This window comes from Gopherus flavomarginatus, chromosome 4, assembly GCF_025201925.1.
Source record: "Gopherus flavomarginatus isolate rGopFla2 chromosome 4, rGopFla2.mat.asm, whole genome shotgun sequence".
NCBI lineage: Eukaryota > Metazoa > Chordata > Testudines > Testudinidae > Gopherus > Gopherus flavomarginatus.
Window position 1 is genome coordinate 201,965,649 of NC_066620.1, and position 288,358 is coordinate 202,254,006.

At 44.7% G+C, this 288,358-nt stretch overlaps 2 protein-coding genes and 1 long non-coding RNA gene across 4 annotated transcripts; 2 read left to right on the forward strand and 1 right to left on the reverse strand.

Moving 5' to 3' along the window:
* Positions 1 to 21,703: 21,703 nt before the first annotated feature.
* Positions 21,704 to 167,862, reverse strand: CD2AP (CD2 associated protein). 2 transcript variants are annotated; one of them, XM_050950763.1, is made up of 18 exons: positions 167,814 to 167,862; positions 139,315 to 139,475; positions 101,540 to 101,693; positions 92,325 to 92,425; positions 77,503 to 77,623; positions 73,810 to 73,997; positions 68,339 to 68,447; positions 60,600 to 60,694; positions 57,311 to 57,415; positions 52,104 to 52,140; positions 51,509 to 51,571; positions 47,733 to 47,892; positions 44,262 to 44,404; positions 33,739 to 33,851; positions 31,580 to 31,669; positions 26,824 to 27,008; positions 25,137 to 25,200; positions 21,704 to 24,226 (listed from the first exon to the last, which is right to left on the reverse strand). In XM_050950763.1, the coding sequence occupies exons 1-18, from the start codon at positions 167,815 to 167,817 to the stop codon at positions 24,185 to 24,187; spliced, it is 1,935 nt and encodes a 644-aa protein (XP_050806720.1). In that variant the 5' UTR covers positions 167,818 to 167,862; the 3' UTR covers positions 21,704 to 24,184. The 2 variants fall into 2 exon arrangements, with proteins under 2 accessions (XP_050806720.1, XP_050806721.1); XM_050950764.1 differs by lacking the exons at positions 21,704 to 24,226; positions 25,137 to 25,200; positions 26,824 to 27,008; positions 31,580 to 31,669 and adding an exon at positions 39,396 to 39,469 and having other exon boundaries at positions 33,759 to 33,851.
* LOC127049803 (uncharacterized) lies at positions 84,254 to 88,087 on the forward strand. The gene is made up of 2 exons (XR_007774058.1): positions 84,254 to 84,712; positions 87,802 to 88,087. It is a non-coding gene; the product is annotated as an uncharacterized LOC127049803 (long non-coding RNA).
* Positions 167,863 to 192,251: 24,389 nt separating the features above from the next.
* LOC127049749 (zinc finger and SCAN domain-containing protein 20-like) lies at positions 192,252 to 194,951 on the forward strand. The gene is made up of 2 exons (XM_050951009.1): positions 192,252 to 192,997; positions 194,271 to 194,951. Exons 1-2 carry the CDS (start codon positions 192,349 to 192,351, stop codon positions 194,336 to 194,338), a joined length of 717 nt encoding a protein of 238 aa, XP_050806966.1. The 5' UTR covers positions 192,252 to 192,348; the 3' UTR covers positions 194,339 to 194,951.
* The last annotated feature ends 93,407 nt before the right edge of the window (positions 194,952 to 288,358 follow it).

The following is a 288,358-nucleotide window of genomic DNA, read 5'->3' on the forward strand; positions in this document are numbered from 1 at the left end:
GCAGTAGAGGAGGAGAGGGCTTATTTGCAACAACTATAAAGGGAATACACATGCCGTAATTCTCTCTGGCACCTAGACTGCCACAGCCACCTCCAAGCCCCTCAAAGAGAGTGTCTCATCGTAGGGTAGATCTACTGGTGCAGCAGCATGTACAGCACACTGCATGCCCAGCTAGCAGAGGTACAAACAGCTGTGTAGACCAGTGGTTCTCAAACTTTTTCACTCGCATCCCCCTTACCCCTGCCCACGCCCCGGAGCTGAGACCAGGAGCAGGGCCACAGCTCCAGGAGGGGGAGATGCAGACAGGGGTAAGGGGGTCAAGACTGGGGCCACAGCTGGGGGCAGAGCCTCGGTCACAGCTGAGGTTGAGAGTGGAGCCACCGGTGCAGGGCTGGGAGCCAGGAGCAAGGCTGAGTGGTGCTACCTCCCCACAACCCTGTGGGGGCTGGCCCAGACCCCAGCAGTTTGGGGACCTGTGGTGTAGACAATGAGGCACTGCTTAGGTGAGGAGAGGAGAGCCACACCTGACCCCTAGGGTATATACCCTGCACACTCTTTACACCCACACGCAGCATCTCCTATGTCTACATTGCTAGTTTTAGAAGCATGGTGTCCCACTACCGGAGCCTTTCGCTGCTGCAGTGAAAGGCTCTGGCAACAGGGAAAGGCTCCCTCCTGCCTCCCCCCCACCAGAGCCTTTCACTGCTTCATGTAGCCACATAGCGCAGCGAATGTGGACGCAGCTGGCCTTTCGCTGTGCCATGTAGCTACAGGTACTCTGCACGCCACTGCAAGGGTAGATAAAGCCTAAGGGAGTTTCCTTCTCTGTCTTGTCCCGTCTCAAGAGACAGCATGGTGCAGTTGGTAGAGCACTGGACTCAGGAGTCAGGCCAAGCTAGGCCATGGACCACCGAGCTCGGTGACCTTGAACAAGTCATTCACTCCCCACCCATGCGCGCATACACACACACACACACACACACTTTGTCTTGTTGTCAGGGCAGCGTCTGTCTCTCCCTTTGTTTGTGTAGCAATCAGAGCACAACAGGCTCTGCCTGTGGTTGGGGCCTGGGCACTATCTCAACAGAAAGTTCAGGGCAGACATTTCCGAGATTGGCCTGCTCAGCCCTGTCCCTGAATGCTATGTCTCCAAATACCTCCTCCTCATTCCACGCCTTCAGTTCAGTCCCTCTGGCCTCGTGTTGATATTTTTTAATGAACTCAATTCACCCCCTCTGCACTCTGCCAGATGGAGCAAAGGACTTCTATCCCATGCAGGAGAAAGACACGCAGCTTGCTGACAAATCTAGGGCTCTCTCTCCAAGGAGCTTTTTAAGGTGACCTCAATGGACACTGGTAGGCAGCATCCCATGAAGCCAGTGTGGTACATCTTCCTAAAGCAGGAGTGGACAAACTACAGCCTGAGGGCCAGATCCGGCCCACCAGCCATTTTAATCCAGCCCTTGTGGGGCCTCCCTGCTCCGGCGCTCCAGCTGGGGATCAGGGTTGGGGGTCACTCCATGCAGCTCCCGGAAGCAGTGGCATAGCCCTTCTTTGGCTCCTACGCGTCGGGACAGCTAGGGGGTTCCGCTCTGCACGCTGCCCCCACCACAGCTCCCATTGGCTGGGAACTGTAGCCAATGGGAGCTGCAGGGGTGGCGCCCAAGGACAGGGCAGTGTGCAGAGATGCCTGGCCATGCTTCCACATAGGAGCTGGAGAAGGCACTACTGCTGCTTCTGGGAGTTGCTTGAGGTAAGCGCTGCCTGGAGCCTGCATCCCTAAGCCTCCCACTGTGCCCCAACCCCTGTCCCAACCCTGATCCCCCTCCTGCCATCTGAGCCCCTCAATCCCAGCCAGGAGCACCCTCCTGCACCCCAAACTCATCCCCAGCCCCGAGTTCCTTCTCACCCTGAACTCCTGATTTCTGGTCCCACTCCACAGCCCGCACCCCCAAACACAGCCCTCACACCCTCCCACACCCCAATCCCAATTTTGTTAGTAGTCATGGCCTGCCATACAATTTCTATTCCCAAATATGGCCCTCAGGCCAAAAAGTTTGCCCATCCCTGCCTAAAGGAACATTCAAGGGAGTGCGGTGGGGCCTGAACCAGCCCCCACAAGGGATATGGAGGGAGTGCCACTCAGCTCGTCCTGGCTCCAGTCCCCAGCTGAGGTCTCAGCTTCAGATCCCAGCTATGGACCCAGTCTCAGCCCCCCAACCGCAACCTGGCTTCTGGCCCTGCTCCCAGCTGCAGCTCTGGTCCTGGCCATAACCACAGCTCCACTCCCAGCCCTGGCCAGGCATGGACGGATTCCATTCTGGGCAAGGGGATGCCACATAAAAAGTTTGGGGATCACTGCATTATAAGGCATGTAAAAGGCAGCATTATAACCATGCAATGTGTTGCTTCTGAAGTCCATGAAGCTGAATTCCTGCATGGTTGCTCTATTGCAGGCCTGCACAACATATGGCCCGCAGGCCGCATGCGGCCCGCAGAGGCTCACTGTGTGGCCCGCAGCAGGGATTCAAAAGATTGAGCTGCCCGCAGCGGCGGGGAGCCCAGAGCTCTTTAAATCCAAGCTGCGGCCGCGATTCAAAGGGCTCTGGGCTGCTCGCAGTGGCAGGGAGCTCAGAGCCATTTAAATCTCAGCCGCAGCCGGGATTCATAGGGCTCTGGGCTGCTCGCAGCCGCAGAGAGCCCAGAGCCCTTTAAATCTCAGCCGCCAGGGCTGGCTTTAGGCCAATTCATCCAATTCCCCTGAATCAGCCCGCCCCTAAGAGGGCCACATGCCCAAGCCCCAGTACGGTGTACCGGCAAAAGCCAGTGCGCTGTAGTGGGGTGGCCCAGCTTCCCCAGGGGGCAATTTAAAAGGCCTGTGGCTCCCAGGCCCTTTAAATTGCCACCAGAGCACCACTGCTGGAGCCCTGGGGTAGGGCTGTGGGGCTCTGGGGGCTATTTAAAAAGTCTGGGGTTCCCGTCGCTTCTACTGCCCTGGCCCTTTAAATAGCCACCGGAGCCACACCACTTCCCCAGGGTTCCTGTGGCTATTTAAAGGGCTGGGGCGGTAGAAGAAGGGGATCCCCGGGCCCTTTAAATACCCTCAGAGTCCTGGGTTACCGGGGGGCTCTGAGGGCTATTTAAAGGGCCGGGGCTCCAGCTGCCTCTGCCGCCCCGGTCCTTAAATAGCCACTGAAGCCACACTGCTTCCCCAGGGCTCCCTCGGCTATTTAAAGGGCTGGGGAGGTAGAAGCAGGGGAGCCGCGGGCTCTTCAAATAGCCCCCAGAGCCCTGGGATAGTGAGGGGGGGGTGTCTCCAGATGCCTTTGCTGCCTTGGTCCTTTAAATAGCCCCTGGAGCCCCACCACTTCCCCAGGGCTCCCGTGTCTATTTAAAGGGCTGGAGTGGTAGAAGAAGGGGAGCCCTGGGCCCTTTAAATAGCCCCTGGAGCCCTGGGGTAGCGGGGGGCTCTGAGGGCTATTTAAAGGGCTGGGGCTCCAGCTGCCTCTGCCGCCCTGGTCCTTAAAAAGTCGCTGAAGCCACACTGCTTCCCCAGGGCTCCCTCGGCTATTTACAGGGCTGGGGTGGTAGAAGCAGGGGAGCCGCAGGCTCTTTAAATAGCCCCCAGAGCCCTGGGATAGTGAGGGGGGGGTGTCTCCAGATGCCTTTGCTGCCCTGGTCCTTTAAATAGCCCCTGGAGCCCCACCACTTCCCCAGGGCTCCAGCAGCTATTTACAGGGCTCGGGCAGTGGAAGCAGGGGATCCCCAGGCCCTTTAAATAGCTCCTGAGCCACGGGCTGCTACTGCTACCCTGGTGGAGGAGGCAGGAGGAGGGGGCACTCACCGTACAGGATGGGCTGTACCCCCTGTACCTGCAACAGTTGCCCGCAGCCAACCCCTGCTGCACCTCCTGCCCTGCCTGCACCAGTTCCTGTGTGCAGCCAGCCCATCTCCAGCCAGCCCCTCACCCCCTGCCTTGCCTTCAGCCCTGCACCAACCCGTCTCCAGCCAGCCCTGCACCCCCTTCCTTGTCTCCAGCCAACCTCTGCCACACCCCCCTGCCTGAAGCCAGCCAGTCCTGCACTCCTTTGTCTCCAGCCCTGCCAACCCATGCCACACTCCCCCTGTGGCCCAGCCTGCAGCCAGACCCTACCTCCAGCCACCTCCCCCCAACCTCCACCATGTCCACTGGTGCCCTGTAGTTCCCAGGGAAGTAACCCTGCACACTTGCTTCAATGAGGTGGGCAGGGAGCAGCTGGGACCCACATGTGCACTCTAGCACACCCTCAGGGAGTGGCGGAGCTCATTTCTAGTTCAGACACATCTTTTTAAAAATGAACTTAGGGAAGGGTTAACATACATCTGTACTTTCCCGGACATGTCAGGTTTTTTGGATCTTAAATCACCATCCAGGAGGAAAATACGGACGTATGGTAACCCTACCGGTACAAAAAATACATACTGTGGCAGAACTTTTTATAGGGAACTGGTTGCTAAGATATGAAAGGCTTTTTCTTTACGTGTGTTTTTTTTTCAGTCATCCCTGCCAGGGCCCCGCCGAAAATGTTCGAATTGGGCCACGCACTTCCTAAAGCCGGCCCTGCCAGCTGAGGATGGGATTCAAAGGCTCTGGGCTGTCCACAGCCGTGGGGAGCCCAGAGCCCTTTAAATCTCATCCGTGGCTGGGATTCAAAGGGCTCAGGTCTCCCCTAGCTGACGGGAGCCCAGAGCCCTTTGAATCCCAGCCGCGGCCAGAATTCAAAGGGCTCAGGTCTCCCCTAGCTGACGGGAGCCCAGAGCCCTTTGAATCCCAGCCGCGGCCGGAATTCAAAGGGCTCTGAGCTGCCCGCAGAGATTCTCGGCCGCGGCTGAGATTTAAAGGGCTCAGGGTTCCCTGCCGCCACGGGCAGCCCAGAGCCCTTTGAATCCCGGCGGCGGCTCCAGCGGATGGGCTGGGGCTGGGATTTAAAGGGCTCGGGCTCCCCTCAGCAGCAGGAGCTCTGGGCCCTTTAAATCCCTGCCCCAGCCCCACAAAGCTCCGGGTTCCCGCAGCCGCCGGAGCCCCGGGCCCTTTGACCCTGAGGGCTCCCAGCCAGCTCTTCAGCTGGGAGTACCTGGTTGATTTAAAGTCAAGTATCACCTCCCCACCCCCAACCTTCCTTTTTGGCCCACAGCTGTTTTGGTGGGGGTGGCACTGGGAAAGGAGGGTTTGTTTCTGCAGGTCTGGGCGGCGCTGGGGTGGAGTGTTTCCGCGGGACTGGGGTGTTTCGGCCCTCAGCTGTTTTCTTTGGAGTAATGTGGCCCTCGCCGCTTCACGAGCTGTGCAGGCCTGCTCTATTGACATCTTCAGATAACTTCAGGGAAATGGTTTTAGCAGCTCTGCTATCTCAGCATTGCATCCTGTAGTGGCTGGGGAGGTGAGGATGTCTGGGATTATGCAAGAAATAGCAGCCAGGCAGTTCCTGTGCCTGTCTTCTTAGCACTGAGAACGTTCATCTCATGATCCTCCTGGATACGCATCGTATTCTCTCTTCCTTTAGGAACAAAGGCTCCTCCTGCAATGGTAATAGCTCTTCCTCCCCTCCAGGGTCAACAAAAGGCCTGTCCCCAGAGATCCTCTATGGCAGGGATCGTCAACCTTTGGCATGTGGCCTGTCAGGGTAAGCACACTTGCGGGCTGGGCGGTTTGTTTACCTACCCCGTCCGCAGGTTCGGCCGATTGCAGCTCCCACTGACCACGTTGCTTCCTGCAGCCCCCCTTGGCCTGGAGCTGCGAACTGCAGCCAGTGGGAGCTGCAATCGGCCAAACCTGCAGATAGGGCAGGTAAACAAACCGGCCCATCCCGTCAGGGTGCTTACTTTGGTGGGCCATGTGTCAAAGGTTGCCGATCCCTGCTCTAGGGAAAAATATAAACACACATCAGTAAAGAGGGGTGGGCACAGGGTTTGGTATTACAGCCATGAACACACACAACAGCACATTGACAAACCACCATGGTTTGTCTTGAATGTGAAGAGGCACAAAGCCAATGACCAAGGACCGCCTGCCCTACTACACACCCTCAGGCATGTGGGCAGCTGAATACGGTGCCTAGTTTTAAATTGTCCTGTCAAGAAAAAAGAAGTTTTAAATGTGTTTTTGGAAATGGGGAAATTTTATTAAATTAAAATGTGAATAGTAATTATTACAGGTGACCACTCCCGATCTTGCTGAGAAACGTTGTCTTGTTTCCTTGAGCTCCCCAGTCGGTCTGGATCCAGCTGCTGTCTCTCATTTTATGCTTAGACCGTAAGCTGTCTTGTTCTGTGTTTGTACAGCGCTTAGCACAATCGGCCCTGGTCCATGGCTAAGGCTACTAGGCACTACTGCGATACTGCTAACAAAAGGGGGAGAGAGTAAAGAGCCTGAAAGGATAAAATGTGTAGAAAAACGCTTACCTACCTTTTCATAACTGTTGTTCTTCGAGATGCGTTGTTGAAAGCCACAGCGGAGCTGTCGATCTGTGCCGGCGGGAGGTCAATGAGCGGCTTCTTGCCTATCAGGAATGAGACTAGTACTGCTGTTCACAGGACCCGTGCTTCCAAGACCTAGACCAGGACCAGTGACTTCTGGAAGCCTTCGGCGATGACCAGCTCGCCTTCTCCTGGTGCCGGCCTTTGGGGGGTGCCGGAGAGCGTCGGGTCCCTTGCACTAAACCCATGCACTGACTAACCTCTGGTATTGAGACTTCCCTCTGCATCAGGGGTAACAAAGTCCACAGACTCGAAGCTCAACCGGGACCGATACTGGGACGGTGTCCTCTAACGGCGCACCATTGCCGGCTTTCCCCTCAACAACACCCCAGGCCCGGGTGCGGGAGGTTCTTCGCTGCCTCAAAGATGTCAGGCGTGGAGGGTTGATCTATTACTCCCTTGAGCCCGGCATCCTCACTGAGTTCACTTGGGGCTGGACTCAATGGGACTTGTGACGCCGACACCACTGGTGCAGGTGCCAGTACAGTGTCCATCATGCTCTTCTCGGTGTCTGGGCCATTAGATAGCGCCAGCCTCCTTCGTGGGGAATGTCCGCGCCCTTGCTTTGGTTTAGCTTTGCACTGCACCGGGGAGGATTAGTGGTGCTGGGGCCTACTTCGCTCGGAGGCCGATGGCTTGCAGTGCTTATCCGGCACTGGGTCTCTTGCCAATTCCAGGGCACTCTGCACCGAGGAGGCTGGAGCCGGCGTCGAGGTCTCCGGCCCTGATGGCTGCAGCTCGGCCTCCATCAACAACTGCTTCAAATTGAAGTCTCTCTCTTTCTTTGTTCTAGACTTAAACACCTTGTAAAATTTTTCATCTCTCTGTTTGGTGTGCTTCCCGCAGGCAACGTAGACAGGAGTCGTGGGGGTCACTAACCGACATAGGCTTGCAGCACATGGCACAAGCCTTAAACCTGTAGGCCTGTGGTGGGTGCTGGAAGCCTCCAAGCACCTAATCTATTAAGTGTAAACAAGAAGTGAATGCTAACAAACTGATAGCAGTTAAGTACTCTAAAGCTAAGGGACTGCTTCTCACACGAGAGCAAGAGGCTTTTCCAGTGCCGTCACAGACAGTAAGAAGGAACCGGAGGGGGTCAGGCCAGTGGGGATATAGATGCACCACTCAGGCAGAGGTCCTGCCGGGTCAACGAGTGCCGCTAAGGGAAAAGTTTCCAACGCTCATGCACGTGGCATGTGCGCACCTAATGCGGAATAGACGTGAACAAGGACTTGAACAACCATTGCTCAGCCCCAAAGGAGGCACCTGTCAGGGCTTCACCCCCACGGATTGTGTGTGCCAGGGCTCAGGGCTTCAGCAGGAGCAGAGCTGAAACCCCAAGCCCAGGCAGGTGCTTCCCCACGAGGCTTAAGCTCTGAGCCCCGGCAGGCTTGCCCCAGCTCTCAAACTTCTGAAGATTATTGTATGCGGATCAGAGGGTCAGTTAGTTTGGCCACCCTTGTACTACTGGATGCTGCTCGGATACCATAGTGATGGGCACATAAGAAGGGCCTGCTGGGTCAGACGAATGGGCCATCTAGCCCAGTGTCCTGTCTTCTCACAATGGCCAATACCAGACGCCTCAGAGGGAAAGAACAGAACAAGCCATCATCAAGTGATCCATCCCGCATCTACTCCCAGTTTCTGGCAGTCAGAGGCAAGAGACACCCAGAACATAGATGACTATGAGCCACCAATGTGATATGGCTGTGAAAAAAGCTAATGCGGTCTTGGGATGCATCAGGCAAGGTATTTCTAGTAGAGAAAAGGAGGTATAAGTACCCTTATACAAGGCACTGATGAGACCTCATCTGGAATAGTGTGTGCAGTTCAGGTCTCCCATGTTTAAGAATGATGAATTCAAACTGGAACAGATACAGAGAAGGGCTACTAGGATGATTCAAGTAATGGAAAACCTGTCTTATGAAAGGAGACTCAAAGAGCTTGGCTTGTTTAGCCTAACCAAAAGAAGGCTGAGGGGAGATACAATTGCTCTCTATAAATATATCAGAGGCATAAATATAAGGGAAGGAGAGGAATTATTTAAGTTCAGTACCAATGTGGACACAAGAACAAATGGATATAAACTGGCCATCAGGAAGTTTACACTTGAAATTAGACAAAATTTTCTAACCATCAGAGGAGTGAAGTTCTGGAACAGCCTTCCAAGGGGAGCAGTGGAGAAAAAAGTCATATCTGGCTTCAAGATTAAGCTTGATAAGTTTATGGAGGGGATGGTATGAAGGGATAGCCTAATTTTGGCAATTAATTGATCTTTGACGATTAGCAATAAATATGTTCAATGGCCTGTGATGGGATGTTAGACGGGGTGGGATCTGAGTTACTACAGAGAATTCTTTCCTGGGTGTCCGGCTGGTGAGTCTTGCCCACATGCTCAGGGTTTAACTGATTGCCATATCTGGGGTCAGGAAGGAATTTTCCTTCAGGGCAGATTGGCAGAGGCCCTGGGGGATTTTCGCCTTCCTCTGCTGCATGGGGCACTGGAGGATTTGCTGGAGGATTCTCTGCACCTTGAAGTCTTTAAAGCACAAGCTGAGGACTTCAATAGCTCAGACATAGGTCAGGGGTTTGTTACAGGAGTGGGTGGGTGAGATTTCTGTGGCCTGCACTGTCCAGGAGGTCAGACTAGAAGATCATAATGGTCCCTTCTGACCTTAAAGTCTATGAGACCTATGTCATAAACAGATAGCTAAGGGTTAATGTCTCTTCCACCTGAAGCACCTGACCAGAGGACCAATCAGGAAACCAGATTTTTTCAACTCTGGGTGGAGGGAAGTTTGTGTCAGAGTCTTTTGTCTGTCTGCCTGCTTTCTCTGAGCTTTGGAGAAGCAGTTTCTACTTTCTAGTCTTCTGTTTCTAAGGGTAAGGACAAAGAGATCAGATAGTAAGTTATATGGTTTCTTTTCTTTGGTATTTGCATGAATATAAGTGCTGGAGTGCTTTGATTTGTATTCTTTTTGAATAAGGCTGTTTATTCAATATTCTTTTAAGCAATTGACCCTGTATTGTATCATTTTAATACAGAGAGACCATTGGTATGTATTTTTCTTTCTTTTTTTTATATAAAGCTTTCTTTTAAGACCTGTTGGAGTTTTTCTTTACTTCAGGGAAATTGAGTCTGTACTCACCAGGGAATTGGTGGGAGGAAGAAATCAAGGGGAGATCTGTGTGTTGGATTGCTAGCCTGATTTTGCATTCCCTCTGGGGGAATAGGAAAGTACTTTTTGTTTCCAGGACTGGAAACAGAGAGGGGGAGTCACTCTGTGTAGTTTCACAGAGCTTGTGTCTATGTATCTCTCCAGGAGCACCTGGAGGGGGGAAGGGAAAAAGGATTATTTCCCTTTGTTGTGAGACTCAAGGGATTTGGGTCTTGGGGTCCCCAGGGAAGGTTTTTCAGGGGGACCAGAGTGCCCCAAAACACTCTAATTTTTTGGGTGGTGGCAGCAAGTACCAGGTCCAAGCTGGTAACTAAGCTTGGAGGTTTTCATGCTAACCCCCATATTTTGGACGCTAAGGTCCAAATCTGGGACTAAGGTTATGATATGAGTGGCAGCAGGTGGGATATAGACAGAATCCAGAAGCCAGTAGGAATATTATATTTTTCTTTTCTCTGCTAAGGGCTTTTTAGCAGAGAGAAACAGTTGGTTTTAAAAGGGAACCAGAGAGAATTTTTTTTTCTGCTCTCTCTGGCAGTTTGTGGCTTGCATGTTAAGCAAGAAGCCATTACCAGACTGTTAAGGGTCTTTTGTCATGCAATAGCCCTCCCATTAGGAGGCAAGTTCCAGCACTATATGCATGCAAATAAAGTGGTTTTTCAGGTTTACTTAACATTGAAGATTAGCTAAAGGCACTGTTGCTAGGCAGACTTCAGGAGGCAACAGAGCCTGCAGTGCAGAAGATAAACACCGGAGGGCACCCCAACACAAGAAAACAGGAATCATGACTTCTAAGGCAAAAATTGAGGCCGAAGAGCAAATCAAAGAAGCTGAACACAGGCGACAACTGGAAATAAAACAAAAAGAGATGGAGATGAAAGAAAGAGAAGAACAAATCAAACAGGCAGCACACAAAAGAAAACTAGAAGAAGAAGAGTTCGCCCACCGAAGGAAACAAGAAGAAGAAGAGTTGGCCCACCGCCGAGAAATGGAAAAACAACAAAAAGAGAATGAAGAGAAGGAAAAACAGAGAAAACATGAACTGGAGTTGGCAAAAGCTGGGCTGCATGTGCCAGCCAACCCTAACAACCCGGCGCCAATTATTGCTCCACAGCACAGGAAATTTCCCACCTACAAGGCAGGTGATGACACCGAGGCCTTCTTGGAAAATTTTGAAAGAGCCTGTCTTGGGTACAGCATTCCCGAAGACCAGTACATGGTAGAATTGAGGTCACAGCTCAGTGGACCTTTAGCAGAGGTGGCAGCTGAAATGCCTAAGCAGCAAATGAATGACTATAAACTTTTTCAAACCAAGGCCAGATACAGGATGGGGATAACCCCAGATCATGCCCGTCGGCGCTTCAGAACCCAAAAGTGGAAACCAGAGGTGTCATTTCCCAAACACGCCTACTACATTGCAAAAAACTATGAGGCCTGGATAACAGGAAACAACATTCAAATCTTGGAAGAACTGCACCTCCTCATACAAATGGAGCAGTTCTTGGATGGTGTTCCTGAAGACATCACACGGTACATACAAGATGGAAATCCCAAAGATATCGCTGAGGCGGGGGAGATTGGAGCCAAATGGATGGAACTGGCAGAAAGCAAGAAAGCTACTGTCAAGGGGAACGATTACCCCAGGGGGCACACAGACCATAAACCCTACAACCGAGGACAGCCAAAGACCCCACATACAACCCAAGTCAAGCCACAGAAGCCCTACTCTTCCACCTCACCAGTCTCCAGTAACTCACTTCGGCCCAGTGACCCATCAGATGGAAGATGCTTTAAGTGTAATGAACTGGGACATATCAAGGCCAACTGTCCCAAGAACACCATGCGAGTGCAATTCATTACACCACCATCACACCAAAGATCCCCAGGCCCGGATGCCTCTCAAATACCCTTGGAGCGAAGGGAAAATTTGAGAGTGGGCGGAAAGAAGGTTACTGCGTGGAGAGACACGGGGGCACAAGTGTCAGCTATCCACCAATCCTTCGTTGACCCCAAATTCATCAACCCAAAGGCCAAAGTTACAATTTACCCCTTCATGTCACAAGCTGTAGACTTGCCTACAGCTCAACTGCCTGTCCAGTACAAAGGCTGGTCAGGAATGTGGACTTTTGCAGTCTATGACAATTATCCTATCCCCATGCTACTGGGGGAAGACTTGGCCAACCAGGTGAGGCGGGCCAAGAGAGTGGGAATGGTTACACGTAGCCAAACTAGGCAAGCTTCCAGACCCGTTCCTGTTCCTGAGCCGTCCACAGACGCCCCGTCTGTGTTACCAGAGACCCAGACAGAGGTAGTGGACCCGGATTCCATGCCTACCACTGAAACAGCCACAGCATCTCCAGTCCCAGGCCCGGAACTGGAACAGCAACCAGCACCAGCAAGTGCAACCACATCTTCAAACTCAACGCCAGAGGGCGCCAGCGAGCCAGAACTGGCAGAAGCAAAAGACAGCCATACCCAAAAGGCTCAGCCAGAGCATGAAATACCCTCAGGTGCACCAGCGGAGAGCGGTTCACCAGCAACGGAAACAACCCCATCACCTACATCGCTTCCAGAGGGACCAAGCCCAAGTCCACAGTCTGAGGAAGAACTGGTGACCCCAGCCTCAAGGGAACAGTTCCAGACTGAGCAGGAAGCAGATGACAGCCTTCAGAAAGCTTGGGCGGCGGCACGGAGCACCCCACCGCCTCTCAGCTCTTCTAATCGATCCCGGTTTGTTATAGACCAAGGACTTTTATACAAGGAAATTCTTTCTGGTGGACACCGGGAAGAATGGCAGCCGCAAAAACAGTTGGTGGTTCCAACTAAGTACCGAGGGAAGCTCTTAAGCTTAGCCCATGATCATCCCAGTGGCCATGCTGGGGTGAACAGAACCAAAGACCGGTTGGGGAAGTCCTTTCACTGGGAGGGGATGGGCAAGGACGTTGCCAAGTATGTCCGGTCTTGTGAGGTATGCCAAAGAGTGGGAAAGCCTCAAGACCAGGTCAAGGCCCCTCTCCAGCCACTCCCCATAATTGAGGTCCCATTTCAGCGAGTAGCTGTGGATATTCTGGGCCCTTTCCCAAAAAAGACGCCCAGAGGAAAGCAGTACGTACTGACTTTAGTGGACTTTGCTACCCGATGGCCGGAAGCAGTAGCTTTAGGCAACACCCGGGCTAACACTGTGTGCCTGGCCCTAACAGACATCTTTGCCAGGGTAGGTTGGCCCTCCGACATCCTTACAGATTCAGGGTCTAATTTCCTGGCAGGGACCATGGAAAAACTGTGGGAAACTCATGGGGTGAATCACTTGGTTGCCACCCCGTACCACCATCAAACCAATGGCCTGGTGGAAAGGTTCAATGGAACTTTGGGGGCCATGATACGAAAATTCATCAACGAATTCTCCAATAATTGGGACCTAGTGTTGCAGCAGTTGCTGTTTGCCTACAGGGCTGTACCACATCCCAGTTTAGGGTTTTCACCGTTTGAACTTGTGTATGGTCATGAGGTTAAGGGGCCATTACAGTTGGTGAAGCAGCAATGGGAGGGGTTTACGCCTTCTCCAGGAACTAACATTCTGGACTTTGTAAGCAACCTACAAAGCACCCTCCGACACTCTTTAGCCCTTGCTAGAGAGAACCTAAAGGATGCTCAAGAAGAGCAAAAGGCCTGGTATGACAGACATGCCAGAGAACGTTCCTTCAAGGTAGGAGACCAGGTTATGGTCTTGAAGGCGCAACAGGCCCATAAGATGGAAGCATCATGGGAAGGGCCATTCACGGTCCAAGAGCGCCTGGGAGCTGTAAACTACCTCATAGCATTTCCCAATTCCTCACTAAAGCCTAAAGTGTACCATGTTAATTCTCTCAAGCCTTTCTATTCCAGAGACTTACAGGTTTGTCAGTTTACAGTCCAGGGAGAGGATGCTGAGTGGCCTGACGGTGTCTACTACGACGGGAAAAAAGACGGTGGCGTGGAAGAGGTGAACCTCTCAACCACCCTGGAACGTCTGCAGCGGCAACAAATCAAGGAGCTGTGCACTAGCTTCGCCCCATTGTTCTCAGCCACCCCAGGACGGACTGAACGGGCATACCACTCCATTGATACAGGTAATGCTCACCCAATCAGAACCCCACCCTACCGAGTGTCTCCTCATGCCCAAGCTGCTATAGAACGGGAGATCCAGAACATGCTACAGATGGGTATAATCCGCCCATCTACCAGTGCATGGGCATCTCCAGTGGTTCTGGTACCCAAACCAGATGGGGAAATACGCTTTTGCGTGGACTACCGTAAGCTAAATGCTGTAACTCGTCCGGACAACTATCCAATGCCACGTACCGATGAGCTATTGGAAAAGTTGGGACGTGCCCAGTTCATCTCTACAATAGACTTAACCAAGGGGTACTGGCAAGTACCGCTAGATGAACCTGCCAAGGAGAGGTCAGCATTCGTCACCCATGCGGGGGTGTATGAATTCAATGTCCTTCCTTTCGGCCTTCGAAATGCACCCGCCACCTTCCAGAGGCTGGTAGATGGTCTACTAGCTGGACTGGGAGAATTTGCAGTTGCCTACCTCGATGATGTGGCCATTTTTTCAGACTCCTGGCCCGAACACCTACTACACCTGGAAAAGGTCTTTGAGCGCATCAGGCAGGCTGGACTAACTGTTAAGGCCAAAAAGTGTCAAATAGGCCAAAACAGAGTGACTTACCTGGGGTACCAGGTGGGTCGAGGAACCATAAACCCCCTACAGGCCAAGGTGGATGCTATCCAAAAGTGGCCTGTCCCAAAGTCAAAGAAGCAGGTCCAATCCTTCTTAGGCTTGGCCGGATACTACAGGCGATTTGTACCACACTACAGCCAAATCGCTGCCCCATTGACCGACCTGACCAAAAAGACCCAGCCAAATGCCGTTAAGTGGACTGATGAGTGTCAAAAGGCCTTTACCCAACTTAAGGCAACGCTCATGTCTGACCCTGTGCTCAGGGCCCCGGACTTTGACAAGCCATTCCTAGTAACCACAGATGCATCTGAGCGTGGTATAGGAGCAGTGCTCATGCAGGAAGCAACAGATCACAACTTCCATCCTGTCGTGTTTCTCAGTAAGAAACTGTCTGAGAGGGAAAGTCACTGGTCAGTCAGTGAAAAGGAATGCTATGCCATTGTGTACGCCCTGGAAAAGCTACGCCCATATGTTTGGGGACGGCGGTTCCAACTACAAACTGATCATGCTGCACTAAAGTGGCTTCATACTGCCAAGGGGAACAACAAGAAACTTCTTCGTTGGAGTTTAGCTCTCCAAGATTTTGATTTTGAAATTCAACACATCACAGGAGCTTCTAATAAAGTTGCTGATGCACTCTCTCGTGAGAGTTTCCCAGAATTCAGTAGTTAAAAAGTGTTCTTAAAATGTAGAAGTCTGTTAGTTATATACTTAGTAGTATATGTAAAGGTGCATGTGTTGTAGTAATCTGTTTATTTTAAAGTTCTAGAAGGAAATCGCCGCCAGTGAGCTTCCCCACTGTCTGCAATTTGGGGGGCGTGTCATAAACAGATAGCTAAGGGTTAATGTCTCTTCCACCTGAAGCACCTGACCAGAAGACCAATCAGGAAACCGGATTTTTTCAACTCTGGGTGGAGGGAAGTTTGTGTCTGAGTCTTTTGTCTGTCTGCCTGCTTTCTCTGAGCTTTGGAGAAGCAGTTTCTACTTTCTAGTCTTCTGTTTCTAAGGGTAAGGACAAAGAGATCAGATAGTAAGTTATATGGTTTCTTTTCTTTGGTATTTGCATGAATATAAGTGCTGGAGTGCTTTGATTTGTATTCTTTTTGAATAAGGCTGTTTATTCAATATTCTTTTAAGCAATTGACCCTGTATTGTATCATTTTAATACAGAGAGACCATTGGTATGTATTTTTCTTTCTTTTTTTTATATAAAGCTTTCTTTTAAGACCTGTTGGAGTTTTTCTTTACTTCAGGGAAATTGAGTCTGTACTCACCAGGGAATTGGTGGGAGGAAGAAATCAAGGGGAGATCTGTGTGTTGGATTGCTAGCCTGATTTTGCATTCCCTCTGGGGGAATAGGAAAGTACTTTTTGTTTCCAGGACTGGAAACAGAGAGGGGGAGTCACTCTGTGTAGTTTCACAGAGCTTGTGTCTATGTATCTCTCCAGGAGCACCTGGAGGGGGGAAGGGAAAAAGGATTATTTCCCTTTGTTGTGAGACTCAAGGGATTTGGGTCTTGGGGTCCCCAGGGAAGGTTTTTCAGGGGGACCAGAGTGCCCCAAAACACTCTAATTTTTTGGGTGGTGGCAGCAAGTACCAGGTCCAAGCTGGTAACTAAGCTTGGAGGTTTTCATGCTAACCCCCATATTTTGGACGCTAAGGTCCAAATCTGGGACTAAGGTTATGATAACCTATTCTCCATGAACTTATCTTGTTCTTTTTTGAACTTCACAGCCTTTCATGATAATGAGTTCCACAGGCTGACTGTGCTTTTGTTACCCAGATTCTCTCAACCCAAACCTAGGGGAAACTGTACTCTCTGTAAGGTGGTGTCAGGAACAAATCAAAGGTGGACACAGCATACCCGTCTGATTGAAGATTGGTACAAACTCAAAGTGCTTTCATCCAAACTTACTATTTTATGAGATTTGAAGCATGCACAAATATGCAAAAGAGTTAGCGCACCCCCAACAATAGTTTACTCACAGTCTGGAGGGGTCTCAAGTGGTCAAACACCAAGGGTCAAGTGGGCAGCTATCTGCCTGTCACTGGGGATTCCAAGAGATGTACAGAAGGTCAAATCCAAATCAGTCAAACCTCTCTCTCTTTTTATGCTCAAAACATCACAGCTTGTTAATCATCAATAATCACTGAGCAAGCAATGTCAAGCTGTTAATTATACAGATGTGTTTTGCAGAGTCTGCTGTTTCACATATACTCAAATTCAAATATAGACAGACTTACTGTCTTTCCAAAATTACATACTTCAGCAGTTTGAAAGAAGCATGACAGGGTGGCACAGGATCATACTCTATTCTTGTGGTCCCATTCCAGGCCTACCTTCTTATGCTAAGGCTGTTACAAAGGCCTTATGCTTGCTTTACACAGTAGCCATAATAATTGATATTCTAGTACTAGCAGGGGCCTAGGCATTCTGCTGCACGGCCAATATCTATGCCCAGGGTGATTCTGTACCCATGCAGTGCTGCATAATTTATATGGTCTGCATTTTTCTGTGCTCCCCACACAGAAAAATGCAAAAAAACTTTGAAGGCAAATGAAACATTTACCAAGCAGTCAATAAAATGTCAGGACAATCAGAACCAAGCACTTCCTAAAGTACCCAGCCAGGTCCAGCACAACGATTAGCAAAACTCTATGACTGTCATGTGTGATGGTCTGAGCAATTTAAAATTACATTCTACTTCCTTTTTCTCCTGTTTGGTGTTCTGTAATGAAATTTAAATGAAAATCCAGGATTATAATTGGAATGCAGGGTATTAGTTACCAAGTGTTTGTAAGTCAACTTTCATGTGTTTAGGAAATGCTATATAGTTACTGAGACTTCTTTCTGTATTGTAGTTTAAATAAATTACCAAAACAATTGAAACTGGTGTGATTATATTGCATTATTTTGATAAAATATGCAGAATTTTGAATTTTTTGGCATACGATTCCCCCAGGAGTACAATGTCTCCTTTAACACTTTGTGTGTAGAACTACTTCCTTTCATTGTAAACCTGCTGCCTATTAATTTCACTCGGTGACCCCTGGTTCCTGTGTTACGAGAAGGAGTAAATAACACTTCCTCATTCACTTTCTTCACAACGTTCATCATTTTATAGATCTCTATCATATCCCCACCCCTTTAGTAATCTCTTTTCCAAGATGCAAAAGTCCCAGACCTGGTCTACACTACGAGTTTATATCGAATTTAGCAGCATTAAATTGCATTAATATCAATATCTGTACTTCTCCCCGACAAGGGGAGTAGCTCTGAAATTGGTATTGCTATTTTGGATTAGGGTTAGTGTGGCTGCAATTCGACGGTATTGGCCTCCGGGTGCTATCCTACAGTGCACCATTGTGACTGCTCTGGACAGCAATCTGAACTTGGATGCACTGGCCAGGTAGACAGGAAAAGCCTCGTGAACGTTTGAATATCATTTCATGTTTGCACAGCATGGAGCACCGATCAGCACAGGTGACCATGCAGTCCCAGAATCAAAAAAGAACTCCAGCATGGACCATACGGGAGATACTGAAGCTGATCTCTGTATGGGGAGATGAATCTGTTCTATCAGAACTCTGCTCCAAAAGACTAAATGCCAAAGCATTTGAAAAAATCTCCAAAGCTATGATAGACAGAGGCCACAATAGGGACTCAACACAGTGCTGTGGGAAACTTAAGAAGCTGAGACAAGTGTAACGGAAAGCCAAAGAATCAAATGGACGCTCACGGAGGGAGGGGGGACTGAGGACTTGAGCTAACCCACAGTTCCCGCACTCTCCGAAAACCATTTGCATTCTTGGCTGAGCTCCCAAAGCCTGAAGGGTCAAAAACATTGTTGCGGGTGGTTCAGAGTATATGTCATCAGCCCCCCCCCAATGCAGGGAGAGACGACTGGGAGAGTCGCTCTACCTTACAGCAGTGGTACCTGGGTTTATATAGCCAAAAACCGCACATTAGCATATGAACTCATGCATCCAAATATACCATATTTGGTTAATACAATGACACCATTTCCTAAAAATATATAAAATAAGCTAATTTTGCAAGCTTGCCCTTTGCAACTTCCCCTTTTTACAGGTTGTTGTGTTTGTCAGGATCTTGGCACCTGGTGTCCACCTACTTGCGGTTTCTGCAGCTGTGCTCCCAAGCAAAATTTGAGGAACTTGGGTTCAAAAATACATGTTTGTTCCTTTGGCCAAGTACATTGGGGTTATTTTTATGCGTGCACAAGCTTTTTAATAAACTATAGTGACCTAGCAGTTGTTAGTCTATTTCAGTAGTAATACAAGGGACTTTATATTAGTTTAATCCCTTAAAGGCAGCATTTTAATAGCATAATAGTGTGATAATAGTAGTGTATAGAGAAATCAGAGAGTGAGCCTCAGGAGGGTCAGCGGAAAATCAACCCCTCTCACCCTGCCACATGCCAGTACGATTGAGGCCCACTGTCTTGATGCAATCTATAGCAGCATCAAGACCTGGCTTTTGGGCCTGGGGTTATTTTTCTTTATCAAGGAAAAGGGAAAAAACTCGTTTCTTGTCTTTTTTCAATGTCACCATATGTCTACTGGATGCTGCTGGCAGATGCGGTGCTGCAGCGCTACACAGCAGCATTCCCTTCCCTTCTCAATGGCAGATGGTACAATATGATTGATATCCATCATCATCATTCCGTGAGTGTTCCTGGCTGGCCTCAGTGAAGTCAGCGGGGGACTCCTGGGCAAAAATGGGAATGACTCCCGGTCGTTCTCTTCTTTAAGCTTTGTCTCCTGGAGATTCAATCCTGCCTGGAATATCATAGCAGCTGGAGGCTGCCTCCACCCCCGCCCCCCCCGCCTTTGATGTCTAATGGAGATTCAGTCCTGCCTGAAATATAGCAGCTGGAGGCTGCCTTCCCCTGGTCCCTATTGCCTCTGCAAGCAGAGATAAAAAAAGTCAGTGTTGTTTCTTATTCATGCATTCTTTATTACTTCATCACACAAAAGGGGGGATAACTGCCACAGTAGCCCAGGAGGGGTTGGGGAGGAGGGAAGCAACGGGTGGGGTTGTTGCAGGGGCACCCCCTAGAATAGCATGCAGCTCATCATTTCTGCGGGATGTCTGGGGCTCTGACCTGGAGCGGCTGTTTGCCTCTCTGGTTCTTTGGTAGGCTTGCCTGATATTCTAGGCAGGACTGACTCTCCATTAGACAAAAAGTAAAGAAGGGAATGACCTGGGGAGTCATTCCCATTTTTGTCCAAGCGCCCCCGGACGACCTCACTGAGGCCAGCCAGGAGCACCCATGACAGCAGCAGACGGTACAATATGACTGGTAACCATCATTATCAACTTGCAAGGCAGCAGATGGTACAGTATGGCTGGTAACCATTTCTGCTAACTTGCAAAGGCAAGAGGATGCTGCTGTGTAGCACTGCAGTACTGCGTCTGTCAGCAGCATCCAGTAGACATACGGTGACAATGAAAAAAGGCTAAACGGGCTCCATGGTTGCCATGCTATGGCGTGTGCCAGGGCAATCCAGGGAAAAGGGCACTAAATGATTGTCTGCCGTTGCTTTCACAGAGGGAGGACTGACTGACATCTACCCAGAATCATTCGCGACACTGTTTTTGCCCCACCATGCATTGTGATCTCAACCCAGAATTCCAATGGGCGGGGGAAACTGCGGAAACTATGGGATAGCTATGGGATAGCTACCCACAGCGTAACGCTCCAGAAATTGAGGCTAGTCACAGCACATGGACGCACACCGCCGAATTAATGTGCTTAGTGTGGCCACATGCACTCAACTTTATACAATCTGTTTCCAAAAACTGGTTTCTGTAAAATCGGAATAATCCTGTAGTGTAGACATAGCCCTAGTCTTTTCAATCTCTCCTCATATGGAAGCTGTTCCATACCCCTAATCCATATCCCTAATTATTTTTGTTTCCTCTGTATCTTTCCCAATTCTAATATTTATTTTTTTGAGATGGGGCAACCAGAACTGTGCACAGTATTCAAGATGTGGGCATACCATGGATTTATAGCATCATTATGATATTTTCTTATCCATCCCTTTCCTAATGACTCCTAACATTTTTTTTTGACTGCTGCTGAACATAAAAACAGCTGAACAGAACTGAGAGATTTTATGAGAGGAACTGTGTTTAATGGACTGGGCATGCATTTTACATTCAGGAGTCCTAGGTTCTAATCCTAATAATGGGTTGGCAACCTTTCAGAAGTGGTGTGCCAAGTGTTCATTTATTCACTCTAATTTAAGGTTTCGTGTGCCAGTAATACATTTTAACATTTTTAGAAGGTCTCATTCTATAAGTCTATAATATATAACTAAGCTATTGTTGTATGTAAAGTAAATAAAGTTTTTAAAATGTTTAAGCAGCTTAATTTAAAATTAAATTAAAATGCAGAGCTCCCCGGACTGGTGGCCAGGACCCAGGCAGTGTGAGTGCCACTGAAAATCAGTTTGCGTGCCGCCTCTGCCATGCATGCTATAGGCTGCCTACCCTGGAGCTAGGACAAGTCACACATTTCTCTTTCTTCATCTGTAAAAAAGAGGTAATCAAGCGTCTAGAGCTCGTCGGAAAGTGTTTATTTTACCACCATGGGGAAAAAAAATCAAGTTTTTTGGGCAGAAAATCAAAAGCTGAAAATTTCAGTTCCTAAATGCAAGAAAAATACGATAGCCGTATCTAGGGAAATACAACCTAGATGGAGCTAATAAAGGTGGGTGCATAACTGGTTGGAAAACCGCTCCCAGAGAGTAGTTATCAGTGGTTCACAGTCAAGCTGGAAGGGCATATTGAGTGGCGTCCCGCATGGATACATTCTGGGTCTGGTTCTATTCAATATCTTCATCAATGATTTAGATAATGGCAGAGAGAGTACACTTCTAGTTTGCGAATGATACCAAGCTGGGAGAAGTTGCAAGTGCTTTGGAAGAGAGGATTAAAATTAAAAATGATCTGGACAAACTGGAGAAATGGTCTGAAGCAAATAGGATGAAATTCACTAAGGATAAAAGCAAAGTACTTGCATGCATATAAAATTGGAAATGACAGCCTAGAAATGAGTATTGCAGAAAGAGATCTGAGATCATAGTGGATCACAAGCTAAATAAGAGTTAACAGTGTAACACTGTTGCAAAAAAGGCAAACAGAAGGATTCAGAAAGCAATTTCCTTATTTGATGTCTCTTTTCCAAGCTTGTGTTGTAATACAACTAAGACAAAATTCAAAACTTCCTTGAACAATAAAAAAGCAAACATACTAACCGAAGTTTGGGTTTTTTTATTTGCTGGAGTTTTGATAGCATGCATGATTTTTACAGCACCTGTAAACAAGTCAGTGAAGCATTATGCTTTAAAGAACTTGTATTTTGTGGAACATGTGTATAAACATTACCCTTCCCGCCTCCATTGTACTATACAACACTAATCATAGATAAGATGTATTAGGCCGACTTCTTTATGGCTAAAAATACTCATAGCAGCGACTTTTAAAAGATGATTTTTATTAAATCAAGTCATTGCACTTGTTCATTTATTGCTACAGCGAAAAAGGCCATTAACTTCTTATAATTACCTTTCAATTTTTGATTTAACTGATTGTCTTTTTCCGCTCGTCTGCTATAAGCTTAAGTGCAGACGTGATAATCATGACAGCAACCTATCACAGGACTTGTTTTATGCTCTGGTCACAGTGAAGAGCTTATAAAATAGAGAATCTTCTATTTCATTAGGCTCATTTCTTGCTTTGCATTATCAAACTTAGTAAGTAAAGAGGTAAAAGAGTTCTAAATGCAAGGTTTAGTGTCTGAGAAGCACTACTGCTACCCATTATTCCTGGATATAAAGTTGTGGCTTAAGTCTTCATTTGTGATGCGTCAAGGCAATTAAGAGTTAATATTCAACCAGCTGGTCAGCAATGGTTCTCAGAAATATAACCTAAAACTTGTAGAATATATTTACTATTCAGATTTCATGAAAAATGCAATCAGCAACTGCAGAACAACATCATGCAATTCACTCTTTAGATGTTTGCCACTTCTTGTGCACCACATATGGAAAAGTGTTCTCATGATTTATTAAAAACTTTCACTTTACTTTATGAATCTACATTATTACCCCTACTGTACTCAAATGAATAGAAATCTAAATGGTGTTTTACAAGCCAAGACTATTTATTGGTTAGCTTGTCAAACTAGAGGGCATGCTATATTCCGCTAGGTCAATCAGAGATGAGGAGATTGTTGCTTAATTGAAGCAATGCATTTTAATTAGGGTTTCTATTTAAAAAGCTAGAAATATTGTAGATTTGTATCAGCTGTGGATAGCATTAATAAAATATGAATTAAGGGGGAGGAAGAGAGCAGGGAATAGTTTTTCAGTATTTATTACTTGGATATTTGCATTGCTCCCAGGGGGGGTTAGGTACAATGTGACCTGCAAGTTTTCAACTTTTTCCATGGGGAATACATGAAAGACATTGTGTCAGATCAGCACAATGATTCATCACAAGCTGTTCCAATCTATTGTGTGAAAATATACATTTCTTTAAAATGTGATTACATTTGGATTTACATAACATACTGAGAGCTTATGGTTTATGGCATACGTAATACGCTTTTAAAAAAGTCTCAATATTTACATAAGAGCCCGAAGTGATTTGTTTGGAGCCATCCGTGTCCGTTGGGTAATACTACCCAATTTTAAAAGACTGTATGAACGTGTATGTGTATATGCACATGGCTGACTGAAGACTCTGAAAATTGCAATTCATATGAAGGATGCTTTTAAATTGTTCTTTTTTAATACTACTATTACTGCAAAAAAGAAAAACCACTGAAGACTGATGAGCTAGATTTAAATTCAGAAAAGCAAAAAAAATCCAGAATTAAGGCTGATTTTGCATGTCGTATGTACTACGATACCTGGACACAACAGCATTTAGCCTTACTGTGAATTTCTTTTTTCCTTTTTTTGTGGTTTTAAGAATTAACTTTGTCCTACTATAGTTTTATGGTTCAATCATAAACCCCTTTTATGAATCCTATAGTGCAAGTGACAAAATGTTTGCTGTTTAAGAGACTATTTTGATTAGATCACTAATTACTACTATGCATAGACGATTAATCTGCCACATAGGACCACCAAATTCTTGTCTCATCATCCAAATTATAAAACAGCTTATTACGAATACTCTCATTGCAGACAGGCACAACAGTGTAATCCCGGGAAAGAATGCTAAAATTAAAAAATAATATACAAATATCATATTCCCTTTTGTGTGTCTGGGAAAAGTAGACTACAATTACTATTAGGTACTCTGTCCTTCCCAATTGACTATTTTACAGATTACTTGTAAAGATATATCACCCTATTTATAGTATAGATCTCTTTAAAAATTACACTACAAGTATTCAGTACAAATCTATTAAGAACTCCCTCTTCTTTTTATACAGATTCAGTAGTATTTTCAAGCAAACCAGAAAATAAAGGTCTGCAATTCCAGCACAGTAAGAAATAAGGCCTCTTTTATATTGGCAAAAAAAATTACATCAATTTTTTTTTTTATCTTCTCTCTCTGAATACAAGACTATATTTCTCTTTACTCTTTCTTTCCCCCCTCTAAGCCCAAGGAACACCAGCTTTCATTTTACTGAACTAAAAAAAAAAAAAAAAAAAAAAAGTCAGTTCTATTTGTATTATGTTTCTGAATTCCTGGCAAGTTAAGGACACTGAGTCTGTGGCTGACTCATGTAGACATGACTGCTTTCTTCAGCTTTTCTATTTCAGCCTGGAAAAGAAAAACATTATGAGAATAATGAACTACCCAATATCAGTATCTTTAATTTACATGATTTTTACCAAAATCTTTATCTTTCAATCAATTTTTCTTTGCAATTCATCCTAAGCAACTTTCATTATTAAAAATGCATTTAACAATTTAAAAATAACATACAACTTAGTAGCCATGGCTTACAAGATTCATTTTAAAATACATATTGTCTATTTGTATGGTAAATTTTATTGAATTAGTTGGTTCTGATTAAAGTGTACCACAGAACAAGTTTTTTCTCTGAATTCAATTAATGACTTCTCCTGCATTATATGATTGTATGGGTTGGTGCATCATCTCAAGACTTTCTTCCTAAAATGGATCATGTACAAAATTTCACACTAAGCCTACCATACTACATGATAATGTGAAATATACTTGTCTTAGTTACACCATTGCAAATCTGAAAGAACTCCATTGATTACTACGGAGGTACACTAGTAAAAATCTGTTAGAACAGAATATGGTCCATAGTATTTTCAAATGTGTGAAATTACACCTTTTGGTGAGTTGAAGGATACTTTCAAATAGGGTCCCTTTTGTGTCTGTCTAAAAATAAGATTGTGTATAAATGTTCACCTAGGATGAACCCATATTGACTATTCCATACATGCAGTATTCATAAGTGATATGTACTCAGAATTACTCCCTGTAAAACAGACTGTTTTTCCACACAGCTTGAAGAGAGAAAAAACAAGTCTGCAAAGCTTATTGTACAGTATATGTACCTACATGCCACTAGGCAATCATTCAGATTCATACTAATGAAACAGAGATCAAACAAGACTGTTAAAGGTTTTCAATAGCCTTCCGATGTCATAAGAGTACTGTATACACGTCTATACACTGTCCTCATCACTAAAATTACCTCTAGGAGACTTCGCATCATCTTCTCTTCCTCCAAATCTTTTTTTAGTTTTTCCAATTCGCTGCTATAAATTATAAACAAAATTAAAATATTATTGCAACTGAAAAAAACCCAAAACCATGGTCTTCTATCTTATGGTGTTGAGAACTGAAATTGCCACTGATAGGGGAATTAATTTACATAACAGGTTCTTGGCAACACTCTATCACATATATGCTACACATATTTAAGTATTCCTTAGGAATATTTTCCATGCAATATTACTCTTATAAAACAATTTATGTAAAATATTGGGGCAGGACAGACCCTTTAGAGGGTTGGTCTTATTTACAAACATCTTGAGATGAATTTTGAAAGAGCATTGCTGATCGCTATCTCTCTGTTACAAGAATTTTTATTTTTGCTTGAAGAGTAACCATTTACGGAACATTGGTAACGGTGATAAAAAAAGAAGAAAAACACAAAAGGAGGAAGACTGCAACCTCAGCAATACAGTAACTCCTCGCTTAACGGTGTAGTTATGTTCCTGAAAAATGCAACTTTAAGCAAAACAATGTTAAGTGAATCCAAGTTCCACATAACAATTAATGTAAATGGGGGGGTTGGGTTCCAGGGAAATTTTTTTCACCAGACAAAAAACTATATATTATATAGACATCTATGTATTACATAGACATACACACAGTATACATTCTAAACAAACAATTTAATACTGTTCACAGCTATGATGATTGTGAAGCTTGGCTGAGGTGGTGAAGTTAGAGGGTGGAAGAGGGAGGGATATTTCCCAGGGAATGCCTTGCTGCTAAATGATGAACTAGCACTCAGCTGAGCCCTCAAGGGTTAACACGTTGTTAATGTAGCCTCTCATCAAGGCAGCATGAACAGGAGGGAGGGGAGACGGCATAGCAGACAGACAGACAAGCACCTTGTGTGTGGGAGAGCGAGAGAGATGCACACTGCCCCTTTAAGTCAGCTGACCCACTCTTAAGTACATTGTCTTTTTAAGTGGATCAGGAAATTGAGACAGCAGCTGCTGCCCCAAGCGCTCTCTCTCTCTCTCCATGCCTGTCCCCTCCCTGCTCTATATGGAGAAGGGGTAAGCGGGGTGCAGGAGCAGGGGGGAGGGGGACACCCTGACATTAGCCTTCCCCTCCCCAGCAAGCAGGAGTCTCTGGAAGCAGCACATGGCAGTGGGGGGAGGGACAGCTGCAACTGCTAGCCTGCTGGGCGGCTGCAGCACAGGGAACTTGGGGGAGTGGGGAGCTGATAGGGAGAGCTGATAGGGGGCTGTCGGTCCACCCTGGTTCCAACCACCCACCAGCTAGTTCCACCGGGCTGCTCTGCCTGAAAGCAGTGGACAAAGCAGGCGGCTGCCACACAGTGTTAGAAGGGAGCATTGCACAACTTTAAACGAGCATGTTCCCTAATTGATCAGAAACGTAACAACGAAACAATGTTAACTGGGACAACTTTAAGTGAGGAGTTACTGTATTTCTGAGCAAAAATTAATATATATTCATTATATAACCTGTTGGGTGAACTTCTAAAGCAAGGTGCCTAATGCAGAGTGATCAATATGGAAAACTTACCTTTGAAAATAAATTTTCCAGTATACAATAATATTTAGAACAGAATTTGTTAAATATATTCAATTTAGGAGTAAGAGGAATTAAAAAATAATTACCTATGATCTTTTTTCAGTGCTTCTACAATACTCAACAACTGATTAATCTGAATCCTGAGATTGTCCACAGAACTTTTCCCCCCATCTGTTTGGTCTTTAACTGTGATTTCTCCAGGAGCAGAACTGAGTAAAATAGAATTCGGTCTTGGAGATGAAGATAGAGGTGTTGAAGTAAACACAGGTGACTGAAAGAAATCAATGAAAAGATAACAATGAATTCACTATAAATTGGGGAGAACACACCACACAAATTGTGTGTTTTTCTTTCAAGTATTATTTCAACCCAATGTGTTACACTATAAAAATGGTACACAGAACTATCCAACTTGTTACACTGTTTTTTTTGTAGTGTACACAGCACATCTATGTACTCTGGGCATTTCAATCGTGGCAGAAAGCATACTCCATTTTACAAGGCAGTACATACTTGTGCCAGATAATGTTCTGAGAGTAATCAATGTATAAGGCCAAAGAGCCTATCTGGCGTGTCTCCCATTAGCTGGAACTACTACTTTGAGAAAAGACTGTTACCTTTTCTGTAACTGCTGTTGTTTGAGATATGTTGCTCACGTCCATTCCATATTAGCTAAGCATGCTCACCACATGCATCGGTGCTGTAAGTTTTTCCCTCAGCAGTATCCATAAGGGACTGGCTCTGGCGTCCTCTGGAGTGGTGCCCGGATAGCATGGTATAAGAGGTGCTGCTGGCTCCCCCCACCCTCAGTTCCTTTTTGCCAGAAACTCCAACAGTGGGGAAGGAGGGCGGTTATGAAATGGACATGAGCAACACATCTCAAAGAACACCAGTTACGGTGAAGGTAAGTGTCTTTTCTTCTTTGAGTGCTTCTCATGTCCATTCCATATTGGGTGACTCCAAAACAGTACCCTTGAAGTAGGTAGGAGTTCACGGACGTGCAGATTGCAACAGAGCTCTGCCAAACACAGTGTCGTCTCTGGCCTGCTGAGTGATAGCATGATGAGTGGTAAATGTGTGAACAGAGGACCACGTTGCAGCTCTACAGATGTCCTGGATAGGGATGTGTGCCAAGAAGGCCGCAAAGACGCCTGTGTTCTCGTCGAATTTGGCCCCCTGCTTATTACGGGTCAAGCCCGGCTGGGCAGAGGTGGGTGGCGCTTGTAGCCCTTGGCTCATTTATGGGGCTGGTCCTGCCAAGGTTGGCTCCCCTGGCCCTGTGGCTGTTGCAGTTTGAACTGCTTATGCACCATGGCTGGGACATAGAGACCCAGGATTTTTAGGGTGGTGTGGGAGTCACTGAGGCCATGCGACTTGCTGTCTGTCTGCTCTGAAAATAGAGCCTGGCCGTCAAAGGGCAGGTTCCTGCATTGACTGCTGAGCCTTGGTGGACAACTCAGAGAGGAACAGCCAACAGGAGATAGTGGAGATAGTGAAAGCCATGGCGTGGGCAGCAGTGTCCGCAGCATCTGCCGCTGCCTGGAGGTCCACCCTGGCCGCGGTTGTGCCCTCATCAAGGATCGCTCGAAACTCCTTCTTGGAAGCTGTGGGGAGTGACCCTTCGAACTTGGCCATGGCTTGCCACATATTGGTTCTGAGGTCAAGACTTGAATTTCAGAGACCTGTCTTGCCGACATCACTGCCCCCAGGAAAGCGACATTCCATGACCAGTGTAAAAGGGAGCAAGAACCCAGCAGCTCAAAGGGTGGGCTGGTGAGACTAGAAAGGACCAAGCTTAAGATCCCACTGTCGGACAGGAGTCTGTACCTGCGGGAAGCATCTCTCGAGCCCTCTCAAGAATCTGACTCATGTAATGGGAAGACACCGTCTGTCCTTGGATCGGCAGATGAAAAGCGGAGATGGCTGCTAGATGTACTCTAATGGAAGAGTATCAGAGGGGTTGCCGTGTTAGTCTGGATCTGTAAAAAGTGACAAAGAGTCCTGTGGCACTTTATAGACTAACAGAAGTATTGGAGCATAAGCTTTCATGGGTGAATACTCACTTTGTCAGACACACGTGGTGGAAATTTCCAGAGGCAGGTATAAATATGCAGGCAAGAATCAGTCTAGAGATAACGAGGTTAGTTCAATCAGGGAGGATGAGGCCCTCTTCTAGAGCTAAGGTGTGAACACCTAGGAAGGAAAAACTGCTTTTGTAGTTGGCTAGCCATTCACAGTCTTTGTTTAATCCTGAGCTGATAGTGTCAAATTTGCAAATGAACTGAAGTTCAGCAGTTTCTCTTTGGAGTCTAATGGAAGAGTGTGGCAGGCTCTGGTTCCTCAAATGGAGCAGGTACTCCAGGACAGCCTGTATGGAAGAACGTGAGGGAAAGATGCCGTGCATAGATGCTCAGTGGGAAAACCTCATCCAATTGTCCCAGTAAGTCGGTCTGGTTGAGGGCTTCCTACTTCTCAGGAGGACCTGTTGGACTCTTTCCAAACAGGTCCGTTCCTCCGGGTTCAGCCATGCAGCATCCATGCCAAGAGGTGCAGAGACTCTAGGCTGGGGTGTAGGAGCCAATGGTGGTCCTGTGACAGCAAGTACAGGTGGTTGGGCAGGGAGGGGCTGCTGACAAGCTCATTAACATGTCTAACCAATGTTAGTGAGGCCACGCCGGGGGGATGACAACAACCTGTGCTTTGTCTCTTGATCTTTGCCAGGACCCTGCCGATGAGTGGAATTGGAGGAAATGTGTACATCAGGTTCCCTGGCCATCACAGGAGGAAGGCATCAGAGAGGGGGCCCTTGCTCAGACCTTGCCGAGAGCAAAACCGGTGGCATTTCCTGTTCTGTCTGGCAGAAAACAGGTTCCCCACCTTTAGAAGATCAAGCAGGCTACCTCTGGATGAAGCGACCACTCATGGTGAGAAGAAAAGTCCCTGCTGAGCTGGTCCACCAGCATATTCTTGACACCGGGAAGGTGACAAGCTTCCAGGTGGATTTCGTGGCTGATACAGAAGTCCCACAGATGGAGTGCCTCTTGACAGAGTGTCGACGAGCGTGCTCCCTTTTGCCTGTTGATGTAGACAGTGTGCATCCCAGCCAAGGCATCTGACACCAACTCAATGGAGTGAGGGAGGGGTTGTCAAATGTAACTTCCTCCAGGACTGTCCTGCGGTCGGTCCGCCATCACAGCGAGGTAAGTATCACCTGGGGAATGGTAACGATCTTTTTCGGCCATTTCTGGACTAGGAATAGACCATCCTCAATCATTGCAGGGGCTGCATTCGGAGCCTGGCCCAGCGGACCACATAAGTGCACGCTGCCATGCGATCCAAAAGGCGCAGACAGACCCTGGCTGTAGTTAGAGGGAACACGGAGACTTCTACAATGAGGTTCATCAGTATGTGGAACCTTTCCAGTGGCAGGAACGCCCTGGCACAGGTCGAGTTGAGGACCACTCCAATGAACTCTATCCTCTGCACTGGCACTAAAGTCGACTTTTTGTCATTTACCAGTAGGCTCAGAGAGTGGCACGTGGTCTGAAGCACTGCAACATCCCTTTGGACTTGAGACCTGGGGGAACTGCCCTTGATAAGCCAGCCATTGAGGTATGGGTAGATCTGAATACCCTAGTGCCTGTGGTAAGCAGCTACAATCAACATGCACTTGGTAAACACTCTCGGTGCTGTCATCAGGCCGAAAGGGAGGACCGCAAACTGGTAGTGGTGGGGCCACACCGCAAACCGGAGGAAGTGTCTGTGCCTTTGAAGATCGCCATGTGGAAGTATGCATCCTTCAAGTTGAGGGCAGCATACCAGTCTCCCAGATCCAGGGAGGGGATAATAGAAGCCAGGGAAACCATGTGGAACTTTAACTTCTTTATGTATTTGTTGAGGTCTTGCAAGTTCAGGATGGGCCATAGACTACCCTTGGACTTTGGGATTAAGAAGTACTGTGACTAGAATCCCTTGTTCCTGTACTTGAGAGGAACTTCTTCCACCGCACCCAGCTGTAGCAACCCCTTTACCTCCTGTGCAAGGAGACTCTTGTGAGAGGGGTCCCTGGAGAGGGGTCCCTGAAGAGGGACAGGGAAGGTGAGTGGGAAGGGGGGGTAGAAAGGAACTAGAGCGTATAATCTGTTTCACTGTGCTGAGAACCCATTGGGCACGGTAGGAGAACAATGTACCAGAACCTTAGTAACTGAGGCAGTTTTACCCAAGAGGAGCAGCCCACTTAAGATTAGGAGTTCTCCTTTGTGGAAAGCACTTTTCGTAATGTTGTCCCAGGAGAGAGGTGGGACTCTGCTAGGAATCATACGAGTTGTCCCTGGAATGAGGGGAGGTGTTCGCCTTCCTCTTCATATTGGGTTGCCCACTCTCAAAACGCTCCCCCACCTTTCTGTAACTGCTCGTTGGCAATCCTGGCCTCCTGCCATCAGATTTACTTTGGAAGTAAAATTCACAGAAGTTTTTACCAACTATCCAGAAAATCCAGGATGACACCAGCTCTCTTATCTTTCAAGAACGGCAATGTAATGGGGCTCCCTAAAATCAGTTATTAAGCAAGCTTCCAGGGTGGTAACTGAGGTCAAGCTATGCCATTCTGCATGCCTCTTCTGCTCAAACCTGTTTTCCTTTATCCAGGAGCTAGGTTGCGGAGCAGACATTTAACTTACTTCTGGAACTGGAAGCGTAGTTCTGTGCTACCCAATATAAAACTAGTCATTCCTCTATCAATGCAATCTGTATGGCTGCATTAATCAGCAAGTGCATATACAATCAAAATGAATGGCAGTGCTAGTAGTCTGATATGTGTATCTGATCATTTCAGCTTCGTACCTTTTTAACTTCAGATGACTTTGGTTTGGCACTTTCTTCCTCCTCTTTATAATCCTTCACAATTTTTTCTGTACTCTCATTTTGAGTTGGCTGGTAAATAAAAACATGCATACTAAATAGAATGTGTGCAGAATAGATAAAACAGTAACTTACAATATAATTACTAAGTGGGATGGAGTAAAACAGGGCAGTCAATAGGTGAACCCCAGGCTAAATCCAGACTCCCAGACACTTTTGAATAGACCCAAAAATCTTTGTATTTACTTATTATTACCATTGTTATTTTTTATTATTGTTTTCTCTGAAGTCTGGACCTTGACTTTACCTTGATTAAAAAAAATAATTGACTAGCCCTGGAGTAAAGTAAGAACAGTAACTGAAGCATATTGTCAGAAATACCACCGATGATCTTAACTTGATTTCTAAAACATTGTTAACCTCTTCTGTCTTTCACACTCTTCTCCCCCACCCTTGCCCTTGAATGTTTATTAAATTAGCTGTCAGCTCCTTGGAGCAGGAATTATGTATGTTTCCGCAATGCTTAGCAAAATGAGACCCTGATGTTGATTGGGGTCTTTGGACAAAACCACAATTCAATCACATTAAAAAGAGTTGTAACAGACTGAGGACGTGGACAATCAAACACTTTAAGGGAAAAAAAGGTTAAGACCCCACCCAAATAAGCAGTTAAACCAACTGATAGCGTACTGTGATATTTTGCTATAAGAATAAAATGGGTAAGGATCTTTTATGAAAGCCTGTAATGCAATGATCTTATTAATCATTATGAGGTGTATGCGTACAGGTTATATAGTTTTGAAAGTGTATGACTGCATATATAAAAATTTTAATTATAACTGTGGTGCCACTTCAGGATCACCTCACAACAGGGCAGTGAAGCAATCAGGCAGGCTGAGACTACCTCTCCACCCAGGTGAGACTGCCTTCAAGCACACAGCCATTGTCCAAGCCCAGGAAAAAAACGATGAGGAACCATCAACACAAAATGAGAACAGCCTGAAACTGAAAAGAAAACTGCAGTCTTTGAAAAACAAAGAGCTTGCAGAACTTGGGGACAGTCTCAAGGTGGGGGCTGTCCATGAACACTGGATCCCTCCTATAGCTAGGGGATAGCTATAGGAGAAGCTGTTTTAAGGCAAGAGGTAACTCTTATTAGAAAAGAGATGTTTATCTGATATCAAAGTGTAAAGCCTAAAGTTGCGTCTTTAGGTTTATTTTCTGTGTGCTTTCCCTTATTATTTCTTCGAGTCTGTGCTTTTTCTATTAAACAAACTTTTTATTTTTATCCAGACAAGGGCTCTGGTGTGCAAACTGTATGGAGAGTGTGTGCCAAAGTGCACTGATAACTTTGGGGGAGGGCTGCTTTCACACTTTCGGGGATGAGGAGTCAGAGGGGAACAATCTGAGTGTCTGGTAATTAAAAACTCGGGGATACCTGGGATTGGAAATGCTGTTGATGTTACTCTGCAAAATAACTAAACTAAGAGAGAGCCTGTGCTTGTGGGCAGGCTACTGGTATCAGTGAATTGAACTAAAGCTGCACAGCACAAAGGACCCCAAAGTTACATGAGATGTGGTAACAGAACCCACTGCTGGTCTGTGTGGACCCCACAATGTCACATGACTCTATTACAGCTTCAATTGACAAAACTGCATAAAGATAAACAAACAAATTATTCTATCTCCAACATGTACTCATCATGGCACTTGATATCTTGCATGTCTGAACAGTAATCTACGCTAAACTGTAAATTCCCTGGCCAGGGACTATGGGTTCTTACTCTGGTAAAACAGAGGACACTGGTGGAGTTGAAATATCAAAAAAAAAGTCCACAATGAGAAATTTCTTTTATTGATGCAACTGGAGCACTATCTGAGTAGTCAGGGAAATAGGAAACAGTGTCAAAACCCAATGGAATAGACAGGAAAATCTATTTTTTTTTTAAACTGCAGTCGTGATGCTGCTATATTCAGTTATACTCATTTTCATCTTTACTTTTCCATTTGTGGATACATGTTCCTATCAACTCTCTCTCAGGCATTTGCTAATGAAATGACTTCCCTAGAGTGATGTTGTCCTCTTGTGGGAAGCAGATATCCTAAATTTATCTTCGGAATAATATAGTCAATGTACTCACAGAATGATTGCCGTTGAAACGAGTAGGCAGCCTCCTGCCAGGCATCTTCGGTCTGCTTGCAGTAGGGTGTGACAGATTATCTGAGGTAGCTATTACATCAAAACTTAAAAGATCTAAAAGAAGGTGGGAACACAGACCCCCTTTAAGTTCAAAAGGTTCTCAGGAAGTAGAAACAATTATTTTAAAAAAAATCACTAAGGAGAAGAGAACTGATTAGAACAACAGTACATTCAAAAGACTTCCAGCACACTATGCTCTTAGGATATGCAAGAAATAACTGTCACATGCTTTTAGTAAGTCTGAAAAACAACATTTTCATTAAAGAAACTAGAGATAATTGGCATCTATTAGCTAATAAAACAGTTTAAAAACAAGAAATTCAAATTCATATTCCCACCAGAACAAGAGAGGCTCAAGAGAGAAGGTGGCATGAAGCAGATTTCAAACTCAAGTGTTGAGGAAAATACATAATTGTTTCTTGAAACATTTTTGAAGAAAATTCAGAATAGCATAATAATTTTGAGCCATGTCAGTTTAGATCCATTTAAGAGTTTTATGAATAGTGTATTTTCTTATCTTGATGCTCTTGAAATTAAGCATGTGAATCAAAATTTAATGGAACCTTAGCAGAAGAACCAATGTAGAAAGTTTTAAGTCACTACTAAGGGTCTCAAGAGGAATGATAAAATAGGTAGCATACATTCACTCATGTTAAATCTGCTTAAATGTGTACATCGAGTTGTAAAAATGGCTCCTATTAGCGCTCACCTTCAATTTCAGCAGGCTTTATACGTACAATAAATAACTTGTCTACAGAGAAGCTGCAAGCGTCCGAGAGATTTGTAGTCAAACATTCTAAATGTTTTATTTATTTTCACTTTCTGCTAGTTTAGACATCTTTTCATGTTAGGTGTGAATCTGCCTCTGCCTGCACACTACATAAAGAATCTGGTAATTTAAGTATTGTTTCCCTGCATTCTTTGACTCCTCCTTGCTCCTTGAGATAAGAGTCAACTACTTACACCCCAGGGATACAAATACCCATTAGGACAAAACACCATTTAACAGTAAGAGTAAATGATTTTAGAGTGCTAAAACTGAAGTAGTTAAAGCTAGTTTATCCACTGTGTGGTTACGGGTTAATTAACCTCTCAGTGCCTCAATTTACCCCTTTGTAAAAGCATTTGTAAAGCACTTAAACATCATTATCACAATATAATATGTCATGTATTATGAAAGAGTATTTTAATTTGTAAGATATCTGCATAATACATACTGACTTCCATTTTGGTTAAAATTTACCATCTGTTAATGTTTATCTCTACAGTCAAATCTTGATATAAACTTGAAAGCAAGTCAATACACACTTAGTGTTTTTGGTTCTGCATCATAACTTCTGCCAAATGCATTATGATTTATCGATCAGCAGCTAACATTTAACTTAATTCCCTATTTATTACATTATCCTTCCAGATTCCCTCATCAATCTTCAAGCTTTAAGTATCGTAGAAATCATAGATGGAAAAGACCTTTTGGGGTCATCTGGTCAGTCTTTCCATAGTACTTTAGTGTTTTACCCAGGAGAATTTCAAATGGCTCAAGTGATGGGGCATTCATAGACTTGAGATCTCACTATTAGAAGTTTTCCCTGAATTTTTAAACCAACTCAAGTGTCTTTCCATTACTTTTAGCTACACATCTTTGTATATCCTTAAGAAATTTTGTTTCCTCCTTGGTGATTACACCTTTCAGATATCTCAACTTGCCTATCCCTCCTTTTAGTTGTTGCTTAGCTAAACTGGACAAATTCTACTAAGGGATTTTTAAGGGCACCTATCACCCTTTGTAAATGTATATTAATGCTGGCAACAGAAGGGAAAAGTAGACGTAAAGGGAACGGAGATGAGTGGAGAGAAGTGGAAGGAGAAATTTGAGAAGTGAGGAAAGGACAGAGTAACGGATATAAGGAGATTGATGCAGAGGGCAGTTTGGGAAGAAAAGGATAGCCACAAGATAAAAAGGTCAGGTACAATACAGTATACAATTTGCTAAATGTCCTGAAGTAGCTATCAAGGAGACACTTTCATAGTCTTAATGGCCCACCTAATCAAAGAGCAGAAACCTGTGTTAAAAAGCAAACTTGGGCCTCCATTAGTTATGTATTAGAGTAACAATGAGGATGAGAAAAGGAAGACAGAGTAAAATATGGTATTTATATATTCTTTCTGTCTCAGGAAGTTTCCTTTTGCCTGTGGTAGCAGCAGGAAGGAGGAACCATGTTGCAGTAAGCTTAAAGAGGTGCACAAACTGAATTATTTCACATACTGTGAAGGATGCCAGCCTGTCTCCCATGGTCGAGTCACATGCTAGGCACTGAAGTTTTATGAGATCCATCTGTATCCAGAGAGAGCAATATTTCATGAAGACTTGGGAGAAACAGAGTCCAAAGCTGCACCTGTTGCCTGTGGTACATTACGGAAGTACTGGGATGATCCATAGAACTGCTTCTTTGTTTTAAGACTGTAAACTCTTTGGGACAGACTGACTGTTACACCTCAGTAAAGTGCAAAGTGTAATATAGTGCTATCACAATACAAATAACAAAGGGAGTTCTCTCTTCATTTTTTCTTTACATCTTTTCTTTCTTTTTGGCTTAATATTGGGATTAGAGTGTGGTTACTTGATGCAATCCTGTAGGAATGGCTACAGGTATTGACAACATCCTAGCCAAATTGATGAAATTCAGATGAGAAATAGTGTACTCATCAAGATGTACTCACCAAGATCTGCAACAAGATCTGGCAGACTGGTGAGTGGCCCCCAACGCGGACACAGTCACTAATCATCACTCTGCCAAAGAAAGGTAACCTGCAATTGTATCAAATTACCAGACTATAAGCTTAATTAGCCATTCTAGCAAAGTGATACTGAAAGTCATATTGAAGCCACAAATGGAGAATATAATCACTGAAGAACAGCCTGGCTTTCGTGCGGGAAGAAGTACCACAGAACAGATTTTCAACCTCCGTGTTCTACGTGAGAAGTACTTACTACACCAGCAGGACATCTGACACGTCTTTATTGACTTCAAGAAGGCGTTTGACAGACTATGGCACGAAGCTCTTGGGCAACCATGAAGAAGTACAATGTTGGTCGTAAGTTTATGCTTACCATTAAACAAACGTATGCCAAGGTCAGCAGTGCACTTCTCATCAATGGCACAATAGAGGAGTGGTTTTGCACCGCTCTTGGAGTTTGGCAAGGTTGCCTTCTTTTGCTCACACTGTTCAACATCTACTTGGAGTGCATAACGACTGATGTCCTAGAAGATCATATATGCACAATCAGCAGTAGGGGGTGAATAATCTCAAATCTTCAGTTCACTGATGACACTGACAGTCTGGCAGGCAGTGAAGATGAACTTGCCAACATTGTGAAATGACTGGATGAAACCCCCACAAAATACAGCATGGAAATCAGTGCAGAGAAAACTAAGCTGATGACAAACAAATGTGACAGGATCAGCTCACATATCACTGGCAGTGGACAAGAGCTAGAGACAGTGAAACAGTTCAAGTATTTGGGGGCAATCATCACTGATGAAGGATCCAAGACAGAAATTCTGGCAAGAACTGCACAAACAATAGTAGCAGTGGCAAAGTTAAAACCAATTTGGAGAAATAAGAACATCTCCTTGGAATCCAAACAAACTGCTGCACGCATTGGTCATCTCCATTTTTCTGTGTGTGTGCAGGACATAGACCCTTATGGCAGAACTTGAATGGAAAATACAGGTAGCAGAGATGAGATACTTCCGTAAAATCCTAGGCATCTCCTACTTCGACCACGTCACTAATGAAGATGTCCGCAACATCATCACCCAATGTGCTGGGTCATATGAAGACCTCTTGACGACCGTGAAGAAGCGTAAGCTTAAGTGATACGGCCATGTAACAAGATGTTCTGGCCTATCCAAGATCATCCTCCAAGGGACAGTACAGGGGAAGAGAAGAAGAGGTAGACAGAAGAAGAGATGGATTGACAACATAAAAGAGTCGACAGGAATGGACTTCACGGAGATTCAAGCACTGACACACAATCATCGGGGTGAGGACAATTAGCTGATTGCTCATCAGTGATGGTGCCCCAACGATCAATGCAGTTATGGAAGTGATAATGATGATGATGACGATGACGACGATGACTTCTTGATGAAAGAGGTTTTATTTACCTTTGTATAATATTACCTATAATGGGTGAATCCTGACCCCATGGAAGTCAATGGGAGTTTGACGGGCATCAAGGCAGCCAAAATTTCACCTGTTCTTTATCAGTTTTAATTGTAAATGAATTGTTTATCAAGGACCTGTTTTCCAGTTATTATGTGGGCTTTTAAGACTTCATCCAGCAAAAAGAGTACTACAGTGCCAAAAAAGAGCTCTAATTTTCATGCATCTGCTGGATCAAAGAAAAAGTTGAAGGCTGTGACATTTTGCCAAAGAGACCAGAAGGTTCAATTAACCTCAGGTGGTTGTGATAGAGAAAGCAGCCTACTCAACACCTAGCACCTACCTAAATCTGGAGTTGTACATTATAGCAGGGTCATGAGCAAGTTGGGACAAAGCATACAATAAAATAGAAAACGATTCAGTCAGTCAGAAAAATGGCAGTCAGCAATGTATCTAGCAGGTAGTTGGTGAATTTTGGTAGTGAAAGTGTCCAGTGGTCTGGCACATACTATTTCCATTTGTCTGAAGAACCACACGGCACAACAAAAAATGAGAGGAGAATGAAGAAGTGAATTCATCCCCTGAAGTTGCCAGGGTTTAGCAGTTCAAAGTATTAGCTACACTGCAATTATATGAAATGAGGAAATCCAACATTCATACCATAGCAAGAAGAGATAGACAGCTGTTTGCGCTTTCACCCTGTTAAGACTAAACTTCATCCCCACAAAAGATTAGAAGGCAATCATCCTAAAACCCAGAATATTAAGACTTCAACCATGAAAATATACGAGTTTAAAGTTATTAACTATCATTAAGTATGGAGAAACAAATGATACACTGCAAATCATTGGAAATGAAATCAGAGGAAGGTTTACATCTTATGGGAAGTAATTACACTCAATTTTTAAAAACACAATATATTATAGTTTTATAGTGCAAGAAGCCAAGAGGGTAAATTATAAAGACATGTTTCCAAGACTTAACATAGAAAAATTAAAAAATACAAAACAAAAAACCATAAGTGTGCATAGCAGACTTGAAAATCAGATATTTTGTGTGCGCAAAGATGTAGTAAAGCCATCCACCCCAGCCGCATCAGAAATGTGATCAATATTAAATGCAATCCCATTGCAAAAAAATGTATTTGGGGCCTCACCTGACAGGTTAAATAATTGTGTGTAAATATTTGTACACTTTATGAAATCTCATAATTTTTTAAAAATGCATTTGAAGGTAAATACTTCTTGTCTGCTAGCTAACGAAAATCTGCACCCAAAACAAACAGAAAAGCATTTTAAAATAAAAACTAAATTTTAGTATATACAAGTGCAAATGAAAATTAACTCTGAGCTGCTAAAAAGAAAAGGCTACTTGCATGTACTGGTATGACACACAGTGTTTGGATTTCTTTATATAATGTTATCTTACCAAAATGGAGAAGGGTAGGGTAATTTCCTGACACGTAAGAAGGGAAACATGGCAAACAGGATAGGAAACAAAATCTGGAAAGAAAAGTCAAGGAGAGGAATGTCTAGAAAAAAGATTTTGAACCAAAAAAAAAAAATTATTTTACAAAGCAGGAAAAAGAAACATTTGTAGAAGGAACAGAATTGTTTCACATGTTCAGCATATTAGCATTACCTATATTATTATACCTTCAGGTCTCAAACACACAGAATTACTCTTTGTTTTCAGTCTGTTGCATTCTTGGTTTAACTCTCTCTAATCAAAGGGGGGAAACTTTTACTGTCCTTTTCAAATAAATCATCAAGTGGTGTTCAGAACTCTTCACAAATATGATAGCTAAAGTATTTATTGGTGAGCTAATAGCAACCGGCATGATTTTCAGGGGTGTTGAACAGCAGCGTACCATTGAGGCCAGTACCTCTGAAAAATAGGGCCCAACAAATATTGATCATTTAATTAATTATTCTGAGACCCTAAACTACCAGAAACAAGACTGGTAGTTAAAATGGGTACAAACCAGTTAGAGAGATACAAGGAAGATTAGTCATAAAACTTCATCCTCTGTGCATTCACTTCAGTGAAATCACACCAATAAGTTGTGATAACACACTAACTAGAAAAGCAAAGCTTGGGCCATCTGACCTCAAGACAGGACATCTCTTAGGGCTGTGAAGGCATGTGTTGCATTTTCTATTTACCATGACTCTTATAAGATTAACAAAATAATCTTAAAATTGCCACAGACAAATGAAGTGTTTGACATTACACAGCCCCAAATTTTTGTACCATTAATAGGTATTTCCATAGCAGTGAAGTATACACTGAAATTTTCAGTGGTGTAGTTTATAAGTTTCACTGGCATGAGTTGGGATGACTACATTACATGCTCGCAGTAAAACCATGAATGAATTATGCAGGTCATTCCAAGCAACCATGGATAAAATCATTATGCCACACTTTGCCACCAGGCACTCTGCCTGTTACACGTTACCTATTTTATGGAGGCTTGAGAAAGTTTGGAAAATATTTATTGGGACTAATTTTCCTGCTCCTGTCAAGTATCTTAGTTAATATGAGTTCAAACATACTGGGCTATAAAGGTGCAGAGGTGAATCTTGCCTGTTGTGGGGTTTCAGAAAGGGAGTATTTCTCCCCTGGTGAGAAAATTCTCCTCCTCTGAAATGTGCAAACAGTTTGTGGCACTTCATTATTTATTTATTTATTATTATTTTTTGGCAGCTTTTTGAAGTTGCTCAGAAATTTACAGTGTTAGAGGTATTTCCACAGGGTTCAGTAGGTAGAAAGCAAATGATGTGGATCAAACCAAGGTACCTAATAAATTTATCACATTGTTTTGCGATTTGGCATACGGCTAACACATCTACATATAAGATCTTTAAGGGGACATACCAAACTTTGAGTTAACCATATCTATTTATCTTAGGTAAAACTGACAAGCCTTAAGAATCAGTGTATGTGCATTTACAATATAAGATCCTGATCTTGCAACTGACTCCATGCAAGCAGTTGCCCTGAATTCATAGTGAGGCAGCTGAAGGATTGGGGCCTACCTTCATTTCAGGCTGATGCAATATCACTTTTGAATGCGTATTTCATATGAGACACTGGTGATTTAATACTACCTAGGAGAAGTCTTTCAAATTATGTTTTTACTCTATTCTTTTTCAAAATATGCAATTAAACTAAAAAAATCTTGTGCTTTGATTTCAATATGTAAGCACAAAATGCCTACACTCCAGGCTGTGCGTAGCCTTGATAGATAATTAAGGATATCGAGATAAAATTAGCAACAGCAAACAATCTCTCTGCAGTCCACAAAAACTAGAATTTCTTCAGCTCCCACAAAACTAGTTGTGCCAAATAAAAATCCACAGATCCTTGCCCAAATCCCATCACCCATCCTATTTGGGTTTTATAGATCAGAATCAACTTCTTAAACTCCGTCCAGAAACCAACAGGCAACCAATACAAATCCCAGAGCGCTGGTGTCATGTGCTCACCATTTTCTGCCCCAACTTCAGTATCCACAGGCAGATCCCCACAGGGTGCATTGGAATTGCCTAAACTTCAAGCAACAGAATCCTGGAGGCCAGTAACATAGTCCAGGCCTTAGAAAAAGGGTTACAACGTCCTTCCCACATGGGAGGAAGTAAAGCCATTCTGCTCAATTCTGTTATATAGCTGCCTAACAATGGCAAGGAGTCTGACAGGATTTGCAAAGTGAATGCTCAGCTGACACAAGACGGGGACGCACCTTCAATCAATGGGTGACAATCTTTGCCATATTGTCCAATTGCTTCCCCAAACATAACAGGACGACCTCTGTTTCACCTGGCTGCAGCCAGCCCACTCTTATCAGAGCTCCAATCACTACCATACACGGAGAAAGATAATTGCTCCCTATTAGATGGATGAAAGGAAAGGACAGATTCAATGTCATCAGCACTTTGAATGCATAATCAATCTGCACCCAGTCTTCCAAGCAAGCTCAAATATGCACAGAAAGTGAAAAATGAAACCCCACATAAAAGAACCATGATGGCACAAAGCCAGCCACCCAAAACTACACTTTTAGTTCTCTCTCAAGGGAAACATGCACCCACACTAAATAATAAACATCCATGAAATAAAAAGGCATGTCTCACCATTATCAACCCTAACCACAAATCACTAACATTCAACAGCCACTTTCTCCAAATCATCATCAGTTCACTCTCTTCCCTAAAACCCCACAAAATGCATGAGCCTTGCAGTGCTCACTGAAAGTCATCAAACACCTGCCCTGATGTACCAGTAAGATGGGGAGTATTTTGAAGATCCGTCATGGAGGGGATCCTACACCAACGGCCTCTCTCTGAAATCAGGGCACTGTAAGCTGGAGTGCCTCTGCTGACCTACAAGGTCCTATGTCAAAACCTTAAAGCTACATCTAATACACAGCCAATGGCATCAGTGTACAGGACCTGACTGGGTGCAGTGAATTATTCTAGTCTCAGAGTGACAAAGGCAAAGATAACTGTAGGGAAGGTCTACGTCTGAACAAAAGCATCACATTCTCCTTGCCTAAAGATGACAGGAAGATATGATGTTGACCACACCTGCTACCTGACCACGTAGGAACAGCACAAGACCTAATTCAACGCCCAAACAGGGAACCTGAGAACAGGTTTCACGCACACTTTTAAAGCAAAGGGGCTAGTATCTCAGTTATTTCATCTCTCAACCTACTAACATTAATTCATTCTTGCCTGAAAAAAACCTTTGTTCAGTTTACGCTTATCGAAGTCCCAATCTTAACCAGATACTGATTAAGTCACTTCACTGTCCCAATCCAAATAAAACTTTTAAGCAATGCCACATCATCTATTCTCTATATGCAGCACACTCAACATAGAAAAAACTATTTTAGAAATAATTTGGAACATATTAAGTATTTTTGTGGGTATTACTTGCAATATTCTTAGGGTGCCTTATTATAGACTAAGTTCAACTGTTCAACGTTCAGAGGGAGAATGACTGACTAATATAAGTAATCCACTAAAAATACTGGAACTATCTTTTCTATAAAAAAGTCATGATTTCAAAGTCACATCTCAGAATCCAGCAGGCGCAGAAGCAAGTGCTGCACATCCTAACGGGAAACTGGAAGCCTCCCCTTTTCAGTAAAGAAAGCTCCCACATATAGCCTGTAGAGCCAGGAGAAAATGACCCTTAAACTTGTAGTCCAAAATTGAACATTCTCTACCCCACACTTTAGTTCAGTGCAATATGGGTGAGAAGTTGCACATTTTGGAAATGGAGTAATTATTTCTGTTACACATCTCTAAAGGGTCATGTCCAATATGTCACCCTGGGTTGAGACCACATGGGTTTAATGCACTAGAAAATTTCACATTTAGAGGCCAGTGTTAAAAATTGGTATAAGTCAGATGTACAGAAGAATTGTGTGTTCTCAAAACTAGTCCCCCTCATGAAGGTTTGCACAAGATCACAAAAGTCACCATCCAGTTTAACAGAACAGGCAACCTCTGAATAGGAGGCACACGCAGGATTGAGATCACAGTGATGATATTGACAAGGAAGGACTATATTAGCAGCAGTTATGTGGGAAGAGCTTGCATAGCATCTGTCCAGAAAGTTGTTGGTTCTAGGCAATACTTAAAGTTCTCATTAGACCGGGATAGAACTGTAAGTGAGATGTCAGATTAAGATCAAGGTGCATCTAGCAAAAGTTAGTTCATTTTCATGAGCATAAAATACTCAAATTTAAAATTGTAAAGCGCTAATGAGGGAGCTAGCCACAAAAGTTGTCAACTAGACTCCAAAAAACTATAAATGAATGTTATGAGCAGTAGTAAAAATATTTAAATAGGTTTATTAAAAAAGTTATTCTATGTGCAAAAACAGCAGGAAGGTGCACAGAAAATAGAAAGAAAAAAGGAATCTTTTTATAAAGGTCGGGGAGGTCAGGCAATGACAAAAATATCCTTTTAATTGAAAAAAGGAAGCCATTATACAAGTGTTCATTTTTTCTAGCTAACCCAATACGAAGTAAAGCCTTATCAGTTCTATGCATATTAGCCTGACAAATACTATACATTATTTTTCCCAGTTACACAAAAGAGTTATCAGCAGTAACTATTTAAAAAATTGTATTCCCTACCTAACACGTGTAACTGCTCTTGCACTAAATATTAACGTGTGTACTCCAATAAAAGTTTATTCTAATACCAGGAGGGTATCCCAGTCTAAACAGAAGAGGCTCAGAAAAGCTCCTCCAGTATTCTCATTTGTTTTTCATCTTACCTGGTTCTTTAGAGCTCTTTACTGCAACTGAATCTACCTCCACTGATTTTGGTCTAAGCGGTAAATGTTCAGAATCTAACTTTGGTTTTATTAGTGGCTCAATTTCAGATTTTGGTCGAAGGGAAACCACTTCCCCATTAGATCTGTAAAGAAATAAACAGGCAGTCTGAATTTGAAACCAGTCATAATTCAAAAACATATTAAGAGTTAAAATCAGAGAGGAAAATGTCAGTGTTTCCTGTTCTTTAAGAATTTAGATTTGAACATTATTTCACAGACTGGCTCTCACACCAAGACAGACAAATAAAATCAATATTGTGCTATTCATAAACATATTCACTTCTGTTAGGACTCTTAGGGCCAGAAATCTGCCCTCCAGATATGTGCAGGGCTTTCAGTGGAAGTTCCACATACATACTTCAAGATATCATTTGGTAATATTTTATCACCGCTCAGGCACACTGTATGAACAAATCTAACCCTTTGCATAAAAATGCTATAGTACAATGCAACAAAACAAAAGACAAGAAAGCTGAACACTACCTTCAACAATATCTGCACTTCAGAAACATTCAGAGGTGAGGTATGAAGGGTCCGTTACCCTCTTTTTATTTTTCCATTAAAAACATTCTTAATGGACTAGAATGGGTGGTTACATTTTGTTAAAATATCCTGTATAGATAGTCCTTATTCTAACATTGGATAATCTCTCTACACCCTTTATTACTGTTCTGATAGTGAAAGACTCCTAGATTTTCCTGCATCCTAGAACCAAAAGTAAACAGATGAGCCATTCCTTTGCAGCTCTTCCAGCTGCATCTTGCAGCTGAAGGTAAAAGTTACTCTGCTTAGGAAGCCGTGTGAATTGAACAGTTTGACAGGTTATACGTTGGTTACTAGTTCCCTTTCCTCTAAAATGTGTAATACTAATTTCCCCATTTCTCTATATGGGGATTATTACTGCAGCAGGGTTGCCTTCTCTTCTCCCATCCACTCGGGATAGTGTCAAATACTGAGAAGCTGTGGGTGTTTTCAGTCATAAGAATGTTAAAATTTTCTAGCCACAATTTATTATTTGTCATACATATACATCACCTTTGGAATTCTGACCAATACCAACTGTTACCCAAATTGAAAAACATTTCTGTTTTATACTTCTCTACCTATAAAACAATAAAGCTTGAAGTCTGCTGAAATATTAAGTCAATATCTAGCCAAGAATGGGTGGCCCTCTGGAGATTAATAGTATAGAACTGCACTCTTGGATTGCACATGCATCTGCTGCATGAAAGCCAGAGCGCTCAAAGTAGTAACCATTGGGAACCTAGTATCAGGGGGTAGCCATGTTAGTCTGTATCCACAAAAACAAGGAGTCCGGTGGCACCTTAAAGACTAACAGATTTATTTGGGCATAAGCTTTCGTGGGTAAAAAAACCTCACTTCTTCAGATGCATCTGCATTATGCAGAAATGAGGTTTTTTACCCACGAAAGCTTATGCCCAAATAAATTTGTTAGTCTTTAAGGTGCCACCGGACTCCTTGTTGTTTTCATTGGAACCTCTACATGCAGTCTCACAGAATCAAACCTTCAGTGTGAGGTTATGTACAGAGCTGTGGCCTACACATCTGTTAGTTTCTTCCATTTAGAACCTACAGCACAGAAGGATGGTGAATGGGGATCTACACCGACAATCTACTCAAAGATCCAATTATTAAAACCGGCTAGTAACCTCTCTTCAAGATTTCCATTCTTGAGAGATTAACTGCTACTGTGAGGAGTCAGGTTTGAAGAGAACTAGTTAAACAATGACTGCAGGACTGCTGTCCTGAACTGAGCATCAGTTCCCCTAATGTGCAAAGAAAATGGCAATAGTGCATGAATAACGCAAAGTATGGTTAGATACCAAGGAAGAGTGATCTGTCCCAGGCATCTTGTGCCTTATCTATTTTTACAGTGGCATGTTGAGTACAGACACGACACAGCAGCTACAAGTCATAATGAAAGCAGGCTGAGCTCACGCTTGTCACTATGCTGTGTAACCACATGTGGCAGTGAAATTCTCTGATGGGTGGAAAAGACTCCAGTAGCTCCTCACTGCCACAGGCTTTCACTGCAGCAAGGAAGGCTCTAGCACGGGAAAAGCAGTGGGAACTGCCAGAGCCTTTCCACACTGTCAGAGACTTTTCCACTGTCTCCCCCTGCCAGAAGCTTTCCCTGCGACAGGGAAAGGCACTAGTCATGGAACACTACACTGCTAAAATAGCAGTGTAGACATGGGAGGCACTGCTTGGGGCATGCACACAGCTATGTAGGGTATATACATCTTAGGGCACTTTACTTGCCTAAGCTGTGCCTCACTATCTACACTGTTATTTATACCCGTGCTAGTTGGCTGTGCAGTGTCTGTATTCCGCATGCCACCATAAGTGTAGATGTATCTTCAGAAGAGAGGCAGGAGATAGCCCATCTTCTGCAAGACTTAAAGTTGTTCAGAAAAAGATCACAAGACTTTCTGGTTTGGTTACAATGGGACAGTGTTTTTTCTCACATTCTCCTTACATTGCAAAAAGAGCTGATTTGTTTTTATTCAAACTGACAAAAAAAAGTCACCTCATCAGGCAGAGACCAGGCATGGAAAAATTTCAGTCTGGAAAAATAAAACTTCAGAAAGTTGTCAGTGACTAAAATCAGGGGATCAGAATAGAAGCTAAATTAAACTTTAATACTAGTGGTTAGAAATCAGGATTAGAATAGAGGCTGATATGCAACTTCAGCAATAGTGGTTGCTGTTACTCTGCTATAATATGAACTATGAAGGGAAGACAGAGAGAAATCAAATCCACTCAGGCAGCTGAAAAGAACAGAGGAATCTTGACGTTTCAGATCCTTATATGACCTCACTCACATGTTCCCAATGGCCACTACTTTTCTACAGGACAATGACTTCAACAGCAAGGGCGCGCTCCAGGAGTGGGGAGTTATACTGACAATACTTAAGTGAGAAATTCGGTCATTTACATAGTGATGTGTGGCTTCTCCAATGTGGTAATTAATTTCTTAAGTGTAATGCCTACAGGCTCCTCTACCCAGCACAGTACAGAACACCACCAGTGCCTCATTTTCTGTGGTCATAACTTACACAGAATGCAGCAGCTTTAAAACTTGCACTGCAGTTTAATGATTGAGAGGTCCACAATTCCCACACAGAATACAGGTCACGGTGCAAGGTTCCTTCTTATCTGATTCAAGTAAAATGTCACTTGACAATTAGAAAATTAACAAAAGGAAAAGCTGATCACGACCCTGAAAATTTATGAAGCACAGATAAGTATAGGGCACTGTGTATCCTTATAACATTTTCACCTTCATATTAATTAAGGTTTAATAGTTTAGCAATGAAGCACATGCAAGCGTAAACCAACAAAATCTATTTACTATACTGGATTAAAATTAAATAAAAATATACTCACTTGGACACAGATGATGGTAAGACTGGTTTATCTGGTCGTTTTGGATGCAGAAGCCCAGCTTTAAATACATTAGTAGCCTTGCCTGGAGGAACAGGCTTTTTGGGTGGTACTTGGGGAGCTACTGGCTTAGAAGGCTTCTGATCCAGAGCTGCTTTTTCATCTTACAAAATAAGGCACAAAAACATTTTTAGATACATCAGAGTAATTTATCTAGGACACTTTGGCATTTCATCATAATGGCCGCTATCAGAAATGATTTCCCTGAAGATTAGATGCCGCATCACTTTGAGACATGCACATTTCCACTTTTTACTTTTATCTAAACATACAAACTATACACCTGGACACAATAAATATGGTTAGCATAAACACTTAACGCAACTTCTTCAGTGACAGTGCAGAGATACTCGAGCTAGTTTTAACCTCGCTAGCTCGGGTACCTGTGGTAGCGAAGCCACTGCATCGCAGGCTTCAGCACAGGATTGCAAGCCGAGTAATTACCCAGGGTTCTAGACAGGCTTGTACAGCATACACTGAAGCCTGTGCTGCTGAGCTTCACTGCAATCAGCACCTGACCAAGCTAGATTAAAGCTAGCTCAGGTATGTCTACAGGAGCTGTATTCAAACCCCATGAATGCAGTTTAGACACACCTTAAGTCACTTGTTGAAACCTATATACAGGATTAAAGTTAAGAGTTCTCAATTCACTGCACAAGGCTAAATCACAGTGGTTTGGTAGAGCAGAGGAACAGTTCTTGCTTAATATGCAAGTGGTCAGAAATTCAAATCCTATATATAAATCTGAGGAAAGGTACTAGCCTAAGATTTGGGAGACTCAGGTTCAATTCCCTGCTGTGCCACAGACTCCGTGTGACCTTTGGCAAGTCACTTAGCTTCTCTGTGCCTCAGTTCCCCAGCTATAAAATGGGGATAGTAGCACTTAGTAACAGTAGTACCTTAACAGGGACGTGTGAGGATAAACATATAGAAGACTGAAGTGTTTAGGTGAGATACCACCTATGACAGAATCTACTATAAATACTGACTTATTGCAAATTCTGAAGGCCTGAGACACTAGAATTCAAAGATATGAAGTATACCAGTAAATCAGTGAAAAGGCTCAATTTATTGGAATCCTATCTCCAGCACTGCTTTTTTGGTACTGAGTTGGAGCAACTGATATAATGGGACAATACACAATTTTGCCACGTGGTGCTGCTAAATAATAAATACACAATTATGAGATTTAGTTTGTGTAAAAAGTCTTGTTGATTGATTTGTCTTTTTCTGGTCTATGCATACTGGTTGGCTGAACAATTTTAAACTTGAAAAATTACAAATATATGTGATACGAGTGGAGAAAGACAGCACAAGTTTTACAACACTGTGTTCAGCCAACACCAGTCACCAAACTGGATCAATAATTCTATATTTAAAAGAGAAACTCGATAAAAAATAAATATGAATTACAGTCAACTATTCTGACATTTTTGTTTTCATTACGTGATATTCCTTAATGTTTAGAATGCTGTCATTTGAACCTTTTTTCCGCAAAACAAAACCTAAATATGAAGGCTGTCATACACCAAGGAAAAAAAATCATTACTAAATACTTTGTTAACCACAGATCACCACACCATAGGGATCAGTCACTTTTGCCATACAAAGTTATAGCACTCTGTACTCTAACCACTATTCTGGAGTTAATAAACAATGAAAAAGACTCCAGTAGCTCCTCACTGCCACAGGCTTTCACTGCAGCAAGGAAGGCTCTAGCACGGGAGAAGCAGTGGGAACTGCCAGAGCCTTTCCACACTGTCAGACTTTTCCACTGTCTCCCCCTGCCAGAAGCTTTCCCTGCGACAGGGAAAGGCACTAGTCATGGAACACTACACTGCTAAAAATAGCAGTGTAGACATGGGCTAAAAGTTGGCTAAAAGTTAATGCTACATAATGGAAAGGAAAATACCATACTGATAACTTTTTGCTCTTAGTAAATGTAACCAATGTCATTAAACGTCCTTTCAATAGTTGTATAAAAATACTGCTTATATAAAAGAGTAGCTAACCAATTAAGGACAGACTTGGGCTATAACAGCCTAATTAGTCTCATAAGGTTTATAATTTCATATTAATATTAGCTAATAATTTTAACAGGACTAGTTCTGCTGCAATTTAATATTTTATTACAATGATTAGCAGTATTTGTACATGTTTTCAAGAGAGGTAGAAAATGCAAATATAAAAATGGAAGTTTATTTAAAGCAAAACACCATTACTATTTATCTTTACAGGTTTTAAGGCTAGAAGGGACCATTATGATAATCTAGTCTGAACTCCAGCATAACAAAGGCCTTAGAATTTCACTCATTTTAGAAAGTTCAACAGAAAGGCACAGCTCTGCATTTCACTTTCCATTTTTAAAAATGCACATTTTCCCAGAATTTGATGTTACATATAATTTGCTTCTTGGCCTATTATTCTGCAGCTACTAGTTTGTTTAATTTAATAGTGTTAACAACAGTATTAACTTAAACAGAATCAAAACAAAGTATTCATTTTTCCAGGTTTATTTTAGCAGCCAAATTGACAACCAGGGCTGAATTTGGTCTAACTACTGACTTCAATTAGTTGGAAAAGGAAGAATGTGGTCCAAAGAATAAAAAAATAAATTTGTTCTCTAATAATATTCAGATGCAAGATGGCTCACTACAGAATATATGTAGTTTACATAGCAGGTTATTCAAAATTTGTGCAGAAAGGCCAAAACTCAAATGGAGCTGGCTTACTCTTAATCATGCATTTGAAAATGTTGTCCTGAACACATTCTATGGCCAAGGTTCATTGGCTGCATTACAAAGTATCTTTATATAATATGGCCAAACTGTTATAACAATAGCATTTTTTCTTTCAAGTCCTATGAAGCGGATAAACTTAGAGAAAGAAATGGCCATTTGTCAGAAGTTCTCTCTTTATCATAATAAAAGCAAATTCTGTATGGATCGTTAGTTCCTTGTTCAATTTTTCTAAATACAAAGAGGAGCATTTTAGGAACATTACATTTGGTTCAGAACATTAAAAAAAAAAATTTTTTAAGAGACAGTTCTGAGGCTTTCAAGTCGTGAAATGTAGTGTGAGTAAATTAGCAAACTTCTCTAGAATTAGTGAAAATGGAAATACTGAAAGACAAAATCTGCACGAAGACTAAATGGTTTAGGATAGGAGATTTTCACTTTTAAAAGTCTAGAATCACAATATCTCCTCTACAAATTAATAACATTAGTACAATGTTGTAGATACACTTTTGGCGTTTTTTCCAAACAAAACTTTCAATTGAAGCCATTCACATGTCTGGTGAAACATTCTCTATAAGCGCAGTAACTGACTTTTCGAAAATATTTATTTTAATAAATGTCCATTGTTATACAGAATTACATCACCACATTTATTACAAAATTGCATTTAAGCAAATTATGAAAACTGCAAGTAGGTCATTATAAACTGTCATACTGACTGCAATGTCAAGACTAAGGAAATGACTCAGCAAAAGCAATTAAATGTTATCATAATGTACAATACGTAGATTTAAATGCAGACACACATTAATCTAAAAACCTTAACATACTTGCATAGTTTTAGAAACAATTATGATAGCAAACAACAATAAATAACAACTTTTCCCATACAGGTATTTTATTTACTTAAAGTAACTAAATATTGTTTAGTTCTTTTACATGATCTCAGTTTAATTTCAAGGTGAAGAAAACTGGTCTCACCTTTTTCTTCAGTTCTAGAAGAAAGAAACTTCTTCTCTCCTATTGGAAGTTCAGGCTTAGGAGCTGAATATAAAAACAAAACCGGATACATTTCTCAAGCAACTATAATTATCCTAGTCATTCACTAAAAATATAACCTATGATTATTTGTATTTATACTGTTCCTTTTAGCCAAGGATCGTAATATAGCGTATAACCATTCATTTAAACTCAAAGATGTGAGGAAGTATTAAAATATTTCTAAACTAAGATTCAGAACAAGGTTCTGTCAGATGTGTCAAACAAAATACATAGCAGGATACATAGCATCACTGGCATGAATTTGGGGTTGCTGCATTACTCAGAAACGCAAAGCTACTTTTGAGTTTGGAAAGTCATCTTAAACTCTTGCCATACCACATTACCATGAATGTGGAGCATAACCTACGTCTTTACACAGATACACTAAAATTAGAAAACCTTGCCTTCACGACTGAATAAAATGACTTGTTTCTAAACTCTCATTACATTTATGAAGCTTCCAGAGCAGTGACTTTTGTTCCTTTTAATGCTCAAAGTTTTTCAGTACATTTATCAGCATGCACCTTTTACATACCTGGACTTTTAACAGGAGGTGGTGGCTTCTTTGGCTTCTGCAAAGAGGATAAAGAATCAATATATCTAAAAAGACAGGCATCTGCTTATCAGCTTACATGCAAATTCATAGCACTTTTCATCAGTAGACCTCAAAGCAGTTTATAAAGAAGTTCAGTACCATTCCCATTTTACAAATGGGGAACTGAGGCACGGAGCAATGAAGTGCCTTATCAAAGGTCTCTCAGCAGGTCTCCTGAGTCCCATTCCACTACTCAAGAAATTACAGAAAATCCTTCTTGGACAGACAGCCAAAAATTAAAACAAATGAAATTATGCATTTTATAGTGCCAAAGTAATTTACTTACTCATTTTAACAACTATAACTGTAGGGCAATACTAATAAACCTATATTGTACCAGGCAATATTAAAAGAATCAGATGAAAACTGGCCAAAGATTTAGTTTTTACAAAAATTATGTTTTTTAAAAAAGAAGATCAAATAAATATTTTCATTGTTTCTTGAGTTCCAATAAAAGGGTTTTTTTAGGTGGGGAAAGCTAATAAATATTCCCTGGAGTGTTTGCACCCTAAATATCACAGCCTGGGGACTCGAAAAACTTAACCTAAAATGACATCTGCTTATGCACCAGCAGAGAGAAAGGTACAAATTAAATCAAGCAGATTAAATACTGAGAAAGAATGTTGAAAAAGCTTCCTGTTTAAATATACTGCAGTATCACAATACCACAGCTGAAGATTCTTGTTTTTAAAATGAATGATTTTTAACCCGGATATTTCCCATCAGATTTGAGACTATAAAATACTGAAGTCTTAGGTTTGCTTATGTTCTTGTACGCCTTTAAAATATAATGTTGTCCCTTTTGGACCTGAGCAACTAGCCAAAATTTGGGGTGCTGCAGATGTTCCAGCTGGGAACAGAAAATTATGATAAACAAAACTGCAACAAAGAAGTATCTGTTTACAAAATCCTGCTTCTCCAAAGGCAGGAGGAACCAAGAACAAAAGGAACAGTTTCAGTTTCTTGGCTTACAGCTCCAAGCCTCTTTAGAAAACAGATCTCAAAAGTTCTCTCTAGCTTTTCCCACAGCCATACTGGGCTCAGAGGCTACTGATTGGCTAGCTTGCTTTTCGTCTCTGCTTCTCTGTTCTGCTTCTTCCCCCTCTATTCTCTCCTGCCCCTGCCTGCTCACACACTACTCAGCAAAAGCCATCTGCCCATGGCCTGGTCTTTACTACAGAGTTAAATGGACGTGTCTACCTACAACGTTGCTCCCACCAATGTAAGTTGCACACTAAACTGATATAATAACTCCACCTCTGCAAGAGGTGTAGTGCTTAGGTCGATGTGATTAGGTCGACACAGCGTCAGTGTAGACACCATGTTGACTGCTCCAGGGCTCCGGCTATAGACAGATTTTCCTCCACTTTGTATGAGGATTTTCCCTGGATTTTAATTGACAGAGAGAGTGTTATTAAAGTATTATAAATGCTTTTAGGAAATTCCTAGAGTGAAACCTTGTATGTCAAGTAAAACTTCTGAGTACAGTGGTTCCTATTAGCAGAAATAGGTGTTTATCGAACAACAGATGTGCATGACAACTTTTTTTTAAATTAACCATGCATGAAAATTCATATTAAATTTCTTCCTTTGGTCACAAAAAACAGTGCAGGAAAATTAATGAATGAAACCAGACTCAGTTTTCAGCCCAGACAGAAATGCTCAATCCTATCAGAGTTCTATTTGGAATAAATCGAAAATCAATATTATTTACCTGTGGGTGTCAGCAGACATATCAGATTCAAAGGTCAACACCCACTTGCAACTGAAGTGAATCAGTTTGGGTTTTTTCAGGTCAGTCCACAATGAACAGTAGATTACAGCTACCATCCACTGCCTTTACCTGAAAGCTGCTCCATGCAGGTGAATTCCTGTATTAAGTCATATTGAAGATGATGGGGTTTTCATGCAGTAGCTTGAAGGATTTGGGCAATTTATCTACAATAACTTGCTTAAAGACCCAGAATGATTCACTTCTCCAACTCTGAATGCAGCATTCCTTTCTTCCTGTACATCACAGCTCAACCTGGCAACCCCCATATGCACACAACACAGTATACTTGGATAAATATAAATATTTCAGTTTTCCACATTAAGATTATATTTTTAAAATATTGATATCAAATACTAAGAGTAGTTTCGCTGCAATGAGTCAATACTGAAAGTTGCTTATGTTAAAGATTTTGTGCCACAGTGAAAACTTACAATATTTATACCACTTGCAAAGTGGAGAGCCTATTAGAAAAGGAGGAGGATAGATTTGATTCCATGCATTTTAGTGTTCCTCAGACAGTAGCACTGAAACTGCCTGACCAACAACAGATTCATCATCCAAGCAATGAAATGTAGCAAAAATATAGAGTTACAGTTAAATTTAGCATTGAGGATAATGTTATTAGAAATGCTATTTTAAAATGTTGCTAACCACAATCACCAAGGTGTAGTCATTCCGTTTTGTTTTGTTTTTTGCTAATTTTTGTTTGCCTTTTCTCTAGAAACACGAGTGGTGGCTTTCTGGGATAATGCACATTACTATGAATTAACATAGCCAACTTCCTTAGTATTTTTTGAAGTCACTATAAGACATGTAATATTTTAATGGCCGTACTGATGTACAGGAACTCTTCACTTAAAAGTCATCCCGGTTAACGTTGTTACGTTGCTGATCAATTAGTGAACATGCTTGTGGCTAAAACCCACTTCACCAGATGCATGGAGTGAAAAAAACAGTAAGCAGAATATATATTATGGCACATGAAAAGATGAGAGTTGCCTTACCAAGTGGGAGGTCAGTGTTAATGAGCCAATTCAATTAAGGAAGTGAACTATTCTCAACAGTTGACAAGAAGGTTTGAGTATCAACAAAAGGAAAATTACTTTTTGTAGGATGGGTCACTTGCCATTTGCCAACACAGGTCTGTCGCAACTTACATGCATTTAACGTGCGATTTCAACTTTACGCATATGGCCGGAGTCGGGGGGGCGTGGCCTGAAGATTTAAAGGTCCTGGGGCACCACCTGTGGCTAGGAGTCCCAGGGCCTTTAAATCATCCAGGGGGCTCCTAGCTGCAGAGGTGGCTGGTAGCCCCTGTGGCAAACTAAAGGGCCCGAGGTTCCAGCAACCATGGAGCTCCGGGCCCTTTACATGCCAGCCCCAGCCCAGCTGCCAAAGCTCCGGGCGGGATTTAAAGGGCTCCTCTGTGGCGAGGAACCCTTTAAATGCCGCCGCGGCCCGGCTGCCAGAGCTGCGGGTGCAATTCAAAGGGCTTGGGGATATAAATTTTCAGTATACGCAGTTTTTGCTTTACATGATAACTGCGGAACGGAACTCCCACGTAAGATAAGCCTTGCCTGTATAGCTAATGTCGCTCACAGAGATGGTTTAAACTACACTGAAATAAGCTGCTCCTCCATTAGGGGGCTCTGCCAGGATATCTGTTATTGGCAAAACCTTTGTAGTGTACAATAGCCTTAAATCACCTATCAGCTATGCTGCTGATAGGTTTGTTATCCCTTAGGCTAAACAGCAGAAGAAAGGTGTAATATAATCACCTTTTACAGCAACAGAGAGCAAACTTCCAACTGGGATTTTTGAAGTCAGTAATTGTGTATATTTGCACAAGTCTAATTTATGCTCAGAGATGTATAATGTGCATATGCAAATCTGTTATCTTTACACTCACATAACCATGGTTAATATACAAACACATGCACCTAACTTAGAAAAGCTAGTTCTTCATTTATTATGTAACCTTAAAGGGGGGAGGGATAGCTCAGTGGTTTGAGCATTGGCCTGCTAAACCCAGGGTTGTGAGTTCAATCCTTGAGGTGGCCACTTAGTGATCTGGGGAAAAAATCAGTACTTGGTCCTGCTGGTGAAGGCAGGGGGCTGGACTCAATGACCTTTCAAGGTCCCTTCCAGTTCTAGGAGATAGGTATATCTTCAATTATTATTACTATAACAACAACTACATAAACACCTAGCTAACCCTGACAACTTTAAAATAATTACAGGTTGGGGGAAATTAATTATAAACAGAACAGTGATAGAGGCAAGAAAAGATGAAATTTCATCTTGAAACATTTTGAAACAAATTGAAATGAAGTATTTCATTTAGATATTCTCATTTATTTTTGACTTTCCCATTTTGACTTGCATTTCAAAATTATCTAAAAAACGTTTCAATAAGGTAGTTTTGAACTTAAAAAATTTGGAATTTCTGTTCATGAACATTTACAATTATCAATTTTTTTGTCCTAATTCAGGACAAATTTCAAAATGTCAGAATTTCCCACAGGACAAAAATTCCATTTTTAAACCAGTTCTATTTTTTTAAATACACAAAATTCAGTTTCTGCTTTGATAGTACTAACAAATTGAAAATGAATAAAAAACTACACAGTTCGCAGCTCAGTCAAAAAAGCTGTCCCACTTGCTGGAGATTGGAAACAAACCTGATTACTCATTCAAACCTAGCTGCTGAAGGTGGGGCTGACATCACAAGACTGAGATCCTATTTTTAAATGGTAGTAAGAAGACAAAATACCTTCTTGTTAAACCAGAAGGATATGATACTATTTGTGCAAGGCACAAAGGTGTATTTTGACACTGAGTAACTCCAGGTTTATACACTTATATGAAATGCACCTGCATAATCTAAATCTCTGTCACCAGTGCTGGGATAACCAGGTCTGGGAACTCCTCAGAAGAATTAAGTATGCTGTGAGGTAGTGGTGCACGCTCTAATGCAGAATGCTATGTCCATATGAAATCTGTACAGTGAGACCTGAAATACAGCATATGAATAAGCTTTTCTCCCCCCACCACCACCACTTCCTAAAAGATCCTAGTCAAAAGGTTAAAAATATACACCATGAATTTGAAAGAGGCAAGTTCAGTTGAAGTATTTCACCAAGATCCAGAATTGTACAAGTCTGTGCACTTTCCAATGAAGCTTTACAAAAATATTGACCTCCTACAGTAAAGAAACTTTTATTTGAAGATACAGTAAAAAAATTGGCATCATAATATTAACATTGTTAAGTGGTATAATACATTACATATTTTTTTTTAATATCTGCATTCTGGTAAAGGATCTATGTCTTTTCTTTTGATTGTAAGAAAAGAAAAAACACTAAAAACTTACTGAAAAGTCCTTATCAGACTCTTGTATTTGAACAGCAAAGTTGTCTGGGAAGATTCCTTCTTTACCGTTAAGCTCTCCTTTCCACCATCCTTGTTCTCCAGTATCCTAAAACAAATAATGGTAATTTTTATTTGAACAACATTACCGAATATTTACTCATTTTATGAAGCAAGTAGAGCTCCAGAAAAAAAAGCATGTACAAGTATTCATTATATAGTACAAAAACCCATCTCTTTTTACCAATGCTGTAAAATATCTCAACTAAAAAAAATATGCAGTGTTTTTCAAGAGGAAGCCTTATTAAATAGTTCAAATATTTGGGAAGAAGCTGCAAGTAGCTCAGGGTTTGACAGAATCAGAAAAAAAAATTTAGAGGTCCTGACCATCCAACGTGGTTTTTTATTATTTGATTTAAAACAAGGATTAAAACTCTTACGAATATCTATTTGAAAGGGATCTGTGAATGGAAGCAGAATAAAGAAATGTAGACATAAAAAAACCCTCCTAATGCATTGCACAACTGTAGCCCCTGTCTTGGAAGACAAATTATTTCTCAGACATTTACAGACCTCTTCCAAATACATACTTTTTTTATATACATTTTGTTTGAATGATTTAATTTTATGAGAACTACTGGACTGGACTGAGAAAGGCAAGGGAGAAAAGTAATACGATTTGTATGGGAGGGGACAAGTTAAGAATACAGCAGGAAGACCCAGAGAAAGGTACTTTTGTTTCACAGAGTTCAGGGTGACAGCACATATTTTTGCAGGATCGAGGGCTTAATATGTTCAATCCTTTTTACAGGGTATTGCAACACTTTAATGCACAGAATCAAGTTGCTTAACATTATTTTAGTGATTCAATTTAAGGCTTTTCTTCCAACATTAATAGCTATCACCACTTTATACAGGTTGAATAAACTATTATTGAAAAGTGCTACTTTTGACAGTGACAACTGGCTCATTCCATCAACAGAAGATTGGGTCCCAGCATGCATATCCAATTCAGCGTTCAGTTCAGAACAGCTGCTGAATCTCAGAACAAAAAATTCATAAACACACTGAGCTAAATGAAGGAGGTAGCAATACAAGAAACTAAATCCAAATTGACACCCTGCCAGTTTATAGACTCCAAATGTTTTTATCACCATTTCTTCCATTAAGTGTCTTTGTAAACTTCACATTATCCTCTGGAGATTACTAATTTTGTTAATGCCAGAAACCCAGCAATTATGAGCTTTAGTACAGAAAGGCCCCAATCTTGCAATTGGATCTGAGTGGATACAAAGACCCTTATATATCTGATTCCATGGTAAGAGTTGAAGGGAGCCAGTTTATATTTGACACTGGATACAAGGGAATTTGGGGTGGGGTGGAGTGGAAGGGGTTGGAGACATCAGTTCCAAGCAACAATGGGAGGATAAAATTAGTACAAATTTTAAAATCTTGTTATGACTTGACTGTACCCTTATGCAAACCTAGATCTAACCTGATATGAAAGAACTCCACCTTCACAAAACAAAATATAGTGCCACTACTGTGTATGGCGCTTTGTAAGTAATATGCATCATCCTACAGGTTTTCAATAGCATTCCACTTATGGAGAAAACCAGTGAAGTATTTATCTGCCCAAATAAAATTGCACTTCTTCTGTTCTGAAAATGCAAAAACTACTTTAGGAGATGGCCACTGGCTCAGAAACTATTTTTGTCCCCATTACATTCACTAATCTATAATTTTGCTTCCCTCTGTTGGCAAGTGAACACAGGAAGACTGAAAAATAGAAAAGTTAATTACTCCAGTCCCTAGCTATGTTAACAGATATGACATTAAGTGCAGAAATTTAGGTAAGATCAAAACTGGGATTGAGTTAGTTAATGTGATAAGTATTTTTAAGAAATCTAGACTTTGCAAGCAGTGTGGTCCAATGGATAGTGATTGAACTGGGATTAAGGACACTGGACTGGTTCTATTCCGGACTCCACTACTGACCTGCCGTATGGGCTTGGATAAATCACTGTGTCTTTGTGTCCTTCTGCCTTCTTTTGCTGGTCTTGCCTACTTGGATAGTAAGCTCTTTGGGGCAAGAATTATCTTAACCATTTGGTGCTTACGAAAATCTACCTAACTTCCAGGTCCTACTGCAATGCAAGCAAATAATGATAGACACAACGATTTTCTTGTTTCATTAAAGACATGTTGGAATCTTTTAAAAAAAACCTCAAAATCCTTTTAAAGAAGCTTAGCTTATGTTTATTTTATGTTCCTCACCATATACTACTATGAACATGAATACTGGATTGTAGTTAATATGCTTCCAATTCCCCACCTAAGTCAATCCTCTAATATCCCACTTAGTAAAATGTGATTAATATAAAAAGATGATGAACTATGGATGAGGAAAATTAAGCAGTAACAGATGATTTCCAGCCCTTGTTTTGGATTTTTTTGCCTTTATTACAGCAGAACATTTATAAAATAGGTTAGGGATGCAACTGCTGCCTTTCAACACTGACTCTCTCTTTCATATCTAGCACAAATAAGTGAATAATCAGACAGAAGTTTATTCCTTTAAGTAGTGAGACAGATTGTCCACCATAAAGCAGTTTTGTTAATACTGACAATTATCATACTGACAATAATCCTTGCTTAAAATATATTTATAACATTAAATACTGCATGTCAACATTTCAATGCAAAATTCAACTGTTTCTTTAAAGAGAAATCAACTCATTACTACAACCCAGTCCACCACACCTGGAAATCTATAGGGGAAGTGCTTGCCAAATGAAAAGTGGTTAAAATCAATAAGGAAAGGACTTAATTTCATGCTTTTATGAGATTATGGCACAGCATATGGTTAACTTCCAGGACAAACTCTGATCTATTACCAAGATAAAATAATTTATCAGCATGCTGAACAAAACAGATTAACTGGAACAGATCCGGAAATGATGAGATCTACTGCTACTAAGGCTAAGTCTACACTATAAACTTACATTAGTATAACTACATTGCTCTGGGGTGTAAAAAAATCTACACCCCTGAGCAACGTAGTTATACCAACCTAACCCCAGGTGTAGACAACGCTATGTTGGCGGGAGAGATACTGCCTCTCGTGGAGGTGGATTAACTGCACCAATGAAAAAATCTCTCCCGTTGGCATAGTAGTGTCTTCACTGAACCACTGCAGCTGTGACAATGCAGCATTTTAAGTGTAGGCCTGCCGTTTTATTCTGTACTTCAACTATATTCACGAAAACACTGAGTGATTAGTAAACCCTTACCTTACTTATTATCTGGATAATCTCGCCTTCTTTAAAACCAAGTTCATCTTCGTTTGAACCATCAAAGGCAAATAAAGTCCTGCAATATTCCTTGACTGAGACAAAGCAAAATGGTTGTATTTGCACAATGTTCTAATGTGTTGTATGAATCAAGATACATAAATAAAAGCTCAAAATTATTGTCTTTCCTAGAAGGAAAACTCAAAAAAGTCACAACTACTAGTGCAATCATCTTTTGATCTTATATAGTGACCATCTTCAATATGTTTTACAAATGTCCAGTAGAACACGCCAAAAGGACGACAGTAGTATACTGTTTATTCAATTCCCCCATTCCTATGGGTCATTTAGACATCAAAATTGAAGCTTTGCAACTAGAGTTGAACACATCCCTAGTTTTATTTTTCAATATGGGCATCTGGGAGAGATTTTCATTAGGGCTGTCAAGCAAATAAAGAAATTAATCGTGCAAATATTCACGTTATTAAACAATAATAGACTACTATATTTTTGGATGTTTTCCACACTTTCAAATATACTGGTTTAAATTACAACATAGAATACAAAGTGTACAGTGCTCATATTATTTTTGATTAAAAGTATCTGCACTGTAAAAAAATAAAAAATAGTATTTTGCAATCCACCTAATACAAGTACTGTAGTGTAATCTCTTTATCATGAAAGTTGAACTTACAAATGCAGAATTTTGTAAAAAAAATAATGTACTCAAAAACAGAACACTGTAAATTCCACTCAATCCTACTTCTTGTTCAGCCAATCACTCAGACAAATAAGTTTGTTTACATTTGCAGGAGATAATGCTGCCAGCTTTTTGTTTACAATGTCACCTGAAAGTGAGAACAGGCATTCTCATGGCACTGTTGTAGCGGGCGTCACAAGATATTTATATGCTGTAAGAGTCATATGTCCTTTCATGCTTCAACCACCATTCCAGGGAACATGTCCATACTGAGGAAGGGTTTTGCTTGATAACAATCCAAAGCAGTGTAGACTGACACATGATCATTTTCATTATCTGAGTCAGATGCCAGCAACAGACGGTTGATTTTCTTTTTGGTGGTTTGGGTTCTGTAGTTTCCACCTCTGCGTGTTGCTCTTTTAAGACTTCTGAAAGAATGCTCTATACCTTGTCCGCTCAGATTTTGGAAGGTACTTCATATTCTTAACCTTGGATTGAGTGCTGTAGCTATCTTTAGAAATCTCAAATTGGTACCTTCTTTGCATTTTGTAAGTGCAAGCGCTGGAGGAACCAACTAGGGTAGAGCTCTTCTCGACCTGCTGCTCACAAACAGGGAAGAATTAGTAGGGGAAGCAAAAGTGGATGGGAACCTGGGAGGCAGTGACCATGGGATGGTCGAGTTCAGGATCCTGACACAAGGAAGAAAGGAGACCAGCAGAATATGGACCCTGCACTTCAGAAAAGCAGACTGACTCCCTCAGCGAACTGATGGGCAGGATCCCCTGGGAGAATAACATGAAGGGGAAAGGAGGCCAGGAGAGCTGGCTGTATTTTAAAGAATCCTTATTGAGATTGCAGGAAGAAACCATCCCGATGTGTAGAAAGAATAGTAAATATGGCAGGTGACCAGCTTGGCTTAACAGTGAAATCCTTGCTGATCTTAAACACAAAAAAAAAGCTTACAAGAAGTGGAAGATTGGACAAATGACCAGGGGTATAAAAATATTGCTCAGGAATGCAGGAGTGAAATCAGGAAGGGAAAATCACACTTGGAGTTGTGGTCAGCAATAGATGTTAAGAGTAACAAGAAGGGTTTCTAGAGGTATGTTAGCAACAAGGTGGTGGTCAGGGGAAGTGTGGGCCCCTTACTGAATAGAAGAGGCCACCTAGTGACAGAGGATGTGGAAAAAGTTAATGTACTCAATGCTTTTTTGCTGCTGTCTTCACAAACAAGGTCAGCTCCCAGACTATTGCACTGGGAAGCACAGTATGGGGAGGAGGTGACCAACCCCCTGTGGAGAAAGAAGTGGTTCAGAACTATTTAGAAAAGCTGGACAAGCACAAATCCATGGGGCTGGATGCAATGCATCCGAGGGTGCTAAAGGAGTTGGCGGATGTGATTGCAGAGCCATTGGCCATTATCTCTGAAAACTCTTGGCGATAGGGCAAGGTCCTGGATGACTGGAAAAAGGCTAATGTAATGCCTATCTTTAATAAAAGGAAGGAGGAGGATCCGGGGAACTACAGGCCAGTCATCCTCACCTTAGTCCTTGTATTGTTCTACTCTGGTAGAGCACAGCCATTGACTTAGAGACTCTGCCCAGAAGAGCACCTGAGTGGTTGGTACATGGAACTTCCCCAGTGGAGGAAGAGAAGAAGAGAGAGGTAGATAAAGCCTGCTCTTAAAAGAGACAGACAGGCTCACTAAGCAAAGGGAGCCATTTCATTGCCAGAAAGAGAAGACAGAATCCCTCCTGCCTCCCCCCAACCCCCCCCCCCGCCCCATCCCCACATACACCAGGAGGAGTGGGGATGGTGGTGAGGGGGGAAGGCAGGAGGAATTTTGCCTTCACCCAGGACACTGACCAAACTGAAGGACTCTCAGGAGTAGTAACGAGTTTGAGGGAGGGATTTGGGTTCAGGTGTTTCTTGCTTTGCCTAGATCTGTCACTCTCCTGTGCTGTCCAAAATGTGTTTGTTTAAGAAGTTCCTTTGCAAAGTCTGCGTTCTTTTCTTTAACTCTCATGTGGTCCCTAATGAGTTAAACTATAAACCAGAGTACCCATGAAAGTGGAGTCTGGGGAAGAATGCATAGGTGACTGGAGAGGCTTGGGATGTCCTGTACTGGTCTCAGGGCCTAGGATATCTGGACTGCAGAGTTCCACATCTCAAAGAAGGGTGCCAGACAGATTCTTCACCCATGGAGCGTGCCCTAGAATCCCAGAGTTAGAGATTGTGACTGGACTCAGCAGCTTGAAAGCACATTGGACCCAAAAAGTTGGGTCCAATACAGCAAACCAGTAACCATTTATGGGGGAGGGGAGACCCAGTCAGGGCTGAAACACCATCTTCTATGTAACCCAAGATCATCTTAAACTTGTCATTTTACTATAGAATTACCAGAGTGCAAAAATTCAAGAAGGTGATTTACAGAAAAATTCTCAACCACTTCTCCAGCACTTAATCTATTTAACAAGTCATTAACAGTATATTTAATGCAGAAATAATTACTCAAGGATCTTGGCGTTTTAACTAGTCTTGTGCCATAAGAAAATGGGCAGTAAATAAAGGTTATTTCTAATTAAACCGTAGTTTAAGATGGAAGATCATCCACAGATTCAGTACTACAGTGCAGCAACAGTGGTCATAGCTGCTATCCTTTGAAAGATCTTAAAATTGATTACACTGAAAACAAACTAAATTTGTGGTTTCTTCAGCAAAAATATGTTTATTTACTTGTACTAATAACCAAAACAAACTATCAGAAGTAGATGAGAGACACTAAAATGAAGTCCTGATAATCTAAACATCTTGAGGAGATGTGTACTTATTTTATTTACTAATTAACTAAATATTGGCTGTTTACTTCCATGCCCACTTCCTCCACCTCCTCTTCAAAAGTAAGGATATTATTCTTAATATATTTTGTAAGAATAAACCTATATGAATTGAGATATAGTTTTTAAAACAAATAAACAAGCCCTCCCCACAGGATATCGGATAACTCTTACATGACAAAATAAGACTAGCCATCTGGTTTTCACACTGCATTTATCATCTTGGTAACTGATCATCTGTAATACGTTAGTCCCCACACCTTAGAGAGACCATCATTTAAGTACTTACTACAAATAAATCATAAATCAACATAGCTGCTGAGGATCTGATTGAAATGTGCATGCTTTTAGCCAGAGGTCTTTTTCAGACTACAGAAAAGATTAAATAAAATGAAAATCAACATTCTGAGATGTGGATCCTCCATGTTGTTGAATTAATTTTAATCTTTCGATGCATCATCCAAAATTTAAACATTAAAAACAAAATTTCTTGCCATTTTGATTGTGAAAATAAACTTCACAATGTAAACTACTACATTGCTGGCCCATTGAGTCTACAAGGCAGTGAGCTGGTGTCTCTCCCTCTTACCACTCTATTAGATAGTTAACTTTTCATAGATTCTTAGATTCCAAGGCCAGAAAAGACCATTGTGATTGTCCAGTATGACCTCCTGCATAACACAGGACAGAGAACTTCCCCAAAACATTTCCTAGAGCAGATCTTTCAGAAAAATATCCCATCTTGACTTAAAAGTTCTCCGTGATGGAAAATCCACCATGACCCTTGATAAGTTGTTCCAACAGTTAATTACTCTTGCTGCTAAAAATCCCCCCTTATTTCCAATCTGAATTTGTCTAGCTTCAACTGCTAGCCACGGGATGGTGTTAGACCTTTCTTCATTAGACTGAAGAGCCCATCATCAAATATTTGTTCCTCATGTATGTATTTATAGACCATAATCAAGTCACCCCTTAATCTTCTCTTCGTTAAGATAAATATATTGAGCTCCATGAATCCATCACTATAACGTAGCTTTCTAATCCTTTAATCATTCTCATGGCTCTTCTCTCAACCCTCTCCAATTTATAAACGTCCTACTTGAATTGTGGACACCAGAACTGGACACAGGATTCCAGCAACGGTCACACCAGTACCAAATATAAAGGTGAAATAAATTCTCTTCTACTCAAGATTCCATTTACGCATCCCAGAACAGCATTAGCTCTTTTTTGTCTCAATATTGCACTAGTAGTTCATGTTCAGTTGATTATTCACCACAATCTTTAAATCTTTTTCAGAGTCATTGTTTCCCAGGATAGAGTCCCACCTCATGCAAACATGGCTTGCACTCGGGCTTTTACCATTAGACCTATGTTGCTGCCGGAGGGAATGGGGGGAAGGAGGGGAGAGGAACACACTACACCCTATACCAACATAGCTCTGCTGAAGCAGCAAAGAATCCTGTGGCACCTTATAGACTAACAGACGTTTTGGAGCATGAGCTTTCGTGGGTGAATACCCACTTCCTCAGATGCATGTAATGGAAATATCCAGGGGCAGGTATATATAAAATGAACTGAAGCTCAGCAGTTTCTCTTTGAAGTCTGGTCCTGAAGTTTTTTTGCTGCAGGATGGCCACCTTAAGGTCTACTATAGTGTGGCCAGGGAGGTTGAAGTGCTCTCCTACAGGTTTTTGTATATTGCCATTCCTAATGTCTGATTTGTGTCCATTTATCCTTTTCCGTAGAGACTGTCCAGTTTGGCCGATGTACATAGCAGAGGGGCATTGCTGGCATATGATGGCGTATATTACATTAGTGGATGTGCAGGTGAATGAACCAGTGATGGTGTGGCTGATCTGGTTAGGTCCTGTGATGGTGTCGCTGGTGTAGATATGTGGGCAGAGTTGGCATCGAGGTTTGTTGCATGGATTGGTTCCTGAGCGAGAGTATTATGGTGTGGTGTGCAGTTACTGGTGAGAATATGTTTCAGGTTGGCAGGTTGTCTGTGGGCAAGGATTGGCCTGCCACCCAAGGCCTGTGAAAGTGTGGGATCATTGTCCAGGATGGGTTGTAGATCCTTGATGATGCGTTGGAGGGATTTTAGCTGGGGGCTGTATGTGATGGCCAGTGGAGTCCTGTTGGTTTCTCTCTTGGGTTTGTCTTGCAGTAGGAGGCTTCTGGGTACACGTCTGGCTCTGTTGATCTGTTTCCTTATTTCCTCGTGCGGGTATTGTAGTTTTGAGAATGCTTGGTGGAGATTTTGTAGGTGTTGGTCTCTGTCTGAGGGGTTAGAGCAGATGCGGTTGTACCTCAGTGCTTGGCTGTAGACAATGGATCGTGTGATGTGCCCGGGATGGAAGCTGGAGGCATGAAGGTAGGCATAGCAGTCGGTGGGTTTTCGATATAGGGTGGTGTTAATGTGACCATCACTTATTTGCACCGTGGTGTCAAGAAAGTGGACCTCCTGTGTAGATTGGTCCAGGCTGAGGTTGATGGTGGGGTGGAAGCTGTTGAAATCATGGTGGAATTTTTCCAGAGTCTCCTTCCCATGGGTCCAGATGATGAAGATGTCATCAATGTAGCGTAGATAGAGAAGGGGTGTGAGTGGACGAGAGCTGAGGAAGCGTTGTTCCAGGTCGGCCATGAAGATATTGGCATATTGTGGGGCCATGCGGGTGCCCATAGCAGTGCCACTGATCTGGAGATATATATTGTCTTCAAATTTGAAATAGTTGTGTGTAAGTATAAAGGCACAGAGCTCAGCAGCCAGTTGTGCTGTGGCATCATCAGGGATAGTGTTCCTGACAGCTTGTATTCCATCTGTGTGTGGGATGTTTGTGTAGAGAGCCTCTACATCCATGGTGACTAGGATGGTGTTTTCTGGGAGGTCACCAATGCATTGTAGTTTCCTCAGGAAATCAGTGGTGTCGCGGAGATAGCTGGGAGTGCTACTCAGACCCTATGCCACCAGCACTCCCAGCTATCTCCGCGACACCACTGATTTCCTGAGGAAACTACAATGCAAATTTGACACCATCAGCTCAGGATTGAACAAAGACTGTGAATGGCTTGCCAATTACAGAACCAGTTTCTCCTCTCTTGGTTTTCACACCTCAACTGCTAGAACAGGGCCTCATCCTCCCTGATTGAACTGACCTCGTTATCTCTAGCTTGCTTGCTAGCACACATATATATACACCTGCCCCTGGATATTTCCATTACATGCATCTGAGGAAGTGGGTATTCACCCACGAAAGCTCATGCTCCAAAACGTCTGTTAGTCTATAAGGTGCCACAGGATTCTTTGCTGCTTTTACAGATCCAGACTAACACGGCTACCCTCTGATACATAGCTCTGCTGGTAAAACTGTAAGCATACGCCAGACACAGTGGTTTATTTCAATGTACTTAAGTCTGAAAATGATTAAGCTAAACTAAATAGCCTGTCTCTTATTTTGATGTGTGTCTATGCAGAAACTTGCACCAGTTTAACTAAACTGATTTAAAAATGCATCTTTAAGCAAACCAATGCCATGAGGGACAAGACGCACAATAAAAGTCAAAAAACATATTTAGTTAAATCAATACAAAGCCTTCTCTGGGTACTATTATATCAGATAAAACAGGTTATATTGGTACAGGCACAACCTGAACATTTATTGATGCAAGCTAAACCTACAGAAGCCAGGGTTACACCAATGTAAGAGTGTCTACACAGGATTTTGCATCTTTAGTAAGTCAGGGCAACTGTGTGTGTAGACGACGCCTTATATTTTTAGGGATAGCTCCTATGTCAATTGGATTCCATCTGTAATTATATGATCTGAATACTTTGAATTTTAATACAGATAGAAATGTGGGAAGTCACATAACCTCTGACTTCAGCTTCCATCCATCTGTAAAGTGTGGGTAAACCCACCCTACTTAGTATTTGTAAGACACTTTGAAGCTGAAAAAGCATTTTGAAAGTGCTAAGCATATTTTTACTAAATAAAAATGTAAGGTCTTAATCAGAACAAGTTATTTTATTGTATATTTCCATAACTACATATATCTTCATAGATAATACTAGGATACTTAGTGTCCTGCCTCAGTGCAGCGGACTGGGTTAGATGACCTACCGAGGCCCCTTTCAGTCCTACACTTTCATGACTTTATGACTAGAAAATAAAACAGAGACAAATATACATTAACCTTACCTTTTGGTTTGCTTTCAGTTTCTACTTTTGTTACATCTACTGCAGGTTCTGCTTTTGTTACACTAGGAAACTGGGTTAGTTTTGGTCCCGGTGGAAGGTTAGGTAGTGGCTAAACAAATGCAAGAGAAAAAAAAGATGCGCACAATAACTTATTAGAAAGGGAGAGTGCAAAATTATAAGCATTTTGTTTTGATTTGGCTACCAGACACTTTCTCATGATTTGACCATGTGAAATGGTGACAGCTCTCTCTTACAATTAATTCCATATAACAAGGGTGTCCTTCATTCTTTGAGACTGTCACATTACGTATTTAATTTAGTTCTACAACTACAATATTAAGGCCACTGATGCAATAGGAGTGAGAAAGCCAACCAGCAATTCATCTTTTTCCACCAACACCATTGTGGGTGGGATTCAGTCCAGAAGAGGGCTTAGGCGCTTAGCAAATGGAGAAAGAGAAAGGAGTCCACTGTTTATAGCATCAGTTTAAGGTAACAGAGCTGCTTGTCCTGACTTCTGCTCACTTCTAATATCTGCCACAACATCCAACTAAAGCGAATAAAAACATTAGCTGGATGTTTCTGTTTAAATGAACTCTGCAGACATTTAATTTGCCATCGATCTTGTGAGCTAACATCCCATTATGATAATGTACCAGATTTCTCCTATCCACGGCATTGTTTCAGGCTTACTGAGCCTGTAGACAGATTCAGACAGCTTAAATCACTTTTACACGTTTTTTTCACAATAGAACCAACCAGGAATGTTGATGAAACATTTTGTTAGAAAACGCTGATTCACTGAAGCTGAAACTTTTCACAGAAACGTATCAATTTTGGCAAAACTGTTCAGGAAAGGTTTCTTAGGTCCAGGATGGAATTTTAAAATCACATAGAGAGACCCTCACCCTAGTGGGCACTCATCTGTAGGAAAATCCAGGCAGAGCAGGGACTTGAACCTGAGTATCCCACATCCCAGGCAAGTGCCCTAACCTCCAGGCTCTTGGATATACTGGGGTGGCTTCTCCTCCCACCCCAGCCATACATGCACACAACAAAAAGTCTCAGTTTCAATTCAATGAGAAACAGGAAAAAAAATTAAATCTCAAAATTTTTTGCAGAATGGGAAAACTTTTCTGACCAACTCTTATTCACAATCATATCAAATAGATACTTAGGTCCTGATCCTATAACCAATACTCACCTAAGTAATCCTACTGAAACTTCTCACATCAATAAGCACCACTCATGTGAGCAAGGGTCACTGGTCTTCCCCTTTCATTTATTAAAAACCAAATTTTGTAGAGCTTAAACAGGATCCAGATTAACACATATAAGCCAAACAGATCATATAACCACATAAGCATCCTTCACAAAAATCTAACAGTGCTATATAAAGGAATCACTCCACCCAGCACTGAAATAAACAACCTCCAAGATTAAACTAGTTTAGCAGCATACAAACAGTTTTAGAAGGAAAGTGCAGGAAATTATATCCAATTAAAAATGCACATGGAAGTAACCAGAATATAAATACCCCCACGTTGGAATTTGGCCAAAGCACTGGAGTTAACTAAAGTTCATCTTGTATCTTGCAATACAGTGCACTGTCCAAAGGTACCTAGTCATCTGAAACATATCACAGTGGTGTAAGTTTGGACTCTACCTTCCAATCCCAGTGTGCAAAGCCCTCATCTCATTCTAACATCTCCTAAAAATGCATTTTTTTTTCCAACTAGCCCACAACTAGCAAGCACTACTGAATACTTTCCCACCAGTCCACTAATAACATTAGAGATAGTAAGTCATATTAGAACAATTTTTTTTTCAATCCCATTTTACTGAAGTCTTCATTAAAATTAACTCCCTGCTCTGGGTCAGCCAGTACTCGTCTTTTCGGTGTTGTAGATTGCAAAAGTTCTTTGGAGCAGAGAAAATCTCTATAAATGCATCTCTTATAAAAGTGTCAAATTCTGGCTAGCGGTTTATTATTATTTTTTAACGGGCACATTAAATATAATTGTAGCTTCAAACAGTTTATTTCACAGCTTTTAAATTTTTCAGACTATTTTCTCACTTCACTTTCTTGCTTTGTCTTACTGATTGAAAGAGAGTCTAACAGTTTACAGGATAAGCCTATTAAGTGAACAAAGACATTTTTGCTTCCATCACATATTTGGGTATTGCCATAAAGTAAACCCACCCAGTATAAAGTCTGCTCATCCATTAGAATCTAAATCATACAAGTATATCTTGGATAGGATAACTATACTCCATCACATCTGTCAGAAAGAAAATAAGTGATTCCCAGACACTTCTAAAGAACGAATTTCTCACTATAAGAAAGTGATCAGTTCCACTTACATCAATCTCTGAAATTCCAGCTATGATAATATTTACATTAACATTGTAATGGCTTACAATATCGCTTACTAAGAGAAAAGAGATCAGACAAAAATGCATTTAGCCAGCTTTAAAAAGTCTGCTTAAATACTTATGTAGCATGGGCAGCACAGTATGGGGAGGCGGTGACCAGCCCTCTGTGGAGAAAGAAGTGGTTGAAGACTATTTAAAAAAGCTGGACGAGCACAAGTCCATGGGGCTGGATGCACTGCACCCGAGGGTGCTAAAGGAGTTGCCAGATGTGATTGCAGAGCCACTAGCCATTATCTTTGAAAACTCGTGGTGATTGGGTGAGGTCTCGGATGAGTGGAAAAAGGATAATGTAGTGCCCATCTTTAAAAAAGGGAAGGAGGAAAATCCAGGGAACTACAGGCCAGTCAGCCTCACCTCAGTCCCTGGAAAAATCATGGAGCAGGAAACGAAGGGAAACCATTTTGAAACACTTAGAGGAAAGGAAAGTGATCAGGAACAGCCAGCATTGGTTCACCAAGGGCAAGTAATGCCTGACTAACCTAATTGCCTTCCGTGAGGAAATAACTGGCTCTGTGGATGAGGGAAACGCAGTGGATGTGTTATTCCTTGACTTTAGCAAAGTTTTTGATATGGTCTCCCACAGTATTCTTGCTGGTAAGTTAAAGAAATATGGGCTGGATGAATGGACTATAAGGTGGATAGAAAGCTGGCAAGATGGTCGGGCTCAACGGGTAGTGATCAATGACTCCGTGTCTAGTTGGCAGCCGGATCAAGCGGAGTGCCCCAAGGGTCGGTCTGTTCAATATCTTCATTAATGATCTGGCGGATGGCGTGGATTGCACCCTCTGCAAATTTACAGATGACACTAAACTGGGGAGGAGTGGTAGATACGCTGGAAGGTAGGGATAGGATACAGAGGGACCTAGACGAATTAGAGGACTGGGCCAAAAGAAATCTGGTGAGGTTCAACAAGGACAAGTGCAGAGTCTTGCACTTAGGAAGGAAGAATCCCATGCACTGCTACTGACTAGGGACCAAATGACTAGGCAGCAGTTCTGCAGAAAAGGACCTAAGGATTATGGTGGATGAGAAGCTGGATATGAGTCAACCCTGATATTCTATGATTCTATGTTTTAAACAGGTTTATAAAACCTTCCATGTAAATATCAGAGACAAAACAAATCATTACAACAGTAAGCTTTTGTTTATAAATCAGATCTTTGTATTTAAACTTATTTTGTGGTTGCTACTTTTTTCTTTATTTCAGCCCATTGTGCTTAGATATTTCAAGAGTTTAAGAACCATGCATTTGCTCAGGACATTGTTCAAATGCTAAGCAGAGAGGTTTTCTTCAGCCTTTCAGCACTGATGAACAGTGGTGGAAGTCTCAATCAAACCATACCAAAATAAATTCCATACCAGAACAACTATGCATATTCCGTTACCCCCTGACAATGCCCTACCAAACTGAACTGAGTTACAAGATCAGGCACTTCTATGCATCTTCTCTCATAATACAAGGAAAAAAGGGAGCGTAAGATGAAAATATAAAAAGGCAGCAGGAATGGCAAACTGATTTTAAAAAATCTTGGTTTTTATTTACACAATAAAGAGGTAGTCTCTGGAACGCTCAGTCATCAGGTAACATCAAAGCCAAGAACCCAATAGGATCCATAAAAAGGACTGGACATTTATGTTTATAAATAAAATTACTACCCACAATCTCTAAGTACCTCAAAATATTTAACATATTTATCCTCACCCATGTCTTGTGTCACACCCATATAATATGGTGAAGTATTATCACCATTTTATAGGTGGGAAACTGTGGTAGAGAAAGACTAAAGGATTTGTCCAAAGTCATAGGCAGCCTGCAGCAGAGCAGAGCATTTAACCCAGGTCTGAAGAGTTCAGTGCTAGCACACTAGGCACTGGACACTCCTTCCTCTACAATGAAGATGTAAAAAATTAGTAACAATATAAAATTTTGGCAGGGATATCTACACGCACAAGTCAGGGCACAAGACAGAATACTGGACTACAGGGCTCACTAGCCTGATCAGATAAGGCAATGTTATTATGAACAATGTTAAGGCTGCAATACCTGTAACGTAATGAGAGATAAAAAAGTTTGAATCGTACAAAAAATTGGAGAGCAAAAAAAAAATTTTCCATTGTGCGCTGTAACCAGATGTTTAGTCCAACATTAACTGCAGAGTTTTTCCCTTTCAGTACACTACTGCCTATTACTACAGTAATCAAACCAAATAAGATAGAAGAATCTATCCTGAGCTCTGGTTGTTTCTGAATCAATTTATTTATTTTTTTTAATATAAATTATGAGATTCATGCACTTCTTGTTTGCATCAGAAGCAGAAGTACAAAAATCTCATGAGTAAGAATATTTTCGTTATTTCTACTACTGAAATCAGGAAGCCTCACAAAAACTCCTGTTCTTGTGAAGATACAAGATCAAACAGGTTCAAATAAAGTACAGATAAGCACTGAAATGCTTTACATTCACTCATGACTACTTTGGGGAGAGTAGTACCATTAGTGGAGTAAGGAGGGGGATGTGTGTGTGTGTGTGTGTGTGTGTGTGTGTGTGTGTGTGTGTGTGTGTGTGTGTGTGTGTGTGTGTGTGTATATATATGTGTGTATATAACAGTAATAAGATAATCATCTGGTTTAGAAGGTGTTATTTTCTTTTTCCTCTCTTCTATTGCCTTGTGACAACATAGTGATCATTTTGAATGGATAGTATCCATCACTTTTGTTTTGTGTTCTGAAGCTTACTTGTAATATAGATTAGTTTTCAAAAAGCACAGGACAGGTGTGAATTCCCTTTTTTATTTCTGCAATACATTGATACTCTGCTTTTCCGTATCTCAATTTCCCGCTTTGTGAAATGGGGATGTTAAACGACTTCATGAAAGTGTTGAGAGATCTAATGCATTTATATCTGTAAGATCCTAGGACAGAGGGTGCTCTAATTATCAGGATTGGGGTTTTTTTTAATTCAAGATATTAGCAATATGGTTTTAATTTGGATTCTCAAGCTAAGACAGCATGCTCAAATATGGGCTACCACAAACCTTGTCTTGCTTCTTCTCCTCTGAATCATTACTGGGTAATCTTGTTTTAAGTTTCACTGAACCTTCTTTAAAGATATCTCCAAACCCAACTCCTCGGATTTTCTTTGGCTGTGCTATTGGTCCAGCTCCAGGTTCATTTTCATTCCCTGGAGAGGCCACAGGTGAGGGAGAGCCAATGATAAGAGACTCTGAAAAATTGAGAGAAAATGGTTTTAATGTATAAATTAATAAATGCCAACATTACTATTAATCAGGCAGCCTGGAAATCAAATCAGAAAATGGTTCCTTTGTATAAATGTTTGTGTACACTGGTCTTGCCCAACAGTCCTTAGAATTGCAGTCCCATCCTTAAGTTCACACATTTCCTGCTAGCTAGATATTTAGAAAGGCTCTACGTCTAAGAAGCATTTCAAGGAAATTTACGACACTATTTCTGCACCAAATGTGTATTGGTAGTCCTTGCCCGCCATCAAGAAATCAGATCAGTGATTTTTGGCCTGATTTCTCAAACATCAGCCAGGAAGGCAATGAGACCTGTTATCCTCATCAGCTGTACATTTTTCGCCAGCTCTGATGAAATATGCTCCTGCATCTTCTTGACCTAGTATTTTTATTTCAACATGGTGTAACAAAGTTTGCATGCACTATTGCTTTCAGCAGCAGTAGCTACTCAACTCGGAAGTACTGCAGAACACCTCAGTTAATTCTTCCATGTTTGGACAGCCAGAACCAAAGAGCAATTGTGGCCTTATTAAACATTAAAGAAAGGTTATTTTCCATCAAAGCTACTAAATTAAATTTTCCCAAGCCTTCAAACAACTGAAATCCATTTCACTTTAATTACTGTTATTTTTTTAAGGGTTCCTTTTTTAACCTGTTCACATTTATCTAAACTCTATTTTTGTGTTACTTTTCAATACTTTTCAACCAGATGTAGTTGTCCAACTTTAATCACTGTTATATGGTGCACTATTTACAACTGATTAACAAAAGTTTGAAAAATGGTGTTAAGGGAACAGGGTGGTTTGTTTGCGAATAATGAATGTAACTACAGTTGCATGCAGCTGATGGTCAGGAATTCAGGACCTAGGACAGGGGTGAGCAAACTTTTTGGCTGGAGGGTATGGAAATTGCATGGTGGGCCATGAATGCTCACAAAATTGGGGTTGGGGTGCGGAAGAGGGTGAGGGCTCCGGCTGGGGGTGTGGGATCGGTGGTGGGGCCAGAAATGAGGAGTTCAGGGTGTGGGCGGGTACTCCGGGTTAGGATCGAAGGGTTCTGAGGGTGGGAGGGAGATCAGGGCTGGGACAGAGGTGTGGGAGGGTGTCAAAGGTGCAGGCTCTGGATGGTACTTACCTCAAGCAGCTCTCAGAAGCAGCTGCATGTTCCAACTCCGGTTCGTACACAGAGGCCCGGTCAGGAGGCTCTGCACACTGCCTCATCCGCAGGTGCCGCCCCTGCAGCTCCCATTGGCCGTGTTTCCCAGCTAATCGGAGGTGTGGGGGCAGCACTTGGGGCGGGGGAAGCATGCGGAGCCCCTGGCTGCCCCTACACATAAGAGCCGGAAGGGGGACATCCCACTGCTTTCAGGAGCAGTGTGGAGCAGGGCAAGCCCCTGACTTCCACTCCCCAGCTGGAGTGCCGGAATGGGGCAAGTTCTGGACCTCAATCCCCAGTGGGAGCTCAAGGGCCAGATGGGGCCCCCGGGCCATAGTTTGCCCATCTCTGACCAAGGAGCTGCTTGAAAATGTTTTAGCTTAAAAGACTCCCACAGTAGTATTTACAGGCAAACTGGCTTTCCACCTGCAGTATGCATGGACAAAATAAAAGTAATTTGCAACTTAAAACTCCAAATATTTATCAAACTCAAAACACCCTTTCATATCATTTAACTTTAGCCCTTCAACTCAAGCTCTTTCTAGGGTATCAACTCCTCAGAATTGCCGTGTCCCATTTCTGATGAAACACAAGTATATACCTACTCCCCTTCCCGCAGCTGTGATGAGATAACTGGTCATATGGGCCTTAATATTCTCTCTACCTTCCTTTAAGCATATTACTATGTGCATCCATGAGGGAAATACCCATCTACGAAAGCCACTCCCCTCCAGCTCTTCTTCCCACTGATAAGAAGCCTCTAGGCTACAAGCTGCATGTTGGTCTTAAAGGATCACATCCTTATGGGGGGGCTTACTCAACTGTTGCTGTCTCTGGCAAATAGAGAAGAAAAAAAATAATGCTGCTCAAAATATAATGGTACTATTGGGAACCTCATTTTCAGAAGTGCTGAGTACCTGCAACTCCAAGTGCAGTTACATGTTCAGCATTTCTGAAAAGAACAGGTCCTTAATAGCTACCACCAGAAAATAGGCTTTCATTGCAAGTTATGCAGAGCACTATGTTTGGAAGTGACAATAATAATTTTACAGGGCAAACACTGCATTTGTAAGTTTACCAGTTATTTTTAAACCAAGTAGTGTTTAGTCCTGATTCACAGAACAGCTGCTAAACTATTTCCTGAACTGCTCAACTAGTTCACACCTTTTTTCCTGCTTTTAATAACTTTTCCAGCACTGATGCAAAACATTCCCCACCATTAGCGTAGCTTTCTTCCAACTCTAAGCACCACCTTGCCAAAAACTAAAAGCTCCAAGCCCCTTGCAACTTAAGTACAGTCTACTGAATTTTCTGCAATACTCTCTTTTTCTTGATCACTATGTAGCTGTCAAAAGAAAACAGGTCTTAAGATCAATTTTTAGTATTGATTTGTTCACTTTGCATATCACTGTGGACAATGTTCTATATGAGCAACACCACAGTAGCAAGTTTTTCTTCAAACTGTAAAGCCTTCTCTAAATTACAGTTTACAGAACTAGATCAAGCCACTGAATTTCTTATAAACCATACATTTGCTTGGAGTCCCTATCAACATTATGATGCTTTTAAGCTATTACAGTCTACTCCTGCCATTCTCTTGGCCATGCACTCATAACCACAAAGGATCCCACTATCTGGATTGAAATCTGATGTAATCCTAAACTGATCTGAGTTAATAGTTGCTAAACTTGTAATATTTAAATGTGAAATTCATCAAGGACACAAGACACGGCATAATGGGGCTGTATCATACATTACACCTAATGGTGATCCGAGAATCCAGCATCCCCTCCTCCTAAAATTCGGCACTCCATGTGAGGTATTGCAAATTTCCTGATACATTTATATTGCTTTAGGCCTATTACCAAATCCATTCAGGTTAAACTCTTAGTGCTAGCTGGCAGTGTCGTGGCTATCAGAATGGGGTGAGAAAAATAAAAAACCCAAATATTTACTTCTTGATATGAAGGAATAATAATTTTAGGTCCCAATCTTAAAACTTAACTCTATGCATATGAATACTCCTATTATTGTTGAAGGTATGCACCTGAGTAAGTGTTTGCAAGATCAGGGCCTTAACCTTAATTTTGTGATAGGAGACAAAAGGAAAAATGTTATGTAACTACATTTTTGTGAGGGTCTCTCAAATTATTTCTGTATTGCCAGTGTTCTACTTGCTTTACAAAGGCATAGTCCCTGCCCTCACAATCTATATAACTTTCCTTTCACTATCGTTGTAGCTTTCCACACCTAAATTCTTGATATAAGTAACTGTGATAAGGCTACTGTATTCTAGATAATACGACTGATTATTACCTGTGTCCTCTGGGACTTCTTGTGTTTCCCCATCATCTGTCAATTCTAATTCTTTTACGAAGTTTGAAGGAAATAATCCTGACTTGCCATTTAATGTTCCACTCCACCAGCCTTCTTCTACCTGTAAAAAGAGAGATTTCCCATGTTAGTAATAAAGCAAAGGGAAACAAACTCACCGATACTGCAATAAATAATTATGGCAGTGTAGTTAAGAGTAGGAATTCAAATAATTCTACCACAAGACACTATACCTACATAATATGAAACTGGCAAATACTTTGAAAAAGTTCAAAACGTCAACAAAATTTAAAATGAAGAAAATCATGATGGACACAACGGCAGCCACAGCTCAAGAAATATGTTTTATCACTACTTTTCTCTGCACAGCAATTATGCTACAGCATAAGAGGGACCCTCATTACTTACTCCTATTTTGAGTGGCAAAGATAAATTAATTATCAGTGGACAGATCTTTTTTCCCTCTCTTTCCCAAGTGAAATTCTACAGGCATGCCGCTGCCTAATAATCAAGTGATCCACATTTAATGGGAAGGAAAAATATTAAACTGGTTGTAAAATAATGGATGCCAATTTTTACTATTTTGCCACTGGAGATAAGAATTCCTGTTTAGGAGTTAAAGCCATTGGGACCCCATGATGAACTTTAATCTCCCGATTCTTGGTGTTAGTTATTCCATGACACTCCTTCAGCTGAAGTATTTTTAAACCATAAAGGAAACTGTATAATCTAAAGCAGAATTAAAAACAGTCTGACATGCCTAGATGATAAAGAAAAGGTGGGGAGTGGGGGGAAATAACCTGCTGGCACTGTACAAGAGACATGCTATCAAAATCATTTTCAGAACCATAATATAAAGTACACAATCCACTCTTTTTAAATGAATGCCAGTTAAATATACTCCAAAAGTTGCAGTTTATTATTGTTTTACTTTGTGGTTTGAAGATTTGTTTTACATACAGAGGACAAAAAGTTACAAGAAAACATATTGAGAAGTTGTTTACATGGTCTGTTTTAGTCTCATATTTTAGGTTTCTGTGCCTGACTCAGGGCATGCTTTTTAAATGAAAGTTCATTTTCTTCATTTGAGTGGAAAGATTTACTGTTTGAATGTTGGAGGAAACGCTTTTATGGTCAGGATTGTCTTTCTGACCAAAGACATCTTGGTTCTTGAATACAATTGCCCGATGAGATGGTGACTATTTTTGGGTAGTCAATGTTAGGCTTTTTCCCTGTCATTGATTTGCACTTAAAATTCTGTAGTTGCTGATCTGGTTTTAAAAATACCAGATCCACTGATTGGCACATTCTATATGGGATGGAAATAAAAACTGGTGTCCTAAGCCTGCTTATAAACGCTCCCAAATAGCAAAAGAAAGGAACTGTCTGCCCAGTTATCACAGTTTGCCAGTTTCCTTCTCAGACCCCTTTCAGCTTTTTGCATCCCAAACTGTACTTCAAAAAGAAGGTGATAAAACTAGCCATGTGCGCTATTCCGAAAGTTCAGCACTGAGTATGGTAGCACTGGGAAGGGTCTTCAAGTACAGTATCACCTTGGAGGTTCTTCGAGATATGTGATCCCTGTCCATATTTCACTGTGGGTATGCACATGCTCCGTACACCCCCAGGAAAAATCTTGATCTGCGGCATGCCCCCTCGCTTTCTTTACGTCTCCAGCTGAGGAGATACAGGGCAGAGCAGACAGACCACCGCTCTAAATCCTCTTCCTCTATTGTGGATCCAGGAATGATCTGAAGCAGAGGGGAAGTAGAAGAATACAGATAGGGATCATACAACTTGAAGAATTCCAACTATTAAAAGTAACTAACTTGCTCTTCCTCATGGAGTGCTGGTCGCTATGTATATTCCACTGTGGGTGACTGACCAGCAGTGCTCAAGCAGGAGGAAGGTGAGAGGATACAGGAGGCAGAACAGTTTGAAGGCTCACCATTCTAAAGGATGCATCAGCAGAGGAGTCTTGTACTAAAGAATAATATCTTGCAAAAGTGCGGATGAAACTCCACATAGCTGCTTTGCAAATGTTAAGTAGAGGTATTTCCTGAAGCAATGCCATTGATGTTGCTTGTGCTCTTGCAGAATGAGCCTGCACCCTTTGAAGCAGGGGAAGATTAGAGAGCTCACAGAATGAGATACAACTTGAGATCTATTTAGGGATCCTCAGAGGACAGAGCTTGACCTCAAACTCTTTTTCTGACTGGATTTGTCCTTTACAGATAAAAGACTACGGCTTGTCACGCTTCAAGGGAATGAAGTCTCCTCTTTTTCAGATGCAAGTGGTTTTGAGGGGGAAAAAACACAGGAAAGTGAATTGACTGGTTCAGGTGAAACTCTGAAACGAGTTTGGCTGTGAACTTAGGATGTACATGCAATGAGACACGGAATATGGCATAAGACAGATCTGTCATCAGTGCTCTGAGCTCGCCCACCCTCCTGCCTAAGGTGATGGCCACTAGGAATGCAACCTTCACAAGCAGGAAAGACATGGAACATGTAAGCATTGATTAGAATGGAGAGTCAGCACTGAAAAAAACCAAGGTTTAAGTCTCACTGAGGAATAGGTTTCCTTAGTGGAGGATAGATTCTGATAAGACTCTTCTAGACTTGGGTTGTCAGTGAGTGAGTGAAAACTGAATAACCATGTGAAGTTGGGTGGTACATACTGATTGCTGCCAGGTGAACCCAAAGAGAGTTCATGGGAAAACCCACTGTTTTGAGGGAAATAAGATAGTCCAGAATAAGGGGAATACCTGCAGCTTCTGGGAATATATACATTTCTGTTGCACCCAGAGAAACTTTCCACTTGGCTAAGACCTGGCCTACACTAGAAAATTAAGTTAGCATAACTACATCGCTCAAGGGTGTAAAAAATTCACTTGTGAGTGGTACAGTTAAGCAGACCTAAGTCCCTGTGTAGACAGTGCTAGGTTGATGGAATAAATCTTCCGTCAACCTGGCTACTGCCTCTCAGGAAGGTGGATTACTTAGGCCAAGAGAATCTGGCATAGGCAGTGGTGAGCTGGAGCCAGTTTGCGTGAACCGGTTGTTAAATTTAGAAGCCAGTTTAGATCTGATTGCTAAAGGAGTGGGCAAACTCCGGCCCGTGAGACCGTCCTGTCTGGTTTGCCTGAGCTCCCGGCTGGGGAGGCTCCCCAGGCTGCTCCCCCGCCCTTCCCCTCTCTCGCAGAGTCTCAGCGTGCTGTGCCGCCAGTGCCAGCACTCTGGACCACTCCTGGGCAGCTCTGCACCTCCTGCCGCTTTGAGAGGCACAGTAAGGGGGTGGGGCTGCGAGCTCCAGCATGGCATAGATACATGCTGCCCTGAGTAGCATGGTAAGGGGGCCAAGCTGGAGCTGTGAGGAGGGGTTGGATAGGGGCAGAGGTTCTGGCGGGGGGCGGTCAGGGGATGGGGAGCAGGGATTGGGTAGGTGTGGGAGTTCTAGGGGTCTGTCAGGGATGAAGTTGGGGCAGTCAACGGACAGGGAGCGGGGCGAGTTGGACAGGGGGTGGGGCCCTAAGGGGCAGTTAGGGTTGGGGGGGTCTCGGGCTTGTACTCATCAGGCAGCTCTTAATAACCAGTTCCCTACCGGGAATTCGGCAGCACTGAATAACCCACTGCTGAAGTGCCGCCGAAAACCTGAAGCAAGTGAAGGACCCACTGCCTAAGTCCCAGTACGGAACCGGTTATTAACATTCTGGCAGCTCATCACTGGGCATAGGTAGTGTCTACACACTGTTATGCTGTCTTCAGCAATGAAAAAATTGGCTTTTGAAATGACATGCGTGATTCTGGAAAGAAATTCAATTAGCAATTTGAATTCCACCATGTGGAAAAAAATAGCTGTACTTGTTGTGATAAGATACTAAATAGCTATGGACTTTGGCATTATCTAGTCTTAAAACTTTAGCTATTCAAAACTCTGCCTTCCATTTCATATAATCTTTTTCTGTTCTGACATGAAATTAATACCCAGATTACAAAAAAGAGTTATTTACAGTTTCAACTCAATCACTGCATTTTGTAAGTGATACAGCATGAAACAGTTTAGAAGACAGTTCTGTGCTAACTATAGTACATACACTTGTGACCAACAAAATGTATTTAAAATAGGTAGTATTATTTCGGGACATGTGGAACATAAGAAAAGCAACTTCAAAGGCAAAAAGAGCTTCATTAGATCATGAGACAAACCCTTCCATTTTTTCAGATTCTTTAACAAAAAAAACAAAAAAACAAACAAAAAAAAAAACACAACCACCTTGATATCACCTATATGAGTGCTGCCCAAAACTCCCCAAAAGCCTTGGGTGTACAGAAATGTGAACTCCACTCTTAATTTCCTGCTAAGATCACCTCTTCTTTTCTTAGCAAAGGGGTGGTATAACAACATGAACAGAATACTTTTCTTTCCTGGTTAAATTCCTGCCTCTGCCAGGTACAGAATTATAACCCAACAACCTGATGTGTGGTTAAATCAGGTACATTTGACAAGAATTATAGCCCTCAGAAGCCAAACCTTCACCGTCCAAACATCTAACTTGTCAGCATATCTCCCTGATCTACAGAATCTATGTAAACTGACTCCCAATTATCCAAGCCTATTTTTTTTTAATCACACAAACAATTTGGATATTTGGAATTCTACTGCATTACACTTGCATGTAATAGGTTCAGTATTGACCACAAGAGGGAGTTGCACTACTACTACATTCACTAAGCACCACCTGTACATAGTGGTCACTAGGGAAGCTGCATAGAAACATTCTCAAACATAATCACTGCAACAAAAAATGGGATAAAAATCGTGATTTTCAGATGCCTAAATAGAGGAGAAACTAACCCAAGCAAGCAAGCTCACTCCCAACCTTCAGTCAAAAAGAATCCAGTTCTGCTGCTAATAAACACTTACCAATTGTAACCTTGAATATTGTTCTAACACTGATGTCACGTAATTTAAATCAAATGAACCACTGGCCACATATTTAAAACTATCAGCTGTAAATGAAAGATAGATACATGAATGTTGGTCTATATCTGTCTTCTCTTCAAGCTCTTCAAGGCAGGGACTGTTTTAATCTGTATTATGTACACTCCTGGCTGAGGTCTGTAGCTGCCGCAGCTATAGAATATACATTATGTATCAGCAGCAGTAAATATAGTAGCAGAAGTAATAAATATTACTACAAAGAAGGTTCCAGTCAATTAATTTACCATCTATTTCTGCTTAGATTCTAAACGGCTTGGGGCAAGGACTGTCTTTTGGTTCTGTTTGTATAGAACCTAGCACAACGGGATCATGGTACAAGACTGGGGCTCCTAAGCACTATGGTTATACAAATCAAATAATAATGATGACGATGAGCAGGGGTAATTAACAGTAAGAAAGAAAAGACTGAAGAAACAAAGGGCTTACAACAGAAAGAGTATACAGTTACTCAGGTTAGTCTAAGCATTTTAAATATTAAAACAAATGCTTTTTAAACTGAACTAATTATTGAACATCTTCTGACAGCCACTGGGAAGAGAGATCTCTTGAGGGATTCAATCTGGCATAGTTTATTATTTTTCTAACATAGACAAGCATGTTCACAGAATTCTCTCAAGCCTGAGAGAGAAGGGAATTACATTATTGTCATTTATATAATATCTTCTGTCTCAAGATTTACCAAGAAGCACTTTGGTCCCTCACTGAAATCAGCAACCTATGAAGGCAAGCCACACTGGGTATGTTTTCTGTTTTGTAATGGTTTCCTGGCATTGTTCACATTCCTGATCTTGCATACGGCCTGCCTTTGTCAGCTTTATCCTAAATCACACTAGAATTATCATCATGACAGCAGCTCTACAGAAGTGTCATCCTGTATGATTGGTGGAATGCAGATTATCAGCTACTATACCGTTTTTCTAGATACAGGGAGTCCTCGGATTTACGATGCCCAATTTACGTTGGACACCACTTACACTGCTTTTCAGTTGACTGCCCATTTCGCCCCAATGACACTGTTTCACCCTTACAGTGCTAGATTTGCATAAAGTTGCTTGAAATCACTTCCTGGTTGCATTATAGTGGAATGGAGCTGGAAGGGGTCACTTCTGATTGGCTTCGAGGCAGCATGGTAGCTTGTTGCCAGGTACGGTTGCTACTTATTTTTGATTGGCTCCCGGTCCTGGGATCAGCCAATCAGAAAGCTTGAACAGTGAATGGCTGAGACTCAGCATGTGTGCCCTTCTCCCTGGCTTTCTGAGAAGCATCTGTGATTATATGATTATTTGAATGCTGTTTACAAAATGCAGTGTACAGTAAATACATTGCTGTTGCAACATTTGACATCTGTAATTCATTTAGTACAAAAATCTGGGTTACTGTGGTGAAAATAGTGTATCAAACTGTTGGTGTCACTAAGCATAACCCTACGTAACTCGGGAGGGTGGAAGGCCACAAGAGTATGGAGCCTTCCTGGTTTTAGGCCTCAGCAGACAAGAGTCCCTCCATGTTTGAACTTTAATCGACCTAAAAGGCCAGGTGTAACAGCCGTTATCAGTTGCAACAGTTCTAAGTGGTCTAAAGCAGAAATAATGAGGCCTGTGCACCTTTAGCAGAAGGACAAGATAACTTGCAGAAGGAAAACTTACTAACGAGCTGCCGCGGCCAAGATTACTTAACGCACCTGCGCTTACGTAATTGCTACAGGGGGAGGAAGGAGAAGAGGGAGGGGAAACGGGGGATTGCTAGTCAGTGAGAAAAGTTCTCATGGATATAAAGGAACAGACTGCTTGTTTTAGGGGTGCTTGATCTGAGTTAATCTCCCTGCACCGCTTTGAGATCTCAAATAAACTTGGTTTGCTTCTCCACCCTGGTGTGTTTATTGGCGCGGCACACCAGGCGACGGACCCCCCCCCCCCCCCGCTGTTGCTTGGCCTCAGGCAGTTATCTGCCGGCAACAGTTCTTGGCGCCCAACGTGGGGCATTGAGGCTAAAATTAGCCTTGCCTGGATCCCTTCTGGTGGTCGACAGATTGCGGCGACGACCGACGCCCAGCGCGCACCGGTGACTTCACCGGGGGCCTCGGCGGAGACGCAGTTCGACTGACCCCAGAGGGCACAACGGTGCAATGCGCTCAAGTAGTGGAGAAGCAGTTGAGGGCGACGGTGAGGAACCGGTCCCTTGGATAAGGTAGGAACAGTCCAGTGGTCTGGATTTTTGCCTGTTATGACCTGGGGACGCCCAGTGTCACCCTAGGATATGGGGCAGGGACAGAGTACAGGCAGGGCACGGTGTACACCCTTAGAATGCATTCTAGCGAATTGGGAAGTGCTTGGATCAGATCCACTAACTAAAAGCAAACTAAAAAGTTCTGTATAGTAGACTGGCCTCAATATCAACTAGAGGACCAGAAAAGGTGGCCACGGGAAGGATCACTTAATTATAACATGATCCTCCAATTACTCCTGTTTTGTCAGTAAATGGGTAGCTTCTGAAGCTGTTTGTATGGAGAGCTCTTGTAAAAATACCCCACTGTAGCTCCAGTTCTTCCCTCTGTCTGGCAGAGTGCAAGGATCCAAAAAGCAGGTTAGGGATAGTGCAGGGACAAAGGAGGGACCTGTTTAGAAAGGGGAGACCCTATGTCCTAGTGCACTCTCTCCCTGTTGTAGCTAAAAAGCAAGATCAGATGCAGAATGGTACTGGGGGCCAGTGTGAGTGACTGTTACCGGAAGACGCCCAGAGTACCCTGTGAAGCAAAAGCTCGTGACCAGGACTACTCTAACGCAAGCCCGGTAACTAGTGGATCTTTAGGAGGTCCGACCCATGGTGGGCTGACTTGGCCTGGCATCGTCCGGTGAGGAAGCTGCCTGGGTCTAGGAGTGTGTGTACCCATCTTCCCTTCCCCTTTCCTTTCCGTGTGGGCTACTGACAGTCTGATCATCTCACTGGATGCAATCAGAGTAAGCGGCGCCGTCTCCCAGAGACTAGCCGACACTCTTTGCTGAAGGGAGGTGTAGGAGGGTCGTGGCCATCCTCGTTAGCTTCTCCTGTGTGAGTACCCTGTAGGGAAAAATCCTTAGTTTATGAGCCGCTAGCGCGGACAGGGCACCCTCCCTGTGTGTGTACGTGGAAAATGGGGAGGGGGACAGTCTAAACATTCCAACTCACCCCCTAGGGTACCCCAGCATATTACATGTACATACATTATAGTTCAACAACCTACAGGTATTTAGAGAAATGGAATATTTACACGCGTGAAAATCCATCTAAACAATGCCCACTAGAAGGTACTTCAATCTAGATAAGATCATACATCGAAGAGGAGCGTTTAATCACCAAAAAGCCCTGACAAAGCGTGAGCAAATTTGTCTATTGAGGAAAGGAACGGGTTAATTTAAAAATCATCTTAGCCTAGGGATGGAAGGGGGGGGGGTTGCTCTGCGTTCAGGGTCAGGAATCGGCGCAGACTGTGCTTGGTGTAGGGAGGGGCTGCTTTCGGCCCCAGCTGGCTGTGAAGGAAAAAATACAGACAGAGGCGAACCAAAGGCAATACAAGTTACAGAACTAAGATTACATTTGCAAAGCTTAACTGTCCAGTAAGATCCAACAGTGTGCCTTTGTGACCCCGGAGCCGGTGTGGCTTGGTGACACTGAAGAAGCCGCAGGCAGCTGACCTGGACTGGAATCTCTGAAAGAGACGCTGCAGAAGATTCCAGGGTGCAAGAGAACAGCCCTCCAAAGAGCGGAAGCATGTTAGAAATTCTGGACAAGCTGTATACAGGATAATCTCCAGTCCACCTCTCCCGCCTTCTCTGAACATTATACACAGAAGTGGCCAGTCTGGACGTACGTGTGTGGGTATGAAAGGGGCTTGGGGCATTAATGTTTTCCTGAGTGATGAGGGAGCGTTCCCAACACTCTCTGTTGTTGTTTTATTATTTTATTAATGGAGCTTTAAAATACAGTTATATGGTGTGTTTTCTTTATCTTCCCCTAACGATCCTGTAGTGTCAGCCTGATCACCTGACACGAGGAATAGACTGGTAACAGAAATTTGTTACAGTTTGGTGAGCAATTAAGAAGGGGGGAGCCCTGCAGAATTTACACCATCTATTTGTTTTACCCTTGTTATTTTGTGTTTGCTTTGCTTGGTACTGTTGGTGTTATATGTTGAGAACTGCATGAGTAAAAGTGAGTCCTAATAGGATAAGAAAACGCTATCTGGTTCTGGTTCTGTTCTGTTTAACCGGTTACTGTTGTTTTCCTGCTCTGTTCATTTGGGCATTAGGAGTGTGGGCGGAACTGAACCTCTCGTTCGTAATTCCTCGGAGTGGAAGCCATGCGTGCGAGGAAGCTCTGAGGTTGAATTGAGATCCTTCTGTCCCGTCCCCTGTAGCGGTCAGTGTATAGAAGTGGGAAAGTCTGGCTTAGACTGTAATTCCCTCTGCTCTCTGTGTAATTCTCTTTTCTGTTTAAGTGTCAAACAGATGAATGAGTCTCTGGGTAAACCCTCTAAGAATAGTCCTTTAAATTATATGTTAAGTAAATGGCCTTTGCCCAATGGGCCATGTGTTTTTGTCCAGGTGGCAAGCCTCATGAAGGAGGACTTGGGTAGTCTTGTGAGTAAGAATGTTTAAGGGAAGAGACCAGGAGGGGTGAGGGCTAGTTGAGAAACCCACCCTCCTAGCTAAACTGGTAGTGGAACAAGTTGGTGCCCATGGAAGGGACGGTTCAGCAAGAAAAGCAGGATCGGGCCCAGGCGGGCAGGCAACAGACAGAGAGATTGGAAAACAGGTTGGAAAACTTTAAGGGTGTAGTGGAAGGAAGGAGTCAGTAAGTGTAAGCATGGAGATTTCAAATCCTAGGACTTACTTGGAATGGTGATTTAAGTTGATAAAAGTGGCTGTTGGGAGACAAGCAAGTGATTTAAGGGAGAGTGAGAAGTTAACTCTGTAGTTGCTGAACGAAACAGCAGTTGAACTTTGTAAAAATGCTAAAGAGAAAAAAAAAGTTTTTGGTGTCTGTTTGTAAATAAATTCAGGCAAAGAAGTTATTGGATTGCAATCATTTGGTTTGGCTATGAACAATTTAGTTGAATTAGCTGAAGAATGTATACAGTGTTATGTAATTCAAAACCTGGGCTGCCTATGAAACAAATACAAGAAACTATGGGGTAATTCCTCTGTTTTGCCTGAAGCCAACAAGAGTATTTGTATATTTCAAGCGATGATTGTCTGCCCAGAAGGGGTGGGTAGACCTCTCTTTTTTTTATCTTTCAGATAATCAGAGAAAACTGATGCCAGCTGAACAGCATTCAACATACCATGCATTTACTGGCACAACAGGAATCATGTTTTGTGTTCTATGTTCTGTCCTGTGGTGTTTGTCTTGTGGCCAGAATTTTTGTGTTTAATATTTTTATAAAATAGTCTAGTTTAAAATCAAACAAAAAGGTTAAATTAAAATGCAGATATTTGTTTTGTTCACCTTGGAATACAAAGTGTTTGGATAAATCAGGAGAATGTGATATACTAAAGTCTAATGCATTTCCTCAAGAAAAAGAAATTTCATTGGCCAAACTGTTAATTGCAAAAATTGTTGTTAAAATTTGCATACCAACAGTCTTTGAAAGCAAAGACATGAAAAGTTAACCCACTCCCCATATTGTACATGGGATCTTTCTGGCTACCTCAGATTTCTAGCCAGAGGGCTGGGGATGGTGAAAGGCTATTGGACTAGAGGTTGTATTGAGTGAACTCCTCAAAGTGGGTGTGCTTGTCCTGGCTTGTTGCTCCAAAGCTCTGTAATAAAGTTATTTTAGTAAAAGGGTGTGTGTGGCATATATTAAATAATAAGACTAATGTACTGTATAATGACAATGTTTATGTCTTCATTGTTGGGAAGAAGGTGTATAAGTAATAAGTGGAAGTTTCCTTTGCAGGTTAAAAAAAGCCAAGAAGGGAAGGACAAAGAACAGAATGAATTAACTGAAAAAAATAAAATAAAATAGCAAGCTCAGGCTATAGATAAGACACTGACTCCATTCAAGAACACTGCTCACAGTTAAGACTTGGCTAACAACCAGGAAAAGGAGGGCTTGAATTTGCCCACGCAGCTATGAGATTTGCAAAACATTGCCAGGCACTAATGAAATGTTTTAAGTTTCTTTTCTCACAGGTAAAGAAGCGCTACCCAAAGACCCTAGAAGCCCTGCCACTCTTTGGAACCAGGAGACGGGATTGATGTAAAGGTCCACCGACGAAAGTCTGCTCTGGCTCCACCCTGGAAAGGCCCTTAAGTCCCGGTGACTACCAACATCGCTGTAAAATGTCAAAGACTGACTGCATGGACCCAAGATTCTCACTGCAAAAAGACCCCTCCACATCGGGAGAATTCTCCTACTGATAATTAGCCTATTTCACCTTCTAGCTCCACTGTGCCTTCTGGACAGTAGGGAAAAAGTACAAGGATGCTGCACCACAACTGTTTTGGGAAAGAAGAAGGAACACTCGCTCCACTGAAATTGCCAAAGTCCAGGAATTCCTGACTAGAAAGGACATTAAGAACTGACCCTGGTGAAGAAACAAAGAATTATACACTGGCGGGAGGACATTTGTGGGACCCATGCTTGAAAATGTGGTATTGATTAGAGCTTAGGGTTTATTCTACAGGCTGCGCCCTGTGTCCTGGAGTGTGACTAATAATGTAACCCCCCTCCTATGCTATTAATGTTGATGCCTTTTGAAAGTACCTGAAAATAGTTAAATAACAGGTGTATTATAGTACTACACCAAGGAAAGATGGTATTAAATATCATTGAGGCTGGGAAGGCATTGCAGTGGGATCTAGTATGTTTAGGAATTCGGGATTTCCTGAATTACCAGCTGATGGCCATTTGGAGTGATCTTGAATACCAGACTTGGCCCACTGCCCTTACAGACGCATTAGGAATACCATCTGATCTGTGATCATGGAGACATACTTGGACACTTCCTGGGTGGAAGTGTGGCTTCCCAGCGCTGGGTGTGCGCCCTTATAGGGGATGAATGCTGTACTTATGTCCCAGAAGACGCACAGGATATTAACAAGTACATCCTGTCAGCCAAACAGGCTTTTGAACAGTGGAAGGCCCAGGAAAGGAAACTCACTATTTCTGATTCCCTCTGGGGCTGGTTACTCAACCTGGGAGAAATAGGGGAAGGCATTGTTCACCTCCTGCTCACTGGTGTGGTGTTGTGTATTGTTACTCTTCTCTTGCTTGCTTGCTGTAAAGCACTTCAGCTCCCTAGAGCTAAATCACATGTTATCCTTTGAATGTGAGAACTCTCAGCCAAAAGTTTGTTGAGTATTCTCAAAGGAGGGAGTTGTTGGTGTCACTAAGCATAACCCTACGTAACTCGGGAGGGTGGAAGGCCACAAGAGTATGGCGCCTTCCTGGTTTTAGGCCTCAGCAGACAAGAGTCCCTCCATGTTTGAACTTTAATCGACCTAAAAGGCCAGGTGTAACAGCCGTTATCAGTTGCAACAGTTCTAAGTGGTCTAAAGCAGAAATAATGAGGCCTGTGCACCTTTAGCAGAAGGACAAGATAACTTGCAGAAGGAAAACTTACTAACGAGCTACCGCGGCCAAGATTACTTAATGCACCTGCGCTTACGTAACTGCTACAGGGGGAGGAAGGAGAAGAGGGAGGGGAAATGGGGGATTGCTAGTCAGTGAGAAAAGTTCTCATGGATATAAAGGAACAGACTGCTTGTTTTAGGGGTGCTTGATCTGAGTTAATCTCCCTGCACCGCTTTGAGATCTCAAATAAACTTGGTTTGCTTCTCCACCCTGGTGTGTTTATTGGCGCGGCACACCAGGCGACGGACCCTCCCGCTGTTGCTTGGCCTCAGGCAGTTATCTGCCGGCAACAAAACCTTGGTTCAGGAACCAATCCCCCCTTCATACCATTGATTCCTATGGCAAACGCAGTTTTGACTTACAATGCAATTTTCAGGAATGAATTGTGTCGTAAGTCAGAGGACTCCCTGTATTGAACTCTTGAGAGGATCCAGAAAAAAATCAAAAATGTTATTAACATTAGTCCTTGCAACAGCCACCACATTTCCAAGATCACTCCTCCTAGCAAACCAGGGTCATTAAGTCACTTGGAAACCTGATGGAGAAGGACAGTGACAATGCCTGCGTCTATATCAAACATATACACAACTACATTTGAACAAACACAGCTGAAGGATGCCAGGAATGAAAAATAGCATCAGGTTAACTTGTTTAAATATTGTCTTAGATCTTTTACATTCTGTAAGGCTGCTTGGTATGATTCATTGCATCATGTGATACAAAGAATTCAGATCTTGGCGTTAAAGGTTTGGGAATGGCAATTTCTTGATTACTATTAATGTAAATGAAAACTGCCTTTTGAATGAGCAATATTCTCTATCTGTGTGGATAAAGAACTTATCACTATTACACCTAAGTATTAACTACGCATTAAAAATATGAGATTTGCCTGGAGGAGTAAAAAAAACTACTTATGTATTGTGATTTTAGAAGTCATCTTTAAACCATAATCTGCAAACGCACTTACTCTGTTTATTAAAAATTATCAAAACAAATTCTACAGGTCAATGAGGCTTAACCCAAAACATTTGAAATTATGAGGATTACTCTGTGCTCCAGATATACAAGGCCCTTTTTTGCAACATGTATTATTCTGGGGAGGGTATCAGCTCCCCTTAATAGGTCGCACTTATCTGAAGAGCTGGAGCCAGGTCAAACTGCATATTGAAAAAAAAGCCACACACAACAAAACACTGCTGGTTTCCATGTAGCTAATAATATTGTCCCCCTTATAATACAGTATCTGAGAGCCTCCCAAAGGCTTAAAAATAGAAGGAACAGTAAATCTCCCTTCCCTCCTTTGTAGACTTTAGGAGAAATAGCTAGAAAAACATGCAGATTTGAGAAAGTTGAGCTGAAGAATAAGTTTTGCACCTCACTCTGAAAATGGCTGCTTCTGGGGTCATGCTTACCTTTTCCATAGGTTCCATACTACAGTTCCTGTGAAAGCTCCTTCTTTCCACACTCACAAGCCATCCCACTACAGGTTGAAAGTTTGACTGACTAAAGCAGCTGTCATGGGAGGATACAGTTGAGCTTTCAGGTAGGCAGGGATAATGTCATGAAAGGTTTTCAATATCAAGACAGAGCTCTTTAATTGAACTCTGTATTCAGTATGCTAATACAGTGGAGTGGTGTGTTCATGATGATCTGTACTGCTCAGAAAATAGCTATCAAGTTTGATCTACTGCACATTTATTGCTACTTTGATTTGTTCAAAGGTTCAATAATCAAGACAGAATATTTTGCAAGAAAAGGCAAGCCCTAAAAATCTGGTCTACTAACGCAACTCTCATCTAAGCCTGGCTCCTGTGTGTGAACTTACAGGTGATCAGCCAGGAATAACTTGAGTACACATAGCAAAACAATCACCAGGCAAAGATCACATGTACAAACCATAAAGAACTAGAAAGTTTTTATAGGAAATTAATGTGTAATGGAACATGATTTACTAAAGTACATGTTATTCCTTGAATAACTTATAGACTAATATTTGCTAAACGCTAGGCCTTTGTTAATTTAACATTTTGCTATTCCTAAGACAGAAAACCTCTAAACTAAAAACTTTAGAAACAGAAAATCATGCCTCCCTCACAGTTTATCAACGTTTGCAATGTTTCAGTCAAAGAAAGGTTTCATTTGGGCCAAATGCCAGGGGATTAGTTCTATAACATAACTTACCTCTTCATTAATGTCAATAACATCCCCCACCTTGAGCTCCATTTCATCCTCGTTCTGTGGAATATACTCAAACAGCACTTTACACTGCCGCTTCTTTAACTCTGGTGGAAGGGACATTAGGAAAACATAATTAAAGTGAAACTGCCTAAAAATAATTGTGCACTTTTCCATATTCAAATCTTTCAAGGATCATATTTAAAGAGAACACCTTTAAATCATCCCAAGGAGCTATCTACACTTTCTTAGTTTCTAGTTCTCCAGTCGTCCATTTACATCAGTATAAATCCAGCCTGCCCTGAGCTAGGTAGACCTTTACAAATACTGACTGCTTCCATTTGTGAGCTTTACACTCTGCTGATTACAAGGAAGTAAACAGTGTACTATCAATTACCAGCGCATTAATACCAAGTTTTATTGACATAATTGAGTCATAGATTAGCCGTTCTATTATTTTTCAAGCTACTTCCTGTGAGAAGAGTGCAACTATCAAAACCGCTGTCAGCTATGTGCTATCTACAGCATTGATCTAGGTGAAGGGAGTAATTCTGGTGCACATTCATGAATCTGAAGTTTTATGACTACACTTTTGCACAAACACCCATCCTTACAAAAAATGTTAAATGATCTGCAGAACAATGAAATGCTGACATCCTTTGCATGAAATAAACACACACTGTTAAGTATTAATTTGGGGGTAATGATATTTGTTTTGCTTGAACATTCAGAACCTGATTAAAAAAGGCACATGTTTCACTGGACTCCGGGGAGTACAAATCTCTTCCCAGTCCCAGCATGTAAATCGAGATACAAAGCCTATCACTCAATCAATCAGTATTAAGTGGCACAAAAAGAATCTAGGAGGAAAAGGCAATTCATGATAGGATATTTCACAGATGAAAGATACAAAGCTATACAAATATTAAAGGACAGAAGGCATCATGGTAAGAGACAGCTCAAGCCAAATTTGTACATGTCACAAGGTTAGTTTTCCAGATTAATATTGAAATGACACTACTGTAGAAGTCTTGATGGTTTCCTCTTTCCCACTAGAAGCAGAACTTCCAAAAGAAGTTTTCTAGCTAATAAGAAGATCATAAACTTTCCAAGGCAACTTCCATCTTGAATGAACATTTTCATTCCGGGTGGATTAACAGGAGTGTTGTGTGTATGATACAGCAGGTAACTGTCCCGCTTTATTCAGCATTGGTGATGCCTCAGCTGCAGTGCTGTGCCCAGGTTTGGGCACCACACTTAAAAAAAAAAAAAGATGTGGACAAATGGTAGAGTGTGTCCAGGGGAGAGTAACAAAAATAAGAAATTTAGAAAATCTGACCTATGAGGAAAGGTTTAAAAAACTGGGCATGATTAGCCTTGAGAAAAAAATGACTGCAAGAGGGACCTGACAGGCATCTTCATAGATGTTAAGTGCTGTTATAAAGAGGCTAGTGATCAGTGGTTCTCCATATCCACTGAGATAGGACAAGTAGTAATACGATTAATACACAGCAAGGGAAATTTAGATTAGATATTGGGGAAAACTTTCCCACTATAAGGGTGGCTAAATTCTGATATAGGTTACCAAGGGAGGTTATGGAAACACCATCATAGAAGATTTTTAAGGACAGGTTAGACAAACACATGTCAAGGATGGCCTATGTATACTTGGTCCTGCCTCAGTAGGGTGGGCTGGACAATGAGGTCCCTTGGAGGCCTCCTGAGGTCACTTCCAGCCCTACAATTCTATCATTTTATTATTATTTGTATTCCAGTACTGCCCACCTACTGCTGGGCACTATCAACACATTGAGACAGCTCCTGACACAGACACCAAAATTTAAGAACATATAAAAAGGCATGGGGCAACAATCTTTACTTAAAATGATATACATTGCTTTTTGTTACTTAAGTACACAGCTGCAACACTTAGCAACCCCCAACCTCTACACCTCAGAAGGAGAAAAGCTATGTGCCTTCAATAAAGCCTTAAAGGTTCACTTTACCAGTTGAAAAGATCTAAAAGCTGCCTCAGATTACAGAACTCCTCCAAACTTCCAATTAGGATTGAGAACCTGTTACCTTAGGGGACATATAAATACATAGGAAAACATGTTTATAATCTAAGAGAGCCAGAAGATAGGTAAGATAAACAACAAGCAATATGTTTAACATCCATATACTATGGGTTACTTTCTAAAAATCTTTTCCCTAATCTGCCCCATTTCCATACTGATCCAATACCATTGCTGCTGAGACAATATACCCACCGGGCTAAAAATAGGTTTTGGTTCAGTGCAAGAGTGTGTTTAAAAAATATATAAAAATATATATATATATATATACACACATTCCAATCAAGGAGTGTTCTTGTGTTCCTGATTACTGAAGGTGTGAAGGGCCTCACTGGCCTCTCCTGCCCCTCTGCTATCTTTCAGGCAGCTCCAGTTGCCCCCTCTCACATGGTGGGATGAGGGGGATGTGCCTACACTGTGTTGTGGCCCTCTTGGGTCAGGAACAGAGGCCAGCAAGAATTAAAAAACTGACTGAATGTGTGGTCAAACGAAACATGGTTCCACCACTCTACTTAAAGGGACAGTGCTGGAGAGGCTAAATGGTACAGAAGCAGCTTGTAGTGTTCTGGTGATTTACTAGTACTTCTAGGTGAATCATAACTATGAAATTACTTGAACAGTGGTCCCTAAACTGTGCGGAATGCCCCCTAGGGGGCACAAAGAAATGTTCAGGGTAGCGCAGTGGGGCCCCGGTCAGCCCCTCATGAGAGGTTGGGAGAGACCACCACCCAGCTCCACTCCAGTCCAGCCACAGCACGGCCCGCAATCCCAGCCCAAGGCCCGACCTGGCTCCCAGCCTCTGACCCAGCTCCTGCAAGGGCATGGACAGATTATGATATGGGTGGTGGTGGAGAAAACGCGACAAAATGTTTGGGGCCCACTCATCTAGAGGGTTATTTCACCAGTAGAAAGCCATAGCTATGAAATGTAGGTCTCACTTCATAGCTAAAATGTAGCTTTTATTCTAGCACTTTATAGTCATACCCAATGTTCACATGTATTAAGTCTTCCAGGGATAGAAGATACTATTAAGTGAATTTTGATGATACTTCGCTCAATTTCAAAAACATTTTAACTCAGTACAATAGAGCATCTTTTAATAATATAGCTCTGAGCAGGATCTTGTCACAGGAAAGAGCTCTTCGTCTGCCCTGCAACGGCTTACCAAGGCTGCTGAGTCAGCCACATTTTGGACTAAGGAAGTTAGTGATCTTTTTTCTCTAAAGGTCATGAGGGAAGCAGTCCCAAAATTGGGTCTGAAGCTCCCTCAGATGCTGACTCAAGTTCCCGATCAGTTTTCTTGATGATGTTTAAATCAAGAGGAAATTACACCACATTTCTGCCTTGTGCTCAAAGAGACCAGTTTCCAAGCTTCCTTAAGAATGCTTCTTCTTTGTCAAGCTTACACAGAACATTCATATTCTGTTCCTGGAGAGCTCCTCATTCAGATGCTCAAGGCAGTCAAAGATAAACATGCCACTTAAGATTAATATAGAAAGTAAGAACAAAAGGAGATTGCTGATCATTCGGGAAATGTACATTTCCACTCAATCTGACAAGTATACCAGCTTTTCAGTGTAAGTTCTACACATATGTGCTGATTTACTTCTTTGGAGGCATTTCCAGTTGATAGGTCAACAGTATATAAACATTTTATGAATTCATATTCTCTTGCTCAAACAGCGGAATATAAAAAACCTGGTCACCAGAAATCCTGTAAAAGGGAATTTTCCATATTGCTAATTTGCTTTCCCCTGATGTCTCTTAGGTCAGTCTGTGTACAGCATAATGTCTGTATCTGATGACAAGAAGAAGAAAATTTAGTAAAATTTGCAATTAACACAGCATAATGTGGCTAACTCAACTGGTGAAAAATAGGGGCAAGTTAAAGGAGGATAGTAAAATAATACCAGGTAGCAGCGTAAGAAGCCTAACAACAGTGCTGTGCTCAGAGAACTAGATTCCTATGAATGTAGGCATGATGTTACTAGTCATCAAGAGTTTATTTAACACTATGACCTATAAGTAGCACTTGTCTTCCTCTCAGCTCTGACACAGGTTGGGTGTCCAGATTGATACAGTAGGAAAAAAAAAGTTACCCATAAAGTTCTTTTTTTCCTGTAACTGTGAGGTCAGGTTGGGCACTGAACTCAAGAAGGGTCCATAGAAATACAATACATTGGGCCATGAGGCACCTGAGACTCCTATGAAAATTGAACAGCATTTCCCCAAGGTGCAGTTTCCAGAGACCTACATATATTTCAGGATTGTACCTGGATGAGGTTAGAAAATCAGAGACTGCCGTTGCTGTATTCAGAGTTCCTACAGGAACACCTTGCTCAGATGTATACTCAATTTGGGGTCCCCGATTAAACGCAGAATCATAGAAATGTAGGACTGGGAGGGATCTCAAGAAGTCATCAAGTCCAGCTCCCTGAGCTATGGTAGGCCCAAGAAAACCTAGACCATCCTTGAGAGATGTTGGTCCTCCTTGTTTTTAAGTACTTCCAAAGTTGGGGACTCCATGACCTCTCTTGGAAACCTATTTCAGAGCTTAAACTACCTTATAGTTAAAGCTCTCTTGTTGCAAGTTAAGCCCATTACTTCTTGTCCTACCTTCAGTGGACATGGAGAACAATTGATCACCATCCTCTTTAAAACAGCCATTACCACACTGGAAGACTTATCAGGTTGCCCCTCAGTCTTCCTTTCTCAAGCCTACATATGCCCGATTTTTTAAGCTTTCCTCATAGGTCAGGTTTTCTAACCCTTTAATCATTTTTGTTGCTCCCCTCTGGACTCTCTCCAATTTGTCCACATCTTTCCTATATTGTGGTGCCTAGCTGGGGCCTCATCAGTGCTCAGCAGAACAAGACAATTACCCCGTGTCACACATACAGCACTCCAGTTAAAACACTCTGGGACAGGGAATGTTTAGATAGACATGATCAGGTTTATTTCTTTATTTTGGCTTGTGGATTTCCTCTGTGCTATTTTTGTTTCGTAACGTGAACCTGGACCCCAGGGATCCATTTCTGGTGTTTAACCCCTTTTCAGTTACTCTATAAAATTTAGCAATAGCCTGATTTTCCAGATGTGTTTCCTTCCTTCTTTTTTTAAATAAAATCTACCTTTTTTAAGAAAATGATTAGTTTTGTGTCTTAGAAAGTCTGTGCATATGTTTTTCAATTAGCTGGTGGCAACAGCTGGGTTTCCCTTGTTTGTTTTCTTTCTCAGCTTCCCCGAGGGAAGAGTGGAAAAGCCGAGGGACCTCAGGGAAAACTTTCCAAGTGAGTTTTTCCACGATTTGCAAGAGGGAGTTTTTCACTTGGGTGGTAGCAGCATTTACCAAGCCAAAGACAGAGAAAAGCTTTAACCTTGGGAGTTAATACCAGCCTGAAGTGACCAGTATTAATTTTCAGAATCCTTGCGGTCCCCTACCTTCTGCACTCAAAGTGCCAGAGTGGAGAACCAGCCTGGACACCTCCCTTTTCAAGTTCAGCTACCAATATCTTTGAGAGTTGTATTAAGGCAAAAAAGGAGGGCCCTGAACCTCCAGCATTTGTGCCCAGTAGACACAAACAAAAACCTGCAAGGGGATTAGTTGATGAGAAACTAAAGATAAATCCTGGAGGTTCCAGTTGCAAATTCACTCTAAATGACAGCCTGGATTACAGAGGTCAAAGATTCAATGTGGAAAATAAACCTAACTTCTTTGGGTCTTTCAGGCCCAGCATTTGTGGAAGCTACTAGAGGCCTTGAAAACTACAAAATATAAGAACATAAAAACGGCCATACTGGGTCAGACCAAAGGTCCATCTAGCCCAGTATTCTGCCTTTCAACAGTGGCCAATGCCAGGTGTGTCTCAGAGAGAATGAAAGAACAGGTAATCATCAAGTGATCCATCCTGTCACCCATTCCCAGTTTCTGGCAAATAGAGGCCAGGGACACCATCCCTGCCCAATCTAGTTAATAACCATTGATGAACCTATCCTCCATGAACTTACCTAGTTCTTTTTTGAACTCTGTTGTAGTCTTGGCCTTCACAACATCCTATGGCAAGGAGTTCCACATGTTGACTGTGCATTGTGTGAAAAAATACATCCTTTTGCTTGTTTTAAACCTGCTGCCTATTAATTTATTTGGTGACTCCTAGTTCTTGTGTTATGAGAAGGAGTAAATAAATAACACTTCCTTATTTACTTTCTCCACACCAGTCAGGATTTTATAGACCTCTATAATATCCCCTTGAGTTGTCTCTTTTCCAAGCTGAAAAGTCCCAGTCTTATTAATCTTTCCTTATATGGCAGCCATTCCATACCCCTAATATTTTTTGTTGCCCTTTTCTGAACCTTTTCCAATTTCAATATACTTTTTGAGATGGCGTGACCACATCTGCACACAGTATTCAAGATGTGGGCATACCATAGATTTACACAGAGGCAATATGATATTTTCTGTCTTATTATCTCTCTCTTTCTTAATGAGTCCCAACATTCTGTTTGCATTTTTGACTGCCACTGTACATTGAGTAGATGTTTTCAGAGAACTATCCACAATGACTCCAAGATCTTTCTCTTGAGTGGTAACAGCTAATTTAGATCCCATCCTTTTATATGTATAGTTTTCCATAAATAGATTATGTTTTCCAATGTGCATTACTTTGCATTTATCAACATTGAATTTCATCTGCCATTTTGTTGCCCAGTCACCTAGTTTTATGAGATCCTTTTGTAGCTCTTCTCAAGATAGTTAAGCTCCAAGCAGACTGCACAGTTTTGAATCATCTGAAAATGTTGCTACCTCATTGTTTACCCCTTTTTCCAGATCATTTATGAGGACCTTCCCTGTTACTCCATGACAACTTACTTTGCTTAAGAGCCTTTGGTGAGGGACCTTGTCAAAGGCGCTCTCAAAATCTAAGTACACTATACCCACTTGATTCCCCCTTGTCCACATGCTTGATGACCCCCACAAAGAATTCTAGTAGATTGCTGAGGCATGATTTTCCTTTACAAAAACCGTGTTGACTCTTCCACAACAAATTATGTTCATCTATGTGTCTGACAATTTTGTTCTTTACTATAGTTTCAACCAGTTTGCCCAGTACTGAAGTCAGGTTTACCGGCCTGTAATTGCTGGGATCATCTCTGGAGCCCTTTTTAAAAAGTGGCGTCACTTCAGTTATTCTCCAGTCATTTGGTACAGAAGCTGATTTAAATGATATGTTACAAACTACAGTTAGTAGTTCTGCAATTTCATATTTGAGTTCCTTCAGAACTATTGGGTGAATACCAACTGGCCCTGGTGACTCACTACTGTTTAGTTTGTCAATTTGTTCCAAAACTACCTCTAATGACACCTCATATTAAACCACCTGAAAAATTCTCCAAAATCAGGGCGGGAAAGGACTGAGACTAATTGTTCTGCCCATAAATTAGTTTTTGGGATTACTTGCAGTTTGATAGAATGCATGCTACAGTGAAAGGAGAAAGGAGTTTTGCCACATAATATTACTAGGCTTGAGTTAATGAGCACAGGAGACAGTGTCTACAACCCAAAGGATATGAAGTCACAAGATGAAGTCACATCTGCACCACAGAGAACTCTGTGGTCTCCTTTACTATCAGAAAAAGGCTTCCTTAGACTTCTTGAGATAGAGAACACTCTTCAGTGAGTCTTCTCAACCTGACAGCTCTTTGAAGATGCAGGGTTTAGCAATCTTACCAAATTGAAGAAATCTGAATGAACTAGAGAGTGACAATCTGTTATCCTGTCAGAAAGCCTTGGATTCTCAAGCAGGACTTCCCTTGTCAAAAGGAATGACTCTAGAAACATTTCTTAAGCACCAGCATGGGCCTGGAATTCTCAGAGACTCTAAAAAGGAGATTTCCAAGAGCAACAGGTTCTGTGCTGGCTGCTAAAGAGACAGTTATAAGCATTTCCTTCTATCTAAATGATATCTCATAAATGCCTCACCCTTTGTAAGGCACTCTCCCTTCATTGTGGTGAGGGTGAAGCCTCTGTAACCATCTCAAGGTTGAAGAGATCCAGAAATGTATTAGGGCTCTTCTGAAAGCAGTTTTAACTTTACTTTCCAAAGCGTTCTTGGAACAGATGCTCCATGGACCAGCAGGGCAGATATTAATCGCATCTGATATCTAATACTTGCACCCTCCCCTCATAACTGCTAACCCATGTCTTGCATTTGTCTCTTCTATTTTAGACTATAAACTCTTTAGGGAAGGGAATATGACTATTTATACAGCACTATGCAAACTCACAATGCTATAAAAATGATTTTTAGTACCACTCTATGCAGGACAAGGTACATAAAACATTAAAAGAAAATCTAGCTAAGAGCTCCACTGAACAGACATGTTTCCTTTACTCAAGGTAGGAAAATGAATTTGATTGCTCAGACAGAACTGAGCCTCTATCAAAGGAGATGACATCACAAATTTGGCTGAGTTCTCCTGCCTCCTTCTGCAGGTAAGAGAACATGGCGTCCAGTGTTCAAAATGGTCTGAAAGATGCAGGATGACCACCACCTGACTATGCCAGTGAACCACCCTGCTCTCTGGGTATTATGTTGCTGCACTCAGAGCTTCACCCAGGGAGCTGCAAAATGGCAGAACAGCAAAGTCCTTTCTTCGGTAGAATTTTATGGTGAACAAAACAACATTCTGTAAGTTCTGGATTTTACAGTAGACCAAATGCTGCTCTCAGATGCGAGTGCACAGGACTTCTACAGAATGCAATTTGCACACATCTGCAGGCGGAATTTGACCAGGGTATTCCTTCCCTTCAGAGCCCCCTAGCTGGTGAGCTGGACCAGGAAACCTGTCACTCCCCTGCTCCTCCCCCCTTCCACTCCCCAACTCTTAAAGTGATAGTTTGCAGTTCTAACACAGTCCTCAATATAGCACAGCTACATCCATGGAACCACAGTGATGTCAGAGGGCCAAATTCTGCTCAGATATAAATCTACAGTGACTGTGGTCGAGTACCCCACCCATCCCCTGGGTCTCCACAGGCCTTAAAAAAATTCAAGCAACACTGAGTAAAAGTGGTGAGAAAACAAGTATTATAAGCCATTGATCTTAGGTACCTTATATAATGCAAGGAAAGGGGGAGCTACCTACTCTTTTTGAAGCTTTTGGATTGAGGATGGGGTTGAAATCCTCCTGCTGGAAGACCGTAGGTGCTCATGCGCTGCACAAGGCTTGCTACAGTTCCATGCCTCTCCCTCTTGATTGGCAAACCATCATCCTTAGGTTCTGGGTCCTTCTTAACTTCCTGGTGGAAAAGAGAAGGCAGAACAAATTTACAAAACTGAGGGATAATTTAAGTACTCGTTCCATGGTGTAACGGGCTGTATCAGAGAAAACACTTTCCAGTTATACAACATCTATCATCCAAGCATCTCAAGGTACTTTAACATGAATCCTCCCTACACCCTTGTAAGTTAGATGTTATTTCCAATTTACAGATAGGTAAACTGAGGTACCCAGAGAGTCCATAAGCAGGAAAAGAAACAAGGTGTCCTGAATTCTGGTATACTACTCCAATCTCTATAGAAAAACAGCTGCATGCACTGAAATCTGGGAAAATCAACATATTTATGCTTCCATAGAGGTCAGTATTTCAATATAAATTGTGAAGAATTTATAAATATTTTCCATATGATCTACTCTTTTTAGAATTTAAATTATAGCAGTTCCTACAGTCCTCAATCATCACCCCATAGTGCAGGGTATTTTATAAACCATGAAATAAGAGAGAGAGCCCCTGCCCCAAAGAACTTACAGTCTTGGTTAATGACAAGATACAATGATGTATAAAATAAACAGGAGGAAAGAGAAAATGAGCTAACAATAATATAAGCATGTTTATGCACAGATTTTCTGAATATTTAGATTGCCAAGTTCTTATCTGATATAAAATGTATAAGATCTAATTTGGAAACGGCCTGCAGTAAAGCCATAGGCCTGATCTGACGACACAGGAGAGCTCCATAAATAAGAACTAACATTTTTTGACAGAAGAGGCTCAATTTTTTCAGCAATTAATCCAGTGAATCAGGTCACTTAAACACCATCGTGCTTTTATTCGTAAAAATAATTGCTATTTTGAATAAAGTAAACATGCACCCTGAAAGTTTATTGCGTGCTCACTAGTTCCTGACTAGCTACTAGAAAATATAAAGAGAAATTCTTGCATATAACATCAGCACTGAACAGTTATCACCTCCCTAATGAATTCAGCAACGAGTGCTATAGAATTAGATGTTGTACTTAAAGTAACAGAAAAACAGTTGAAGCAATCAATGCACACTTATTTACTAAGTGATACCAGCTGAATCCTTAAATGGAGACATAAGTCTTGTTTATATATTGAAATATAACTTCACTAAAAACATTAGACACCGATCCGGCAGGAAATATATGCAGCTTTCCATGTCATGAAAATCCAGACCTGTGGTTCCTAGCAGAGCTGCTCAGCTGGGCTGGAGAGACATTGAAACTCTTCAGGTCTAATATGAAAAGGACAAGGCTTTCACATCAAGGAGATTCTCTTCACCACTTCCTGTTGGAAATGTGATTCACAAAAATCAAACTGAGATCAATATTCACAATTTTTTGCGGGTAAGGGAGTTCCATTCCTCCCTGCTCTATTCTATGAACCCTCCTGCTTGCCTGCGGGTCTGTTCAGCAGTAGCTACACTGAAAAAAAACCTCTTTCTGAGTCCACAGAGAAGTCCCAGACAGTGAAGTTGCCCAGATATCTTAGTGCTGGGCATCAACATAAGCCCCTAGAATGGAGATTCTCTCACCCTATCTCCCATTATTTCTTTTTTTCCTGGTCCCCTGAAAGTTTCATTCACTCCCTGGCACTGTGTAGATTCAAGGACTTACCAGTAAACACAAAAAAGTTTATGGCAGAACCCAAAATAAAACCTAGGTGCTTATCCTGCAAGACTAAGTCAACAAAATCATTTATCTGTATTTACTTGAAAATTTCCTTCTTTCTAGTGGGATGGTTCACAGAACGACAATGGATCTTCAGTCAGCTTGCAGCTTTGGGGACAGAACCAGATCCATTCATCACCAGCAGCAAGGTAACAACTGAATATTGGAGACTATCAGTTTGCAAGAGGAGCCTGCGCCACAGAACCTACCTAGCAGGCTGGCTGCAGAATAAGTACAGGGAGCTTTCCTACACTTTGTCATCTGCTCCTATGCTCTCTGTGGGACTACAGAGGCAGCAGCTGCTGCTGTACCTCAGTGAGAGAGAAGGAGGCTAGAAGAGGGCAACGGAAACCCTTTCACAAGCAGCCCAGCTACAGCTTGAGCCAGTTATTCCAATGAGGGGGAGGGGGAAAATCAGAATTTGTTAAGCTATGCTTTGCAGCAGGGACATCTAGAAAAACCTTCAAGCAACTGAGGGGGTGCAACTAACCAGGCAGGCTCTTTGGTGGGACAGTCCCTGGCTGCCAGTGATGTGTAAGTCTGGTTTTGCCACCATGGCCTCTTCTGTAATTTAAGACATCAGTGGGGCTTCCTGTGCAACAGAATGAGATTACCCACATGAATATCTGTTCCAGGACTGGGCTGTGTATGCACCAGTTATGTATAGCATTTCACAAATAGTATTAATTACTCTTTACCATGCCCCTGTGAGGTATACAATTTTAGCACCATTTTACAGATGGAAATGCTGAAGCACTGATATTACACATCTTGTTCATGGCCACAGATGAAGGCCACATCCAAGCCAGCATTCAAACTCAGGTTCCTGAGTCCCAATCATGTGTTCAGTCCCCTTGACCATAAATCTATATTTCACATCAATACACTAACAACAGGTAGAAAAACAATAAGAAACTGTTGCTATATTCATGTCCACTTGTCATAAACAGATGGTTAAGGGTTAATGTCTCTTTTACCTGCAAAGGGTTAAGAAGCTCAGCGAACTCAGTTGACACCTGACCAGAGGACCAACAGGGGGACAAGATACTTTCAAATCTTGGTGGAGGGAAGTCTTTGTTTGTGCTTTTTGTTTGGCTTGTCGTTCGCTCTCGGGACTAAAAAAAACGACATCATTCCAGGTTCTCCAATCTTTCTGAATCAGTCTTTCATGTTTCAAAATAGTAAGTAATAGCCAGGCAAGGCAGATTAGTCTTATGTTTGCTTTCTTCACTTGTAAATGTGTCTTTTTGCTGGAAGGATTTTTGCCTCTGTTTGCTGTACCTTTGACTCTAAGGCTAGGGGAGGGTCCCTGTAGTCTATATGAATCTGAGTACCCTGTAAAGCATTTTCCATCCTGATTTTACAGAGATAATTTTTACCTTTTCTTTCTTTAATTAAAAGCTTTCTTTTTAAGAACCTGATTGATTTTTCCTTGTTTTAGAATCCAAGGGATTGAGTCTAAACTCACCAGGGATTGGTGGGGGGAAAAGAGGGGGAATAATTAATTTCTCCTTGTTTTAAGATCCAAGGAGTTTGGATCGGTGTGAAGCTTCCCAAGACAACCCAGGGAGGGGAGAGCCTGGGGGGAAAAGGAGGGGGATGGTTAAATTCTCCTTGTTTTAAAACCCAAAGGGTTTGGGTCTTGGGTTCCCCAGGGAAGGTTTTGGGGGAACAGAAGTGTGCCAGACACAAACTTCTGGCTGGTGGCAGCGTACTGAGTTTAAGCTAGTAATTAAGCTTAAAAGTGATCATGCAGGTCCCCACTTTTGAACCCTAAAGTTCAAAGTGGGGAAAACACCTTGACATGGTGGCAGAGGTGGGATATCTAGGAACCAAAAGCCAGTAGGATTTTTTTCTCTCTCCTTTCTAGCTGCTTGGAAAGCAGCCTGAGGGCAAAGGTGTTAAGTTTTTTTTAAACAAGGGTCTTCGTTAAGAGGAGGCTTCAAGCTGTGAGCCAGCAGACAGCCAGCAAAAGGCATTTACAGGCTGAATTGTTTTTTTTTCCTTTCTTTTTCTACCTCTCGGGTATAGCTAGTTAGAAAATCTCTGTTAACCAAGCAGCCTGAGCTAAAGCATTCTAGTCAGTAAGCTGCAAAGGTAGGTGGCCAACACAAGAAAGCAGAAAAATGAGCACCAAGGAAACAACTAAACAGGAACTAGCTAAACTAGATGCAGAAAAAAAAGCAAAAAAAGGCTGACCACAGGAGAACTATGAAAATAAAACAAAAAAAGCTAAAAAAAAGAAAAAAAGAAAAAAAAAGCCAAAACAGCTGACCACCGAAGGGCTTTGCAGCTCCAGAGGGAGGACCTGGAATTAGAAAAGGCTAAGCAGGATGGAAAGGCCAACCCTAACAACCCTTCTCCAGGTACTGTTCCCCATCCCAGGAAATTCCCCACCTACAAGGCAAGTGATGATACTGAGGCCTTCTCAAAAAATTTTGAAAGGGCCTGCCTTGGGTACAACATCTCTACAGACCAGTACATGATAGAGCTGAGGTCACAGCTCAGTGGACCCTTAGCAGAAGTGGCGGCTGAAATGCCTAGGGAAAATATGAACAATTATAAACTTTTTCAAACCAAGGCCAGAATCAGAATGGGGCTAACACCTGAGCATGCCCGTCGGCGGTTCAGAGCCCTAAGGTGGAAACCAGATGTGTCATTTACCTGACACGCTTACCACATTGGAAAGAATTGGGATGCCTGAATATCAGGAGCAATTGCTAACTCTCTGGCAGAGCTGTCCTTCCTAATGCAAATGGAGCAGTTCTTAGAGAGTGTTCCTGAGGAAACAGAAAGGTACATCCTAGATGGGAAGCCCAAAACTGTAACCGAGGCAGGTGAGATTAAAGCCAAATGGGTGGAAGTGGCAGAAAAAAAAAAAGCTACTAGCAAGGGGAGCGAATATCAGCGGGGGCAAACCGAAAATAAACCCTATCACCGAGGGCAACCCAAGACCCCACCTACATCCCAAGGAAAGCCCCAGACACCCTATTGTCCCACCTCACCAGTCTCCAGCAATCCACCTCGGCCCAGTGACCAGTCAGCTGGGCGATGCTTTACATGTAATGAACTGAGACATATAAAGGCCAACTGCCCCAAGAACCCCAACCGAGTGCAGTTCATTACACCACCATCACACCAAAGACCCCCAGGCCCAAATGCCTCTCAAATACTCTCGGAGCGAAGGGAAACTTTAAGAGTGGGCGGAAAGAAGGTTATCGCATGAAGAGACACGGGGGCACAAGTGTCAGCTATCCACTAATCCTTAGTGGACCCCAAATTCATCAACCCAGAGGCCCAAGTGACAATTTACCCCTTCATGTCAAAATCTGTAAACTTGCCTACAGCTGAACTGCCTGTCCAGTACAAGGGCTGGTCAGAAATGTGGACTTTTGCAGTCTATAACACTTATCCCATCCCCATGCTACTGGGGGAAGACTTAGCCAACCAGTTGAAGCGGGCCAAGAGGGTGGGAAAGGTTACATGCAGCCAATCCAGACAAGCTTCCAGACCCATCCCTGTTCCTGAGCCATCCACAAAGCCCCAGAGACCCAGACAGAGGTGGTGGACCTGGATCCCCTGCCAACAACGGTAACAGCCATAGTGCATCCAGTCCCAAAACCGGAACTGGAAAAGCAACCAGCACCAGAACCGTTGCCAGCCTTGACGCCAGCGCTTGCAAACTCATCTACCACTCCAACACCAGAGGGCACCAGCGGGCCTGAACTGGCAGAAGCAGCAGACAACCACACCCAAGAGGCCCAGCCAGAGCCTGAAATATCACACAGTGCACCAGCGGAAAGCAGTTCACCATCAACAAAAACAACCCCATTACCTACATCGCTTCCAGAGGGACCAAGCCCAAGTCCACAATCTAAGAAGGAACTGGTGTCTCCAGCCTCAAGGGAACAGTTCCAGATTGAGCAGGAAGCAGATGACAGCCTTCAGAAAGCTTGGGCAGCGGCACGGAGCACCCCACTGCCTCTCAGATCTTCTAACCAATCCCGGTTTGTTGTAAAACAAGGACTTTTATACAAGAAGACTCTTTCTGGTGGACACCAGGAAGACTGGCATCCTCAAAAACAATTGGTGGTTCCAACTAAGTACCGGGGAAAGCTCTTAAGCTTAGCCCATGATCATCCCAGTGGCCATTCTGGAGTGAACAGAACCAAAGACAGGTTGGGGAAGTCCTTCCACTGGGAGGGGATGAGCAAGGACGTTGCTAATTATGTCCGGTCTTGTAAGGTGTGCCAAAAAGTTAAAAAGCCGCAAGACCAGGTCAAAGCCCCTCTCCAGCCACTCCCCATAATTGAGGTCCCATTTCAGCAAGTAGCTGTGGATATTATCAGTCCTTTCCCAAAAAAGACCCCCAGAGAAAAGCAGTACATACTGACTTTCGTGAACTTTGCTACCCAATGGCCAGAACCAGTAGCTCTAAGCAACACCAGGGCTAAAACTGTGTGCCAGGCCTTAACAGATATTTTTGCCAGGGTAGATTGGCCCTCTGACATCTTTACAAATTCAGGAACTAATTTCCTGGCAGGGACCATAAAAAATCGGTGGGAAGCTCATGGAGTGAATCACTTGGTTGCCACTCCTTACCACCATCAAACCAATGGCCTGGTGAAAAAGTTTAATGGAACTTTGGGGGCCATGATACGTAAATTCGTAAATGAACACTCCAGTGATTGGGACCTAGTGCTGCAGCAGTTGCTTATTGCCTACAGGTCTGTACCACATCCCAGTTTAGGGTTTTCACCATTCGAACTTGTATATGGCCACAACGTTAAGGGGCCACTACAGTTGGTAAAGCAGCAACGGGAGGGGTTTACGCCTTCTCCAGGAACTAACATTCTAGACTTTGTAAGCAACCTACAAAGCACCCTCTGACACTCTTTAGCCCTTGCTAAAAAAAACCTAAAAAATGCTCAAAAAGAGCAAAAGGCCTGGTATAATAAACATACCAAAGAGCGTTCCTTCAAAGTAGAAGACCAGGTAATGGTCTTGAAGACACAACAGGCCCATAAAATAAAAGCGTCATGGGAAGGGCCATTCACGGTCCAAGCGCGCCTGGGAGCTGTTAACTATCTCATAGCATTTCCCACCTCCACCCTAAAACCTAAAGTGTACCATGTTAATTCTCTCAAGCCCTTTTATTTCAAAGACTTAAAAGTTTATCAGTTTACAGCCAAAACAAACAGAGCATCCCCTGAGATAGTGCTTGGGGTGTGCTACAGACCGCGGGGATCGGATTGGGATATGGATAGAGACCTCTTTAATGTCTTTAATGAAGTAAACACAAAGGGGAAATGTGTGATTATGGGGGACTTCAACTTCCCGGATATAGACTGGAGGACGAGTTCTTGCAAGAATAATAGGGGTCAGATTTTTCTGGATGTGATAGCGGATGGATTTCTTCATCAAGTAGTTGAAGCACCTACCAGAGGGGATGCCATTTTAGATTTGGTGTTGGTGAGCAGTGAGGACCTCATAGAAGAAATGGTGGTAGGGGACAACCTTGGTTCGAGTGATCATGAGCTGATTCAGTTCAAACTAGATGGAAGGATAAACAAATGTAGATCTGGGATTAGGGTTTTTGACTTCTCGAGGGCTAATTTTAAAGAGTTAAGGAAATTAGTTAGGGAAGTGGATTGGATGGAGGAATTAGTGGATTTAAATGTGGAGGAGGCCTGGAATTACTTTAAGTCACAGCTGCGGAGACTGTCGGAAGCCTGCATCCCGAGAAAGGGGAAAAAAACCATGGGCAAGAGTTGTAGGCCAAACTGGATGAGCAAACAACTCAGAGAGGGGATTAGACAAAAGCAGAAAGCTTACAGGGAGTGGAAGGAAGGCAGGATCAGTAAGGAAAGCTACCTTGCTGAGGTCAGAACATGTAGGGATAAAGTGAGGAAGGCTAAAAGCCACATTGAACTGGAACTTGCAAAGGGAATCAAAACCAATAGTAAAAGGTTCTACAGCCACATAAATAAGAAGAAAACAAAGAAAGAAGAAGTGGGGCCGCTATACACTGAGGATGGAATGGAGGTTAAGGATAACCTAGGCATGGCCCAACATCTAAACAAGTACTTTGCCTCAGTTTTTAATAAGACTAGTGAGGAACCTTGCGATGATGGAGGGATGATAAACGGGAACGTGGATATGGAAGTGGATATTACGGCAACTGAGGTAGAGGCCGTACTTGAACAGCTCGATGGGACGAAGTCGGAGGGCCCGGACAATCTCCATCCGAGGATATTAAAGGAACTGGCGCGTGAAATTGCGAGCCCGTTAGCGATAATTTTTAAGCAATCGATAAACTCGGGGGTTGTGCCGTATGACTGGAGGATTGCTAATGTAGTTCCTATTTTTAAGAAAGGGAATAAGAGCGATCCGGGTAATTATAGGCCTGTTAGCTTGACGTCTGTAGTATGTAAGGTCTTGGAAAAAATTTTAAGGAAGAAAGTAGTTAAGGACATAGAGGTCAATGGTAATTGGGACGAATTGCAACACGGATTTACTAAAGGTAGATCGTGCCAAACCAATCTGATCTCCTTCTTTGAGAAGGTGACGGATTACTTAGATAAAGGAAATGCGGTAGATATAATTTACCTAGATTTCAGTAAGGCGTTCGACACGGTTCCGCACGGGGAGCTGTTAGTTAAATTGGAAAAGATGGGAGTGAATATGAAAGTTGTAAGGTGGATAAGGAACTGGTTAAAGGGGAGACTCCAGAGGGTCGTATTGAAAGGTGAACTGTCGGGCTGGAAGGAGGTCACCAGTGGAGTCCCTCAAGGATCGGTTTTGGGACCGATCTTATTTAACCTTTTTATTACTGACCTTGGCACAAAGAGCGGGAATGTGCTACTAAAGTTTGCAGATGACACGAAGCTGGGGGGTATTGCTAACACGGAGAAGGACAGGGATACTATTCAGGAAGATCTGAACCACCTTGTAAACTGGAGTAATAGAAATAGGATGAAATACAACAGTGAAAAGTGCAAGGTCATGCATTTAGGAATTAATAATAAGAATTTTGGATATACGTTGGGGGCGCATCAGTTGGAAGCGACGGAGGAGGAGAAGGACCTTGGGGTACTGGTTGATAGCAGGATGACTATGAGTCGCCAATGTGATACGGCTGTTAAAAAAGCAAATGCGATTTTGGGATGCATAAGGCGGGGTATTTCCTGCAAGGACAAGGAGGTGTTAGTACCGTTATATAAGGCGTTGGTGAGACCCCATCTGGAATACTGTGTGCAGTTCTGGTGTCCCATGTTTAAGAAGGATGAATTCAAACTGGAACAGGTTCAGAGACGGGCTACGAGGATGATCCGAGGAATGGAAAAACTGCCTTATGAAAGGAGACTCAAAGAGCTTGGCTTGTTTAGCCTGGCCAAAAGAAGGCTGAGGGGGGATATGCTCGCTCTATATAAATATATCAAGGGGGTTAACGTTAGGGAGGGAGAGGAATTAAGTTTAGTACTAATGTAGGCACGAGGACGAATGGGTATAAACTGGATATTAGGAAGTTTAGACTTGAAATTAGACGAAGGTTTCTGACCATTAGGGGAGTGAAGTTCTGGAATAGCCTTCCGAGGGAAGTAGTAGGGGCAAAAGACTTTCCTGGCTTTAAGACAAAGCTTGATAAGTATATGGAGGGGATGTTATGATAGGATCGTTAATTTGGGCAATTGATCTTGAATTACCACCAGACAGGTCTGCTCAATGGTCTGCGGGGAGATGTTGGATGCGATGGGTACTGAGTTGCTACGGAGAATTCCTTCTTGGGTGCTGGCTGGTGACTCTTGCCCACATGCTCAGGGTTTAGCTGATCGCCATATTTGGGGTCAGGAAGGAATTTTCCTCCAGGGCGGATTGGCAGGGGCCCTGGAGGTTTTTCGCCTTCCCCTGCAGCGTGGGGCACGGGTCGCTTGCTGGTGGTTTCCCTGCAGCTTGAGGTCTTCAAACCATTTTTGAGGATTTCAATAACTCGGTCCTGGGATAGGGGTTGTTATAAAATTGGATGGGTGGGGTTCTGTGGCCTGCCTTGTGCAGGAGGTCAGACTAGATGATCAGATTGGTCCCTTCTGACCTATGAGTCTATGAGTCTATAAATAACGTTAAGTGACCTAAAAATATCTACTACAAAAAAAAAAGTGACGGTGGCGTGGAAGAGGTGACCCTCTCCACAACCTTGGAACATCTGCAGCGGCAACAGATCAAGAAGCTGTGCACTAGCTTCTCCCCATTGTTCTCAGCCACCCCAGAATGGATTGAACAGGCATACCACTCCACTGATACAGGTAATGCTCACCCAATTAGAACTCCACCCTACCGGGTGTCTCCTCATGCCCAAGCTGCTATAGAACGGGAAATCCCAAACATGCTACAAATGGATATAATCTGCCCCTCTACCAGTGCATGGGCATCTCCAGTGGTTCTAGTACGCAAGCCAAATAAAAAAATACACTTTTGCGTGGACTACCGTAAGCTAAATGCTGTAACTCGTCCCGACAATATCCAATGCCACGCACGGATAAGCTATTAAAAAAATTGGGACGTGCCCAGTTCATCTCTACAATAGACTTAACCAAGGGGTACTGACAAGTACCACTAAATAAACCCGCCAAAAAAAGGTCCACCTTCACCACCCATGCAGGGGTGTATAAATTTAACGTGCTGCCTTTCGGGATGCGAAATACACCCGCCACCTTCCAAAGACTTGTAAATAGTCTCCTAGCAGGATTAAAAAAATATGCAGTTGCCTACCTCAATAATGTGGCCATTTTTTAAAATTCATGGGCAAAACACCTAAAAAAAGTCTTTAAGCGCATCAGGCAAGCAGGACTAACTGTTAAGGCTAAGAAGTGTCAAATAGGCCAAAACAAAGTGACTTACCTTGAACACCAGGTGGGTCAAAAAAACAAACCCCTTACAGGCCAAAGTGAATGCTATCCAAAAGTGGCCTGTCCCAAAGTCAAAAAACAGGTCCAATCCTTCTTAAACTTGGCCGGGTATTACAGGCAATATGTACCACACTACAGCCAAATCACTGCCCCACTAACAGATCTAACCAAAAAAACCCAGCCAAATGCAGTTAAGTGGACTACTAAGTGTCAAAGCGCCTTTACCCAGCTTAAGGCAACACTAATGTCTGACCCTGTGCTAAAGGCCCCAGACTATAACAAACCATTCCTAGTGTGATGAACTAGGAATGTTCTTAATGTTTTCTCTGAATACTGTGTTGGTGCCTCAGTGTCCCCTAGGCAGTTCTTAAGTATCTGGCAGAGCAAAGGGCCAGTGCACCTAAATGCCTGACACTCTGTCTCCTAGCAACTGATGGCCTGGGCCCCTCCTCTGCAAAGGTGCCAACTGAAGGTGTTGGAGACAAAGAGGTCAGGTGACCTCATGTCCCGAGAAAGGTGCTGAGCAGAGAGGAGGGGTTGGGGGGGTGGCTAGTCTGGAGCTGGCTGAGGTCGAGGAGTGAAGTGCAGACATGGGGGGTCTGGTTCACTGCCCCCCAGAATGGACACGGTCGAGGAGTCCGGTTCGCTGTATCTACAAGCTCTGTTTTAGACCCTGTTCCTGTCATCGAATAAACCCCTGTGTTACTGGCTGGCTGAGAGTCACGTCTGACTGCAAAGTGGGGGTGTAGGACCCCGCGGCTTCCCCAGGACCCTGCTGGGGCGGGGTCGCTGTGGGAAGCACACAGAGGGGCAAAGGATGCTGAATGCTCCAAGGAGAGACCCAGGAGGTGAAGCCTTGGGAGCTTCTTGCCCTGAACAAGTCTGCTCCAAGGGAGAGAAGGCTCCCCAAAATCCTGACTGGCTTAGTGGGGAGCAGTTCCAGAGCATCGCCCGGTGACTCCGTGACACCTAGTAACCACAAATGCATCTAAGCGTGGTGTGGGAGAAGTTTTAATGCAGAAAGGACCGAATCAAAACTTCCATCCTATCGTGTTTCTCAGCAAAAAACTGTCTAAAAGCGAAAGCCACTGGTCAAGCAATAAAAAAGAATGCTACGCCATTGTGTATGCCCCTAAAAAAGCTACGCCCATACGTTTAGGAACGGTATTTCCAGCTACAAACCGACCATGCTGCGCTAAAGTGGCTACATACTGCCAAGGGAAACAATAAAAAACTGCTTTGATAGACTTTAGCCCTCCAAAATTTTAATTTTGAAATTCAACACATTTCAGGAGCTTCTAACAAAGTAGCTAATGCACTCTCCCGTAAAAGTTTCCCAAAATCAACTAGTTAAAAAATTGTCCGTGAAATGTAAAAAATCTTGTAGTTTTACATAAATTAGTAGTATATGTAAAAGTGCATGTGTTTTATTAATCTGTTTATTCTGAAGTTCTAAAAAAAACCACCACCAGTGTGGTTCCACACTGTCTAAAATTTGGGGGGCGTGTCATAAATAAATAATTAAGGGTTAATATCTCCTTTACCTGTAAAGGGTTAAGAAGCTCAGTGAACCTGGCTGACACCTGACCAGAGGACCAATAAGGGAACAAAATACTTTCAAATCTTGGTGGAGGGAAGTCTTTGTTTGTGCTTTTTGTTTGGTTTGTCATTCGCTCTCGGGACTAAAAAAAAGGGACATCACTCCCAGTTCTCCAATCTTTCTAAATCAGTCTCATGTTTCAAAATAGTAAGTAATAGCCAGGCAAGGCGGATTAGTCTTCTGTTTGTTTTCTTAACTTGTAAATGTGTCTTTTTGCTGGAAGGATTTTTACCTCTGTTTGCTGTAACTCTGAATCTCAGGTTAGGAAGGGGGAGTCCCTCTAGTGTATATAAATCTAAATACCCTGTAAAGCATTTTTCATCCTGATTTTACAAAGATAATTACCACTTTTTCTTTCTTTAATTAAAAGCTTTCTTTTTAAGAACCTAATTAATTTTTTCTTGTTTTAAAATCCAAAAGATTAAGTCTAAACTCACCAGGAATTAGTGGGGGAAAAGGAGAGGGAATAATTAATTCCTCCTTGTTTTAAGATCCAAAAAGTTTAAATCAGTGTGAAGCTTCCCAAGGCAAGCCAAAAAAAAAAAAAAAAAAAAAAAAAAGTCCGAGGGGAGAAAAAGGGGAATGGATAAATTCTCCTTGTTTTAAAACCCAAGGGGTTTGGGTCTTGGGTTCCCCAGGGAAGATTTTGGGGGAACAGAAGTGTGCCAAACACAAACTTCTGCCTGATGGTAGCGTACCGAATTTAAGCTAGTAATTAAGCTTAAAAATAATCATGCAGGTCCCCACTTCTTAAACCCTAAAGTTCAAAGTAAAAAAAAAAACCTTAACTTTGAGATCCACTAAAATCTTTATCTGTTTCCTGCATATATGCAATTTCTGAACATCTGTGCAGAATCTGATGATAAGACTACTTTTCATTGCTAGAGTAACAACAACTGTAATTTCCAAACCATGCCGTATCAGAATAAGAAACCTCTGAATTTTGGGTAGTATTTTATTCATTTTATTAAAATTCCTCTATCAAAGCTGTAACAGCAAAGTGACTGACAAAACCGTTGGCTTGGCATGGCCTTAAGTGACTAGAAAATTCCAGCATTTAGAATCCTTCGAAGTTTTAAGTTTACTTATATTAATTTAATACACATTTTATTTTTTAAAAATGCCAAACAAGAGGACCTTTTAAAGCAGCTTATATTATTTTAATTGTAACTGATTTTATAGGGTATAAATAAGAATGGGTATAATTGGAATGGGTACCCTTCATATTGTGCAATTTCAGACACAAAGATTTGTATTTCAAAAGGTGCAGAGGACACTTGCCTTTCAACTGCATGCAAGTCAGATTTCAGCTTACAAGCTGCAAAGGAAACTGAAGTCCCACTTTTCTGGACCTGGCTATGACCAATGTCACACCACAAGACCTCCCTGCAGGAACTGAAGTTTCAAGGTAGGCACTTTAGTAAAAAGGCATTTTATACATGGAATTCAATGCACATGTCTAAAAAAAATCAAGTCCTATAACCACCTTGATTGCATTATGACACATTTCTAGGCCTCAGAAATGCTTGGCTTGTTATGAATTGAAGCATCAACATCTGTCAGTAAATAGGAATATAAGGACAGAGTACCATATTATTCATAGCTAGAAATGTATTAATCTGTTTTATGGCTGACATTAAGGACTGCGTCAGCATTTCCATTAGTAACACAGATTTTATGCATTTATAACATGGCTCCACAAGTTCACTACAGACTGCATCTTGACATAAAAAGTCTCTGCTTGGGAGTGACCTGCCACTCCTTTCCTCTGCAAGTTTTGGGTCTGGCCATTTTTTTTTTTATAAATAATAGATAAATCTTCTTTAAACAAATGTATTAATAACAATGTATCTATAATATACTCAATGATTTATATACACCTTATTTATTTACATGCAAATATACACACAGTATATAGAGAGAGTTAGTAGTAACATTTGTCAATTCCTATTCCAACTGTCAACAACTGAACTACAACTCTATACAATAAAAGCACAATCACGAAAACGGAACCAGACCCAAACAAATTTGAAAGAAGATTTGTTTCTTGGTATTTTACACAAAGGAAATTCTAATTGTATGTCTAAGAAATCTACTGAAAACAGTGTAAAGGAACATCCCCCACCCCTGATGTCCAACAGAGAGCGGATCAAGATTAAAGATTGATTAAAGTTCTCAAGCAGCATAAAATATACTCATATCCAATAAGTCCAGTTGAATGATTCTTCAAATTCAATAACTAAATCCTGTTTGTCACATGTTTTAGTGCCTCCTTCGCCATCAAAAAAATAGCAATAGCATAGCACTGATAAGCAAACAATCTATGGATGGACAATCTTAATTTCTGCTGGGCAGAAAATGGGGGCCTCAGTATTAAATCAACTTCTTAAGTTTCCATCTTCACCTTTCATTCTGCAAAATTCTTTCACTCAAAACTTGAGTAAAATGTAACTAACAAAACAGTTACCAAAAAATATATTAGAGTCAGCAGAAACTCCTGATAAAGAGGAACTAAAACATTTGTTTCCTAGATATACAAAAATAACTGTCTCCATATATTCATTTGAGGATCTAAGTTTATACTAAAAAAAACTTCGAACTAATTTGAGAAATATGTTTGTTCAGGACTTCAGACACAATACCAGCGGTAAATAAGTTTGCGGACGATACCAAACTGGGAGGGATTGCAACTGCTTTGGAGGACAGGGTCAAAATTCAAAATGATCTGGATAAGTTGGAGAAATGGTCTGAGGTAAACAGGATGAAGTTCAATAAAGATAAATGCAAAGTGCTCCACTTAGGAAGGAACAATCAGTTTCACACATACAGAATGGGAAGAGACTGTCTAGGAAGGAGTATGGCAGAAAGAGATCTAGGGGTCGTAGTGGACCACAAGCTTAATATGAGTCAACAGTGTGATACTCTTGCAAAAAAAGCAAACGTGATTCTGGGATGCATTAACAGGTGTGTTGTAAACAAGACACGAGAAGTCATTCTTCCGCTTTACTCTGCGCTGGTTAGGCCTTAACTGGAGTATTGTGTCCAGTTCTGGGCACCGCATTTCAAGAAAGATGTGGAGAAATTGGAGAGGGTCCAGAGAAGAGCAACAAGAATGATTAAAGGTCTTGAGAACATGACCTACGAAGGAAGGCTGAAGGAATTGGGTTTGTTTAGTTTGGAAAAGAGAAGACTGAGAGGGGACATGATAGCAGTTTTCAGGTATCTAAAAGGGTGTCATCAGGAGGAGGGAGAAAACTTGTTCACCTTAGCCTCCAATGATAGAACAAGAAGCAATGGGCTTAAACTGCAGCAAGGGAGATTTAGGTTGGACATTAGGAAAAAGTTCCTAACTGTCAGGGTAGTTAAACACTGGAATAGATTGCCTAGGGAAGTTGTGGAATCTCCATCTCTGGAGATATTTAAGAGTAGGTTAGATAAATGTCTATCAGGGATGGTCTAGACAGTATTTGGTCCTGCCATGATGGCAGGGGACTGGACTCGATGACCTCTCGAGGTCCCTTCCAGTCCTAGAGTCTATGAGTCTATACAACAGCTTGAACAGCTTTTCAGTCTAATAATATTTAAATCAACTCCAAGCTCCTCAACTATGGGTTTCAGTGCCATCCAGACACATCACTTTAGTTCCTTCTCGAGCAGAAAGCAGAGATTCCCAAACTCTAAATGTAGACCCCACAAAATACTGATCTGGGGGTAAGACTAGAAAAGTTACATATTTGTGTTTATTATACAAGGCAGAGTATTCATTTATTTCTTCTCATTTTTCAACTGTAACTATAGATATCTATCCTGTGACTTGGGCACGTAGCCCATAAATTAAAACCACAACATAAGCAAAAAAGACTGCCCATAAATATATTCACATCAGCTCCCTACTTGACATCCCTAGATAAGATTAAAATAACTGGGTCCTAAATTTTAGCTAGGCTATTTTAGAGCTCTTTCCCCACCAAGATTTCCAATGGATGCCTCTGCTTCCTGAGATCTGTTGCAGTCTAGATCCCATTGCATGAAATAGTTCATGCTGGGAGATACTACTGAAGGGGCCAGCACACCCTCAAGCTAGGTCCTAACTTAACCATTAAGATATGAATGGAAACATTGAAAAGGAAGGTGAGGGACTCTGAAGAGGGGGCTTGAATGGAGACCCCTGAATGCCATGGACTAAACAGATCCTCACAGCTCACCCTTGTTGGAGCAAGATATTCAACTTCTGAGCAGTTTCAAAAATTAAATATATACCTTAGAGTCAAGTTTTGACCTAATTTACGGCCAAGTTTTTAAAAAATAAAAATAAAAAACAGTAGTTTGGTAATTATACTGAGCAGTGCTTAAATGACCCACTACAGATTGCCACAAACACAGGGATCATCATATTTTGCCAAATCTACTCTAACAGCTGCATATTTTCTAACTTCAGTGTGCCTTGAGGCAAAATTTATTCAGTTCATTAAACAGAAAACAAAAGGAAAAAAAAATCAAGAGGTCCAAGACTTCTAGCTGACACCAGCTTACATTCATCTGCGTATAAAATTACACAACAATACTCTAGTCAAGGTGAAGAGGATGATACTGGCCTACTTTTACTCTGGTTTCCTAACCCAAGAGAGCAGAGAGAAGACAGAGTGAAGAGAACATCTTCCTTTCCCAAATTAGGGAGGTTCATCTCTGGGTTGAAAGAATATATTCATAAGAAGGCATGTGTGTGTGTGGAGTATCAAACATTCAGCTACAAAGTGTCTGCACATTTTAATTTTAAAAAACTGGATACCTGTGTACCATGTGCAAGAAAGTTAAGCAAGGATCTCTCATCACTGGGTCCCATATCAGTGCCTGAAAAAGCTTAAAGGCCTGGAAGCTTGTAATGATTAAGCACCTTAACTAATCTCTCCCTTCCCATTGAGAAATACCCCTTCCGATTAATATAATTGGCGGCTAGGTCGTCTGGTGCCAGAATTGGAACATGTGTGCCACCTATCACCCCTCTGCCGTTAGGGAAGCCCATTTGTGCAAAGCCATCCACAATGTCACGCACATTGCCCAAAGTCACGGTCTTTCGGAGCAGGATGCGATTAATGGCCATGCACACTTCTGTCAATGCAAATCCAACAGTTGACTTTCCCACTCCAAACTGGTTAGCTACCGATTCGTAGCAGTCTGGAGTAGCCAGCTTCCACAGTACAAAGGCCACACGCTTCTCCAACGACAGGGCAGCTCTCATTCTCGTGTCCTTGCGCTGCAGGGCTGGGGAAAGCACATCACACAGTCCCATGCATGTGGCTTTCCTCACGCAAAAGTTCTGAAGCCACTGCTAGTCATCCTAGATGAGCTCATTTCCTGAGCCCAAAAGTGGCATTCCATTATGGTCAGCACCTCCATGAATGCAACAAGCAATTGTGTGTCGTACTTACTACGCGTGGTGAGATCAATGTCGAAATTCATGTGCCTCTGTAACTTTAAGGAATAACTCCATTGCCACTCATGATGCGTTAGTGAGAGCAAGCAGCATACTGGTCAACAGTGTGGGATCCATTCTTGCAGATCAAAGAGGCAGAGCGCGCAGTACACAAACTGTTGAAAGAAGGAGCAAAATGCGGATGGAAGTACAGGGATTGCTGGGATGCGAAGCAATGCATCATGAGGCATTGGGACAGGACCCAGGATGCCTCATGCCCCCCTCCGCCTTCCCACAAGTCTTAGTGGCAGAAGAGGAAGAGATGATCTGTCGGATAGCTGCCCAGAGTGCACCGCTCCAAATACTGCTGCAAGTGTGAAAACGCTATTGCACAGGCAGCTGACAGCGTGAACATACAACAGCAGTTTCCCTTCAACACTCTCTGAGCAGCGCTGTAACTCTGCCAATATAGACATACCCTAAGGCACATATCACTGCCTCAGTTTTTCTTTCCTTCTCTTTCCTTTTTTTTTCTGCAGGAAAACTCTGCATTTTGCTGCTGTGGGACACACACATGGTCCTGGTTTGATGGTGTAAATCTGCATAGAGCCTACTGCAATAATCAACTTCAGAGTCTCTAATACATGGACAATCTATGGTAAAATCCAAATCCTAAATAAAAGGACACAACTTTCTTGTTAGGAGCAAATGAAAAAGCATTCAGCTACTGCTGCTACCTGTTTATCACCATTAACTAAGACCGCTGATATAATCTGCAGCCATTTCTCCCAGTCGTTTCCATCATTCTACGAACACTTCAGACTTGTCTGAATCATCTTGCCCTCATCTGTGCCTTCATCTCTGTTAGATCCTGGGATACTTTGCACTGGCAGGGTCAGAAGACATGGAAAATATCTGTCTCATAAGCACACTGAAAACACTATCCCACATTTCGCCAAACTTCCCATCAGCCTTTCATACAGAGTAAACAAGAGAGGATGACAAGAATGGACCCTGTGGCACCACACAAAGCTACTGTCTCATATGGGATCCCTTAACAATTAGAGCCACTTAAATATGACTGTACTTTCTGATGTTAAGGTCCACAGAGGTCTGCATACCATGATGACAGTATGGAAGGCAACTGGTAGGTCTAAGAATCATCATGGACACCTGATCTTCATTCCTTGCCAGGAGAAAATAGTCAGCCTATACCATTAATATAATTTCTCTAACATACCCAGGACTAAACCCAAAATGACTGAAGCTGAGACTTGCAGGATTATAGATGTTGTTGTAATTACACCTCTGCCCCAATATAACACTGTCCGCAGGGGCCAAAAAATCTTACCGCATTATAGGTGAAACCGCATTATATCACGCTTGCTTTGATCCGCCAGAGTGCGCAGCCCCGCCCACTCCCCCCGAGCACTGCTTTACTGCAATATATCTGAATTTGTTTTATATCAGGTTGCGTTATGTCGGGGTAGAAGGGTACCTTTAATACAGCTCTCTCGATCTTCCACCAAATATGGGATATTAAAGACCAGACCGAGTTGTTTTCTTAAACAGGGATTTAACAATCACTTTCTTTTAAAAGTACTATTTTGCCCTCTCTCTGGGAACTACTGAAATCAAGTGTAAAAATGGTTCCAATGCCTTCCTACTGGGTAATTCCAGCAAAAAGAGACTTGCTCTAGTTTATAGGTCATAAGCTATACATCCTCCAGAACTACCACGGCCAACAACAAGCAGACAAAGCTGCTTTCGTCTCTCCTTCCTCCAAAAGTCAATCCCACTACCATGGAGGAGGATAGTCCCATCAAATCATCTTTGAAAAATAATTTGAAGATTCCTGTGACAGGATGCACCAGGTCCCTTTAAGACCCCTACCACATCCTTCCCCAGGAAAGCAGACGTGAAGGGGTCCTCCAGGAAGGCTGCAGGGAAGCAGCCTATCAGAATGCAGCAGGCTCAGATAAAAGGAGTAGCAGGGCTTTAGCAGGTCAGTTCTTGGCTGGGGCTAGAGAAGCATTCAAAAAGGAGGAAGAGGATTTGACAACTGAAGCCCTGAGGTAGGGGTGAAGAGAAAAGGGCTACATGGGAAAAGGCCCAGGGATTAGCAGCAACAGCAACAACCAAGTAAAGGAAGCAGTACATGGCTGCTGTATATAGGGTCCCTGGTTTGGGACCTGGAGCAGTGGGAAGGCCTAGGTCCTCCCAGCAGCCAGTGCTGGAGTGGCCAAGCCCTGGAAAGGGGACATGACTAGTTTAAAAGACCAAGAAAAGGGGCTAGATTTAAAAGGGCCTAGAGACAGAGCTGAAGGCTCTGGTGAGGACAAACCAACAGTTCCACAGGCACTCTTTACTAAGCCCAGCGAAAGGGATAAGTTTCCTTTAGAAACCTAAGCAGAAGGCTGGACTTAAAGGAGCCCATGAGGGGCTGAAGAGAGATGGCACCCTCAGGAAGGAGAGTCTGTCTAGTTTGAGATAGGGAATTAGAAGACTTTTGTTTGTGTTTGTTTTGGATGTGAGTACCCCAAAAGGGGTTTGTTCATCCATTTCAAACTGTGTGACTTAGCCAAAGAACTGAGTCACTGAATACTGAATAACTTACACGGGGCACCAGAACCAAAAGTGTGTGCCGGATTGCACCTCCCTGAAAGGAGGTGCTCCAGAGAGCTCAACGCACCATCACAGTTCCTGACAGTGAGAAACACAACCTTACTCAACAATGATGTTAATTCCCTGTAACAGTTCCACTGGACAGAATTTTGCAAGTGTTATGGTGGAAGCAAACAAACTTTGCCTCCTATACAACTCTGTATGTTGCTGACTTTTACCACTAATACATCTAGTTAACTTCCCTTCTCCTTCATCAGCTACAAGTCATGACAATATCACAGTGGCTTGTGACAGGGCAGTGTGCATTTAGGAGCCACAGTATCAATGACTGACTACAACTTAAGACTGATTGTCCCACCGAACTGTCAATAGATTGGTGTGCCAGTAAGAGAGCACGCTTCTTTTGGCACTCTGAAATGCAAGGAAACATGAAACTGTCAACCTCTAGAGTGAAACTACACAGAAAAACAGAGCTTTCTTTCTTAGCAGTTGGCTCAAGTGATAGTGACCACTTTCAGATCAGAGTAAAACTCACTTCTATTTCAGCTTTCTCATCACCACAACAAATAAAACAAAAAATTAGGGGAGGGGGCAGTAGGAATGAGGAGACATATATTTAAAATATCCTGTCTGCCTCAAGGTAAGGCGAGAGAAAACTAGACGAGGTGTAGGCATTATAAAAAAAGTCACCTGAATGTAAGGAGTTCACATACTATAATGATGAACAGAGCATGAAATGCTTAAATAGCTGATCAGCTGTGGTGGCACTAGCCTCACGCTAAGAACAGAAAGGACAAATCATACATACAGAGCCTGCATGTCCTAAAAGATGAAATGGGGACAAGAGGAAAGAAATCATTAATTACTGTATTTCAAGTAGGTGTACACGCACCTGGTGCACCAGAACCAGAGACTTTTGCCCTGAAGTAGCTGTAGAGGGACAGAGCTCGCACATTGCATCTGAAGATCCTCCCCCGGGGCATATGAGGTATCACTGCCCTGATGTCCCTCAGTTCCTTCCCATCAAAAGTTCAGGGGAAGACTTCGATGCAGAGGGGACAGAGGTGGCTCGTGGAATATATATCTGCATCACATCTTGAAAAACCACAGTTACAGTAAGTAACTGTTTCTTCTTCTTCTTCAAGTAGATGCAGACATGTATTCCAAGTAGGTGACTAGTGAGCAGTACCCACATCCAGAGGCAGGGCTTGTACTCTGAGTAAGGAACGCAGGACTGCTCTTCTGACATTACCATCCACGCTGGAAGAAATGGTGATCACGTAACAGTCTGTAAGTGTATGTCTGGACAACCATGTTACCGTCCTACAAATGTTCAATACGGAAACATCACTGAGGAATCCTACTGATGTTGCCTCTCCTGTCATTGAATATGCCTGCATCTGCTAAGGAGGCATAGCCGACACTATCTCACATGCAGTCTTGATACAACATGTTATCAATCTGGAGATGGTCTGCGCAGAGACCACTTGTCCCTTCATGCAGCTTACATATGATACAAACAGATGAGGCAAAAGCATGAAACTGTTCAGTCCTGTCCAGATACAAAGTTAGATGGCATCTAACACATGGAGGCGTTGCTCCTCTGAGGAGGAATGCAGTTTGGGGAAAAATACAAGAAAAAACATCTCCTGGTTTAAATGAAGTTGAGAGGCTACCTCAGATAAACACTTCTGTTGTGGCCAGAGCATAACCTTGTCCCCAAAGGACTACAAGTAAGGAGGCCACCCAATCAGGGTCTGCAACTCACCCACCCTCCTGCCAGAGGTAATGGCTATCAAAAATGCTGTTTTCTGAGACAGCAGAGGCACTGGACAGTAAGCCAGGGGCTCAAATGGAGGCCCCGTTAGAGCTGCTAAAACCATGTTCAGGTCTCACAAGGGAACCAGCTCTTGGACTGGAGGATGCAGGCGGAAAAAAGTCCTTTCAAAAATCTCATCACTATGGCATTGGAGAAAAACTATTTTCTTTGGATAAGTGGATGGAATGCTAATATTGCTGCCAAGTGCACTCTCAGAGAACTGAGTGCTAAACCTGCTTCCTGAAGGTATAGCAGATACTCCAATATGTCCTGGATGGAAGTCTCCACCAGATGGGCCCCACAGAACAAAGACCACATGGAAAACCTCTTCTATTTCACCAAGTAAGCTGTTTTAGTGGAAGGTTTCCTACTGTTAAGTAGGACCTGTTGGACAGCCTCCACGCAGCACTCTTTCTCCTTGTTCAGCCATGCAGCAGCCACACCATAAGGTGCAAGGATGCATCACTGGATACAGGATCCAGCCCCAGTCCTGTGTGAGGAGGTAAGGAAGGAGACAAAGCGGCATAGGAGGCTAGACTGACAGAGCAAGGAGGTCCAAGAACCAGCACTGTCTCAGCCATGCTGGCTCAATCCACCTTGGGCTTGACAACGACCTGGCGAATGACTGGGATATGAGAAAATGTCTATGGAAGAATCGACTACCATCTGCAGTGGAAAGCGTCGGAGAAGAAACCCAGACTAAGCCCCTTCCGAGAGCAGAATAGATAAAACTCTCTGTTTTCCCTCACCATGAAAAAGTCAATAGTGGGGACAACCCACATCACAACAACCACCCGAAGGACCTCAACCATCAAGGACTTAGGAAGAAAAACCTGCTGAGATGATTTGCGAGGCAGTTCTGCACCCTTGATAAGTGGTAGCTATCAGAGTGATGTCTTTTTAGATGCAGGTTGATTGCCTCCAGACAAAGTGATTTGGAGTGGGCTCCCCACTCTTTTCTAACACAGTACGTCACAGTGGTATTGTTCGTGAGTATGTGAACTACTGAATTCCTGATATGGTCCCAGAAGGCACAACATTTGTCATGGATGGCCCAAAGCGCCAGCACATTGATGTGGAGCAAGGCCTTCTGTTCAACCAGAGGCCCTACCCTCTCAATGGAGTCCAGATGCACCCCCAAACACATAAGGGACATGTTGGTAACCAATGACTTGGTTCAAGAGGACAAACCACAGTGGACCCCTTGGCACACATTGCATGGGGACTCCCACCCATGCAAGGAGTCCAGGACTGATGGAGGAAGGCGAACCAACCTCTCCAGAGAATGCAACACAGGATGGTAAACCATCCTGAGGCACATACAAAGAAGACAAAGATGTAAGCTGCAAGCAGCCACGTGGCCCAACTGGCTCAGACATACGTGGACTGTCATGGACAGTTGTGACTGCAGACTGAGACAGCTATCAAATCACCTGGAAGTGGTCAGTCAGCAGAAATGCCCTTGACCTTGTGGAATCTAAAAGGGCCCCAGTAACTGGGAGCTAAGTTTGATTTCGGTGTTTAGAATGAATCCCAAATAGTTGCATAAACATAATGTGGTGTCAACCCCCTCTCTGGACCTGCCCTTCAGCAGTTAGTCATTGAGGTAGGGGAAGATACGGATTCCCTTCCTCCTGTGGTACGCCATGACCACCACCATGCATTTGGTGAAAAGTCGGGGGGCAGAAAAGAAGCTGAACAGGAGAACTATGTACTGAAAGTGGCAGTCTCCTACCATGAAGCAAAGAAACTTCCTGTGACTCAGTCAAATGACCAGACGAAAGTATGAGTCTTGACGGTCCAGAGCAGCGAACCAGTCATTCTGAGACAGATAGCTGATAGAGTGACCATGTGGAACCTCACATATTTGATTAATTTGTTGAATCAACAGAGGTCGAAGATGGGCCTCATCACATCCTTGGATTTTGGTATCAGGAAATACTGGGAGTAGAACCCATGACCCTGGTGTTCTCGTGGAACCTCCTCCACCACTCACAACACTAGCCGAGAGCTGACCTGCTCAAAGGGCAGTGTCTTGTGAGAGGGGTCCCTGAAGAAAGATAGAGAAGGGGGTAGTAAGGATACATGGAGAGTAACTGGATGGCATAGCCTCATCTGACAGTGTCTAGTACCCAGCTATCAGAGGTGATCGAGAACCAAGCACTGTAAGGGTGGGATAGCCTGTCCCTATACCAACGGGGGGACAATGAAGGAAGAATAACTGCAACAGTGCTCTGGACCAAACAGTGAAAATGAGTGCTTAGCTGGCACAGAGGGAAGGTGCACAGATCAGCCAGACCCTGAACCAGAATGCTTCCTCTTGAAAAGACCTGTCCCTCTTTCTGGGGTAGCCTCACTATCTCGGCAGAAGGGATGCATAAAAGGATGCTGTGCCCCACACTATCATTTGTGCAGATAGTATATACACCCCCAAAGACCTTAAAATAGCCCTCAAATCCTTAAAGGAATGCAGGATTTCATCAGTCTGGTCTGAAAATGGACTCAAAAGGCAACTCCCCAATAGCTTGATGGACATCCAGAGAGTGTCATGAGTTTTGGAGCCAGGAAGCCTTCCTCATAGTAATTGCCAAGGCCATTTCCCTGGCCCAAGTGTCCACAATATCAAGGGCAGATTGCAGAGACATTTTGGCCACCAAGCAGCCCTTAATGACAAATGCCCCAAATTCCTCATGAGAAGCCCCAAGCAATTGTTCTTCAAATTTGGCCATAACCGACTAATTAAAGTCATACTTGGCCAGGAAAACATGCTGGTTCGCGATCCTCAGTGGTAGTGAAGAGGTGGTATATATCTTCCTGCCCAAAAGGTCCAGGTGCTTAGAGTCTCTTGCCTTGAGGATGGACTTGAACCTGCCCTTCCAGACCCTGTCATTCACCACCATGACCACCAGGGAGCTTCAGGCCATATGGCCTCATATCCCTGAACAGGCACAAAATAGTGCTTCTCCAAGCATCTGATCACTGGTGGTACCGAGGTCAGTGTACCGAGGCCTGTTTAAGCAGGTGCTGCTCAAGGAGAAGATTCTGCGCCACCTGAGTCCTCTTCTTGAGCAATCTACAGATCCAATAGTTCTCTTTGAGGTGGGCTTCACCAAGGCAAAGCAAGCACCTTGTGTGGGGAGCCACTGTTGGGAATTTCTCCTCCACACGAAGGGCAATGCTTGAACCCCGGTGAGGGCATCACTGGTGCGCACTACAGCTACCACTGTACTATAGTCTATAAGTTTTACACTAACTCTAACTAAACTATTAACTACATATAACCAACGAGGCTGAGAGGATAAATTGTGTGGTTGTTATTTTCATGCTCTACCTCCAGCCGACAGGGGAAGAGAAGGAACTGAGGGGGGTTGGGGCAGCACCAGCTCATATAGCCGGGGAGGGAGGGAGGCTGCAGACACAAGGCATGAGCAGCATCCCTCTATTGGATACTGCTAGGCAAAAGTCCCCAGCTACAGCATGTAGGGTGGATATACACCTACCTGGAATACACTTCTGCATCTACTCGAAGAACCTTAAATTATCAATATAGCCAATAGGAGTTGTGCATTACTTCAAAGGGAGCAGAAACAGGCCTTTGACACTTCATGCTTAAAACTCACTACAAGAAAATAAATTGGACTCTTTTCTGATAGGAGTTAAGAAATGTGCTAACATTCAGCTCCTGAAATCTTTAAATATCATACATACCCATTCATAAGCCGCATTTTTTCTGGTAAAAAGGTGAAGCATCAAAGAGAAGGGGTTGGCTTATCAACAGGTCTGCACCAAAAGTTGACTGTTTTAAACTCTACTGAATTATTGAATTGAATATCTAATACATTGTCATTGTAGATCAGGGGTTGGCAAACTTTGGGTCCTGGCCTGTCAGGGTAAGCCGCTAGCAGGCCGGTATGTTTTGTTTACCTGGAGCATTCGCAGGCACAGAGCTCCGCAGATCCCACTGCTCACAGTTTGCTGTTCCCAGTCAACGAGAGCTGCGGGAAGTGGTGGCCAGCACATCCCTTGGCCCGCACTGCTTCCCACAGCTCCCATTGGCTGGGAATGGCAAACCGCGGCCACTGGGAGCTGAAGGGCTCTGTGCCTGCGGATGCTTCAGGTAAACAAAATGTCCCGGCCCACCAGTGGCTTACCCTAATGGGCCGGGAGCCAAAGTTTGCCAAACCCTGAAATATAGGGTCAGCTTATGAAAGGGTCATACAATTTTTGCCATTTTGACCTATCCATCTTGAGGGGGTCGACTTATAAACGAACAGGCTAATGAACGAGTACATATGGTAGAGCGCATCATCTAACCACCAATCTATACAGACTGGTGCAGACTAGTTTTTCCGGCATTTACATCCAATTTTCTCCTCAGTGAAAGAGCCAGCATGGACCTCCAGTGCTTTAATAAGACAAGAAGAGAAGATAACTCAGTCCAAGACAACCGATTGTGTTTGATAAGTTAAGGCTGGTCTGATGTAAATATTAGTACAAGAGCAGCCTACAATACACATACACAGCCATGTAGAAAAATTATCATTTCTAGAATTCAATTAATTGCCTTTGTTCCATTGATGACCTTAAACTAGAAGCTGACAAGGCTCTGCCACTTAATCCATCAATGTTTCGCCTCAGACTTCTTGTGTGACACTGAGCAAGTTACTTTACCTCTCTGTGCCCCAGTTCTTCATTTGGGATAACAGGGATAACAGTATCTCCCAATCTCAAAGGGGGGTTTGTGAGAAAAAATAAATTAAAGATTATGAGGCACTCAGATACTATGATGGTGGGGCCATATAAATTCCCTAGGTAAGACCAAAATGCCATAAGTTGTGGACAAGGTGTGGAGGGGGGGGAAGAAAGCAGCTTTGGACTAACTAAAGTCTTTAGGCTCAATATAGGTGTATCTCGCAGATAAATTCCCAGGAAAAAAAATAAATAAAAACCAAAAACGAAGGACCCTACCTACAATATACAGAAGGTCAGAATAGATAATCTAATATCCCTTCAGACCTTAAACCATGAAAAAAAAAAATCAGTTAGACATATACTCTCCATGCGTGCTTGTCATATAGCTGTCATCATGAAAAGTTCCAATTGGAATTACAAGGTTCCTGTGCTCCTCTGGTCACTGAGGAAAGCTCCTTTACTATAAATTCCCCCGTGTCCCAAGATAGATTTTTAAGACAATAATTAAGGATTTCCTTTGAGGATTCTTTTTGATGCTGGATACATTAAAAATCTTTGTAGCAAATAGTAATATAAAAATAAGAAATGTTTATACCATACTGAAAAGACAACTTATTTTTTAAAAAGCGTTTGCTCTAGTATCTAACTTTAACAGAGTACAATACTAGTAAAAGGATGTCATTCTCTGGTCCAGGAAGGCTGCGGGGGGATATGCTTGCTCTATATAAATATATCAGGAGGGTTAACATTAGGGAGGGAGAGGAATTATTTAAGTTTAGTACTAATGTAGGCACGAGGACGAATGGGTATAAACTGGATATTAGGAAGTTTAGACTTGAAATTAGACGAAGGTTTCTAACCATTAGGGGAGTGAAGTTCTGGAACAGCCTTCCGAGGGAAGTAGTGGGGGCAAAAGACTTATCTGGCTTTAAGACTAAGCTTGATAAGTATATGGAGGGGATGTTATGATAGGATAGTTTAATTTGGGCAATTGATCTTGGATTATCACCAGATAAGTCTGCTCAATGGTCTGCGGGGAGATGTTGGATGGGATGGGAACTGAGTTACTGCAGAGAATTCCTTCTTGGGTGCTGGCTGGTGAGTCTTGCCCACATGCTCAGAGTTTAGCTGATCGCCATATTTGGGGTCGGGAAGGAATTTTCCTCCAGGGCGGATTGGCAGGGGCCCTGGAGGTTTTTCGCCTTCCCCTGCAGCGTGGGGCATGGGTCGTTTGCTGGTGGATTCTCTGCAGCTTGAGGTCTTCAAACCAATTTTGAGGATTTCAATAACTCAGTCCTGGGTTAGGGGTTGTTATAAAAGTGGATGGGTAGGGTTCTGTGGCCTGCCTTGTGCAGGAGGTGATCATATTGGTCCCTTCTGACCTATGAGTCTATGTTCATAAAAATTCCTCTTGATCCCAGACTTCCTGTTTCAAATCCTGGGTAAATTCAATTTTCTATATTTAAAGAAGAGATGTATGGAGGAGACATTACATTTGAAAACACTTGTCAGCTGAGACTTTTTTTTGTACTTAATACCATGTTCTTAGTCATAATTAATAAGATACCATCAATGAAGGTTTAGTTAAAATGCCACAAAATACAGCATTTGAAAAAAGTGAAAGTCATCTTTGTCTTACCATTGTAATTCCAAGATGCTTATTTTAAACAAAGGCAATCAGTGATTTTTTTTTTTTTAAGAAAAGGTTAGTAAACTTCCAAATCACAAAATGACAGAAGAAATGTTACCATGTCTCTAGAAATATCAATAAGTCACTCTTTTTTAAAGAAAACTTCTTCAGACAGATATCATAGTCCAGTATAATTCTTAAGTGCGCAAATATACTGCAAAGAAAGTGAATTAACCCAACGCAAAATAAAGTACAAATAAACCTAAAAGAAATATTTTTTAGAATGAACATCTCGGAGCCCCAGATACGTAACACAAACACTTCCTAGGACTACAATGAGTACAGTATTTTGACTGCAAAGTGAATTAAACCAAATGTTTAAGCTGGAACACCACCACAACTACCTAGTTAATCACTCCTGACATTCACTAAAGTGAAAGTTTTTAAATATTTCATTCTGAGAGCACTGAGATAAAGAAATAAATGAGCTTACCTTTTCCAAAGACATTTGCCTGAACACACCCAGTGTCTGGGGTTTTTTTTTGTTTTGAGGGAGGAAGAAAAATGCTGTACCGAGCAAAGTTCATGTATTAACCTGAAAAGGTTCCTGGCTCAGTACTAAGTTTGTAAAGGCAGCTGAATGCACCTGTGCAGGGAAAAAAGAAATCCTTTTCTCCAACATACTTCTGATGCAGATTTGTCCTCCAGAGTGAGCTACTAAAGCGAAATGGATCATCATAGAGATATGTTCAAAAAGGTAGTATGTTTATATATAGCCAAAGTATCACCTTGATCTATTTAATAAGCTTGTCTACCTTAACTCACAGAAACTGCTAATAAATCCATCTGTTGCTCCACCCTTAGACTACTGCCTTGAGCGAATGATCAAACTAGTTCTACTACTAACATGTGAAAAGAAGCAAATATTTAATTCAGAGATTAATATAAGTAAAATCTGAGGCTCTTTTGCTTTGCTATATTTTAAGTATTGGGCAGCTCTTTTTCTGTAATCAAAAGATTTTTTGAAATAATATTCTTGCTGCTAGACCAGGCAAGTGCACAATAAACTAATCAAATTTCAGGAAGTTCCAGATGCTGGAAGGAACCCAAGTTAAAAAAATATTAATCATTTGTCAAATTTTTAACCTACTATTGTTACAAGTAACATCTGAAACTGGAGAAAAAAGATCCCCCCAAATCCTTCCCTCTCCCATTTACGTCATGTATCATATCGTTAAATGCATGGTGTCACTTCTTTTCCTGTACAATAAGTTTCCACGAGTGTGTACATAGGTCTTCCATAACACAACTAGGTGTTTTTAAATAGGAAAATGTGATTTTAAAACCAAAAAATGGACAGGCATACATTTATTATTTGATTTTAAAACAAAACACACAAACCCTAATCAAAATCACAGTTCAAGTTGAGTGTCTCTTAAAGGAATTTATAGAGTTCTCAATTTTAAAAAACTATCATGAAAAAAGGCATGTCTGGAGTAAACAGTAGACCCAATGGTCAGGAAAACAAACAATGTAACAATATCCTGCTTAAGAATGTCCAAAGAAGACGGTCACAAAAATTTTTGAAGTTGGAAAGCCATGTGCCTCTAAAGGAATTATGCAACATCGTTCACAAAAAAAAGTGCAGCCTGTGTCAACAAGATGTGTATAAACCCTTCGTAGGATATTTAAAGAATTATAGAGATGCACCTTATTAAATACAAAAGGAGGTGAAGTGTACCTAAAGATTGCCTTCATTGCACTTTGTGGAATACATCACTACTTTACAATGAATAAGAAACAAAAAGATTTCTTGTTAAATCTACAGCTGAAACGTTTAGTAACTCCTACCTATTCTGTTAAAATAATGTTGTGAACTGGATAGCACAAGTTATTCAGCCACTCGTATTCTTCTGTAGTTCTAAGATCACTAAGGTTCTCACATGATTTTAGTTCTCCTTTTAACACCAGCACTTGCAGTACCTCACAAGTTCCAAAATATTTTTGCCTGATCAAATTGCCCTTTTTCGTCAGACAAACATTTTTGCCTGGATCTATTTTTTGATGGTGGTACTGCAACACTGGCACACAGATTTACTATCATATTACACTATGCAGGCTCTATCTGCAGCCCAGCTTCCCCCAGCAGGGTCAGCTTATGATCCTGTGTTCTCGTCCTCATACACAAAATAATATCACATGGAAACAACCCAGCAACACAAACATGCAGTGTCAGGGAAGCGTGGCCAAAACAGGAGTTAAACCTGCAGGGAGTGCCTATTACCAGCTGGCACTCTAGTGGCCAGGCACCACTGAGCTTACTTGGACTTCTGCCCTTCTTCAGGTGTTTACCTGTACAGGTAAGTATTGTGCAGGTGCAAGAGGAGAACTGTGACTGTGCTAGGAGCAACAGAGATCCTTCCATAATTGCCGACAGCATATGCAAGGGTACTTTCAGTGTCTTCATCCTCACCGTACCATTCATGAAATACACTTTCAACATTTTTTCTCTCTATCCATTGACATTTGAAATTAACATAATTATTCACTTCCTTGTTTGTACAGTACTGCCATTAATCTTATCATAACTCTGCAAATAGGATTTGTCAGCTAACCTGTGCTTTCTTTACTACAGGTTTAATAGCTGAGAGCCATTTATTAGTATAGATCTCACACAAAACTAGTATTCTGTGAGATTAATGAGTTTAAATACCCCACAAAAATATTAACAATCCAAACACTACTCCCCCCTAGACTAACCAAATTAGTTTGCCTTTTGGGCTTCTAAATGACCCTAAAAAAAGACTGATTGAGCCCACTTAAAAACTATAAAAAATACCACTCTTTGACAAAGACTAAAAATAGTAATTACATTTATTTGCACCAAGCAATATTTTCCAAACATTAGGTGCACAAAGTTGGGCACCTAAATCAGTTAAATGATTTTCACAGATACTGACTAAGTCCCAATATCACTTTTTCAGACCACTTGTTTAAGCTTTGATGTAAAAGCCGTAATTAGTTACAAAGAATTTGGCTTATGGTAGATTTAGCGACACACTTATGCCACCCTTATCTCATAACAGAGCACAGAAAGAAAAAACATTATGATCTGTTTCAGCTGTGATGCTGATACAACCAGGATCTGGGGCATTTAACACATCAATTAGGTATACACCATAATCCTCTGATTGACATTTTGGTTGTCCTTCAGGCAGGCAAGAAGCAGCCATCTGTTGCCTGGCAGCAGCTGTGAATTGTCCTAGGCTTCCAGGCAAGAGGACTTTTTTCCCTATTTGACATGATTAATGAGAGAGAGACAAGTAACCTGACAAAGTTGGCAACAGCCAGCAAGTCTAGACCAATTTTTCGCCATCTTTTTCCAGATGTTTTGATGCAGATGAGCATTTTTGGTAAATTATGTATAATTTCCCTAAAAGCAGCAAGCATTTGAAAATGTACTGAAAAGCTGTCTGGTTTTATCAGAGCTTTTTACAAAGCTCGACAGCTTCTCTTGTCACTGTATATTAGAACATCTTATATAAGAAGGGCAAGGGATTCAAATTCTAATCCATCCCAGGTCAGCAATGACAGAGTTACCATGCAAAACCTGTACAATGGGTTATATGACTGGCTCCATCCAGTGTATATACCGCAAAAATCACAAGTGGTCCACATAAAGCATCAAATAAAGCTCCCAACAGCAGCAGAATTTCACTCTCTTTCTTCAAGGATAGGTTTATTGTTCAAAACCTAAACAATCCAACACAAATCTACTCAGCTAAGCCAGGTCCTCTTCCCTAGCCCCTACAAAGGACACATCTACATTTACCGCGGATTGACTCTGCAGCAATCGATCCCCTAGGGGTCGATTTAGCAGATCGCTCTCCTGTTGACTCCCGTACTCCACCAGAAAGAGAAGCATAAGGTAAGTCAATGGGAGAGTTTCTCCCATTGACCCAGCGCAGAGAAGATACCGCAATAAGTCGACCTAAGCTACATCGACTCCAGCTACATTATTCAGGTAGCTGGAGTTGGGTAACTTTGGTTGACTTAACCCTGTAGTGTAGACCTGCCTTAAGTTTCTTCCTCATAAGGTCCCCATCTCTGCCCACACAGCAGGTACCTTTAGCCAGGTCTTCTACCTACTTGATATATGGACAGTCCTCTTTCAAGTCCTTTTACCTGACCCATAGGTCTGAGTCTGGGTCTCCTGCAGGTGCCTTCCTGCTCCCTGCAGGTCTCACTAACAAACTAAGCTGTTTGCTGACTTTCTTATCTAACAACCAGATGACCTACAGCAGTGGAGGCAACCTTTCAGAAATGGTGCGCCGAGTCTTCATTTATTCACACTAATTTAGATTTCCCACGCCGGTAATACATTAATATTTTTAGAATTCTCTCTCTACAAGTTTATATTATATAACTAAACTATTATTGTATGTAAAGTAAACAACATTTTTAAAATATTTAAGAAGTTTCATTTAAAACTAAATTAAAATGCACATCTTATTAGTTTAGCGCAATGGTTCTTAACCTGGGGTGCATGCACTCCCTGGGGGTGCGAGATGCCCTTTCTGGGGGTGCGAGACATGCTAGGTTTTTTACACGGCAAATCACCTAAAACACAAATTAGGCAGATAAGTACAACTACTTTGTTTCATCTAACCTATGTATTTATTAACATTATACATGTTTTAATGATTACTGTAATATAGAGAGTTAAAGTTTTCAAGTTTTTAAGCTAACTGTAGTGTAATTTTTGATAAGGGCTGCAGAGCGCTGAGACCAGGCCAGGAGCAGAGCCTTGGGCTGGCTGCTGGTACCCCAGGGCAGCAGTAGGGCTGAGCAGGGCTGGAGGCCTGGATTCCGGCTGGCAGGGAGCCAGGCAGCTGGAACCCCAGACCAGCAGCAAGGTGAGCGGGGCCAGCAGCAGGCTGGTATCCCAGGCCAGCAGCAGGCTGACGGGGTCAATGGCCGGGACCCTGGCTAGCAAGAGGCCGGCAGCCAGAACCCCAGACCAGCAGCAAGCTGAATGGCTCAGCCTGCTGCCAGTCTGGGGTTCTGGCTGCCGGCTCCTGCCAGCCGGGGTCCGGGCTGCTGGCCTCGCTCAGCCTGCTGCCAGCCGGGCGTTCCATTCACTCAGGCCAGCAGCAGGCTGAGCAAGGCCGGCAGCCAGGACCCCAGCTGGCAGCAGTGTGCCAGTAAAAATCGGCTCACGTGCCACCTTTGGCACGCATGCCGCAGGTTGCTGACCCTGACCTATGGTCTATCACCCATTCTTTAGCCTCAAACTCATTATCCATCACATGGGATGTAGCAAATTAGTCACAATTTGGACTAAAGCCAGCTCCCTTAAAGGGCCATCCCACTCTGTGAGGCAGTACCATTGTTGGTAACCTCCACAAGGAGATGAAGGAGTGTATGGGCCACGAAAACTAAAACTCCCCTTCTAATCATTATGGAGAAATAGTCCCCTCCAGGTGAGAGACAGAATAGTAAAGTTTGTGCAGCCTGTGCCAAAATATTCTGTGAATAAATGGAAGGATTCATAAAAAGTCGTACTGATTACCTAGAAACTGAGAATTTAACTGTAATACTCAGGCAAAATATCTCCAACCACCACCTAAAAAGGGGCTGGAAGAAATTCCTCCAGCAACTTCCCTCCCACCTCGTCAAATACCCAAGGTCTCCAACGGTGAAACATATTACTGAAGCTCAGTTCTAATTCAGAACACTAATTCTATCTACGCAGGCAACAGCATAAGTTATTTGCATAAATATATAAAGCTAAGCAGACAAGTACTAATTTGATTTCAAAAATCTTTTTCTAGTCCAACAAAATCCAGTTGAGAGATTATTCAGTGGCCTAAAGTTGCTATATCAATGTTTCATGGCAGAGGTACAGTGAACCCATTCAAAACAAAAACTCCATCCACAAATCAAATCAAAACCCCTATGTAAAGGCAGACCACATACACACAAGGAGTTTTAAAAATATATATAATCAATCTGTTGGTGTAACCATAGACTCAAACCCTAGTCACCTCTGCTTTGCAGTTAGTAAGAAAGAAGGTATTGTGGTTTAGCCACAAGACCAGTCAGAGACCTGGTTTCTATTCCTATCTCTGACACCGTCTTCCTATAAGTCATTAGGGAAGTCACTCAGACACCTCATCTATATAACTAATCTAATAGTTTCACACCACCTCTATAGGAAGGAATAAAATGAACTCACTAATGTTCACTAAGTGCTGTAAATTCAAATAATTGTATTACATAATAAAAACAAATTTCTGTAAAGAGCCATCTGTACTTACAGAAAATATCTTGGGCCAAACTGATATTGCAAACTGGAATTTACACCAGCTCATCGTGTTTGTTGTGGTTTTTTGCCTTTTCCTTTCTCTCTCAGTGAAAAAAACCACTACTAAACTTGATCATCTCAAGAGGAATATTTTGAAAATTCCTCTCAGCATAAAGTGTGGAATTGACAATCATTTTGCTATTTCAACAACTAATCAAAATTGAGAAAATTACCAAAGTTTAAAATATTAAACACTAAACAAGTTTCCAGTTATATTTTAAGACACCAAAAGATAGTAATCGGCATATTACAGGTCTGTACAGAGTTCTGTTTTTAAAGAAACCAAATATAAATTATGCTTCACAAGACAGTAAGAAAAGAATCTTGTCTAAACTCTTAAGCAATCGATAATCTCGGGTGTTGTGCCGTATGACTGGAGGATTGCTAATGTAGTTCCTATTTTTAAGAAAGGGAAAAAGAGTGATCCGGGTAATTATAGGCCTGTTAGCTTGACGTCTGTAGTATGTAAGGTCTTGGAAAAAATTTTAAGGGAGAAAGTAGTTAAGGACATAGAGGTCAATGGTAATTGTGACGAATTGCAACACGGATTTACTAAAGGTAGATCGTGCCAAACCAATCTGATCTCCTTCTTTGAGAAGGTGACGGATTACTTAGATAAAGGAAATGCGGTCGATATAATTTACCTAGATTTCAGTAAGGCGTTCGACACGGTTCCGCACGGGGAGCTGTTAGTTAAATTGGAAAAGCTGGGAGTGAATATGAAAATTGTAAGGTGGATAAGGAACTGGTTAAAGGGGAGACTCCAGAGGGTCGTATTGAAAGGTGAACTGTCGGACTGGAAGGAGGTCACCAGTGGAGTCCCTCAAGGATCGGTTTTGGGACCGATCTTATTTAACCTTTTTATTACTGACCTTGGCACAAAGAGCGGGAATGTGCTAATAAAGTTCGCGGATGACACGAAGCTGGGGGGTATTGCTAACACGGAGAAGGACAGGGATACTATTCAAGAAGATCTGAACCACCTTGTAAACTGGAGTAATAGAAATAGGATGCAATACAATAGTGAAAAGTGCAAGGTCATGCATTTAGGAATTAATAATAAGAATTTTGGATATACGTTGGGGGCGCATCAGTTGGAAGCGACGGAGGAAGAGAAGGACCTTGGGGTACTGGTTGATAGCAGGATGACTATGAGTTGCCAATGTGATACGGCTGTTAAAAAAGCAAATGCGATTTTGGGATGCATCAGGCGGGGTATTTCCTGCAAGGATAAGGAGGTGTTAGTACCGTTGTATACGGCGTTGGTGAGACCCCATCTGAAATACTGTGTGCAGTTCTGGTGTCCCATGTTCAAGAAGGATGAATTCAAACTGGAACAGGTTCAGAGACGGGCTACGAGGATGATCCGAGGAATGGAAAAACTGCCTTATGAAAGGAGACTCAAAGAGCTTGGCTTGTTTAGCCTGGCCAAAAGAAGGCTGAGGGGGGATATGCTCGCCCTATATAAATATATCAAGGGGGTTAACGTTAGGGAGGGAGAGGAATTATTTAAGTTTAGTACTAATGTAGCCACGAGGACGAATGGGTATAAACTGGATATTAGGAAGTTTAGACTTGAAATTAGACGAAGGTTTCTGACCATTAGGGGAGTGAAGTTCTGGAATAGCCTTCCGAGGGAAGTAGTAGGGGCAAAAGACTTTCCTGGCTTTAAGACAAAGCTTGATAAGTATATGGAGGGGATGTTATGATAGGATCGTTAATTTGGGCAATTGATCTTGAATTACCACCAGACAGGTCTGCTCAATGGTCTGCGGGGAGATGTTGCATGCGATGGGTACTGAGTTGCTGCGGAGAACTCCTTCTTGGGTGCTGGCTGGTGACTCTTGCCCACATGCTCAGGGTTTAGCTGATCGCCATATTTGGGGTCGGGAAGGAATTTTCCTCCAGGGCGGATTGGCAGGTGCCCTGGAGGTTTTTCGCCTTCCCCTGCAGCGTGGGGCACGGGTCGCTTGCTGGTGGTGTCTCTGCAGCTTGAGGTCTTCAAACCATTTTTGAGGATTTCAATAACTCGGTCCTGGGATAGAGGTTGTATAAAATTGGATGGGTGGGGTTCTGTGGCCTGCCTTGTGCAGGAGGTCAGACTAGATGATCAGATTGGTCCCTTCTGACCTATGAGTCTATGAGTCTAAAAGAGTAAAGTTTAAACCTAAGAATCCTACAGAGACGGTCAAAAATCAGAAAGCACAAAATGAAGTGTCACTTCTCAGCAAGGAATGCTCTGATCTAAACCAGGCAAGTAAACAGCTGGCAGATTAGGCAATCTTCAAATTTCAAAAGTGCATTATAAACCAACACACATTAAAGATCAAGACCACTACATGGAATATAAGTGATGTAATATACCATATTGGAACAGCTGAATGTTTGACGCTGGATTTATCAGTCATACTACTGGAGGTACAAAGTACTTTGTAAGAACCAAGCAAAAATCATTTGTGAATCAAGCTAGAATAAGGCATTCCTCTTTTCCCCTCAAGGCTAAAAATAAAAGTAAAGCTTCTTTAAAAAAAATTTCACAGTAATATATTTAGGTTTTATTTAATTAAGTTGTCACAGCAATGCCCCAAGTACAAACAACAGAAAATGGGTACAATTGGAAAAAGAAAGGATATTGTGTCAATATACAGACATAAAATTGCTAAAGTGAAAGTGAATAGACAGCACCATTATTACTTTTAACTTTATTCTGAAACATGAAAGCATTTTTAGAAAACACTAAAGAATTAGATCAGTAAAAAAAAATCCACATATAATGGCCACAAAAATGTATCCTGATACCAATGTAAATGCTATGTCATTTCATTTAATATATTTAAATAATAAATGAGCTACAATGTGATGGTAGTAATAGATTGAGATTAACACAAACACTTACCTTAACAAAATTGTCAGGGAACATGCCCCTTTTTCCATTTAGCTCCCCTTCTAACCATCCTTCCTCTTCTAGTTTTTTCACATTTCTGATGATTTCTCCAACTCGAATTGTTAACTCATCATCATGTATGGCATCATAGTCATACTCCACGATATAGTCAACTGAGAGAAGGAAGAAACGAAATAGTCAATGCTTAACTCTGTCATGTGGAAATATGAAACGTCTTATTTTAATGCACTACATTAAGTGATTTATACATAAGAGGGACCTCTCACTAAAGAGTTCTTTTGATCAAATTTTTTTTTAAAGTAAACAAGGGACCAGTTTTTCAGAACCTCACTTCAAATATTGTGCATGTGATTTTGTACACACTCATGTGAATGTTCAGTTGCCTCCTACGCACACAGATTTTATTATGTGCCTGAAAATAACAGTGCATGTACAGTTCTATTTGCAAAATTGATGCTTCTTTGAAAGTTTGGTTCAAGAAATGTTAATCACAGATTTGCACCAAACACAAAACACACACTATTATGTTTAAAAGTTTGCATAATGTGCATGTAGAAAACAACTTTAACTCGGACACAGCAAAGTTTAGTCATGGGAACCCTGGCAATATATTTGCATACATCTGTTGCACAAAAACAATGAAAATTGCATACAGCCAACTTGTATGTTGTTTGGTAACAAAGTTCTGTTTTATGTCTGATCATTCTATTAATCACTCGTGTCCGTTAAGACAGCCTTTCCATTGCCAAGCAGAGTGTTTATACCACTGTGACGGGTTGCCCCCCTGTAAGGAGACATCTGATATACTGGGATACCACTGAGCCTGCCTGGGCCCCCTTTATCCTGTCTTGCTGAGCCAGCCTCTTAAGCCTCCTCTAGCACTGTTGTCTCCAAAGTGGGGTGTGCGCAACAGGATCCTTGGGGGTTCGCGGCAGGAGGAGTGCTTTTTTTTTGCTTCATGAGGCAGGAGTCAGAGTTTGCCGACAGAGAACAGGGTGCTGGGGGAGGAGCATGAACTCACTGATCTGCAGGTATCTGTTGTTCACTATTTGACACACTATAATGTCGGCTCCCCCCTCCCCCCCCGGCCCTTTGGCAGTTCGGGCTGGAATCTGAGCAGCTTTGGGGGGGGGGGTGTCAAACAGATAAGTAAGAGTTAATACAACAGAAGTACTTCATATCTCTTTTGCCTGTAAAGGATTAACAAGCTCAGTGAGCCTGGCTGTCACCTGACCAGAGGATCAATCAGGGGACAGGATACTTTCAAATCTTGAGGGAGGAAAGTTTTTGCGCGTGCTGTTAGTTTTTGGTGGTTGTTCTCTCTGGGTTCTGAGAGTGACCAGACGTGCAACCAGGTTTCTCTCCAATCTCTTTGATACAGTCTCTTATATGTCCAGACTAGTGAGTACTAGGTAGATAAGGCGAGTTAGGCTTATGTTTGTTTTCTTTATTTGCAAATGTGTATTTGGCTGGGAGGAGTTCAAATTTGTATTTTGCTGAAAGGATTTTAATTTGTACTTGAATACTCAGGCTGGGAGGGTATTCCCAGTGTCTATAGCTGAAAGACCCTGTAACATATTCCATCTTAAATTTACAAAGATAATTTTTACTGTTTTTTCTTTCTTTAATTAAAAGATTTTCTTGTTTAAGAACCTGATTGTTTTTTTATTCTGGTGTGAGATCCCAGGGGACGGGGTCTGGATTCACCAGGGAATTGGTGGGGAGAAAGGAGGGAAGGGGGAGAGAAAGGTTAATTTTCTCTGTGTCAGGATTACTCTCTCTCTCAGGGAGAGTCTGGGAGCGGAAGAGAGAAGGAGGGAGGGAAGGTGAATTTTCCTCTCTGTTTTAAGATTCAAGGAGTTTGAATCACAGTGATCTTCCAGGGTAACCCAGGGAGGGAAAGTCTGGGAGAGGCAACGGTGAGGGAAAGGGTTTACTTTCCTTGTGTTAAGATCCAGAGGGTCTGGGTCTTGGGGGTCCCCGGGCAAGGTTTTGGGGGGACGAGAGTGTACCAGGCACTGGAATTCCTGGTTGGTGGCAGCACTACAAGTACTAAGCAGGTAATTGAGCTTAGAGGAATTCATGCTGGTACCCCACCTTTTGGACGTTAAGGTTCAGAGTGGGGAATTATACCATGACAGGGTGCTTCAGCAAAAATGGTAGAGTCAGCGCGGAAGGGGGTGTATGCTCAAAAATTTTTTACTGATGGGGTGCGCGATCAAAAAAAGTATGGAGTCCCTGCTCCAGCACACACACAAGCAGGGCCACACCTAGCTGCAGAAAGACACAGACACTGAGATCAGTTCTGGGAAGACTCAGCTTATGGGACTTGCTCCAGCACTCAGGTGCCCACCTCCCTTAGAGTGCAGACCCAAAGGTATATTGTCTTGCGCTGTATAGAAAAATCTGCACAGCACAAGCTTATAAAAATTCACCCTCTCCCTTAATGTGAAGAGAGATATGCACAGCTTCTTGCCCACCCCCCCAACCCCAATACGGATTGCACAAACTGGGCTATGTTATAAACAAGAAATAAATTTATTAATTACAAAAGACAGATTTTAGGTGATTATAAGGAATAGCAAACAGAACAAAGCAGATTACTAAGCAAATAAAACAAAACACACAAACTAACCTTGACTCACTAAAGAAACCAGTTACAAAAATGTAATTTCTCACTCTAAATAAATTAGGCACAATGCAGAGTTTCTGCAGTCCCCCATTTACCATTATTAATCCCTTTAAACCATCAAGTCTTTAGCAACCAATTCATCAAAGGAGCAAGTACAAAGGAGATGGACAGAGGTGAACTCCCCCGTGTCATAACGCTGACAGATTGCTTCTCAGCCAGCTACCACCACTACTCCTGGTGTAGTAGGCTCTGCTACACCATGGCAATCCTTCACTGGAATAAGTTAGAGTCACCTCCAGCCTGCTCTGACTCCTTCTAGGGCCAAACTCGTGCAGAAAACCTGCTGTGGCTCCCTGACAGCTTCTCAGGATGATAAAACTATAGGTTGGAAGAATCTCAGTGCTGAATTTTCAGCAGTCCCATCTCATCAATTAAAATGCTCATAACCAACATACACCTGACACTACCTCCGAAAAAAAGCTCAAGAAGATATGACTTGATGTTCCTGATATTTTGCTTCTGAACATTGTTTTAATATTGTTCGATTTTTAACCCCTCTAGCCTTTCATACATCATATAGCAGCCAACAAAAAAAGCACAAACCCAGATTTTAAAAAAGTCCTTTGCATGGCTGCTTTAAAGGACTTTCAATTATCCCTGCAGTGATGATTTTAAATTACTTATTTTTGTACTTTCACAAAGCTCCTACTAAACTATTTCATAAATTGTGCTGAAACATTTCGCTATTCTAGGAAAGTGGAAATGAGTGTCACCCATCAAAAATAACATGAGTGTTTTGGCTCTTGAATATATCATATGCCAAAAAGGTTCTTGTGATTACTGTGACGAAGTCTTACCAAGAAAAAGTATTGCCAAGCTTATTCAATGTTGGGCCTAAAACTTCCAGAAGCCTCAGAGGTCAAGCAAAGCAATCAGAGCAAGTGTAGCAAGTTGAGACTAGGAAATATTGTAGGCTTGTGATCAGCTGCAAAAAGCAAGTTTTGCAATATTAGGCGTAGCAAGTTCAAACTACAAACTATTGTAGACTTGTGGTTAGCTCAAAAAAGCAGGCTTTGAAAAATTAGATACAGACTTGTGGTCAAGGTGTAAAGCAACCAAGCACTTCTTTAGACCAATTCAAATATTTTTAATGCAGACCTGTAGTCAAGGTGTAAAGCAGTACTTCTTTGGGCTATTTTCAAACGTTTTGTGTCTGACACATTAACCACAATTAGGACAATTGACTGTATTCGAAAAATATGAGCCAGTACAAAAGTTTGAGAACCACTGGTCTAAGAGGTTTTTCTCTTTGATTGGTCAGACGCACACCCCCTGAATCAAGGAAACCTGAATCACACCGACTATCTGTACCTGGCCAGTTCAAAGAGCGGTCGACTAAAGGGTAATATATTTTCGGTAGGATAAGATTTTGAACTAAAAAAGTTTGGTTGCATGCAGTATAAAGTAACAGAGTAAAGAAGTCTGGGTTGCTCGAGCTAATCTGATCTCAAGTTGTGTTGGCAATACAGTATTACAAATGGTAGTGTCAGGATCATTTGATCTCAAGTCATATCAATGCTGCAGTATTATAAATGTAGTAAAATCTTAATAAAAGTATTACGCTGCTTAGGAGTAGTTATAAGTTGCAGATATAATAGTTTTACTTATGTTTGTGTTCACTAGTGGCAGGAACAGTACGTGCAAGGTTGGTAGTTAGTAAGTAACAGTAGCATGTACTTGTACCTGCCTTCAGCATCACTTGCCATTTATATTCAATGCTAATAGCATGCGTTATAATAGTAAGTAATTGATGCATAATATTACCTGTACTTGTATTTGTTTGCAATATAACTTGCCATTTATATTAATCCTTATTCAATGCTGGTCTCTATTTCTCCTTTTCTTATTCTAGTTGTGTTGCATTTATAGCCCTACGTCATTAAAAATCTTTTTTAAGGAATAATTAGTATTCCTAGTTTTCTCTTATACAGATGCTGCTCAACCTCATTACATCTGTGTTGGGTGGTAAGAAGTAGTGATAACCCGGGGCCCCATTGTGGCCTTGACCTGTGCCTCCTTCTTCCTTTATCTCCGCAGTTCTATAGATGAACAGTTCTTAATATATCTGAAATGTCCCACAATGGTATTTCATCTCAGGCATGTCCACCTGAGCCCTGGAAAATTGAGTGGTATCCAGTATCATCTCACCAGCAGTATGAATTGCATTTAAGGCAAAAATTCAGATTCTGTAACATCATTTTACCATAGCGAAGAATTGGAGCTATAAGCACGAAATCAGCTTTTAATAGTCATATTTTGAACTTGTATAGTGTCCGCCTGCCCTTCAAAGAGATAAATTTAACTTCACTTCATCCCTTGAAAATCGACAAGTACATTCCAATCCGAAAGATGAGGGAACTGAGGCTCAGAAATATAAAGTGACTTGCCCAGCATCAGACAGAAAAGATGTGTTAGAGAGAAAAAGAAAACCCATCTCCCTGAGTGTAAGTTCAGTGCTTCAGTCACCCTAACTCAACAGCAGAAGCTGATTTGTTAAGGAAAATCCCCACCAAATTACAGAAAGACAAGATTCTGCCCAACCTGTTTTAATATGAATATTTTGTTTACGCATTTGGTCACTAAAGAGGGATTTTCACATTGGAGCAAAGTAACTCAAGCATTAACTTGTATGCAGTTTAGACTTTGAATTGTGAATATTTCTCATGAATGCTACACAGAAGTAATGCAAAAAATCGTTTTTAGAAATGATCAGTAATCAGCTCTTATTATGACAGAGCCTGTGTGACACCATCACTAATGTCACATTTTGTTTTGCACTTAAAAAAGGAAGTTCAATCTGATTGTTTCATAGGAAAAATAGTATATCTGTCCCAAATTTTCAGCGCATAAACACTGTACAAGGTTTTCAGGCATCTCTTTCATAAAAACCAAAAACTGAACAAAAGCAAATATTTGCACATAATAAGAGTTTGATGGGTTCACGAGGGTTATGTAATTGTTTTGTTAATTAAGGGAGAGAAAAAAGTAGCATTCTTCACCAAAACTGAATCCTCTTATGCTACAGTTAGCCAATGGATAAAATTATTTGTGTCACTGGCTTCCACACACTAACATGATATGCAGAAGCATTTTTTAACATATTAACAGGGGAATACAAAATTGCCATTTGATATACGGACTTATTAATATTCCTGACCTTTACAATTAGGGATATGGATTTTGCTAGACCACAGGCTGTGTTCTGGGTCAGAGAAAGTGGTCTTTGATTAAGTGAACCTTACCTGAAGGTTTTCGGAAAGTAGGCCCTCTCTGAAACTATTCATCTGATTAAGGAGCTAGCTAGGTCCGGCCTGGATCTCACCACTGCCCTGCTGCTGCGGCTCTCAGGGCCTGGTCCTGCCACCAGGAGCTCATGTTCTGACACCTGCAACGCACATTCTGGCATGCATCCTACGAAGTGGGTATTCACCCACAAAAGCTCATGCTCCAAAACGTCTGTTAGTCTATAAGGTGCCACAGGACTCTTTGCTGCTTTTACAGATCCAGAGTAACATGGCTACCCCTCTGATTCTGGGATAGTGTGGCCTGCTGGGCCCTTCTCTGTTCCATTATTCTGTGAACTGGATACTTTAGAAATAGGGTTTGTCATACATGTTCCAAGTGCACATATAGTTTAGATCAGTTTGTGCTGAATGGATGGATGTCTGAAACATTCTTTTAAATAAGGAATGTGGTTCAAGGTTATTGAGAGATTAGGCAGCAAAGGGGTATTTAAATTTACCAACCAGTGAGGGCCATATTGGTTTGATATATTTTAATACCCTATTCACTGTTGCTGCCCTGTAGCACAACCCCGATGAACTGATTATACATATAACATTAAGAACATTTCAACTACTCTGAGTTGCATGTTACCAAGCAGTGTTTGTAACCAAAATAGAAAGAGAAAACCTCACCAATGCCTACACAACTTGTCAAACTGATAAGTAATTCTTCTTGGAAGGACATTCTGATAGTAAATGTTGTCAGTAAGATACTCTATTTACTGAATAACTGAGCTGTCAATATAAACTCCTTAACATTTCAGAGATTGTATTATTTAATAATATTATCCCACTTTTGGCTTTTAAAATACAGCCTATATCACTTGCCCACGGTGAAGAAAATTGTTACAGGATTGTTCCTTAAGATAAAAAGATAATGCCAAGAAACAAAAAATAGCTAAAATCCAATGGGACTGTTTTTGACAGACATAGCCAGAACAGCACACATTGATAATTACAGTTTTGGTTATGGATATCAGGCAGTTGAGAGAAGAGTCTCCTGCTGGATGGCATTCTGCTGCCATCCCAATAAGAAAGACAAAAAGGAATTATCAGCACTCCTCACTAGACAATTCAAGGGATCTGGAGATTTTATCCGTGGTCAGCTGTTCAAACCTGGCAGTTATCAAAAGTGGTTACCTTCCAACAATTGTTACATGGTCTACAAAATACAGGTCATCATTTTGCAGCTGACAGGAAAGAGCACATCCTAACCACAAATACCACCAAATAACCTGACCCTTCAACAAGGATAAGGACTAAGCCTAATTCCAATTTCACATTGGTGTAAGTGCAATCAATCAGATTTATTATGCACTTATGGGGTGAGAGAATAAATCTACAATAAGGTTAAGGAACAAGAGGCAGAGTTGATCATTGCCCTTCTACCCCCCCTAAGCTTTAACACATGTGTACAGGGCCTGACAGGTGGCTCCAGCCAACACTAGGGCCACAACTACACTACCACTTATGTCAGCAAAACTTCTGTCGCTCAGGAGTGTGAAAAAAAACACCCTCAAGTAATATAAGTTAGACCGGCATAAGTGATAGCGTGCACAGTGCCACGTTGGCAGAAGAGCTTCTCCCACCAGCATAGCTACTGCTACTCATTGGGAGTGGTTTAATTATGCTCACAGGAGAGTTCTCCCATTGTCACAGAGTGGATACATGAAAGATCTTACAGCAGCGCAGTTGCATCAGTACAACTGTGCCCCTGTACGCTCTCTAAGGTAGACATAGCCTAGGTGTCTTCCAAGCCCAGTCCTTCCTTGTATACCAAATAGAAAATTTTAAAACAAAAACAGATTTTCAAACTAATGTCCCTTTAAATCAAAGCAAACAGTACATTGAGACACCCAGAAGGAACAGCACATTCACCTGTAGCACAACAAATCATTTACATCATTAGGATACTGAATATATGTTACGGCTTGTTATAATAGTTATCAAAGAGAAACTAGCACCCTCGTGCAGACGTGGGCAAACTACAGCCCGCAGGACAGTCCTGCCTGGCCCCTGAGCTCCCAGCCAGGAAGCCTAGTCCCCTGCCTCTCCCCGGCTGTCCCCCCTCCCCCGTTGCCACGCAGGCCGTGCTCTGGCCCACTGCTCCCGCTGGGCAGCGTGGGGAGCACAGCTGGCTCTGGCCAGGTGTCGTGGCTGCAAGCTCCTGCTGCTGGTAAGGGAGCCGGGGGGGGGGAGGTTTGGATAAGGGAGCAGGGAGTTCTGAGGGGCAGTTAGGGAGGAGGGGTCGGAGGTTCTGGGGGGGCGGTCACAGGATGGGGAACATGAAGGGTTGGGAGTGGGAGTCCCGGGGGGCCTGTCAGGGGGCAGGGCTGTGGATAGGGGTCAGGAGGGCAGTCAGGTGACAGGGAGGGTTGGATAAAGGGACAAGGAGCAAAGGGTGGTTGGATGAGGCTGGGAGTCCCGGGAGGGCTGTCAGTGGGTGGGGGTGTGGATAGGGGTCGGGGCAGTCAGGGGACAGGGAGCAGGGGGGGTTGGATAGGGGGCAGGGGTCCCAGGAAGGTGCGGTCAGGGGACAAGGAGCAGGGGGGTTGGATGGGTTGAGGGCTCTGAGGGGGGCAGGAAGTGGAAGTGGGAGGGGGCAGATAGAACGCAGAGGCCAGGCTGTCTGGGGAAGCACAGCCTTCCCTACCCGGCCCTCCATACAGTTGTGCAACCCCGATGTGGCCCTCAAGCCAAAAAGTCTGCCCACCCCTGCCTTAGTGAATATTAAGTGTGTGTATACACACTTAGTATTCACTCAGGATGCTACTTTGTCTTTGATAAATAGAATCTACAGAGTTATTCATGTAATATCTACCTACCTTTCTGAAAACCACCCTGATCCAAAACAGTTTTAAACAAGGCACAAACTTAATACTACTTTACTTTTCAACTTCAACTCTTACCCATCACAGTGGTTATTATTTTATGTCTTTTACTATGCAAGGTCTATGCAGTAGAAGCCTGACTATTGCCAACTTTCCTTTTTGATTAAATACTTTGATATGCAATGTGTTTGCATTGACGTTACCTCCAATAAGCAAAGGGGGGGGGGAGATTTAGAATCTAAGGTAATTGTTATTGTGGGGTTCTCTAAGCCGTAACATTTTATATTATGTAACTGGGCTACAGTTATTTTAAGAACTATGCTCTTTTTTCAATTATTTTATATAGTTAATTTTAAACTTTTTGTACATTTTTATAAGGGAGCTGGAGCATGTTTTCTAACTCACTAGCACTAACATGTTCTCTTTCAACATTTGGGCACATTGTGGTTCTGATAGGTAGCTTCACTGATTCCATTAAAGCATTCACTGAAATTTCTCACGCTTCTTATTTTTACATTCACATGTGACATGCAGTTGTGCAGTAGCTGGCCAAGTTTGTGGCAATTTAATGTTAGCCACTGGACATTTCTCTCAAGAACAACTTTCCATTGCTCAGCCACAAGGACCATAAGAGTCAGTTCTAAGATGACATGATCCCTGGCCAACTCTGTTCACTGACTTAGTGATAAGGCAGAATGAAGTTCTGCTTTATTGGATGTCTGCCATTCTTCCTCTGCTCTGTCTGATATACCAACACCCACTCTACCGCAGGCATTTTCTGCTTATGCCAGCATTTCCTCTTTCAGCGACAGCTTGCCTAAAAAAGGAAAACAAAAACAAATATAGAGTATTACTAACTAGACAACTCAAGCAAAGGAATCTTGAATTCTGTTGCTATAAAGCTGGTCCATCTGAAATCCACTCTGGATTTTGCCTGGCACTTTTTAGGTCACCAGGAATGTTTCAATGACCTACCCAATAAATGTCTTACTAAAATTTCATTGTAACTCAAGTCAACATCTCTAATAAAGGTGCTGGGGAACTTGGAGATGAGCAAGTAAACGGAGGAGACTGAACAATAATATATCATACACATCAAACTGCCTACATTAAAACAAAACACATGTTTTTCCCCATGAACTAAAACTGCCTAAATAACATGAAGCAAAGAACGCCCTGAAAAATGTTACTGCGGTAGCCAACTCAAGTAGCAAATTTTCAAGCTGGCTTCAGGACAACAAGCAAGAAGACTGGGAGAGAAATTAAAGGCATCACAGAAGTTTGTGAAATGTTTCTGATCAGCCTTCCAGAGATAAAACATGGGATAGATGGTTCCTTCTATCCTATGACTCTCGCTCTCAATTTTGTAAAATGCATCTTTTGTGTTCTGTTGGAGCATATACCATTTAAAAACACACTAAAAACAAAGTTAGCAATAAGATCTACAGGAGCATCTCCCAAAAGCTAACCACTCCTTAAGCCATACCCTGAGAGAAACCCTAAACAGATGTGCCTTACAGTATACTGTGAAGGTCAACCTCTCACTACCAAACCAGCTGGGGAACAGAATTCTAGTTGAGCATTCTTCACTGGAGAGACTGCTGAGTTGTGAACCTCAGCTGCTCTCAACAACAGCCTGGATATAACCCAGAAAATGTTTTGTAGATCTCAACTAAAACTTGAATTGCACTTAAAGCTATCCAGCAGCCAGTGCACACTCAGGAGAACAGAGGTCAGACACTGCATGTGAGAAATTCTGCTTAGTGGAAAGCAGTATTGTGCAGTTTCTTCAATTGGAGCCCCAAGTAGAGCTCAATGCAAGACACACGTGGAGATGAGAACGAGGAATTGGTAACTATGGGGAGGGTCAGATGTGTGAGAAAATATCACAAATTCTATCAAATGAAGGTGGCTTTCTTTTGATATAAAACCAGTAATATCAAGGGTTCCATAGGACTGCAAGTCGTGTAAACAAAAGGTGATCATATCTTCTCAAACACCAGCTCAGATACTGTAGTGTTGAGAGCCTCAAACCTCCTCTAAATTTTCTTTATCTGTCTGTGAAAGCATTCTAGGTGACTCTCAAAATTGCTTAAATGGAACAATGCCAAAAACCTTTGGAGAATAAAAAAAAGGCAATATTTAGTGAGATTAAATCTAGAGTACTATATAAATAAAAAGTTTAAACCATCCAGTCCCTCTTCATATTATTACGGTATTGCAGTAACAACAATACACTTAACAGTTGACTGGCACTTCCATACTAAAATTAGTACAGTAAAATCTGTGTACCAGCTGGAAAGCTCTATAAACAGGCATTTCAAATCTGCATAGAAAGTCCAGTTTATAGACCAGTTGGGGCAGGGCCAGCAGGCTTCTACCTGACTCTGCATGGATTCCTAGGTGGAGGAACAGCCATAAGTAGTTCAGAGTACGGGAGGGGGCTCAGAAGTGAGTGCGGGATCCGTGGACACTCACCTCAGGCAGCTCCTCACAACCGGCGACCTGTCCCTGCTGTTCCTAGGCAGAGGTGTGGCTAGGCAGCTCTGCATGCTGCCTCCGCCCGCAGGCGCCACCCCCGCAACTCCCATTGGCCATGGTTACCAGCCAATGGGAGCTGCAGAACCAGCACTCGGGCCAGGGGTAGCATGCAGAGACACCTAGCCGCACCTCCGCCTGGGGCAGGGACAGGTTGCTGCTTGTGGGGAGCCATCTGAGGTGAGTGCCCCCAGATCTGGCACCCCAAAACCCCTCTCATGCCCCAACTTCTTGCCTCAAGCCTGCTCCCACACCCAAGCTCCCTCTCTCTTATTTAACCAGAATTCTTCACTTACCAGCACCCACATTCCTCCAACATGCCAGATAAAAAAAGCTTTTACTGTATTTCCATTTGCTTATAAATGCTCAAAAAATACCTTTGAAGCTGAAATTTCTCAGGTTTAGTCTTAAATCAAAAGTGAGTATTTTTAGAAAGTTTTATAAAATCTATGTGGCTGTTTGAGTTATACCCCACTGGTTCTCATCTTTTCCATACCATGACCCCATATTAAAACAAATAAAAAAGGTTCAGGGTCCCCCTCATCTAGCAATAGTGACCAAGAGGGTGATCATGACTCGGGAATTATACAAATGTGAATTAAAAGCTCTTTCCTGTTAAAAAACATCTGGGAGGCTTCTTCCACCCTCTGAAAACACCACAACTGCTTTAATAGAACTACTAAAATTTGGCACATACCTAATTCAGAATGACAACTAGTATTTTTGCCTTGTTTACAAAAAGCTGGTGGTGATGCTTTTAAATTTTCATAATTTTTTTCCATATTGAGCATGGGAAAAGTGTTCCCTCCATTTCCAGAAACAAAAATCATGCAATGCTCTGAATGTTCCTAGGCTGTTGACCTTTGAAAGGTCCCAAAGTATATTTATTTGATTGTGCAATCATGAATAGGGGAAGTGTTTCTAAAAGACTTCATATGCAATTGAGGGCACCACTAACTACTGTATATTCCAAGTTTATATACCTGCAACAGTGCATATGGTTTTTAGTCAGGGTAGACTGTTCCTCATGCTTTCCATTCCACGCTCACCCTGTTTCACTTTTCAGTTTGTTACCTGTGCGATGGCTTATAAAAATTAAGTCAATGACACAAAACCAAAACAATTCAGATATAAAGGGCTTCCTGGTAGTCTCAAAATGGTTTGGGCCCCAGTCCTACAAACACTTATATATTTGAATTTACAGGCACTATTCAATGATTAACTTTAGCTTAAACAGATAACTTCATCAAAGGAATAAGTGTTCGCAGGGGCAGGGTCAACCAGCCTGGCCCGAGAAATGTCCTAGGCTTATTGATTCTCTAGTAATAGTGGTAGGATTATCTCTCATAGTTTTTAAGACATTCTGCCTAATGATCAAGTGGTAGGTTATGATCTATAAGAGATCTGGGTTTTATTCCTGCTTCTATTATCTCAGCTTTGTGCTAGATGCCAGAACTTCCAAAAATCAGGCCATTTATTTAGACACTTAAATACGGACTTGGATGCCACAAGATAGGTGCTTCTTTTAGTTGTCGCCAAGATTGTGAAGCTGTTAAGTCCTTTTGACTCTGCCCCCTTGCATATTAGAATTTCGTGTCATGTGTTCAGACATGAAATTATGCCATATACAATTACACAAACAATTACTAAGAACTACATTTAAAAAAAAGTTCAGGACTCAAAGTTTAAACACATCTACTAACTAAAGAAAATACCAAAGATCAGTGGGCCACACCCACTGGGGTCCAAGGACATCACCTTGGTAGAAAGCTTAGCATGTTCTCCTCTTTGCTCCTTGGAGGTGACAGACTAGTTATATGACCTGGATGCTATTCTTGGCCCCTACTGAGAGCACCTCACTCACCATCTTTTGTAACAGTCGTATTTAAAGTGGTGTTCTTCTGTTACTGTAGTAAATCCAGGTTGTAGCTAATTTAATGGAAGAATTCTTCCTTCAACATAACAGTGTCTACACTGCGGCTTAGGCTGGCTTAACATTGCACAGGACATGACATTTTTCACAGTCTTGAGCAACATAGATAAGCCAACCTAACTTTGTAGTGTAGGCCAGTCCTTACTCTCTTTGCCTATAATCCTTCACTGATAATGCTGTACACTGAGATCATACTGCTCTTGTGTTTCAGACCTCTCATACAAAAATCCTACATCTTCATAAGAGATTCTGCGCCCACCTTCAATTATAGATACACACTTGATTCCTGTGATGAAGTTATGCAGCAGTTTTCTGCACAGAATGCAATAAGAGCAGCTAGCTTATGCATATGTAGCCTTGCATTTTCTTTTGGAATTTCTATTATTCTTCAGTCAATTAGAGATGTTGCATAGCTAAGGATTTTTTTAAATATTTAAATGTTTGGAGGCACTCTTCAAAAAGAAGACATGTTCGTTTATCCTTCACTTTATCTTGCATTGAAACATGATTAATACATGCACCTTCGGAGTAATGCCAACAAGTGAATTAGTCTCTCTCAGATATTGCTAAGGCACCTATCTTGGTGGTATCTGAATGTCAATACCTCACCTGAAAGCAAGCATAGGTGAAAGGTAAATGAAATGAAAAGTAAGACCATTAAGCTAAAACCAATGAAAGACATTGCTTAGGACACTTTGAGCTTAAAATACAAAACATCTTGCTCTTCCTTCATAGTAGTCATCTCACAAACCACCTGGAAGTATCTGCTGAGTTAAGGCTGCATAAGTCTATGAACTTTATACAAGTCTTCTCCCAGTGAATGAGAAATAAAGACCATTGCAGCCACCCAGACTCAGTGAACTGCCGCACAATGCAGTGCCTCATATTTGGAAGTTACTCAAAACGTCTCTACTCGGAAGAATAGCGCTAGACACTGTGGGTGAGATGCTATGGGAGACCCATAATGTATTGGTACAATAATGGTTATAAGGTGAACTGTGCATAGACTCACAGAAAAGACCCTGCCAAAACCAGCATTACCATCAGATGGGCTAAACCACTCAAAGACAAGCAACAGAACCAGGGTGGATTTGATTTAAAACAGGAAGATTCGATTTAATCATGGTTTTCTACATAAAAGTGCATTCTTGTTTGTTGTTATAACCTGGAGCAGCAAACCGTGGCCAGCGGGAGCTGCGATCAGCTGAACCTGCGAACAGGGTAGGTAAACAAACCACCCTGGTCCAATAGGGGCTTTCCCTGCACAAGCGGCATCCCAAGTTTGGGAAACACTAATTTAGAAAAATGCAATCTATACCTATATCTACAGTATTGATATTATTTTCTAAAGTCTACAATAGGCATCCTCTAAACGATGTTGATTGGCTGTTTGCTACAATCTCAACCCCTTCAGCTCAACCTCACACTTCATGAGCCCTTCCTCCTCTCCTGCTCTCTCTTTTTTATTTTTATTATTCTTATTACTCTCTCACACACCAACCAATTATGACATGAAGATGGCCAGCCAATATTTCACAAATCACTGAAGTTATTTGAAAAAATTACTTTATGAAGTGTGTAAACTGAAATTAGAAGCAGCTTTTAGAGAATATAACACATAGTTTTCCAGTCCACCAACTTCGGACAGTAGGTATTAAAAAAAAATTCTCTCTGACTTATTGATTCTAGTCTGACTTGTGTTATCTGTTGAATACAGATTGAACAGAACAGTACTGTGTACATTAGACTATCAATACTAGTATACTTAATGAAAAAAAACGGTAAACAGAATACTGGTTTGTTTTTCAACATCCAATATTATGGTGCAGCAGTAGTGTTTCAAAACATCAGTGATCTCAGCAGCGTTAAGGAAAAATAACTTCCCAAATGCGTGGAATGTGTGACAGTCAGATGCGCTCATCTATTGGTATGAAAGCAATATGAGGCCACTGTTAAGGTTTTGCATTAAGTACAGGATTGCTGAAGTGAAGTATGTACTGCTTTTGTGTATCTATTGGAACGCATTAAAGTCTTATGGCGTGTTGAAATGTGTTATCAACTGTGCTGCAGGCAATACGAAGGTAGAAGAGATTCAGAAGTCTTCCCCTTAAATTTTTATTTCCATACTTATAAGGTTTTTGGGTGCCTGAGATGTGTCTTGAAACAACCTTAATTTTCAGTAAACATGGTTTGTTTTCTAATACTGTAGTCTGACACAAATGCATTTGTTAAATAAAAGCAAACGCTACAAATCCCACCTTTTTTCAGTGATGTAGGCATATAATTTTAGCCCTGGTATTTTGCAAGCTGGAGAACCTTAAAATTATCACCTGTTTCCTTGTCCAAGTGGGATTTATTCCAGTATTTTATAAAATGCTTGTCTTCTGCTTTACAGGCAATTCTCATTAAGAGTTAAATTTTACTTGTGTGCTGGCACCTGCCCAGGCATCAATTTACTTATTTGGATAAGAAATCACAAGAATGATCTATTCAAGAAAAAAGTTTAAATCTCTTTAAATCAATTTCTGAATAAAGCAAAAACTGATTTTACAAATAAAAATTTGTCTGAAGTTTATTTCTGAAGGAGGAAAAATGGCTAATTTTAATCCATATGAGTTTTCATTCAAACAGGAAGCTTCCAAGAAGCTGTGTTTTCCTGCAAAGCAAACAGCACTAATTATATGTACTGCAGGACACAGCCAAGTCTACAAGCAGATATATGGACTTCAGCATCACTCTCATGAAGACTTAAGGTATGTCTACACTGCAGCTAAAAAACCAGTGGCTGACACATGCAAGCTGACTCGGGCTCATTCTACAAAGCTGTTTAATTCCTGTGTAGACGTTCACGATAGAGCTGAATCATGGGCTCTAGGATCCTGTAAGGTGGGAGGGTGCCAGAGCTCCAGCTTGAATGTCTGCACTGCAGTTAAACAGCCCCTTAGCTCGACCTTCGTGAGCTTGAGTCAGCTGGCACAGGCCATCTGTGCGTGTCTAACTGCAGTGTAGACATACTGTTAGGCACACCCTTAACTTCATGCACTGCAAGAAGTTCCACTGACTTCAGTTATACTACTCACAGTGCATAAGTCTTTGCGGGATCGGGGCCTTCACCTACTGTCACTCATTCCATTCCCATATCCTAAGAAAGGACTGCAGTCTTACTCAACTAGTATACACAAGTTCACCCATTTGAAGAGAATATTTACTAATTCATTGTATTTCACTAACATGGGAAACAGAGAACCCAAGGGGCAGATAGTGGATCAATAAACCTGTGAGAGATAGCAGACACATGAGTAGATGCATTCTACCTAATCAACAAACACCATTCAGATTTTTTTAAAATGCTTCTCAGTTGTGAAAAAACACTGATAACTTCAGACAAATTTTAAAACTGGAGTGCAACATTTAAAAAAAAAAAAGTATCATGTGGCTATTGTTTGTGATTAAGGATCAGGGTTTGTGTCCTGATAGATCCCACCAAATTCACTGGGAATCCACACAGGCACAAGATTCAACGTACACAGATCCCTTTCCAAGACTGTGGACCAACTATAAATAAAACATCTGGTATTCTGTCATCTCTTCCTACTGTTAAGCTGACATTAAACAAGGCCTCTGGACATTAACAAAATAGAAATAATAAATATATACTTAAAGGCATTAATCCACAATGGTTTAAGTAAATCCTGAATTAAATTTTGTTGCATCAGATTTGAAGTTAAAACTAAGAACAAGCATTCCTAATACTAGTAGTGAGAAGGGAATTGAGGATATAAGTGCAACAAAGTTTCATAAGGCCCTTCCCATATTACAACTTGGTCTGCATAAGAAAGGTGTGTCACTTTAACAAAAGTCAGTAGAAAAACTGATTTAGTTAAATCAATACAACCTGTCTATCAGTATAACAGCATATACACTGGGAATTGTGCTGATTCAACAAAATCAGTTTTTCTATTTTAATCAAATCAATGCAAAAACTGAGTGTAAAGATCACAGAGTTTAAGGACAGAAGAGGCCGTTAGATCATTTAATTTGACTGGAGCAAAAGGTAGCCTGAATAGTCAGCTTAAAACAGGTTTATTTCTATTTATCTAAAATTGGTAAGGAATCTATTTAAGCTAAAACAAAATAAGCTAATAAACCAAAAGCGATAAGGTACCAAGAAGTGACACAGTGACACTAAACTTTAGAAAGGGAGATGGCAGTCAGATGAGGCAGCTAGTCAAGAAGGCCATAAAGGCTAAGAACAGGAAGTGGCATCTTTAGATGTGGCATGAGATTACGTAAGAAAACAAAGATAATCTCTAAGGCACCATAGTACTGAACAAAAAAGGAACCAGGAAAGCAAGAAGAACATCAATGTAACTAAATGGCAAGGTAATCTGAGCCAAACAGAGATCCTTCAGATTCTGAAAATTAACCTTAGTGAAGCCAATAAACAGGAACGTAAATCACAGTAGGCAAAATGTAAAAGAAATTAGAATTGCTAAAATAAATTTCAAAGAACAAATAGCTAAAGGTATAAAAAACAGACTGAGTATGTCAGAAGAAGTCTGCAAAATAATCAAACAATCCACAGGATCACCAAGGTTAAAATTAAGGAAGATAACGACATTGATGAGAAGTTAAGCATAGTTTAAGCTAAACCAAAATAAGCCACATTTACGCAGATGTTAGTGTGTCCACACAGCCTTTTATATGTGTTTAACTAAATTAGGTTTATTCTTTTTTAAAATCACACCTTTTGTTAGACCAATGCATCTTTCCTGTATAGACAAACTCATGTAGTTTACCACTTTCCCTGACCAGTGTAGATGAGGATTTCGCACCTCCACTACCACGAAATAAATAAATAAATAAAAATAAAATAAAAAACCCACATACCTTATACTGCATGGTTTGACTTGCACAGTTCTCAAAAGTTTTCCTGACAATATGTGCTACCGGTATTGTAAATAGTATAGAGAGAACAAAACTATATATGCTTTGTGGTAAACTGATGTGTTCCTAATGAAGCCATAACCATCCAGACATAATTTTAGTTCCTATATTTTCACTCACAGGCTCCCATATACAGTTACAAAAAAACTTGTAAATTAAAAAACAAACAAACAATCTATTGGACCATTTTGTAGTTTCCTTTCCTAGAAGAGACGTACTGGAGACTTGGACTCTTTCTCAACCAAATTTCCAGGAAAATTAGTTAAATGATTGCCTTGCTAAAAACAAAAAAAAAGTGTCACAGTTAAAGGGTAACTGCACCTGTATCCCCCTCTACATGGGTCCTCTCCAGGAGTACCCAGTCAGGTCTCAGATTTCCAGCAGTCACCCTTCTCTGGGCAGGGACCCTTACCCTTCAAAATCCCCACCAAGACACACTGCCTAACAGCCAGTGCCTGTGCATTGCTTTCTCTCCCAGGGCTATAAACAGTGTATTGCCAGTATTTACAAATTACCACACAGCTATTACTAAGAAACCACATTTATTCTTAGGGCAAAAGCATTACAGAGAAAGCATATATAACAATAAGAGTTCCTATATGCATATTAAAAACATACCAGAGGTTACACATCAGCCTTATGGAGCCCTGCTCTTGGACAGAAGGTCATGTCTGTTTGCTGGCTCAGAAAAGGCCCAGCCCTGAGTCTGATATAACAAACTCAGCTTGTTATATCAAAAACCTTTTCTTTGTCTGTTGGCCTATGGAAAACCCAGCCTGAACCAGTATATGCATGTTTCCCCAGGGAGTGTTGCCTCTGGAGACATTTACAACTTAAGTGACTCACGTTAATCATCCCCCCCACTATTTTTGATACCTAGGCAACTGGTGACAAACCCCGCCCTCCCCCTCCCCCATTTGTTGCATACAACCTCTGGCCCACAGTGATACATAAACCTAATACAGTATTTGCCCAAAGACAATGGGGTTGCAATATTTGTCTCACCAAGTATCATCAAGATCAAGCCATAAACGTCTGTGCGTGGCAGATGAGAAATTGTTGTCAGGAAAAGGAGAGAAGGCAACTGTTCAGTGTATCCTAAATATTAAAAACCATTTATTTACTAACAGCACTCAACATGCCTACACTTTATTTCCAGCAAGAAATAGTACCATGGTCACAATACTTTATCACTGTTAAGGGGACACCATCAAGTTAAAAATAGCCGTTTAAAAACAAACAATACTTAGACATAGCAAATAAAATAAGCTTAAGGAACGCAGTAGAAACTTATTTACAAATTAGTTTAAAATTTAGGGTCAATATGGGACCCATTTTTACAAAGTTAGGTCCCAATTCTGCAATTGAATCCATGTGGGTAGTTCCTCATGTTCCTCTCCTGGTGTCCAATAGGGGAGATCTGGTTGAAAGATCAGGATTCAAACTCAAGATCCAAGCTTCTTCCCCAGGTTACAAACACCACCACAAATATTCAAAATGTTCATTACTCATATAATCTGTTTATTATTATTTATGCTGTTTGTTCACTTCATCTTTTAAACAGCACAGACAATGGCACTAAGCTAGTCAGTTTCACACTCAGGTCACCTGCACTTGAACAAACTACACCTCTGTGCTTGGGAGCCAAAAAATCTTACCGCATTATAGATGAAACTGTGTTATATTGAACTTGCTTTGATCTACCGAAGTGCACAGTCCCATCTCCTACCCCCGAGAGGATTGCTTTACCGTGTTATAGCCAAATTCATGTTATATCAGGTGGCGTTATATCGAGGTAGTGATGTATCACACCTGGGTTGCAGGGAGACTGATTGTTTTAAATTTTACAGACTTCTTCCACCTTGAATTCCAGCAGAAAGCCTCATACACGTCTACCCATTTTATGGCTTTGTAAAAGCTTACTCCTTCAAAACCTGAAGTTTGGTCAAAATTTTAAATGAATGTTCATTAAAGTAACCCGAGCCCAAACTCTTTGTGGTTCATGTAATGGGTTCATTTTATTCAATAAATGTTTAATACTCTACATGACCCCATATGTATTATAGTGCTTTATCTCTAGTATACTTCAGTTAACCAAAATGAAGTCTTTTGGTCTCCTTTGAACAAATCCAGAAGTATTTTGGGCTCCTCTTTGTCTCAGCAGTGAGAAAGCTCAGAGACTCAAAGTACAGGAAAGTGAAGTCATCCAGACAATTCAAAAACCATACTGACCAAAAATCTTCAAAATCCTTTTGACTACCTTTGATGTCTGTTTATTTTTCTGCCTTCAAACTTCCTGAAAACATAGCACCTCATAAAGAGTGTATTTACTTAGAGAAAGTCAATTCTGTGCAACCAGAGCAGGGGTCTGCAAACTACAGCCCATGGGCTGAATTCAGCCCACAGGCTTCCATTTGTCCGGTCCTCCAACCAACAGGGGAGAAGCGAACAGATGAGTAGGCACGTGGAGCAGGCAGTGGGAGGGGCTGTCAGCAGCAGTTCATGCAGGCCAGCAGCACAGCTGAGCTGTGCAAAGGGGTGAGTGCCTCTGGGACCCAGCGTGCCCCCAAAAGGGGAACTAGCATAGGGGAGAGTTGCCGCTGAAGCCAAGTACGCACGGACCCCTGCCTTAGAGTAAAAATACAAGCCAAATGCTTAATTACATCTCTAATAAATGGAGTAAAGAAGATGGAAATTAACAATTTCATAACGGTTAAAATTTTAACTACAGCACTAATAGAACCAAACGTATTTGTATGATACAAATCTGTGAGTTTTTAGAAATAAAATAAAAGTGAAATGATTTTTAATGTATTGACAAATATTTTGTGTGATTTCACACTACCTGCATCAATTAACTTTTACACCTGATTTAGAATTTAATGCAACACTGACACAGTAGTGTTGTTTTTTAATGATTTTGCATATATTTAATTTCTTTTAAGGTTGCTTTGGCCCACGGAGCCCCTTCAAAAATCTAATATGGCCCTCATCTCAAAGTTTGGAGACCCCAGAACTAGAGTGACCATATGCAATTTAAACCAAAAATGTGTGTTGATACTGAGGTAGGGAAAATAAACATTTTAGCTACTCAAGAACTATTATGGGAGGAGAATTAAAGTCAATGTCAAGATTTTTATTTAACACAGCAAGTGATAGTTTTACAGAAAGCAGAAGGGTTTAGGGGGAAAATTACCTAATAGCATCAAAACAATTACATCACAAACAAAAACCTGTTGGAAGCTTGAGTTTTGTTTTTAGAAGTGGGGAAAGACGAAGTATGATGAAAAGCATAGACGGTTTAGGTCTCATTTTCAGAAGGAAAAAGTATAAAATTACCATGGGTTAGCTAACGTTCTAAGACACAAGGTAAAATGTTAGTGTGAATAAGGCAGTTTGTTACTGTTTACCTCCACCTCTTAACACACATGAAAACACTACATGCCATTTTCCTAGCGTGGACCCTCCCAGAATATTCAACTCCTCACCAAAACCTCCTCCCTAAATTTCATCTGCCAGAATATCTACTGGAGTAACCTCTATAGTGAGGTACTAACTTATGTGAGGAGACAATTTTAATTCTTTGTAACTATTTTTGAAATATTCTATTTTGTGATAGAACAATATTTAAATAGCATTTCCAGAATTTTATTTAGAAAAATCCCTTTTAAGTATTTAAGGGTTTGCCTGTTTCCCTGTTGATATTTACAAGTAGGGCTGGTCAAAATTTTAATTCAAAACTTTTGACAAAAGGAATCTTTTTTTCAAAACCAGTGTTTTGGTTTTCACTAGCAAAAACTGAAAGAGGGAAAAACTGAAGCCACATTTGTTTTTGTTTTCAGTGTGTTTTTTGTCAAAATGTCAAAAAACTATTTTTAAAAGAAAAATCATAAAACAGTTCCCATTTGATGAACAGCTCTGTTTAAAAGGAAAAAACTGATTACACGCAAAGCACTATCAAATTCAGAGACTGAAAAAATAGAGAAAAATAATCTTAGGTGTTACTTGTATCTACAGCAGATAAAGTTTCCAGATAAATGGGTGATTATCACATTGATAAGTGTCACTTTAGCAGCTTGACTAAGTGGAGCTGTTTGTTAAAGTGTTTTTCTAACCATTCCTGGAATTATTTCAACTGTTACCACCATAATAGGGTGTAATTCTTTAGATAGTGCTTTCACATTGAACTATACTACCAAATAATTAAAACGTGCATAATTGCTTCACGGATTTGCCTTTGTGTAATCTCATACCTTACAAAGATCACAAAAGTGCTTACAGATCTGTCCCAATGTCTCTTACGCCATTAGAGCAGTATTAAGCATGCAAAATCTCTGACAGTTATGTTCCATCAGACCTTCCTATCTTAAATACAAATAGATTAAAAGACCATACCTTAGGTACACAATCCCATACTCCTGTTCTATTCCATTTTTCTGTTCTCTGCAGGGCAGGCTGACATGAGTCTAACCCCAACTTACAGGGCCTTACAGTGGAAGAAATTTTTTTTAAAAAATGCACAACTGAACAAAATATAGACACACACTCCTCTGAGCTTCATGGCTTCACTTCCTCCACCTCACAGTACTGCTAAGTCAGATCCCCAGCCACCTACCTTCTACCCTTCATCTATACTACTCCACCTTTGGCCCAAACCCAAATGGTCTTTTGTCCATCTCTCCCTCCCTCACAATGACTTCGCTCCCCAACAGTATCATATTAGAGTCTCCATTGAGACCCCAAATCCCATTCTCCAAAAGACCCTTTTCAATATACCTATCCGTTCTAGAGTCTTGTCTACAACAAAAAAAAATTGCTCATCATTTCCAATACAAGTATAGTAAAACCTACCTTAGTGACCACCTCTGAAAAGACACCACCTGCCAAGAGCAACTACCTGCAGAGGCCATGAAACATTTTTCCATATAATTTAACTTTGAAGAACAACCACCTGTCACCACATTTTCTTACTCCCATCCATAAAAACAAACCTGTAGGAGAAACCAATCTTCCTTACTTCTGCCTTGCTGCTGGCAGTGGCATTGCCTTCAGAGCTGGGCACCCAGCCAGCAGCTGCAGCTCTCTGCTCTGCCTTCAGAACTGGGCAGCTGGAGAGAGGTGGCTGCTGGAAGGGCGCCGAGCTCTGAAGGTAGAAAACCTTTGAAGACAGATCACCTCTCACAAGTGACCACTTTTGCTAACTCCCATGTGTGGTCTTTCTGGGAAGGTTTTACTGTATATCACTCCAATATTAGTATAATTGGGAGCCATGGCGTAGATGGGCCACTACTTTTTCATTTGGTCTGGGGGTTAAAGCTAAACAAAACTAAAACAAAGCTAAACAAGCTAAACAAAAAACTAAAACTAAAACTCAGTGTATATTGAGCAAAGAATACCTCAATAAAAAAAAATTCCTCAAAGAACTGCCTGCATTCAGTTGATTAATAGATAAGCAAGAAGCAATAACTTTGCAGTAATGCTTTGACTGAATTCTCATTAATAATTTTAGAAAAATCAAAGCTGAGTATAATTAAAGTAAAATGATCTAGCTTGGTCCATTTCACAGAGAACAGCTGATAAGATTTTACTCTCAATCTGATGTATGAAGCTTGACCTTGGGAGGGCTGGGGAAATTGTTAGTAACAAAATTTAGAAATCCACGGAGATCAACAGCATGCCTATATTTTTGTGTGTGCTATAAAACTGACAAAGGCCATGGGGAGTAACCTTAAATCTTTATGGCTGTTTGATCTTATGAAAATACTGGGTTTTGGAGTGGAGCCCGGAGCTGGAGCGCAGAGCGGCTCCGGAGCAGTGGAGCTGCAGGTTTTTGCCTTGAGCTGGAGCGGAGCTGAAGCACAGCTCCAAAGTCCTGCTTATGAATCTGCACACCAAGCAATAAATCATTCTTAATTGCCATCAGTCAATATAGATACAAGCCCTTTTTTCAAGTTGAAGTATAACAATTAATATCCAAATAGTAATTTTGCAAGTATTGTCCAAGGTTACAGGAATAGAACGATATTACCATTGCATATTTAACAATAATGTATCAGAATAATAATCAGTACTGTTTCAAACAAAAGCATTAAAAAAGGTTCCAAAATAAAGAACTGATGTTCTAAAGAAATATTACAGAAATGAGGATGTACTAAGTCTTCTGAACCATTTAATCAAAGTAGAACCAGTTTACATAAAAATCAAACAATGAATTAACAAAAAGGCAAGGTGTATACAACAAGGGAGAAAGTACCACAAAACACTGCCCGTCAGATATTTTGACACTTATATAGCATACCATCTTTCAACCATAGTGCTTTATGGTGGGTAAACATAACATATGCGCGATATGAAAATACTTAAAGGGAAATTTTTAGAAGCGCTCAGTGGTGTCGTCCTAACTGTGCTCCCATTGAAGTCAATAGTAAAACTCTAACTGACTTCAATGGTGGACAGTTACGCCAACATGTTGAGTACTTTTGAAAATCTGTGTTGTGAGTGTATATAAAAATCTCTCACACACATCACACACATACTTTATCTTCTCCCTCTCCCTTTATACGTCACTTGTATTCTTTGGCTCAAAGTTCTTTAGAGGAAGGACCATATCTTCATGTACCTTTGTACAGCCCCTCGCAAAGTAGGGCCTTAATCATGACTCAGACTTCTAACTACTACTACAATACAATTGTTTATTTATATAGCTGTTCCTAGCAATCTAACTATACTGACATATAAACACATGCTTGCGGAAATACTGTTGTGCTGTAACAGCTGCTGTGTTCCACCCCAAAGGTAGCTACTGTACTTACATATACAAACTATGATACAAGCTACTTCTGGGGTGAAATTTAACAGTTGTTGACTGCAGTGATTCCTAAAAAGAGAACTGTACTCAAATACATGAAGAAAATGTTAGCAGACAATGCTATAAATCAGTGAATTTAGCCAGAAAACCAGAACTAAAACTTCTTCTGAAGCTTTTATTGTTGTTTCTCCTATCCAGTAGTGATATTTCTAGGATTTACACTTACTGTATATAAACCTTCATATACGAAATGGAAATTATACCATTTATAAATTCAGAAAGTTTTGGTAGCATTTTAAAACAAATTACTTACATAATAAATCATAGCACTGGCCCATTTACACTACTGACTCAGTCTCCAACAATGCTTATGATGTCAGTGTCACCTCAGAAGCAGGTAAGAATTAGTAATAAGTGACACAAATGACAAAGCAGAAAAGTATGCACAAGAGTGAATACATCAGCCGTGAAACTAGAAAAACAGGACTTAATTTAGGAAGCAGCTTTTAAAACATGCTTAATAGTGAATAACTTTAGAGATATTAGAAACAGTTGCAGTATGAAATTACAAAATAAATTAATGGAATACACTTTGTTTTCATAGTTATAAGGAACACAAAACAAATGTGAGCGTGAACATGTCAAAACTGTCTAACTTCAATGCAAAATGTGTAACTTAAATGTATGGATGTTTCCCTCCTTTAAGGCCCACTGTCTTTTGTGGGAAACAATCTGTCCAAAATCCAGTATATGCACTTAAGAGTGCAAACACTTCTGGTCAAAAATTAAGCATTTACACATAGCACCATAAATGCACAACCTGCTTTATAAAATACAAAGCAAGAGTCTCTTCCCCAAAGGATGTACCGTTTAGCAACTTAAAACAGAGCAGGTAATTGAATGTGTGGAAAGATTCCTAACTGGTGAGCAGAAAGACAAAAAGAGTATTAGCAGAAGAAGGGAGTTTAAGAGAAGGATTAGCATGAGAGCCGTGTACATTGCCTACCAAAAAAGAGTAGGGCTCAGCATTATGTCATCATAATCAGAATCACCACTTCTATAGTGTTCCCTTCACAGGGCTGTTATCTTTATCATTTGCTCTAGTTAAACCAACCACAAATATATACTTCCCGACGTGAATGCTATCAAGTTTAGAAAACTGACCACCACCCATTCTTCCACATACAAATCTGAACCAGAGTATTATGAAACAACCATATACTGTAAACACTTTCAGCTGTTCACATTTGCACAAGAAGTTACCATCACATAAGAAAAATCAGTGAACATAGGGTTAAAATCAAACTGAACAAATGATTCTGAAAATTAATCTGAACAGCATTTAGCCTTTACAAAGCTTAGCCTACTTCCTCCAATTACTGCTTTATCTGTCAATATTTGTTATGTAGTAATAAATCAGCCATCTCTTTCTGTCAGATGAATGGCCCAGTTCTCTTCCAAGTACAGCCTCCAACTTTTTCTACCCAACACCAAACAACACCTCTCCTCATGAAAACTACACATTTGCAACTTTAACTGTTCTTCCTGAATGACTGCACCATTTAACCCAAAGTATGGCATTTCTCTAGTACATTACAGTCCTCTCCCTTCCTCATAACACCAATCTGGAGCCATTCTTGCTTCTTTTTAACGTTATTGCATCTTTAGCTCTTAGAAAAATGAATAACTTCTGTGCTCTACCTGAAAGCAGCAAAATTCAGCATGTCTGTAAGGCAAACTTTCCCTTCAAGCTCTTTTATGCAAAAAAAGAGATTTCTTTTTAAGTTAGAATATGCAAAAACATGATTGGGAAGAGGTTGAAAACAATAACTGAATATATCCAATCAAGTATAACTTTGAGCAGGTGAATGGCTAAGATTGAAAGCATATCAATTCCCTGTAAGTACTTTAAAAGTCAATTAAAATTTAACCTTTATATTGTTAAAATATGAGCAGACTGCAGAAGAGGTAAAACAATCATCATCCCCAGCTAGTTCCTCAATCCAGCCAGTAAAGTACAATTGCCGGGCTACAAGTCTAATCATCTGTCAGATGCTCTTTCCCTAAGGTATCTTCTAAAGCAGGGGTTCTCAAACTGGGGGTCGGGACCCCTCGGGGGGTCACAAAGGGGTCACAAAGTTATTAGATCGGGGGGTCATGAGCTGTCAGCCTCCAACCCAACCCCTGCTTTGCCGCCAGCATTTGTTAAGATATTAAATATATTTTCCAGTGTTTTTAATTTATAAAGGGGGAAATCCCACTCAGATGCTTTATATGTGAAAGGGGTCACCAGCATAAAAGTTTGAGAACCACTGTTCTAAAGGAAAGTAATCACCAATGGGAAAAAAGATCTCATAAGCACCAAAACACCTGGTGTTTTACCATCTCGCATATATTTACACTCTCCTCCCTACCACCAAGCTTCAAATTTTAACACAAAAGACAAAAAACAAAATAGGCAAACCTTCATGGCCTTCTCAATGGGAAGGATTTCGTTCTTAACCCCAGCACACACACAACTCCATTGCAAACACATTTAGTAAGATGCATCATTTCCATCCCCTTGCTTATGGTTCCCTCTCATCGCAAATATCTGGGTACAGTGTCCCATTTCTTTATGGAGCTTCAAAGACAGATACAGCAGTCCCTGTGCCGAAGAGCTTACAATGCATGCACGAACCTTGCGGCGGCAAGTGTCCAAGTACACAGGAGGGGAAGAACCAGGGAACTCACCAACATTGCTGTGTGCACCATGGGGAGAGGAGGAGTACAATCACTTGTCTACACTACAGACCTAACCGCCCCCCCACACACACACACACACAAAAAACACTATCTCGGCTTTTCAGGGGTAATCAATCAGTTCCAAATTTCTTGGTCAAGGTATAGTCAAGGTCCACCTATTGACTGCACCTGGCTTAGAGCACCTTAATTTAAAGCCCTACAGCGGGGCTTTAGCAATGCAACATGTTAAGAGTAGATGTGCCACACTTCCAATGCCTCTACACCCTGTTGTAAGGAGGAAGAACAAATACCCAGTCCCAGCTATGGGTAACCAGGGAGAGGAAGAGGGAGTGGTCCCCCGAATCTCCCCGGGTAGACCAGGAGAGAGAGAATGGGGGAAGGGGACAGTTGGCCAGCCCCCGGGGGAGGGGGTTGGGGGCGTAGGAGGCAGCTGGCCCCTGCCTGGGGCATGCGGCAGGGGCGTAGGGAGTGACCAGCTAGCCCCCTGCCTAGGGCGCTCCAGCTGGTGGGGGGCTGCCGGCTGCCCCCCCCCGGGCAGTGGTTGGGGGCCTAGGAGGCGGCCGGCCTCCCCTAGGACAGCGGCGGGTTGGTTGGGGAGTGACCGGGCAGCCCCGGGAGGGGACGGGGGCTGGATTGGGGGGTGTCCGGCCTCCCCCAGGGACTCTCCTGCCTGAGCCCGTACCCAGCTCCAGGTCCCGGGCAGCCCCCTTACCCATGCTGTGCCCGCCCGCCCGGGCCGGGGGAACCGCTCCGTGTCCCGCTGCCGCGCTCAGGCCGGGCACGGCGGCTCCATCCGGCCGGCCGCGGGGGCGGTGCAGCTGCTCCAAGCCGGCGAGGCCCCGAGGCAGCCGCCGCAGACTCCACTGGCCGAGACCCGCTCTGGCACCGGCCGCGGCAGCCGCAGCTCGAGCTCCCGGCTGGGGGGGCGCCACATCCCGCGAGAGCTCGGCGCCCGCCGGCCGCGCTGGGTTCTGCCCGATGTTGCCAGGTGCCGTGACGCGCGGCCCGGGCCGCGAGCAGGGTGGGGGGGCGCCCCTTGCCCTGCCGTCGGGGTGTCTGCCCCTTCCCGACATGGCGCTGCTTCCCGCCAGGGTCTTCTCGCTCCAGCCCGCCCAGGCCCGGGGGGGTCATACCCAACCCCCCCCCATCCACACAGGGGAGAGACATCCCCCCCCACACACACACACACCCGGAGAAACCCTCCTCCCCGGGAGATCCACACTCACAAGGATAAATTCTCACACACACTCTCTCAGGGGAAACACAAACACACTCACACAAGGATAAGTTCTCTCTCTCTCTCACACACACACACAGTTGGGAGATACATACACTAACATGGAGAAATTCCCCCCGCACAGAGACACACTCAGGGGAGATACATACACACAGGGAGAAATCCACACACATACACTCAGGGGAGATATACTCACTCACAAAGATGGAGAAATTGTCCCTACACATAGGCAGAGCCATACACACACAAGAATAATTCTCTCTCCCCTCCACCCCAATCCCCCACCAGGGCCGGTGCAAGCATATTTTGCGCCCTAGGCGAAACGCCCATCTTGCGCCCCCCCCCCCAAAAAAAAATCACATACATATAGACAATACACACAGAGTAACATGTTATAATTTAGAATTTATGTTTCTGCGCTTTAAGTTTAGCAAATTTAGAAACAAGTTCCTCCAAGTCAATGCTGTGAGCAATGAATGTCATGTTCTAGTGACAAGGTAGATAGCCCAACAAGTCTTTGTTGCAACATTGATGTTCGCATGTATGTTTTTATCAATTTGAGCTTTGAGAAGCTTCGCTCACCACTGGTCACAGAAACTGGGAGAGTCAAGAGGATGTGAAGAGCAATAACTGTGTTAGGGACACTATCTGTCAGCTGGGGGTCAGGGCTGTGGGGAGGATGGGGTCAGGGGGTTTCCAGCTCAAGAGACTGGGCTTGGAGCTGGGGGTCAGGGCTGTGGGGGGGATGGGGTGAGGGGGTTTCCAGCTCAGAGGGACTGGGCTCGGAGCTGGGGATCAGGGCTGTGGGGGGGATGGGGTGAGGGGGTTTCCAACTCAGAAGGACTGGGCTCGGAGCTGGGGGTCAGGGCTGTGGGGGGGATGGGGTCGAGGGGGTTTCCAGCTCAGAAGGACTGGGCTCGGAGCTGGGGATCAGGGCTGTGGGGGGGATGGCTTCAAGGGGGTTTCCAGCTCAGAGGGACTGGGCTCGGAGCTGGGGATCAGGGCTGTGGGGGGGATGGGGTGAGGGGAGGTGCCTGGGGGCACTGAGGCAGCTCAACTCTGCAGGCTGCTGTTCTCTCCAGCCATCCAGGCACAAGGGGAGAAGCAGCAGGGACCAGCTAAGGACCAAGGAGGCAGTAGCACAGGCATCTGAGGCCGACCTGTGGGGAGGCACTTGCTAACCTTGCCCAACGCATGAGCATCTGGGTTCTCTTTCTTCCTCCACTCCACCAGACCACGGCTGAGGCTCTTTTTTTCTCCATGCCCCTCGCTGGGGCTGACGTGGAGGCTGAGCCAGGGGGCAGCCCCCGCTTTCCTCAAGAAGCCCTGGTGTTGCGCTACCCTCGCAGGGCTCCTGCCACGTGCCCTAAGCAGAGCTGTGCAGCTCTTCCCAGCCGCCGGCGCTCCCGCTGGCAACAAGAAAAACGGCACAGGCTGGAGCCCCTGCTCTGGGAGGGAGAGGGATTCTGAGCCTCTGCCTGCAGCCCAGGGATTCCCCTGGGTCAGCGCACCATGGGCAGCCCGAACCTCTGGGCTGCCCCGGCGGCGCCCTGACCCAGGGGGGGCCCCGGGCTGCCGGCTGCCGCGGCGGCGCCCTGACCCAGGGGACCCCCTGGGCTGCCAGCTGCCGCGGCGGCGCCCTGACCCGGAGGGCCCTGGGCTGCCGGCTGCTGCTGCGGCGCGCTGACCCAGGGGACCCCGTGGGCTGCCGGCTGCCCTGGCGGCGCCCTGACCCAGGGGAATCCCTGGGCTGCCGGCTGCCCCGGCAGCACCCTGACCCGGGGGGGCCCTGGGCTGCCCACTGCCGCTGCGGCACGCTGACCTAGGGGACTCCCTGGACTACCGGCTGCCGCGGCAGCGCCCTGACCCAGGGGAATCCCTAGGCTGCTGACTGCCCTGGCGGCGCCCTGACCCAGGGGGGCCCTGGGCTGCTGGTTGCTGCGGCAGCGTGCTGACTATGGGGAACCCCTGGGCTGCCGGCTGCCCCGGCGGCGCCCTGACCTGGGGGGGCCCTGGGCTGCTGGTTGCTGCGGCAGCGCGCTGACCATGGGGAACCCCTGGGCTTCCGGCTGCTGCGGCGGCGCCCTGACCCAGGTGAACCCCTGGGCTGCCGGCTGCCCCAGCGGCGCCCTGACCCGAGGGGCCCTGGGCTGCCGGCTGCCGTGGCGGCGCGCTGACCCAGGGGACCCCCCGGGCTGCCGGGGCAGCGCGCTGACCCAGGGGACGCCCTGGGCTACCAGCTGCCACGGTGGCGCCATGACCCAGGGGGGACCCTGGGCTGCTGGCTGCCGCGGCGGCGCCCTGACCCAGGAGACACCCTGGGCTGCCGGCAGCCGCTGCCGCCGGCAGCCCAGACCCCCTCTCTGTCCCAGCAGCAGCGGCTGCTCAACCATTTAAAAAAAATTGGGGGGGGCGCTTTTTGGCGCCCCCAAATCTTGGCGCCCTAGGCAACCGCCTAGTCCGCCTAAATGGTTGCACCGTCCCTGCCCCCCACCACATGCAGACACATGAGAAATTCTTTCCACATACACACATATGGAAGATCTCCCACACACAAGACATTCTCCCCCACATATACACACACTGGAGACCCCCCACATATGCACAACATGGAAGATACACACTGGTGATTAACAAACCCTGATCCCCTGTACAGCAGTATGAGAGGGTGGGAGGCTTACTACTAGATTACTGCTACATCTAACCAGGTGATATTTCTTTGACAAAAATTCATCCCTTTCATAGATTTTAAGGTTAGAAGAGAATTTTATGATAATCTCTTCTGACCTCCTGCATAACAGCAGACATAGAATTTTCACCAAGCAATTCCTGCATCTGAGGTAAAGTGAGCGGCACCTAAATACTTGATTAGAAGGGGACCCTCTGAAGAGTCCAGATATGAGGTCTGGAAATGGACTGAAGTTGAACAAATGCTCTCAGTTTCTGCAATAACAAACATTTGGTTCTAGTAACTCCATGCCTATCCGAATCCTCTACATTCACTTTCAGCGATGGAAGTTTGTTCTGTTCCTTAAGAACTGATGCTTGAGTTTCCACGACTATTGTGCATTTTCTGCCTTTTTGGGCTTGTCTACATTACTCACAGGATCAATGGGCAGCAATCAATCCACCAGGGGTCATCTAGTCTAGACATGATAAATCGACTGCTGAGCACTCTCCCTTTGACTCAGGTACTCCACCGGAGCAAGAGGCACAGACAGAGTTGATGGGGGAGCATCAGCAGTCGACTCACCACAGTGAAGACATTGAGGTAAGTAGATCTAAGTACGTCAACTTCAGCTACATTATTCATGTAGCTGAAGTTGCGTAACTTAGATCGATCACACAGACACACATACACAGTGTAGACCAGGTCTTTGTGTCTGACCAAATGCAAGGGCAAGTCTACACTACAAAATTAAGTTGACCAAAGTTAAGTTGACGTACAGTCATTGCAATAGTTAAATCACTATTGCATGTTCACACTATGCTCTTTGTGTGGGTGGTATGCATCTCCTCACCAGGAGCGCTTGCACTGATTTAACTGTCAGTGTGGGGCATTGTGGGCTGGCTTCTGAAAGGCAACACCAGTTGATGTAAAAAATGCAGTGTCTAGATTGACACTGCATTGACCTAACTACATCGACCTAAGAGCTACGCCTCTCAGGAAGGTGGAGTTATTAAGTTGGTGTAGTGAGGGAGTTACATCAGTGAGAGCTACATTTCAGTGTAGATGCTTACAGAGTTAGGTCGATGTCGACCTAACTCTGTAGTGTAGACCAGGCCCAAGAATCCCAAAGCAAAACAACCGAGCAACTGTAATCCTGTAACTGTCGATGGAAAAGTAGCATGTAGGCACTAGCTTATCTCACTAATAACAGCAGAGCAAATCGTTGGGGTACATCTCTGATGTAATTCAAATTAAGTAAATTTCACCAGGAATTAATTTGATTTATATATTTAGATTTATAAAATGACAAAAGACGTACATTTGAACACTCTGGGCTTGTCTACATTACCTGCTGGATTGACGGGCAACGATCAGTTCAGCAGGGGTCGATTTATCGCATCTAGTCTAGACGCAATAAAGCATCCACCAAGCGCTCTCCTGTTGACTCTGGTACTCCACCAGAATGAGAGGCGCAGGCAGAGTCGACGGGGGAGCATCAGCAGTCGACTCACCACAGTGAAGACACCGCAGTGAGTAGATCAAACTGTATCGACTTCAGCTTCATTATTCGTGCAGCTGAAGTTGCATAACCTAGATCAATCCCCCCCTACACACCCCAGTGTAGATCAGACCTCTGTTTCAATACTAAATAAACAAAGCCAAGTAGCATATAAAAAATCATCACATTCCCCACTTCCTCTGTATATTCATATATTCATAGACTCTAGGACTGGAAGGGACATCGAGAGGTCATCAAGTCCAGTCTCTTGCCCTCATGGCAGGACCAAATACTGTCTAGACCATCCCGGATAGACATTTATCTAACCTACTCTTAAATATCTCCAGAGATGGAGATTCCACAACCTCCCTAGGCAATTTATTCCAGTCTTTAACTACCCTGACTGTTAGGAACTTTTTCCTAATGTCCAGCCTAAATCTCCCTTGCTGCAGTTTAAGCCCATTGCTTCTTGTTCTATCATTAGAGGCTAAGGTGAACAAGTTTTCTCCCTCCTCCTGATTACACCCTTTTAGATACCTGAAAACTGCTATCATGTCCCCTCAGTCTTCGCTTTTCCAAGCTAAATAAACCCAATTCTTTCAGCCTTCCTTCATAGGTCATGTTCTCAAGACCTTTAATCATTCTTGTTGCTCTTCTCTGGACCCTCTCCAATTTCTCCACATCTTTCTTGAAATGCGGTGCCCAGAACTGGACACAATACTCCAGTTGAGGCCCAACCAGCGCAGAGTAGAGCGGAAGAATGACTTCTCGTGTCTTGTTTACAACACACCTGTTAATGCATCCCAGAATCACGTCTGCTTTTTTTGCAAGAGTATCACACTGTTGACTCATATTAAGCTTGTGGTTCACTATGACCCCTAGATCTCTTTCTGCCATACTCCTTCCTAGACAGTCTCTTCCCATTCTGTATGTGTGAAACTGATTGTTCCTTCCTAAGTGGAGCACTTTGCATTTGTCTTTATTGAACTTCATCCAGTTTACCTCAGACCATTTCTCCAATTTATCCAGCTCATTTTGAATTTTGACCCTGTCCTCCAAAGCAGTTGCAATCCCTCCCAGTTTGGTATCATCTGCAAACTTAATGCAAACTTATTACCCCATCAATATTTTCTGCTTCAGCAGCATTCCTGAAAAGATGTGCCTTGCAGTAGGTTTGAGTTACTTTGAACTAAAGGGGTATCGTGCCAGCATAGCATTTAGACTCTGTGACCACCCAGGCCAAAAGGGTGCAGATTTATCCCTTGTGTTGGGGATCTAGCCTGTGGAGATCTTAAAGCAAGTCACTGCTGAAGCTGGCTGCCTAGAAATTCATGCTTTTCTAGGGAAAGAACTATTGGATTGTGATCTGATGGCCTGAGGGTTGAGATCCATATCTGAACCCTTAAGCCCCTTGCTAGAGAGCAGAGTTTGCTGACTAAGAAGGGGAATGCATTCCAATAACCCCCTATCAGCAGTCCCTATCTTGTATGCTGAAGGCAGTCTGGTTCAAAAACCTCTACTAATCTCAGCTGTAGCAAAGTTTGCCCCCTTTTTTTGGTTATTTTATTGTTAATATTTTAAATAAGATGTTTTTTTAAGGACAATAAAAACAGGGTGAGGCTGCCACCCTTTAGTTTTTGTGGGAAATCCAAAGACAGTGAAAATTTTCAGACTTCTTGTTCATTTAAACAGGTTTAAAGAAAGATAGTGACTTAGAGGCCAGGAGGACAAGTAAACACCATGTGATTTTGATAAACTTTAGGGAATATGAGGCAGCAGGACCCTTTGAAATTAAAACAGCACACAGACTTCCCTACTGCAGACGGCCTTTCGCACATGATTCAAAATGAGCCATTTTAGCCAGACTCAGGACAAAATTAGCCTGGGGAGAATGTCAACAATTTCCAGAAGTCAGTTTTTTCTGCTTTGGTTATAAATAGATATTGAGTCATAAGTATAAAAGGTGAAGTCTGAAGCATGAGTGTAAGTAGACATCTGCCCTATCATGGCATAACATGTTTTATCTCTTAGGGCAACATTTTGGAGTAGATTTTGTCCCCGATATGCTGGTGTAGTGGGTCTGGAACTGTGCCACAAGATGCTGGAGGAGAATTCCCATGATTCAGGTGCAGCATATGGCATCATAAATAGCCCTGTATAGTTCCCCTTGCAAGCAGCAAAAATTCAAAAAGGGATTGACCGTTTATATGGGTGATAAGAGTATCCAGAATTATAATAGTTAATGCTATGAAGAGTTTTGGAACGAATATGAGGCAATCTCTAATTATTAGGGACTGGGACAAGACCTACATGGAGACCAAATTGTCTCAGAAACGCATAATGTGGGGTTTCTTACACCTCCCTCTGAAGCCTCTGGTGTTGGCAGAGTCAGAGACAAGACACTAAGCTGGATGACACATATGCTATGATCCAGTTCTAGTATGGCAATTCAAACATTCCTTAGCCCCAACACGGGGTAGGGATGAGAGTTGTGTTGAGGATGGGAGATGGTTTCTCCCTGACACGTGCTGCTACAGAGATTCTGAGCTGCTCCAGGCTGCATACTAACCTCCCACAGGCATTAAGAAGTTACTGTAAACTAGAGAACCCCTTGCTTTGCACTGATTTACACTGGGGACCAGAGATGACCCGAACCTGCCGATAGTCAGTGTGAGCATGTCCATGTGAGCATGCTCAGTAAAAGCCAAGCAGCAAATGTAGGGGGGCATGTGACCCCGCATGCCCTCTCCATGCCTCACCTCTGCTGGGGATCCTTTCTACCTCCAGAGTAGTCCCGAATCCCTAAAATGGCATAAAGGCACCTTTGCCTTCCCTTCCCCTGCACCGTCTATGGAGGCACTCCCTAGAACAATGGTGGGCAACCTGCGGCCCGCAGGCTGCACGTGGCCTATCAGGGTAATTCACTGGTGGGCCGCCAGTCAGTTTGTTTACATTTGCATGGCCAACCACAGCTCCCAGTGGCCGGGGTTCACCTTTTCCAGCCAACGGGAGCTGCGGGAAGCAGCGACCAGCACATCCCTGAGGCCAGCACTGCTTCCCACAGCTCCCATTGGCCGGAAACGGTGAACCGCAGCCACTGGGAGCTGCCGGCAGCAGAGCAAATGTAAACAAACTGTCTGGCGGCCCACCAGCAAATTACCCCGGTGGGCCGTGTGGTTGCCCACCACTGCCCTAGAATCTCAATCTTTGTATTATGTAATGGCAGGCTGCTGGCTTTTTTAAATTCTTTTTCAGGCTTTACACTCACACACTATTTGATATTTGTGGCTTTGATCCTGCAATAAGTTCCATGTGGGTGGGCCCCTGGACCTGTATCAAGCTCTTTCAAGGTCAGTAGGGTTCAAATACAGGAGTCTGTTCGTGTGCATGTGGAGCTCCCAGCAGCAGAAGGGCCTGCATCTAACACCAGTTAGCAATCACAGTGCACGTAAGGACATGATTGTTGGGACATTCTGGGTTCAAATCAGTCATTAAGCCTCTATTGCTTACCAATATATGTCTGAGATCATATATAAATATCTAGCAATGAATATCATGCCATGGTATAGGCATTACTCTTAAGCCTACACACGGCAAGTTGCTTCCTCTTTCTGGGTCTCAATTTCCTCATCTGAAAATAATAGTTATCTACTTAATTAGGATATGATGTACAGTGCTCTGACTATACAGACCTGGCAAATATCCTGTTTTTTTCTTTTTCTATAACTCTGAAAGAAAACACAAAGAGTCTAAGTCTCCGTTGCCTCATACTCCATGTAGTCATTTATATCAGTTCGAAGGGAATGTAAAACACTACCTTTCTGATTTGTTTGCGTTTTTAAAATTATATACATTTCATGGCACCTCTCAAATATTGTACTCTTCCCAAAATGCATGCAATTATTCCCTTCCTCCTTGGAGTTTGTTACAGCAGAATTTTAAAATGAGAAGATAGGCACTTCTGAGGCTTTGTGTTTGAATTTATGCAATAAATATGAGACATTTATTCAAATTTGTAATTACTGGTTTTGTCAGGAGATCTCGACAGGTATGAAAATATAAAATGTTACATATATGAGTAAGAATTGCTATTATTTTATTATAAGATGTTACAGTGGAAGACCATGACTCAAGAACAGATTATATTATGTTATAAATTGACCAATCTGGAAATGATACAAACTGGCATCACTAAAGACAACCCTTTTCCCATCCCATAGAAAACCAGGAACATTGACAGAATCTTGAACATTGACAGAATCTTTTCACTCTAATCTCAGTCTAAATACTGAACTTGATCGCTTTCCCCACTACAGTAATCTTGAAATGACTCCATTGCTTCATAATTTATGAATCTTGAACCTGGAGCATTTCAAACTTCTTCAAATATACAGAAATATAAGAAATGAAGTTTTTCCAAATAAAACCACATCACTGGACTTAAAGCCATTATGTTTTCAGGCCCTGTCAAGAATGATTCATGGATTTTAATAACTGTACATAACTCTTTAACCAACTGGGTTGCACCAAAGGGCATCAGCCCAGGCCAATCTTTTATTCCTTTAGCAATCAAAAAAAATGTGCTTCTGCTTAATCTTTAGTATAGCCATTGCCAGAAACAGACTATTCTCCAGTCCCAACCACTAAGGAGTTAAGTAGCCTTGACTGTAATGCCAACCTTTAATTTTCAGTAACAGTTTCTATTAGGCAATGTTGCATTATTGAAAAAGACAAGTCTGTATTTCAGGACATACCACTCAATAAAAGCAAACACCTCTATAGACCGAGAAAAGGATTGACTTACTCCCTCTGCTGGTCTGCTTAGAAGCAGCTCAGTTGGAAGAAGAGAATACTGTACATTTGATTTCTAGAAAACACTATGCCATGCAGATGACTGTTTAAATATTTATCAACAGTGGAACAGTTATTGGGCAAGGGACAGAGAGAGAATGACTGTGTGGCCTAGTGGTTAGGGAATCTAGCTGGGAGACCCTGGGTCCAGTCCCTCTATTCCAGCCACTTTTCTGTTATTTATCCAGAGCTCAACAGCTTCAACAGGAGAGACTGAGGAAGGCCCACATCAGACTATCCCATAACTCAGTGGTTAGCAAACTCTCTTGAGAGGTGGGCGACCTCTGTTCAAATCCATTCTGCCCTGTTGGCAGAGAGATACTCTAACCACTGGGCTAAAAATTATAAGGTGGGACACTTTGCCAGTGGGGTTCACAAAAATTTTCTGACAGCAAAGGAATGAAGAAACTTAGATATTGGGTTCAATTCCTGGCCCTAAAGGGGAGCATGTTTACTGGGCACAAACTTTCTCCCTGACATATCCCATTCTGCCTTGTCCCCTCCAACATGTCCCTGCCCCAGTCCTGTCACTTGCTCACCTCTAGTTCCTCTTCCCAGTCCCATTTTCCTCATTTAGCCAGTCCCAGTTGCCATTCCTTGGACTATTCAACTAGTTCCAGTCTCCTTGCCCCACAAGTCCCAGTCTTACCCTACAGGATCTCTGTCCCAGTCTCCAAATCCACTTGTCCAGCCAGTCCCTTTTCCTGTTCTTTCCTTCCCAGCTTTTCATCCTGTTTCTCGCCTCCATCCTGGATTCAAGTCACCCCTGTCATGAAGTCCCTGGGCGATTCTCTGGAACTGCTCCCCACAAACCCAGTCAGGACTTTCGGGAGCCTCCTCTCCCTTGAAGCAGACTGTCTTCGGGGCAAGAAGCTCACACGGCTTTACCTCCTGGGTTTCTCCTTGGAGCATTCATCATATGCCTCTCCGTGCGCTTCCCACAGTGAGTCTGCCCAGGCGGGGTCCTAGGGAAGCCAGGGGGTCCTGCACCCCCACTTCGCAGTCAGACATGACTCTTAGTCAGCCAGTAAAACAGAGGTTTATTAGATGACAGGAACATGGTCTAAAACAGAGCTTGTAGGTACAGAGAACCGGACCCCTCTGCTGGGTCCATTCTGGGGTCCCATGAGCCAGACACCCCCGTCTGCACTCACTTCTAGTCCCCAGCCAACTCCAAACTCAGAAACCCCCTTCAGCCCCTCCTTCTTGCTGAGTTCCTTTCCCAGGCCAGGAGGTCACCTGACCTCTTTGTTCTCCCACACCTTTAGCATCCCCTTGTAGGGGGGAAGGGCCTGGCCATTAGTTGCCAGGAAGACAGAGTGTCAGTGATTTATGCACACTGGGCTTTATCCCACCACCTAGAGACTTAAGAAATGCATAGGGGAAACTGAGGCACCCACACATTATTCAGAGGAAACATTAAGGACAGTCCCACTTTGTCACAACCCCACCACGCTATCATGTCCCAGTCCTATTCTCCTCCCTCAGGCTCCTCTTCTAATCTCAATGTCCTTCTCCACCGAACTCTGTCTCAATGTATTTGCCCAGCCCCTCTTGTTCTCCCCGCACACCCAGGTCTATCAAATCTGTCTCCCCTCCTTCTCCCAATCCCACTAGTTCTCAGTCCCAGCTGCCTAGCCCTACCCATCACAGCCCTTCCTGGCTCTTCATCTGATCTCAGTCTCCCTGCCCACCTACTGGCTTCCAGTCCTTCTGTCCCGCTTCCCTCCCCAGCTTCCAGCCTTCTTGCCCAGCGAGTCCCACTTCTTCTCTCCCTGCTAGCCGCCAGTCCCAGTTTCTGTTCCCATCCCCGGGCTCTCTCTTCCAATCTATGGCCTCTGCATACCCCCTGTAGGTTTGGCTCTTGTACCCCCTGTATTCAAATCAGGCAGCTTCGTCCTTCATAGCTGGGCCCCCAATGGGGTCAGTGAGAACAAAGGAGAGAGAAGCTCCCTGCTGTCACTTCAAGCACCCACACCCTGCACAAGGCTGCAGCAGCCCAAAGCAGCACTTACAGGAAAAACAAGGAATCCTTATAGCACCTTAGAGACTAACAAATTTATTTTGGCATAAGCTTTCATGGGCTATAACCCACTTCATCAGATGCATGGAGTGAAAAATACAGTAGGCAGTATATATATACATATATATATTACAGCACATGAAAAGATGGGAGTTGTCTTACAAAGTGGTGCATCAGTGCTAATGAGGCCAGTTCAATTCAAGTGGAAGTGGCCTATTCTCAACAGTTGACAAGAAGGAGTGAATATTAACAGGGGGGAAATTATCTTTGTAGTGCTAAGGAGGCCTGTGCAATCAAGGTGGACGTCACCCATTCCCAACAGTTGACAAGAAGGTGTGAGTATCAGCAGAGGGAAAATTTCTTTTTATACTGACCAATCCACTCCCAGTCTTTGAGAGATTGAAGTGCTCTCCCTGGACACTCAATAACAGACTTAAATTGGGAATTCTTCAACAACAAAAACTTCAAAAACAGACTTCAGTGAGAAACTGCAGAACTGGAATAATTTTTCAAAGGCTTATAACTTGGCTAAATTTGAATGGATGGCAAAAAGCACCTACCAGACACAAAGACCACCCCCAAATTTCAGATACCTGCTCCAACATATGGGGGAGCTAGAGCTTTTCAAAGAAAGAGTCACCAGAATTTTTTTTTTTAACATTGGCAAAAACAACATATTCTTTCCCAGCCAGGTTCTTGGAGCTGACCCATTTTGGCTGAAATTTTCCAAAAACCTTCAACCTGAGGCAGAAACCTGGCCTGGAAAATTTCAGCACAAATGGTTGAAGTTTATACCTTTGCCAAACAACTGAAAATAGGGTTTTATGATGGTGAGTATCAGGCAACCTTAATTATAGGTGGTGTTACCAACCTTACCTGTAATAACCCTTTCTTTTTCTGGAAGGATACGGATATGATGGGATATAGTTAAAGCCAGGCAAATGCTTTAATTTTCTGATCTAGTAGTAGCTCATATCAACCACATTACACAAATGAACATTACAAAATATTGTCTTGAATCTTCCTGGATGTGATTGTCTGAATGAAAACTGAAATATGGCCGAATATCTGAGCACAGGAACTCTTGAGTTCTAATGTTACTTATTTGCTCTGGTAAAGTTTGCCCAGCTATATTATGGGGCAGATACTTTCCCTCAATAAGAGGTTTATAATGAATTAGTGTTGGTAACATGTTTTTAAGATTTAAAAAGTACTATTAAAATTCTAAATGAAGACTCAGAAATGTCAATTTCTTTGCCCACCTGTTAATTGAAATAGGAGTATCTGTAATTGACATGGGATCTTAAAAGAAAGGTACCGAAAGGTTACCTGAAATTCAAGCTAAAAACAGGCAATGAAGTTAATCACATTTCAGTCATGAGGCCTTCATTAATGATCATTTGTAAAGCTAGTCACCCCACTGTTAGCTACTGCTTTTTTTTTGCTTCTCTTTTTTTAATCCCTCAGGTCCCTTTGTAGAGTTTGGTTCATTTACCCTGACCGCTTCTTCGTCTTCTTTACCTTATCCCATTAATCAGGATCAGCTGCTCTTGCTCTTTGTCTGTGAGTGTTTTTTGTCAAGAGGATCTTCCAAGCTGATACCAAGCTGACATCTTCATATCCTCCTTCAATGTCTCAAACCACCTTTCTCCAGGTCTTCCTCATGGTCTTTGTCCAGTGACTACCTGTACTTTCTGGCCAACATATCCCCCATATCCCCGCCCTATTCCAAGGTCAGAAGGGACCATTGTGAGCATATACTGTACAACACAGGCCAGAGAACTTCCCCCAAAATAATTACTAGAGCAGATCTTTTAGCATAACATCCAATCTTGATATAAAAATTGTCAGTGATGGAGAATCCATCATGACCCTTGGGAAATTGTTCCAATGATTAATTACTCTCCCTGTTCAAAGTTGTGTTATACTTTTCTCTACTGAATTGAAGAACCCATTATTAAATATTTGTTCCCCATGTAGGTGCTTACAGACTGTACTCAAGTCACCCCTTAACCTCTTTGTTAAGCTAAATAGGTTGACCTCCTTGAATCTATCACTGTAAGGCATGTTTTCTAATATTTTAATCATTCTAATGGCTCTTCTCTGAACTCTCTTGAATCAATTAACATCCTTCTTGAATGATGGACACCAGAAATGGATACAGTAGTCCAGCCATGGTCACACCAGTGCCAAATTCAGAGGTAAAATAACCTCTCTCTCCTACTTAAGATACCTCTATTTATGTATCCAAGGATTGCATTAGCCCTTTTGGCCACAGCATTGCACTGGGAGCTCGTGTTCAGCTGCTTATCCACCACAACCCCAAATCTTTTTATGAGTCACTTCTTCCCAGCATAGAGTCCCCCCTCGTGTTAAGTACCACCCGCATTCTTTGTTCCTACATGTAAATTTAGTGATATTAAAACACATATTGTTTGCTTGATCCCAGTATACCAAGCAATCCTGATTGCTCTGTATCAGTGAACTGTCCTCTTCATGATTTACTACTCCCCTATATCTCATCATCTCACATGACCCAGCCATCTCAGTCGATAATCCCTCAGTTTTGCTATGATGGGGCTACCTTTCACCAATGTAAAATAGTTCTCTATTCCTCCTTGGCTACATTCCAACCTGTACATCATGGCCTGTCTAAGCATAATCTTGTACACTTTGCTCTTTAGTTTGTTTGACATATTCTTATCTCAGAGAGTTCCCATCAACTCCCTCCATTTATACAAAGTGCTTGTCAGGAGATCGGCTTGTAGGCAGTCATGCCCAGTGGTCAGAGCAGGAGTCAGCCTCTGAATGCCAGAGCCAAGGCAGAGTCAGAGCCAGGGATTGGAGCTGAAGGTCAAAACTGACGTCAGAGTCTGAATGCCAGGCCCAAGGATCAGGACAGAGTCAGAACCAGGAACCAAGACTGAAGGTCACAGTGGGATTACTGGGAGTGAGGGAAGGCAGAAACAGGGCTGGTTCCAAAGCAGGAGCAAGCCTGGGACAGGACTGGAACAAGGCCGGATGCAGGGTAGGCTTTAGGCTGGAGCAGTGCAGAAGCAAGGCAGGAACACAGCTTGGAATGAGGCGAGCACAGGGAGGCAAGGAACATAGGTGCCGAGTTTCTAATCTGCCAGGGGTTGCTCCCCCTCAGCTCCGCCCAGGCCCAAACCCTATCCCAATCCACCCCACCCCCTCCCTGCTTCTTCCCATTCCCACTCTACCTCTTCCCCACCTCTTACCGCCCTTGCCCAGTTCTACCCGTTATCCCAAGCGCACTGCTCCCTTGCTCCTTCCCCCTTCCCTCAGTGCTCCTGATGATGCGAAACAGCTGATCCACAGCAGGCAGTAGGTGCTGGGAGAGAGGGAGAGGCACTGATTGGCAGGGCTTGCCAGTGGGCGGGAGGTGCTGAGGGAATGGGACGTGCTGATATGGGGCTGCCGGTGGGTGGTGAGCACCCACAATTTTTTCCTTCTGGGTGCTCCAGCCCCGGACCACTGATGGAGGCAGCGCCTATGGCAGAGAATTCATAGTTTTGTGCATTGAGCAGCTGCTGATCCTCTGCAGCAGCTTGGCTTAAGAGCAAGATACCTGACTGGCATGGCCAATCGGGTGGTTCTGCTGTGGCCCAGCTGTGCTCATTGGGTGCCTGGTGGCTGGGCACATGCAGCTGCAGGCCCTCTTTCCTGACAGTCCCTATCCCCTTTGAGGGTGCCTCCTAGGTGCCGTGGGGCCTGTTTTCTCAGGGTAGATGTGGAGAAAAATCTCACTGCAGATCTGGGGCGTGGATATTTTCTACTGTTTCCCAGGATCATTTATCAGAGCCCGTAACCTTCCCAGTCTACTAAGTACTGGAGGCGCCCCTAACCTGTTGTGAGTCCAGAATCTCTTGAACCAAGTATTTTACCTGTCCTTGGACAGTGATAGGCAGGGGCAGCAGAGTGCAGCAGGATGGTAATGGATTCTCGGTGAGGGAGTCGTGGAACATGGGGTAAATCCCGAGTGATTCAGATAAGTGCAACTTGAATGCCACTGGGTTGATCATTCCAGAATCCTAAATGGGCCTAGATACTGTTGGTCTAACTTAGCCAATGGGTAAGTTGCCCTAAGATTCCAGGTGGACAGACAAACCTTTTCCCCCATGGCAAAATCAGGGTGTTTGGTGGCCCTGATGGGCATGATGTTTGTATGCCTCTTTGGCAGATGCTAGGTTTTCCCTCACTTATAGATGTACTTGGTGGATGTGGACAGTCAAATATATGACAAGACATACCAGAGATCCCTGAAGAATGTTTGGGTGAAATCCATAGTTGAAGAAACAAGTGCTTTGAGAGGTTATGGCATGGGTGGCATTATTATTTGCAAATTCCACATGGGGAAGGAGGGAAAGCCTATCATCTTGGTGGTAGTTCATGAAACAGTGAAGATATTGCTCAAGGACTGGTTAATCCATTAGTAACTCCTGGGGGAATTCTGTGCCACTACGAGCATGTAGAATACATGTCCCCTTCAGATTTCTTTGCTTCCTCACAGAAAAATGACTTTCTGATGGGGAAACAGAGGGAAGCCGCAAGAGTAGTCATGCGCCTCTCCTCAGCAGCGCAGCCACGTCATTTCAGGCACCTGGAGCAGCTGGCAGAAAGGAAAATCACTGGGAAATGGCCTGGAGACACCCATCTGTTGGCTCCTACTCTGCTCCAGGCTCAGCTGCTAGTCCCGACTGGGCTGGGGAGGATGGGACTTCCTTTTGCCCTGCAAGGAGTGGCTGGGGCTGGGGCTGGATCAGACCCAGCCTCAGAAACCTGCCCTGGCTGTAGAAAGATCCACATCCTCCCCCTCCCCAACCCCACTTCCTGTACCCATTGCTCCTCAGCCCTGGGAGGAGAGGTCATTGTATGAGGAGCTGCTCCCCTATCCGCCGAACCCCCATGCATCCAGACTCCTGCATGCCCAGACCCTGCCTCACTGAGCCTCACCCCCTGCACACAGAACCCCACTACCATGCCCCCCACACCCTCAGCCTGCCGAGTCTCTCCCCTTGCTTCCGGATCACACCTGCACCCTGACCTCCCACCAAACTCCACCTCCCTGCATCTGGACCCCTGCTGAGCCCTCCCCTGCACTGGACCCCCCCCCAGTACCCCCAGACCATCTCCCATTGAGCCTCTTCACACTCGAACACCCACCCCCTGCGTCCGGCGCCTCCCTGCACCCAGAACATGCAGAGCAGAAAGGATCTGTCCTTCTATTTTATGATCAGGTATCAGAGGGGAAGCCGTGTTAGTCTGGATCTGTAAAAGCAGCAAAGAATCCTGTGGCACCTTATAGACTAACAGACGTTTTGGAGCATGAGCTTTCATGGATGAATACCCACTTCGTCAGATGCATGTAGTGGAAATTATTTTATGAAAGATTGGTGCCCTGGCTGCAGAGATGGATGGACATATGAACCCCTTTCAAGGTCTGCTTTTGAAGTCTGGGGAAGGCCTGTAGCTTGGGTTCTGCCAGTGAGTACATGCAGCCAAAGGGAACATCCGGTCCTGGCTGAAGATCAATGGGGCAGTAATAACTATGATAGGGCTGTAAGGTATCCACTTTGTTCTTATCAAATATGTCAAGGAAGTCTTGATATTTACTGGTAATACAGGGCCTGTACAAGGAAAGGTGGAAGACTCTGAAGGTCCCTGTGATGTGACTGTCTTGTGTTTGGACTCCCCGAAAAAGTAGACTGAGTTGCAGCCAATTTATGATCCATGGTTGTGTCTTGGGAGACAGAACTACAAGCAATGCAGGCAATTGAAGCTACTGCACAGGCCCACCAATGGATATGTCAGTCATGGGTGGTGAGCCAGGGCATGCCACATCTAACCAGGGAGTGTTAGGCTTGGATTAGCCTGAACTGGAGAGTTTCTCGGTGACCCTGGAGAGTGGTAACATCCAGGGGCATGATCTGGTGGATGACGGACTGATTTGAGGAGCAACTCATCAGCAGACTCTGTCAGATTCAGGGACCTTTTGCACTGGGTGAGGATCTTACACACTTGTGCAAAGTCCTGGTCCATAAAACTAGCAGATGCTTCCAAATCCACCAGTGCTTCCAAGTGGACCTCAGGCATGATGGGTGATGGGGCTGCAGGGGGATTAGGAAGCACATTGGGCTCCAATTAGCCATGACCAGGATACTGACCAACAAATGATATTGGGGATTGGAGAAAGGAGAAGGACATCAACACAGTCCCACACTTCTCCATCAGAATTGGGATTTTGCTTTTCCCATAGGGTGCAGGTTGGGCCTTCACAGGACAGCCTGCAGCAAAGTATCCAGGCTGCCCTCACTGCAGGCATAAACCCGCCATTTGAAACTGCTGTTTCTCTGTGACAGAGAGGCAGGGCCAAGCTTGGTCAATCTGCATGGGATCATTTTGGTGGTGGCAAAACTGAAAATAGAAGAGCTAGAGTCAGGATGACTGGTGGGGTACAGGAGACTGAGCAGAGCTCCATCATCTGGTTGTCAATCTTGATGCATAATTTGATGAAATCATTTAGGCCAGGTGATGACTTCACCCATGCCAGCTTTTTTTTTACCTCCTTACAGAATCTGAACCATAAATGGACTCATTCCACTCAGTGTCAGCCACTAGGCACCAAAATTATGCAGAGTACTTGGCAACCAATCACCAATCCTGCCACAGTGCTTGGAGGGAAGCCTCTGTGGTGTGTGTGTGTGGTTTGGATCATTGAATATTATTTCCATGTCTTGCACAAAGTTCTCCAGTTGGCCCAGGAGTGGGCTAGATTTCTCCAGGAGCAGGGAAGCCCAGGCCAAGGTCTGCTTGGTTAGCAGGCTAATGATAAATCCTGCTTGAACTTGATTGGTGGTCATAGTAGAAACAGAAGCCAGCGCTGGTTTAAGAACCTCTGAAATTTGCTGCATTTACCACCAAATTTATCCAGCAGTATAATCTTAGTTTCACAGGGAGTTGGGGTTGGGACAGCAGGTTCCTGAAAGAGACATAGTAGTCTGGAAAGGTTAATAGCCACTGTTGTACAGCACCCACTATCTCCAACAGGGAGACACTGGTCTTGCTAGGACACATTTCCATGGAGCAGGACCCCTATTCCCCTGAATAATCCCTTAGTTTGAGCAGCCCAGCTAAAAGTATCAGGAGACCAGGTCATAGAGAGTCATGCCTAGTGGTCAGAGCAGGAAGCAGAACTGGAGTTGGACTCCAAATGCCAGAGCCTAGGGCCAAGGCAGAGGCAGGAATCAGCCAAGGTCAGAATAGGATTACTTGGAGTCAGGGCTGTCGCAAAGCAGAACTAAGGCTGGGACGGGACAGGACAGGAAAAAGGCTTGTTGCAGAGCAGGGTCTAGTCTGGAGCAGTGAGGTTCTAGGCTGGAGCAGGGCTTGGAGCAAGTCATACACAAGAAGGCAAAGAATCCACAGGCATCTACATTGAGCAGCTACTGATCTTTTGCACCTGCTGGTCTTAAAAGCAAGTCACCTGACTGCCATAGCCAATCAAGTGCTCTGCTGTGGCCCAGCTGTACTCATTGGGAGCAAGGCAACTGGGCAGGTGTAGCTGAATGCCCTCATTCTTAACAGTGCTGTTCACGTGGCTCTGATCATCCACATTCTTCTCATGACTGAACACTGACCCAAGGTATTTAAACAGTTGCAAAGGCTTTTACTCTATACCATGTAGTTATATGGGCTTCTTGTTGTCCCTCCTAGCGAAGCATCACATGTACTCCGTTTTTTATTTTTTTGGCTGACTTGTAAGCCAGTTCTTTCAGATGCAGCCCTCCATAGTTGTAGGTCCCTTTCCACTTGATAGTTCTCTTCATGGCACAACATAATGCCACTGGTGAAAAGCAGGCTCTGTGGAGGCGTTTCCCCTAATCTCTTGCATCAAGGTGTCCCTTAGAAGAGGAATGGGCTACAGGCTGATCCTAGCTGTAGACAGTGAATGAGTCACGCTAGCTGCAGCTGCTTCTCACTACAGTTGTGCTACCCTGGTACCATTGTGTCCCATAGTAGTCTGAACATATGTCTCTGGCCGTTTGTGTGAACACAGACACCACCAAAGCAATTCTCTAGGAACTCCTGTCATAAGCCTTCTCTAAATGCACAACCATAAAGGGGAATCCCTTGTGTTTCTCCTTGTACTTCTCCTGCAATATTCAGGCTGCAAACAGTGCATTCATTGTTGAGCTTCCTGGCATAAGCCCAAATTGGTCCTCACTTACTTCATGCTCCGGCTTACTTCTGAAGTCTTTTCTCCATGGTTCTTTCCAGCCATTTCAATGTGTGACAGGTCAGTGTGACACACCAGGGCACAATTCAGACCAGTGGAGGCTGTGTCACTCCTGCCCAGCAGCCTTACAATGCCTTGCTGAAGTAGCTCCCACTGGGGCCACTCACAAAAGGCCTTCCGGCATGCCAGCCGCACCCTGAGTTTCTGTGTATAGCTGCAGCCTGCCAGTTACACCCTGACTCTCACCAAGCTTGGGTTATATTGCAGGGTGACACCAACACACCCCCAGTCCTGGATTTTCCTCCAGGAATGTATATCCTGAACTGGTCCAGTCCTCTTCTGGACAGTACAAATACAGTAAATTGATTGTTCCTTTAAGGGAATAATATACCAGTTTGTTATTTTAAATAGAGCAGCAATGAGTCCTGTGGCACCTTATAGACTAACAGATGTATTGGAGCATGAGCTTTTGTGGGTATTCGCATTGTATTCACTCACGAAAGCTCATGCTCCAATACATCTGTTAGTCTATAAGGTGCCACAGGACTCTTTGCTGCTTTTACAGATCCAGACTAACATGGCTACCCCTCTGATACTTGATTTTAAATAGAGTTACCCAGACACTTCAATTTAAATACACTGGATTAGACACAACAGTAAAACAAGTTTATTAACTACAAAGAGAGAGATTTAAAGTAAGTACAAATAATGAGGCAAAAAGTCAGAAATGGTTACAAGAAAAATAAAGACAGAAGGCTCACTAGTGCCAAACTTAAACTATATTAGATTCAAACAAAATTTCTCACCACATTCTTCCGGCAAGTTACTGACTGACTCTTCAGGTCCAGACCCCTCCCCCAACATCCAATAGCTGTTTTTTTTGTCTTCTCAGGTGTAGAGAATGCAATGGGTGGAGTGTGTGGGGGTGTGTGCCTAGGGGTGTTTGCCCCTTCTTTTAATAATTTCAATCTCCCTCTTGAAAAACATTTCCAGCTGGAAACTAGGCGACAAAAAGTCTGTGTGGACGGATGTTCCTGGTGGGGGGGTTTTCCACCTGTTTGAGCTTCCTTTATTTTCCCTTCCTGCTTGATGACTCTATTTACTGCTTAAATCAAAACGAAGGCAAACGTACACTTCTTTGTTCAAGACAGACCTGTTTGACCAGTTTGGTGCTGGGGAGTTTTGAACATGCAGTCTTAACATCATGCAGGGCAATCTTATAACTTCACATATAGTGTTGCCACACATTTTATCAGGACAATACTGACCAGCAAATCATGAGTTTTCAAATGATACCATATGAGGTGTGCCTTGCACAAAGATTATTACAATAGTGTTTAGGGTGTGAATACAAGGGTGTATTCCATCACAGTCAGTAATTACTACATTCTTACATATCTCCTTTACACTTGGAGATAGGGACCAATGTGCTCTTTCTTCACTTGTCAGGCATTTTTCTAGCACAAAGAATTAAGTTGAAAAATTAATCATCATCACCACTCCCTCACGGCCACATTCTTTAAATGCTTCAGTTGGTGCACCATCCAGTCCCACTGCCTTCCCACATTTCTTCATCTTAGCTACTGGCTGAGTCTCCACCATGGTGACAGGCCCTGTAAGGTTGTTACCTGTGCATACTTCCCTCAGTGGTTTATTCGCACCCTCTTCAATGAGTAGTTCTCATAAAAACACTGCCAGCTCCTGACGATTACACCATCGTTCCCCAGTACTCTTCCTTTTTCATCTTTGACACGTCGCAGCATCCAAGTCCTCTGTGCTTCTTTGCTTAATCTTGACTAATCTGTATATTCCTTCTCCCCCTTCCTTTATTATTAGTCCTGCGTATAAGTCTTTAATTCCAGACCCGTACCTTCCACAACTACTCTTTTTGCCTTTTTCTTTAGCCACTTGTATTCCTCACAACTTTCCATCGTTATTACTTTCTGCCATCACTTCAGCCTTTCTTTTTCTTCTTCTTTACTGCCTCCTGCACGTGGTTGGACAACCAACATATCTCCTTGCCATGATATTTCCCTCCTTTCCTTTGGCCACAGACACCTGGTGACTTTCTGTAATATGTCTGGATATTTTCCCCCAAATTTTGTTGGTAATATTGTGCTTGGCGTGGTCATTGCCCAGCCTCTGTAGAACCTCATCCTTAAAGCTCAGACCAGGGGTCAGCAACCTTTGGCACGTGGCCCATCAGGGTAATCCGCTGGCAGGCTGCAAGACATTTTGTTTAGTTGACCGTCTGCAGGCACAGCCCCCTACAATGGGAGATGCAGGGAGAATGTTAGGAGTTTAGCTGCCAGAGGCTATATATTACACTGGACTCATAAGTATGGCCCTATCAAATTCATGGCTGTGAAAAATGTGTCACGGACCGTAAAATCTGGTCTTTGTGTACTTTTGCCCTACACTATAGACTTCATGGAGGAGACTAGTGTTTCTCAGACTGGGGGGCCTGACCCAAAAAAGGGTTGTGATGGTGTGATGCCTAGGGGGATTGCAGTATTGCACCCTTACTTCTGCACTTCCTTCAGAGCTGGATGGACATTGAGCAACGGCTGCTGATCAGGCGCCCTGCCAGCAGCAGCGCAGAAGTACGGGTGGCAATACCATAGCAGTTCAGAGAGTGGTGGCTGCTTGCTGAAGTCCCAGCTCTGAAGGCAGCAGCACAGAAGTAAGGGTGGCCATACCATACCAGGGCATCTTTACTTCTGTGCTGATGCTGGCGGCGGTGCAGAAGTAAGGGTGGCAATATTGCAATCCCCCTACAATAACCTTGCAACCCCTCCACCCCTCCACGGCCCCATTTGGGTCAGAACCCCCCCAGTTACAACATTGTGAAATTTGAGATTTAAATATCTGAAAGCATGAAATGTACTATTTTACTATTATGATCCTGAAATCGACCAAAACAGACCATGAATTTGGTAGGGCCCTACTTGTAAGGCATTTTCTGGGGAGTGACAATTCATCCTCAAATCCACCTCAACCACAGAATCACAGAACTGGAAGGGACCTTGAGAGGTCATCTAGTCCTGTCCCCTGCACTCAGGGCAGGACTATTCATCCTCATGACAGCTTTTTGGTTGTAAAATGTTGGATACCTCGACCATGACCTACTGTTGCTAATTCATACAAAGCTATAAACAGTAGAGAAATAGAATCTCCTCTGATTGGCTCTATTGATGGTGATACAAATATTACATATGCACAGGTATGCATAAACTGTATGACCAAATACGCAAATTCAAAAATATTTTATTAAATCTAAAAACAAAGCTCAGTTTATTTGCTGTGCAAAGTCACGGCACTGGATTAACTTAAACCTAAAAGAAAGAGAAAAGGAAAAAACAAGCAATGGTTTTCATTTAGATACACGTTCCATGTCTAGCAAGCAGCAGCCACTCCCTTCTTTTGACTGCATTAACCCTTTTGGCTGGGATAGTCCGGGATTTCCTGATACAAACATTTAGCACAAAGAAATCGCATCTTCAGGAGGTGCTCATGATTTCATCAGGCACCTGAATTTATCAACAGCTGTGGTCCTTTTTCTTTTCGGTTTGCAACTGTAGAACTGAGAAGCTGTTATTGTTTTATGGTAGCCCAGTGTGCTCCAAGAGGGAATCAGCTTTGGGGAGAAGCAGCTTACTGAAGAAAGCAGCAACAGGGCAAACCCTACTGTATATCAATACAGCTCATCTATATTAGGGGTTTGCATCAGCCAAATAGCATCAGTACAGCTACACTGGTGCAAATTTCTCTAACATAAACAGGGTCTAAGTTCCAGCTGAATGGGGTACCTGTCTTCAAACTATGCTCCAGCTGCTAACCTGTGCAACCCCACTGAATGCATTACAGCTACTAGGATGAAACTGAAGACATCGTTTGGGAATGATGTGGGGTGGCATAGGTGTGAATGAGGGCACAGTGAGGTTGATGGTGCTGCACCGCTGTGAGTGGAGAGTCGCATCTGGCCAGCAGGTGGTCATGCCTAAGTCATATAGAACCCAATGTGGTTTACAGCTCCCAAGCTGATTTTGTAGGGATGAAAGTTAAGGCTAGGTATACACTCATAGGTGCTGACTTCATGGATACTCCAGCCCTGGTACACCCACAGAAAAATATTAGCAGGTGCTTAGCACCCACCAGAAGCCAAGCTCCCCTCCCTCCTCCCAGCACCTTCCGTCTGCCAGGGGCCCAACCAATCAACTCCTCCCCCTCCCTCCCAGCACCTCCCGCATGTGGTGGAACAGCTGTTCAGCAGCATGCAGGAGGTGCTGGGAGGGAGAGGGAGGAGTGAGGACAGGGTGCACTCAGGGGAGGGGGCGGAGAGGGGGTCCCACCTCTTCCGGTCAGTGGGAGACTCTCTCCTGTTGGCATAGCACTGGTGTGGACAGCACGAAACTTGCATTGGTTGGGGAGGGGCTTTTTCACACCCCTGAGCAACATAAGTTATATCAGGCCATGGCTACACTAGAGAGTTGCAGCGCTGGTGAGGGGGTTACAGGGCTGCAACTTAGGATGTGGCCACACTTGCAAAGCACGGCCAGTTGCTGTACACCCGGTCGAGCCTCGGGTGTAGGGATTCCAGCGCTGGTGATCCAGTGCTGGTCAGCAAGTGTGGACGCCCACCAGCGCTTTTATTGACCTCCGGGGTATAAGGAGGTATCCCAGCATACCTTAGAAGCCTCTCTGGTAATCATGCACACTCCACTGCCCTGGGCTCAGCTGACCCCAGCTTTAAATGCCCCGGGAATTTTAAAAATCCCCTTCCTGTTTGCTCAGCCAGGTGTGGAGTACAATCAATCATTCAATCAATCAGCAACCATGCCTCCACGCCCCAAACGAGCCCCAGCATGGAACAATTCCGAGCTGCAGGACCTCATCAGTGTTTGGGGTGAGGAAGCTGTGCAAGCACAGCTGCGCTCCAGAAGGAGAAATTATGATACCTATGGGCAGATATCACAGTCCTTGCTGAGAAGGGGCCATGAACGGGACGCGTTGCAGTGCAGGGTCAAAATAAAAGAGCTGAGGAGTGCTTACTGCAAAGCCCGTGAGGGAAATCGCCGCTCAGGAGCTGCCCCCACAACCTGCCGTTTTTACAAGGAGCTGGATGCCATACTTGGGTGTGACCCCACTGCCAATCCGAGGACCACGATGGAGAGTTCAGAGCAGGGAGAAGTGGGGGAGGGTGTAGAGGAAGCCGACAGTGAGGCTACTGGCGTGGAGGGAGACACCCCGGAGTCCCAGGAGGCATGCAGCCAGGAGTTCTTCTCAAGCCAGGAGGAGGCTAGCCAGTCACAGCAGCTGGAAGTTGCTGGTGAGGAAGAAACTGAGGAGCGTGCTCGGGGTAAGCAGGTTTTTATGTTTTGGGAGAGGACGGTTGGGGTTATGGATGCCTGCATGCATGCCTAAACGTGGAATAGCCCATTGATTTGCTCTATCACGTCTCTGTAATCTGCCTCGGTAATCTCTTGAAAAGTTGCAGCCAGAGCATGGGCAATGTGCTTTCGCACGTTTATAGGGAGAGCCACCGTGGTCCTTGGCCCGGTCAGGCTAACTCGTCCGATCCACTGTGCAGCGAGGGGTGGGGGGACCATGGCTGCACACAGGCAAGCTGCATAGGGGCCAGGGCGGAATCCACATTGCTGTAGAAGACCCTCCCTCTCTTCTCAGGTAACACGCAGCAGTGATATATCTGGCAGTAGGAAACCCTGTTGAGAATTTAGGGATACTTGAGTGCAGGGCGCCAGGTTCGTGGTCCCCCCCCCCAGTCCCGCGGTGCGTTCCGGTCTCCCCACCCTCTTCCAGCACGTAGCCAGCCCCGCGGTGCCCTCCGGTCTCCACCCCCCCTTCCCAGCAGGCAGCCAGTCCCGCGGTGCCCTCCGGTCTCCCCACCCCCTTCCCAGCAGGCAGCCAGCCCCGCGGTGCCCTCCGGTCTCTCCCCCCCCTTCCCAGCAGGCAGCCAGCCCCGCGGTGCACTCCGGTCTCTCCCCCCCCTTCCCAGCAGGCAGCCAGTCCCGCGGTGCCCTCCGGTCTCCCCACCCCCTTCCCAGCAGGCAGCCAGCCCCGCGGTGCCCTCCGGTCTCTCCCCCCGTTCCCAGCAGGCAGCCAGCCCCGCGGTGCCCTCCGGTCTCCCCACCCCCTTCCCAGCAGGCAACCAGCCCCGCGGTGCCCTCCGGTCTCTCCCCCACCTTCCCAGCAGGCAGCCAGCCCCGCGGTGCCCTCCGGTCTCTCCCCCGCCTTCCCAGCAGGCAGCCAGCACAGCTGTGTGTTTCCCGCCCCCCCCCCCCCACCAGCAGGCCGGCAGTTCTGCGGACCGCCCCCCCGGCCAGCAGCTTGCCACCTTCCTGTTCACTACTGTCCCCTGTGCAGGACACCAGCTACCTCCTGTACCCAGTGCAGATAAACCCCAGTGACCCATCGGTCAATTCCCCCTCCCAGGTGCAGTCAGGGCAGAAACACTCACCCCATTGCTCGCCATGCCTTCGCTTCCCTGCCCTCTCTGTGTTATGTTAGGTGTGTGGGAAGGATGCTACAAAAAGTCTAAAAACTCCTTCACTGTGTGATAATAAACAATGTAGCCTCTGTGTATTACATGTTTCTATTTATGTTTTTTTTAGTGACCTTGACTAATGCAGCCGGATCACCGGCCTCACGTCGCTTGCAGAACTTGAGAAAAAATCCGTGAAAATCAAAAGAAGAATTGATCAAAGCAGTTATGATTCACTACAACAGAGAAAGTAGGAAGACGCAGGAATGGAGAGAGAAAATGTATGAGTGGAGGCAAACAGAAAGCAGGAGAAAGGAATTGGCTACCAAAAAAACCTCAAAGCAGATGATAAGCCTCCTGGCTCGCCAAACTGAGTCTTTCGAGTCTCTCGTAGCCATGCAGGCAGATCTGTACCGTGGTAACCCACACCCCTCCCAAAGCTCTCTTTCTTGTTCCCCAGTATTTGCACAAAACACCTTTCTCCAGCAGCCAGTTTCTTATTACCCCCTGCTGCCCCCAACACCTGTACGATCACCTACCAGCCCTGATAACTACAATTCTTACCCTGTGCACTCCACCCCCATTACCCTGCAGCATAGTAATCCTGAAGTGCAGCAGACATTGAACAGTAATCCAAACAGGACATATTCAAACCTCTGAATGTACAGTCCACCACCCTAACCCCCCTGGCCTTTTATGTACTGTACTTTGAATAAAGGATTTTATGGCTTTTACAATACGTTTTATTATTGCAGGAAGTGGTAAATATTGTACCCCAAGGTAGAAAGGAGCACAGCAAAGGCACCAAACATTACTGTTAGCTCTCAGCATCAAATTGCTCCCTTAAGGCATCCCTAATCCTTGAAGCCCTTTCCTGGGCCTCTCTAGTAGCCCTGCTCTCTGGCTGTGCAAATTCATCCTCTAGGCGTCGAACCTCGGAGGTCCATTCCTCACTGAATCTTTCACCCTTCCCTTCACAAATATTATGGAGGGTACAGAACGCGGATATAATAGCGGAGATGCTGCTTTCCCCCAAATCTAGCTTCCCATAAAGACACCTCCAGGGGGCTTTCAAATGGCCAAAAGCACACTCCACAGTCATTCTGCACCGGCTCAGCCTGTAGTTGAACCGGTCCTTACTCCTGTCAAGCTTCCCTGTAAATGGTTTCATGAGCCATGGCATTAAGGGGTAAGCGGGGTCTCCAGGGATCACAGTGGGCATTTCGACGTCCCCTACTGTGATCTTGCGGTCTGGGAAAAAAGTCCCGGCCCTCAGCTTCCTGAACAGCGCACTGTTCCGAAAGATGCGTGCATCATGCACCTTTCCAGGCCATCCTGAGTAAATGTCAGTGAAACGCCCACGGTGATCCACAAGCGCTTGCAGAACCACGGAGAAATACCCCTTGTGATTAACGTACTCTGATGCCAGATGGGGTGGTGACAGAATAAGAATATGCGTCCCATCTATTGCCCCTCCACAGTTAGGGAAACCCATTCCTGCAAAGCCATCCACAATGTATTGCACGTTCCCCAGAGTCACAGTTCTTCTTAGCAGGGTGCGATTAATGGCCGTGCAAACTTGCATCAGCACCATTCCAACGGTGGACTTTCCCACTCCAAACTGGTTCGCCACCGATCGGTAGCTGTCTGGAGTTGCCAGCTTCCAGATTGCAATAGCCACCCGCTTCTCCACTGGCAAGGCAGCTCTCAATCTCGTGTCCCTGCGCCGCAGGGTAGGGGTGAGCTCAGCACACAGTGCCATGAAAGTGGCTTTTCTCATCTGAAAGTTCTGCAGCCGCTGCTCGTCATCCCAGGCTTGCAGGACAATGTGATCCCACCACTCAGTGCTGGTTTCCCGAGCCCAAAGGCGCCGTTCCACGGTGCTGAGCACGTTTGTTACTGCCACAAGCAATTGAGTGTCTTGAGCATCAGGCGTTTCAATATCATCGTCTTACTCCTCACTGTCACTTTGCAGCTGAAGGAATAGCTCCACTGCCATGCGTGATGTGCTGGCAACATTCATCAGCAAGGTCCTCAGCAGCTCAGGCTCCATTTGTAACAGAAATCTCAGAAATCGCGCTGCAGACTCACAATGCCACCAAACTTCTCTGAATGTGCAGCAAAGCACCACGGGGCGTTGGAACAGGAAGCGGAAAGACCCGCACACTTCCTTCCCCTTCCCACAAGCCACAGCGCCAAAATGGGACGAGGTGCTCTGTGGGATAGCTGCCCACAATGCACCACTCCCAACAGCGCTGCAAGTGCTGCAAATGTGGCCACACTGCAGCGCTAGTAGCTGTCAGTGTGGCCACACTGCAGCGCTGGCCCTACACAGCTGTACGAACACAGCTGTAACTACCAGCGCTGAAAAACTGTAAGTGTAGCCGTGGCCTCAACTTAGGCTGTAGTGTAGACCTGCCCTGAGACACAACAGATTTAGGGCTTGTCTACACTGGCAATTTACAGCGCTGCAACTTTGTTGCTCAAGGGTGTGAAAAAACACCCCCTTGAGTGCAGCAATTTCAGCGCTGTAAAGGCCAGTGTAGACAGTGCACCAGCGCTGGGAGCTACACCCCTCATGGCGGTGGTTCTGCCACAACCACACAAGACGTTAAAGCACTGCCACGGCAGCACTCCCTCAGAGCGCTTTAGCACTGCCAGTGTAGACTAGCCCTTAGAAACGCCTTCTCTTATTTTCACAGTCACTTTCCAGAGCAGAAAAAACACTCTAGTTCCGGGTCAGTCAGAGAATGTATATGTAGATTAAAAAATTACAGTTAACAACTTGTTATAAATAAAGGCGGAACAGAGCAGGGACAGCTCACAAAAGAGACTGAATATCTTGGCTGTGCTCTATGAAGATTGTAGAGTTTATTTTTAACTAGATGTGCCTCCTCCCCCCCCCCAAAAAAAGGAGCCCTATATCTTAAAATCCAGACTATATGGACAGAACACTTGCCTCAATGACGTACTGGAAGCAACTCCTGGGACCCCCCCAGGAGCTTGTTTGTGTGTTTTAAGTTTTTCTTTATTGAGTTAAAAAAAAACCCAACAAACCATACCTGGGCTGTACATTTCCATTAATACAATTGTCTTTATTTCTGATGTCAGGACAAAGGAATGCAAACATGCCAGGCTATTGCTTCATGCTTTCTGCTTATCAGTCCATACCTGAAAGGCTGGAGTAATTTCCTTGACCGAGTAATCCTCTCTCCATACCACTCAGCCATCCCTGTCAGAGGTGACTCATTCCTTGGTCTTATAATAGCATTTTTGAAGCACGCTTTTTTTTTTTTTTTTGGCCTTTGGAACGGATGGGATTTGATCCAGTGTCAGGAAAAAAAAATCCTGGAGAGGATACGTTACTTCCTTTCCCGGCTGCGAGGTGGTCATCCCATTCCTTACCTCAAATCACACTAATTGAACACTGTACTGTGCTAGCAATATATTCAGCAATGAATATACAACAAGTACAAACATTTCCAGGAAGGTGCAGCAATTTCACAGAAGAGTTTCTTTCTTGCTTCCTTGGTTAGGATTATGAAAAAGTGTTTCTCCAAAGGTACCCTGGTCTGGATTGGGGCCATTGGACACTACTGCAATAGAACTATGGAGTGGGGCAAAAAAATGGGAACTTTTTTGAAAAAAAAATCATTTTTAATTAAAATAAAAATTCAGAAACATTTGACCAGCCCTAATTAATATTAAATCACTTCAATGTTAATACAAATGAATTCTCCTCCTCTCTGCAGCGTGCCTGTTACATTGGGTTATTTTGGGAAAGGCCCTGATTAAAGCATTAGCAACACATCACTGGCTTGTTTTAGCTATCATGCAGTGTGAGAGAGCAAATACAAATTCCACCAGCACAGCTTTTCTGCCTACATTCCTGCAGGCTTGTGTCCCACCCCTCAGGGCATCAGCTGCCTGTTGCTGCTAACAAGGCTTATCAGCTTTCCTGCAGAAAGCTGTAGCTCCACCCTCCCCTGTTAGCAGAGAGCAGGGCTATTCTGTTGTTTTATACCTGTCCCTGCCAAAAACTGAGTGAGGCCCATTTACCCCAAAACAATATTTTGCAGCCAAAATGGCAGAAAATCACTTTCTAGGTCATTTAACTGCCAAGAATTGAGTTTTGTAGCTCTGTTTCCCCTTCAACAGCTGGCAAAGGAGAAAGGAGAATATGGCTCCTACTCTGCTTATGGTGTCAACATTGCTACAAAAGCAGCACAGAATTCTGAACTCACATCTTAGGCCTGGTCTACACTACGCGTTTAAACCGAATTTAGCAGTGTTAAACCGATTTAACACTGCACCCGTCCACACAACGAGGCCCTTAATATCCGTATAAAGGGCTCTTTAAACTGGTTTCTGTACTGCTCTCCGACGAGAGGACTAGCGCTGAAATCAGTATTGCCATGTCGGATTAGGGTTAGTGTGGCCACAAATCGACGGTATTGGCCTCCGAGTGGTATCCCACAGTGCACCATTGTGACCGCTCTGGAAAGCAATCTGAACTTGGATGCACTGGCCAGGTAGACAGGAAAAGCCCTGCAAACTTTTGAATTTCATTTCCTGTTTGCCCAGCGTGGAGCTCTGATCAGCATGGGTGGCCATGCAGTCCCAAATCCGAAAAGAGCTCCAGCATGGACCGTACAGGAGATACTGGATCTGATTGCTGTATGGGGAGACAAATCTGTTCTATCTGAGCTCCGTTACAGAAGACAAAATGCCAAAGCATTTGAAAAAAATCTCCAGGCTATGATACAGAGTCCACAGCACAGTGCTGTGTGACAAGCATAACGGAAAGCCAAACAATCAAATGGACGCTCATGGAGGGAGGAAGGGCGTACCGAGGACTCCAGCTATCCCACAGTCCCCGCAGTCTCCGAGAAGCATTTGCATTCTTAGCTGAGCTCCCAATGTCTGTAGGGTCAAACACATTGTCCAGGGTGGTTCAGGGTATATCTCGTCAATTTATCCCCTCTCCCCCCTGTGAAAGAAAAGGGAAAAAAGTCGTTTCTTGCCTTTTTTCAATGTCACCCTATGTCTGCGGCATGCTGCTGGTAGACGGGGTGCTGCAGCACTGAACAGCAGCATCCTCTCCCCTCCCCGGTGGCAGACAGTACAGTTCAGTAGGACTGGTAGCTGTCCTCGTCATCATCCCGTGAGTGCTCCTGGCTGGCCTCAGGTGAGGTTGGCCAGGGGCACCTGGGTAAAAATAGGAATGACTCCTGGTTATTCCTGGCAGATGGTACAGAATGGCTGGTAACTGTCCTCATCATAGCAACTGGGGGCTGAGCTCCATCAGCCCACCTCCCTTTCATGTCCAAAGAAAAGATTCTGTACTGCCTGGACTATCATAGCAGCGGGATGCTGGGCTCCTCTCCCCCCTACCATTTAATGTCCTGCCTGGACTATCATAGCAGCTGGAGCCTGCCTCCCCCTCATTTTATCTCACTAAAAGCTCAGTGTTTCTTATTCCTGCATTCTTTATTACTTCATCATACAAATGGGGGGACACTGCCACGGTAGCCCAGGACGGTTGGGGGAGAAGGGAAGCAACGGGTGGCGTTGTTGCAGGGGCACCCCCTAGAATGGCATGCAGCTCATCATTTCTGTGGGATCTGACACAAAGCGGCTGTGCTCTCTGGTTCTCTGATGCACTGGCTCTCTAGTACACTTGCCCCATATTCTAAGCAAGACTGACTCTATTTTTAGATAAAACATAAAGGAGGGAATGACCCGGGGAGTCATTCCCATTTTTGTCTTTGCCCCCTCAGCCAACCTCAGCGAGGCCAGCTAGGAGCACCCATGACATCAGCAGACAGTACAGAATGACTGATAACCATCATCTCATTACCAATTTACAATGGTATGGCAGACAGTACAGAACAACTGTAAACCATCTCTGCTACCTTGCAAAGGCAAATGAATGGTGCTGTGTAGCACTGCAGTATCGCCTCTGTCAGCGGCATCCAGTACACATACAGTGACAGTGACAAAAGGCAAAACAGGCTCCATGGTTGCCATGCTATGGCGTCTGCCAGGGCAATCCAGAAAAAAAGGGCGCGAAATGATTGTCTGCCGTTGCTTTCACAGAGGAAGGAATGAGTGATGACATTTACCCAGAATCACCCGCGACACTGTTTTTGCACCATCATGCATTGGGATCTCAACCCAGAATTCCAGTGGGTGGAGGAGACTGAGGGAACTATGGGATAGCTACAGGATAGCTACCCACAGTGCAACGCTCCAGAAATTGACGCTAGTCTCGGTACCTGGACGCACACGGCCGAATTATTGTGCTTTGTATGGCCGTGTGCACTCGACTTTATACAATCTGTTTTACAAAACCGGTTTATGTAAAATTGGAATAATCCTATAATGTAAACATACCCTTAGCAAGTCAACATGCCTTTCAGTTCACATTTCAAGTAACTCCTGTGGACAGAGAGATTCCTCTGGGTTTTCCTGATCACTGGGGATATGTCTGACTGCAAGAACATCATTGCAGGAACATTAATGGTATTAAATGGATGGCTGCACTGTCTGTCCTTTCAGTGGTTTGGCCAGGAGAGAGTGGGGAGGAGGAACGGAGTGGAGTGACGGTACCCTGCTCAATCTCTGCCTCAGATTTGGGGAGTGCAGATCCAGCAATCTGCTCACAATCCTGGAACAGCCAGGTGTTTCTGATAAGATAATCAGCAGAGAAACAATAAACAGTATTTATGCAACTGTCATCATTAGGCTTCAGAGTCAGTGACTCACTGAGATGGGATGAGGGCAGTCCTCTTACTATCAGATGTTGAGCCATGTGGCAGGGTCCTGTCCCAGAGAATACCATTATGATGCAGCATAGAATGTAGGCACCCTGCCCTCAGTTGTCACCTGGTTCTCTCAGTAACTTATTCACAGCCCTGAGTACATGAAGTGGCATTCCCCTTCCTGAGACCTACTTTATTATGTCTTTGGGAAATACAATTTTCTTTGGCCCATCTGCCCCAAATTCTTCCCTCTTGAGCATCCTTGTTCCAAAGGTTTAGTTCCCTCCAAGCCATCCCTCCCTGAGGAGTCTTCCCCCTAGGTCTGCTCCTGCCCTGATCCCTGGACTCATAACTACTTCCCTTTAATTCAAGGGCCCCACAGCCCTCCTTCCTGGGGCTGGGCTGGGCTGTGATTCAGGCAAGCTTCCCCAGCTGACTAGTTTCCCTTCTGGTTCCTATCCCAGGGAGCCTCCTTTCGCACTCAAGTGATCCCCTGCAGTTCTCGAGTCCAGACCATCTTCCCTCTTTCTGCTCCTGGAACTCACCTGACAGCAGGGTTTTATCTTGTTCTGGAGATCTCTGTGAAATTAACCCTTGATGCCCCCATTCCCCATTTATCTGCTGCTCTCTTGAACACCTGTTTCCTTAAAGTGGCCATGTCATGGATCAGGAGTTGGCTTCTCCAGGCCATACTACCCCATAAAGGGGACAGACCACCCTTTTACCAGACACAGAAGCTCAGATGGCCCCACTTGTGCTTAACATTACTACCTTCTTTGATTTCAATGGGCCTACTCACAGCAGGGAATTTAAGCATATATGTAAGTGCTTAGGGATCAGGGCTCACCTGTGCTTTGGGAAGGAGATCTAAGAGAGGCTAAAGAAAAAAAACAATCCTCCCTTCAACCCTTTCTTTTGGTGTGGAAGGGCTGCATAGCTCCTCCATCGCTATTGCTGCTGCTTTTCGTTTACTTGACCCGCTGGGTCTGGGTAATATTGTTGCACTTCAGTTATACTGCAGGGTTCTTTTTGCTGTAGGTCTAAAATTATGTCCAGGGCACCTGGAGTGAATGGCTAAGTGCCCTTTTCAGAGTGTGTGAGTTTAAATCTAAAAATGTGAAACAGATACAACCGTCCCTAGCAGCTGGGACTCCTGTGTGGGAACAAGGAGGTATCTGGCTCTCACTGCACCTCCCCAGGCCTTCTTGTGACTCTGCCCCCTCCGCCTCTGCGCAATGGAAGCACAGCAGTTGTGCAATGGTTGGGGCCTTCCATTTCAGCGAAGAAGGGGCCAGCATTTGCTCTTTAGAGCAATTTTTCCATCCTGTCTGCAGACACAGTGCTTCAGCAGTTCCTGGTGGAAAATGACCTTTGCAACCAGCATTAATCCTGATTTTAGGACTAGAGCACCCAGGGCTAGAGCACTCACAGAAAAAAATTGCAGGTGCTTAGCACCCACTGGAAGCCAAGCTTCCCTCCCTCCTCCTTCCCCGCCCCCGCCCCCGGGCCTTCTGCCAGCCGGCAGCCCTGCCTATCAACTCCTACCCCTCCCCACCAGCGCCTCCTGCCTGTTCCACGACGTGCAGGAGGCACTGGGAGGGAGGGTGGAGGAGTGGGGATGGGGCATGCTCAGAGGAGCGGGTAGGAAGAGATGGGTGGGGTTTTGGGGAAAGGGGTGGAGGGGGGCCAGGGGCAGAGCAGAGGCGGGGCAGAGGTAGAGGCTTGGGGGAGGGGTGGAGAGGGAATGGGGCCTGGGGCTGAGCAGGGATTGAGGACCCCCAGGGAAAATTAGAAGCTGGTGGTTGTGCATTTAACCCTTCTTGGGATTTTTCCCTGTACTCACAAATGAGACTCATACCAGACACAGTTGCTTAAGGAGAAGTTCAATAGCTGGGTAAAGAAATACTCAGGGTCTCTCTCTACTGTACAGCTTTTTCACTGAGAAACAAACACAAGTACACACCTGGAATTGTAGATACAGGACGTGAGCTCTTAACATTTCTATTAAGGATGATGAATGACTAATCTGAAACTTCTATCTGTAACACACGCAGGCAAACACAGTCCTCTCTGCTGCACAGACTACTTTCCACCAGCTTTTAATAAAGTGACTCCAGATCTTCATTTAAAATGCCATAAATATGATTATCAATCACATCCATTCATCCATTATGCAACTGCCATTACAGATGCCTGCTTTAAAGTACTACTCTACCACTTCTTCTGTTCCTAGTTGGCAGCTGATTCAGTATTTAACCTTTTATTAAATCTTCTAGGAACTAACTTGCGGGGCTAGCGCTCAAGTACAGAACACACATGTCCATGTGGGGCAAAGAGTTTATCCTAAATTTACTGACTGTTCCTACAAAGCCTGCATTTCAAATGTGGCAACAGGAACGCTGAACCTACCTCTACCCAGTGAAATCTCCATATCAGATCAGCAATAGCGAAGGACAGGTTTATAAACTATGGGAAATGTATATAAATATCCTGGGACTTTCTTAAAAAACAAATCTATACTAGACTCTAGAAATACCCGAATTATGTTCCATACACTTTGTTCTAAGATATTGTTAAATTTGATATTTAGATTTATAACGAAGATTTAATGGATGTGAGGGAAATTTCAGTGTGCTAATTGTTAATGTGGAAAGGCACAGAGTAAGTATTTTGGATAACAAGTATCGCTACTGTAACATGGTTTTCACTTTGTTCCAGTAATCAGATCTAATATTTGCTACTCTGATTCCCATGTAGCTGTTGCTGTTTGTTTATCATGAATGCAATACATTAAAAAAACCTCAAAACCATAAGAGCTAGTAACTTAGGGCTAGATTGTGGATTTGCCACAAACCCCGAGCAAAGCCAATGATGAGACTATGTCTCAGAGTCACAGTTTGTCCTTGATTCCTCTAGGAGGTAAAGGAAGGAAGTAATCTGCACCAGTCCAAATGCAGTATGGCCTAATGACTAGAGCACTGGACTAGGACTCAGGTAGGGTGAAAATATCGGGACACATGGGAGGGGGGGGTCCGCTGGCAGAGAAGAAAAAAGCTGAGTGCTGCCAGCAGAGAAAAAAAACAAAAAAACAACAAAAAAAACCACACAACAGTGCTGCCAGAACAAATATCAGGACAAGTATCGGTCGGGACATAGGACAACCACCCAAATATCAGGACGGTCCCAATTTTATCGAGAGGTCTGGTCACCCTAGACTCAAGATGCCTAGGTTCTGCCGGGTGACCATTTCATGTCACCTCTGTGCCTCAGTTTTCCCATCTGCAAAATGGGGATAATGATACTGACCTCCATTGTACTGCACTTTGGGACCTACTGAGGAAAAGCTCAGTAGAGAATTAGGTATCATTATTGCTTCCCTTGCTGCTGGGGGTGAAGCAGAGCCCAGGCTCCATCTACTCCCCAAACCTGCCTGCCCACCCTCTTCTCACTTGCTTGGGGAGGAAGAGGGGCCGCAGGGAGGCTGCTATGACCTGCAATACAGGGAAACCTAAAGCAAACCACAATGGGTATGTCCACAGCGAGCTGCCCAGCCTAGGTCAACAGACTGAGATTTGCGCTAGTGCTCTAAAAGTAACTGAACAGATAGCGCTTTGCAGTTGTGGCTTGGGCTGGAGCTTGGGCTCTGAACCCACCCATCCACCTCTCTAGGTTTCAGATCTGGAGCCACAGCATCTAAAGAGCTAGTTTTAGTGTGTTAGCATGAGCCCAGTCTGGTGCCCTGGGTTGGGAGGCTCACTTCTGCAGGCTGTGTAGATGCATCCAACCTGGCTCTTCTTTTTCTTTTTAAATGAATGAACATTTAAACTGATAATTCCACTAGAGAAGCACTCGTCCAGTGTCTAGCCCTACACCTGCTCAGTCCCACCCAAGTTCAGTGCAGCCACACTACAACACTATTTTTCCACAGAACTGTCCTCACACCATATGCCTTATAATAATCATGACCAAAGCAACGTGCATTCTGGGGCTCCAGCAGCAGCTAGGTCATAGAGGCCAGGCAGGGCTGTCCCTGGGGGTGAGGGTGCGGGGCCGGGATATAGGTGCCGAGTTTCTAATCTGCTGGAGAGTGCTCCCCCTGGCTAAGCCCAGGCCCTGCCCCCACTCCACCCCTTCCTTCAAGGCCCCACTCCCACCCTGCCTCTTCCCACCCCACCTCTTCCCCGCCCAGTTCCGCCCTCTCCCCCAGGCACGCTGCACCCTCACGCCACTACCCTCCCCCTCAGCGCCTCCTGACGCCACAAAACATCTAATCTGTGGCAGGCGGTGGGGTGAAGGGGGAGGCGCTGATAGGCGCGGGAGGCACTGGGAGGAAGGGGAGGTTCTCACCTCCCTGCCCATGGGGCCCCCCAAAGCCCATGGCCCTGGGCAGTCACCCTGATGCACTGTACCATAGGGATGGCTCTGGGCCCAGGACTGCTGCTGAGAGTTAGGACCCCTTCTCAGCAGGAGGCACTGCACTTTGCATGGACTTGAGAGGACCAGCTGAACTGGTGCAGCAGCTGCATTGCTTGTAACTTCCAGTCGACATTTTATATAAGCTACTGTAGAGCAGCTTGGTTCAACTGGGCCTGCTCTCTGGTGTTGCAGCCGACTGGTACAGCAAACGCTTGCTTGGAATGGGAGTATGAACTTTGCAAGTTCTAGGGCCAACTAAGGGGTTTCGTGTGTGTGCATGTGCAAAGGCTCTGTCTCATGTGAATGGTGCCTTAGAGACTGACTGCTGGACTGATGGAGCAGTGTCAGTAGATGAGAGCTCTCTTCAGAAAGCTTATTGTGGCACGCAAGTCTGCCAGACGAACGTGAGCTTTCTTTTTTCTGTCAGAAAAGGCAACATGGGCTCCGAAGACAGAGCAGTGAGTGCAGGAGACCTGGGTTCCAGTCCGTGCTCAATCGCTACTGACCTACATGTCACCTTCGGTAAGCCATCCTTGGGTGGAGGCATTTGTGATGTAGCTGTTGTTCCGTACTTCAGGTCTTAGGTACAATGATGAACTTTACTGAAGAGCAATTTTAGGTTATTTTGTGTTCCATTGACATGACCACCATCAGCCTTGGCTAGAAAGGCCCTCACCTCCCTGAGAGCAGAATGATAGTTAGCCAGTTACACACTGCTTTGCCAGAGAGAGCAGCAGGCCATCTCTTCATACTGGGCCAGTATAGTCTCATCTACACCCTGTCCCTGACCAATCTCTTTGGGAAAGGAACGTCCATAAATGGCACAGTCTGGTACAGTCTGGTACCAGGCCTCTGTTCCCCCCAGAGGTTATGGGTGTCCTGGAGTCCTGAACGGGCAACTACTGGAACGCCCCCACCAGCATGACCCTGAACACGTGCTGTGCAGAGCAGGCTCTTTTGCTCCACCAAGTGGCATCCTGCAGGCAGTGTAACCTCACACATGGTGCGTAAGAGGTCACACTGTGCAGAGGATGCCATTTTGAGATCAGAATTGCATCTTCCACGCTGCAAGATGCCGGTGTGCTGTTCTGGAGCAATTTGGTCCCACTCCAGCACAAAGTGCAGCTGCCCCATTTCCCCTAAAAACAGAGGGGGAGATTCCCATCTTCTCCCTTCCACAGGTAAGCAGTGCTCTCCCTCCTCCTTGGCTGCTGTAGTGACAACTGCTCATTGTGTTTCTATCTGCTTTAACCACTCCCTGTACCCTCCCCAACTTTCACATCCACTCAGGACCATCAGCATTCTGGCCCATCTGCTCCACTTTCTGCATGGAGACTGATGATAGCCTGACAGTGAGGCTCCCAGCATCAACTACCGAAAGGAATGAAATCTTATGTCAGCCCCCCAAAACCTTGGCAGTGCACAGATGACACTATTAGCGGGCCCAGAGGAGGTGACGGAACACCGACACTTGATGGCTGCTGCTGGTTAGCTCTGCGTGCTCTGATTCCAAAGTGATGGGCATGATATAAAAGCTTAGCCAGCCAGAAGCTTGCACTGTTGCAGTCTATGCTGTCTCATGCGATGGGGTCTGCCAGAGGACTCCTTCAGGGCTGCCAGTCTGGCATCTTTCACAAGCACCAAATTCATACCAAGAAAACAATGCAATGAAATGTAAAGGAATAAACCAGAGCAGTTACAGGAAACTTTTTCAACTGTAGTTCCAGGAAAAACCTTATTTATAAGGGTGTATACACAAGAATTCTGGTAGAGGCTGATCTTTATTTTCTGGCCCCAATCACATGTCATGGGTCTGGGTTACCAAAGGTGATCCCCTAACTCCATTGGCTATTGTCACTGAGATGCTTCCCAGAGTTACCCAGAGTGGGAGGCGCCTCACTCCCCCTGCCCTTAGCATAAGGACGCCTGTGCTTGCCACGGGTCAGCTCTCCAACTTCACCGGTTCCTAGCAACACAAGCACTCCCCTCTAGGTCTACGCAGGCCCCGCGATGCTGTGATTCTGCAGGTTAGCCATAGGCACATTCCAACCCCTGAGCCCTCCCAGCATCTCCCTGGATATCCAGCCCTGCTTCCACTGGCCATTCGCAGTATTCACACATTCGCTGCTCCCAAAGGAACAGTACAGCCCAGCTTACCTGCTACACCTTAGATCACCGCTCCACTTCACTCACAGCACTTAGACATGTTTATAGTGAAATCAAGAATAGATTTATATAACAAAGCACCAAGATTTAAAGTAATAGTAATAGTAAGTAGAAGTATTGCAAATAAATAGTTACATATAAAATAAAGACATAACACGCATTCTAGAGCCTAGACTTACTTCTAAGATACACTCTAGTCTAATAAAGTATTGCTCACCAGGGCTATACAGCCAGGCTGGTTGTGACCCCTCTTTTGTAGGACAAACCATGCTGTCAGCTTGCCTCCTCAGTGAAGGATTCAGGGGTCTCTGGGAACCTCTAGATACACATATCACCTCAATCCTTTATCCTTATTCAGAAACAGACACCTGCTGCCAATTGTTTCTGACTGTGGCTTTCCTCTCATCAGTTTTACAAGCTCTTGATTAGCATCAGGTTCAGTAGGCAAATAAGTATACAGTGCAAGGTGGACAATACTCATATGACTAGCCAGGGAGATAAGCATCTGTTCCCATCTGCCTGAAAGGAACATTCCAGAGAGGTGTCACCTCTCTGGTGACCTGCTTTAATCCCAAATCCTTAAGAACATTTTATTCAGTATAGATCCATAACTCCTTAAATATTATCCATACATATATTTCATAGTGATTATCATGACCAGTTGGCTCTTGGCAGAGAATTCACATGGCACCCTTTGGTGAACTATGATGCAGATATCTGACCCAGGGGATCCCTGTTCAGCCTTGTGCATCCTTTGTGCCCCATGCCAGTTGGCACCCAGGGGTCCTTGGATCACAGTCACTTCCACAGGGTAATGACAAAATATTCCTAAATGTTCACCTCTCCTAATCAGGCACTCAGCTGTTATAGTCAAGGATAATTAAGTCAGAGAATCTTAACCATGTCATGGCTGCCTCAGGCCAGCCATCAGGGGCACCAGCTTATTCTCGAGAGCTGTTTCACATAGGTACCTGTGATGTTCATGGCCTTGCTGTAGATCAGGGGTCTCCAAACTTCATGAGACGAGGGCCATATTAGATTTTTGAAGGGGCTCCACGGGCCAAAGCAACTGTGAAAGAAATTAAATATATGCAAATACATGCAAAATTGTTAAAAAACACTGTGTCAGTGTTGCATTAAATTCTAAATCAGGTATAAAAGTAAATCAATGCAGGTACTGTGAAATCACACAAAATATTTGTCAATACATTAAAAATCATTTCACTTTTTTTTATTTTATTTCTAAAATCTCACACATTTGTATCATACAAATACTGTTTGGTTCTATTAGTGCTGTAGTTAAATTTTAACCATTATGAAATTGTTAATTTCCATCTTCTTTACTCCCTTTATTGGAGATGTAATTAAGCATCTGGCTTGTATTTTTACTCTAAGGCAGGGGTCCATGCCTGCTTGACTGCAGCAGCAACTCTCCCCTAAGTTGGCTTCCGTTTTGCGGGGACACTGGCTCCCCTTCACAGCTCAGCTGAGCTACCTCCCCCGCCCCCTGAGCTACTGCCGGCAGCCTCTCCCCCTGCCTGCTCCGCGTGCCTACTCAGCTGTTTGCTTCTCCCCTGTTGGTTGGAGGGCCGGACAAATGGAAGCCTCAGGCCAGATCCGGCCCACGGGCCATAGTTTCGAGACCCCTGCTGTAGATTGTCGGCCTTTTAACTAGATATTAAAGTCATTTCAAGACTGCGGTGAGTATTTGCTGCAAAATCAAGCAGCCATGTTTTAAAGGTTATGAATTAGTAACTAGCTGGTGAGCTACTGAACTCATGTTGGCAATGTGTGCCTCAGATGTCCAAAATCATCATAAGAGGAGAGCTGGCTGCCAGATGTCACCCTTGATTGCCTTTGCTGGCTCCACATCAAAGAACAGGAGACAGCCTTTTGACCCCTTGTCTTCCTAATCCTGTGGAAGAGGAATAGTACATATATGAAGCAGACAAATAAGGACTGTTCAGTGCCTGAATTAAATCCACTAGGTATTTCTAGACATAGGTGCCAACTTCCTTTCTACCCCAGGGAGGTGCTCGAAACCCCCTCAGCTCCAAGCCCGCCCCCATTCCACCCCTTCCTCCAAGCCCCCAACCCTGTCCCACCTCTTCCCTCCCCCGCTCCACCACAGGTCCTGCCCCCACTTCACTCCTTCCCCCAATGCCCCACGCCTGCCCTGCATCTGCTCCATTCCCTCCCTGCCTCTTCCCGCCCCCTCCCCCAAGTGCACCCCATCTCCGCTCCTCCCCAGCACCTCTTGAACGCCACTGAACAGCTGTTCCGTGGTGTGCAGGAGGCACTGGGAGGGAGGGGGAGGAGCTGATCAGTGGGGCCGCTGGTGGGCGAGAGGCGCAGGCGCTGGGGAGCTGGCTGCTGTTAGGTGCTAAGCACCCATTACATTTTTTCCGTGGGTGCTTCCCCTGGAGCCGGTGCCTATGTTTTCTAGAAACCTAATTCAATTTCCATTTAAAGAGCTTGTGTACACGGCCATGCCTTTCTCTCTCTGTGTATTCAGTCATAACTGCTCATTTTAATAAATACCACTCTACTCCTTGTCACTGTCCTTAGTCCTGCAATCACTGGCTAAGAGAGAGAGAGAGAAAAAGATGGATTCTGTTCCTTCTTCTGCCTCATCAACAGAGCTGTTTACTAAGGGCTTGGCTACACTGGAGAGTTGCAGCGCTGGCGGTGGGTTTACAGCGCTGCAACTTACTCACTGTCCACACTTGCAAGGCACATACAGCGCTGCATCTCCCTGGCTGCAGCGCTGGCTGTACTCTTGCTCTGCCTGGGGTATAACGATTGCAGGGCTGGTGATGCAGCACTGCTCCGCCAGTGTGGCCACCAAAAGCGCTGTAATTGGCCTCCAGATGTATTCGGAGGTATCCCAGAATGCCTGTTCAGCCACTCCCAACAGCGCTGCAAATGCTGCAAATGTGGCCACACTGCAGCACTGGTAGCTGTCAGTGTGGCCACACTGCAGCGCTTTCCCTACACAGCTGTACGAAGACAGCTGTAACTCCCAGTGCTGTACAGCTGCAAGTGTAGCCATACCCTAGGGGTATGGCTACACTTGAAATTTCAAAGCGCTGCCTCGGCAGCGCTTTGAAGTGTGAGTGTGGTCGGAGCGCCAGTGCTGGGAGAGAGCTCTCCCAGCGCTGCACGTAAACCACATCCTCTACGGGTGTAGCTTGCAGCGCTGGGAGCTGTGCTCCCAGCGCTGCGGCACTGATTACACTGAGGCTTTACAGCGCTGTATCTTGCAGCTCTCAGGGGGGTGTTTTTTCACACCCCTGAGCGCGAAAGTTGCAGCGCTGTAAAGTGCCAGTGTAGCCAAGGCCTAAGTTTCAGTCAGTTACACCTGTGCAACCCTGGCACAGGGAATGGGAGCCACGTACATCACTGAAAACGTTGTTTGAGCACTCTGGGACTGGACAGATGCAACTTCTATTACACATGATAATTCATGAGATGGACAGAACCCAGCTTGACTCTGAGTCCAGGCTAGCAGTTGGAAAAAAGAAAAACAAACAGCTTCTCACTAGCAAGCTGAATGTATTCAATGTGGTAATAAGAGACAGAAAACATTGAGATCCATGAAGTCATTTTTCAGACTAGAACTGAATGCGCCTCTGTCCCTTCCTCTTTCTCACCACTGTTAGTACAAGATTTTTCCACTCTGCAGCTCCTGATTTAATATATCTCTGTGCCTCAGCTGTCCGTCTAGCCTCTTTTTCATGTCTCTTTTTCTCCTTTAGCCTGTACTGTTTAGTTTCTCTCTCCCACTGTTATTAATTTTTATTTCCACTTTGTAACCATAGAATTCCATTCTGTGACTCCCTGTGAAGCACCAGTTTATATGAAAGGCACTTTTGTAAAGGAGTCTTGTGTTGTGGATCCCCAAAATCGATGCTGGAGCCTGGCCAACAAAACTTTGACTAGTTTCTATAATTTATTTATGGAGCACTAGACACTGACTTGATGCAGTCCTAGATGGTGGGTATGACAGGCTAGGGGAGGCTAAGCCTCCCCAAACAGCCAGGTCTTGACTCTGCCCATGCTCCGCCCTGAGGCCTCATTCCTGCATCCTGCTCTTCCCCCATGGTCCCGCCCATGCTGCTCCTCTTCCCACCCTCATTCTACCGGGGGCTAAGGCCTGCTGGTGGCCTGGGACTTGGGGCTGGTTGGGGTGGATGGGCTGGGGCTAGGGACAGCTCAGGCTGGCTGGCAGCCCAGGACTCAGGATGGCTGGGGCTCAGGCCAGCAGGCAGGCTGGGGCTCAGGCTGGCCAGCGGGCTGGGGTCCCAATCAGGGGCCTCATTGCACTAGGTGCTGTACAAAACAACAACAACAACAAAAGAACAGGCCCTACCCCAAAGATCTTATAATCTAAATAGTACCTGGGGCATCAAGGTGAACTTCACCCCAGCGAGTCCAAGACAGAGGTTTTTAATTAGCTCAGGATACTAAAAAGGGCAATGATCAAACAAGAGGGAGCCCAACAAGGCAAATTCTGGGAAGGGATTGGAGTTTAGCCTCATAAGATTGGGGGATAAGGAAGATGCAGCCCCCCGCCCTCCTTCAAACACCCCACCCCCCATCCTGCTTCAAAACATAAAACCTTGTCTAAGGGATGCATTTTCCTCCTGAACTTTAACTCATTATTTGCATTCCATACAGTACATCTTCCGCTATGCTGACAAAGCTGCTTTTGTGCACCCAGGGTTGTTTTTTTTTTCCCTGGAACTGACATTTATAGAAATTATTGTCTGAAAGAAGAAATAGAAGCACTGCCAAGAGCACTTCCTGCAAATTACTTAATATATATATCCATGTCAGTAACTCCCTTTCAGTGTCACAAGGAAGTCATTCACAAACCTCTCATCACTGCAGAAACCTTTGTTTTACAAGATAGATTTTTATCTGCTACCTTTTGCTACCTGTGTGCTCAAGGAAAACCAAAGATTCAGGATAGCTTGGATCCAGGAGATAGGACACGTGGGCAGTTGTGAGTTGTCAGGTTTGTTACTAGCTCTGCAGACCGCTAATTTGTTTAGGAACTGGAAACGAAGCAATTTTCCCTTCTGGTGATATCTAGCCAGGGTCACTGGCATACTCTGGCTGTTTCACACCACCTCAGTGGTGCAAAGCAGCCATGCATCACCAAATGACCCAATGCTGCAGGACCATATCAGTGACTGTAGCTCACCAGCTTTCTAAAGAAACTAAGTGTGTGTTAGAACGAGCTTGGTTCTTAGATTCTCCAATTTGCAAGCCCAGGTTTTTTACCCAATTTACTATAATAGCTGTTGATTAGAGATCTCACCAGGAAGCTAAACCAGATTAACAGACGAGAAGCCCTATCCAGCTCCCAGTGTAGTGAGTAGAAAGACTTCCATTGATTTCAGTGGGAATTGGATCAGGCCCTAAAGGGTTGTCTACACTTAAAATAATACAGCGACAAAGCTGCACCACTGTAGCACTTCAGAGTAGACACTAACATGAAGATTCTCCCATCAGTGTAGGTAATACACCTCCCTAAGAGGTTAGATCAATGGCAAATTCTTCTGTCAGCCTAGTGCTGTCTACACAGGGACTTAGGTCAGCTTAACCACACTGCTCAGTGGTGTGGAGTTTTCACACCCCTGAGCGATGTAGTTATGCTGACCTAATTTTCTAGCGTAGACCAGGCTTAAGTGTGCAAATTTGGACTGTCAATTAATTGCAGTTAATGCATGTGATTAACACAAAACAAATTAACTAGATTTAAAAAATAGTCATAATTAATCACAGGTTTAATTGCACTGTTAAACAATAATAAAATACAAATTTAAATTTATTGTAAGTATTTTGAATGTTTTCTACATTTTCAAATATATTCATTTCAATTACAACACAGAACACAAAGTGTACAGTGCTCACTCTATTTTTGATTACATATATTTGCACTGTAAAAAAGATAAGCAAAAGAAAGTGTTTTTTAATTCACTTCAAACAAATCCACTCAGTCCTACTTTTTGTTCAGTCAATCGCTAAGACAAACAAATTTGTTTACATTTATAGGAGATAATGCTGTCTGCTTCTTGTTTACAATGTTCCTGGAAAGTGAGAACAGGCATTCACATGGCACTGTTGTAGCCGGTGTTACAAGGTATTTATGTGCCAGGTATGCTACACATTCATATTTCTCTTCATGCTTTGACTTGTAAGCTCTAAAGTTTCACATTGTTTTGGTTTTGAGTGCAGTTTTTCTTTTTTTTTTTTTAAACAAAACCACCAACATTTGTAAGTTGCACTTTCATGATAAAGAGATTGCACTATGGTACTTGCATGAGGTGAATTGAAAAATACTATTTCTTTTGTTTATCGTTTTTACAGTGCAAATATTTGTAATTAAAATGATAATGTAAAGTGAGCACTGTGCACTTTGTAATTGAAATCAAGATTTGAAAATGTAGAAAAACATCTAAAAATATTTATAATAAATGTAAATTGGTTTTCTACTATTGTTTAACAGTGTGATTAAAACTGCTATTAATTGTGACTATTTTTTTTTAATCTCACAATTAATTGCAATTTTTTTTTAATCGTTTAACAGCCCTAGTGCAAATTTGTCTGGATTCAGAAACAGACCAAAGGAAAATGAGCTCCAGAGAAATGAATCAGTGTGTAAAGAGTGGGAACTAGCTCCAGGAGCATGTTACACAACCAACAAACTCCCAACCTCACGCCACGCTCTTCCTTTCCCAACCCACTTTTCTGATGTCCTCTCTCCCCGTTTTATGGGCTTGATCATGCTCCTATTCAAATCAATGGCAAAACTACCACTGACTGTGATGGTGCAAGAACCGGCCCTTCGTTCCAAGGAGCTTATTATTTAAGGACAGTGACCTGACTATTTTTATTTGTCTGCAAAATGCCACATATGCCAATGGTGCTACATAGAACAAAAAGAAATAGGTGAACTAAGCAGTACTGTTAGTATAAGCTCAAAAGCTTGCCTCACACCAACAGAAGTTGGACCAATAAAAGATATTACCTCACCAACCCTGCGTCTCTGTTAGCATAAGGCAAAATCAGCCAGAGCTCTGAAAGCCGACAGAATCATTTCAAGTGAAGCCAACAAGGAAGTCAGACAGATACACCCACCTCGGTCGCCAGAGAAAACTTGAATATACCAAGGGGAAAGAACAAAAATGAGTTTAGCTACAGCTTGAAAAAATTTTGAGCTTACCTTGGCCAGTTTGGAAAGTCCTTACTCTCTTGTGTGTTCAAAGAGGAGCTGTTTCCCTTGAGTGCTACTCTACAGCACCATCTTCACACACCTGCTGGGATATGGACAATAGCAGCTTCCACTGAAAGAATAGTTAAGGAACTGGTTAAAGGGGAGACTACAACAGGTCATACTCAAAGGTGAACTGTCAGGCTGGAGGGAGGGTACTAGTGGAGTTCCTCAGGGATCAGTTATGGGACTAGTCTTATTTAATCTTTTTATTACTGACCTTGGCACAAAAAGTGGGAATGTGCTAATAAAGTCTGCAGATGACACGAAGCTGGGAGGTGTTGCTAATAAAGAGAAGGACCGGGATATCCTACAGGAATATTGGGATGACCTTGCAAACTGGAGTGATAGTAATCGGATGAAATTTAATAGTGAAAAGTGCAAGGTCAGTTAGGGATTAATAACAAGAATTTTTGTTATAAGCTAGGGACTCATCAGTTGGAAGTAACAGAGGAGGAGAAGGACCTCGGAGTATTGGTTGATCACAGGATGACTATGAGCCACCAATGTGATATGGTTGTGAAAAAAGCTAATGCAGTCTTGGGATGTATCAGGCACAGGGTGACCAGATATCCCAATTTTATAGGGACAGTCCCAATTTTGGGTCTTTTTCTTATATAGGCTCCTATTACCCTCCACCCCCTGTCATGATTTTTCACACTTGCTGGCGAGGTATTTCCAGTAGAGACAAGGTGGTGTTAGTACCATTATACAAGGCACTGGTGAGACCTCATTTGGAATACTGTGTGCAGTTCTGGTCTCGCATGTTTAAGAAGGATGAATTCAAACTGGAACAGGTACAGAGAAGGGCTACTAGGATGATCAGAGGAATGGAAAACCTGTCTTATGAAAGGAGACTCAAAGAGTTTGGCTTGTTTAGCCTAACCAAAAGAAGGCTGAGAGGAGATATGATTGCTCTCTATAAATATATCAGAGGGATAAATACCAGGGCTTGAGGGGAATTATTTAAGTTCAGTACCAATGTGGACACAAGAACAAATGGATATAAACTGGCCATCAGGAAGTTTACACTTGAAATTAGATAAAGATTTCTAACCATCAGAGGAGTGAAGTTCTGGAACAGCCTTCCAAGGGGAGCAGTGGAGAAAAAAGTCATATCTGGCTTCAAGACTAAGCTTGATAAGTTTATGAAGGGGATGGTATGAAGGGATAGCCTAATTTTGGCAATTAATTGATCTTTGATGATTAGCAATAAATATGTTCAATGGCCTGTGATGAGATGTTAGACGGGGTGGGATCTGAGTTACTACAGAGAATTCTTTCCTGGGTGTCTGGCTGGTGAGTCTTGCCCACATGCTCAGGGTTTAACTGATCGCCATATCTGGGGTCGGGAAGGAATTTTCCTCCAGGGCAGATTGGCAGAGGCCCTGGGGGGTTTTCTCCTTCTTCTGCAACGTGGGGCACGGGTCACTTGCTGGAGGATTCTCTGCACCTTGAAGTCTTTAAACCATGATTTGAGCACTTCAATAGCTCAGACATAGGTTAGGGGTTTACTACAGGAGTGAGTGAGTGAGATTCTGTGGCCTGCATTGTGCAGGAGGTCAGACTAGATGACCATAATGGTCCCTTCTGACCTTAAAGTCTATGACTCTATGACACTAATAGTTGCAGTTATGAAGGCAGGTAGTGAAAGTTAATTAGCTAGCTAATTAGCTCTTCACCAGGGCTGTCCCTAAAGGGGTGCAGAGCCCGGGACATACCCACCAGGTTTCTGTCTGCAAGAGGGTGCTCCCCTCTGGCTCTACCCCCACTCCACCCCTTTCCCAAGGCCCCACCCCACCTCTTCCCACCCCACCCAGTTCCATCCCCTCCTCCAAGCGTGCTGTGCCCTCGCTCCACTCCCCTTTCCCCTAGCACCTCCAGATGCAACGAAACAGCTGATCGGCAGTAGGCGCTGGGAGGGACGGGGAGGCGCTGATCGGTGGGAGGCACTCGGGGGAGGGGGAGGTTGGAAGGGGGGCTCTTTGCTTTCCCCCCACCTGCCCCACCTCCCTGGGGCAGTCACCCTGATTTCCCATACCCTAGGGACATCTCTGCTTTTCACAAATAAACAGCAAACAGGATATGGCCCTAGTTTGCACAGTGCTTTGATGACATAAGGCACTACATATAGTGAAACAGACATAACTTTGGACACTACCAGTGCAGGCTGGATTCAGACCAATGGCATCAAGGTGAGCTCCATATGCTGGCACTCTAAGGTAGCCCCTTCTTTATTCATTCATGATCACATCGGTTCTTCTGCATCAGATGCATCAACATAAATGCACAACAAATCATAGATTTAAAATAGTGACATTAGAAACCTGGTCCCTTGATCTCAAACTGTTTGTACTTGGAGAATAAACATGCCTGCAGAGTCAGCTTAGCCTTAAAAGTAAATAATTCGTTTAAAGAGATGGAAATATTTCCAAGCTATTATTACAGCACCTCCTCATTAAAGGAAAAGAAATGCAGCTGTCTCTTTAAAGCAGGCAGACGAGGGTTGAGAAAGTCATGTTCCATAATTATACGTCAAGAACGGCCAGGTGTCTGCTTCCTCTTAGACAGCTTAATAATTAAACCTACATGAACTCAACATTCATCAATGTTGTAATTTGCCGAGTCCATCTGAAAGCAGGAACCTATCGTTACTTAATTTCCAACAAAAGGCTCTGCTGTTTCTCTGCTAATTTTGAGGTGTCATGGGAAAGTCAATGTCTTAGAGATGGGCAATGAGGGTTTGATTTTTTGATGGTGGTGGTGAACAGGACCTGTTGATGGAATAAGAGGGTCATGAGAGAGAACAAGGTTCCCAGCCCGGCCTGTGTGTGGGGAGGCATGGGTTAAAAGGTAGACACTCAAAACAGTTGCAATCTATTAATGCTCCAGGGGCCAAGCATGGCCAGTATAAAAAAAAGAAAGATGGTTATGGTTGCTGGCCCTAGTGGTGGCAGGTCTCCTTGCTTTGGTCTGCCTACTGACCCGCCCAGTGCTGGATGACTTTGTATTCCATCACAGGACACTGCTGGGTCAAATCTCACTTTATCAAAAAAAATAGTGTTTTGCTTATTTATAACAAGTGTAAATATGTATACAGCCAATATATCACAGCAAGAAAAAAAACATTCAAAATGCTTTCAGGAATTTGCTGTTGGTCCTGCTTTGAGCAGGGGATTGAACTAGATGAGCTCCTGAGTTCTCTTCCAATCCTAATCTTCTATGATTCTATGAATCCTCCTAACCACCTGGTGAGGCAGGTATTGGCAACCCCTCATTGCGCAGATAAGGAAACAATAGTGAGTTAAGTGTCCATGGCACAGAGCGATGCAGTAGCAAAAGAAGGTATAGCTCGCTGGAGATCCTGGCTCCGAGCCCCAAGCTGCATCCTATGGGAAGGACTACTAAGGTGACCCACCACCTCATTTTGTCTTTTTTTGGTGACCTATCCTTACATATGTACGCTCTCCACCCCAGCACAGCAATCCTAACCTCGGCCTGGTGTGCAGGGGAGGCCCAGGGGCAGGGAAAGGTTGCACTGCTCTCCAACAACTCCCCTTCTCCAGGGCTTCCCCTCCACAGAGAGCTGGGAGAAGTGTACATTTGCCTAGGCCAAGGCCCATCATGGTTTAATCTGGACATGGCGGCCCATCTAGAACCTTCCCGCCACTCACTGGTGGGTTGGGACTCAATGTTCGGGAAACATGGGTTGAGATCATAATAACACCACAGAAACTGTGAGAACAGAGGAAGATACTTCTTGGGCTCTGTAGAACTGGCAGCTCAGTCAGCTGTTTCTGGTTCCCTGCCCCTCCAACCTCTGTTTTCCCAAGTTGCCCTTTACGGAAGGTATAGGTGATGGGAAGATATTTCTTGCTCTTGTAACTTGTGATGGAGTGTCGGCCCCACACAAGTGTAGAAAGGGTTAATCTCAGAGGGAGCAGTGGAGGCATAGCCGGGGCCGGCGCTTCCATTTAGGCGACCTAGGCGGTCGCCTAAGGCACCAGGATTTGGGGGGGGCGGCATTTTGCCGACCTTGGCGGTAATTCGGCGGCGGGGGGGTCCTTCTGCGCTCCGGGTCTTCGGCGGCAATTCTGTGGCAGGTCCTTCACTCTCTCCGGGACCCGCCGCTGAAGTGCCCCGAAGACCGGGAGCATGGAAGGACCCCCCCACCGCCGAATTGCCCCCGACCAGGAGCATGGAAGGACCCCCGCCTAGGGCGCCAAAAACCCTGGCGCCGCTCCTGGGCATAGCCAGTCAGGGGAGAGTTGCAGCGAGCAATCAATCTGGGCCTGGCAGGCTGAGGCTCAGATAAGAGGTACTGCAGGGCAGAACAGGGTCAGTAGCTGCCTGGAGCTCGTGGTGTGAAGGCTGGGTTCTCAGAAAGTGGAAGGAGTACTAGTACCATGGACTGTGCCATGCCTGACGCTGAGGTATGGGCGAAGTAGGTGCAGAGACTGCAAGGAAGAGGCAAAGGAAAAAACGGTGAGCAGTATGAGGCTGCCATCCACAGGATTCCTGGGTTGGGGCCTGGAGTAGTGAGTGGGCTAGGTCATCCCCATTTGCCACTGGGGAAGGAGTATGATTATTGGACTATGATATGAATACCCCAGGAAGGGGGAAAACACTGATTGTGACATGGCTGGAGGGCTGAGCCACAAAGAGGAGGCTGTGAGAGGGGCTGTAGGTGGATACAGAGACAGAGGGACTGTGGATGGGGGATGTTAGCCTCGAGCGAATCTGCAGAGTGATCAAGAGGAGGTGCCAGCCCAGCAGTGAGTGATGAACCCCATGACGTACATTAGCACTCAAACACTTTTTATTTGTGGTAATACCAACAGACCCCGGTGGGTGGGATCAAATCTGGGGCTTCGGAGCTTAAAGCATGAGCCTCTACTGCAGAAGCTAAAAACCAGCTGGCTGCTAGCTAAGATTGTAGAGCAGATTCATTAATCTCTGCCCCAAGCTCTCTTCAAAGGGAACACCTGCTGCATTGTCTTAAGAGGCAGTGGAGTGGCTTTGCTTCCCTGTAGCTCTAAGATGCACTGGTCCCAATCCTGAAAGGTATTAGGCTCCTAACTTCCATTCCAAGCAGTTCTTACTTTAGCTCAAGTCATAGGAGTTCAGTCTTTTAGCACTAACAGTCCTGGATTCAAAGCCCCTGGATGAGCCAAATAGCACAGCGCCCCCACACTACAGGGCAGGGTGTGGGGGAAGGACAGTGCTACATTACTGCTATCCGGGGTTATGCCTGAGGAGCATAACTTTGGCCCTTGCTGAATAGCAGTGCCATGGCTGACCACAGCTTCCCTTTAACCTCAACTGTTGTCAGCACAGTTCTGATGACCTCTGCACTAAAAATAACAGAGCAGGAAGGAACAGGCAGAGCAAGGAACGCAAACAAATCATAAATCCACTGTATCTCCCCTCTTTAGAAAGCTATTCTTGTGATACGCCAACATGCCACAGCCTACTCCCATTGCCTCAGATCCTCAGGGACACACAAACATACTGGCACTGCCTTTACATTCACAATTAAAACACACGTCCCCACATCAAGAGCACCGGGCAAGCGTCCTGTCAGCTAATATGATGCTTAAAGACAGAGCCCAAAGAGCCACCTCATAGAAGCCCAGGGGATTGTATGAGGTGTACGTCATGGCACAACTTAACCTTTACATTGCATTATCCTTGACAGGGCCCTTGTCTCTTATATACCGGTACCATGTATGCAGAAAGGAAGCATTATCTCCACTTTACAAACAAGGAACTGAGGCACAACAAGATTGACCCAGGGCAAGTAACACACAGGAAGTCTGTGGCAGGGACCCCAGATTGTCTAACTCTCAGTCCAGAGCCTTAACCACAGACAGCTTCCTTCCTAGTGGAAGGCATTTTAGAAAAAAGAAGAATATTTTTCCACAAGCTACCATAAAATAGTGGAGGGCTCACAAGAAGATCTGCAGTAGAAATAACATGGTATGGTTATCTGTGCTTTGTACTGCCTCTAATTGTTAACAAGGAACTTCCATACATAGGAAGGAAGCCGTTTAATGGTGTCTGAGAGGAATTTTAACAATCAGAACTCACGACCTGCAAGCATTATTTGTGGATTATTGTGACCCAGGTCTCATTTTGCTTGCAGGGAGAAAACTCAGTGACTTACTGTTAGAGGGACAACATGTTGATTTCTACCATGCCTATGTCCAGCAAAGGAAACTAGTTGGTGTAGACAAAAGATTTTGTAGAACAAGTCTTCAAGTCATGTGCAAAGAGAAAAAGGATAACACTAGTATTTTAACCACCAGTCAGCACCTACAACTCCAGGACTATCAATATGCTGTACATCAGTCACTTCCCAGGGAAAGAGTGCAACTGTAAACCAGAGGGCTAACTCACCAGCCTCATGCCCCCTAGAACGTTCTCCACCCCTAGGATTCCAGTTCCCTACATCAGTCATCTCCCTGCCCCCGCAGCCCAGCATCTTCTGCAAAGACTTATCAGTTCCCTAGAGGATTACACCTCCCAAGACCACATTCCTGGGAGCGGGATTGAGTCAAGGCAAGCCTCTTTACTCCTTTCTTCTTCAAAGCCTGCTCTCTGCAGGCCATGCACCTGAGAGTCACATAAAAACTGGGTTCTTTCCCCGAACCTAGGAACACCTGCCTGCAGCTCCATTTACTGTTTTATGAGGACCAGGTGATCTCTCTACTATCACCTAATCCCTAGACGGCATTAGTTGGATTGGAAATGGGGGGAGGGGGGGCAGGGGCTAGGATAGGGTGACCAGATAGCAAATGTGAAAAACTGGGATGGGGGTGAGGGGGACAATAGGAGCCTCTATAAGAAAAAGACCCAAAGATCAGGACTGTCCCTGTAAAATCAGGACACCTGGTCACCCTAGGCTAGGAGCTAATTTCCCTTAAAGAGTCAGCTACCCTGTGATAGAGACAAAACTCAGAACATCCTATGAAAACGCCCCTGCCCCTCCCACTGAGCCAAAGGAGAATCCCCTTTACTGTCTAGCAACATAGAGCCTCTGTCACATAGTTGAGAAGTTCTGTTTCTATATGGCAGTGGTGTGCGCACACACATATATTACAGAATTTTGTAATGACCCTCCTACCCACACAGATTTCACCCTGGGACTCAAAAACATCTTGCTTTCACACAGCAGTGCCACAAATTAAGGGCTTTCTGAAATCGGGCCTAATCAGGTGTTCCAGCAAAACCCATTGTTCCTAGGGAGACAGCAGGAAAATCACAGTAAAAAAGGAGCCGTGGGCGCAGTCTGTTTCAATGATGACTTAGTTCAAAGAAACATCAAGGGTTCAGATTAATTGCTTATGCTAAAATGTGTACTTCAATTCCAGGAACATTAGTCACTCACAGCAGCACAACATTTTGGCCATCCACAACATTTTGCCTGGGGATTTCAAATCTAGTGTTCTGATGAAACAATCACTCTAATTAAGATTGGGCAAACCAGAACTCTCCCAGCGCCCTCCTGCCCTCCATCCACTGCTAGAACTAACCTGGAAACTGTGGTTTTGAAAGTTCTGAAATATTTTGTGAACTCTGTTTTTTCTCTTCATTATCTTTCACTTCTGTTCACTCACCTCTGCACTTATGGCTTCCTCCTGGAGGCAAACTGAGCGTCCTGAAATACAGTAAGAAAATCAGTTCTCATACCATCCACAGCCTGACCTGAAGCAGAGCAGGAACCTGTTCCCATAAGATTTTAAGAACAACAACAAAGACTAAAGAGATCAACTAAACACCCCAAAGTTTGGTTGCCTATGTGAACTATAAAATTGAAGTCTATGCCATTTGATATTTACCCCCCTACTAACTCTCTTATCTCTTCTCATAATCAAAGTCTTTTCTAAACACTGACCAATTCTCACAACACTCCAGTGAGGCAGGTAAATTTCATTATTCCCATTTTACAGAGGGGAAAACTGAGTCAGTTAGGTAAAGAGACTTGCCCAGGATCACACAGGAAGTCAGTGTTAGTTCTTGGTTTAGAATGTAGAGACTCCTGGTTTCCAGTTCTGTGCCTGACCAGGCAATAGTTTGTCTGGAAGCAGGGCTTGCAACAGAGGTAGTCTAGGGCAACCTAATGAGCACAGCTGGTCCATAGTAGGCTGCCTGATTGGCTGGAAGAGTCCACAGCAGGGCCAGTGCAAGGATGTTTCGCGCCCTAGGCAAAACTTCCACCTTGCGCCCTCCCCTGTCCCCGAGCCCATGCTCTGAGGCGCCCCCCCCGTGGCAGCTCCCCGCCTCCGCCCTGAGGTGCCCCACCACGGCAGCTCCCCACTGCCCCCTTCATCCTGAGGCACCCCCCCGCGCCCCAGCTCACCCCTGCTCCGCCTCCACCCCGAGCATGCCATCGCCGCTTCACTTCTCACGCCTCCTAGGCTTGTGGCGCCAATCAGCTTAGGTGCCGCAAGCCTGGGAGGTGGGAGAAGTGAAGCAACCATGGCTTGCTCTGGGAGGAGGCAGGGCAGGGGTGAGCTGGAGCGGGGAGTTCCCCTGCATTCCACTCCCCTCTTACTTGCTGCAAGCAGCCCTCCCTGCACCTCCATACCCCAGCTCCCTCTGCCTAAATACCGGCAGCGACTGGGGTGGCTGAAGATCTGGCCGTTGAGTTCGCTGCCGAAGAAAATGCCGCCCCCCAAATCCTAGCGCCCTAGGCGACCGCCTAGGTCAGCTAAATGGTTGCACCAGGCCTGGTCAGCAGACCCACTCTGAAGCCCAGCAGCATTCAATGGCTGCTCAAAGCATTAGCCCATGCCTTGGACCCAGCTCCGCCTTGCTCCAGGTAACTTGGCTCCTGTTCCTGACTTTGGCTCTATTAAGCCTGATTGCCCATGTCCTGCCCTCTGATCTCCTCACACATGAGCACATCGCTCTCATCAGCCTACGCTATCATGCGTGTCTCTCTCATTTCTGAATGCTTTCTTAAAGAAACGTTGATTCCTCATCGCCTGTGGGATCTGCTCTTTCCTTGTGAAATCTCTGGTCCTCTGGAAAGGATACAATGTCTTAGTTTTAAGTCATCTTCTCGTTTCTTGGGACAGATCCAAGAGCAAAGCAAACTAGAACACTTTGGCACAAGGCAGAAGGCTGAGTGTTTGGCTGTGTGTTTTTCTTTTCTTTTAAATCTCTTCTTAGGAATGTTTGGCTCCAGAAGCTCTTTATTCTAGGGAGAGAATAGCTAATAGAAATCCATTAATTAAAAGATCAAAGTTTGATATTACAGATACGACTATTCACCGGAAAGTAGGATTTTTCTTGCATTGTTCATAAAATATTTTTCTTTATACAAAAAAAAAGGGAGGCAGCCTTGACAGGGAGAAACATGTTTTTGTTCAACTACAGACAGAGCTGGAATTGTTTGTAAGTATGCTGTTGATGATTGGTCTAAAGAATAGTAACTGATGGCTCATTTTTCTTCGGACACACAACACTAACAGGTTCTAAAATAGGTGGGAAGAGTTGGAGAAAGTGAAAGCTTTTGAACGTCATAGTCTCCTATGCTATGTTAAAAAAATATCTGGCTTGTTAACAAACCTTGAAACAGTTTCTATGGGGAACTTTGCTGATTCTGGCAGGATTCAGAGTAGCAGCCCTGTTAGTCTGGCCACAAGTACTCCTCTTCTTTTTGCTGATTCTGTCCCTTAACGTTTCTGTGCTGTGGAAGCTCGTCTGTTTCTGGCACTCTGTCACCTCCTAGTGGCCCACAGGTAAATAAGGCCGATTCTTACTTGCCTTTCCATTTGAATTGTTTTTAGCTACAAATCTTTTTCCCCAGCTGTAAAACAGTGCGGCTTAGACATTTCCTCCTTTCAGGTTTAAATGTCAGGCTGGATTTCTTTTAATTTTTAGTTCTTTACCAAACCTCTCCCACTAGTGCTTCACTAAATGAGAATAAATCCATGCATTTCCTCAGTCAGGAAGTGACCTGCAGCCTTCAGTGCTTATTTCCAAACATCCATTGTTTTTAATTCCCTGATTATAGTGATCTCATGCCTGCTGCTGCCCCCCAAACCCACCATATGGGATTGCAGCTGGGAGAACCAGTGCTATTTACCCTGACAGAATCAGCAGCATCCATGAATGCTGAACACACAGACACTCAGCAGAGCTGAGCTAGGGATGATACAACAGATACAAGACCCATAGCCACCCCACTCCCTCCAGTTGCCAACCCTTCCTCTGCTGGCTGCCTATGACTGGTGTGCCACATACAGGACTGCTGATAAGAGACTGATCTTGATTTGCTAGTCCCACCCTCCCTGGCAGAGAGCAGGATTACATAAGGCTACGTCCCTGTCACATGGAGGATGCAATCCTGTTCTAGCTGGGCCTTTACCTCCAGCTGTAGTGGTTCATGCTTGTAGCTAGATTTAATCTCCAATAGCAACTAAGATGGCAGCCGTCACAAAAGTAGGAGCAAACTCTCAGTAATCTTCCTTCTCTTTAATTGGGCTGTGATTATTGTCTTCCACCAGCTCTCTGCCTTGAGCTCACCCAGCGGGCGCTCTCAGTATGAGACTCATGCCTGTACTCATCCCAGTACAGAATCTGTCCATAATTTTTGCAAGACTTGCTGGCTAGCACCAGTACAATAAATACAATTAGAGCATCTAATAGTTTTGGTCTTTGACTGACTAGTACTGATTCTCTGACAGAGGAACTACAGTTTGAACTCTGTATAATCCTCATGTCTTTAACTATTAAATTGCTATTCTTGTAAATTGGATGTCATGACAAATTATGTATAGCTCCTATTTACACTCCCCTTTCCTGCATCTCCGCTGCAGGCTTTTACTAAAGCACAGGGCAGAGTTCCAGTTTTTCAGGACTTTCGAGTAAATCTTAGGGCTGGTCTGCACAAAATCTTTCACCAAAATAACTATGTCAGTTTGAATTGAGAGCCTTTATTATTTCAGGACAAGTCCATGTGTGGACATGCTTGCTTTGGATCAGATGCTTTATTTTGATTTAGCTTAAGGTATTTTGCATTCAAAACCCCAAATGCAGGCTTCATGAATAGCCCCGGTCATCTTAAAAGACAGAGGATCACATGATTAGGTTACAGCGTGGTGGCTGTGTTAGTCTGTATCAGCAAAAACAAAAAGGAGTCCTTGTGGCACTTTAGAGACTAACACATTTATTTGGGCATAAGCTTCCGTGAGTTAAAACCCACTTCATCGGATGCATGGAGTGGAAAATACAGAGGCAGGTATAAATACACAGCACATGAAAAGATGAGAGTTTCCTTACCAAGTGGGGGGTCAGTGCTAAGAGCCAACTCAATTAAGGAGGAAGTGAGCTATTCTCAACAGTTGACAAGAAGGAGTGAATATCAAGGGAAGAAAAAAAATCACATTTGTAGTGCTAATGAGGTCAATGCAATCAAGGTGGCCCATGTCAAATAGTTGTCAAGAAAGCATGAGTATCAGCAGGGGAAAATTAGTTTTTGTAGTGACCCATCCACTCACAGTCTTTATTCAGGCCTAATTTTATGGTGTCCAGTTTGCAAATTAATTCCAGTTCTGCAGCTCCTCGTTGGAGTCTGTTTTTAAAGTTTTTTGGTTGAAGAATTGCCACTTTTAAGTCTGTTGTTGAGTGTCCAAGGAGATCAAAATGTTCTCCTACTGGTTTTTGAATGTTATAATTCTTGATGTCAGATTTGTGTCCATTTATTCTTTTGCATTGAGACTGTCCAGTTTGGCCAACGTACATGGCAGAGGGGCATTGCTGGCACATAATGGCATGTCACAGTGGTAGATGTGCAGGTGAACGAGCCCCTGATGGTGTGGCTGATGTGGTTAGGTCCTATGATGGTGTCCCTTGAATAGATATGTGGACAGAGTTGGCAATGGGGTCTGTTGCAGGGATTGATTCCTGGGTTAGTGTTTTTGTTGTGAGGTAAGGTAGTTGCTGGTGAGTCTTTTCTTCAGTCTGGGGAGCTGTCTATAAGTGAGGACTGGTCTGTCTCCCAAGGTCTGTGAGAGTGAGGGATCGTCCTTCAGGATAGGTTGTAGATTCTTGATGATGCGCCGAGAGGTTTTAGTTGGGGGCTGTAGGTGATGGCTAGGGTCTTCTGTTATTTTCTTTGTTGAGCCTGTCCTGTAGTAGATGACTTCTGGGTACCCTTCTGGCTCTGTCAATGTGTTTCTTAACAGTGATCCTGAAGGTGTTTGTCTCTGTCTGAAGGATTGGAGCAAATGCGGTTGTATCTTAGAGCTTGGCTGTAGACAATGGATTGTGTGATGTGGTCTAGATGACAACTGGAGGCATGTAGGTAAGTATAGCGGTCAGTAGGTTTCCGGTGTAGGGTGGTGTTTATGTGACCATCGCTAATTTGCACTGTAGTGTCTAGGAAGTGAATCTCTTGTGTGGACTGGTCCAGGCTGAGGTTGATGGTGGAGTGGAAATTGTTGAAATCCTGGTGGAATTCCTCAAGGGCCTCCTTCCCATGGGTCCAGATGAGGAAGATTAGTTTAGAAATAGTTGTATTTAATACAAATCATCTTTGCCACCCCTTCTCCCCGATTTGTATTGAATTTGGACTACTTTTATTTAACAAAATACAAGCTATTAGGTAGTAAGATCGCAAGTGTGTCTACCTTCTAGACAGACTCTCACATTCTTCCAGTTGCTTTCACAAGGAACATTCCTGGAAAGGAAATACGGTTTGTAACATCAGCATTATAATTCAGGAAGTCCTCTAGCTTGCGTTATACAGGATGTTGGACTAGACTATCACAGTCGTCCTGTGATAAATCATAGATTAGAAGGGATGACATGACATGTACACATCTGTCCTTTAGCATAGACACACAAACACAGCCTGTCCCATCAGTCTATAGTGTGGCTTAAAATTAGTTTGTTACCTAGACAGTCTCTCAGACCATATCTAAGGTTGCTAAGTGTCCGGTTTTCGACTAGAACACTTGGTCAAAAAGGGACTCTGGCGGCTCCAGTCAGCATCGCTGATGGCCGATACAAGTCCAGTTGGCGGAGCAGGGGTCTGGCAGGCTCCCTTCCCAGCTCTGCATGCCTCCTGGGAAGTGGCTGGTATGTCTCTCTGACTCCTAAGCAGAGGGGCAGCCATGGGGCTCCACGTGATGCCCCTGCCTGCAGGCCCCGCCCCGAACACTGGCTCTGCAGCTCCTATTGGCCAGGAACTGTGGCCAATGGGAGCTGCAGGGGCAGCGTACGGAGTCCCATGGCTGCCCCTTCATCTAGAGCTAGAGGGACATGTTGCCACTTCCCAGGAGCCCCCTGAGGTCAGCATCACCTGGAGCCTGCACCCCAAACCCCCCCCTGCATCCCAACCCATTGCCCCAGCCCTGAGCCCCCTCCCATAGTCCAAACCCCTTGGTCTCAGCCTGGAGCCCCACTCCTGCATCCCAAACCCCTCATAGAATAATAAGACTGGACGGGACCTTGAGAGGTCATCTGGTCCAGCCCCCTGCACTCATGGCAGGACTAAGTATTATCTTCTAGACTGTTCCTGACAGGTGTTTGTCCAACCTGCTCTTAAAAATCTCAAATGATGGAGACTCCACAACCTCCCTGAGCAATTTATTCCAGTGCTTAACCACCCTGACAGTTAGGAAGTTTTTCCCAATGTCTAACCTGAACTGCCCTTGCTTCAATTTAAGCCCATTGCTTCTTGTCCTAGCCTCAGAGGTTAAGAAGTTTTTCTTCCTCCTCTTTGTAACAACCTTTTACATACTTGAAAACTGTTATGTTCCCTCTCAGTCTTCTCTTTGCCACACTAAACAAACCCACTTTTTTCAATCTTCCCTCATAGGTTATGTTTTCTAGTCCTTTTATCATTTTTGTTGCTCTTCTCTGGACTTTCTCCAATTTGTCCATATCTTTCCTGAAATGTGGCACCTAGAACTTGACACAATATTCCAGTTGAGGTCTAATCAGCGCAGAGTAGAGTGGAAGAATTACTTTTCGTGTTTTACTTACAACAATCCTGCTAATACATCCCAGAAGGATGTTCACTTTTTTTTTTGCAACAGTGTTACACTGTTGACTCATATTTACCGTGTGGTCCACTATGACCTCCAGATCTCTTTCCAGAGTACTCCTACCTAGGCAGTCATTCCCCTTTTTGTATGTGTGCAACTGATTGTTCCTTCCTAAGTGGAGTACTTTGCATTTGTCCATATTGAATTTCATCCTATTTACTTCAGACCATTTATCCAGTTTGTCCAGATCATTTTGAATTTTAACCCTATCCTCCAAAGCACTTGCAACCCCTCCCAGCTTGGTATCATTCGCAAATTTTACAAGTTTACTCTCTGTGCCATTATCTAAATCATTGATGAAGATATTGATCAGAACTGAATCCAGAATTGATCCCTGCAGGACCCCACTCATTATGCCCTTGCAGCATGACTGTGAACCACTCATAACTACTTTCTGGGAATGGTTTTCGAGTCAGTTTTCACCTACCTTATAGTAGCTCCATCTAGGTTTGTTATAACCTATTCCCAGATTTGGACCTTAGCATCCAAAATATGGGGGTTAGCATGAAAACCTCCAAGCTTAGTTACCAGCTTGGACCTGGTAAAGCTGCCACCACCCAAAAAATTAGAGTGTTTTGGGGCACTCTGGTCCCCCCAAAAACCTTCCCTGGGGACCCCAAGACCCAAATTCCTTGAGTCTCACAACAAAGGGGAATAAACCATTTCCCTTCCCTTCTCCCTTCCAGGTGTTCCCTCCCTGGGTTCCTGGAGAGATACACAGAAGCAAGCTCCGTGAATTTAAACAGAGGGATTCCACCCTCTCCTATTTCCAGTCCTGGAAACACAAGCACTTCCCTCTTCACCCAGAGGGTATGCAAAGTCAGGCTAGTAAATCTTACACACACAGATTTCCCCCTGACTTCTTCCTCCCACCAATTCCCTGGTGAGCACAGACTCAATTCCCTGGAGTTCCCCACTAAAGAAAAAACTCCCACAGGTCTTAAAAGAAAGCTTTATATAAAAAGAAAGAAAAATACATAAAAATGGTCTCTCTGTATTAAGATGACAAATACAGGGTCAATTGCTTAAAAGAATATTGAATAAACAGCCTTATTCAAAAAGAATACAATTCAAAACATTCCAGCAACTACACACATGTAAATACAAAAGAAAACAATATAAACCTTACTGCCTTACTATATTTGTACTTACAACTTGGAAACAGAAGATTAGAAAGCAAGAGACAGAAATCCTCTCATAGCCGAGAGAGAGACAGGCACAAGACCAGAACAAAGGACTCACACACAAACTTCCCTCCACCCAGATTTGAAAAAGTCTTGTTTCCTGATTGGTCCTCTGGTCAGGTGTTTCAGGTTACTCCTTTCCAGGTGAAAGAGACATTAACCCTTAGCTATCTGTTTATGACAAGGTTGCATTTCCCTAGACTGTTTATGAGAAGGTCATGTGAGACCATATCAAAAGTTTTACTGAAGTTAAGATATACCATGTCTATCGCTTCCTCCCTATCCACAAGGCTTGTTACCATGTCAAAGAAAGCTATCAGGTTGGTTTGACATGACTTGTTCTTGACAAATCCATTCTGTTTGTTACTTATTACCTTATTATCTTCTAGATGTTTGTAAAGTGATTGCTTAATTATTTTTTCCATTATCTTTCCAGGTACAGAAGTTAAGCTGACTGGTCTATAATTCCCTGGGTTGTCCTTATTTCCTTTTTTATATGTGGGCACCATATTTGCCCTTTTCCTATCTTCTGGAATCTCTCCCGTCTTCTATGACTTTTCACAGATAATTGCTAATGGCTCAGATATCTCCTTAGTCCTTGAGTATTCTAGGATGCATTTCATCTGTCCCTGGTGACTTGAAGACATCTAACTTGTCCAAGTAATTTTTAACTTTGTCTTTCCCTATTTTAGCCTCAGATCCTACCTCATTTTCACTGGCATTCACTATGTTAGATGCCCAATCACCACCAACCTTCTTGGTGAAAACCGAAAAAAAGAAGTTATTAAACCCCTCTGTCATTTCCACATTTTCTGTTATTATTTGTCCCTCCTCATTCATTAATGGGCCAACCCCGTCCTTGGTCTTCCTCTTGCTTCTAATGTATTTGTAGAAGGTTTTCTGGTTACCTTTATGTTTCTAGCTAGTTTGATCTTGTTTTGTGCCTTGGCCTTTCTAATTTTCTCCCTACATACTTGTGTTATTTGTTTATATTCATCCTTTGTAATTAGACCTAGTTTTCACTTTTTGTAGGACTCTTTTGATTTTTAGATCCTTGAAGATCTCCTGGCTAAGCCAGGGTGGTCTCTTGCCATACTTCCTATCTTTCCTACACAGTGGGATAGTTTACTCTTGTGCCCTTAATAATGTCTCTTTGAAAGACGGCCAACTGTCTTCAATTGTATTTCCCCTTAGACTTTTTCCCATGCGATCTTACCTACCATCTGCTTGAGTTTGCTAACGTCTGCCTTCTTGAAATCCATTGTCTTTATTTTGCTGTTCTCCCTCCTACCATTCCTTAGAAACATGAACTCTACCATTTCATGATTATTTTTACCAAAGCTGTCTTCCACTTTCAAATTCTCAGCCAGTTCCTCCCGATTTGTCAAAATCAAATCTAGAACAGCCTCTCCCCTAGTAGCTTTCTCCACCTTCTGAGATAATAAATGATCTCCAATACATTCCAAGAAGTTGTTGGATAATCTGTGCCTTGCTGTGTTATTTTCCCAACAGATGTCTGGGATACCAAACTGGGAGGGATTGCAACTGCTTTGGAGGACAGGGTCAAAATTCAAAATGATCTGGACAAATTGGAGAAATGGTCTGAGGTAAACAGGATGAAGTTCAATAAAGATAAATGCAAAGTGCTCCACTTAGGAAGGAACAATCAGTTTCACACATACAGAATGGGAAGAGACTGTCTAGGGAGGAGTATGGCAGAAAGAGATCTAGGGGTCATAGTGGACCACAAGCTTAATATGAGTCAACAGTGTGATACTGTTGCAAAAAAAGCAAATGTGATTCTGGGATGCATTAACAGGTGTGTTGTAAACAAGACACGAGAATTCATTCTTCCGCTTTACTCTGCGCTGGTTAGGCCTCAACTGGAGTATTATGTCCAGTTCTGGGCACCGCATTTCAAGAAAGATGTGGAGAAATTGGAGAGGGTCCAGAGAAGAGCAACAAGAATGATTAAAGGTCTTGAGAACATGACCTATAAAGGAAGGCTGAAGGAATTGGGTTTGTTTAGTTTGGAAAAGAGAAGACTGAGAGGGGACATGAGTGCAGTTTTCAGGTATCTAAAAGGGTGTCATCAGGAGGAGGGAGAAAACTTGTTCACCTTAGCCTCCAAGGATAATACAAGAAGCAATGGGCTTAAACTGCAGCAAGGGAGATTTAGGTTGGACATTAGGAAAAAGTTCCTAACTGTCAGGGTAGTTAAACACTGGAATAGATTGCCTAGGGAAGTTGTGGAATCTCCATCTCTGGAGATATTTAAGAGTAGGTTAGATAAATGTTTATTAGGGATGGTCTAGACAGTATTTGGTCCTGCCATGAGGGCAGGGGACTGGACTTGATGACCTCTCGAGGTCCCTTCCAGTCCTAGAGTCTATGAATCTATGAGTAGTTGAAGTCCCTCATCACCACCAAGTCCTGTGCTTTAGATGATTTTTTGTTGTTTTATTAAAAAAAACAAAAAACCCTCACCCCCTGCCCCAGCCCAGAGCCCCCTCCCACACTCTGAACTCCTAATCCCCACCCCCAGCCCAGAGCCCTCTCCTGCACCCCAAGCTCCTCATCCCCAGCCCCATCCCAAAGCCTGCACCCCCTGCCCCAGCCTGAATCCCTCTTCCACACTCCAAACCCCTCAGTCCCGCTCCACAGCCCAGAGCCTGCACCCCCAGCCAGAGCCTTCACCCCCTCCTGCACCACAACTCCTTGACCCTGCCCAGTAAAAATGAGCAAGTGACCCAGTGTGGGGGAGAGCAAGCAATGGAGGGAGGGAGATGGAGTGAGTGGGGCCTCAGAGAAGAGGCAGGGCTGAGCCTCAGGGAAGGGGCAGGGCCAGGGGCGGGGCAAGTGTGTTCATTTTTCTGTAATTAGAAAGTTTGCAACCCTGTGCATACCAGAGGGGAGGGAACTGAACCCATTGTTGTTGCCCTCCCCCTCCCATACAGCTATGAAGAGGGGGAACATGCCCCTTTTTCTCCTTCTGCCCTCACCACAGGCTCTGAAGAGAGGGGCGTTTTTTGAGCAGAATTGATTGTAGGGAGCAAGACTGATTTTTGGTTGCTAAGGGCAGGGCCGGCTCTGTTTTTTTTGCTGCCCCAAGCAAAAAAAAAACCAAAACAAAACCTGTGCAGTGGACAGAGCAGCAAATGGGCGGGGGGTGGGGGCGGGAAACCTGCTGGCCAGCTGGAGTGACGAAGGGGGGCGGGCAGGATGAAACACACCTGCCAGCCAGAGCAACAAAGGGTGGGGGCGGGAAACCTGCCGGCCGGAGCAGCAAAGGGGTGAGGGGTGTGAAACAAACTGCCCAGCTGGCCGGAGCGGCGAAGGGAAGAAAAAACAAAAAACCCAAAAGAAAAAAAAATACCTGCAGGGCGGCAGGCGCGCGGGTGCAGGGGGACTCCCAGCCCTGCAGACCCTGGGCAGCGGAGTACACACCCCAGCTAGTGGGGGGGAGGGGGGAGAGATAAAGGGGCGGCCAGGCTTCCTTAAGTGGGGAGCTCGCCATGCAGGCCCTCCTGCTGCGCCGTCTGCTGGGAGGGCTCCACGCCGCTCTGGTGGGCAGGCAGGGAAGGACGGGGGCTGCCGTGCCGGGCTTGCTGCAGCTCCACTCCTCCTCACCGCCGCCCCCTACAGGGTGGCAGGAGCAGCAAACCAAAAAGAAAAAAACCTGCAGGGGTGGCGGAAGCGGCAAAGCGCAAAAAACCAAAGGATTGGACAGAATGCCGCCCCTTGGAATCTGCCGCCCCAAGCACCAGCTTGCTCGACTGGTGCCTGGAGCTGGCCCTGGCTAAGGGGTAGAATTGATTCTCCCCTCCACACACACCCAGGAATTAGGTACCTTGGCACAATTAACTGTGCAGAGTAATACAATTAATTAGGAGGTGTACTGGGGCAGCAGAATTAACTGGGGGGAGCTGTAGGTGTGCAGTGAGAGCAGGGGAGTAGAACTAATTGGTGCTCAGATTAAACCCAATCTGAATTAAGCACACTTAAATCTCCTGTGTTTTGTAGAAGAGGTTGGCAGGTACGCATACAATTTAGTTTGCCAACCTAGCTGAAGTCAGATGTTCATTACATGCCAATAATTACTTGAGCTGAGAATATAATTTGCAAAAATAGCTTAGAAAACATTTAGCCTTCTTTTCTGCCTCTTGAATACCCACAAGCTTTCAGTAGATTAATTTGTCTTTTGAAAATATTCAAAATATGTTTGAGACTGTTTTAAACCACGCTGAATGGATCACAGGGTGTTCTTGGCAAGTAGTCAATGTCCCTAGCAAAGAGAATGCAAGTGTCACACACTTGCAAAGTCTGTTACTTCGTGAGTATTTCACTGCTGATCATTGATGGTTTTACATCAACAGCTCAAACGGTAGAGGCCAGGCCCGTTCTTCAGTGCTAAGGATTTGCACTATGCTGCCACTAGTAGTGGGGGTTGTAATACAAGCACTTACAATGTCACACACAAACGTTTGCACTAGAAGAGAGGACGGAACATATGCTTGTGCTGCTTTGAAATCCTCTTTCTGCCAAAGCTTCTGCCAGTAAAACTTGATCTCTTAAAAACTGGCAGAAAGTGAACACACAAGGAGCATGACTCATGAGGAAGGCCAAAGCAAATTCATGTGCTTTACTCATTAGTCCTGGTAAAATATTTTCCATAGTCAGACACACCAAGGGCATGCAGAATGGACATGTTTGAAATTAAACCCTTTTTAGCCAGCACATGACAGGGAGCATGTTTGAAACCAACAGGCACATTCCCAGCCACCTTATTAACTAAAGTATTTGTATGGGGATTGACAACTTGCATGGACTATTTCTACCCAGGGTGATTCAAAATAGCCATAGTGTCTTTTAAATCCCTACAACAAGAGGTTGTGTTGTGGAATAGCTGCCAGACTCACCTTTCTGATATTAAAAAGATCTGTGACACCTTTTCATGTCTATAAATATTTGAAAAACCCTTTCAGTAAAATTTGATGTACTGTCTCCTTCTGTAGAAGGCTTTGTGCCAAAGAGGACTCCATCCTACCACCATGTGATTGCAGCCCAGATTAGAATGATGCTTGGAGGTTCTCTATACACTCATCAGGTACAGCATGGGGGCTCGTGCAAAAAGGCAGGTTAGGGTCTCATCCCAGGTTATATAGTCTTTTGTAAGAGCTCCCAGAATGGATGGAATTTAAGAACACAAGGTGTCAGTCCCAAAAGGAGGGCATAGTTGGCAAAAACACATTCGCTTGGGTCCTTGGACCTAGTATTTATTAAGAAGGATTTCAGATTAGAGAGACTGGTTGGAATGACGCTGCCTGCATCTGCATTGACTTCCCTTTAACACAGAGGAGCGCACTTGTTAGGGTACAGGTTCTTCCCAGCTTGCCTGCATGGCACAGAGGAGGTCACAAGGAGCCTTCCCCTTCTTGCATGCCCCACAGCACGGCTAGCTGCAGTCTCTGCACTTAGGGGACTGCAGGGACTACTCCTTCTCTGCATCCCAGGGATTACTTAGCCTCTCAGCTTCTATCTCCTACTGCCACAATGGCCTGTCCCCACCGCCCCTTATATTCTGGGGGGCTTGGGAAGGATTGTACCTCTCTGAACTACAGTCCCTTGTGGAGCCCTTCTGGGGTGGTGTTGCTCAGTGCTGCTACTAAATAGCACCCCATCAAGTCCTAACAATGAGCACTTCTGTTATTTATTTAACTATGGCAGGTGCAAACTGTTACAGATCTTCCCATCCCAGAACACCCCCTGCTGGCAAAACATGGCATGGCTGTCACTAGGCCTCGTTCTTGCTTCCTTCCCCTCCCCCACATCCCAGGTTCAGAAGGGCAGATGTGGAGCCTTAGGATCTGCGAAATGCCTTTTCTTGCAACTTGAAAAAACACAGCTCCGATGCATCCTTGGGGGTTCACACTGTCTTTAACGTGTAATTCTTCTTCCCTCCAGAGATTCATAGATCCATAGACTCTAGGACTGCAAGGAACCTCGAGAGGTCATCGAGTCCAGTCCCCTGCCCTCATAGCAGGACCAAATACTGTCTAGACCATCCTGGATAGACATTTATCTAACCTGCTCTTAAATATCTCCAGAGATGGAGATTCCACAACCTCCGTAGGCAGTTTATTCCAGTGTTTAACCACCCTGAGAGTTAGGAACTTTTTCCTCATGCCCAACCTAAACCTCCCTTGCTGCAGTTTAAGCCCATTGCTTCTTGTTCTATCCTTAGAGGCTAAGGTGAACAAGTTTTCTCCCTCCTCCTGATGACACTCTTTTAGATACCTGAAAACTGCACTCATGTCCCCTCTCAGTCTTCTCTTTTCCAAACTAAACAAACCCAATTCTTTCAGTCTTCCTCATAGGTCATGTTCTCAAGACCTTTAATCATTCTTGTTGCTCTTCTCTGGACCTTCTCCAATTTCTCCACATCTTTCTTGAAATGCAGTGCCCAGACCTGGACACAATACTCCAATTGAGGCCTAACCAGTGCAGAGTAGAGCGGAAGAATGACTTCTTGTGTCTTGCTCACAACATACCTGTTCATGCATCCCAGAATCACGTTTGCTTTTTTTGCAACAGTATCACACTGTTGACTCATATTTAGCTTGTGGTCCACTGTAACCCCTAGATCTCTTTCTGCCGTTCTCCTTCCTAGACAGTCTCTTCCCATTCTGTATGTGTAAAACTGATTGTTCCTTCCTAAGTGGAGCACTTTGCATTTATCTTTATTGAACTTCATCCTGTTTACCTCAGACCATTTCTCCAATTTGTCCAGATCATTTTGAATTTTGACCCTGTCCTCCAAAGCAGTTGCAATCCCTCCCAGTTTGGTATTGTCCGCAAACTTAATTAGCATACTTTCTATGCCAACATCTAAGTCATTGATGAAGATATTGAACAGAGCTGGTCCCAAAACAGACCCCTGCGGAATACCACTTGTTATACCTTTCCAGCAGGATTGGGAACCATTAATAACTACTTTCTGAGTACGGTTATCCAGCCAGTTATGCACCCACCTTATAGTAGCCCCATCTAAATTGTATTTGCCTAGTTTATCGATCAGAATATCGTGTGAGACCGTATCAAATGCCTTACTAAAGTCTAGGTATACCACATCCACCACTTTTCCCTTATCCACAAGACTCGTTAGCCTATCAAAGAAAGCTATCAGATTGATTTGACACGATTTGTTATTTACAAATCCAGGCTGGCTATTCCCTATCACCTTACCATCTTCCAAGTCTTTGCAGATGATTTCCTTAATTACTTGCTCCATTATCTTCCCTGGCACAGAAGTTAAACTAACTGGTCTGTAGTTTCCTGGGTTGTTTTTATTTCCCTTTTTATAGATGGGCACTATATTTGCCCTTTTCCAGTCTTCTGGAATCTCTCCTGTCTCCCATGATTTTCCAAAGATAATAGCTAGAGGCTCAGATACCTCCTCTATTAGCTCCTTAAGTATTCTAGGATGCATTTCATAAGGCCCTGGTGACTTGCAGGCATCTAACTTTTCTAAGTGATTTTAACTTGTTCTTTTTTTATTTTATCTTCTAAACCTACCCCCTTCCCATAAGCATTCACTATGTTAGGCATTTCTTCAGACTTGTTAGTGAAAACCAAAACAGAGAAGTCATTAAGCATCTCTGCCATTTCCAAGTTTCCTTTTACTGTTTCTCCCTCCTCACTGAGCAGTGGGCCTACCCTGTCCTCGGTCTTCCTCTTGCTTCTAATGTATTGATAAAAAGTCTTCTTGTTTCCCTTTATTCCCATAGCTAGTTTGAGCTCATTTTGTGCCTTTGCCTTTCTAATCTTGTCCCTGTATTCCTGTGTTGTTTGCCTATATTCATCCTTTGTAATCTGACCTAGTTTCCATTTTTTATATGACTCCTTTTTATTTTTTAGATCATGCAAGATCTCGTGGTTAAGCCAAGGTGGTCTTTTGCCACATTTTCTATCTTTCCTACCCAGCGGAATAGCTTGCTTTTGGGCCCTTAATAGTGTCCCTTTGAAAAATTGCCAACTCTCCTCAGTTGTTTTTCCCCTCAGTCTTGATTCCCTTGGGACCTTACCAATCAGCTCTCTGAGCTTACCAAAATCCGCCTTCCTGAAATCCATTGTCTCTATTTTGCTGTGCTCCCTTCTACCCTTCCTTAGAATTGCAAACTCTATGATTTCATGATCACATTCACCCAAGCTGCCTTCTACTTTCAAATTCTCAACAAGTGCCTCCCTATTTGTTAAAATCAAGTCTAGAACAGCTTCCCCCCTAGTAGCTTTTTCAACCTTCTGAAATAAAAAGTTGTCTGCAATGCAGTCCAAGAACTTATTGGATAGTCTGTGCCCCGCGGTGTTATTTTCCCAACATATATCTGGTATGACAAAGTTCCTCCTCTACCTTGATGGGTCTTGCGCTTATTGACAGATTTGCTCACCTCAGTGATCTTCCCCACAGTCTGGGTCAACTCCTCCTGTGTCTGATCAGGAGTTGGGAGGTTTGGGGGGAACCCGGGCCCGTCCTCTACTCCGGGTTCCAGCCCAGGGCCCTGTGGATTGCAGCTGTCTATAGTACCTCCTGTAACAGCTGTATGACAGCTACAACTCCCTGGCCTACTCTACTTCCCCATGGCCTCCTCCAAACACCTTCTTTATCCTCACCACAGGACCTTCCTCCTGATGTCTGATAATGCTTGTACTCCTTAGTTCTCCAGCAGCACACCTTCTTACTCTCAGCTCCTTGTGCCTCTTGCTCCCAGCTCCTCACACACACTTCCTCTCCTCTGGCTCCTGCCTAACTGGAGTGAGCTCCTTTTTAAACCCAGGTGCCCTGATTAGCCTGCCTTGATTGGCTGCAGGTGTTCTAATTAGCCTATCTGCCTTAATTGGTTCTAGCAGGTTCCTAATTACTCTAGTGCAGCCCCTGCTCTGGTCACTCAGGGAACAGAAAACTACTCATCCAGTGACCAGTATATTTGCCCTCTACCAGACTCCTGTACCCCACTGGTTTGGGTCTGTCACATATCCCTCCCCCCTGCTCAACACCAAGGGGTTGGGCAGCTTGGGATGCCAGACAGTGCACACGTGACAAGCCATCAGCGTTGCCGTGACAGCTCCCTGCTCTGTGTTGCACACGGAACTGGAAAGGTTGGAGGGATAAGAACCACCTGGTCACCCTTGTGTTCTTCTCCTTGTTCCGCTGCATCCATTGGAGAAGGGCATGGTCAGTCACGAGGACAAGTCTGCGCCCGAGCAAGTAGTAGCACAATGCTTCCATGGCCCACTTTACGGCAAGGCACTCTCTCTCCACCACTGCATATTTTTGTTCCCTTGGAAGGAGTTTCCTACTGAGATACAGAATTGGGTGTTCCTCCTCCCCGACCATCTGTGATAGAATGACCCCCAAGCCTACTTCCGATGCATCTGTCCGCAGGATAAATTCCTTGCTGAAATCAGGGGCTATCAGTACAGGGTTACTGCAGAGGGCAGTCCTTAGGTCTGTGAATGCTTCCTCTGCTGCGTCAGACCATCTGACCAGATCAGGTCCAAGGGCTTTTACTAGGTCTGTCAGGGGGCTTGCCCTTGTGGCAAAGTGGGGGATAAATCGTTGTAATACACCACTACACCTAGGAATGCCCAGACTTGTTTCTTGCTACATGGTCAGGGCCAATTTTGGATGGCCTCCAACTTGTTCACTTGGGGTTTTACCAGACCTTTTGCCACAATGTAGCCAAGATATTTGGCCTCCGTAAACCCTACAGCGCACTTGGCAGGGTTTGCTGTAAGGCCAGCTAGCCTTAAGGTATCAAGGACTGCCTTCACCTTCCCCAGTCTGGGGTATGAATGACTACATCGTCCAAGTAGGCAGCAGCATAACTGTTATGCGGGCGTAATAGCTTGTCCATGAGGCACTGGAATATACTGTCCTCCCCATGTAGTCCAAAACGGAGGACAGTATATTGGAAAAGACCCTCTGGTGTAGAGAACGCAGTCTTTTCCTTTGCATCTTCTGCAAGGGGAATCTGCCAGTACGCCTTTGTCAAGTCTAGAGTAGTCAAGTACCGGGCATTACCCAGACGGTCCACTAGCTCATCTATGCGAGGTATGGGGTATGTGTCAAACTGGGATACTTCATTTAGTCGCCGGAAGTCGTTGCAAAACCTTGTGGTGCCATCAGGTTTGGACACCAGCACGATTGGGCTGGACCACTCACTGTGGGATTCTTCGATGATCCCCAACTCCAGCATTTTTTTTACTTCTGCTTTTATTTCCTCCTTTTTGGCCACTGGCACCTGATAGGGCCTCATTGTTATTCTGGCCCCAGGATTCATGACGATGTGGTGATATGTCTCGGTTGTTCGACCTGGTTTTGTCGAGAACACATCTTGGTTCCGGAAGATCATCTCAGACACCTCATTCTTCTGGTCTGGTGTTAAATCGGGAGACACTCTCACCTGTTTGGAAGGCTTGTTTTCCTGGGTTAGGTCTTTTCGGATAGTTATGTATGCCTCTTGTGCATGCCAGGGTTTCAGAAGGTTGATGTGATAAATCTGTTCTTGTTTTCAGCGTCCTGGCTGCCACATCATGTAGGTTACTTCCCCCATGGGTTCAACCACCTCATAGGGCCCCTGCCATTGGGCCAGAGGCTGCTTTCTGCCATGGGTACCAACACCATCACCCGATCCTCTGGTTGGAACTGTCGGACTTTTGCCTGGCGATTGTAATAGGTTCTCTGGGCCTCCTGGGCCTTGTCCAAATGTTCCCGTACAATAGGGGTGACACGGGCTATCCGGTCTCGCATCTGTATTACATGTTCTATTATATTTCTCCCCTCATTGGGTTCCTCTTTCCAGATCTCTTTGGCGATGTCTAGTATGCCACTGGGGTGATGCCCGTATAATAATTCGAAGGGGGAAAACCCAGTTGAGGCCTGAGGTACCTCCCGGATAGCGAACATAAGGTAGGGCAGTAGAGTGTCCCAATCCTTCCCGTGCCGACTTAGCACCTTCCATATCATAGCCTTGAGGGTTTGGTTAAACCTTTCTACCAACCTATCAGTCTGCGGATGGTAAACTGAAGTTCTCAGGGTATGTATATGGAGCAGCGTACAGAGGTCCTTCATTAGCTTTGACATAAATGGGGTTCCTTGGTCTGTTAATATCTCCTTTGGTAGCCCCACTCAGGCAAAGATCCCCACCAGCTCTTTGGCTATCATTTTAGAGGCTGTGTTCCACAGGGGAACAGCTTCTGGATAGCAAGTAGCATAGTCCAAAACAATAAGTATATATTGGTGGCCCCGAGCCGTCTTCTCCAGGGGTCCCACTAGGTCCATGGCTATTCGCTTAAAAGGGACCTCTATGATGGGAAGGGGTACTAAAGGTGCCCTCATGTGGGAACAGGGACTGTGCAGCTGACACTCCGGGCAGGACGCATAGTACCTCCACACTTCTTCATGTACTCCGGGCCAGAAGAACCATCGTAGGACTCGTGCCAGGGTCTTCTCTACCCCCAAGTGCCCCCCCCCCAAAGATGACTATGAGCAAGACTTAATAGAGCATTCTGGTGTTTTTGAGGTACTAATATCTGCTGTACCTTCTGCCCCTGTACTGGTGCAACCCAGTATAAGAGATTCTTCTTCATTATTAAGTAAGGTCCTGGTTCCTGTGTTCTCCCTTCCACGGGGACCCCATCTATATCAGTCACCTCCTTCCTAATGTTGTCATACCTTGGGTCTTCGGCCTGGTCCCGTCCAAAATTTCCTCTCCCAGGGCTAATCTGCCCAAGATCTAGGGGCCCAGTCTCTGTTGCTTCTACTGGTTCAGAAGTGTTAGGGTGGGGGTCAGACTCAGGTGCTTCTCCCTCTTGGGAGGCCTTCTTTTCAGCTGTCATAAACAGATAGCTAAGGGTTAATGTCTCTTTCACCTATAAAGGGTTAACAAACAGTGACCTGCAAACACCTGACCAGAGGACCAATCAGGAGACAAAATACTTTCAAATCTCGTGGAGGGAAGCCTTTGTTTGTGGGTTTTGGGTTTGGTTTTGTTCTCTCTGGGTCCTGGACGGGACTAGAGGTGCAGCCAGGTTTCTGCCAATCTCCCTGCTACAGTCTCTTATCTATTCAGAATTGTACGTAAGAAAAGGCGGTCATAGTCTTTTAATTTGTTTTTTTTCCCATTTGCATATGTGTACTTGCTGGAAGTAGCTTAAATTGTGTTTCTGCTGGAGAAAGTTTCTTTCTATTGTTTATAAGCTAAAAGACCCTGTAACTGTTTACCATCTAAACTGCAGAGATAAACCTTTTACTTTTTTCTTTCTTTTTTATTAAAAGTTTTGCTTTTAAGACCTGTTTGATTTTTTTTCTCCTAGTTAAGGTTCAAGGGAATTGGTGGGGAGAAGGGAAGGATAAATATTCTCTTTGTGTTAGATTCACGCAGCTTGAATCTGTATGGCCTCTGGGTGAGGGGGAAGGTAACACTCCTCTCGGTGTGGTGATTCAAGAAGTTGAATCATGCGATATCCTAGTGTTCCCAGGGTGGGAAGGAGCTGGGAGGAAGAAGGGAGGGGGAAGGGAATGGTTTATTTCCCTTTGTTGTGAGACTCAAGGAATTTGGGTCTTGGGACCCCCAGGGAAGGTTTTTGGGGGAGACCAGAGTCTATCAGGCGCTCTACTCCAGGTCCTGATTGGTGGCAGCCTATCAGATCTAAGCTGATAATTAAGCTTAGGGGAATTCATGCTAGTACCCATATTTTGGACACTAAGGTCCAGAATTGGGAATTATACTTGACATCAACTGCTTGGGTTCGCCTACCTACGAGAGCGCCCCTCTGGCTTTGGGCCAGTATTCGGGTTCCCAAAGCCTTAGCTGCCCTCCTTTTCCTTTTCGACTTTCTACCCTGTCTGGGAATGGAAAATAAATCTGGGGATATTTCAGAGAAGACTGGGGGTTGACAGTCTACTGTGGATGCCTCACTAACTTCAGGGTTCCCTTCTTTCTCCAATCCTCCTACTGGGAGTAAGTCTCCAAACCCTGGGAAGTCCCTTCCTATGAGCACTGGGTATGGGAGTTTAGGGACTACACCTGCTGCTACCTCAGTAGTGTTCCCCTGAATCTCAATTTTTACTGGGATAGTGGGGTAATAACCAACTGTCCCATGGACACGTTATCCCCGTACGCTTAGCCTGCAGCAGCTGACTACACTTCACAAGCTTCCCCGAGACAAGCGTGATAGCACTCCCTGAATCAACCAGTGCTGTGGTCTCTACTCCAGTTAGCTTTACTGGTCTGGTGTACACATGTGGGGTTAGTGAGACCCCCACAAGGTGGATTAGAGAGCATGGGTCTGCCCAGTTTCCCAGGTTACACTGCATAGGCTCCTCTGCATTAGGACAGTGTGCAGCTATATGTCCCCACTCCCCGCAGGCATAACATCTGTATGGAGCCCTAGGCATTCCCCAATCTCTTGGTTTGGGCAATCTAACATTATGATCCTCTTCTCCCTCTGTGCTCCGACTCTTTGTGGCCTCTGGTGGGTCTTCAGCCCCTCTCTTTTTCCACTTGGGCCCTCCTGGTGGCCCAGTCATCCGAGCTCTAGGGCTTGGTGCTGCTAGTTTAACCCGGGGTGCCTCTTCTTTAACTGATCGGGTCAGGTCCCTCGCCGTCGTTCACCTCTCTACCAGTGCAACAACCTCATCATAGGTGGAGGGTTCATTCTGGCTTACCCAAGCAAGAAGGTCTGGCGGCAGTCCCCTCATGTATCGGTCAATGACCAGAACCTCTAGTATCTCTTCTGGACTCTGGGACTCTGTAAGCAACCACTTTCGTGCGAGATGGATGAGGTCATACAATTGGGACCGCGGGGTTTTGTTTTCCTGGTACCTCCACTCATGATACCGTTGCGCCCGCACTGTGGTCGTTACCCCAGATCTGGCCAGGATCTCTGCTTTCAGCTGCAGGTAGTCTGCTGCAGCCTCTTCAGGTAGATCATAGTAAGCCTTCTGGGCCTCCCCACACAGGAATGGGGCAAGGATGCCAGACCACTGATCTCGAGGCCAGGCTTCCCGTAGGGCTGTCCTCTCAAAGGCCAGAAGGTATGCCTCTACATCATCCTCCAGCGTCATTTTCTGCAGCCAATGGCTGGCCTGTATGATCTGCATCCCATCCTGGCCGCGGTTCAGCTCTGTAAGGGTCTTTACTTGGTTTACCAGTTCCCGCAACATAGCCTGGTCTTGAGAAGCCTGATCCATCAGCAGGAGATTAGTCTCTTGCTGCAGCTGCACTGCCTCCTGTTGGGCAGCTGCCTGGACACGGGTAGCCTCCTGCTGGGCCGCCGTAGCTTGTATCAATGCCCGCACTAAGTCATCCATTGTGGTGAAAAAAAAAAACCTTCTACCTTTTTTTTTTTAATCACCCTCCTTCTTCTGCCGCGCTGTATACACCAAATCCCACTTCTGACACCAGTTGTGACAAAGTTCCTTCTCTACCTTGGTGGGTCCTGCGCTTATTGGCAGATTTGCTCACCTCAGTGATCTTCTTCATAGTCTGGGTCAACTCCTCCTGTGTCTGATCAGGAGTTGGGAGGTTTGGGGGGAACCCAGGCCCGCTCTTTATTCTGGGTTCCAGCCCAGGGCCCTGTGGATTGCAGCTGTCTATAGTACCTCCTGTAACAGCTGCATGACAGCTACAACTCCCTGGGCTACTTCCCCATGGCCTCCTCCAAACACCTTCTTTATCCTCACCACAGGACCTTCCTCCTGATGTCTGATAATGCTTGTACTCCTTAGTCCTCCAGCAGCACACCCTCTTACTCTCAGCTCCTTGTGCCTCTTGCTCCCAGCTCCTCACATGCACTTCCTCTCCTCTGGCTCCTCCCTACCTGACTGGAGTGAGCTCCTTTTTAAACCCAGGTGCCCTGATTAGCCTGCCTTGATTGGCTGCAGGTGTTCTAATCAGCCTGTCTGCCTTAATTGGTTCTAGCAGGTTCCTGATTACTCTAGTGCAGCCCCTGCTCTGGTCACTCAGGGAGCAGAAGCCTGCTTCTCCTGGGGCCAGTAGTGGCTCTTCCTTCGACCGCTCTGCTGCAGAGGAAGAAGGGAGAGGGCTGCTGCTGCTGCTGCTGTTCCTGCTGGGCACTGGGCCCTCGCTGCTGCTGCTGCTGCTGCTGTTGCCATTTCTGCTGCTGTTCCTGCTCCTGCTGCTCCCCTGGCTGGGCTAGACACCACCACCCACCCCTTCCTCTGCTGTCTGTTTGCTGGCTGGCTAGTGGTCCCCCCCCCCCGCCCCTTGGTTGCTGCTGTTACTCCACCTACAGCCCTTGGGGGAGGAGCTGCTGGCCTGCTTCCCAGAGAGGAGGGGAGTGACGGACCCGAGCTCTTGTTGCTGGGGACACCACCATCTGAGCGGGGTCCCTCCTGCCTGGACGCCAGACCACCACCACCTGGAGCTGCTGGGGCTGCTGTGGCTGTTGCTGGGGAGCTGTTGGTGCCCGGAGGAGGAGGAGGAGGAGTAGAAGAGAACCGCCTGCTGCTGGGAGACCACATGAAGACCACTGTGGAGGGGGCTTTTCTGGACTGTCTTTTTCGAACTGTGCTCTTGTGGTGGGGGTTTGGACTGTGTCTGCTGGGGCACCGGGGGTGTGGCGTGGAGCCTGCCCCCCGGTCCATCCGTGTCCCCCTTCGCCCTCACCACCATCATTGCCCCCTCCACCACCCCCGCTGGCTGTTTTCCTTCTGCTTTGGACTCCTGCCTCTGGGTCTGAGCTGCTCGCCTGGCTCACCGCGCCCACTTCCACCATTTGGGCCTGCAGCAGCAGCAGCCAACCATTGACTTTTTGGCACACGTGCCTGTGGGTGCACTCCCCCCCGGGCTGACCCCTTCCCCTTTGCCTCATTTGTCCACCCCACCTATTTCCCTCTGCAGCCCTGATAATCCTGCCCCAGCCCTGTAGCTGTCCCTGTGGTCCCTCTACCGCATTCCCCCCCACCCTGTGCTCCCCCAGCCCTGATCGGTCCCCCCCCCACATGCGCCCATGCCCCCTCCCATGCGCTTGTGCCCTTCCCCATTTGGTTTCCCCTTGTTCACTGCACTCCCCCATCTGCCGTTGCCCCCCCGCTCCCCTAGTGCAACTGGAGGAGCTGGAACCCTCCTCTGCGTTGGTGCCCTGAAACCCTCCCACCCTTAGGTCCTTGGTTGCTCCCCACGCCCCTTTAGCCTTCCCCATCTGGCGCCCTCCTCCCCTGCCTGCAGCCTAGCGAGGAGGGGTGGCCGCCTCCTCTCCTTCCCCTCCCCTCGCTGTTTGTCCCCCTCCCCGCTCTCGTTATGGCAGGGGACGTGGCGGGGGAGGCCCCTCGCGATGCTCCCACTGCCCCTCCTCCACCTGCCCCCGTGTCCACTGCCCAAGCCTCTACCTCGTCTGCCGCTGCCGATCCACCTACCACTGCTCCTGCTGGGGCACCGGTGGCGGCGAGTAGCGGGGAGAACTCCATTGCTGCCACGTCTCTCGCCCCTTCCGATTCGGGGGGAGCCCCCCCAGCCGGTGGGAAGGGTCAGGGTGGGAAGAAGGGTAAGGGCCCCGCTAGAAAGGCCAGGCCCTGCATGGCGGAGACTGCCCCCGCTGCCGCAGCCCCGCTACCGGCTGCAGCATCCCTCCCCGCTGTTCCCTCCACCAGCTCTGCAGGTGTCCCTCCCCCGGCCCCCAGGGCGTACGCCCAGGTGGTGGCGGCCCCCCCGCCTGCCGCTGCTCCTCCGACTGCCGCTTCTGCCAACATCTACAGCGGCTGGGGCCCCTTTCCCACTTTGACCAGGAAGCACGGCGTCCGTTGCCTCCTGGTGCCCGCCTCGCCCCACGTGGAGACCTACGTGCGGGCGTTGGCGAGGGTGGTGGGGCCCACGGCCATCGTGGCGGCCTCCAAAATGTACGGGAAGGTGGTCTTCTTCCTGGCATCGGAGGCCGCCGCCCAGGAGGTGGTAGAGACGGGCCTGGCGGTGGGGGGCATGTTCGTCCCCCTGGAGCCGTTGGAAGACCTGGGGGTCCGCTTAATCTTGACCTCCGTCCCTCCCTTCCTGCCCAATGCTGCCCTGCTGCCCGCCCTTTCTGCCCTGGGACGCCCCATCTCCGTCATCAGCCCTCTCCCCTTGGGCTGCAAGGACCCCACCCTCCGTCATGTTCTCTCGTTCCGCCGGCAAGTGCAGCTTCAACTGCCGCCGGTGGCGCGTAGCGGAAAGGCGCTCGAGGGGTCCTTTCTGGTCCCTTACCAGGGAGCCCACTACCGGGTGCATTACTCAATGGGGGAGGCCCGGTGCTACCTCTGCCGGGCGATGAGGCACGTCCGGAGGTACTGCCCCTTGGCCCAGCACGGAGGAGCGTCCGGGTCCTGTCATCGCCGGTCCCCCTGGCTGCCTGGCACCCGAAGCTGCCCCTCCTCCTCCTTCTCGGTCCATCTCTGTGGAGGAGGATGTGGCTGGGCTACCGCCGGACGTGGGAGAGGGCTCGTCCCAGGGGGAATCCTCCCCGGTTTCTGCTGTCCCACCACTGCCTCCCCGAGTCCCTGAGCCATTGCCCTTGCCCCCCGAGCCGACCCCTGTTAGCCAGCCCCCGGATGATGCCATGGAGGGCTGGTCCTTAGTGCAGGGGAAGTGGGGCAAGCGGAAGGCTCGAGTTTCCTTACATCCTTCGGATTCGGAGGCCCCCCGGAAGAGCAGGAAGGGGGGGCGCCGATGTCGAGTCTTCCGCCTTGCCCCCTGATGACTCTCAGTTTGTGGTGCCGGCTGGGGATGCCGTGGCAGCACCGGAAGGTGACACCGCCCCTCCTCCAGGGTCCCTTCCTGTGGAAGTCCCCGAGGGAGCTTCTCTCGCCCCCTTCCCACTTGACGCCTCTGAGAGCGCCGCGGTGGGTATCACCTCGGGTGCTGGCGGGGAGGGCCCTGGGGTGGTTGCTGGTGATCTCTCTCCCATCTACGAGGAGATCAAGGCCCTGGGTTTGACCCCGGTCACGCAGGGGGAGGACGACCCTCTGCCGGTGGGCCTCGATCTGGGCGACCTCCCCACGGCCCCTCTGTCCATGAGTTCCCTTCCCCTAACCGCTGCATCTGCTCCCACCTTTGAGGTCCCCTGGAATCTTCCATCGACCTAGCTGTGGGTGGCACTCTGTTGAGGGCTGCCGAGCCCCTTGGGGCGACAGCCAGTGCCCCGCTGCCAAGACCCACTTCCCAGGGGGTGTCCCTCTTGGGTGTGGAGGACCCGCCCTCCTTCCTCAGAGGGGACCCCATTGACCAACATCTCTATCTGGATGCCGAGGCTGCCGCACGTGCCACAGTGGCTGAGCCCGGCATCGTTAGGGGTCCCCTGCCCACTTTCCGGATCCCTGAGCCTGGCCAGGAGGAGCCACCGTCCGGCGGCTCGACTATGGAAGCTCCGTATCCTGCCTCTGCCTCCTTCCCGGATTCTCTCCCTGATCCCCACCCTACTCCTGTTAGCCCTGTCCTTGTCCCCCCCACCTCCTGTGATGCCAGTGCCACCCCTGGCAATACCTCCCAGGGAGCGGGTTCACTAGTTTCTTCCTGTCCTGACCCCCCAGGGGCTGCTGTTCTCCTTCCACCGCCCCTTCTTGAATCTGGGAGCGGGACGGGTCGTGTGGCATTGGCCCATCTGCTGCCACGTTGGGGGTCTGCCCCCTGCCTACCCGCCTCGGTGGGCCACGGGGCTGTGACGGGGGCCCCACTGGGGGACAGTCATCGATCGGTGACCCCACCCCCCCATGCGCTGAGGGAGGAGCTGCGGGAATTCCTTGAGGACGTCCGTGGCTCCCGGAACAAAGTCCATCTTGCGCTCCAGCGGTGGAGGGATTTCCTTCAGGTCCTCCGGGCCGCGAGGGCCCTCATGGGTGAGGTAAGAGGACCGGGAAGCAGACCGCCGCGGCCTACTGGCGGGCCCGTGTCTTCCGTGACTCTTTACTCACCTTCGGGGTTGGTCACGGATTGCTGCACGGCCTGCTGGAGGCCGTGGGCGTGGCTGCCGGCGAGGATCCCCCCCAGCCCTCCTCATGGCGCCGATCGTCCTTGCCACCTTAAACGCCTGGAGCTGTAGGATGGGTCTCCGCCGGAGCCAAGTGCTCTCCTTCCTCCGGGAGGCGGGGTACTCTGTGGTTTTCCTGCAAGAGACCCATACGGATCCGGCCGCTGAAGCTAGCTGGTGGCTGGAGTGGGGGGACGGGGTCTACTTTAGCCACTTCTCGGTCTGCGCGGCTGGAGTGGTGACCCTGTTCTCCCCCGACCTACGGCCCGAGGTGCTGGGGGTCGCCGAGACTGTGCCAGGTCGCCTGCTGCACCTCCGGGTCTGCATGGAGGGGCTTGTGGTTAATCTCGTCAACGTTTACGCCCCGACATCGGGCCCGGAGAGGCTACATTTTTATCAGCAGGCGTCCGCCTTCCTCAGCTTCCTGGATCCTCGTGAGTGCCTGGTCCTGGGAGGGGATTTTAACACCACCCTCGAGGAACGGGACCGCTCGGGGACCGAGCAGTGCCCGGCCGCTGCGGACGTCCTCCGGGAGATCGTCGACCACCACTCCCTGGTGGACGTCTGGCGCGACCACCACCCTGCCAACGTCTCGACGTTCACCTTCGTCCGGGTGGAGGCCCATCGGTCGCGCCACTCCCGGCTGGACCGTATTTTACCTGTCACGTTTCCACCTTTCACGGGCCCGCTCCTCCAGCGTTCGGCCAGCCCCCTTTTCGGATCACCACCTTGCCACCGTGATGGCCTCTCTCTGCGCGGAGAGGCTGGGGCAGGCCTATTGGCACTTTAATAATAGTTTGCTGGAGAATGCAGGCTTTGTGGCGTCCTTCCGGGAGTTCTGGCTGGCCTGGCGAGGGCAGAGGTGCGCTTTTTCCTCAGTGCGGTGGTGGTGGGATCTGGGGAAGGTGCGCGCCCGGCTTTTCTGCCGTGACTACACTCGGGATGCCAGCCGACGGAGGGATGCGGCGATAGAGCAGTTGGAGCGGGAGGTCTTGGAGCTGGAGAGGTGTCTGGCCGCCAGCCCCACGGATCCATCCCTCTGCGGAGCGTGCCGGGAGAAGCGGGAGGAGCCCCGGGCCCTCGAAGACTATCGGGCCCGGGGTGCTTTTGTTCGATCCCGCATCCACCTCCTTCGGGAGATGGATCGCGGCTCCTGCTTCTTCTACGCCCTGGAGAAAAGGAGAGGGGCCAAGAAGCATGTCACCTGCCTCCTGGCGGAGGACGGCAACCCCCTCACGGATCTGGCGGAGATGTGCGAGGGGGCCAGGGCCTTCTACGCCACTCTTTTCTCCCCGGATACGACCGATCCTAACGCTTGCAGGGTGCTCTGGGACGGGTTCCCGATGGTCAGCACGGGTGACCGGGACCAGCTAGAGCTGCCTCTCACTCTGGCCGAGTTCTCGGAAGCCCTCCGTCGCATGCCCACCAATAAATCTCCGGGCTTGGACGGGCTGACTGTGGAGTTCTACCGCGTGTTCTGGGACATCCTCGGTCCAGACCTGGTCACCGTCTGGGCCGAGGCTTTGCAGAGCGGGGTCCTCCCTCTCTCGTGCAGGCGAGCCGTGCTGGCCTTATTGCCGAAGAGGGGGGACCTCCGCGACTTACGGAATTGGCGTCCCGTCTCGCTCCTCAGCACAGACTACAAAATTGTTGCAAAGGCCATCTCGATGCGGCTAGGGTCCATGCTGGCGGACTTGGTCCATCCAGACCAGACCTACACCGTCCCGGGCCGCACAATCTTTGATAACTTGTATCTGGTCCGGGACCTTCTGGAATTAGGGTGTAGGGATGATCTGTCGTTCGCCCTCTTGTCCCTGGATCAGGAGAAGGCGTTCGACAGGGTGGATCACAGGTACCTCCTGAGCAGTCTGCGAGCGTTCGGCTTCGGACCCCAGTTTTTGGGTTTTCTCCGGGTGCTGTACGCTTCTGCGGAGTGTCTGGTCAGGCTCAACTGGTCCCTGACCGAGCCGGTCATCTTCGGGCGGGGAGTGTGGCAGGGGTGCCCCCTCTCAGGCCAGCTGTATGCTCTGGCGATCGAGTCCTTCCTCTGTCTCCTCCGCAAGAGGTTGATGGGGTTGGTGCTTCGGGAGCTGGAGCTGTGGCTGGTCCTGTCGGCGTACGCTGACAATGTGCTCCTCGTGGTCCAGAACCCGGGCGACTTGGCGTGGGTAGAGGCTTGCCAGGCTGTGTACTTGGCAGCCTCCTCCGCCCAGGTCAACTGGGTCAAGAGCTCTGGCCTGGTGGTTGGGGACGGGTGGCAGGCGAGCTCCCTCCCACCCACGCTTCAGGCCATCCAGTGGAGTGTGGGTCCGCTGCTCTATCTCGGAGTTTACCTTTCTGCCACACATCTGTTTCTGCCAGAGAACTGGCACGGTTTGGAGGGCAGGGTGAAGGAGCGGCTCCGGAAATGGACAGGACTACTCTGGTGCCTCTCCCTTCAGGCGAGGGCACTGGTGCTTAATCAACTGGTCCTGTCCATGCTCTGGTATCGGCTCAACACCCTGGTCCCGGCCCCGGATTTCCTGGCCAACCTCCAGACGGCGATTCTCGAGTTCTTTTGGCCAGGGATGCACTGGGTCTCTGCAGGGGTCCTCCACCTGCCCCTGGAGGAGGGGGGGCAGGGCCTGAAGTGCCTACTCACTCACGTCCATGTCTTCCGCCTCCAGGCCCTGCAGAGGCTCCTGTATGGTGCAGGTAGTCCGGCATGGAGCGTATTGGCGCACGTCTTCCTCCACCGCTTCCGAGGGCTCCAATACGACCGGCAGCTCTTTTACCTCCATCCGAGAGGTCTTCCACGAGACCTCCCCAGGCTGCCGGTCTTCTACCAAGACCTCCTACGGACCTGGAAGCTCTTTTCAACGACCAGGTCCGTGGCGGCCACCGTGGGGGTTGATCTCCTCGCGGAGTCCCTGCTACACAATCCCCAGCTTTGTGTGCGGGTGGCGGAGTCCCCTGTGGTGCACCAGAGGCTGGTCTTGGGGGAAGTCACCAGGGTCGGAGACCTCCTGGACTACAACCAGGGAGACTGGCTGGATCCCCTGATGCTTGCTCAGCGCATGGGGCTCTCCAGCCCTCGTACTCCCCGGCACGTACTTCAGGAGGTGAAGGCCACTTTACAGCCTGCTGCTCGGGCCTCCCTCGACCAGGTCCTGTGAGAGGGCATGCCCCGGCCACCCTCCACCCCTGGCCCCGTGGACGTTTTTATCGGGCCCTTGCCCCGTGGACCCAATCGGCCCTCCGGCCCTTTCACTACTAGCTGGCTGCACGATCTGCAGCCAGTTCTGTTCCAGACCTCGCCAAGGAAACATCTGTACACGTTTGTGCTCCACACTCTTCACTACCTCACCCTCACGTCCCACCCCGATATCAAATGACGGGACCTCCTGCCACCTCTCGAGGGTGAGAAGGCCCGGTGGGCCAGTTTATACTCTGCTCTGGTCCCGAGGCCTGCCGGGGATGTCAGTTGGTGGCTCCTTCACGGGGCCATGAGCACGGGCTTGTACTTAGTGCGGTTCACCCCTGTCCCCAACACCTGCCCTTTTTGTGGTGTGACAGAGACCCTGGCGCACATTTATTTGGAGTGTGCCAGATTGCAACCCCTTTTCCGGCTCCTCTTGAATATCTTATTGCGTTTTTGGTTGCACTTTTCCCCTCACCTTTTTATCTACGCACTCCCCATCCGTGGCCCCACAAAGTCGCGGGATCTCCTTGTCCACCTCCTCTTGGCCCTGGCCAAACTAGCCATCTACAAAACCAGGGAGAGGAGGTTGGCCGATGGGATTTCCTGCAACTGTGGGGCCTATTTCTGCTCCTCCGTCCGTTCACGTATCTGGGCAGAGTTCCTCTGGGCAGTGTCCACAGGCTCCCTTGACACTTTCGAGGAGCAGTGGGCGTTGTCTGGGGTTCTCTGCTTGGTGTCCCCATCAGGTTCCCTTCATTTAGCTCTATGACCTCACTCCTGATCCTGTTTTTTTCATTAGCTGTCCTCCGTACTTATTTGGTGTCACGGACCTGTGCATCCTCCCCTTAGGGTCAGACTCCTGTACCCCACTGGTTTGGGTCTGTCACACTGGATAGTTGAAGTCCCCCATCAACACCAAATCTTGGGCTTTGGATGATTTTGTTATTTAAAAAAAAGCCTCATCCACCTAGTTAGGTGGCCTGTAGTAGACTCCTATCATGACATCACCCTTGTTTTTTACCCCTTTTAGCCTAACCCAGAGACTCTCAACACTTCCGTCTCCTATGTCCATCTCCACTTCAGTCCAAGTGTGTACATTTTTAATATATAAGGCAACACCTCCTCCCTTTTTCCCTTGTCTATCCTTCCTGAGCAAGCTGTACCCATCCACACCAACATTCCAATCGTGTATTATCCCACCAAGTTTCAGTGATGCCAACAATGTCATAGTTGTATTTATTTATTAGAACTTCCAGTTCTTCCTGCTTATTACCCATACTTTTCACATTTGTATATAGGCATCTAAGATACTGGTTTGATCTTGCCTCCCAGTTTTGCCCTGACCCTCTTTTTTTCTCTGCCATTATAGCCCATTAAAGCCCTAGTGCTTTTACTCTACCTTTGGTCCTTGGATCCAGGGGCGTCTGCAAGAGCTCACAGCCTCTCTCAGGCTCTGTTCTAGCACCCAGAAGCTTCTGCCCCAGCCACCTTGCTCCAGGCAATTCCTCTCTAGTCCCAGGGAGGCCTGTAGAGCTTTCCAATCTCTGCAGCTCCTAGTCCCAAATAAGCAGGGCTCTGCCTTTCGAGCCTACCTCCTGCTCCAGGTGTCTCAGTTTGGGGTGAGTAACTCATTTTCCCCTTCCTAATTCCCAACCCAAATTATCTCCTGGCCCCAGGTGTACCTGCCCCTAACCAGGCCAAGCCAGAGTGCCCCTGTTCAGTCATAGAAGAGGTGAGACTCTCTTCCTTAAAGGAGCTCAGTCACTCTTACAGACCAAAAGTGTAGATTGAAGCCAAAGTCACAAAGCACCTTTAGAATAACATGGAACAAACAAGGGAAGACAGTATAAATGTCACCCACTCCACTGCAGAGATTTCTAATAAACTTAGCAGAATTTCTTTTTTTTGTTTTGTTTCTCCAAAGCCAATGCTGGAAAGAAGATCAGATGTCTGCACTGTGCCACAAGACATCCTTTGTGTCATGAGCCATTATGATCACACTTCAACCTTTCTACATGCTGTATTAAGAGTGGCATTGTGTGCACTCCTTGGCGAGTCTAGAATAGTTCAACAATACATCTGTATCACATGCCTTTATTTTAAAAGCTTTCCCCTGCTACTCCCTTCCCCACAGGGAACTGAGAACTTCTTTACCCTTTATTTTTAGAATAGGGTTTATATTTTTTTGTCTTTATTTCTGATATCAATATTAACTCAGCCATGGCACCACAAGCTGTATTCACAGCAACACACCAAGTTAAAAGGGTGTACTCAGACAGGTGCACCCTAGGGGAAGCAGGGAGTAGTGGAGTTGGTGGTTCAGAAAATGGCTGTAAGCTGGTTGAATAGGCCATCTTGTCCAACAAAAACAGTCCTTTGCCAACAAGGTAGCCACTAAATCCGTGTGGAGGACAGAAATGTAATTGCGTGAAGGATTTCAGAATTGGGCTTCTTTCAAACATTTCAAAATGCTCAGAGAAAATTCTGATTTTGTTTTGGAACAATCAAAACATTTTGTTTTGATTTTTGACTTTTTAAAAAATTTTATTAGAATAAATCATGCACAATTTTTAAAATTTCAAAATGAAAACCTGAAATCTTTAGTTCCAAAAATGTCAAAATGGGTATTTCAGCCTTGTCAGAACTTTTAATTGCCATTTTTTCCCTGAAACAAAATTCTGACAAAACTGACAATTTTGTGAGATACCACGTGGGTGAGGTAATCTCTTTTATTTGACCAATTTCTGTTGGTGGGAGAGGCAAGCTTTAGGTTTACACAGAGCTTTTCTTCAGGTCTACAGAAGAGCTCCGTGTAAGCTCGAAAGCTTGTCCTCTCTCACCAACAGAAATTGGTCCAATAAGAGAGATTACCTCAGCCGACTTCTCTCTCTAATATCCTGGGACTGTCATGGCTACATCAACACTGCATACAATGATTTTGTGAAACATTTAGATTTTGATGGAACTGCATTTTTTTTTCAGCAAAAAAATAGTTCCTTCAAAGTTTTTCTGACCAGTTCTAGTAGCTAATTCCAAACATTCAAGAATCGTGAGTTAGGTTTAAAAAATTAATGAGACTGAAAATAAATCTTACAATTTTTAAGGCAAATTACTTTGGAGTTTTTTCATTTGCCTTCTGGTTTTTGAGTCTTTGGGGTTACAAGCTTTTCTATGCATCCATGAGGACTAAAAATGTTTGTTTTAAATGAAAACTGAGATTTTCATGTAATCACCTGACCACAGAAGCTGGAGTTTAAAAAAAACAACAACCAAATCTCAGGGTAAAATAACAAGAAATGGCAAATGACCCAATCCTGCAAATGTGCTCTGAGGATGCTCTTATGGTTAAGTCAGGAGCACTGAAATCAGCAGCAGTGGGTTCAGTGCCTAACTCTGCCACAAACTTCTTACGTGAGTTTGGCAAGTCACTGAGGGACAGAATTTCAAAGGCATTTAGGTGCCTAAAGATTCAGGCCTCTAGTGTTATTCCCCCCCCAGCAGGCAGGTCCCTAGCGCTGTGACAGTCAGTGTCCAGACATACCATGGGGAAAACAGTCTGAACATCCAAGTATAAGCAATTGAATCGGCTGGTTGTATACATTTGTTATTGTGTAGAAATATACAGCCAGTAACATCTTCTGTGAAGACACGTAATGTTCTGAACTTGATGGTCATTAGGAGATATGTATACGGGTTATGAATGTATGCATGGATGTAGAACCTTGTCATTCTAACTATAGTGCAAATATGCCATCACCTCCCAGCAGTGTGGGGAAGCAATCAGGCAGGGTGGGTGTAATGTCCGAGGTCTTGAACCCAGGCCTAAGAGTTCTCAAACAGCCTGGCTTCTACCCATGGTCTGCTAAAACCTAGTGGGTCAAGAAGCTAGGAGGACTCCAGCCTCAGCCAAGGCACGACCCATGGGAGCTCTGATTAGAGGATCGCCCAGCTCCACCAATTGGTCCAATCATGCTATTTAAGCTAGAAGGCGGCACAGGAAGTTGTCTGAGCACTAAGGTTATTTCCTGTTGTAGCTCATTGGGCCCTGCTTGTGCTGCTACCTGCACCCAACTCTGTTCCCAATTCCTGCTCCGCCTCAGCTCCTGCATCACTCCCTTACCCCCTGCCTTCGCGCCTGTTCCCACTGTGCTCCTGCGCTGTGCTTGATCCTTACCTCTCCTCTAATTCCTGCTCTTGCCTCATTTCCAGCATCAATAACCAGTCCTGGCTCTGACCCTGACCTCCAACTTGACTTTGACTTGACCCTTGGCTCTGACATTTTGGTATCTGAATTCGGTGCTGACCCTTAGCTTTGATTCTTGACTCTTACTCTGACTTGACTCCTGCCTCTGGTAACTGGCAGAGGACTCATGCTGATCCTCTGCTCCGTTCCCCAACCTGGATGTCTGTTCTGTCCACTAGGCCTGACTCTTGCTCCGATTACTAGGCCAGACCGCCTACATCTCCGTCTATAACAGAGAGTACCTCTCAGGCTCGTTGTTTTCACAAACCTAACTCCAAGCCCCTAGGGAAAGATGATGGGGACCATTGAAGTTAACTGAAAGACATTGAACCTGAAAAGGAAACTTGGAGAACTAAGGGAGGAGGGAGTTTCCCCTGCTCTGTGTAACCATGAACTTCTGTAATCTGAGAGAAAGAGGAAAAAACTGCAAACCCCCCCAGTTAAAAGGGAAGGGGCTAGAAGTGCAGGCGATCCAGAAACCGAGGGCCAGCATCTAAGCGGGGTGCTGTCCTTGAGATGCTGGATCCTCTTTAGGACACAGAGCATGCTGGGAAACTGTTCAGAGGCAATAGGCAACTTGTGTTAGAGAAGGAGATTTAGCTAATATAGAAGTGTAAAGACTGAGGTTGCATCTTTGTTTATTTTCTGTGTAGCTTGTATGTGTTTGCTTTTCCTTATGATTTCATCTATGATTTTTCTATCAAAGGAATCTTTTGTTTATTTTTAACCCAGTCATGTCTCTGTTGTGCAAACAGTGTGGATTATGTGTGGCAAAGTGCACTGATAATTGGGGTCAGGTTTCATTCCTTCAGGGTGACGAATCAGACAGGAAACGTCTGAGTGTCTGGTAGTTAAAAACTCAGATGAGTTTGGGAAGGTTTGGGACAAGAAGGGTTATTGGGTCACCCTGAAAGGAGAAGGTAGGCGGGTGAGCCTACAGGTGTCAGAGCTCTCAACCATAAGTAGCATAGTATTTAGGCACTCAAAGTTACACGCCAGGTGGTGACAGAACCCCCTTGCTAGTCTGGGTGATCCTCAAAACCTCACACATGCCTAACCGGTTTAGGTGCTTTTGAAAATCCCATTAGGCCCCTATCTGTGTCGCTAGACACCTCACCCTGCATCTTCAAGCACCTTTGAAAATCTGTCCCTTAATCTCTCTGCCCTAGCTTTTCAGAAGTAACTAGAGATCCTGGGTGCTGAAATTTTTGATCCAACTTCAGTTGCCTTTAAAAGGGCCCAATTTTCAAAAAAAAGCTGAGTGCTCGCCCTCTGAAAATCAGACTCTCACAGTGTCTAAAGCAGGGCCCTGAAAAACGGAGGCACCTAAAATCACTAATCACTTCTGAAAATTTAGGCCTCTGTGCCTGTGTTCCCCAGCTGAAAAACAGGAACTAGAGATCTTCCTTTGTCTTGTCTATTTGGGCAAGACTGCCTATTACTATATTTACATACAGTGCCAAGCACAATGGGAACCTGAATTTGGTTTGGGCTTTGGTGCTATTGTGCTCACTTCTAGGTGTTTGTACTACGGAACATCGTCATAGCCATATGAGCAAAATAAACATGGAAATTACTCATGTACGTAGCTGCATTGCTTTCAATGGCATTACAAATAGAAAACCACCCACTATGCTGGGGCTCATTTTCCCCATCTCCCAAAAAGTGGCATTGGCTTCTCATTGACTACTTGTGGTCAGGAACTCAGTCTGCTTCACACAAACAGTTTCATTTAAATTGTGGGTTTTTTAAAAGAGATGACTCATTTAAATCTCCAAGCAAGCCCCTTTATTATCCTTTCCCTTCTCTCCAAGCTCCTGCAAGAACTCTGTGCACATACGCATGTGTGTGCCCAAGTGCATATTTGCCCTTAATGTGCCGTGTTGCCAGTTTTATCATGAGTCTTGTGACATTTGATGTTTTTTCTTTAGCCTCAGCTCATGGAGTCATGGGGTTAAGAGAGAATCCCAGTTTACCTTTTTTGATGTTTCCAGCCCTCATGATTACAAAGACAAGTTTGAAAATGTGAATCAACTCCGCTCTGGTCTTGAACATCAGACGGTAACTAAAGAGAACCCAGAATTCATTATTCTTTAAAAAAAATTTCATGGTTTGGGAGGGGGCGGAGGCTCTTTGATTTCTGAACGCTCAAGGTTGTCAGTACTGCACACTGACTTTCACTCTTCCTCTCCTCCTCTTGCATCAAGTCTCTGCATTTAATTTAAAGAGGGTGGGAGTTTAACGCTGTATATGCTGAGTGGCACATGCTGAATTAGCTGAGCAGAACATTCATCTTGTTCAGTGCTACACAGCTAATATAATAAAAATTGCCTCCCTGGTACTTCAAGAAATCTCTCAGCCACATCCACTATGCTGAAAAACAACGGGGTTCTTCCAACACACATTAGGAAAAACACCTACCTATGTAACAACAATTACTTGTAATATGATAGTCGGCTACTAGCTGTCGGTGTATGACCTCCAGAGTTTTTTGCGGGGGGCAGCCCTGCTAAACCCTTGAGCTTCAGAAAGGGCTGGAACTCAAACTGAGTGGAAGCCTGGTTGTTTGGCTGTAATTGTAACTGTTTTCTTTCATAAATGGCGGTTGCTTCATTCGTGATGTCATGTATCATGATAACTACAGCCTTCTTGACCCAATCCTTGTCCTCTACTCCCCCTCCTCCCCACACACTTTCCTTCCAGGGCCAGATTCTGCAACAGTCAGGTTAAATACCTCATCTAAGGCTGCTGGGTATCATCAGGCACAGAAGAGGTTAACTTAACAGCTGCCATCTAATATGCAGCAGCAGAAAAATAAGACTCAGAACAGAATGTTTTATCAGCCCTTTTCCAAGACTGCTGCTAGGAGCCTTTAGAGAAAAGCCAATCTGCTGTGCTTCCTCCTCTCCATATTTGGCATGAGCCTTTTGTTGATGTTTAATATTTTCTCTCTTGCGATCATGTTACATTTTTGAAAAACGCTATTTGACATTTTATAGCTAATGCCTTGAGGTCGGGGATACACGTTGTTTTAAAAGGCACATGAGTATGTAAATCTGCAGAACACAGGCATGGGAGACTTGGTGCCTTGGGAGAATGTGCAGTGTTTCCATGCTGAGCCATTTGCAGCAGGCTTTATACACAGGGAAAATCGGGGACAGGGGTATTTTGGTTTTTAAAGTAAACTGTTCATTACTTGCACCAGGGGTTCTTAACCTATGTACCATCATAGGCTGCATATCCAGCTCTCTGTTCTGTTGGCCACGTCCACACTATCTAGATACTATCTGGATAGCCCTGTCACATGGGCCGCAGCTGTGTGTTAATTGGGCCACAAACGGCACACATGCCACAGGCTGAAAACCATTGACCTACATGATAACATCCAGTCAGTGCACAAGGGAATCCAACTTTTTTCTGAAGTCTAAATGCAGATTCGCTCCATGAGATCATTTTCCCTTTGATTATTGTGCAGTGCCTTAAATTTCCCACCACTCAGGGGATTTTTTTTTTTGCCCTGAAAGTTCAGAAAAGCTAATCTCTGCACTCTGCTGAGGGAAATCAATGGCTTTTGCTAACATCTCTCGAGGCTTTTAGTTTGAGTCTATGGCCGGAAGAGGCACAGAAAATTGTTACACAGAGAATTGACTCTAAAGCAGCGTTTCTCGAACTGGGGGCTGCCAGAGTACTCCAGTTGGTCCACTAGCCTCGCTGATTGACTCCTCTCCCTCCCTCCCAGTGCCTCCTGCATACTGCAGAACAGCTGTTCGATGGCATGCAGGAGGTGCTGGGAGGGAAGAGCAGGGATGGGGTGTGCTTGGGGGAGGGGGTGGAAAGAGGAGAGGAAGAGGGGGGCAGAGGTGGAGCAGGGGTGAGGTGAGGGTGGGGCCTTGGGGGAAAGAGTGAAATGGGGGCAGGGCCTGAGCCAGGGAGTTGGGGTGGGGGTGTCAGCAAAATTTTAAAATCAAAGTAGGGGTCCTTGACTTACTAAAGTTTGAGAACCGCTGCTCTAAAGAGGTTTGCTATTTGCACAGCCTTCAGACTAGGGCCTTGATCCTGTAATCAGCTCTGGGATTGGCAGACCGCTGCATCCACACAGAGCTCCAGGGATTTCAATGGGAGGGGTGTGGTTCTGCTCACACAGTTCCATTTGCAGGGTCAGGACCTAGGGTATATCTACATCGTAAATGCTGTGCACAGGCTTACCTTCCTGACTGCTAGTGCAGGTAACAATAGCAGTGAAGGCAGCCCAGGATGGGCTTCAGCACAGTAGTGCAAGCTCAGCACCGACCTGGGTACATACTCCACTTGCCAGCCCATGCTGCACTGTCTTCACTGCTATTGTTGCCCTCTCTACCTGGATTCAAGCTACCCTATGCCCAGCTTGGGCTGTGTAGACGCACCCCTGAGAGTTGGGGGACTGCTGTGAAAATATGCCTGGAGTGCTAGCTGGCTTTTAGAATTTTCTTCACTGCTGCTGGGGGCCTGGAAGTAGATTAAGGAAATAGCCTCAGCTTCAGGAGATTGGTGTTTGGTTCCTGCCTCTACTATAGGTGGTGTGACATCTGGACACCTTGCTTCCTCTCTCTGCACCTCACTTTCCCCATCTGTAAAATGGACATGATCCTGCTTCCTTTCTCCCACCCTTTGTTTTGACTCATTATGAGGGGGTCAGATTGGCACCCTCCCTCCGGCAGCACTGTGCTGATGAGACACCTACTTCGGGGAGCACTAGCAGCCACATGGTGCTCCCCCAGAGGGGTGGCCCTTGCGGAAAGAAGGGAAGAGCCCCCTAGAGCACTAAGGTGGCAGGAGCAGTTTAAGTAGGGATTATCAGAGACTGAAGTCAAGCCGCTTTCACGCCAGCCACTCTCCCCTGTGCTGATTAGCTGGTTACTCCTACCCACTCTCAGCTACTTCCTCACAATCTCTTCACCTCAGCGTCACTCCACCGGACTTTTCCCCCCCCCCCAGCCTCTTCCACTCTTTATCCTCCTCTCCCTTGCTGTGTCTTTCTGTTTAGCTAATTCCCTCCTCCCTAAACGTCACCTGATAAAAACAAAAATCCATCCACTGCACCCTCCCTTCCCATGGCACTAACCTGCCGTTTTCTGCCATCACTGTGCTGGTGGGTCTGCTCTTCCCATACCCGGTGTCTATTTAGATATCAGCTCTGGGTCAGGCTCTGTTTACTAACTATTTGTGCAGTGCCCAGCACAATGGAGCCCTAGTCTTGGTAGGGCCTGCCAGGTGCTCCTGGGATCCAGGTGAAAAACCAATAATGGTAATGGTTTGATTTTCTTGAAGGTGATTTTTGTTACTAATAGATTTGAGGATACTGCAGTTTGTGCATGGATATTTCTCGAAACTCATGACTCATTAGGAGTGATTCAGTCAGCGTGGTTCTGAACCACAGCTTTTAAAAAGCCCAGTTAAGAACTACCTTTGCTGCCAAACAACTACCTATGTGTTACTTTTAGACTTGCCTGATTCAGCTTTAAGCCAGAAGACACTCCACTGAAGTCAATGGAGTTGCTGGCAATCAGAATCGGGCCTGCCACGCCCAGTTTTGAGAGCACCCCACTGCTTTCTGGAAGTAGCAGATGCATACCCCCACCCTCAGAACTTTGGGGGCAAAGCCACTGGAAAGCCTCTGGAAGACTTCTGCCTGAGGGGATCCTCAAGTGTCCTAGAGCCACTGTACTCACTACTGTCCCCTCCTTCCACTCCCCAGCCTAAACGTGTGCTCCCAGGAGAACAGAGCTTAGCTACAGTGCTAATATGCCTCAGTAATCCAGGAGACTACTGGAAGGGTCCCTGGACCCTGCAAATTGCTGCATGAAAGTTAGAGGAGATTCAGAGCTCCAGTTATGCCAGTTACCACACTGGATCCAGCCCCAGGGTGGTAGTTGTGGAGGAGGTGGTGCAGAGGTGGCTTCCTAAGAGTTCAAGTTGGGGATGGCATGCAGATTATGAAATTTCAGGAGAATTGGTCTCCTTTGGGGAAGCTAGGTGGGTTGAAAATTGGACTTTAAATGCTAAGGTAGCTTTCACCTTGCTTAGCAAGTGGCTTGGACCACTCCACGACTATAATTACATGGTCTTTATCAGCACCTAAAGAGTACTAGGTGCTTCAGAAGAGACCTAGAAAACCACAGCCTCTGCCCCAAAACCTTGACACACCTCTTTGTCCTGGGATCCAGAATACACTGTCCCCTGGAAGCTGAAATCCATATAGTTAAAAGTTCAGCGAAGGCTTTACCTCCATCACAGACTCAGAAAGCCATGATCACACTGGTCTGTGGTCACGTACAGTACCCTAGCAGTGAATATAACCATGACAACTAGTTCTTTGACCTGGCTCATTCATTGTCTGCGCTGAGGTGTGATGTGGGGGTAGTTATGCAAGGCTATTGACTCTAAGCTCTGGTACATGGAGCCAGGTTGTCCATGGAGCTGCTTCTATCACAGCAGTGAAGCATCTGTCCATCTTCATGCAGTGACACTGCTAGCGGTAGCCCAGGCAACCTAAAAGCACAATTAAGGTGCTTCAAGCCCAGGCAGAACAAATCGGGGGGGGAGGTTTGCACAGGTCCCTGTAGAGCACAAAAGCCAATGTAGGAGAGTCTCTATGATTAGGTGAGTTAGAGATGGCATTGGAGGCATGCCCATAACAGTTCTGCTGTGCATGTGTTGAATAAGGAGAACAAGACAAGTGTCTGTTCGCTTAGCAACAGGGGAACCAATGTGTCAGTGATATTGTCAGCTGCACAGTGCTACAGGCTGCTAACCAAGGCCGACAAGATTCATAGATTCCAAAGCCAGAAGGAACTATTATGATCATCCTCCCATCCTGTCACCAACAACTGCACCTCAGCTGAATGAAAAAGTATAGCAAGGACCAAAAAGCCCTTTGCTGGAAGGCTGAGATCCCTCTTTCACTAACTTGTCATTTACTGGGACCCTGTTATTGGCATTACTTGGCCCGGAGAATTATTTCTAACCATAATAGCTACATCCTAGAACTAATAGTCTACTGCATAATTATTATTGCTGTCCTTGGTATTCTTTCTCCCAATTCCTAGAAATGGCATGTCATTAAACTGTTAGAGGAACAGTAAATGTAAGTAGAGATGGGGAGGGCGGTGAAACAAATTGCAGTACAAATATGTTTGTTACTTACCACACGTCTTTGTGTTTGAAAGTGGCAGCTGGATCACAAAGACAAAACCCAAGAGGTCCTTTGATGCAGAGTCTGTTAGTTGCTTTGAGTGTAATCCCGAGATTCTCAGTAAGTGATGAGAGTGCAGAGGGATGAAATATTTGTGAAGTTGTAGGAGTTAGTCCAGTTTTTACTGTTGTAGAAGTTAAACATCAAGGGATTTGTTCTACGTGGTTATTTCTTTATATGCCGTGTTTAGCAACATAGCTAACTGCTGAATAGCCATGAGCAAAACCAGCAGTAGAGGAAGTGACTGCTTCAGTGGATTTCTAATGGGGTATGTAGAAGTCACTGCTTCAAATCCAACCTGAGCCTATACAGCAGTGGAACCAGTTAGGGGTAGCTGGGGGAGGGGAATGCAGTGTTTTTGCACTTCCTCAAAGTCCCATAGGCTGCAGAACTGTCTACACAGAATAGCTATTTCTGACTAACTTCCGGTGTGGATGCTCTTACTCTGGAACAAGGCTGTGTCTACACTGCACTTTCATCGTTAACTTTTGTTGCTCGGGGTGTGAAAAAAAAACCACCCATGAACGACAAGAGTTTTAACGATAAAGCGCCAGTATGGTCAGGGCTTCATCAGCAGGAGCTGCTGTCCTGGAGATGAAGCTACTGCCCGCCCCTCATTTGGGGTGGTTTTATTTTGTCACCGCAAGGGCTCTCTCTTGATGACAAAGAGCGGCTACCCTGCACATCTTACAACAGCACGGCTGTAGTGGCACAGCCACGCCATTGTAAGGTGCGCAGCGCCGACATAGCTTAAGAGTTCCTTATCCTGAATTAGTTTAATCCACTTTGGTTAGGAGCCACAACACCTTTGAGGATGTGGGCCTCACAAGGTCCAAACATGGAGTTAATCAGGAATGGTTAATCCACTTTGAATTCACACCCTGCTTCATTATGGGCTACCTTTCATTTGTAGACAAGCCCTTAGTTATGTTGTGAAATACTTTGCATGTGGTGTAGTAGTTGCTGTAATGCTTTGAAAAGTGCCTGTATGTGTTTAGGGTGTGTGAGGGAACACGCCCTCACTCTGCCAGAGAGGAGACAAAGAAGTTCCTCTGGGCTTGTTCAGCACCAATGAGGTTCACCTGCAAGATTTGTTCTGCCTGGAGGGTGGGGAAGCTTAAAAGGGAAAACCTGCCAGAGGAAGGGGAATGAACAGGAAGGCTACCTCACCTCAGACAGCAGAGAGACCTGCTGAGATGGGGACAGCAGCAGGCCTCCCCGCTCTAAGAGTTGTGACCCAGCCTCAAAGCAGTGTGCCCTACAAAGAGGGGCTGGAGGTAGACCCCGTTTTAGACTAAGCCCGAAGGGCTGAACCAGGAAGACTTTCCAATATCCCAGTTGCTGTGGCCTCTGTTTTCCTATGGATGTCCCTCTCATACAAGGGAAGGAAGAGCAGAGAGGACTTTTCTGTTTGAAGAACCCCCTTAGAATGCCTTCTGGGAGATAGAAGAAAGACATGATCAAGGACTGGAAGCTGGGTCTAGAGGGGAGTGGAGGGAGCCAGATCACAGACCTGCATGGCTGCTTTTGCAGACCATCTATTGCTCTGAGCTTGGTCCCTCTGTAGTAAGTGTGCTGGCAATATATGAATTGACAAGTTGGGAGAAACATTTAGATCACATAACCTTGCTCCTCCGCCAGCCCCAGGATGATGGCAGTGATTTTGCTACATTACGTTCTTCTGTTCAGTTTTGCTCAGAGGTGAGTGACTGTCAGATTTCTGACCAAAACAAGGCAAAAATGCTCTGCACCCACTGGCAGCATTGATTCTCTGCTAGGCCCTCAAAGCAGTCTTCTCTGCTTTGATTCCTTGTGCCCTTTCTACCCTCCCCTCTTGGGACAATATTTTTTTAATCAGAAAACCTCCTGCTGACTCTGTTTTCAGATCTGAGTGTGCTTTGAGCAGCACATGGATATGTATATTCATTGTGATTCTGTATTTGGGTCTGTGTTTTAATAGCGAAGAAATAACAAAACTCAGCCAGTGAGGTGTATACATTTAGACACCCACTGCACTACATACAGATTATTCTTTTATTGTTGGGTATCTTGCACTCAACTTTGTCCCTCAAAGAATCCTAAATGAAGGACCATATCACTAACTGGTCAAAATCAGCATGGCTTTGAGATCGATGGAGCGATACCAGTTTTCACCAGCTGATGATCTGGTCCTTACACTAGGTCATCTGCCAATATTTTCTCACTTCCGTGTATATCCCTCCCCAGTTCTCCACTTTACTGAATTGTCCAGTGCCTGTGAGCATATAGGAGATGCCACAGGCATAACACAGCTAAGGGAGATTTTAAATATCCTAGAACAGTATGTTTAACATAATGAGGCCTGTGCCATTATTAAGAAGTAAGGAGAGCTGAGCAGAAATAGATGAAAGAATCTGAGCAAAGACTTTAAAGCTTGTGGATAATTAGCAAGAATATAAGGTTACAAGAAAAACCAGAATGCAAAGTGGAGACAAGAGTTGAGTGTGTGGAACAGGAACTCTGTAAAGGATTTATTTATTTTAGTCTCTTTCATAGCAACATGAACACTCCCAGCATCCGCATAATAAAGAGTCATCACCAAAATGTATTAATTATATGCCTGACTCAATTGAGAATTACATTAATTTGCTGCAACATCCATAAGTAGGAATCCAAGAGGGGCAGAAAGGCCTTTTGTTTCCCGCTGTAGAATTATATGCATGACCCACTTTTTCCTAATTCTGCTGTGACTAGAGAGGCAAAGCATTGTTTGTTCAACATGGAATGGAAAAAAGTGCTCTATTTTGTAATGTACCATTAATAGAGATTTGGACTACAACATAAAACCAGTGTTTCAAAAGGGTGCTGGGTCCATTTTGTCTTGCTTCTTGTAGTCCTGCTCACAGCAATATTTCCACTGGCATCTCCCAGCCAGTGGAGTATCACTGCTCAGGGTCAAAACCTCAATAATTTCCTGTAACAGAGAGGCACTCACCTTTTGGGGCATCTCCTGGCAACTGGGTGCAATACTGCAGTCCTTCTTTCACTCCTAGTTCCCTGGTAGATTGTCAGCCAACCTTGGCAGCAGTTGGGCCCTCTGGCCAAATCACAAAATCCAAATGAACCCTTTCCAGGGTAGCAGAGTCCATCAACTGTTTTTCAGCTCCAGCTCTGGGCCCCTTAAATTCAGCCCTTTGTTGGGGTTCCCAAACAAGCCTTGTCCCCCTCTTGGGGATTATATCATTTTGCTGGTGGTGGAACCTAGGCCCACCTGCTACTTCCAGTTCCAACCCAGGGACCAGCTATGTACTGCTACCTTCAATTTGTTGTTACTGTTTCCCTGGGCCTCTTCCCACATCACCCCTTTATCTCTTACCTTAGGGCTAAAGTTCGCAGGTTCTCTCTCCCAGCTTAAGCAAATTCAGCCAGAACCAAACTCTGGCTGTCCCTCAAGTGCCTTTAGCCTGCACAACCCACCCTCCTCCATTTGGTCCTAGCTAGGAACTGACCTGCTAAGTCTCTGCAACTCCTTTTATTTGAGTCTGCTGGTCTCTGATTAGCTGGCTCCATGAGGCCTCTCTAGGCAGGCCTGGAGGACCCACCTTCACAGCTCCTTTTCTGGGGTAGGGTGTGGTAGGGCCACATAGCCTCCTGTAGGGTGCCACAAAGACCAGGTGCACTCTATCACACTTCCATTTTAAAAGCCCTGTGATGGGGTGTTCACACTAGCCAGAGAGTGTTAAAGTGGCTTGAGATAAGTAAAGGGATAGGCCAGACCTCAGAGAGAGTTAGGCTTGATAGACAAGTGCTGATTGAGGATGGAGTCCAGCAGCAGGCCAGGCCTGTATAAAGCCAGGATGTTTGCAGCAGAAAGGGGTGGTAATGTCGATTCCTGCAGTCACCCGCTGAACCTGGAGGAGGAAAAGGAGAAAACCCAGGGGGAAAGTAGAAACCCTGGGATCCTGGCCCTGAGGGAAGGATGTATCAAGAGGGAAGGACATACCATGGAGAAGGAAGCTTGATAGAGGCCTCTTAGGAAGGAACCCAGGGAAACAGTGGCAAGTTTTTGGGACAGTACAGATTTTAGCTGCTGGTTGTATGGTCCCTAGGCTCATAGGCACTGATTCCGTGGGTGCTCTGGTGCTGGAGCAACCACGGGGAAAAATTGGGAGGTGCTCTGCACCCACTGGCAGCCAAGCGCCCGCTCCTCCCTGGCCCCAGCTCACTTCCGCCTACGTGTCCTCCCCTGAGTGCGCTGCGTCCTCGCTTCTCCTCCCACCAGTTGCCACCATGAACAAGCCGTGGGAGGGAGAAAGGAGTGGGAGAAGCGGGAACGTGGTGCACTCAGGGGAGGAGGGGGACAAGAGGCAGGGCCAGGGTGGGGATTTGGGGAAGGAGTCCAATAGGGGCAGGGAGGGAATGGATTTTGGGAGGGGACTTTGGGGACAGGGTAGGGATGGGGGCAGGGCATGGGCAGAGGGGGAGGGGCTGGGGTGGCACGTAGGGGGTGAGCATCCACTGGTGCCAGGAGAAGTTACCTGGGCTGGAACCCAAAGCAGTGGGCAGCCCTGGTTCCCCTACCAGATCCTGGGGAAGTGGCCTAACCTTGAACGGGAGGACTGCTGAGAATGCAATACAGACAGGTAGTCTAGTGAGACCTTGATAGCCCAGAATAGGAAAACTACAGTGACCTGGCCAGAAGGCCAAGCCATGAAAAGGGAGCGTCATGAGGAGAAAATGCTGCAGTGCTAATGACAGATGGAAGAGGGCTTCAGAGCGAGTGAAGCTATTCCCCAGATGCGGTTACAAGAGGAAGTCCTAGCAGTGAATAGCGAAACCCTGTGGCATTCCCCCTTCATTCAACATGGAGCTATTCTCTGGGAGTTAGGCATTGGCTCTTTTTAACCTGTTGATTTTGGTGCTAGGTGAAATCTGTGATCAAAAGACCCAGTCCTGCTAGTTGCTGAGCAGCCCTGTAAGCCCTTGATATCCACTGGCTACAGTAGGAGTTGAGGTAACTGAGGATCTGGTCCAGAGTGTGTTTTTTTTGGTGGGGAAAACGGGATTTTCAAATGTGTGCACTGTTGGCCTAATGTTAGATCCATGAACACGTTAGACAATTCCATCCTTCTTGCTTTGGTTTCAGTTGGCACAATGGTCCATAAACTGAGTGCTGATCTCACTGAGTACTATACTCAGAGGTACAATGTACTCCTAATCTATTTTAGTGCACATACCAATCAATAACAGACCTGTTCTGGGTGCAAATGACAACACAAGATGTGAGGCAGAGGAAAATCAGGTGTCTGGTCTCTGGGGCTACATAATAGCAGTAATTAATAGTTCTGATGTCTCATGAACATTCTTAAATTGCACAAATGATCAATCTTCTTTTTGAAGACTTCAGGCAAAACCCATTCTGGGGGTAACATTATTGACACCACTAGTTACTCTAGGGGTGTATCTGCCCCTGCACCTGGTTGCAATGATAACTAAAAAAACAATTGCAACTCATAAATGCCAAGCCTGCTTATTGTGAAATCCATTGACTATCGAAGGAGAGGGAGGGAGAGTGTTGCACAACACACCTGTGGAATTAAACAACTGTGCACCTGTTACTTGCCCATCCACTCTTGCATCATGGCAACATCAGACAGGAGAGTTCCAGAGTGGCAGCCGCTCAGTATGCTAATCTCTACTGTCTAAACCTAACATCCTCATTTCTTCCTCCCTCTGTCCCACCCACATTCTGAATGGCATTAGCAGGCTTGAGTCAGCAAATAGGCATGGCTTCCGCTTCATGGCAGCTATGCACAGTCTCTCAAGACCTTTCTTGAACTCCCGAAGAAACAGAAGTGTCTGGTTTGAACTCAGCCTTGTTACTAAGACTGTGTCTTTGTTAGTCATCATTTCCATGGCAAACACCATGGGGCCTGGGTCTATGTTCTGGCCCAGCTATATTTTTTTAAACCACCATAGTGCTCTGCATAGCCTGGGATTTCCTGGTGGCCTTCCCAGATCCTGGCATAAATTACAGTAGCCTCGTGGTTGCTCTTAGTTACGCTTAGGTGTAACAGCCTCTGGGGTCCACTGCAGCAGCCAGGAAGAGCCAGAATGCAGTGACATTTTAGCCATGACCCTGCCCTTGACCATGCTTCTGACATGACCTCTAGGCTAGCTGGCTATACTAGCCTTTTTTTTCTTTGCAGAAGCCCCTATGCTAGGAATATACCCCAGTGACCAGGTCTGCTTCCTCTACGGTCCTTTCATGCCATCAGATCACTGTCAAGGACCAAAGAGATGCAGGCCCCTAGGTTTGGTTTTCCATCAAATCTACCTTGGATAATAACATCTGAGAACATCAAACTCTTTAGCGTATTTAGCCTCACAATACCTTTGTGAGGCAAGGAAGTTCTATATCCTCCTTTTTGCTTATGCAGGACTGAAGCACAGAGAAACAGAGGGCTTGTCTTCACTGCAGCAGGTAACTCAAATTACTCTGTGCAAGCTAGCCTAGCTCAACTGAGAGTGACCCACGCTGTGAAACAAGACTGGTGCTGCACACGCTGATTGGGTTAGCAGCTCCTGAGTTGTAACTCGACCTGCTGCATCTCCCCCTCCACTCCACCATTACTAGCTACAGCACCAGCAATTGAGCTTGAATTCACCCTTCCTGCCTGGCCAGCTAGCTACAGTTTAGAGCAGTGGTTTTCAAACTTTTTTTTTCTGGCAACCCAGTTGAAGAAAATTGATGCCCTTGACCCAGCAGAGCTGGGGATGAGGGGTTTTGAGTATGGGAGGGACTCAGGGCTGGAGCAGAGGGTTCGGGTGTGGGGATGAGGGGTTTGGGGTGCAGGAAGGGGCTCCAGGTTTGGGGGACGGCTCAGGCAGAGGATTGCGTAGTGGGGTTGGGGTGCCGGCTTACCTTGGGCAGCTCCCGGTCAATAGCACAGCAGAGGTGCTTAAGGCAAGCTTCCTGCCTATCCTGGCACGGCGGACCACGCTGTACCCGGAAGCGGCCAGTAGCAGGTCTGGCACCTCGGCGAAGGCGCCAAGCGGCTCTGTGCAGCTCTCACCTGTAGAAACCACTCCCCCCTCCAGCTTCCACTGGCTGGGAGTGCAGAGCTGGTGCTCAGGCAGTGTGCAGAGCCCCATGGCCCCTCCGTCTAGGAGGGGCACCTGCTGCTGGCCGTTTCTGGGATGCAGTGCAGTGTCAGAACAGGAAGAGACTAGCCTGCCTTAGCCAGGCAGCCCCACCAACAGAACTTTTAATGGTCCGGTCGGTGGTGCTGACCAGAGCCACCGTGACCCAGTCCAACCCCCTGCTCAAAGTAGGACCAGTCCTCAGATTTTTACCCCAGTTCCCCAAATGGCCCCCTCAAGGATTGAACTCACAACTCTAGGTTTAGCAGGCCAATGCTCAAACCACTGAGCTATCATGATGTTTTATTACAGCATATTACTCAATCCTTATTGTGTGCTATCTGCAGTCTAGATAGAGGATAGTCCCTAGAAAACAACACAGACACAAATCTAGAACTCAAACTGTGTGGATATACTTTTAACTCTGTGCTGTTTTCTTTTTACTAAAAGCCTCCCATTTAAGAAAGGCTGAGTCCATATAATCATGACACTGATGTGAATAGATCCCTTGACGCCAGTAAGCCTAGACCCAGATGACTAAGGGCTACAAGATCACAGGCCACAACCAGGCTCCAAGATCCAAACATTCCAGAACTTTAGTTGGGAGTGGGGTTGTAAATACAGAGCCCAGATCAGAATTTCATGACCAGATATATCTCTGTAAATAGATAAAACCAACACCTGTAGCTGGACGCTGCCACCCTTTGAGTTTGTTGAAATCCAGCTCTGAATTTTACAGCTTGGACCCATCTCTACTGTAACCAGTATGTCACCGTATCCAAGTGTGTCCTATTGTATAGGCTCAGCTATGTCCATCAGGCAAGGTGAAGAATAAATACTCTGCCCACACATCTCCCCATACAAGCTAAAGCTGAGAATTCTGGGATTCTCCATGGACATATTCTATTTTCTCACATTGTTAGCCAACTTATCACAGATTACCCTGTTGGCTGCATCAAGAGAACTGCTCAAGCACCATTTAGCTGATCTGCCTTTCTCCCAGTACTGCACATAGGGCTGGCCAGTGTCTCCAGGGTTACAGCCAGCCTTGCTACAGAGAGGTGTAGAGGGGCAGGGGAAGCAGAGCAGAGACAGACCACAGCAGTAGCCTGGTATTGGTGACCCCTGAAAAGGGCTATAGGAGAGAGTGAGGAATATCCTGGGGGCAAAGAACCTGGGTGAGAAATCCTAGGACAGAGAGAAACATTGAGGCTGGGGAAAAGCAAGAAATCTTGAAACCAAAGCACAGGGGGATGGGGAAGGGAAGTGGTCCATGTCTTATGAAAAGGTTGGCAGACTGGAGGAGCTGGAGAACCACTGTGCCTAGGGGCTTTTTGGCTCATCATCCTGCTTTCTCGGCTGAAACTATGCTGAAGCCAGATACCCAGTCTTTTCTTCAGTCACTTATCCCATGTGGTTATCACCCTTGGTGGGGAAGGACCTCGCTCTGGCTGCTCTGTATCTGTGGTGCTGAGAGGCTCCGCTCTGTCTGGAAGAGATGAGCGGAGCAGCTGGTCCCCCTGAGGCTGGGAAGCAGTGAGCTCACTTTCTTAATGTCAGCACCACAATAAATACTCTGGGCTGAAGAGTCCTTAAGAAGGAACATGAGTGGGACCCTGTGTGTGGCTATTGTTTTAAGTTGGGGAAGAATGAGAGCCCTTGTCTGGAAAAGCCAAGGTCTTTGGCTTGAGTTCCAGGAGTGAAAGCGTCACAGGGAAGTTGTGCAATATGGCTCTGTGAATAAGGCTCTAAGGCAGGGATCGGCAACCTTGGGCATGCAGCCCTTCAGGGAAATCCATTGGCGGGCCAGGACGGTTTGTTTACCTGCAGCGTCTGCAAGTTTGGCCAATCGCAGCTGCCACCGGCTGCCGTTTGCCGTTCCAGACCAATGCGGGCTGTGGAAGGGGTGTGGGCTGAGGGATGTGCTGGCTGCCACTTTCTGCAGCCCCCATTGGCCTGGAACGGCAAACTGGGGCCAGTGGGAGCTGCGATCAGCTGAACCTGTGGATGCTGCAGGTAAACAAACCGTCTCGGCCCATCAGCGGATTTCCCTGATAGACTGCGTGCCAAAGTATGCTGATCCCTGCTCTAAGGTTTGAGAAGGAAGGGTGGCTGTGTGGTTAAGTTACTGGAGTGGGACTCAGGTGACCTGGGTGCAATTCAAACTCTGCCACAGATTCCCTGGGTGACCTCAGGCAAGTCCGTTGATCTCCCTGCACCTTACCTTGTCACCTGTAAAATGGGGAGAAAGGAAGTATCGTTCTCTCTTGTCTTTATAGAGTGTAAGCCCTTCGGGGCAGGGATTATCTCTAACTGCATACAGTGCTTCATACAATGGCCTCCCAGCCTCAGCTGGGGCTTTTCGGTGCTACTGTAATATACATAGTAATGGTATCTCCGCAAAATAGGAAGCCAGTTTTCAAAAGCATTTGTTGGCCAAGGATATACAGGAGAAGTGTATTAAGTCACAGACCACTTTTCCTGGCATCTAGTGGTAAGGAAGTCGTCAGCTTGAGACTCCATTACAGTACTGTCTAGCTTAGCTACTTTTATGATGCCCATTACCACAGTAACCAAACACCTCACACTCTTTAATGTATTTGTCTTCACAGCATCCCTGCAAGTTAAGGACTGCTATTATCTTTTACAGAAAGAGAACTCAGGCACAGAGAGATTGAGGCCAGGTCTACACTAGGAAGTTAGGTTGGTATAACCGTCACACAGGGGTGAAAAATCCACACCCCCGAGTGATGCAGTTAAAGCAACCTAGCCGCAGTGTAGCCAGCGCTAGGTTGACAGGAGAATTCTTCCGTCAACACAGCTATCACTTCTCAGGGTACTGATACCAATGGGAGAAGACATCCCATCAGTATAGGTAGCATCTCCATTGAAGGGAACAACTACATTGCTGCAGCATTTTAAATGTAGACCTGCCCTAAGTGCCAGATTTTTAAAGTATCAGAGGGGTAGCCGTGTTAGTCTGGATCTATAAAAAGCGACAAAGAGTCCTGTGGCACCTTACAGACTAACAGACATATTGGAGCATAAGCTTTCATGGGTGAATACTCACTTCATCAGACGCATGTGGTGGAAATTTCCAGAGGCAGGTATAAATATGCAGGCAAGAATCGGTCTAGACTGATTCTTGCTACCATATTTATACCTGCCTTTGGAAATTTCCGGCTGACGAAGTGAGTATTCACCCACGAAAGCTCATGCTCCAATATGTCTGTTAGTCTATAAGGTGTCACAGGACTCTTTGTCGCTTTTTACAGATTTTTAAAGGTATTTAGCTGCCTAAAGATGCAGATAGGTGCCTACTGGGATTCTCAAAAGTGCATCCTCAGTTTCAGGTCCTAACTCCTACTGATTTCAATGGAATTTAGGGATTGTTTCCACGAGGACATTGAAGAATGTTAATCCGAATTAAACTAAAGGTGTGAATTTCAAGTAGATTCATTAAATTTAATTAAATCCCTTTGTGGACACTTTTTGGGCTGGTCTGCAAAGTTAGGCTGACCCAGCTACATCACTCGGGTGTGAAAAATCCACACCCCTGAGTTACTTTGTTAAACCGACTTCATCCCTGGCATAGACAGCGTTAGGTTGATGGAAGAAGCCTTCTTTTGACCTAGCTACCGCCTCTCGGGAAGATGGAATAACTACGGCAATGAGATGGTCCCTCCTGTTGCTGTAGTGATTAGCTGCACTGAAGCACTACAGCAGCATAGCTGCAACTGTGCCACTGTAGCGTTTTAAGTATAAACATAACCTTGTTCTGAATTAAAGTAAACTTAATTCAGTTTAGCTTAATGCATCTTGGAAGTGAATTAACCTAAACTGAATTAAGGCCCCTTTCCTTCTGAATAAGAGAGTCCACAAAGATGTTTAATGCAGTTTAACTACATGACTTTGAAAGTTAATTTGGATTAATTTTCCTGAGTGCCCTTGTGTAGTCAAGCCCTTAAACAGCTAATCTGCTTAGGTGCTTTTGAAAATCCCACTAAGCAATTATCTGTATCTTTAGGTGCCTAAATACCATTAAAAATCTGGCCCTAAGCAACTTGCCCAAGGTCACACAAGAAGTGTCTCGCAGAGCTGGGACATGAACCCAGGTCTCACAAATTAGGGCTAGACAGACATCTCCTCACTCATCCACACTCCATGGCCTGCCTGATCACTGTCAACCTCACGGACACAAGCTGTAGGTAAGGTTTTATTTTTCTTCTCAGTAACAGCAACCAGAGGCATCTAGCTTGGATTCTGTTAATCTTTGTTACTATTATGACTCTAACCCCCATTTTTCATTTTGGGCACAGCATTCCAAGAACAGCAGATGAACCAACTAATCATGGGTATGCTGGCCAAGACCTTCATGCCTGGGTTGCTAAATCTCACCCATGGGGAGGAGCTCTTGTGGGAGAGGGCACAGTGTTGTGCCAGAAAGGGGAGGTAGCAATTGCATCCTCTGCTAGAATCAGCATGTTGTTATCCCATAGATAGGTCATAAACATTCTGCTGTTGCACTGTGACATGGATGGATGGGAGGCACAAATAACATTAATCAATCCATCCCGTCAATAAACACCTTAACAGTTTGAGTAATACCGTTCCTATGCCTGAGGTTAATATTGTGATGCAATGTAATGCCAAGAGAATAAGGAGGTAAAGAGTGGGTCAAATATTGCCCTCACATGCCTAATATTATAGTAGTGCCCACAGGCTCTGACTAGAGCTGGTTGAATGTCAGTATTTTTGTTCTCGGGAAAATTCAGAAAAAAAATTGAGTTGGGTTTTGGAACCAAAATGATCATTTTTGAAATTTCCCACAGAAGGGAAATGCGGAGAAAAAAAATCTTTCAAATAAATCAAAACACTTTGTTTAGACAATTTCTAAAACCAAATTGACCCTGGGAGCCCAAACTCCAAAGCGCCAGGCTAATATCTGGCTCCCAGCTCCTTGTCAGCCAGACTGAAGGGCAGCTGGGGGCCTAGAAGCACTGGGAGCCATGGCTGAGCTGGGAACCTGGCAGCTTAGGAGCTAGGGATCCCAGCTCCATTGCAGGGAGCCTGGAAACCCTCAGGCCCCAGCTTGAGCTGCTAATCCCAAGCTAAAGCCATGGCTTTCGAGCTCCTTGTTGCAGAATTGGGAGGGACGGTAGGGCTGTCCCAGAGCCAGCGACCTGGTAGGCTCAGGCGGATCCCCATCTCTGTGGCAGTCCACACATAGTGGGGCTGTCCCAGAGCCACAGACCCTGCAAGCATTGGGGTTCTCAATTCTGTGGCAAACCATATGGTCAGGCTGTCTCAGAGCCACAGACCACATGAGTCTGAGCTCTCTTGGTGTCTGACAGTTTGTCGAAACCGAGACGCTTCCACCAAACATTTCCATTTTGCTAATTTGGCATTTTCCAACTAAAACTTGCTTCACTGGAAAAATTCCAGTCAGCTCTAAATCATGCCTAAGCTAATGTGTGGGTGCTGTGCATCCCCACAGAGAATCTACAGTCTAAGAAAGAGCTGGAGAGGGAATGTGATTAGCAAAGAGCTGGGCTGAGTACATTAATAATGGGGATTTGTTTTTCACAGACTAAAGCCAGACAGCATCGCTGTGATCATCTAGTCTGATCTCCAGTATAGACAGGCCATAGAATTGTTCCCAGAAGCTTGATTAAAGCATGTCTTTCAGCTATCTAATCTCCTTTTTAGGACTCCAAGCAAGGATGAGTCCATCACCTCCCTGGTAAACTATTTCAATGTTTAATCACCCTCCCTGCTCAGAAACTGCATCTTATTTCAACGCTGAATGTATCTAACTTCAATTTCCAGCCCCTGGATCTTGTTATGCCTTTGCTAAGAAGGTTGAAAGTCCCCCACTATCAGATCTCTTTTCCACGCGTCAGTACCTGCATGCAGTGATCAAGTTACCGTTCAGCCATCTCTTCGAGGAGCTGAATAAATTGAGTTCCTTAAGCCTCACATCGTAAGATTTGTTTTCCAGCCCCTGAATCATTTTTGTGGACCTCCCTTTGAACTCTCTCCAGTAATTCCACATCCTTCTTAAAGTGCAAACACCAGAACTGAATGCACTGTTCTAATGGTGGTCTTACCTATACTGTGTACAGAGGCATGATCATTTCCCCATTTCTACTTGATATTCCCCTTTTTGTACATCCAAGGATCGCATTAGCCCTTTTTGCCCCAGCATTGCTCTGCTGGGCTGGACAGACAACTTACATTGCACTGAGACCTCTGGTTGAGATAGTTATCTAGTGTGACTCCTGAATCACTGCTTTTCCAAGACAGAATCTCCTGTTCTCTAGTTATAACCTGTGTTCTTGGCCCCAGAGGCATTTGGCTGTGTTAAAATGCATTTTGTTGGGCTGTGCCCTTAACCCAGGTGATTCAGATCGCTCCATAACAGTAACTGTCCTCCTCCAATCTTTGTCTTCTGCAAACTTTACCAGTAAAGATTTCATATGCTCTAGAACCTTGATTAAAAGTATTAAATACCATTAGACCAAGGGGAGACCTCGCTGGAAATGGCCATTGATATCTCCCCAACAACTACATTTTGAGATCTACCTGTAAGCCATTTAAATCCATCTAATAGTGCCTGTGAATTCCATATAAAACAAGTTTTTAATCAAAATATTGTGTGGCACTAAGTCAAATGCCTTTGAGAAATCCAAGTACTGTATATTATATCAACAGTTATCTTTACCACCCAGATATGTAACCTTATCAAAAAGAGATAAGTTTGTTTGACAAGACCCACCTTTCATAAAACCACGTTGACTGGTATTAATTTTATTTTTAGACTCAAATTCCTTGTTGATAGAGCCTGAACTAACTGTTCCATTATTTTCCCTAAGATCAATGTCAGGCTAACCACTCTGCAATTACCCAAATCACCCCTTTTACCCTTTTAAAATATTGGAATTAAGTTGGCAGTCCTCCAGTCCTTTAGCATGTCCCCATTTTCCCGTGATTTGTTAAAAATTAACATTAGTGGATCAGATAGCTCCTCAGCTGGCTCCTTTGGGACTCCTGGGGGTAAGTTATCCAGGCTTAGTGATTTGAAAATGTTTGATTTTTAGCAGATGCTACCTCCCCTCCTCCTGTTTCATTTCAAATACAGCACAGAAATAGCTATTGAACATTTCTGCCTTCACTGCATCACTATTTGCATCTTCACCTTCCCAGTTACCATATGGCAAGGGGGTTGTACTCCCAATGGAGCACGTTAGTTATCCCTTGTGTCCTAAGGTGGTCTGTACTGGATTACACAACATAATTATCAAAGATGATTCGGGGCCACTCTCCTTTCCCTCAGCTCCAAATACTGGATCTGGATACATTTCTGAACATGCCACTTACAATTATATCTTTGTAACTTTCCCTACTAGGAATGAACAGGATTATATTTGGGTGTTCAATGGACATAATAACCTGGTGCAAGCTGTAAAACCATTACATCTCCCATATGATTACCATATCTCCCCTTCTTGGCTCCTCATCCCAGTTTCTTTTCCTGGTCAGTCCCAGTCTCCCCTCTGCCCAGCTTCCAGTTTCCTTGTCTGTTCCAGTCTCTCCTGACTCTTCATCTGATCTCAGGGTAGTTTTCCCCCATCTCCCTGCCCAGCTCTTTATGTCCATCTCCTTGCACACTAGTCCCAGTCTACTCCTGTCATGAGGTGAGCTGACCATTTAAGAGAATTGGGTCCTGCTCCATCTCTGCCTAGTTATCCACCCTGGATGGAGCTGCCTGCAGTGAGGGACAGAAGTGGAAGATTTCAGAAGACGAAGCTTGAGAAAATGCTAAAACAGCAGAAACTTGTTTTTTAGGAAAGAACCGTTAAGCCTAACAAGAGGCTGAAACCGCTGTGTGGTGTGTGTATGTGTGTGAGGGGGATACTTGTTATGGTTTAAGGTGACATCTGAACTGTTTTGGCAAAAATAGAACCCGGTAAGTGGTATAATTTGACTTGAACAAGAGTCAGGGACAATTTTAGGGAACCCCAAGAGGGGGAAACTGGGGCAACAGCAGAGTCGGATACCAGGTCAGATAAGACCAAATTACACCTCCTCCTCCATTTCTTTCCCTGCCTGTCACCCCACCAGATCCTTGTCACCCCACCAGATCCTTGTCTCAGTCTATTCCCTCTGCTGCATGCCCCGTCATCCAGGTCCAGTTCTTATCTCCTCTGCATTCCAGTCAGACTATTTCCTCCTTCTGGTTCTACTTCTGGCTGCTTAGGCTCCAACAGGGGGAGCATTGGAAGCACAAGAGAGACAATGTCTCTACTCTCAGTTGCTGTGCCTAGTGCCAGAGCTGCCCAGAGCAGCAGCTGCAGTGTAAGTCCTGCTCAGGCCATGCCCAGGGGAGATAGAGTTTGGCAGCTGAATTCTCCAAAAATTCTAACACGTCTCTGAGCATGTGCAAACTGCAGTTTTTGACAGGCTTATAACTTGGCCATAGTTCAGATAAGGGTAGTAGATAGCCCACAGAAACCAGACATTCGTCCGGTTGTGTTGCTGAAACCAGTCAGCATGTTTCAGTCGGACCTGCTGACCCAGTGGTGGGATCACTCGCCACTGATAGGGCCCTGGGCTGGACCCAGTGGAATAGGGTGGGCCCTGATCCCTCTGCTGCAAAACCCACCCCTGAGATGGCAGCCTACCCACCTTAGGCTGGACGGCCTGTCTGTGTTTGTTGTCTGCCCCAGCCAGCAAGATGGGTTATAGACTGCTCCTGCTCTGCCCTGCCCAGACGGCTTGAGCCTGACTGTGTTTGTTGTCTGCTCCAGCCAGAGAGCTGGGCTGAAGACTGACAATTTCCCTGCCCCACCCGACAGGGCCAGGGCCCTGGACTCTTTGCTGGCACTTAGCCAAATGACAGGGGACTAGCATGGTATGTGCTGCTAGGTGGTGTAGAGAGGTGGAATGGCCTCCCTCAGATAGGGAGGAACCACTGTAATCCACTGGCCCTGCATCCTGGTTCGCAGCAGCAGCAGACCTAAAGCAGGGTGAATCTAGCCCATTATCTGTTAGCTAATTTTAAACCCAACAGGCCAAATTCTGTCCCAAATTACACTTGTGGACCCTCACTTGTGCATGGCTGGAGTTGATTGCAGAACTTGACTGAGCTCCTGTACTCAATTTGAGACCCACTGTGGATGGGGCCTGGGTCGCCTTTGGCTGGGCTAGTTCTACTTCTGCTGAATTGACCATGAAGGCAGCTTTTAGGTAGCCATTGCTTTCAGACAGAGGTAAACTGTTCCAGTTTGGAATATTTGCATTATTGTGCTGCTGCTGGGGGAGAGAATGGAAGCCCTCCGTACAGCTGGCCACTTAACTCAAAAGGATTTGACACATCAGTTTTCAAACTTATCCTTTTTTTTATTGCCACGGGATGGGGCAGAAGCTACAGGAGTCCTTGTTGTGCAGTCTTAGTTCCCTCTCTTCTTTTGCAGACTGTCACCACAGGCCCTCGATCAAATTCATCCTTGTGCACCTAATGTTGTCATCTGTTGCTGCTCTCTTCATTTCCTAAGATAGCTGTGTGCAAGTTTTGAAACAGCTTTGTCTTAAGCTGTGCTTTGGTCCTTTATTCAAGTCAAATAAGTCCAGAGGCAAAGGGTTTTAGTAGTGAAGATCATCAAACCCATCTTGGTTGTGACATAAGACAGTATTTGAACCCAGGTTTCTTCAGCAGAAATGTGTATGTCTTAACCATTCATCTTCTGCTAGGTGCTCCAGATATGACCAAGGGGTGTGTACTTGCTGTGCTGCTGAAAGGATTAATAGTGTCTAAGGTAAATAGATACTCTAGAAACATAAGCATCTTCTAGTGTCTGAGGCCTGTACTGGCTTCTCAGCTGGTTACAAACTCTGGGCTGCGTGGCATAAGGTGGGGTGTTATCTACTTGTCTGGGGCTTGCATCTTGTAGTGTTTTTAAACAATGTACGAGATCAAGGTTTTTCCTATGAGTTTCAATGAGACATTTCAAATCTTCTTTCATTTCAGCTGTCTTCTGGCTGGCTCCTCGTCTGGTGACTGTACCAGCCAGGGAGTACACTGGTTTTCTTCTGCTGAAGAACGTGGCCCAAAAGTTTATCTGAATTTGTGATTTTAGTTTGTTGTCTCTTGAATTTTGAGCAGCAGCATTAGGTACCGTTTGTGACTGGCAGATCAGTGCCAAAGAGAACTGTGAGCAGTTACCATTGAAATCTGCTAATTCTGAGATTATTTAAGGTTCCTGCATGAATTCCCATAAGAACTACCACAGCTTTGCGCAGAATCTAAGTGGAATGGCAGCTATGGCTGCTCAAAATCTCTGAAAATCTGGTCATTCGTTTTCAAATCTCTTTTGTTGCAGAGAGAACCTGTGAAATGTAGCCTGGGCTGTCTTGATTCTAGAGGCAGACAGACTAGAACAATGATACTCAGACCTCATTGATTCAGGAACCAAATTAGCGATCAACATTACCCAAAAGAGCCACAGTAGTGTGAATTCATTGTTTCATTTCCGATAGTGCTATATATTCACTTTAAACAGTATGACAGGGGAAACATTTATATAGTATTTCTCACAGCAAAATGACTGACCAAGTATTATTATTTTTATCAACTATAGTTGGTTGATAACATAGTAAAGGCATCCTGATTGGTTAATAACTTAGGGCATGTCTACACTTTCTATTTAAACCTGAAAAAGTCCCTTTTTGGCGCAAAAACTGTGGGAGCGTCTATACTTGCCAATGACTTTTTGCGGTGAAACTCTGCTGCTCTGACACCAGGTAAACAGACATCCACCCCTCCCCCTGTAAAGCCTGGAGAACTTTGAAACTCTCCTTCCTATTTTCTTGGCAAGTACTCACTTATCTGGCCAGGTGACAATGCCTGTTCCAGGGAGTCAACGATCCCCTGCTTGGAGCAATGCTGAGCTACTGGAGCTGATCAATGTTTGGGGAGAGGACGCTGTGCAAGGACCCAGGATGCCCTGCGATCATCCCCACCCCTTCCTACAACACCTATTGTCAAAATGGAGAGAGCTGCACTGTGGGATAGCAGCTCTCAGTGCGCTGCTCTCATGGGCAATGGAAGTGCTACAAATGGAAATACTCTCCGATGCCTGTGGAAGTGAGGACACAAACCAGTGCTTTTCTTTCACTGGTTCACTATCACCGTTGACACTGACAGTGCAAAAACTCTGCAAGTGTAGACATAGCCTTAGATTGGTTCATAATTAAATCACACAGTGGTTTCATATCCTGTGCAGCAAAGAGCCGCAGGAAACACATTGCAGAGCCACATGAGGCTCGGGAGCCTCAGTCTGAGTATCACTGGACTAGAACCACGGCAGCAGAAGAAGTGTGAACTCATTCATCTCAGTGGGAGAATGGTGACTACAAAGCCTAAAAATGACAATGGTGATTTCATTTACCAAGCCACAGCTGACTGAGTGGGTCAGAAACATCAAGCTGCTAATATGTTGAAATATATCCACTTGTGATGGGATATGCAGATCTTACACTGAACAACACGGGGCTAAGCAGATGCTCTGAGCTCAGCCAGCCCCGCCCTGCCACACCTGGAAGACATGCACAGGCTGGATGAGGTGTTAAAAGGGAGCAGAACAGCTCACTTGTGGGCAGACCAGGGTAAAGAACAAACTTTCAACACTCAGTTCCTGAGAAAAGGGCTGAGGGAAGGCAGGAACTGCCTGAAGATCCCTCCCTGAGGGAAGGGAAAGCCTAATCCTGATGCTCCCTAGTACTTTGAGGGGAGGGATAGTTCAGTGGTTTGAGCATTGGCCTGCTAAACCTAGGGTTGTGAGTTCAATCCTTGAGGGGGCCATTTAGGGAACTGGGGTAAAAATCTGAGGATTGGTCCTGCTTTGAGCAGGGGGTTGGACTAGATGATCTCCTGAGGTCCCTTCCACCCCCAACATTCTGTGATCTGTTCCCCTTCATGAGCTGTAGGCCCAGGCATCCCATCAGTGCCAGTGAAAGTCACAAAGATGGGCCCTGAGGACAACCCAGTGGCTTTCTTGATGGTTGAGCAAGTGGTGATGGTAGCCTAGTGGTCCCCTGACCAGTGGGCCAGCATGTTGGTATCATGTGACAATAAGCAGGCTGGGGGCTGGATGCAGTGTTTGCCCAACTACATGCAGGTGAAAGCAGTCATACTTGACCACCTCAGCATCATGGTGGAGCCCTTCTCACTGAGGTTCCAAGGGAAGAAATACCCCCAGGAAGCCTGACCCCACATGGTCACCCAGAAATGAAGAGACTTGTGCTGGACGTGGTTAAAGCAGGAGACTCAGGCTGGAGTTAGGAGGTCTGAGCTCAGCATTGTGGAGCAGCTTGCTCACATACTTCCAGCTGGGGGTAGGGACTGAGCGCTTGAATGCTGGCCAGAGTTTGTAGTGGATGCACTCCAGCTGACAGAGAATTATTTAGCGGCAGAGATGGCGCTGACTGCCTCACACGAGCAACTGCCTGAGACCAAGGAGGCCACTCGACTCAAGGGAGAGCCCAACCAGGGGAACAAGCAGTCAGACAGAAAGGCCTTAGCAGGCCACCCAGCCCTGGACTATCCCCCAGTGGGAAACTCCAGCATCTCAGGCCTGACCTGTACAAAAAGTCACCCTTGAGACCCTGCGGGATCCTCTGCTGGGAAGCCAAGGGGCTGGGAAGCAGACAAGTCACATAGGGAAGGGCTATATCAGATATCTGATAAGAGCCAGCAGCCACACAGGCAGCAGTAGGGGTTTGCTTTTCATGTTCCACTAAGACCTCTGCTCCATCCCTTTGGAAACATGTGCAACCGCTGCTGGGATGGAGACTGCTGTTCCATCTTTGTGACAGCATGTAGCAGCAGCAGGGGCTCTTCCAGGGCTACATGTCAGCCCTTCATTTCTCATGACAATCCTTATGTACCCATAAAGGGGCTGCCTCCCTGGTCCATATCTACTGTGGGAATCTACCAGGTTAGGGATGCCATGTAAGAGATCCTAAGGTCTGAAATTAGCAGGGCATTGTGGAAAATAGCAGGAACTGCCAGTTTCTTTCATGTACGGATGATGGAGTAACTCCTATGCATACAAACAGCTTTGCATTGTGGGAAAAGGCCAGTACATTCAGATTCCAAGAACACACGCTCTATAAAATACAGGTGACAATACAGGTGCATAGACTGTGTTTCTAATGGAGATTTATTGGCCTTTTGTGTGATGAAAAGGTGCACATAATAGTGGGCTGTTAGTTAAAAAAGATGGTGTTTTGGCTGCAGCCGACTGATTTTATTCAGGCTAGCAGTAACCCTAAGCTAGAAATATTTCAGGTTAAATTCTAAAAATTGGCACCTGAAACAACTTCTATTCTCCATGTGTCAGGCAAAAGGGGACCTGGAACACACATTCCCCGGTGGGTTACACTTGTACAGGGAAAGCTCCCATTGACTTTAATAGGAGTTTTGTCAGAGTAAGAACTGAGGAAAGACTCCAGTATTTGGCCCTTCGGTTTTGTTTTCTTTAACATTCTCTTTGGAAGGAGGGATTGGATTAATGGTCTACACCTCAGGTACACAATAACTGGACTCTTTGCAAACACAGGTTCAACTCAGAGCAAATTTAACACAGCCCTTCAGCCTGCAGAAGGAGATATACCTAGAGTCGTTGAAAAGCTTAGGCCACGCTGTGCTGTGCGCATATTAGAGATCTCATGGTACAATTACTAAAATGTAAGGATTTCCCCAGTGAATGTTCTTAGCTCAAATATCTTTCTACATGCCAGGAGCTGTGCACTTGATGTCTGCTGCCTTTCACTGCACAGGCAGCTGAATTTCAGTGGTGTAGTTTATGTGATCATGGGGCTACTCATGATAGTAAGGGTATGCCTATGTAAACGGGGGAATGGTCATAAAATCATAGGGTTAGAAGGGACTGTAATAGTCACCTAGTCTAACCTCTTGCCAAGATGCAGGATTTGTTGTGTCTAAACCATCAAAGACAGATGGCCATCCAGCCTTCTTTTTGGAAGCTCCTTTACAGGAGGTTGTCAAAACTCCCTAGGCAGTCTGTTCCATTGTCCTACTATTTTTACCGTTAGGAAGCTTTTCCTGAGATTGAATCTAAATCTGCTATGCTGTAGTTTGAGCCCATTGCCTCTTATCCTGCCCTCTGTGGCAAAAGAGAAAAGTTTTCTCCGCTTTTTTTTTAATGGTGGACTTTCAAGTATTTGAAGACTCCTATCATGTCCTCCCTTAATCTCTTTTCCAAACTAAACATACCTAGTTTCTTCAGCCTTCGCTCATATGGCTTGGAATTCATCCCTTTGTCACTCGCCTCTGGATCCTTTCCAGCTTCTCTACATCCTTTCTATACCTTGGTGACCAAAATTGGACACAGCACTCCAGCTGAGGCCTAACTAACACTGAGCAGAGCAGTACTATCACCTCCTATGACTTGCATGCTATGCCTCTGTTAATGCAACATAAAATTGCATTTGCAGGGGGGTTTTCTTTGTGGGTTTTTTCTTTCTTTCTTTTTTTTCTTTCTTTCAACAGCATCGCATTGCTGACTCATGTTGAGGTTGATATTCCACTACTCCCAGATCTTTCTCAGCAGTGCTGCTGCCAAGCTAGTTATCCCCCATTCTGTATTTGTGCATTTGTTTTTTCTTCCCTAAGTGTAGCACCTTACATTTGTCTTTGTTTAATTTCATTTTGTTGCCTATAGCCCAGTTCTCCAATTTATCAAGATCCTTCTGAATCTCAACTCTATCACCAAAGTGTTGTGTCACCTGTAGACTTGTTCAGTTTGCTCTCTCTTCCGACATCCAGGTCATTAACAAAGATGTCAAACAACAGTGGACCCAGAACAGATGCCTGTGGAATCCCCCTTGAGGCTCTTCCCCTCCATTTCTTCAGCTTACTTATCGAATGTCATGTGGCACTGTGTCAAAAACCTTGCTGAAGTCTAGGTATATTATGTCCACCACATCCCGGCTATCCATAAACCAGTTACCTTGTCAAAGAAGGAAAGTAAGCTGGTTTGAGATGATTTACTCTTAGTAATCCATGCTGACTGCTAGTGATTACGTCTTCGCCCTCCAAGTATCTGCAAATTGAATGTTTTATACAAAGCTCTAGTAGCTTTCCAGGTATCAAAGTCAGGCTGACAGATCTATAATTCCCCAGCTCCTCCATTTACCCCTTTTTAAAGATGGGCACCACATTTGCCCTTCTCCAGTCTTCTGGGCAGGGGCGGCTCTAGGTATTTTGCTGCCCCAAGCACGGCAGGCAGGCTGCCTTCGGCGGCTTGCCTGCAGGAGGTCCCCAGTCCCGCGGATTCGGCAGCATGCCTCCGAAGGCAACCTGCCTGCCGCCCTTGTGGTGACCGGCAGAGCGTCCCCCATGGCTTGCTGCCCCAGGCACGCGCTTGGCGTGCTGGTGCCTGGAGTCACCCCTGCTTCTGGGACCTATCCCATGTCATCCATGAATTTACAAGTATTATTGCCAGTGGCTCCAAGATTTCTTCAGCTAATTTCTTCAGTACCTTGAGTGAACAGCATCAGGCCCTGCCACCTAGAATTAATTCAAATTGGTCAGAAGATCTCTGATGCGTTCTTTACTTATCTTGATCTGCATCCCTTCCTCTTTGTCTATGATAACTTTGCTTGTCATCTGCTCACATATTATTTTTTGTGATAAAATTGAAGCAAAGTAGGCAGTGAGCAGTTCCACCTTCTTATCTTCTGTTACCAGCTTACCTTCTCCATTGAACAGTGGACCCACACAATCCCTTTTTTTGTCTGATGTAGCTGAAGAACCCCTTCTTGTTGTTTCTAACATTCCTTGCTAACTGTAACTTATTCTTTCCCTGGCTTTCCTGATTTTTGTCCCTACACCTTGTGCTATTCCCATGTACGCTTCCTGAGCCCTAGTCTACACTACAGGGTTAGGTCGAATTTAGCCATGTTAGGTCGATTTTATAATGAATGCACCTAAACAAGCAACCCCGTTCCGTCGACTAAAGGGCTCTTAAAATCGACTTCTGTACTCCCCGACAAGGGGAGTAGCGCTAAAATCGACCTTGCTGGGCCGAATTTGGGGTAGTGCGGAAGCAAATCGACGTTATTGGCCTCCGGGAGCTATCCCAGAGTTCTCCAATGTGACCACTCTAGACAGCACTTTCAACTCCGATTCCCAGCCAGGTACACAGGAAAAGACCTGGGAACTTTTTAATTTCATTTCCTGTTTGGTCAGCGTGGCGAGCTCAGCGGTACAGGTGACATCCAGTCCCCCCAGAATCGCAGATGAGCTCCAGCGTGGAGCAAACAGGAGACACTGGATCTGATTTCTGTATGGGGAGAAGAATCTGTGCACACAGAACTCCGATCAAAAAGAAGAAATGCTAATATATATGCCAAAATCACACAGGGCATGATGGACAGAGGCTACAACAGGGACACACAGCAGTGCAGCGTGAAAGTCAAGGAGCTGAGGCAAGCCTACCAAAAGACAAAGGAGGCAAACGGTCGCTCTGGATCAGAGCCCCATACATGCCATTTCTATGATCAGCTGCAAGGCATCCTAGGGGGGACCCTACCACTACTCCACCACTGTCCATGGACACCTGCAAGTGGGGAGTCTCATGCAACACAGAGGAGGATTTTGTGGATGAGGAAGTTAGGAGGAGGAGAAGATGCACAGTAGACAAGCGGTGAATCTGTTCTCCCCAGCATCCAGGACCTTTTCATCACCCTGGAGCCAATACCCTCCCAAGGCGGGATCCCCAACCCTGAAGGCGGAGAAGGCACATCTGGTGAGTGCACATTTGTAACTACACTACAGGGTTTAAAAGCAATAGTGTTTAATGTTTGATTTGCCCTGAAGACTTGGGATGCATTCGCGGCCAGTACAGTTACTGGAAAAGTCTGTTAACGTGTCTGGGGATGGAGCGGAAATCCTCCAGGGACATCTCCATGAAGCTCTCCTGAAGGCACTCTGAAAGCCTTTGCAGAAGGTTTCTGGGGGAGGCTGCCTTATTTCATCCTCCACGGTAGGACACTTTACCATGCCAAGCCAGTAGTAAGTAGTCTGGAATCATTGCAGCACAAAGAATGGCAGCGAATGGTCCTGGGTTTTGGTCACATTCAAGCAACATTCGGTCTATGTCTTTCTGTGATAGCCTCAGGACAGTGATATCATTCATGGTCACCTGGTTGAAATAGGGGAATTTTTGTAAGGGAACAGTAAAAGGACTCTGTTCATGTTGGGCTGTTTGCCCCACCTCCCCTGCACGTCTACCACCCCGATGAGCCCTCCCCAGACACCCTACCCACTGAGCCCCAACCACCTACACCCCTACACAAATGAACCCTGTAAATAAATCTCTGTATTAAGCATCTTCACATAACTTTCATATGACTTTGTATTATGCCTCTCTATATAACCTTGTATTAAGCCTATCCATATATAACCTCTAACTTTCATATGATTTTGTATTATGCCTCTCTATATAACCTTGTATTAA

Coding starts and splice junctions, on each gene's coding strand:
- LOC127049749 (XM_050951009.1), top strand. CDS start 192,349: ATGCACACTCCACTGCCCTGGGCTCAGCTGACCCCAGCTTTAAATGCC. Junction 192,998..194,270: donor AACTGAGGAGCGTGCTCGGG/GTAAGCAGGTTT, acceptor TGTTTTTTTTAG/TGACCTTGACTAATGCAGCC.
- CD2AP (XM_050950763.1), bottom strand. Junction 44,405..47,732: donor TTACCATCATCTGTGTCCAA/GTGAGTATATTT, acceptor ATTTCTTTACAG/ATCTAATGGGGAAGTGGTTT. Junction 33,852..44,261: donor AAAGAGCTCTAAAGAACCAG/GTAAGATGAAAA, acceptor ACCTTCTTTTAG/ATCTTTTAAGTTTTGATGTA.